General features: G+C 40.0%; 1 protein-coding gene and 1 long non-coding RNA gene across 2 annotated transcripts; one reads left to right on the top strand and one right to left on the bottom strand.

Annotated features, from left to right (window-relative positions):
- The first annotated feature begins 63686 nt into the window (after window positions 1-63686).
- LOC120322755 lies at window positions 63687-102478 on the top strand. The gene is made up of 3 exons (XR_005562648.1): window positions 63687-63748; window positions 75437-75513; window positions 102229-102478. It is a non-coding gene; the product is annotated as an uncharacterized LOC120322755 (long non-coding RNA).
- A 38420-nt stretch (window positions 102479-140898) lies between these two features.
- ADGRD1 (adhesion G protein-coupled receptor D1) lies at window positions 140899-276086 on the bottom strand. The gene is made up of 25 exons (XM_027733162.2): window positions 276003-276086; window positions 275870-275906; window positions 271863-271946; window positions 266655-266777; window positions 261970-262149; window positions 260555-260809; window positions 258662-258726; window positions 257672-257827; window positions 255112-255171; window positions 253799-253916; window positions 252628-252738; window positions 250900-250975; window positions 247453-247594; window positions 199617-199690; window positions 197562-197685; window positions 182756-182859; window positions 179814-179925; window positions 174794-174947; window positions 171548-171614; window positions 170428-170494; window positions 163560-163651; window positions 144286-144412; window positions 143033-143074; window positions 142182-142274; window positions 140899-141498 (listed from the first exon to the last, which is right to left on the bottom strand). Exons 1-25 carry the CDS (start codon window positions 276069-276071, stop codon window positions 141403-141405), a joined length of 2628 nt encoding a protein of 875 aa, XP_027588963.1. The 5' UTR covers window positions 276072-276086; the 3' UTR covers window positions 140899-141402.
- Between the last annotated feature and the right edge of the window lie 12272 nt (window positions 276087-288358).

Below are 288358 nucleotides of genomic sequence, written 5' to 3'. Positions count from 1 at the left end.
GATTCTTTTTTTTTTTTTTTGTAATCCTTTTTCAAGCAGAATCAAGAATTCTAAAACCATGGACAGCATCAGTAAACCACTCCAAAACCACTCCAAACTCCGACTCCAGGGCACATTTTGTAACAGTCAAATGCTAATTAGAGTGGACTTGTTATATTTTATGGTTCCAACCTCTTTTTTTACTCCCTGCTACACTGTTGCCTGACTCTGAGCCCTTGTGCTTGTATTTAATATGGATTAAAGCTTATGCATCTATTCCTTAGGAAATACCTGGAGCATGAAAGCTGCTGTATTAAATTAGTTCATTACAGCATTACATGCATAACTGCATAAACATTCATTTGCTTCGTACTTTGATCACCTCTGATCTTGGCTGTTAATGCTACTGACTTCTACAAGCCTTTCCCCCCCCCTTGAATGTTTTTTAAATTCTAATTTGAAGTTGTCAAGAGCAGGCTCTATTTATTTCCCATGATGATGACTTGCCTGGGTTTTTTTTGTTTTTTTTTTTAATAGTTTTTACTTAAATCAGTTCTATTGGGCATTTTTACATCAGTGTTGACAAAGCATTGATGTGCCAGCAGTGTTTTGCTGCTGCTATCTGTGTTTCACCTCACAAAGCACCTTGGTCTGTCACTGAAGGGCACTGCATAAATACCATACAGTATTATTTATTTATTATCATAGCACCACGCTGACAAGCTGCCTCCCAAATCCATCAGTAAGCACATTTGTCATTCCAATTTTCTTTGCACTCTTGCTGTGTGTTTTCTGTACTTGTGGCTCCTTGGAACATTGCTGTGATCTTTTTCTGTAATGAGGCACTAGGAGTTTGTATCAAATTTACCTGTTTCAACCTTTTGCATCGTTCATCTATTAATTATTTCTTTCTAATGCTTAGTGTTGTGGTTTAACCCTGGTGGGTACCTGAGCACCGCAGAGCTGCTCCCTCACTTATTCCCTTACCCTGCCTGTGGGACAGGAGAAGAGGAAAGGAAAAAAGAGAAGCACAGACAATTTGAGGTTAAAAACCACTGAAAAAATTGTTTAATAAGTGAAGGACAAGTGGAAGAAGAGGGAAGAAGGCAACAAAATAAATGATGAAAAGGCAATCGTTCATCCCCTCCCATGGGTAGACCAACACCCAGCCAGTTCCTGAGGAAAAGATAGGCTAACCCCTCTAAAATTCCTTCTTCTCTAAGATTCCTTCCTGTCCATTCTGTTGCTGACCATGATGTTATCTGGTATGGAATATTTCTTCAGTTAATTTGGGTTATCTGCCTGCTTCTGCCCCTCCCACTTTATTCTGCACCCCTATAAACCTATTCAGGGGGCAGAGTGAGAAGCAGAGAAGCCCTTCATGCTGAGCAAGCCCTGTCCAGCAAAAGCCAGAACTTTTTGGCTAACACTTTTTGGGGTGTTATCAGCACTGCTTTGGGGGTGCAATAAGTTTAAGATTTTCTAAATGGTACAAACTCTAAAGGAGGTGTCTTGTTTGATGTTCTGTTTTCCTGCTCAGTGACAGGGGAAGCTTCCATTGCAAAGGATGCCTGAATTACTGCCCTCTGTGCTGAGCTGTGTTACTGCTTTGCAAAAACTTCTCGTGCAGGACAATGGGATGTGTAGTTTTAGATCATTTTGGATCATTTACATCAGGCTTTTGTAACTGCTGTGCCATGGTGACCAGAGTATGGGTACCCATTTCCACTGGATATCATTTGGCAAAACTGAGGCTACTCAGTGGGAAAAGAAACCTTGAAGAGTCAGAAAATAAGCTTATGAGATGAATGGCTTTAATACTTCTGTGAACCATTCTAAATTTACTCATACCACAAAAAGCATGCAATTATCCATAAAATAAACTGCCTTTATCTCATAGTTGTCTTTGCTAATTATCTTTTTTGCAAATGAAAAGGTGAGAGGGCTGAATGCTCACATCTATGTTTTTCAGTAGGACATGCTGATATTGTGCCTTGGTTTATATTGATATCAATCCCTAGCTTAAAAATGTTAGATGTCCACTTTTGCCTGGTACCTGGAGCAAAGCCTGACTGTGCTACCTGTGAAAAAAAATGCATTATAATTGTGTCATCCCCAGGCCTGTCCCTTTCTGCAGTACTTTTTCCAAGCAGGAGAAAATCTTCTAAATAAAAGCTGTCTGCAATTAAAAATTGTGTCACGATGCTTGCAGCATCCTAGAGGCTCATTTTCTTGTTTTCTACCACAGCTGAAGAATGGATTGAAAAGAAAATATGTATTATAGAACTAGGAAAAAAAGCTGATTTTATCACTAAGTGAAATATATGAAAATGGCTGTAGAATTAACTTTGTTCTCCTGCCTTAATTTTTTTTAATCTTTTAGGCTTTGGAATTTACATAAGTTCTGATCTATGAATAGGCAGAAATTTAACAGCTATGGCTCTGAGCTGCTGAGAGTTAGTTCATCTTGTTAGTTTAGGATTTATCATAATAACATCCCTGCTGTAAGGCAGGACCATTACAGTGTTTCCACTATTCTTGTTTTCCCTTTCTCTGACTAAACCTCTAGACAGGTGCAAAAGGAGCTAGAAAAATGAAAAGAATTTAGAAATGTGACTCTACTTGCCTATGAAATGATACAATGTGCAAGTGGTATTCTAAAACTTATAAAAATATAGATTTCTATGTCTGTATTTTAACAATTTAATTGAGCTACACCAGGGAATCTGGGTGTCAGCAACTATTTTATCATCATTTTGGTAGCAGAAATGTGTATTGGCAGACCTTGCCCAAGCCCTGCTCCACTGATTAACACCTCAGAAGTTAATTTAATAAAAAAAAATGGAGAAGGTGAGTTGGGGAGCTTTTCTTACTCAGTCTGCACAGTTTAAAACTGGAACAGCAGAACTCTGACTACAGAAAAGAGTTTTCAGCCCTGGCCCGGAGCACTGTCCTGCTGCTCTGGCAATCCATGTGGGAAGCAGAAGCAGTGCTCCCTCCTTCTCACTGTTCAAAAAATCTTCCTTGCAAAAGAAATCAGCATCGAGGGTAACTCAGCTCTGCTGTGATTATCCCCCCTTCAAAGCTGTGCTGGAGCCGTTGTGTGATCGTTTGCTCTGTGCTCTTATCACAGATATATCCTCTCTTAACTTCTGGAAGCAAACGCAATGAGGCAGAAAGTATCAGCTTTGATCCTTTCCCGCTGGATTACGGGATAATTCGTTTGGCCTCGGAACATGTGATGAATTCCAGGGAAGGCACATGATAAGTACTTGCACTGAGAAAACCCCTCTAAGCTACGCCCTGGAATGAGAGCAGCACTCAGGGTTTCGTTTCTATCCCCAGGCCACTCAGATTAAGCTCACAAAAAACGCCCTCTGTGTTCACTGAAGAGGTTTTTGTGCCTGGAGGGCAGAGGAGTCAGAGGTGTTACCTGTGTGAGAGCCCAGGGAGACTGTCAGTGCTATATGGATTGCATAAAATGCCATAAATAATGAGCCCTGCTCTTCTGCAGAGGACAGCTGTAAAGTCCTTTCTTTTTTGTGTGTGTGATTTCAAACAGATTTCTGCACAGAGAGTTTTTGTCAGATTGGCACTTTATGCTTTGATCTTTCTTTTTCCCTCTGCCGTGTTTGCTGAGAAGAAACAAAATTCTGTTAATCCAAGGCTGGAGATAAGGCATCTGTATACCCATATGAAACATAATCCACTACAGAATCCTGATAGTAAAACCAAACACAGAACAATATTGAGAATACTCAGTGCCCTGGAACTCCCCTTCAGCTAGGATTGTTCAGGTTGACTGAGCTTGGAGTAAAAAACCTGCCTCCTTTTTGAGTCCCTATTCCTGTTCTTTATTCAAAGAGCTTTGAGCCAGTGAGCCTAGAGGGGACAAATTAATTAAAATTGCTGGAGGATTTAAAACATGAAGGTGAGGAAAATAATAGTGTTAGAGCCCTTATTCTGGGGTGGTCTGAACTAATGTATGTCAGTGACTTCAATTAAGCAATGCTAGTTTCCTTAATAGCAAAGGGTTTGGCTCTAGACTTTATTATCTGGCCAGAGACCTGCTTAGGGAAATATTGATCCAAAGAACTACTGAGGACTGGGTGAGGACTTTGGAATTTGTGTGTCCAGATCAGTGGTTTCACCAGGCTTGTATTACTGTTGCTGGGTTTTGGTGGTTTTCTTGTCCAGGCCAAATAATTTACTTTTTTTTTTTTTTTTCAATTCTCCAACGGCAAGGGGCAGGGGGGGAAATAATTTTGTGTTAAATCAAACTTTTACGTTTCCTTATTTATATAGAAAGACCGAAAGAAAAGGGGGGAAAAGAAGATAATCTTGTCCTGTTCTGCCATGGGTCTATAGCAGATTTTACAAGGATTAGAATAGGCCAGACAGATGGTCCAGTGCCTCTGCTCTGTGATAAAGGCATTTGGCTTATCTTGAAAGTCCAATCATTTCCATACAGCCACCTAAAACAAAATATTGGAAATCCCTGTTATGTGGGTTTGTGTATATGTGGGTTTTTAAAATCCAGATTTGGAATAATTTAGTAGCCATATCTGTGTTTTGAGTTCTCTTTTCAGTCATTCTGTCTTGCTAATTGTTGCCTGATAGGAGTTGTGGGATGCCTGCTGTGGAGAGATCTCTCCTATGCTGGAGTTCCCTGCTCTGAACTTACTTTGGCTGCTGTTTACCACCCCTGGAATATAAATAGTGTTGTCTTTTGGGGCTTCAGGTTTGTGATGTCCATTTCTGACGAGTTCCTTTTTTGCTGCACATTTCAGAAGACAGGGAGGAACTGCTGGATGTAAAAAACTGAAGGACACTTTGGTCTGTTAGACTTCTCCTTTGCTTTCATTTATTAGCATCCTTCTTGCCAGAGTGCTGTAAGAAGGCAGTGATAAACTATAATTGTGGAAGAAAGTGATGCCAGGTGACACTTTTAGTCTGCAAAAACAGGTATTTCTTCCAGCTCAGTGTCATTTTTGTGAGAATATCTACGATCAGGAAATAATAGCCCATCTCCATTGTCAGTTAGCTGTCTGCTTCGAGATGCAAGTCCAGATGTCTACCAGGAAACAGATGTATGAGCTGATAAAATCAGATAAGACAGTGACATTATTCAGTGTATAAGTAAATCCTACTGCACACCATCCACTCTGTGCAGAAAAAAATTGCTGCTTCTTTTCACTCCAGAAAACACTTCTCTTCAGAACAATGACATGCCATTTTCTGTTGGGTTTGAAATCTCCCTAATTTCCTTGCCTAATAAATTTCCCAATACTTGTTTGAGAAGAGTCAATAATATACTCCTGTACAGAAAACATCTCTTTGTTTAGCCACAGAAATATTCTACACTGTCACTCCTTGTTAGCCTTATTTGTCATTTCAGTTTCTTCTATTTGCAGCAACGAGAGGCATATCCCTTTTAACGTGATTAATTCTTGTCTTGCTGACCTAATGTTAATAATACAGGCAGATTTTCAAGCTTTAAGTGTGACAAACACGAGGCACCGTGTATTTTAAATGTCCAAAGAAACTAACATTTCCAGAAGGTGCTATAAAGGGAGTGACAAACACTGCCTGACTCAGAGATGCCAACAAGAAGGAATCTTTTTTTCAAGGCTAATGAAAATTCAATCAGAACATCAAATTAATTTCAATAGTACAGATGAGTAGAGAAGCCAGGAAGAGAAATCTCACAGACAGCAAAGAGCCAAGAGGGACAGAAAGCTGGTGCTCGAGTCCTCACTTTATCCCAGTGGTCCTTGGATGTCCAAGAGACCTCCATGCTCCCACTGCCTGTCTATGTGGTGAGGAGAGAGAAAATATCTGGGTATAAATGAGAATATTATGCTATCTACCTTTCCCTAAAACACCCAAACTTGGGTGGACTGGAAGCCACAAATCCAACTGAGACAAAGGGAAAACTGGTATTAGCAGACCTGTATCATGTGGTTGACTATCACAGATGGTTGTGTTTCCTCTTACAATTTAAGGGTAGGGCTACAGTAAGTTTTAGCATTTCAACTGGGCTAAAAATTGGAACCTGCAGTGAGAAGTTACAGAGCACTGGGTGGTAAGGACATTTATTGGCTTTATTCAGACAACAGGTCCCCTCTTTCATGTTGAGAATAAGGTGGGAATTGCAGTTAGGCTCAACTGTTGGGAACTCAAGCATCAGGTTTTCACATGAAAACTGGAAGATCCAGTTTTCAAAAAGACCTGTGATTTATGAAAAAGTGTGGTATTAACAAGGACTGATGTCAAGTGGGTTTTTGGGGTGTTTTTTTGGTTGTTTGTTGTTCTGCTTGGTTGGGTTTTTTTGTTAATTTTGTTTTAGTTGTGGGGTTTTTTTGTTTGGGTTTTTTGTGTTTGATTTTTTTTTTTTTTATTTATTTTTTGAGGATGGATCTTCTGTTTATAACAGGGCTTTAGCTGGGACTAGTGGTCAAGTTTTGATTAGGCAGTGCAGGGTTTGACAAAGATATTACTTGCTGCTTTGGATGTGACATATATTTATTATCCTGTTCCTCAGCAGTCTGGCTGGATCCCAGAGTATTTTCATCTGCTGTTGTGCCTTTATCACTGTTATCTGAGTGGCCCTGCTTCCTGACTGCATTGCTTTTAGGTCATTAACGTTACCAGAATTCTGCAGTAAAATTATTTCTCTGAGTTCCTTAACTCCCTCCTTATCTCCTTAGTAAACAAGACTGATAACTTTATCACAGGGCATTATCAGAGACTTACATGCTCTGATATTACAGTTCTTTTCCCTCTGTGTCAGTACTTGGTTGATTAACAATGGATCCACTCTGGAGCATGAGTGTAGACTGTAAAAGTACCTCTTAGACTGGTAATGAGACCTTGTCTTTTTGTGGCTTAAAATTATTAAGCTCTGATGTGTCAGGGCTTCTTTTTGTACTCCTGACTGAAGTATTTGAAAAAAAACGTATTTCCTGCCTTTGACCATTAGTATTATTTTTTTTCTGTGTCTAAGAAAGAAGTAATTCATGAAAATGTTGAATGGAAGTGACAGGCAGTAAAAGCAGAAAAAGTATTTCCTGCCCCTTCCTTCCCCCCCCCCCGCCACCTCCAACAAAAAGAGACCGTGATTTTCCAAAATTGAGTGTGACAAAGATTCAGTTCCCAGTCCCTGGCGTATTATCAGCTTATGTAGATGCTCTCAGTGTCACGGTCAAAGCCTGATATGCTCTGTCACCGCCTGATGGCATTGTAGCTGTGTCGTGCTCCTCCAGCATTTGTTTTTGTTGTTGCTGTCAGCGCGCCCTGACTCCGAGGCTCAAAGTCCCGGAATATCCCAGTAGATGACCAGGTGTGTAATGAAAGTACAAAATTTGTTGGAAAATCCCACCGGGAAGAAAAGCTCATCTCTTTAAGACACTTTGCTGGATCATTTATGATGATGTCATATGGCCCATTGCTCATTTTTCCAAGAGTTTTTAAAAATTGCCAGTGGATTGTCCTCGCAGAAATTTCTTGAGTTCTGGGAATGAGACAGAAAACAAAAATGCTCCATTTCAGTAATGAGGAATTGAGGCATAGTTGGACTATGAAATTCTTTTAAGCTAATTTTAAACTTCTAAAGACTACAGGGAATATTTAAGGGGGGAATGCTCATTAATTTGTGCTTTGACTATAACCTCCCAGTTTATTAACCAAGATGGCTGTGAGTGGTATATGGGAAGGGAAGCTCAAAAAATTTTTATTGAGGGGAAGGTGGAAGAGCCAAATTATGGCAAAGAGATAATAGTGTATCTTCCCCTGTCACACCTACAAATATGAATTAGATGTGGTTTATTGAGAGTGAGAGTCAAAGCTGCAAGTTCATCTTGACTTTGGACAAGTAGATTTTATGGGATTAGACACTTGTCAACAGCTTGAATTTAAGGAACAGTTACCTCGTAAAATCCTAAAGTCTGGCAAAAAAAGAAACAAAGAGAATAAATCAATAGTTCTGGTAGGTTTCTCCAATGCAAAGAGCTGTGGTTTTGAATTTTCTGCTGAAGTAAAATATGAATTCCTGCTTTGAAACGCATCCTATTATGAATTTAAGTGATGCTATGTCCTTATGACAAAACTTTGCAATCCAACAGGGAACAATTTCTCTAATCCTTAACACATGGTGTGACTCCTGGGTTCTCCTGTGCAGGCCCAGCAGTTGGACTCGATGATCCCTGTGCTTCACTTCCAACTCAGGATTTTCATGATTCTGTGATTCTAAAGGCGGTATTTTTAAAATATGTGGATGGGAAATCTCTAAAAAGGTGAACTCTTATGGGCAAACAGGGTGGTGAAACTAAAGCTTCAAATGAGCAGCGAGAAATAGATTTTTTTATACAACTCTATTTTGACCTGCCATAAAGGTTTCCATATTGATCTCTCAATGGAAAAGAGAGATATTTTTAAAAGAGGAATTGTTGAAACAGTTGCGATTCATGGTCTGCATCAGATGATTTTTGTTGTTAACTCTGCTTTTTTGCAGGGCAGGAAACCTTCAATAAGGTCAGTCATTGAGTATTGATTGATGCCTTGGATTGTCAGGCTGTGCTGGTGTTTTCTGATGATTGTTTTCATGAAATGCTGTTCTGCCTCAGCTTTCTCTGAAGTGGGATTTGACATTTTTTGCATTTTTCAAAAGGATCTATAGTCAGAAGATGTTATGTCAAAGAGCTCTCTGCTCCTGGAGCCATCAGCATGTGTGGCTCTGGTACAGAAGGAAAACAAGCAGCTGCTGACGGCAAGGAGCAGTAGGGGAGCAACAGGAGGCTTAATTATACCCAAACTACTCAATATTTAGGTGCACCTGGCACCCTTAGGTAGGTTACATAGGTTTTTTTATTACAAAATTGTTTGTAAAAAAGCTCTTCAGGCGCTGGCAACGCTCCAAAAAAGCATTTTATCCCCGTAAATGCTAATTTACTGAGCCTGATGAGAGATGATTTCTGAAGTGTACCCTTGGGGTGTCATGTGATGCTTCTAGAAACAAAGTTCCTGCGTCAGGTCTGTTAAGCAAAAAGCAAAAGTGTGCTGTGGAGAAGCCTAATTACCTGCAGGAGCTACCTGCAGCCACGAAGCACTTTGCTCGTGTGAAACCTGGCAGGCAGAAGGTGTGAGGCTGAGCAGGCAGGGCAGGTGGGGAAGAAAATAAATCATGTTTGGTGAACAGAGCACTCCCAGAGAATCAGGGTGACCTGCCCCTCCTCTGGCTGGGCTGGAGCAGCGTGTTTTCTGCCACAGCACTTGTCTCTGGCATCTGACACGAGGGTTTGCTTGGAGCACTTACAGGACCGAAGAGGGTTTTTTGCTCGGTGACTTCTGTGTCCTCTCATGGGAAGCAGCTTTGACCTCGTCTGCCCTTTGTGCCCTGAGCAGTCTCAGTGTTCAGACTAAGCAGGTCTTTTGTCCTGTGCCCCTGCTGTTGTTTCCTGATCCAAAACCTCTGAGTCAACAGACAGACTGAATTCATTGGCTTTTAGCAATCGTGTCACGAAGCTGAACAGTTGAGGAATGAGTGCTATGGGATTGTTTCCAGTCTTCTGTCAGTTTTGAGTTAAACAAGGAATATCCACTGGGTTTTTTGAAGTACATGTACACAGAGTTGTGTGTACATTCATAGTTTATTTTCTGGCCCATTGAAGAATAAAAAAAAGTTTCCCTTAGAACAACCCAAACCTTAACTATAATGTCCATCATGTATCTGTGTCAATAAAATTTGAGCATTTCAGGAAGATGAAATTTAATTATACCTGTTCAAAATTTATCTAAAAATTTCCCCATTTAATTAGAAAATAGGTTGGCTGGTTGTATGGAATGCAACATAGAAGTTAAACTGGAAACCATGGGTGGGCTGACTGGCAAATGCTGTAGAGCTGATTTGGTTTCCTTTGTTCGAGTGCAGTCTGACCACATCTAAAAGGATTTCTGGAAGTGTCAGTGTTCATTGAGAAGACCATCAGTGTTCACAAATTACTTTTAGCATTTTTGTGATATTCCTCCAAAGGTGAATTTCATTTTGGATTTTCTCATATTAACATCAAGAATTTCCCCTAAGCCTGAGAGGTTTTCTGCTTACTTAGCATATTTAGATGGCTGACAATGAGACTGTGCTGTGTTCAAACTCTGATTTATATTTCCTGTGGCATAAGGTGTAAAATTTTAAAGAAGGTATTAAAGTTTAAGTAAACTTCTCAGCACATCCTTATCTTTGGAACCCTTGAGGTAAAAATAATATGGGAAAAGTTTCCCTTGCTTTCTTACTTTTGAGGAAGTAATAACCTTCGATGAGGTTTTCATATTAGCAGAGAAACCAAAATGAAGTCAAGAGAAAATAAAATAACATCTAACTAACCACTAAGTTCTGAGGAAATATATAGGTAGATATAAAGCATATTTTCATAGAAATAAGAAGAAAGAAATCCCATATTAACTAAAACTTCTTAATTTCTTCTCTATGTTCAAAGTAAAACCATCTGGGTTTGAGCTGCTAACTGTTGATCCAGTATTCTCTGGTACTCAGCATTTCTCTGGAGACTTTCAGCCCTCAGAGAAAAGTTGACTATGTCAGAATTCTCACAAAATAAAATATATGAAGGTCGTAGTTTTGCATCTTTAAAATAATCCGGGAATTTCGAGGTGAGCAATGAAAAACTTCAGGGTGTTATTAATATATTCCCTCATGTATCATTATTTTACATATGAAATTCCCATCACCTGAGCAGCTCAATTTACTGTAGTAGTGGGAAAAGATCTTGTCCTATATCACACTTTTAAATTCTTAATTTATCATTGGAACAATGTCTGAGGCTTCAGGGACTTACACAAGCTGAACTTCAGGTGGTTTTGGTTTTTTCATAGCTTAGAAAGGCTGGTATATTTTCCATAGCATAAAACCAAAGTATCTTATTGGTGTTTTGTTAACGACATTTTCCAGAATAAATTATTTTCCTTTCATTTCAAAGTGAAAGGTATAAATCTTACTCTGGTGGTGCTCGTGGTCATGTTCTATCTTGATTTTGACACAGTACCCAATTGTGCTGCATTTTAAATGGAGCTTGAAACATGTCCAATTTAGGAAATATTTACATATAATCAAGGAAACATGACAGGGAAGTCTATTTAGCAGCAATGCAATCAGAGCTGTAATTGATATTGGAAACCTTTCTAGGAGGACACAGTTAGTTTAGCAAAACAGTTATGGCCCGTATACTGCACACAGAGGAAACCAGCAAATTGCACTGCTTATTTATTTACCACCTTCACCAGTGTAAGGAATATTATTGTGTAGATGGGGTTTTTATCTATTTGGTAAATTTGCTTTGCCATGACTCAGTAGACCAAACTGCATCTTGCCCTTCCCTTTCAGGATTCACATTTGAGGGGTGGAGAAACTCAGGGAAAAAAATTGATCAATCAATCAAAAGAGCTCCTCTCCCCAGCATAAAAAACCAAAAAAACCCCCAAACCCACCTCAATAAAACCTAAAACCCCATAACTGTCTGCATGTTTGGTGTGATAATTCAATTGTATGTACACAAGAAGACTTCACATAAAGGAATCTTTGGATCAAGTGCAATAGAGTGTGAGAATTCCACGTATTTACAGCATAATGTGTCTTTCCAGAGCTTCAAACTGGACTGAATTTTAGAATATGTAGCTCCAGCCTCTTCCTGAACAAATTTAAAGACATCACTTCAGTCACTCACTCTGCCCCACCATGTCCTGCAGTGCTTGCAAATAACCAGGGAGGTTCTGTGGGGAACAAATCGCTCTGGATTTGCACTCTGCGGTTTTTGGGGGCTGACTGTGGCTGGGTGGCACAGGGTTGCTGCCAAGAGAGCAGGTTGATAGGAAGGGTGACAACAAAGGGGTCTAGCACCGGTTGTTTGTGGAATTCTCCTTATTCCTTTTCTTTCCACCTTTCTCAGCCATCCAGCAGCAGGAGCACAGACCACCCTCCCTTGGGCTGGACCTGCTGTCAGGGACTGGAGCAAAATGGTCTCCATTGAAAAGCTAAGACTCAGTTTGGATAGAACTGTCTATCAACAGGGTTGTAGGACCACAGCTTTGCCCACCCTTAGTTCCTGTGTTGAATTTGCACTCGCTGTTTATGGCGAGTGTAATTTTCTTTTCGCTTCTCGTCGTTTCGTTGATATACAAATATTGAGGGAGCTCATTTACTTCCAGGCAATGCTTTATTGGCTGCATTTATGTCATCCACGTATCCAGCAGTGCCCTGATTCTTGGATAACAGCCACATTTTTGTGACACAGTAGCCTGGTGCTGGCTGTTACCATGTGTGAGTCAGTGCTGATGAGATGAAGATTGCCATTTATTGAAAGTAGCTGGGAAAATAATAGATACAGCTCAGGGCTTGAGATGTGCATGCAGCTTATTTTCATTTGATTCTTTAGAAATCTTAAGCACACAAGTATCTGTTGTCTACCAATGGAAATAGGTTATAAATCAAAATCTTCTGGCTCCTGTGTTCAGCAAGAGATCATAACTCTTCTTTTTATGTTTGTTTTTTTTTCTTTTTCATTTTAAATATTGACACGTTTCTTAAGCCAACTGCTAAATGTTCCCTTCTTGTAGCATAGTGTCAGCCTAAGTACAAGCACAGAATAATAAAATATTTCCTTTAATTTTCATTGCTATGGTTATGTGAGTTTAATATAAAGTTACTAATTTGTTGGAGGTGAAGGCAATCAGTGTTAGATTAAAAAAGCTATGAATCTTAATACTGGTCTGAATAGAAAATGTAATATTTAATACTTACTGCAGTAGTGAGACACTGAGCAAAACACAAAATGATAATAAAGGCATAAGAAGGTTTTTAGCTGTGCTAGAAAATGGTTTGATTCTGCTTGTCTAGAAATACCTCAGGAACTGATGAACTGAGATAGAAAAGACACTCTTTTCACCACCAGTTAATGAACTCTGACTGTGACAAGGGTTAGGGTGTTTAAATCCCTGATAACCTGAGAGATGTAACTTGGAAGCTTAGATTTCCTCAACCCTTTGATCAGGAGTCTTTTTGTTGCAAAATGTAGTGGGATCATAGAACTTCTAGTTTGCTGGATACACACAAGGGTCCTGTAGCAGTTTCAAAATGATGGTTGCACTTCTCTTGACCTATAACAGAAATTTCCTTTTTTTTGGTCGACAGAAGTTGGAATTGTAATTCTTTGATAGGATCTGCGTTGGGGTTACTATTGAAACCCTAAATATTTTTGTGGGAATGAAAAAAACCCCAAACAACTAAAAACCAAACCACAACAAGGTTTGCAGCATCTTAGAAGCCCATGTGATTTATGTGCCCAACTCTTTTGTGTGTTGGTTTATTTATTTTGCTGATGGACACATTCTAGACAAGCTTCCTTCATAATTAGGGGCTCATCCCTCCTGCTGGGATGTATCCAGGCTGTTACACAGAGAATGAAGCCAGAATTCCAGCTGCAACTTTGTGCTCAGTCAGACTGTAGATGTTGGGCTTATCTCAGTATCTCTCTTGGCACATTGATGCTCTCATCCAGGATGGCAAAGCTAAGAAAGAAGAAATTTTCCTCTTTATTGTGCAGATCTAATTTAGATGCATTACAGAGGGGTCACAGATTTTCATTACAGATAATCACCTTTATTAAATCACAGGCAGCATTGTTTCTTCTTTCATACATATTGAGAACCAGACTGGTAATCCAAGCAGCTTAATTTTTGCCTGAAGTAGCAAAAGAAGGGAGAAGTTGCATCTTTTAAGCTGTATTTCAGGGCACTTGTTTAAGGTTCCTAATGAAAATAATGGAAACTAAAGACAGTTAATAAACTATTCTAAGAATCTAAGAGATACAACTACATCTTTAATGGCATTTCCTAATACCTAATATTAATATTTAAGAAATAATTAGCTGTTTGGAAACATCTTGGATATATTATCTCCTCCTGCACTGGAATAGGAGGTTGATATGTCCATCTGTTCCCTCTAGAAGACAACATTGCATCAGTTCTACCAGCTGCTCCTTTGTTATATTGCTCAGGGAAAAGCACATTGAATTCTCCCAAGAAACCCTTTGGAGGTCTGGAGTAGGATTCCTTGCACCTCTTCACTTCCTTTCCATTGCACTTGCCTCACCTCTACAGTTTGTCCAGTTTTTTCATGCTTTCACTGGAAATATGTTTTTTTTTTTATTGAACTAGTTGGAGACGTGTATTTCCATTGAATTAACTTCCTGTGAAATCATAGATCTTTCTTGAATTTCAATGGAGGGTTTTATTTAATAAGTGTATACAGGGCAAAAATGAGAGATTGAAAACTTTCCCAAAATGCTTTAGCAAAAAAAAAAAAGAAAAAACATGCAGAAGAGAGAGAGTAGCACTGTCCAAGTCCCATGACTTCTATTTTTCCCATAAAAAGCTCTTCCTTTATCTTGTAATGGCTTGTGAGACACGAGCAACCAAACACAAAGATTCCAGTAGCAGAGAGTCAATACAGGTGTTTTATGAATCCAGGGGGATAAGAAACAAGAATTGATCTAATTCTATGAAGTCCTTTTCTGACCACGTTACATGCTGTAGCTCAAACTTCTGTTTATTCTGTTTGAACTGAATGTGGGGGAAAAAAAAAATCCATAAAATGAAATGCAACAGTAAATACAGAATGTTGGTTCTTGGAAGAAGCATCAAAACTGTCAGTACCCGTAGAAGAGTTACTTTGGGAAAATGTTGGTTATCTTTATGTCTCTTTTATCTTTGTGTTTCTTCCTGTCAAGTCCAAGCCTATGAAAGTGAGGGAAACTTCCTAGTTTATGCCTTCATGTAATGCATGTTTTCTATTCCCATCCTCTCTGTGTTTCAGTAATAGCTCACTGCCTGCACAAAAGGAGATATCAGTAGTAAATTACTGCAAAATTATACAGCAGTGGGGGCAACAGGAGTAGCTGCAGCAGAAAGCATCCTTTGAAATATTTTTAGGATTAGATATCATTAAAAATTACGTCAGTAGTGGGCATAAAGGAACGGTGCTTTATATTTTTTGTAAGTGAACAAACAAATTATTGTTTGTTCACTGAGCTCCTGCAGTTCCTGTGCACTTCAGAAATACAGCCTTATGTTTTGAAAGCATCAAGGACATGTAGGAATAAAGGCCTGTGCTGTCCAGGAGGGGAATGTGGCTTTTCTTTCCCACATTTCAACTGAATAGTGCCAGATTTATTGGCTACAAATAAAAGCTAGAGCTGAAATAGATGGCTCAGCAACTGAGAGACATAAATTAAATACCCAAACGACTTCATATGCCCTAAATTACACGTAGGAAATCACAGAGTTTTGAGATTATTTGACCTAAACATGCCTATAAATAGGTACAGTGACTGTGAGTTTGCCAGAGACGTGGAAAAATTTGAAATGTATGGAATATAATTACTCACAGCAATCCTACTGGTGACAAGTGTACTTTTATTACTGCCATGAAGGAATTACTTCTAAAAACAGTAACTCTTTTGTTTGATTGGATGCTCAGATAGGTAACTACAAATTCAGATTTAAAAAGGAAATTTAGGAGAGGTCAGATGTGGGTGAAAACTGAGGAGTCTTCAGGTCCAGAAGAAACCAAATGAAGCTTACAGCTTGCTGTCAGAAGTCACTAATGGCTGAAAGAATATATTTGGGTCAACCCTACGTTGCTTGTGCTCATGCAGAAGGTCAGTACTTTTAGTTTTGGATCAGGTGTTGTTAAATGGCTTGATCAGAAGGTCAAGTGTTTTCTGACCTGAAACATTTTGCTGTTTAATCCATGAACTCTATGCTCTTATAATATGGGCTATTTCTGCATGGTTTCCTGCACAACCAAAGTCCTGTAAGAATGCTTTCAGCAATTCAGTTGTCTTAATGTTCCTGTTCTACAACTGTAAGGGGTCACTGCAACACTGACCCCTGAGCACCTGGAATGTGTCTGAATGTCTCATTGTCCCAGTGCCTTGTCCCATCACACACCCTGGGGTGAAGCAGAGCTGTGCACGACCCTGCAAACCCCTGAAACACACGGAGACCTCGTGCACATTAAGGAGGTTATTACTTCCCTGCAGTAGCAAAATGACTTCCTTCTGTTCACTTGCAACTGAGGGTGTCTGAATTATGGTCTGGAATGAACCAGCTTCCACTTCTTCACCTTCCTGTTAGCCACCACCATCATTCTTTGTCATTTTATTCCCGAACATATACTAGGCGTGACAAATGTAAGTTTATTTTAAAGGTATTGGGAGAACCAGATGTGCAATGGGGCTGCATGAGGAACATGCACAGCAACATGAAGACTTCCCACACACTTCTCCTGCTGTTCTTAACAGATAGCTGTGGGCAAGAGCTGGTTACTGCTGTGCTTTCTGCTAATTGCATGCATTTCTCTTCCTTTGTCTCCTAATGGAGAAAAAGTAATTTACATATTCTTCTGTATGAGATCTTTTCCTCAGTGGAGATGTTTGCTGGTGTAATTGAGGTGTTGTTTATCCAAGGTGGTGTCATTGCTGCTCCGTGGCTATTGTCTGCATGTATTGCTTTTAGCAGGATGTTGTCCAGCCATAGGACACTGGTAATTTTGGGATGCAGAATAGAGGAGAATTTGCCAAGAGGCTGCAATTGCTAAGGAGCACAGGGAGGAGTGGAGTGAACCCTTCCCAGAGACAGGGATTTGACTTGGCAGCATCTTCACTGAGGAACAGGGTCCCTTCCTGTACCACGAATGGTTTCCTTGCTTGTATAAATTCCTCCTGCTGTATCTGCAAGGATGATGGTTAAATAAGCATTGGAAATAATATTTCCTTTCCACAACTCAAATTTTCAGGGAAAGATTCTATTTTTTTTGTTTTGTTTTGTTTTTTAATCTCTCAATTGGCAGGTTTGCTGATGGCTGTGCTTATTTCATCCAGCCAGTCTTCAAAATAAAAATGGGAGTACAAAGCTCAGTAGTAAAATGAACAGGGTTTTTGGTGTTGTTGCAATACTACAATATAGTTTTAAATGAGAGGAAAGATTTCTGAGCTTCACCTTCACCCTAAACCCAAATGCTCCTCTTTTCTTTGCATTTGCCTTGAAATCTCCTTCCTAAGCCAATAGACCCAGAAAATATGCCTAATATATTATATACAGATCTGACAGCCATATCATACACTTCCTCAGTGCCCGTATTACTTGTCTGGTAACTCAATTCCTTGGAATTAACCTCAATTTTAAAAATCCCTGTGCACCTCCAAGTGGCTTGAAAGCCAAAACAAAAGCAAGAGAACTTCCTCCCCCTTCTCTAAAGGTTTACAGTTTTGCCTTGGATCCACGTGTGAGGTAGTGATGCCAAGGTAAAAACCAAATGAGCTCTATTTTGGGCAGCTTTATAGATATTTTATACTGAATAAAAAGGCCCTGAAACTGAAGTCAATACAGTAGAACTCACTAGAGTTTTTTAAAGAAAAATCTGAATTAAACTTTCCTGTATTTATCGGTGCTGTTAAACATGCATTGTGTGCTTTCCTGTTACAAAATCTGTACAGAATCTGTGGAGACTCAACATCCCTGGAGGCCCCTTTTTCCAGGGGCTGGAACCACTAATCTGAGTCACATTTCTCCATCCAGCCTTTGCTTTTCTCCCCTAGGAAGCATCCTATGGTTGAGATGTCTGTTCCTCTGTCAGATCCGATTGAATTCAACGGAGAATTAATAAAAGTGCTTTTAATGAGTAACAGAGAGGGAACGTTGTGATCTAAGTCTCATTTCCTTAGGAAGAATGGCTCAATAATGGCTTCATCTTTTGTTACTTTAATTATTCAGATAAACTACAACAGAACATAAGTACCAGGAGACAAGTTGAAAATAAGACTTTTGTTTCCCTGCATGCTCCGTGTGACAGACAGTGATTGCAAAGTTCTTTTTTTCTGAGGCTGTGTATTTTTACCCAAAAAATTTATTATTTTTTTCTACAAAATTCTCAATTTGAGTAGCTTTTCTTCTGTTTTACTGCACAATGTGAATTAGTTCTGAGTGTATTTAAATGTATGAGAGGCCAGAGACGAGCAAGCTGAAATGATAGCAAGAACAAGATAAAGTACTGCAGATACCAAACACCTGACTTAGAACAGTTGGGTAGGGCATCCTTTCTGCACATGTTGTACCCTTCAAAATCTGATTTGACACAAATCATCTCTCCAGCTGCAGGTGATTCTGTGTATTATGCACACAAACTAATTTGTAGCTGACCAGCAGGCAACATTGTCCCACTCTTGGGCATCCACAGGAGATGTGTAGCCTTCATTCTTGACCAAATATATTTTCCATGTATAAATTCTGGTTTAGGGGGTGGATTTCTCCCATATTGGCAGTTAATCTCCCACTGCTGACATTTCATAAATCCAGTACCACTCAGTTGCACAGTTATTGTCTTGCGGGGTTCCTGTTAAAATGGCTTTTCTAGTCTTGTCTAATACAAATAGTCATTTTTAAAACAGTAACAGTTAACAGGTACAAAAGCTGGCAAAAAAATAAATGCCTGTTTTTCTCAGCCTTAGGCATGTGGGGTTCTTTTTTCTTTTTTCTTCTTTTTTTTTTTTCCCCTGTAGCAGCTTCTACTGCAGCTTTTGTAACAGCATCTCTGAATCTTTAGATCCTACTGTCAGAATAGTCAGGAATATTAGTTACATCAAATGTTCCCAAAAAAACACAGTAAACTTAAACTTAATCTAGATTTTCTTTCATTTTCACTCATTGAGTTCTCCAGTCAGTCAAAGTACAGTAACTGTTCTCTTATATTTATCATTGTGCATCAAAACTCAGCAGCTTGAATTCCTTATTGGAGGCCAAGGTAGGAGACAGAGAATAGCTTTTAATCAAGCCTGTTAAAATATTCTCTTCTTTATTTTGAAGGAGTGTAAGGTTGATATCTAATTTCTATTTTCTTGTTCTTATCCTTTTTATGGGTGTCTCTACAGTGTTTCCTGATTTTTCTCCATTGATTTTGATGGAAAAGAAAAGATGCTTTTGGAATTCTCATAATAAACTGTTGTAGCACTTGCTGGATTGCCTGGAAGCCTCAATAGGTGGTGTTTAGGCTACTGAAAGCTGCCTCAGAGATATTCCAAATGTAAGTGCTGTTGGTGTAGCTGTACAATAGTTGACACAGGCTGGAAAATCCAGCCAAGCCTGGCTTCGATTTTCTTCCACCTTTGTTTGAATTTTAACACTATTAAAGTGTTAAAAGACAGTATTAAAGCCAGAGGGCTTTCTCTGTAATCCTCTGTGGCTGCTTAAACCCTATTTTGTTATGCTTATTTATCATACACATGAAAGAAATGTGTACTTATGTTTACAATTCCCAGCAACATCATGTAGAAATAGTAACACTGTGAGAAAAGTGTGAGGAAAATTTGTCATTTACTAAAATCTGGAAAGAGCTCCAACTCCATGCAAAGTCACAGTGACTAAAAATGCAGCCAGCAGGAAGCCATTAATTATGAAATCCTTCTACAATCCACAGTTGATTGTAGCAGGTTTTTTAATGTGGGTGGTGACTGAGAGCAACACAGATTTTATTACTCTTTCTGGAAAGCTGAAAATTAAACCATTCCGAATTGCTTTACTTAAATGTCAGGTTGACCACAAAGCAACTTGCTTTGTGCCCATAATGCAGAGTGAGTGTAATTTAGTTCCCTGCTGAGTTCCTGCATTTGTGCAGGAGGATGGTTGGTTTGAGGCTGGGCTGTATTTTGATATATCTTCAGGTGTTAATTAGGGAAATGACTAGAAGCTAATCTTAACTGTACCTTACAAATCTTAAATTCTTCCTAATGTTAAATATCTATGGACCATGACAAGTGTCTTTGCAGTTTAATCTGATTGCTTGTTAATGAAAGAGAATACTGCAAATTAGGCGAGACAGGTTAATTAGGCCCAGGCTCCCCATATCTGGGGCTGGCAATAGACCTTCATCAGGAGGGAGGCTGGACCAGAGATCTCCAGAGGTCCTTTCCAATGCTGATGTTCCTGTGGTTATTCCCTCTGTAGGAGTGATGCTTCTCTGAACTTTTTCCTTATGTGAAGTATTTCCCTGCCCTGGTGCAAATCTGCTAAATGAAAATTTTCTGTTGACTGCTGTATTAGTTCACTGGATTAGGAGAATGCTCTTTTAATTAAAGAATCCATCACCACCAAGGAATGCTTGCAGTCCTTTACCCCCCTTGTAGTGTATTCAGAATCCAGCAAAATTCAGATGTAAAAACTGGGCTGGAGTTTTATTTAAATTCTCTTCAGATTGAAAAATTCTTATTTTTCTCCTGAAGAGTTGCAAAGTAGGATGCAAGGGATTTGTTAATTTTTTTATTATTATTTTTGTGTGTGTGTTTATGTGTGTGTGTGTGTAACTCAAGCTAATTAATCCAGAAAAAGAACAACTGTCAGTCTGAAAAATTAAATTGTTCATAGATGATATACCTGACAAGTGTATGAACTCTGTCACAACAGGCTAATAATGGTAAGGTATTAGCATCCAGCCAAAGGCAGAGTGACCTGTGCTCTATTTTGACTACAAACTGCATTTAAATATGAATTACCTTTAGCATGTTTTATTTTTATCAGGTGGTAATTGAACATACCACTTACAACCTAATGATTTCATATCTTTTACGTAGACACTACGTATGCAGAAAATATAATCAATTAAAAATATTCAGTTTAGTTTTAAATTATTATTTCTAATGCTCTTTAAGAATGAGAAAGAAGGTGGATAGAGGAGTATAACATTATCTGCCACCTTTCTACAACCCATCTGTGTGAGCCACAGTGTATATTTTATATATTTTTCAGAAACTTTGGTATCTAGAGCAGACTTTTTTCTTCTACGTTGCTTTCTTTTTTTTTTTTACTAGATCTCATAACTATGTGCTCAAAATCATGCTATTTCTGTATCTAACAATCTATTAATTTCTGAAATTTAGAACCTGCTTTTCTGACCTGTTTGTTCTTTACGAGGTAGAAGGTGATAAGTTGGCAGTGGGGTGGAAGGACAAAGGTGTACCTGCAGGTTTGGGGTGATTCTTGCAAGTGTACACAAATTAAAGAGGAACATGAACCTTGGTAGCAATTTAACAAAGGATGGCTAAATTATTCACACAGACCAATTTCTGGCTCAGGTAGAAACTTCTGTTCATAGCAAGTTGCCTCCAGCTTTTTGAAAGAGCTGTTACTAAGTCCATAGAGCTAAGCCTCTTACAACAGGCTGTTCAAAGACTGCAAGTATGGATAGGAGATTAAGACTTATTTTGTAATCTTTATAGAAGAAATAAAACCATATTTCATCAAAAATGCAAATGTGGGAAGGTGTAGGAAAGGACTTTGCATAAACTCGTGGGGTTTTGTCTTTGTTTCTTCTTCTGTGCTGATTTCCATATTGGATTTCGAGTTGCTGGAGGGTACAAGGAAATTTATTGAAGAAGAGGGAGTGAAATGTAAAACTGTTATTTCCTTGACAAAAAGAAAAAGCAAGACAAAGAGAAATTTTGAGATGGGCCTATTGGTTTTCACACATCCAAAGGAGTGAGTAGGATGTCATCTCACACCTAATACACACCAAACTGCTGATCATATAAATACAAAGAATTGAAAATCAAACTGCATTTTCCAGGCCAGACAACACATATTATTATTTCACAATAATCTGTGAAAAAAAACCAAAAAACCACTTGGTTCTTTTACAAACATTCATTACTGTTCATCACTTGTCAATGATCCTTTCACAAGTGCTCTTGTATTCCCTGAAATTCATGGAAAGATGGAGCTGAAATAATTTTTATTATTGCAGAGGTAGAAGTTCATAATCCTATTTGGAATAGTTTTATATTTACAAAACTTGTTTTAAATTGAGGTGAAATGCAACCTTATAGGTTTGTTCCTCTTTACTTTTGGACTGACCTGTCTCACCCAGCCATCCACACTCCTTGTCTGAATAAGAAGCGCACCAGATCTAAAATATATGTTGTTTTTTTTCAAGGTAGAAACAAGTACAAAAGCACACAAAGCAATTTCCTGTTAAATTGCCTGGAGAAAGAAAAGGACAGCAAACAACTGGATCAAAAAAAAGAGATTACTGCAAAAGATGGGCTAATAGAGGTGAATCACTGAGAAAATTGTATTGATTTTTGTGTCAGAACTAGCTGCCTCCAGTGCCCAGTAAAAAGCAACATAACATTAGGAATAAAGTATTTATAAGTTGTGTGATTGCTAAAGGAACACATCCATACATTTAAGCCAGGTCTGTGTTTGTTTATTACAGTTTTCAGATTTGTCTTTTTAATGCCCAGTTTCTGTTGTGAGAGCCCTGATTTTTTTGGTGGGTAACTTTTAACTCCTGGACACTTTTCATCTTCTCTTTGCTTATAATGAGAGTCCATTTTGCCTTCCCTCGTTGCACCAAAACGAGCCCTTTAAAGGGATTTGCTTGCAAATACAAGGATCGATTATAACCCTCAGTAGCATCTCCCATCCTGGGGAGGAGCTCTGAGAGTTCTGCAGCTTTTCCCTCTTTGCTTTTCCACCGAAGTGCCCGAAACCTCCCAGCCCAACACCGAGGGTTCATTTAACTGACAGGGAGTTGAACCACGTGGCAAACAAAGCTGGGGAAAAACAACAAATGCTTCGAGTGGCAGAACAGCTGCACTGCTGTGCTGTGCTCGTGGCACGGGAAAACGGATCAAAAAGAAAATTTTAAACAATTATTTTAAGCGTTCCCCTGTCAATATTACCCCACAGGTGGAAACACTGAATGCAAAGGTTGAGAGCATTACTCTTTTTCTCTCGAAAAAATCTTTGCTGTATGTCTCCAACAGTTTAGGGGAGAATTGACACAGAACATTCATTCAGCGTATTAATGGTGGAAATAGGGGTTTGCCTTTCAAGCAGGGTTGTATGTAAGTTTTATTAATAAAACAGAAAGCTCAGTAAAGCTGTTTCAAATACTGCAGAGCTTTAGGAGACCACGGTGACATATCTACACTAATTCTGAAGAGATGCCTCTTAATCTCTCCAGCTCTCTCTTAATCTCTCTCTTAATCTCTCAACAATTATTCCTTGAGAACAGAGTGTCCTGACAGAATAATTGGTATTTTTCCTTAAAAATCTAAGAACCAGCACATTCTGATCCCTCACTTCTGTACACTGAAATGGTAAACTTTCTCAGAAAACTCGCCTTCCCGAGCACAGATCACATTTCTCTGTAGGCCAGATTATTTTCAGGCTTGTGCTGAGTGTTATGATGCTGCTTCTGGGCCTTCAGTAGATCTTCCAGAGTTACCATTAATTTTTTATGCACGACATGAGATTGTGTCATACAGGGACACCTCAGGTAATTTCTGATGTGAAGAAATAACTGCCCTGAGTGGTTAATATTCCACTGCTTTGTGTTCGGGCATTTCAAGTATTTTTCTCCATCAAGGGAATAATTGTAGGAGGGAAAATTGACATTTGTTTCATTTCCATTTAGCCTTTTACACTACGATGTGATGACATTACTGTGCTGGAACAAAACACACAACTTAATAGATTTACTGGTGGTGAGGAATAACGTGCATTTGCAGAGCCCAAATTAATGAAAGTGTAATTCGAAAGACAGCAAAACTGAAGCTCCCAAATCTCAAATTATTGGGAAATTCAGTGCCTTTCAAATGATTAATTCTGATTTTTTTTCTAAATGCACGCATCTGAGTGGGAATTAGGGCCTACACAGCAAGGCCTAAAATGTCTTTTGTTTCCAGCACAAATTAGTCTCTGCTTTAGAAAGTTACATTTCTGCACCAGAACTCCATTAGGAAAATAATTATTATATAAGGAGTAATTTAATAGATATTTTCTGTTAAATTAGTAAATATTTCCCATGAATCCTGTGAACCTACTTTTGAGAGTTGCTGGGCATGGCTCTCCATCCCTACCAGCTCTGTTCTGCCTGTAATGCCCAGTAGTTTGTTAAAGGGACAACCTCTGGCCCCAGCAGAGCAACTCCAAACCTTTAATGCTCAAATCTGCATTTAGTTTTAGCAGTCAAGGCTCACACGTAGTTTGCAATTCAAATCCTGACATTTGCTTCTGTTAGTGCTTTTGGTTGCTGTCGCTGTGCAGTTGATGACTTTCTGTCCTGCACTAAAGGAAAGGAGCAGAAGGTTTGAAGCAGCCCCACAGAGGCAGAGGCGGGTGGTGCTCTCTGCACAGCAGCTCTCACGGGTGGTGATGACCACACAAGTGCTCCGTGACTTTTGGGTTTGAGTTTTAGCTTGAATTTCAAAAAAGCAGCAGCCTAGAATTTCTTGTGTTTATGGCTGCTTGTGGGGCCCACAGTTTACAAAGGTTTTGTGTCCCTGAGACTCTTTGAAAAGGGACAAGTGTCAGTGTGGAGCAATAATGTCCATAGTGTCATGCCATGTTCTGGGCTGAGCTGGTGACCAATTTCTGCTGATTTTCAATTCTTCTGATAGTTCAGACATTTCAGGCGAGTGATTTTGAAAGTTTTCACTCGTGTAAAACTAGTTAAAATGAGAAAGAAATTGAAAGATATCCTTTGGATTTAAAAGTCTAAGTTTAGCCAGATCCATCGGTACAATAACCCTGCCAGGACCAACTTTAAAACATTTGACAGTATGAAAACTCCATGGGAATCCACAGGAAAATGAAAGATAAAATCAGAACTAAAAGCACCCTCCAATAATTGAGCTCTGTAAGATATGTTTCTTGTCAGATGTTGAACATGTGTAGTTAATAGTCTGAAACCTCATGAATATTAATCCTCAGACATCAAAGTAAGACTGCAGTGTATAACAGTAAGCTAATCTCCAAACTCAATAAACACAGTATACTTTTAATTTAGATAATGAAAGGCTTAGGGTTTTAACCAGAATAAATTTTGCATAGTGGTAAAAGAATTTATAGTTTGATTTACTCTGATGGCAGTGCTGCAGCAACCTGTTCTTTCCCTTTAACCCTAAAGCTTTTAATCATTTCACAGCATCTGTTTCTTTATGGGTCACTGATGCTTTTAAGCTGATGTTTTAGGGTACCACTATCAGATTTATCTCTTCTGGAAGTTTTGCTTAATTCAGTGCACATTTTACTCAAGGAGGACAGCTTGAAACTGTCGTGTCCTAAACCATGTTAGAAAACAGATAAAAAACCAGCAATCCTTTTCCAACAACTTGGACCAAAAAAGGTTGGGTTTACTGCCTGTTGGAAGAGGCTGACATAATTTCAGCGGTTTCTGAATGGCGATAATGGAATGGTTATTAGTTAACTGTAAGCAAAAGTCTGGCCTGTTATGTGGTTTGTAAAGTGGTAAGAGTCATTTCAGCTTCTAATTCTGCAGTGTGATGGCAGGTATCACTGAAAACCCTTTAGAAATATGTAGGATAGATGATTTATGCAAAATTAAACAAATTAAGCAGTTTGCAATGCTCTGTGCAAAGCTGTCACAAATATACCAAGAAAGCCTTGCTTCATTATTGCCTGATTTCCCACTCCTTTTGAAATGGCATCACGTAAAGTAAATGATCTCCAGCAAACAACAGTCAGGATGAGAGACTCTTCCACCTTTTTTTCTAATGACTGAAATTACAGCTGAAGTGGTGAAGTTATATTTTTTTGATAGTGTAGATGCTCTAACGTCCCCCAGAGCTTGAAAGCAAATGTGTATTTCCCAGAGAGGGAGTTATAATGTGCTACTGGAATCTTGCCTTTGGTGTCTTACAAAATTCACCCTCTAAGTTTAAAGGGTGGAAAGGGCCAACTGGTAAAAGATTATGAGATATGTCATTAAAGGATATGAAAACTGCAGGGTGGTGCTGAACACCTTCTGCTTGTGCTGTCCTCAGTGGGATGCAAGTATGTCTGCTACCTCTCAAGATCAAATTTAATTTCATCTCTTTTTTTTTTTTTCCCATTCTTACACTGTGACAGGATTATAAAATGCTGGGGCAGGGTTTGTTATGGACTTGGCTCTTAAGTACCAGATGTTCCACAATGATAACAAAGACTGCCTATTATAAATTGCCTGACTATTAACATCTTTATAAACCTTTCCAATAATGCAATGTTGCTAATTATTGCCTCTGAAACATCTTTAGCCCAGAGGCTCTGTATTCAAGGAACAGGAGTCAGGGCAGTGTTGGGTAAATTGCAGTCGTGTAGGCTTTCAGCTTTACCACAGAACATGACAGCAGTTGTTCCCCAACATCACCCAGCTGAAATAATTGTATGTCTTTTTATAGAACAAAGAGGTAAGTTTGTAAAGCCAACATTATCTCTTTTCATTTCTGGAGTACTTTTTTTCCTATTGTGAAAACTGCTTTTCTCTGAGCCTAAAACAAATTGAAGGGAGAGCCAACAGAAGACAATTTTGGAGTTCATAACCTGAGCTGTATCATGAAAAGTAATTTGTAGATAACAAACCATTAACCTTGAAGAGGGCTAGGTCGGCCAACTGGCAGCATTTTTATTAAAAAGCTGTGTGAGAAGAGAGAAACAATATCTCCAACTCATCACAAACATGTGAAATGCTATGACCACTTTACACCTCAGCAAGGAGAGCTTCTTAAAAAATTTACCTTATTGAATAAATTAAATTGAATTATGTGGGAACATAGCAAACACTTGCAGTGGCAAACCCCTGCTAAATGTATTGTAAAATCCTGGTGTGCAAGATTGTGTGCAAGCATTTTTAACCAATTAAAAAGAGAGCACACGGGTAATGCTACTTCACTGCTCATACAAAGACTTTTGCCAATTTTCCTTTGACTTTTGCCATCTTGTTGCTGTTTCCTACAGGAATTTAACTATTTATAATGATCTGTTTACAATCATTTAGTGTGAAACTTCCCTGAGTCCCACTCTTCCCTGTGGATCTTAAACACTTAAATTTTATATATTCCACTGAATTATTTAATTGTCTTCTCAGCATTTTGGCATTCATTAGATCGCCACCATGGGATAGGAGCTCCATAATGTTTGTAATCCTCTGTTGGAGAGGCAAAATGTTTCACCTAATAGTTGTCTTTTCTATTTAGGTAGTTGTTAATTTGGAACTAATTTTCCTTTCTGGTTAGAGACGGTGGATAGAGGATTAGAGTGTGAAAGTACAAACACCTTACCAGTATTCAACTGTAAGAAACACAAACCTCCCAGTTTGGCCTTAATACCATTAGAATGGGTTTAGAAGAAAAGAGAGTAATCAAGAGATAAATGCAATTTGGGACTGACACAAAGTTAACCGAGTTTGTTGGTGATGTAGACATCTACATCACTGTACGACAAGAACAAGTGTCCTTGTTGCCTGTAGTTAAAAGAACCAGGTTTAAATTTAATAATGTAAAATGCAAAGTTATGCCCTGGGACCTGGAAACAGTGTCTGGCTGCAAGAGTGGAGGAGAAGGTCCTGAATTGCGTGGAAGGATGATGGGAGAACCTTCACTGGGACTTGAGAGTGAAAAGGGGCCTCTTGTACCCATTGAGTGAAGCAGCACCCCCAGGGACATGAGTCCTTGCTCTGAAGGGTCCAGTGATCTGCCTGGGAAACTTTCAGAGCATTTGGGCTGATAGTAACATTTTGAAGCACCTAAAACATTTTCTGATGCTGAAGGTTTCCAGGATACTGGCAAGACCTCTTGCTTTCTCTTTTTTTCTGAATCATAACCTGTGTTTTGAGGCTTTTGGTTTTTTGTGTCTAAGTGGTTTAGTGTAATGGGTTTTTCTGTGGCTGGTGATGGATGGTCAAGAACTTTGAGGATGTAATGTCATTTACATTAATGACTGTGATTACAGAGGTTTGACACAGTGACCCACACATCTCTTATGCTCTTATGGTTTAAGTCAGTAGCACTACACTGATATTTTCATCAACACATGATTTGAACCAATGAACAATACAGCTGATGAATGTTGCCCTTTTACACGACAACATTTTCAAGCAGAAAGGCACCCAACCACAGAAAGTGTGAACAAATAGACTAATAGTTGCCATCAGTCTCCATTTATCCTGGATGACAGTGCGTTAAAAAGCATAGGCAGTGACACTAATCCAGTGCAGATAATAGACAGGGCTGCTGTTTAGAAAATCACCTTTTGTTCTTAACTACCTCAGTTGATTGTCCATTATTATATATTCAGTGCTCCTTCCTCCTTTTAAATAGGAGAAAATCAAGGTAGTCCATAGTGCATCATCCTGAGGTAGCAATCATTGGTACAGTCATGCTGTAGCTGCTAAATATAGAGACCTGAAAAATAAAATGTTGTTTACTGTCCCATTTATTCTAAAGAGATACATCCACTAAATATCACAACTGAGCCTGTGACAGGGGTCAGATGTAATAAGAACTTCACATACTGTAACAGCTCTTGCCCTTTAACAGAGAACATCAATATATACACCTCATTTTTTTATGACCTGCTTAGGAATAAATTATTTCATTATGCTGTGTGATTAATAACCATGCAAAAATAATTGCACTAGTATCATTGGTTGAAAATGGATAAAGGTGCATCACATACACACTGCAGAAAATGGACAGCAGACAGATCTGAGCTACAACAGCACAAGTTCTCCGTCTGAACCAATGTATTAAATGTGTGCATATTTATAGACCACTTTGATAATAACCACGGCAGTTTTAACTCTAGTATTTTTGAGTGGTTTATGAGTCATGTACATATATCTGACAGTAATCTCAGTGTACTGATTTAAACATAAGACTGTTCTCATTCTCCACGGGGGAAGGCGTGGGCTCAATAGGCAAATGATTGTTGCGTATCAACTCCTACAACACTTCCTTACTTTTTCTTTGGAAAGAAAAGAGGAAAATGATCTGTTCAAAGCTTTTTCAAAGCCCTGACTCTCTGGCAGCCCCACTCCAGGGGAGGGGAGCTCTTCCCCAAGTGCTGTGGCAGAGCTGCTGCCCACGCTCAGCCCAGCTGGTACCTCGGTGGTGTCACAGGCAGTCCAAAGCTTTGGGAACCCTGGAAAAAGGACTCCACTGGTGAAGCCCATGATGTGTGAAGGGCTGCATGGATTAAGGCTTTAATCCTGTCCAGCAGCCCATACAATAGGAGCAATAAGTGTGCTGTGGTGACAGAGGAAGAACCAAGCATGTGATATCCCTCTGATGCTCCTCCAGCCTCCTGTTATTATTTTCCATAAAGAGAATATGATTTCTTGGGCTTTCAGTTGGTTGCCAGTCTGAAATTATCTGTAGGCTTTTCCTATTTGTTGACAGAACTGTTACCTTCTCCAAATAACACTGCAAGCAAGATTTTGTTGTTTTGTTGGGGTTTTTTTTGTTTGTTTGTTTGTTTTTTAAACTGTCTTCCTTAGCTATTCTTAAATTTAAAGCACTGGTGGTTTTCCAGTTTTTATCTGTCTATTTTTTTTTTTCTTTTACTGTTGACACTGTCTCATGTGTGTTTGTCATTTCACAGATGCTCTGATTTGCCTCTTGTGTTGTCTAGTCTGCAGGTTTTGGCTTATGAAAATTGTGCTGTCTTTCAGAATCCCTACCTTCTTGAGACAAGGACTCTTTATCTTTCACCTCCTGTCTCTAGTTGTTTTCCATGTGTTAAGAACATCTGTTGGTTTAGAAAAAGATTTGGAAATAATATGATCACATAATTTGCTGAAATTAATTTAGGTAAAAAAAATTAAATACAGAAGCCTGCATTAAGAGATTAAGGAAATAAATTTTTATCCTTTTAAATTGAAGTGACACACAGTTTTAACCATGTTAGTATTGCATACATTGCTTTGAAAGACTTCTGGAATGTTTCTACACACTAGAAAAACAGTGTGATAGGCAAAGCCATTCTGAAATGTAAAATAAATTCATTTTAGAACCACGTCATAGCCAGAGAATACAACCACACTATTCGAAAAGGCCTTGCAGCTTCTTTATATTTGTTTGTTAAAAAGCAGAGATAAAGAAACATGTGCACATTTGACTGAAGAAATGGAACACGTTTTGCAGTCAGCTCTCCTGACAGTTCAGAAGGAACCACATGCATTGATAAAAAGAAAATAAAGTCACCATGACTCAATTTATTCCAGACTTTCTCATGGCAAACACAGAGGGAATGGAGGCATCTAAAAGTCAATGTATTTTTTTTTCCCCCCAGCATGTAGCACATCAGGTTTCTAAGAGGGAGTTTAAAATGCAGTTCCTGGGTCAGAACCAGCTTTTCCTTCCCTGTACCTTAACCCTCAAGTGGTGTCTGACAACCAGGCAGGTATGGGGGGACAGTCCAGGGAGTTTAATTAAAAATATGGACACTGTAAAGGGGAAAAAATTAAAAAACTACCCAACAAATCAAGGCTTGAAAAAGTCCAAGGAGGATGCACATTGCAAAGTACATTATGTATTTTCTTTAGGATATTACTTTTCATTTTTATGGAAGCAGATTCCACAGGTTGCTCAGGAGGTTCAGAGAAATCAAGCTCTGACATTTTTTTTGGATAGATATTCAGGCCCTGACACAGCAGAGGGTTGCTTGTTATTCTGAGTGAAACATTGGGAAAACAAAACACCCTCTGAAGCCTGACTTGGTCATGGCTGCTCGTCATGAATGCATTTGGCTGCTTCCACTGAACACATTTATGCACATACTCTTGCCAGGGTAAGATGATATGAAGGCTGCACTCCCTTGGACCTTCTGTTCTCCAGCTCTCTCTCTAATCCTTCACCTTCAGAAGTGCATTATGGAGTTGATTAATACATAGCAAATTGGGTAAAAAATTAATATAGAGTAGAAAGCACTTGAATTAATGCATTGCATTACTGTCTAGACACATAAAGAAAGCAATAGAATGTTTTCTGATATTTTTTAGCTTAAACGACATTCTGTTTGTCAATATGTTTTTTCTTAATTGCTTCAAATTAAAAATTCAGCAGCTAGGGTGAAGTGAACTGAAAAGTAAATCCCAGGTTTTTTTGTTTCCAGAGCAACAGTCATAAAAATGAGGTATCTGTCTCTGAAGATTATCCCAGAGACAAAAAAATTTAATAAATATTAAGGCTGACATTACTGCTGGTGTCAAAACTTTCTGATTTATTCCCAAACAGGATCACAACAGTTACATCTCTCAACACATTGAAACTTGTCAAAGCTACTCATTGATTTTTAGGCTCCCCAAACCTAGAAGTAGGGCATGTATTGCTTTCTTTGTTTGCTTATTTACTTTTTCTGTCCTGGTATACCCCAACCTTCAGGAAAGTTTCTAGTACAGTGATAGTCATTTTAAAAAAAAGCTGACATTATAATTAAGATCAAGGGAGTGTGGCCAAGAGCTCTATGCCTCATTAAATATTACCTTGAACATTTTAATGTAGTGACTATAAACTTCTATTAAAATGTCATTTGTCTCTTACTGAGAGGGTGGTGAAAAGCAATGAAAAGAAAAAAAATCAAGATTAAAAGAAGTGAATTTTTGCTGATTGCAAATACGATAGATCAAATATTAATCAGTATATTGTGTATGAGAGTTCTCCTGGTATTGACTTTGTCTACAGGATAACAGAAGAGTGCAGCTTTTGGGATAATGAGCTTTTTATGGTTCAGAGAAGTGAAACCAGCAATAAAGTCTGCCACTCCCATAAGGCTGAAAGTAATGGTGCCTGTCACTTCTGCACCTGATGGGCTCTGATTTATCCCAGAAATCTCCCAGTTTGTTACTGGCAGCCTCGTCCCACCGACAGACACAAGGAGAGCTCACTCTGTGGACACAGCAGAAATATTTTAGTGCTATAACATTCAGTGCCACTTAGGTATTTTTGTCAATAACTGAAACTTCTGATTCTTTACCAAGATTGGTATCAGAGGTTATATTTACCTGATGATATGAAAAACCGTATTACTATTTTCTTCTATGGATGTGATCTGAAATACTTATAATGGGGGGGCCACCCCTAATGTCCTGCTTCCCTAATGTCCTGCTTCCAGTTTCTTTCTCCTGTTTCAGGGATGTACATCTTTCATGCTGAAAGTTTCTTTGTTCGTTTTGGGCTTTTATAGACTCAACAATTCAGAGGAGAACTTCATTGTTCTCATAAATACATAATTTGAACTGAACTTGCACCTGGAATTGGGCAGAAATGTGGAGTTTAAAATTTCTCTGTGTGAAACTATGACAGTATTAGCTATTTTTTAATAACACTGTGTAGATGTAACTGCATAGCAAAATAGAGGATGAGAGGAGAGCAGAGAAGTATGATAGGTTCAAACAAAAGGGGCAAGGAAACAAATGTAGTTCTCCTTTCTCCTTTAAGTAGGTTTTCTCCTTAAATCAGATTGATTTGCCTTCGGTCTCAGAAAATCTAAAACTTTGTGAAGAGGTAACCTGCTTTCCTGTGAGAAGTTTATTTTTGGTCTGTCAAGGATAGCTTTGCCATTGTTGGTTTTGTGTTATTGCGTTTGCAGTCTGATCCTGCAGAAAGCAAAACTCTCAGTGAACTCGTTGGATGGCTTTAACCTCTAAGAAAATTCAGAAGGTCTTTGGCCTCGTACCTCCAGTGCTTAAAAACACTGTCTGGTCAGGTCAATAACTGCATTTTTCCACCCAAAGAGCAGCACAACAGTGTCAGTGTCTCATTTCTGCATCTGTCATGCAGGTTTCCTGACCACACTGAAATGTCAGAGATTACTCCAGTCATGTTACAGAGTTGGGATAAATGTGTTTGAGAGTTTGGTCTTTAAAATTGATGTTCACTTGCTGTTTGACTCCTGGAGCTTCCTGAACCAAGGTGCTCCTTGTCAATATTTGTTAACTGGAGGGCATTTTGGTAAAATGTGGCTCTAAATACTTTTCACCCCCGGAACAGTCCTCAAGGCTGAAATACTTTTGTGCTTAACAACAAGACAAAATCAATTTAAAACCCAGACTTAATGTCTCCATGCAAAAGAGATTTAACATTAAATAGAAATTCTCGGGTGTACAGATTTTTATGTCGTTTTATTTGCTTGCCAGGAGGAATTGTGCTCATCAAATACCGTGCTGGAAGGCAGAAATATTTCAGAGTGATTCGTTTTAATATTGATAAGGTTCTATAATGAAATTTGTAGTTGATGTATCATATGAATTATAATCAATATGATGGAGAGGGTGTGCTGGTGGCTATACCTATTGACAGACTTTTAGCTGTAGTAAATATGTATTTTTCTGCTCTACAAATAATATCTTGATATCCTCAGCACCCTTAGTTCTGTGGCATTTCCACCAGTTACCGAGTAGGATGTGCTTATCTAGCAATGCCATGGCACAGATAATCCAGGGAATACAAAAGCCCATCCAGCACCTCGTGGAGCTGGAACCTTGAGCCCTGGCAAAAAATATCCACCTGGGCTTGAGCCAAGGTAATTAGTTCTGCCTCCCTGCAAGGGTAATTATTCAAAGCACCACACTGAGGCAGCCCTGGTGCTTCTGGCCCCAGAGATAACTTGCCACAACCAGCCCTGGTGGCTCTGCAAGGTGCTGCTCCACAGAGCCCAGGCAGAGGCAGGTTTGTCCCCACAGCACTGACTGGCTTTGCCTCCCTTGAATTGCTGCAGCATTTTAATCATTTCTCTTCGTAATCTGAAAGAAGAAAAGCAGCTGTGGTTGTGCTTTTCGTGTGAAATGTTACCTTCATAGCAGCCAAATGAAAGTCAGATATTTCCTCTCTTCCCTAATAAGTCCTTCATATAAGCTACATTTGTTATGGAGCTGTTATGGCTGATCAGGAGACAGTCATTAAAATACCTGGCATATTATAAGACATTATTTCTACTTAATATGTGTAGTAGAGTGATTGGTTAGGTGGTTTATTTTGCCATGTTTGCCCCATTTAGGTTGTCCTTAAATGTGTTCTTTTGAAATCACATTAGTGAGGCAAAGTCTGCTTCCTTTTCAGCCCTGCACCCCACATCACCGATAAACTGTTTAGCAAATGTTTCACTTGCCTCTCTCACCTTTCTTTAGCCTCCATTTTCAGCATTTTCTTTTTATACTGCCTCGTTAGGCTTTCTTTTTTAAAGCAAAGTTTAACTTTGAAAAATGGTGCAAAGATTTTTCTTTTTTTTAAAGTAAACACAAAACAAAGAAGATCACTTTGATATATCCTGACATTATCTGTCTCCTGTTTCTGCTACCTGTGCCTGCAACCTCTCACCGAGTGGGTTTCCAGGTTTTGACTGGTCTCTGTGAACTAGAAATATCCTTCTCCTGTAGTTGACGATTTTGCCAGTTTAATAGTGGTAAACACCCACTATCTTGGTGTTAAAAAAACACCCAGATGTGCACAAATGACTGAGAATGCCCCAAAAATAATCTCCCCAGACAGGAAGTCCTTGGTACTGTCACCATTCTTCACACATTATGTATGTATGTTCAGTCCTGTTAGCACGTTGTCAGGTGAAGTGTCTGGATGTGTCAGCGTTCAATTGCTTTGCAATGACTGGTGAATAACATCCTCTTTTAAAGGTTGTTTTATTTCAGGAAACTCTTCCAACTCTTGCCAACCTCTGGTTCCTCCCAAAATAGGTGTTTGGGTGCTTTATACTCTATCTTTCTTCTCTGTTCTTTATTTCTCGCCCACTCTGATTCATTCTTCAGTATTCCCGAGATCAGATTAATAACTAGTATGATAAATATGTTAATATCAGGTTGTCAGATATCATGCTATCAGTCAGAGGAAGGAAAACTTCAGGGATTTTTGGTTGGAGTATCTCTAGATGTTGAATGTACCTTCTGCATATTGACTCAGTCTCATAACTTGTAACTTAATAGAATTAATTCCCTCCCGAATATACTCATTTATTGAGTTTGCAGAAACCCATAAAGGCACAATCATATGCTTTAGGATCAGTTTTTCTTTATGTCTTGAGTAGAGAATAATATAATACCCTGAATTGGAAGGGACCCACAAAGACCATCAAAGTTCAGCCCCTGGCCCTGCACAGGACATTCCCAAGAATCCTATTGTGTCCCTGAGAGTGTTGCCCAAATGCTTCTTGAACTCAGGCTTGGTGCTGTGATCCCTTCCTTGGGGAGCCTGTTCAGTGCCCAGCCACCCTCTGGGTGAAGAACTTTTCCATAATACCCAACTCAAATCTCCCCTGACACGGCTTCAAGCCATTCCTTCCCTAAGCCAAGTAATTAATCTAGTTTTGATAATAAAAGCTACTCTGTTAAAGCCAGAAAAACTTGGATATTTCTTGTATAAATGTAGTGACAATTCTCTGTTTATAATTTGATCACTGGCTGAGCAGGTATCACTGGGTACCTGCTGGTACCACCAGATAGCCTGAATAATTAACTCAATTACCATATACATGACTTGAAAAATACAACAGACAAGAACTTGAAAATCACCTACCTTGACTCTGCTGCCCCAAGATAAGAATAAGCTTAAGATTTAGTTACTGATTTCCCATTCCATTATACCTTTCAAAATAATTACTAATCAATACTGAAAAGTATCAGAAAATAGATTTTCTGTAACCTTGTAGATTGGCTAGATTGAAATTAATAGGAACAAAAGAATCAGTGTATTGGAGAAGATTAGACCCATTTATCTTGATGCTGGCAGGTTAATATCAGCTATGTTAGAGAATAACTTTAGAAAGCAAACTTTATTTAAGGATGTTAGAAGATAACTGTCTCCTTAGGAAAGAACTATCTACCTTCCCATCACAGTTCATCTAAAGAAATGTGGTTATAAGACCACACCATTTTTCTGTGCTGCTGAAATTGGTTGGAAATGGTAGATGCAGTACTGACAGCCTGGTTTTTCCCTTGTTCATGCTGCTCCTGTCTTGTTGCTCTTTTTTTGCTTTTATTTTTCGATTTCTGTATCTTCTCTTGTAAAAGTAACATAAAGTGTATCATGTACTTCTAGAACTCTGCACTACAATTTACAAGCAAAGCTCTGTTTCGTCTTCCCTTTGTCAGGGGAGTGCAGGAGCACAGGTTTTGCCATCGCAGGGCAAAGGGGAAAATGAATCTCTGGGTAACTACAGCATCATCCAAAGGCTGATCGTGCCACAAGGAGCCACGTTTCCACCTCCTGTTTTGCTAAATAAAGTAACAACAGGGGCATTTATATCAGCAGTGTCTCCACAGCATCTTTTGGAATTAAAATTGTGTTTAAGACGTATTTTCAGCCCCACACAATACTCTGTTACTCGGCTGAATGTGCAAATTGAGGCGTCAGGAATAGGAGGCGTTTCAATTTTGAGCAAAGTGCTGACAGCCTGGGTGACTCCTGCCTTGCAGAGGAGGTGGAGTGAGTGGTGGCACTGCACAGGCAGCTGTGGGAAGCACTATTAATCTTGACCTTTTAAGCAGTGGAAGGCAGTTTAGTAGAGTATTAGTATTTTCCTGATCTCCTGATTCAGGCAGAGATGTAGCACAGCTTTGGTGGTGTCTAAATTGACTTCTGTAAAAGTCTGCAGTGCAACACAGAGGTAAAAAATATGCAACTTAGCAACCCTGTCAGAGCACATGAATAACACTGACTGGCTATTCGTGTACACAACTCTTGTTTGAGCTGGTTTTTTGGGGTTAGTTTTACTCTTGAAATTTGTGCTAAGAATCGTCACAAACCTTAAGTTGCTGAAATTGCCTCTTCTAAACTATTTTTCTAAAAATAAGGTGATTTACAGAGAGCGCTTCAGACTTTTGTAAGAGATAAAAATAATGTTTTAAGAGCACTGCATAGAAATGGATGTGAGGAACAGATCAGGATTGCTAAAAGACCATTCTGTAACCAAAAAAATGTTTGATGTAACATGAAATTATCCTGCTATAAGATGACAGATTTATTTTTTTATATATGTATAGTCCTCAAAAGCCAAAATTGTAGCTATGCATTATAACAGGGCAGAAAACATCATCAAAAAGTTACCCTCAGTTATTTTCCCAACTAGAATAAACCTGTGGTAGTCCTGAGAAATATTAGTCACTCAATATGGCTTCTTTCTGGATAAGGCATGTAGAAAATACTTAGTTCTGACACAAGAAATACTTCATGTCTTCTAGAATGGAAAAAACTCCCTGCAAACTCTGCCTTATTAAGAAAATTGGAAGTACTGAGGGACTCTTCACATAATAATTAGGAGGAAAAAAAAAAGGCAGTTTAAAAAAGTGATCTGATAGCTTCTGTAAGGTGAGTTGAGAAGTATTGTACCGATCCTTTACCCCTCTTTCAACATAAAAAAATATATGGGTTTTGTCATTCCTGTTTCTGTTTCTTACAAGAGATGAGACAACTCATCAGCAGACAGGCTTCTGACGGATTTCAAAGCCTGCACACAAAACAGGTTCAGTAATTTATGCTCAGCCCTTGTGGGATTGGAGTGACAGGAAGAAAAGACTAGATAATGCCCTGAGGAAAACCCACTATCAATCACATCATGTATTCTTTGGAAAAATGTGCCAATCCCTGAAAGATTGTGACACAGTCGGTGGTATTTTGGTAAAATATTTGTGCACAGTTCCTCAGATGACTGCCACTGCCTCGTGCAGGTTTGTAGCTGTATGACATGTATCTCTGCTAACAATCCTTGTGTAGGATAGAAATCATTTGGCAGTGAACAGAAGATAATAACTCTCTTAAAGCAGATGCATGATGATCTGGTCAGGTATCTGCAGTGACTCCCTGAATATAAATGTGTGTAAGAGTGGATGTCATTATTTAGCTTTTTTTAGAAGGATCTTTTGGGGAAAAAAAAAACACAAACAACAAAACAATTCAAGATTTTTTTAAAAGCAATTGATTTAAAATCAGAGTTGCTAAATATTACCATGGTCTTTTTATGTTTTAAGGTGAAATTTAAGTACAGCCCCCTTCTTCATTCTAATCACTGAGTATTACTGAGTAGCTTTATTTTGATTATTGTCTCTTCTAGCATTAGACATAATTAGTGTATGTCTTAAAAATGGAAAGTAGTGGTTCAGTGGTATTGTAGGTGAACAGTAGAGCTTTCCAAAGCCTTGGAATGTTTTGGGGTGGTGGAGAGGAACATAGTTGTGAGCCCTGCAGTGCTGCCTCCTGAAAACCCCACCAGCACATCCCAGTTCAGGCACACACACAATGTACTCTTGTGTTGAACCGTGTCTGGAACTGAAGCTGAGTGTCAGAGTTTGGCTGGGTCTGAACTGCCAAGGAAAACTCAGGGCATGGCCACAAGATTTATTGTCCTCATCATACACCATTTATGACAAATGCTTCTTATTTCAACTTAATCAGGTGTTGGCAGGTGGACCTGGCAAGGCATGGATTGGGAAAATGAAGGCACAGCGGCGTGTTTACTCTTGAATTCTTATCATCTTTTCAGTAGATAATACAAAGAAAACAAAAGTTCTACAGTTATGAGAGAAGTTGGTTTCCAATTTGAGGGCTTCTGAAAACTTGAGATCCAGAAAATTAAAAATCTGAGAAACTATTAAAGGTATTCTGTATTAACTAGCAACAATTGTCATTTCTTGCATTGAAACAAAATGAGATGATCGCTGCCTTTACCTAGCAATGAGAAATAAAACCTGAAAGAAGTGTGAAATCAATTACTTCTGATGGTTGTGTTAAGCATTATGCAATCAGAGGCTGCTTTGCATTCCCAGCACATCCACAATCTCCTGTCTCAATGAGCTCAATTATCCGAGCTGTTTCTCTCAACCTTTGTTTCTTTGGAAACTAAAATCTCTGATTGCAATAATACTGCAATTTACTGCAAAATTCTTTTTCATCCTATGGCATAAATCGGCAGAATCAATATGTAATAATATTTGGAAGGTCATACATTTCAATTATCCCCAAAGTTATGCATAGGTTACAAATTGCTTTAATCAGGGATGTGTGAGGCAAATGCACAGGCTCTGGAAAACTGATTCAGATATTGTTTTATTCTTGTCACTTCTTTATTTCTTAATAAATGTGTCCAAGAACATTGGAGCTGTTTTGCCTGAGGCAGCCAGATAAACAGTGCAGGCACGTTCTCTACTGAAAATATTGATTCGTTCCCACAATGTGAATCTAGCAATTGGGAGGAAAAAAATCAAATGGTGGCATCATAAAGCCAGGTAGTGAGTCAGAATTTTGTTGAATGAGAACTGCATTGTTTTGATCTAAAAATAATTTTGAATTTTCTGTTTCACGTCATGTAGTTGATTTCTGAAAAGTTTGGAGTATCTGTAATACTAAATTCATTCATATTTCAATTTCTTAGTTAGGACAATAGATAAGCAACCTTGTCAGCTTACTCAAAAAAGAAACAAAACATGACCAAGGCCTTTAAATGTCGATAACCATAATTCAGGTAGGTTAATTCTTTAAATATTATTTATTAAAATATTAAATGTAATGGCTTTATTTCAGCATTGGAAATGTAACAGCTTCATAAGGAGCTCTGATTGCTGGAGGTACATAAATTGGAGCCCTTTTGGATTAAATGGGAAGGGATCTTGCACTCCTTATTCCTTCATATTCACTGTATTTGTTCATTTTTTCATAAACCAAAATATGTCTAGTTTCACCTACACCTATTTGAGTGCAATTGGAACAATCATGATAGTTTGTTACCTCAAACCTCTTAAATATGTTTAATTTGTTTTAGTCTATGTTAATCAAAGCCACTTTCCCCCCTCCTTGTCTTGGAAAGATACAGCAAGTTCTTTTCAGTATTTCTTATGCATTAACCAATTTTATGCAGTATGCATTCTAATTACAGGATGTTGGAATGACAGTGTCTATGATTAATTTGGGCATATTGGGGTTCACATGAATCACGAAAAACGGAGTGCGTGAGGTTTGATATGTATTCCCCAATATAAACAATAATGTTTCTGAAGTTAGCTACTATAAATCAAGTTGTCATTCTTTGCTGGCTGGCAACACTACACTTATATCTCACAAACCACAAGTTTATTTCACAAGTTTATATTAATGCATTTTGTGAGAGGCTTAGAAAAACACAATAGCAACTCTTCTGTACAAGGAAGATGGGGAATTTTGAGGAAAGGACTGGGTTTTAAGCCTTGTTCCTGCTTACCTAACTCTTAAATTTCAAAATCTCTTTCATTCTTATTGTCACACAAATGACACACACAGTGCCAACAGTATGACCATGATTCTTCCAGCATTGATTGTCCTACAATCATAATTTCTTCCTTTTGACCAGCAAATCTTTGCATTCCTTCACAGATAGGAAATTCAGCTACCCTGGCAGAACATTTTTTTTTTGAGCAGCGATTCAAAAAAAATTAGAGGTGGTAACCAGAGAGAAATGGCATTTGCAAGGATAGGAACGTGGGTGCCACAGTGAGAACAAGGGGAAAAAGTACCTGGCTGAGCATGGCACTTTCTAGTGGTTGTCCCAGTAATTCTGGGACAGAATAGAATCACAGAACGGTTTGGGTGGGAAGGGAGCTTAAAGCTCATCTCATTCCAACCCCCCTGCCATGGGCAGGGACACCTTCCTCTAGACTGGGTTGCTCAAAGCCTGGAAGATCATTAAGTCTGGTTTGCTCTGACTTTAAGCAGCTCAAATCCAAGGACTTTCATGGCTACTCTTAATTTTGGCATGAGTGCCTGAGCTCACTCACTCTGCTGTGACTTCTGACCCACAGCAATTCCACAGGGGCTCGTTGGGAACCCTGGCAGGGATTTGATGGCGAGACATGATCTGTTATGGAATTCTGCAGTGGCTTTCTTCCCCCTCTCATCTCCCAGGTACCTCAAAATGAGGCAGGAAGCAGCACAGCTGGGGGAGTTGTTTTGAAAACTCGTCAGCACCAACTTGGTGATGAATTTTACGCGGGTTTGCCTTCGTGTTTTCTTGACTGGTCAGCGGGCAGGGGGTGGAAAAACTCGGATATCTCTGCTCCAGGGCTGTTATAATGGCAGAGTAGGACATGTTCCTTTCTCTCAGGAATGACTGCTGCTCTCAAAGCCTTTATATGTGCTAATGCATATGGAAGAATGATCATATCTTGCTTTTCCGAAGCAACAGCTGCCGCCTGCAACTGCAAATGTGCTTCTCAGGCAGATCTCTGCACGTGGGAATGCACTTGGATACAGAATTTATTTTGTAGATGAGCAGGCAAAGAGGTTTGGGCCTGAAAATCTGAAAAGGAAAATATGTATTACCAATAAGTACTTCTTTGATTAATACTCTTTGTGAAATACACACATAAAGCAACATAGAGAAATAGCTCTAAATGTTCCATTTTTTTATTTCTTCTCGATTTTTCTCTGTCTTGCTCTTACATTTCTGATCCAACGGTCTCAGAGAAAAATCTTCCTTGTAAGAATGTGGCTTTAAATATCTTTTCTGTTCTGAAATGGTGTACGGCAATATGAAAAAATTGATTTACTTTTCATCAAGTGTCCAGACTAAACAACTCCTTGTACATATTTTAGAAACTGATTCTTGTATCCGAGCGAATCCTTTGCTTGATGTCTTTTTGGTTCACTTTCTTCCGTGTTCTTGAATGACTGTCACACATCCTTATGGTGTTTATTTTTTGTGTTTCCATGTGCAAGCAATGAAAAAAGCCCAGAAAAATTAATTCTGCGCCTCAGCTTCCGAAAAGAATTTCCATGCTCACATTTTATTCGTGAGAGCCTCCCTTACCAACTATTCAGAAATTCAGAATGTAAACCAGGATGTATGTTTAGGTGGTGTTAAATACTGATTTCACACCAGAGAAGTTTATCTGCCAGGTTGGGCTTGATCTTATCTGCCCAGAGCTCACTGGAACAATTTCTGCTGATTGCACACCAAGTCCAGCTGAGGCTGAAAAATGCTACATGGTCCAGTTGACTGATGGCTTGAGGGGCACAGAGAAGGCAAACCTCACTGACAGCTCTTGGTGATGCATCTGCACAGTAAGAATATTTTTGGCTGCTTCAAGTGGATTCCTTCACGCAGATCAAACATTGCTCACAGATATTCCAGGATCTAAGAAGGAGGCAAAGCTCAGTAAATCATTTGCTTGTTTACTCAGTGGAAATTCAGGCACAAAGGTATGCCCACTTCATTCTTTTTTCCTTTTCCTGTTTGCCAAGTTAGGAACCTTTGGAAAATTATTATTGCTCTTGCTGAATTTTAATTTTACTCGGGATAGAGTTCTTGGTGTTGACCTTTAATTTAAAAGTAGCTTTATATTCGCTTTAAACTTCCATGAAGTTTTTTGTTCAAGAATTTTGTTTAGCTGCTGAGGAACTTAGTTTCTTTTGTTTTTCATAAAGGTCATATTTTCTTGGATTTTGCCTACAAAGTCCTGAGGTTGGAATATTTGCATTCAGAGGGCTACTTAATATGCTGAAATTTAATACACATAGTAGTAAATTATATGCCAAAATTAAGAGTAACCATGAAAGTCCTTGGATTTGAGCTGCTTAAAGTCAGAGCAAACCAGACTTAATGATCTTCCAGGCTTTGAGCAACCTGGTCTAGAGGAAGGTGCCCCTGCCCATGGCAGGGGGGTTGGAATGAGATGAGCTTTAAACTCCCTTCCCACCCAAACCATTCTGTGATTCTATTCTGTCCCAGAATTACTGGGACAACCACCAGAAATCATCACCAAATGAGAATTTTAGTCAAACAAAGCTGAGGCCAAACATACTTGGAAAAGCCAAGTGGTGATGCCCCCATCATCTGAGCCACGTGACTTGCACACATAAATGGTGGTACTTGATAAAGACAAAGGTGGAACTCACGGCTGAGGGCAACAGCAGATGTTTAGGGAAGAGTAAAAGAATATCAGGCATGTAGAATAATTTCCACATATCAGTCAATACAGTAAATTAACTCTATGTTAACAAAAATGTTCTTTCCCCCCCCCTTGTGTAATTTAAGAGACTTTCAGTGTTGGAGAATGTATTACAGTGTGAAATTTGGTAATAGTTTTGGTTATGAAATGGTTTCCAATTAATACTAGAACTAGTACATTCTTAGTACATTCTTATCAAGGTTAAAACACTGCACCAAATAGAATTTATTTCCTCTCCAGGTGGCATTTGAGCAGATGCAGAGTCACTGCCAGTTCTGACAGACAAGAGGCTTTTATGCATCATCCATATTTCATCAAGCATGAACAATTCCATTGAAATCAAAAGGATTTTACCTGTGATGTCTTTGGATACATTGGAGCTTTTGTGATGCCTGTGATCTAAAAATACACTTTCCCTCTGCACAATGGACGAGGTGCTCTGAGTGGCTCAGAAAAGCCAGATTGTGAATTGCCCCCATTTTGAAGGTGGGAAAATTAAGGCACAGAGAGGTTGAGACATCTGATGCTGATGTGTGAGGGTGATAATCCAGAGATGAAATCACTGTTCCTCTGAACAGGAACATCTCCTGCTTTCAGCTGAGCTGGCAGAGTCACTACAGACGGTGACCTTGAAGCTCATTTTTGACATTTCTGTATAGTGAGGGAAGAAGAATTCATTTAATTTTCTGAATTACAAAAGCAACATAGCTCTCCTCCCTCCACAAGAAAGGACAGAGTTTCTTTCTGCTGTTACGTAGCAAAACCAATACTTTCAAAAAAAACAAGCTACGGATTTGTGGCTTTAAGGGATACAAGAATCATAATAATACTGCACCTTAACTCCCTTAGAGGCTCATTAAGAATAGTGAAATAATTCAACTTTTTCAAAAGTCATAGAATGCATAGTATACCCAGGGAAGACATATGTCCAAACCATTAGAGTGTCATATTGACAGTATTGAAACAAATGATGTATTTTCCTGCAAACTAATGAATATGAGAATGTGGTGTAATGGTCACAGAATAAATGGGGTGGGAACAAGAAGACCCTGGAGCTGAAGACTTTTGAGTTTCTGGTACTGTTTAATGTTTGACTGGTAAAGACCCTTAAGAAATATGAGATGTATTTTGGCACAATTTCCCCCGGTTTTTAGATACAGGTGAGAGTCCCAAATGTGTTTCACAGAGGCAAAAAATATCCTTTTCCAAACCTGAACCCTTTTATGCTTCAGCAGTTTTTTTGACTGTAAGTATCATTTACACTGATGTATATTAGATAGCAAAAATATCCATTACTGGAAGGGGTGGCTGTTTCAGTCCCTCTTACCATTTTCAGCTGAAAGGAGATGTGTGTGTAAAACAGTAATGAAAAATTTCTGGCCTTTCTTTCCTGTGCTTCATGCTAGAAGCCTAAGGCACCCTGAAAGATGATGAAGAACCTCTTTTTCTTGCCCAAAGGTATATCATCAATATTGTCAGTGCTCCTCACTGCTGATGTCTCTTTCTCCAGGCAGCGATTTTCCCTTTCTCAGACCCTTTGGGGGTAAATGTGATGGCAGCATCCATAAGTTGCATTTGTAAAGTGTTCTGCTTTTCTGAGTGATGGGTGTGGGCATCCTGCTGGTACAAATGTGAACACTTAGACCACAAATGTGTTTGGAGGATTGATTGCAGTTAATAATTCAATAAGAATTTGAGGCCCAAGTGACAATGTGGCACGTGGCTTTTCCCCTTTGTTTTGTGTGCAGAACAGGCAGTTGTTGTTCAGACCTACCTCTGCCTAAACTGAGAGACACAGGATATATTTTCCAAGACATTGCTCCAATCTCTGCCAAACTTAGCCAGGAGTATAAAATGCTGTAGAATATTTTTGCCTGTGATAGAGATGTTCCTCCAAAGCTGCCAAAAACCTGTTGCAGACAGGAATGAATTGAGTTTTGCTGTAGTGTTGGGATGGCATTATTAAACCCGATGTATTCTTACTGATGAAAAGCCTCAGGCAGAGAATATATTAATTTTTCCAGTTCCTCTATTTTGAGAAGTAAACCCATAAATATTACATAAATCTGTGGCCGCTGTTCCTCTCCTCAAGCCATTTCTTGGTTTGTTTGTTTTTTTTTTTTTTTCCAAACATATGATTTCTTTAAAGGTTAATAGGACAACATCACAAAAGAAACCCCATAGCCCAAGGAAATATAATTGAAAGGATTTCTAAATCGTTGTGACTGCAGCTTCTGCTGATAGCAGTCACTCTATTTTTCTGGAGATCATGAGTGAAACATCATTCTCATGCTGTAAAAGAAACCTCAATTATTTGTAAGTAGTATGAGGAGGGGTCAGGCACAAGATATTTTTTTGAATGCCTGCTGGCACTCCTCAAAGAAATGTGGTGTTTGGCAGTGGGGTATCTGTGCTGGTCAGCAGTGGCTGTGTAAGGGGGCACTTGGCACTGCCTGGGGGGCTGCAAATACCTCAATTAATACTCCCCTGACAGGAGGAGAGTATGAGACATACGTATTGAGACTCAGCAAATAATTGTCCTTCAAGTCCCTTCAGTTTTCATAGTGGAACTTCACCTCTTCCAAACCACAGTTCGTGGCTGAGTACTCAGGTAAAAAGGTCTGGTGGTCCCTGGAGTGGGTTAATGCCAGGAACTGGGTGTGAGAGATTTCAAAGGTGTTCTTAGAGCTGATCTAAGCATCTCAGAAAGATGCTTTCCTGCTCTACACCATTTTTACCCCAAACCCAATTGTGAATTTAATTCCTCTCAGTCAGAGCCTTACCACAGCAATTTTCTGATTTTTGTGTTGGATGAGGCAAAAATTCCATTCCAACACTCAGTTTTCAGCATTCTGACTGAAAACCATTTTCCATATAAACACGGATCAGAACACGATACAGAATAAGATAACTGGACACTTCTGAAACTTTAGTTTATGGAATTGATTTTCTACTAGAAATGGAAAAGGTTGTTTTGCTGTTCAGATTGATTACTCTTTTGGTAATTAGTGCAGTGGGCAGGTGGATGCTACTGGAGGGGCAGTGGAATGACAAATGTTCATGGCTACAAAGTTAATGCCTGGGCTGATCAAACATGAGAGCACAAAAGCCATTTTTTTAAACAATGGCTAAGAATCAATACTGTTGACTGTCTGAAAATTGCTCCTGCAAAATCTAAGTGATTAATTGCTAGTTAACATGTGCCACAGGTTGGCACAGTGCTTACCTCAGGTAAGCACACAGGAGTTTCTTCTCTGTCTGTTGTTGGTGTAAGAGTGAAGAATATTTTTCCCATATGACTGTACAGAAATGTGGCTCTTTTTTATGTATCACTTTTTAGAAAAAAATTAATTTATTTTGGGAAGCTGTGATAAGTGACTTGCTGTGCCTTTATTTCGTGACGTACATTGGAATAATTTTCCTTTTTGATAAGTTCAGATTTACAGTGCATAGTCAATTTAAGAGAGCAGGGGTTGAGCACAAACTTTCATGGACAAGATGTTGCATATCATGTTTTATTTAGCTCAGTATTAATACCTAGGAAATAAAAACAAACAAAAAAGACAAGCTAGTATATAGTTTGGAAAAAAATCAGTTGTTTTTTTTTTTTTTTTTTGTCTAATGGAATTCTATCTATCTTCACCAGGAACTTTGTCTAAGAACTGCAGGAATTGTTTCTTAATGTGAATTATGGGTATGTTTATAGCTAATAATGATTAGAGTATGTTCAGACAAAGAACGAACAAAACATTTTCTGGCTGCTTGGCATTAATTAACTCATTCTCACCTATATGTTTAGGAAATGAGAGATCACATACAATTTTTCCCAGGGAAATTAGGAATCATACATAATAATAAGGAATTTGCCCTTCTCAAGCATTTGTCAGAGGAGGTACAACATCATCTGCAGAGGAAGCTTCTATAACAACAATCATTCCTTCAGTTCATTTTCAGAACTGATACGTTTTTCATGTTTGATGCAAGAACATTTATTTATTGCTGGGATTATTTATTTGCATCTGGTTATTTATGCAGTTATTTATTTGAATACAGACTTGAGAATTTGAGCAGGTGCTCGCTGTCCATCACAGAATCATTTTGGAAGGATTTATCAGTATGAAAAATAATGATAAATTTAATTCTTTTTTTTTCCAAATTAGTGCTTTTGAATGAGTCACAATCCAGAGAATCAGCTCAACACCTAATCAGAGTGAGTCGACAGAGTAATTGCTGGGAGCTTTCTGGAAATCAGGCCTTTTAAAATTGGGTGTTAAGGTTGTTAGAAGCTTTTAAAACCGTGTCCTTCTTTTTCCTTCAGTGGCTTTGAGAGAAGTTAAATACAGGAGAGCCATTATGGCACCTACCTCTCAGGCAAGCAGTGATGATTTGTGGGGAAATTAGTACAAGCAAGTCAGGTAAATAGGGATTTGAAGGAGAAAGGACACTCTTGATATATGGAAAGTGATAAGCCTCAGTAGGGGTAAAGGATGGCAATAAATTCCTCTAAGGAAATAAGGAGTTGCTGATTAGGATGCAAATACATGTAAGAGAACACCTTAAGTCTGGTTTAAATGCCAAGAACAGTTTCCAGGAGGTGGTCAGGTATTGCAACAAGGCTGTACAAACGAGATTTTAATCCAAAAAGAAATTAAATTGATCTGTCAGAAGTAGCAGTATAGGTCTTTCATATACAACACAAAATCATAAACCAGAACAGAAACAATAAAAAAAAAACGGTACAGGCTTCATCAGAGCATCAGTGATATGGCAGGGAATAAACATGGAGCATTTAATGGCATGTGATGTTCACTGAACTGATGCTACAAGGTGACCAAAGAGCTGTAGTCCATCTGTTATTGTATTTGGTTGAACTGTTGATTAATGAAACTGTTGATGAAGCAGAGAGAAAGATTAAGAGTAAATGCTGCCTTTTCCTTTGGGTACCAAGGCATTGCTGGGCTTTGTTTAACCTGTTACCTATCTGAACTATAGTATATTTTGTTTAGAGTTTCTCCTCAATTGGCTACAAGAGTTGTAAAACAAGCATAAAATAGAATTGTGGTTTGAATGAACATTTAGTTCTTGTATCATTTCTGTGTGAAAACCCCTACTTTGCACTTCTGAAAAGTATTTTTGCATCAGTTTCCAATAACCCTGCTTGATTTATGGGGCTATCAATGATAAAAGCATGAACTGGTCCTGAAGATAACTTAGGCCTCTCTATCCTTCCTTCTCACTACTATCACATTTTGTAGCTGTCTCTCTCCATACTTTCACCTTAAGTACTCCCAAGAACAGTCTATCCTCTGTTCCTTTCAGGGGTACTGCTTGAAAATCAAAAGATGCTCTTCTCCTTTTTATTTTTGCTTGATTTATGCACACCAAGAAAGAGCAGTGATGGTCAGTGGGGTTGCCATGGCTTACACTCTCCCTTAGGCAGCAAGGTAAGGGTTTAATGTCACCCTGCCTTGGCCAAGGGTTTTGTGGACATGAAAGTACAACTTAAAATAAAAGCTGACCTTCTTATCATATTTACTGCCCCCGGATGTGTTCACAGTATCTATTTGTTTTGGATTTCCAGGGAGGGAGTCACTTCTTCCTAGTTTTCTTAGGAGGATGATAAATCCAAGAAAGCTGTGGTCTGAAAACAGGCTTTCAGAAAAGACTCTGTTACTCTCCATTAGTACTTTTAGGATGCTTGAAGGGAAAAACATTTTCCTGTGTCTCATATCGAAGTAATTTTGTCATTAATCTTGAAGACCAAAATTATCACTGAAGTGATAATTTTCTCCTGACTGATTTGTTCTGAAGAGCTGAGTGAAACTGCACATTCTGTGTAGGGCTCTCCAGATCTCCTGGGCTGATTTGCACTTTATTCCATCCACATGGACAGTCCTCTGAAAACTTTTATACAGTGAATTAAATGGTCACAGGAGGTGCCACGCTGTGACACAGCCCTAAAGAAGAAAGGGAAGAATAGAGAAAGGAATTTCAGAACATCTCTGAATTGGAAGATAGGCAGAATTCCTTTATTTTGCAGTTTCCCTATTAATGAGCACCTCGTGTTTTTATATGATCTACAGGAGACAGGTTTGCTCAAATCTTGTGTAGTCATTAATTGCCTGATTTTGCCTCAATCCATTTTGTGTTTCCAGAAAGTTTGGGGTTTTTATTATTCTGCAAATGATCAATTCTATTAAAAAGTTGCAATAATACAGTGAAATGTGGAAAACAAAGTAACTCAACACCAGCACAAGGTTTAATCATTGAATGAATTGGCTTTGCTAACACAGCTTGAGTAAAAGCTGTTTTCTCTTCAGCAAGGGTCAAAAGGCTCTGGTGATGTCAGTGAGAAAAAATAACAGTAGTGCGAAACCAAACCCCCCAAAGCTGCCTCTGAACCAAAAAAAAAAGGCTTGGGTGTAAAAAATGGTGCATTGCTTTTCACCAGGATATTGGTTTTCATATCCCAGCAACCTCTGCTCAGTCCCACCACCTGCCAAACGTCTCACTGAGGGATTGTGTCCTTCAGAGTGACATCAGAACAGCCCTGGTGGACCCTGCAGGTGATGGGAATGTTCTCAGAAAGCTGATGGGGGAATTGTCTTCTTTCTGCAGACTTTGAACACTGTTTGGTACAAAAGGTTAATTGTGAGATAAGCTCCTGTCTTCCTGTTTTCACTTTGCAACCCCTGTAAAAATGGACAATGGGAAATAATTGTGATGATCTTTAGACCTCAATTTTAAAGATTTCATTAAACTTTAGTCAATGCAGTTCTTCCTAAACTTCCTAACAGGCATTTGTCAAACAGGTATTTACTGCTTGTACAGCAGTGCATCTGATGGAAGGTGGCTGGTACTGAGTGTTACTTCTCTGGGACTTAAGAGGCATAATTTATCCAACTAACAGCTCTCTTGAAAATAGTGTTGGTAAAATAACCCACTGAATAATTAATATTCAGATATAAATAATTGACTAAAGGTTAAAAAGTGTGCATTATCAGACACTATGATGGCAGAAATCAATTGATTCTCTTACTGCTCAGCAAAACAGTAATTTTTAAATAGAAATGTCTGATAGAGGTACAGAAGAAGCAGACATAAGAAATGAGTTTGTGACTTTATTTATTTGCTCTGACAAAGAAAATGAAATGTCCTTGAAAATGATATATTTTCTTTCCTGTTTAATTTAACATTAGAATTACATGGCTCAAGAAAAATACACTTAATCCATCAGTTTAATAATTGTATTGATTGCACAGTGCTGCCAGACAATAGATTTGTCCTGTTCTGCTGCCTCTTAGTACTTTTATAATTTTCTACCCACTCCATCAGCAAACAACATTAACTCAAAGTTGAAAATTACTTAAAAAACTCAACTCTCAGGAAATTTGAAACACGGAGTATCATCAGTAGCTTTGGCAGCAATTAGATGTCCAGTGATGCCCAAAAATAGTCACTTTTGGAGGACAGGAGGCAAACTCACCACAGCTTTGCTGCAGTTTCTCTCAGTGTAACACCTGGTTTGGTGCTGCTGATTGTCACTATTTTCAAACAAGGCCCAACCAGCAGAAAAGTATAAGAACCCTTCTTAGATAATCAGTGGGAAAAAAGCCACGGTACACACCCTTCACCTGTGCAGTCAGAGTTTAGTAGAGCGTTTCTTCACGCTGGTGGAATATTTGAGACAAAAAGCACTCAGCAGAGTTCTCCCTGACAGTAAACAGAGGTGCAGCTGGCGCTGTAACCATGGCAAAAAGCTCTTGGTGTGTCTATAATGTATGTGCTGTCTCATTTTCAGCCCGTAAAACATCACAATTTCTTCAGCTTAAACGACTTAGTCACATGTGACATGCTGTGAAGCTCATCTCTCGCTAGATTTAAAATAATATACGTGGAGCATAATATACATAATATATTTAGCTTTATCTTCTCTACGTGTGGCACTTGTTCCTCAGAATATTTGTATTAAATCTGTTTTTCTTTTCTCTTTACATGTGATACTCCATTATTCAAGTCTTTGAATGTTTGTTTACAAACAAAGCCAAACAATAATTGATCTTGAAATTCAAATACAATCTAAGCGAGCTGCCTCCATTGCATTAAGATGCACAGAAAATAACCCATTACAGCATTCTGAGCTCTGAATGTGCACCCAAAATAAATACAGTCCATCACTAAATATCTTTTTCGTCTCATAATGGGCCATCAGTGAGCTGTCTTCATATGCCAAATAACAGCTGAAAGCAAACAACTAGAACAGGCTAAGAGTAAACACGTCACACTTGGATTTAGACAGGAGGCTGAGTTTTGGCTGTTTTCACACTCACTGTATATTCACTGGCTTCTAGGGAGCAATTCTGTAATTCTTACCAACCTAGGGGAGAAGAAAAGCAGACTAAAATATAGTTTCAGAGAGCATTATGGTGGAATATAAGACATAAACAGATAGGACACGCTGCAAATGCTGTTAGATGAAAATCCAGGTAGAAAAGGGGATGTGTGATGCTGAAGTGTTCAGAGCTTGTTGAAGTTCTCTAAAGAGGACAGTTTTTCATTGAAAAATGCTTATTCAGTGGACTTGAGGCACTCTTTTAGCTCTGACAGGTCAAGTCTGCTGGAAGAAACCCTTCCTCTCATTCCCTTGAACCCCGTGCAGGATTGTTGCTCCGCGTTGCTTGGCTGACAAACATCACCTCCAGCCTCGGGCTGACTGCAGCCTTTCCTTGCCATGCCAGAAACATGAACACACTCTGGTTTACATTCTTCCATTTTTCTTTTAATTTCCATCTCTGGAAAATATCTCCCTGCTGAAATTCCATCCTGATACTGAACAAAAAGCAAATTTCACCCGTTCCCCCTCTTCTCGCCGCAGTTTTGAGGGATTTCAGTAGGGTGGAAATTTTGGCTTGGTGTCTGTCCTTTCACAACATTACTATGAATTTTGACAGAGCAGAGCAGTCAGTGGGCAACCACAGGAGATGTAGACTGAACATTAGATTGGCAGAGTAATTCTAAGGGGTAGAAGCACATTGAGGTCTTGCTTAATCTGGGAATTGGAATTACAAATCAGAGTGATGGTGCATTGGCAGAGCAGGGCAGTGGGACCATGATCTGGCTGCTTATCCTTCTTCAAAAATAAAGCCTCAGGAAGCTTTCTCTGAGTGATCCAATCTAGTAGATATACTGTAACCAGAGCCCAAGAAATCAATTATTGACTGCATTGTCTGTTTAATTTGGAAAGCTTGATGGTGAGTTGTATCTTACAACCTTGGAAACTTTATGGATTGCAATGAGGAAACAGACCATAATGCAGAGTTATACAGAAAGAAGTAGTTTTTGATCAGATGATTTAAGCTATTGGCAGTTTGTTTTAAATTACCAGCACTGGACTATTTATTCTTTTTGTGTAAGTAATGCAATATTTGGGCTTTAAACCTGTTTAGTACTCTAGGCATTATAGACTATTCCCTGACTGAGGTGGTGCAGAAATTGCCAAAAAAATATTTTCTCAGATAAACACAGTCTTTCTTTCTGTCAATGAAATATACTTATCAGGATAATTTCTCATCTTTAGCCTTTTCTTGCTGCATTTGCAACAGGCTGGAAATCAATTAAGCCTCGAATTGCTTGGATGTTTATTTAGAGGAAAGAAACACATTTATGTAAATCAAACTATAAAAAGATCAAGAAGCTTGACAACTGAGAAGTGTTGAGAGGAACTCTAAAAATATCAAATAAGCAGCATGTTAGAGTGCAGCTCTGCAGACACTCAACCTTTTCAGGCTATCAAAAAGTCAACTCAGCATCCAGGGAGTTAATGACAAACAAAACTGGCTCTCTGGGGAAGTAGAATAAATGGTGTGGGGTTTGGTTCAGATCTTTTTTTGATTTTTCTCTGTAGCACAAGAGTCTGTCAGGGATTTCTGGAGTTCTGGAGGCTGGTTGAAGAGTGGGTTGTGGGCATCTGGACTGCAAGAGGCTGCAATCATCTCAACACATCCAGGATACTTTTAGCTGATCACAGGTGCTCTGGAATGTTTGCCATTGCCAGGTGAAAAAAATTCCTGCAACAAAAATTCTGTGTTTTAAGTTGAAGGAAATAGTTTTTGGGAGACTTCTGGGTTCCAGGATTGGATTTGTGGATTGCAGCATTTATCCCAATTGCATGCCAGAATGGTGAAAGCGTGAGGGATGGGATCCCTCAAATCCCAATGCTGGCAGATTCAGACAGTCCCTTTTCATTTGCTCCTTTTGAGGTTAAAGTATTCTGTGTAAATACATTACTCCTGACCTGATTTTCCCTTGACCCAAAGAAATACATTGAGCTAAATCAGTATATTGTGGGTCCCTTCCAATGTGGTGTATTCTGTGATTCTGTGAAATTATTTCCCCTTTTCTGTTTCACAAGGAGATCAGAATTTTGAATATTCTGTTCATTCACTGACTTCTTAAAATAACCATAAAGTCTTAGACCTCAAAACACTGATGGAAACAAGTTCTGATGAATCCCTACCAAAATGTTCCCCTTGAGAGAACAATGCTGGTGGTGATTTCTGCCCTTTTCTCACCTTTTGCCCCATTGTACTCATTGGTGTTGACTGTGCCAGGTCTGCTTTGGAAAAATCCCACACAGAAGGAACTCAGAAGTAACAGGGATTTGACAGCCTGACTGGCCAGCAGGAATTTGGGCATATTTCTCTTGTAACTTAATTGCTGTGTGGAAATTGGGGAAATTGCTGCTGCCCAGAGAGGACAAAGGAGGAAAACCACTGAATTTTGGGGCAGTGCCTCCATGTGCCAGCAGCTCCTGCTCTGGCTCCCAGCTCTGTCCCTGTCCTTGGGAGCTCATTGTTCCTCTGAACATTGACTGATGTCTCTGTACTGGACCTGGGGTTTGGAATGGGGAGAAGAATGACCCCTGCAATGCTGGCAATCACTGTAAAACTTAAGGGAATGAACTTTAACAGCAAATATTTTATCTTCTTGACAAGTAAACGCTTCAGAGTTGCTTTCGAAGGGTAATAAAAATGGAGTGGCTTAAAGAAAAGAGGAAAAGAAAAAGGACATATTTTGTATTTCAGAGGTTTGCTGGCAGGTACTAAACTGGTGTAAATCAACTGTGCTCCCTTCAAGTCAGCAGAGTTCTGGTGATTTATATCAGACAGGAACTTTACATTTAACTGTAGTCCACCCATGGAAAGAATGCTTTATGTGGAACTGTTTAATTTCTAATAAAGTAGAGTTAATTTTGACCAAAATGTGAAACAGAATCAGAAATTAAAGAGAGGTGAAAATGGAAGTTACATATGTACCCATTAGGGGAGAAAGATCACACTGTGCACATTTCCTCTGCTGGTTGGGGTGCACCTGCAGGGCTTTCTATTCAGCTATTACAGAGGAAACTCAAGTTAATTAAAAACTTTTTCCTCTGTTAAAGAAAAAACACATTAATTTCAAGTTTCATTAGAACCTGATGACAAAAATCAATGGCTGAAATCAATAGAAAGCTGCTTTTCTACCAGAGCTCTGTCACAGCCTAAGGACTCTGTCAGTGGAGGGAGTGAATTTACATGCTTGGAATTGTGCTCTCCTGGAATTGGGGAGCAGAGAGATGTGTTTAAAGGAGTGCTGGGGATGATGGTTAGTGCTTGAATTCTGCTTGGCAGGGACTGACCTGATGTCTGACACAGTGGAATGTAAAAACCTTGAGGTGCTTTAAGCAGGGAATTGAATTTCCCTCAATAATTCCAGCCTGTGGATCAGATCTGTGGTACAGTGGCAGGTTTTACCTGGGAAGACAAAAGGCAATGATCATGTGATTGCAAATCTCCTCCTAAGGCTTGAGATAACAAATATATTCTGCTTTTCTTTTAAATGCAAAGGTGGACAAGGTCAACCTCTTTACTGAATTTGAGGAATGATGACTTCAGTTGCCTGTAATCTCTCATTTGACTCTCTAGGACGAGAACATTTAACATGATTTTTTAAGAGTAAATCATTAGCAGAACAGACCTAATTCTTAAACCAGGGATGTGGATATAAGTCTTGTAAGAGATGGACATGCAGAACTGCTCTGCTCTCTGTGCAGCTTTGAATATTTGCATGTTTGACATCTGAGTCCTCAAACACCCTTAGTAGATGCCAGACTTTCTTCAGACTCTGATTTTTCATTTTTAAAAATACAAGAGAAGGAAAAAAAAAATCAAATTTTTGTTTCTCGTGAATTATGAGGAGTAATTAAATACAACTTTAACAGTGGCCTCCTCATAGTGAAACAATATGGAACCTTGAGTGACAGTGTGAGAGGTGACAACTTCTGCCACATTAAATGGCCAAAATACCAAATTAATTCTTAGTCCAAAGTACTTGGAGACTTTAATGAAGGGGGAATCAAGCCAAATCAAATTATTCAGTCTTTACAAAGGGGTCAGACTTGCCCAAGGTCAGTGTTTGGCACATGTACCAGTGTTCTCTCTTCATTCCAGGTTCCTCTCTCGTACTCCACTGCTTGTCTACAGGACCAGACTTTTTCTTGTAGACCAATCTTTCTTATTTTACTCTCTCAGGCTGCAGTCTCCCAAGGTAATTAGGATGTATCCTAATTAAGATTTGTTAATTTGAAGAGAAGAGGCCATTATATACCTTGGATGGGAAATTCTATATGAGGGTCAATTATTATTATCATGATTATTATTAAGCATTTCAGACTGTCTATCTGCTCTATTGACAACCTATTTGCAATCATCATTTTTATATGAATATTCATAAGGACTGTAGAAATATAAAATACGATACTTGGCAATATTTATGCAATTAAATAGACATTTAAATTCTTCTGGTAGTAGTGGAAATTAAAATCTTCATACTGATTAGAAGAAGGTTAGACTCTATTAATCTTCACCATCTATACACCTGTCCCTGTAGCTATCTGTCCTCTTTAAATGTTTCAAAGGTGTTCATCTGTGCCCTTGAATTATAGAATAATTTAAACTCTTTTATCATAGTGTAAAATGACACAACTTCTTTGAAAAAGATGTATTACTAGATCTTATTTACATAAATATCCACACTGATGTCTTAATCTCTTAAAAATGTCATTTTTTTTAATGCAATCAGAAGATGCAACAGCTTTTCAGTGTGGAGAACAGTGTCCCATTTGAACAAGCCAAATAGAGTAAGGAGAGATTAGGCCTCTGCTTGTTTTGTGGATAGAAATTTCATTTGCATAAGGCCCATAATTATTCCTCAGTTTCTGAAAGTGCCAAAAGTTAGTTTTCTCTGGAGTTATCTTCTAGGTCATTGGAGCATCCCTCCTTTCCAACCTTTGCCCAGGGCTTCAGTGAGTGGGGGCTGTTCCTGGTCTTTTCTTACACCATGAAAAAAGTCATCAGAATCCACCTTTGGTGTCATGATATTCTGCTGTTATAATGAAAACAAAAAAAAAATCAGACTCCTTCCTCTGCTCCTGAATCTTTCTCACTTTGCATCTCCTTCGGAGAACTGGGAGATTGGCAGCAGAATTTTTGCCCAAGTGAAATATTGCATTTATTGAATTTTTGTTTGTGTTTTCCAGCTATTGTCAGGAAAGAGAAAGAAGGGCAGTGGTAAAAGCTGGCTTCAAATATTACTGTCTATTGTGTTTGACCAGACAATACTGCTGCCTTCATTTGGAGTATCCTTCAGAGTGCCTGTTCACCCTTTGCATAGCCCTGAGAGTCCATTTATTCCACACATCAATTACACACTTGACATTTTAACACTGTGTCTCTGATTTTAATGGGTTTTTAGGAACTGCATTATGATTAGGGAGAAATGCTTCATTCAGGAAAGGAGACACCAATCACTTACATAAAGAAGAGAAACATAAATTACAAAAGGTTAAAATTAATGTAACTGCAACTCAAGAAAAATATAAAATACCTGTAGAATTTCTTTCTCCTGTCTAAGTGCAGAAAGTGCACTGCTGCTGTGAAATGTGAATCTTTTGGGGAGCTGGTTATTTCATGGTTATTACATGACTTTAACCTTATTTGAAGGACAGTTCAGGAGAATTCAAATGGTTCTGAAATCACTGTAAATGTTTTTCTGAGTTAAAGAAATTCCCAAGTGGTAATCTGATGTTTTCAGCTTTCCCCTTTGCAAGATCTGTTGTTTAGTTTGAAAACCAACTTATTTCTGAAATCATCCTTTTGGGGACTTGCCTCTTAGAGAGCTGTGCTGCTTGTTTTTTTCTTTCAAAGAAATATTTCAATAGCAGAGATACTTCTTTTTTTTTTATAACTTGAAATTTTTGAGTGCTATTTAAATTGCCTCAGTCACAGAATCCGATGACAAGTCATTGTTACAACAAATTTGCTGGTATTTGATTGCTGCTGCATTTCAAAAGCTTTTGTATTCATGGAACTTGATAGCTGGACTTTCACCCTCTGCTGAGTTTATTAATTAGTGTTTGAACTTCACCGAGGGTTCCTAAAATTGCAGAAACTGGAGAACGTTTGACAAAAGAAAATTCTTTTAATTGGTTGCTATCTGAGAATAAAGAAAAGGAAAATGTACGCAAAAAAGCTTCAGAGAAGTACAAGAAGTCAGACACTATTTTACTTATTCTTTCTTCTTCAGGTGGTGCTTTAGCTACTTTAGAAAGCTCTTGAGCTGTGAGATTTTTCAGCCCCTGTGAGCATCTATATCAGGATATACTCAACTTGCATTAAACAAGATAGAGTTTACCCAGAAAAAATTAGATGAAAAGCAATCTATCCAGTCTGCAGGCCAAGTCTAGCCAAGTATTTTCTCTTTGCCATTAATAAGAAAAACAGGGTGTATGTAAATTTAATTTTCAGTGAACCGAATTTACACATGCAAGTGAGGAAAAATTCATCCCTTTGGGAAGCCTGTCTCCAAACTCTATGGCATGAGCCTGTAAGTCTGATATATATATATTAGTTTCAGTTACTCTGGGTGGAAGGGAATGAGTTTACATAGAATAATTCCATTTAACCCATGTGCATGTGTCATCCCTTATTCAGGTTATTTTGCATATTCCTCTCGGAGTGTCCATGGGAGATGAGAACCCATTGCCATTTGAATCCAGGGAAATTATGACTAGATTTTTAAGAGTGTCTTGTGGCAGACTGGAATTCACAATGTAGTACAGGATTAAGTCTCCATAATAATACCAGTGTGGCTCTTGGCCTGCATTAGGGTTTCATACCTTGGCCAGGTGTTCCACTGACAGGTGTGTGAGGAGCTCACTGGAGGTGACCTCACGTTGCAGAGGAAGGACACCAGGACAGAGTTCTGAGAGTCCAATTCTTCCCCCCCCAATATGGGTGGTGCTGCCTAAAAGAAAACTCAGGGAGAGAAAAAAAAACTCCGAGGCAATTTAATTTTTTTAGGGGGTCAGGTAAAAAAGGGATTTAATCATGCCTCTAAGGCAACAGGGTTACAAGACACCTCTGTCTCAGGTGTTACAATTTATAATACTGTCCCTCCAATCCCAGGTTTTTCCACCCCCTGGCTTCTGCTCCGATCCACCCCTTGGATATTGAGTCTGGGGTCGATTTCTTCATCATCTTCATCTTCCTCGGAGCACAAAGGGCACACAAGTCACCCAGTTCTTGGCTGTCTCTTGTGGTTTAGGCCAGAGTACAAGTGTTCTTAATCAGAAGAGGCCTATCTTGAAGAGAAGTCTAAATATTCTAGTGGAATTCAGGGGGTAATTGATATGGGGAGCATGGAATGGGGTAAAAGGGTTGGGGTGTGAGTTTAGTTACTGTGCTAAGGGTAAGGGAATAAATACTGCTGCTTCTAAAACCTACATTTTCTACATAACTACTTAAAAAATTAGAAAAATCAAAAAATCAAAAAGACTCTAAGGCATCAGTGGGAAGGTGGCAGAGCAGAGCTCTGGCCTGAACTATGACCATTAAGGTCACTGTCACTCACAATCCCTTTCCTGATGCTCCTGAGCTGCTTGGGGGAGTGATCCCAACACTCTGGAAGGGAAGGTGTGACTGCCTTGCTACCTGTCACTATTTCCAACCAAAAGATCAGAAGAGTATATGAGATGTCACTGTTAAAGTTTCCAAATGAAAAAAAAAAAATCTCTCAGGAGATGAGAATCTGTTTCTGATGTAAAATGTCTTTTTTTTTTTTTTTCCTGCTGGAATTACTTCTGACTTGTGAATGAAAATGAGAAGTTTTATGGTGTTGCTGTTTCATGTACTTAAATTCTGATATGACAGACTATACTATCGCTACAGGAAGTAAATTAAATCCTCATCAAAGTGTTATGCAGAGCCTCTGGGCTGGACTATGCAGGGCATAGTGCATAAATTGTATCGCTTGGCCCAAGGCACTATAAATCATCTACACTTCTAGGTACAATTTCCTCTGTGTTTTCCCCAGCTCCAGTGTGCAAATAAGGAAGATGAGCAGAAAGTTACTGGTTTATTCAGCTTTGGCCTCAAGACTCAAACCAGCAGGTGATTAGAAGTTACAAGGAATTTTACAAGTAAATTTTGAGCTCATTCCGATGGTTATCCGGTTTCTGAGCGCTTAAGGTGTATCCAAATCAGATTTTCAGTGCTTAGGAATGTGTTGAAAATGAAAGTTGCAGTTCTCTAAAACTTGTTTGCAGATGTGAGATCATCAGGGGAAAAGTTTTGTACCGGATTTCAGCACAGATGTGGCCACAGGTGCCATGTTAGGGGTAAAACAGGGCACAAACTGCACCATCCAAACCTCTGCTCATCCCACAGCACAACCACAAAACCCATGAGTGGGGATTAAGTGCACAGCAACTGCTGCTTGTTGCATCTCTGCAATGGGATATTAGCATAGACTTCTAAATGATGTTTATATTCTCTTCCAAGCTGCAGTAGAAGTACGTAGATTAAACTACATCTAAGACCATATATACAAATATTGGGGATGTCTTGGTGGCTGTAAATTCATAGGGTCACATATTGATCTTTTGATTTAGTTATATAGTGTCTTATTGAGTAAGTGCCACAGTGAGAAGTTAAACTTCTAAACTACTGTCTTTATTAATAAGGGTATCTGGGTGTCAACTGGCAAATGGAACTGTGTTGTTAAACCTTTTTTTCCCATTTTTTTTATCCAGAGAAGGAGTGCTGAGTTGCAATAAAATACTAAGTTTCTCAAAATAAAAAAGGAAAAAAAAAAAGGACAACCTCCTCATCTCTTCCCACAAAGTAAACATTAACCATAAAAGGAAGACCTTTTAGTGCAAATCTATTTCTTCAGTAAAAAATAAAATCTGTTCTAATGGTTTAGAGGAAAACCATAGGGCCATTAATATGTTCAGGTATTCATACAGAGCAGTTTTTTTCTACTAAATCTGGGCAATTACCCTCCCTTGTGATACATCTAATTGATGTTACATTTACAGTAATAAACACCAAGTACACATTTGACTTATATTGCACTGATATTTAGAAACTATACCAAGGTGCTGTGCCTGAAGGTTTACTGGCAGCAGTAAACATACAACAGACACGCAGGGGAAAGAAAATAATAATCCATTCCTGGTGAACTTTACTTTCCTGCAGTGTTCAGCTCCCAGGACCTGCTCAGTGCTCTGTGCTGCTTCAGCTGTGATGTGTTAAACTGTTGTGTCCATGGCTGAGGAATTACCACAAAGACACTGTCCAGACTGCTCTGGTTTCTGTAAGTGCTAAACCATAATAATCTGGAGGGTCAGGGACCACAGGTTATGCCCTCAGAGGTGTCCATACAGCCTAAATTAGAATTAAGAGAAAGGCCTTCATAACAGTTGCACAGGTCTCCTCCCAGGCAACCAGCAGAAGGACAAGAGGGCTCGGTCTTAAGCTGTGCTGGGGGAAGTTTAGGTTGGATATCAGGAAGAAATTTTTTCCAGATGGAGTGATCAGACACTGGAATGGGCTGCCCAGGGAGGGGGTTGGTTCACCATCCCTGGAGGTGTTTAAGGTGAGATTGGATGTGGCATCAGTGCCATAGTCTGGGAACCACAGTGGGGTTGGATCAAGGGTTGGACTTCATGATCTCAGAGGTCTTTTCCAGCCTGGTTGGTTCTGATTCTGTGATTCTGTGATTCCATATGGATTTAAAATGCAAGGTGTGGTGCTGTCTTTCTGTACTGAGAGGTTTTTGTAATTGTTTGTGGAGTGCTTGTGGGTCTGTTACATCAAACTGCAGGATTGCCAGGCTTGAGCTGCAGTTATGGTTTATTAGCTGATAACTGTCCAATTATTAGAATACAGATAATGAAGGAGAGAAATGGCTCTGTGTTTTTATCACTTCATGTAATTACACAACTTTCTGGGGCATGTTGCTTTCCCTAAATGGCTGTAAAGCTGAAAAGACATACTTTATTGCTTGTAGCAGGAATTATTCCCCTAAACATTATTTTGAAGGAGTCAATACACCACAGAATTACTGAACCTTCAGAGTACTGAGATTGAACCATGGCCAAGCATTCTCCTGAGTGCCTCCAAAGGATAAACTAAGAAGAGAACAAGAATCTAGTTGTTGTAAATATGAAGTAGCTGTTTAATTTAGTGAGCACTGAGCACTTTAAGCATGTGTGTAGTCCTACTGTTTTAAGAGAGTAATCCCTCACACATAATTACTGCTGGTCCTAATACTGCTTTGACTAGTTCCTTAACAACTCTAGGATGATTTTTTTTTTCAGGTTCTTAGTGTATCTGAACGTGTCAGTTGTTCCTGGTTTTGGTCTTTAGGCCTGTCTTTTTGTTGAAATCACCACAAAAAAACACCTGTGTCTTGGGGGAAGGCTGAGATAGTAAACCCCTTGAATCCTTCAGTCTTCTCTGTTGCCTCATATTTGCTCTCTTTTCCTTTAAATAATCTCTGTCTTTGCCATCTTCTCACAGTACTGAAAGAACTTTTATCTCTGATATTCCTTGCCAGCAATAACTTGCTCATAACCTTCATTTTTCTGATTGTGTACCTGTCTAGATGTTTCATACCTTCCCATTCCTCCTTTATGCTCTGTTCTTTTTAGATTTGTAAAGCTCTTTAAAGAGTCATGCCGAGTGTTTTTCCTTTGTGGTAGATTCTTTTGCCTTCGTGTTTTTAACAGCTGCCAATTCTTCTGCACTTCTTTTTCCCTCAGAACATTTTCCTCAAAAAATCCAACCCACTAACCCTTGGAATCTGTTGAGTTTCACTGTTCTCGTTGCACTGCTCTTTCCAATAGAGAACTCAGACAATTTCTTGATTCCCCTCCCAAATTCCTTTCTACTTTGGAATTCTTACTCACCTTCTCCTTATGAGTTAGAATCAAAGTCATGGTACCAGGAACTTTCTCTGCCATCTGGACAAATGACTCTGTCCCTGAAACATAGCAAATGCCTTCTGCTCAGCCTGCATTTCCCAAACTTTCTTCAAGCCATAGTTTGGTAATAAAATCTGGCTTTACAATTTTGTCCTTCAGATTTACTTGTTAACTCTAATTAGGCTTGATTTTCCTCTTTATGTACCGGTAACTTGCAGATTCCAGACCCTTTCCATGATATTCTTTAACTTTTTGGAGAAAGAGGAAATGCTTAAGGCTGGATTTACAAAGAATGAGTCATCTTTCACTAGGTGTTCTTACAATTAAGCAGACAAGACAACCTCAAAGCAAAGAGAGTCAATATTATTGTCATCCCTATTTCATAAAGGGGACTTGAAACTCAGTGATTGTCCAAAGGTCATTCTTGATATCTGTGAAGGATTTGAGAATTACATTAAATCTTCTTAAATCTAGTCCAGTATCTAAGTGACAAGTAGTTTTTTCTTGTATTAACCTAGTTCTAATTCACTTTTTTACAGTTTATCCACTTTTGATAAAATTTTATGAATAGCCTCACATTTAGGGGGTTTTAAGCCTTCATGAGGAATAAATTGCCTTCTTTAAGAGTTTCTTTGGAAAGACAGATTATGGGTAGAAAGATAAAAATGTGGGTGTGAGATTTAAGTGAATCAGAAATGATATTTCTGCTTCAAATGTTTATATAGCTGACTTACCTACCTACAGGATTTATATATATATATGTATATATGTATGTATGAATGGATGTACTCAATCTTATGTGCTTGAATGGAGCCTGACTTATTTGGAATGTTGGTGGATGTGATAAAACTATTGAACCTATTTTCTAGACCCCACGAAATTAGTCCCTATAGGGACTCAGCTGTTCATAAGTAATAATGTCCATAATAAACACATGAAGAACTGCCCAGAGGATCAAACCCGACATTTGATTCCCAAGCAGCACTGAATTTTGCTCATCCAACTACCAAAATGTGGATAATTAAAAAACTAATTTCCTCTGCCAATATTCAGAACTAAACAGCTGCAGAGATGGGAAAGAAGGCCAGAAAAGAAAGGAGATGTTCATAATAGCTGGAGACTGATAGCAGTGGCCAAAACAAATCAAAGAAACGTGTCAGTGTTTCTGCTGCTTAAAATGCGCTGGGTTTATTCTTCTGTGGTAGAATTTCTGCTGAATATTGTCTGACAAACGTGCCTTTGGCTTGTTTAATTGCATTTTAGTATTTGTCATGCAGTTTGGGAATGGCAGCTATAGGCTAAGACCTTTTTTTTGCCTGGCAACACACCAGCTGAAAGCAAAGGGATGTTTAACAAGGAGGTTAAAATGACACAGGGATAAAATGAGCAGCACGTAGATTCAGACATGCATCTGTGAATTGTCACCCTGCTCTGGATAGCAGGTGTCTCCCAGCCCTTTAAGGCAGCTGTATAGAACATTGTATTTTACAAGTTAAACATGAGATCCTCAATTTGGGACTGTTAATATCTGTGTTGGAACCAGGTAACAAAGGTAAGAAACTATATTCTTCCTTTCTTCTTTTGCAGGAATGGTCATTTTTCCTCTCCAAAGCAAGGTTTCCTCCACGCTGGTTTAGCTGTACCTGGTGAGTAAAAAATCCTTACTCCAGCCTTTTTTTATCCCTCTTCTCCCCTACAGGGAAATGAAGTTCAACTGAAGACTAGAAGGAGAAAAAGAGCTGTAGTTTTTTGACAGTTTCATGCTGTGGAAGTTTATATCAGGAAAACTGAAGCTTTGCAAGCATGGCATTTATTCAGGGTTTTTTTTTGTATAATTCCCAGGGTGAAATACAGTAAAACATGTAAGCTGAGCAATTAAATTAATGAATAGTGTCACTGTTGTTTTAGTAATTTAATATAAGATGTAGAGGGGGTGATGACTGTGGAATGATTCATTTCTGATGCACCCCCACAAATTAGCATTCCTTGGGCTTGCTTTTGTGTGTGTAATTTTGCACTTCAGCAGAGAATTATAAACTGCAATTGATTCTCAACCAAAAATACAAAGGCTCAGTGGCCTCCTCACTGCATGGAAGAACTGTGCTAAGAAATTTGCTTCCACTTGATGCCTTTTAGGGGACAGATGATCAAGGGTTCAATATTCTCAATGACATTTAAATGATGGATGTAGCAAGAGTGCAGTAGGTCCAGCAAGCCTGCTTAGGCTTCTGCAGTTTGGAGTGGCAATGCTTAAAGAAATGAGGTTAGACTGAAACGGCGTGGTTGAAGGTCAGGAAAGCTTCCAATATTGTAGAATAACATACCTGGATCCTTCACATGAAGCAGGCTCTGATTAGAGCTTGCTAAAGAGTGGGGCCCACCAACTGTGGGGTTTTTCTCAACCCCAGCCCCACAGACTTGTGTGCTGAGTGCTGGGTTGCTCTAGAAAATCACACTCTGGACTCCTTTCCTGCAAATAACAGCTCCATCTTTTGTGAAATACTTGCAGCTAAACCCTTCTCTCACCATGTGGGAGGGCAGGATGTTAAACTTCTGCTTCCTTTGGCCATTCACTAGACCAAAGTGCACCAAAAAATGTAATAAGTCATATGAGACACTTTTCCTGGTCTCCCTTTGTGCCTCACACGTAGGGCCACAATCTTCTTGGCTCACTTGCTGTCCCAGGTCCTCCTCCTCCTGGCCACAGGGTCAGGAGGACATCCCAGGGATTTTGTAGCCTGGTGGCTGAGGGAGTCCAGTGAAGCTGGATGGGTCCCTTTCCACTGGTGAGGGCAATGGTTCTCCACTCTCGGTCCTGCAGAGGAGCTACTAAGCTACTGTGCAATTTGGGCACTGGCACCAGGGGTTGGAACCATCTCCCTAATCTTTGGTGCTTCTGAGCAAGTGTTCACTTAACATTTACAGAGTTTGCAGTGCAATGTATTGGAACTGAATTAGTTTTGAGGGACTAGATTTATCTTGTAAATACTTGGATGTTTAATGTGTGCAGTTCACATCCTGCTGCAGATTAACTGTCACCAGTTCCCACATCAGCTCAGATGTATGTCCAACAGTCTCTGCTGTGACTGCAGCATGGATATACTGCACTTTCCAAGGGGAAAAACAGTGCTCCCCTCCTCAGCGGGGTTGCAGTAAAGTAAGAAACACTGTTAGGTCTATTGGAACACTAGCAAAGGGTGATTAGATGGATCCCAGCATAATATCATATAATATTTAGGAATCTCAATTCCTAGGAGTCTTATCTTGTTTCAAACACCAAAGGCTATCCCAGGTCAGGGATGGACTGACCTGGTCAGGTCATATGTGGGTAAGGGGGAGACACTGGAATAAATGCACTGGGATAAAAGCTGTACAGCTGCACTCCAGACCTTTTGGCTATAGGGCATAAAACTTGCCCCCATTTTGCCACAGGTTGCACGTTTATTTTCAGATCAGAAATCGAGGAATATTAAAATGGCATGCAGCAGTATTCATAACTTCCTAAGGATGTGTTGAACATATGAGGTTCTCTTGTCTTTGGCTTTTGTAATTTTGTTTTTTGCTCTCTGCCTTTGGAGTATCTGCAGGGCTTTCTTGCATTTGCAGGGAATTTACATTTTAAGTTGCTTGTTATGTGCTCTCTTTCCGCTGCTCTAATTTCTCAATGTCATTTGGATTATTAGCATTTTTTTTGGTACAAGTCAGGGTACTTTGGTCATTTCTAGCTGCATAGCTTTCATTTTCCCCAAAAATCTATTAACTTTCCAATATGCTTTAGTATCTCTTTCTATAGGCAGATGTTTAATTTTCAGTTGTTCCTTTCACTTGCAGACTAGCTTGTTTTATCTAATTATTTCTCCTTTTAAAACTTTATAATTAGAGGGAAATGGGAAGACACATTCTATCTGAATTTTTCACATTTATGAAGTTTGTTTTAATTGACACAGTTCTTCATTGAAAAACACATGGTTCATTTCCAGCTCTTGCTTTTCTCCAAGGTGGGCTGGAGGGGATGGAGACCATCCCCTGTCACCAACAGAAGCTGGGCCTCCTACAGGGAGCCCTGCACAGCACCAGCCTCCAGCTCTTTCATCTTCTTTGGCTTCTCTAATTTGAGTTTCTGTGTAATGTTTATTCCTGACCCCCATTGCTCACAGGCACTTTGATCCTTGCAAAACCTCTCGAGGAAAAAAAAAAAACCCACAATACATAGAACACCATCACAGTCACTGTCTCTGTTTCTTAATGACATTGAAGAGCTTTTCTAAAATTAAACAAGTGTCTTGCACAATTTAGTTGGTTCTAGGCAAGGCTTCAGAAGATAAGAGTTTCTGTCAGACGCTGTTGGCTTGTAGCCACATGTTTAGTTGATGTTGCCTTCTTGCCTTTCTCTGTCTGCTTGCTTAGAATTTCATTTACATGAAACATGGCACGTGATTTTATGACAAATAACCGCAGGAATTTCAGTGCTGTCTCCCTTTACCCAAGTAAGCACTAATACAAATTCCAAGGTGTGGGCATTACGGAGGTTGGTGTCTCCTCAGCTGGGTGTGGGTCTCTGTGACTGCTGATTGGGCTCTGATGAAATGCTTGTGGTTGCACCTTTGGAAATGAGTCCTATTTTGGGGAAAATTTCGAGCATAGGCTGAACCAAGTGGACTTTTTGTTTAGTGTTTCAAAATGGGGCTGTTAATGGTGGTCTGGAGATGTTCACTGTCACACTCAGTGGATTGCACAAACTTAGGGAAGAAAATGCTCTTTCTGTTGGAGAAAGAGAGGCAAGGAAAATTTGAAGACACATCAAGTCTTTGTTCTGAAAAATTCAGATTTATGCCCCTTATGAACATAGCTTTTACACTGACTATTTCTCTTCTACTGAATTTAATGGATCTCCCCAGTATGGTTAAAAGAGCATCAAATATTTTATAGCCACAAACAGCAGCTGATTCTATGCACAGGCTTCCATTTGTGGTTGGACCATCACTAATATATATTTGCTATTTATTTGTTGGATTTCAGCAAAAGTCAGTCTGTAGGAATGGCTTTTATTACCTCCAGCAGTTTACAGCTCTATAATTTTTCCTTACATGCTCATTCAATAGAATACCTGTTTCCATTACAAATGAGAAAGAGGCTTATATAAGGGTTTTTGTGCCCTAAATTTCATTTTCAGTAAGTCCTAGAGCTATAGAGATTGTTAGATACCATAGTTAGATAACAATTCCTGCTTGATTTTCCACTGCCTTTGGGGATACCTGCGTTGTATCCACGATCACTGGTCACTGCCAAGGGAGAAGACAGCTAATACAATATATCACACAGGTATATAACTGCCTAGGACACACAGGCATTCTAAAGTTTGGGTTTGTTTCATTAATTGGGTCTCTGCCTTCCTAATTTGAGCTTCTAACTCAAATCCCAGACGATACTGAAGAATTATTTCCTCTATTAAAAACAGAGAGCCCGCTAATATCCTTTATAGTGCAGATGTTATCTCTCCTCAGGGCAGCTGCTCAGCAGTGCTGGTGATGCTGCCCCAGATGCAGCTTTCTAGCAACCCCTCCTGTAAAGTCTTGGGCTGAAGCTCTTGGCTAGAACCTCTTTTCATCTGGCTTTTCTTTACTCTGTCACCAGACCATGCATTAAAAGCCGGCTCATTCCCTTTGCCTTCAGGAACGCTGGCAGGGGCGGGTATCACCTGTGAGGTCTGATTTTTCATTATGAATTCATCTTAATGTGCGGTTTTGCCCTTTTCCTTTTCTTTTTTTTTTTTTTTTTTTTTTTTATTTTCAGGGAGTCTGACAGGACAAGAGCATATGGTCAGTTTGTACAAACAGCCAGAGATTTCACCAGGAAACACACAGAGAAAGAGAAAATAATAAACACAAAGGATTCTCTTACTCTATTAATATGCATGACAGGAGCTGTTTCCTGAGGCATGTCTTTACTTTAATAGAGTAATTTAGAGTATTTTTGAAAACACATGCAATTAGCATTGATTTTTTTTTTCACCATGACATTACTTAAGGTACCTAAATGAGAGCCTGAGATGCAGTTTTCTTGTATTTGAGACATTAGTGCAACATATAAACTTCACTTTCTCAGGTGTTTGATGCTTCTTTTCAAGTTCACATGAACATCTCCTTTCTCTCACTGTACCACAGTGGTGATTAATGTATTTTCTGAAAGAGTGAAATTCCTACAAATCCTTTTTATTTCTGCTACTTTAATTGGGTATCAATGCCTTGTTGTGCTGTGCTTTACACAGGTGCACATTTTCGAATTGCTCAGAGTTGGCTTTCATGTGACCAATTAGCCAAATTCTCAGAGGTTTGCAATCCGTTGTGTCTGGAGTTTGGATCTCAGGAAGCTGTTTTTCTCTGGCTACTTTCCAGAACACAACAGCAGACCACAAGGGCACATTCCCCCGACCTGTCTGATTTGTGTCTCTGTTTTTAATTCAGTGATGTTCCCTCCTGGAGCCACTCTCTGGGGTTTCTCCCCAGCAAAGGGTGCTGGGCTGTGCCTTCTCCCTACAGACCTACAACCCCCATTTCAGATGTAATGCAACCATCTCTGCTTTCCAGATGGTTCTGCAGAAGTGACCCCAAATAACTTTCAGATTGAACAGTGTAGGTCCCACACTGGTAAGATGTGCCAAGAGCATCCTGGTGTGCCATTCCTGTTTCCCAAATGAGAAACTTAGGCACAGAGCTGATGAGCCTTTTTCAAGACCAAAGTAAGTTTGCTGCAGAACTAGAAACTCTAGGAATGTTGTCCAAATTTCCCCAGTTCCTAAGATTAATTTAATTCCTGTAATTTTTGTATTTTTCATTCATAAAATGCTATGAATAAATTATACACTGAATTTATCTTTCCTGTTGTTTTGCTTTTGGGCTCGTGTTGTGGCATTAAGCAGCAGACAGCTTCCCTGTTTGAAGGGAATTGGGCTGTAGAACACAGATTTCTTCTGAAGACTGAACTTGCAAATCATTTAATGTCACCTTGAAGTGATACTTCATACAGTGACATTCATTGCTGCTCTGGCTTTCCCAATGACTCTATAAATTGCTTTTGCAAGCAGGAATTTATTGCATATGTGCAATGTAGCTCTCTTATTTTGCCCCTCCATCACCCCCCTCAGCTCCTCCCCAAAACAGATGTTGCTATAAAGTGATATGTCACTTGATCCTGAACTTTTCTTAATGAGGGTGGTGGCATTTTTAATATTTCTTAGAGGCAAGTGCAGCATCTGCCACTATAATTGTTTCACTAAGTCAATGAAATATGTTGTAGCACAAAAAAAAAAGTATACAGCTATGGTTTAATAGTTGTTGCTGCCCTTTTTCCACTGCAGAGCTGGATGGTTGTTCTCCAGATCCTACAAAACTCAGCGCTATGTACTTCTTGTTATTCATGATGAACAAAAAAATCTCACAAATTAGAACAATTCTGCCAGATTAATTTGTCAGGTGACATTTTTACTTTATTTCTTTGTCCTCTTTCAAATTCTCCTCCTTGACCAGCCCTTATGCAGACCCATTGTCCTTAACCCAGATGGGCTTTTTATGAGGCACATTTGAGTTTCCCTTCTGGTGTAGCTCCCTTAGGGTGAGATCTGCCATTTTGCTTTATCTGCTGAGATTTTTTTCTTTTTCTCTTTCAACAGAATCATAGAAAAGGATTCAGATAAATTCCCCAGGTACTCTCTGTTGTCTTTGGGCTTTGGTTTCTTTGGGTTTCTACTGAAGAAGTGAAATGAAATTAAAATGTCTTGTACCTGCTTTCTACTATAGACAAAGGCCAAGTAAGATGTAAGACAGTCCATATTTTCTTTGACCTTGGTCCCATCCTTTCTTCCCCCTTCACATCTTATGTAAATTCTGTACTCTGTGCCAACACTGATTTTCTTTAATTATTCACAACATCAGTATATGGAGTTTATTTTTGCTATCACAGCAGAGCTCCTCAGTAATTTTCCTTACGCTTTTGAAAAATTGAAGTTGCTCATATCAATCACTCTGTGCTCTTACTCAATTAGCTGCTGGGAAAATATTTTTAGTCATCTGTTTTAAAGAACAAAATAATATCTCTGTCTCTGCAGACTCAGATATCCAGTGCTTGTGATTCTGCCATGACCTGCTGAATTGGTCATGGTTCACTAGGTCATGTTTTGAGGAGCTGCAGATGTTTGGACAAGGAGATTTAATTTGATCTGTTGCAGTAATTTAGGCCAGCTCTGAACCCATGATCTGGATCCAGACCCGAATTCTGAAACCGCTGCGTTCCCCTCAGTACCAAAGTTATTAAATGATACGTGTTTTGTATATTTAGAATTGCTGTTTTCTACCCAGTCACAACTGCCCCTACAAAGCACTGATGTCACCACACCTTTTCTGTTATAAAATAACCACAGCCATCAGCATAATTCTCAGGGACGTCCAAAAAACCAATCGCGGCGCAGTATTTCGTAGCAAGTGTTTAATTCTAAATACTAATTAGCACAAAGGCATCTCTGAAATGAATGTCTGTTGCTAAGCCAACTCTCAGCAGTTGTGCAGTTTAAGCTCTCATTCCAGTAAGCTCAGCAGTAGCCTGAGGGAAAGGCAGGAGCTGTAACTAAAATTGTTTCAAGTTTTAGAAGGGACCTTTGAAGGCTGAGGGACAAGACTTTGATATATTTGAGAAAAGGTAATTGCAATGAACAATGATTTCCAGTTTTGTTTTAGCATACTGGTGAGGCATCCAATCTGTACAACCATCTATATTTTCCCAGATTCAATCAGATTATAAAATGTCTGCAGTCAGAAAGGGCTGTTGGTTATTACATCGTCCCTGGGGAAAGGAGTGTCTGGTAGAAGATTCTTACTTCATTTGGCTGCTGTTGACTCACCCAGCTGATGTTATTTGAATTTACACTAGAATTGAACCTGACATTGAAACAATGAAATGTTTGTTCATAAAAAAGGACAAAGATTATGTGGAAAACTTTGCTTTATGACAGTGAGACAAATACCTGTAAACTGAAATTGTGGCAGGAAACGTAGACTTCTTAGAGAAAAAAAAAAAAGACACTGAATTGGATCTTAAATCTTCTAGGCTTAATATTCTAAACAAAACCCCTGAGAATTTATTACTGCATTATTTTGCATATCTCAAACCAGCATTTCAGTGTCCCACAAATAGAGACTTTTCTTGGTATTGAATAGTTTTTTCTGTTTCTCGGTGACTCAGATTCCTTGTTTACCTCTACATCTCTCTAGCTGTCTCGGGACAGGAGGTTTCATTCCTGAGACTGCAAATATGTTTTCCTGCAAATATCACAGTGGAATTTAGAAAGTGATGTTTACCCATGTCAGCTGAACAAAAGCACTCAGAAATGTCTATCCCGACGTTCAATGAAGTCAGTGGTAAAAAAAATCCCACAAAGTACCTTCTATAAGATATATATAATTCATTTTAGTGATGAATTTATGGATGTCAGAAAGTTTGGATAAACTCAGACATATAATCTATCCAATAAGCAGCTGATCCATGATAAGTACAGGCCTCAGGAGAGGAAATTACAGAGTGTTTCCCGTGTTAACAAATGAGTGATGTTATCTTTCCTTTTCAATTTCTTCAATTATTTTTATTTACTTTTGACAATCGAATTAATCAAAGAAAATTGCCTCTTAAATTTGCTTTTTAGCCTGCTATTCACTGATGATATTAAAAAGAAACTAAGCATATTAACTGCAGCATTCAATTTTCAGAATTAGGAGTATTAGTGTGTTGGTTTGGTTTTGATCAAAGCTGTGCTGTAGTGAGGGCCAGGCTGCTGTTTCTCATGTATTCCTTGTCCTCTGAGGACTGAAAGTGCTGTGGCAACTTTATAAAGAGGCTTTAGAGTTCTTGTCTGTATCTACACATAAAAAAATGCATCAGTGTGTGTTCTTTTATTCCCCCTTTTCCATGCTAGGCTTGGACAGAACTGCAGGAATTTGACCATCCCTATCCCAGCTCCATCTTTGCAACTCCTCTGCCTGCCCCTGCCTTTTCCTGTGGGCTTTCATACTGTGAGGTTTAATTGTTCCTGATTATTCAGGTAACTGTTCAGATAATTCAGGCAGCCTGACAAAAAAAACCAAAAAACCACAAAAAAACCAGCAATTTGGATTGCTTTCATCTCTCTCTTGAGAGGTCTTAAAGGACTGTTCAGAATAATGGGTCAAATCTCAGAAGATAATTAATGAGGCAGATATTGACCCAGTTCAGAGAAAAACAAACAAACAAAAAAAGAACTCAAAGAAACCATCCAAAAGAGAACATTTGCCTGTACACCAGTCCTTATACCAACTATTAAATAATCCTTCACCCAGGTTAAATATTAAATTGGTGTCTAGTAAGGTCATCAAGAATGGACAGCAGCATCTCCATTTTAGGGGTATAAAAAAGTCCATACATCTGGAGTGCTTTGGTAGATTGGAGGTATAAAACAGTAAAAAGAGAAAAAAACTTATTGCTTGAAGATTAGTTTCTACATTATATTAAAGAAAAACACCATCAGTATCATGTCTCAAATTTTTAATTGGTTAAGAAGTAGTATTGATTTATTGGGGAGTGTGTGGTCTGTGTGTGATGTGTACAGGCAGGCAGAGAGGGAGAGGTGTTTTTGCAATGATGCCTGGCAGATATGAAAAATAAACCTCTTAAAAGCCACACAGGGCATAATTTTCATTTAAATAATTGGTTCTGAGACTGGCACTCTGGAGAAGTATCTGTTTCATCCAGCTCTCCATGATCTGATTGTGTGATCATAAATCAGCCTTCCCGTCATCACCTGTTTCCCAGATAACAAGTGCTTAGAAAAAGATCTATCTTTTCCTGGAAATACTTTCATTTAAATGATTCATAGGATCATGTTTATTATAAGGAAATGTTTACGTGAATTTGTGCACTTCATTTTGATTCCCAGACTTTCATTTGGATTCAGAATGAAAATAAATATTGGAAGGAGTCGTGGAGGAGATGTTCCATTTTCTGGCTAGCCCTGGGGTGGCCATCAATTATTCACAGAAACTCTTTAGAACTTTTGGTAAATTTTTCTTACAAGACTGCAAATTGGATGAAGATATCTGTAGTAAACAGAAGTGGAAAGCAGATGTTATATGTTGCATGATTTGCCCAGGAATGACACAAGAATGAGCTGCAAACTGAGCAGCCACAGACTGAGGTGACACATGACATGCCCTCAGCTCAGAGATGATATTTTGTTCTTCAAAGTGCCCTGTTATTATCCAGCAAACTCTCTTCTCACTTATTCAAATGGATCCTTGGACTGTGTCTTTTCAAAATGGGGTCAAATATACAGAAAGACACAAATCAAATAGAGAAAAAGAAATATAATTTTTTTTTCTCGTAGTCTGACTTGTTTCGTTGTCCTGATAACATCACAGTTCTTCAAATTAAATTGCCACAATGAGCACCCCAAGGGAGATTTAAAGGCATTTAGGCTCTTTACTCCTACTGAGTTAGCCACCTGAATATCCTAAAAAACTGACCCCTCTCTTCAAAAAAGAGCTTTATTAACCTCTAAATGCAACATGTAAATTGCCTCTACAACCTCTTCCTTTTTTACTGTCTGCTTTTGCATAATGTAACAGCAGGGATTTGAGGCTCCTGCTGTGCTCTGTTTCTGCTGGGCAGCCCATATATGTACAGAGCAGTGATAAAGCTTTTTCTTTCCTCGTGTGAGACAAGACCATTTAGACAAACCATTTAAACATCAGCTGCCTGTCTTGGGAGGGGAAAAGTCCTTACAGTGTTGAACAACTACCTACTCAGGTTTTTCTTTCCATCCTCTAAAAGCAACTAGGATGTATCAAGGAAAAGATTTGAGAGAAAGAGAGTTAATAGCCATTTTGTCACAAAATCATGTTAAAAACGTAATGATGTTTACCAAAAAAAAAAGGTTTATTTTAACTTCAACAGTTTGAAATAAACTGTGTGCAAGTAAGAGACCCTTTGGTTTTGAGGAGCCTTTCTTGTCTCTCAAAATTAACGAATTGCTGCCAATAAAGACTAAAACACAGCAATCAGAAGGCATTTCATATTCTATATCAGGCTATTTCCAAAGTCCACTGGAGTCAGTGGGGAGCTGCTACCCTTCTTCAGTGGGCAATATTTTACATTTGAGGGGAGAGCATCTAAATGGGACCAACTGAAACCCTTCCCTGCCCCTCCCTTCTTGCTTTATTGAGGCCACTTGAGCTGAACCTGAAACAGTTTTGTCTCCACTGAAGCAGGCTGGAGAGTGATGATGCATGAATTACTTCTGAGAGGTAATTAGTCTGGTTTTAAGTGTTCTCTGCCCATTTGCAAGCATCCTTTTGGTGGATTCTGTCCCCCTCTCCCCATCTTGCACCCAGCTCGTTCTCAGGTGGCAGCTCTTATCTCCAGCCCAGTTCTGAGACACAGTTGTGCTAAGGTGAATTAAATCAGTGTATTTTCCACTAATGGTGATTTCAGCTCGAGTGACTGTGTCAGCTGGTACAAAAAATGTAATTACTTGCTTGGGTATCATTTACATCAGCTATCCCATATTTTAGGGAAATGGGAAATAAATGTTCATGGTTAGTCTCCCGTGGTTCCCACTGTATTTTCCTGCAGCACAACCAGGTGAACAGCAGGTGTATTATGCAGAGCAGCGTCTACCAGAATAAAGCCATAATTGAAATGGACATTGATGTCACTGAACAATTTATCTTCCTTAAAAGGGTTTTGCTTTACAAAAGAAGCTAATTTAGTCTGGGAAATTAAATTGATGGCCATGTGGGAACATTTGTCTAATTCACTTAGAGTTGTATCATTAGCCATGATTGTTTGATCAATATTTACAAAACAGTGGAATTTACTCAGTTGACAGATGTCAGAGTTCTGCTCCTCATTACTGAAAGTAGATTCTTTGTGGGCAACCTGCAACAACATCCACCTCCTTAGAGACTCAAAATGCTAATATGGTATTAATAATGGATTTTTAAATACGTGATACAGCCCTCTACAGCCTTTCAGGAGGCAGCTAAAACCAGGGAAAACTCTTCCTAAATCCATAATATTAATATGTACCAGAAGTTTTGTACAGAAGTTTTTTACAGCGTTGTGTAAAACCTGGAGGATGCCAAAGCTGCTAAATCTAACAGCTAAAAAAAAATAATTACTTGTATTCTCAAGTTATATGTGGATACTGGCAAAGAGAGTTCTTCGGGGAAGGAGATTCTCAGCAATTACATGCATACTGTCAGGAATGTCTATTCTCCCTTGTTAATTGTTCCATATTATCAATCTTTTATCAGGTTCATTCTACCTGTGGAACTGAACCCCTGAGAAATGTATTTTAGACCAGTATGAAGAATTTCCTACACGTTCATATGTAAGTAATGCAGAAAATACTTTTCTCTGCATCTTCAGGACTTTCATTCATTTCATTAAAGCTTTCCTTCATTCCTATAATTTATATTGTCATGTGTTCAGCTGTGAATCATGACTATAAATCACTTCAAATGGCTTATCCCATCTCAGTTCAGCACTGTCCTATTTTGGGGAGATTTTTTTTTATCAAGTGGTGAAAACTATGTCTCTTCCTCGCTTCTCAAACTACATTAACTTCACTCCTCTTTTTAGCACAGTTTTTGGAAGTTCTTTGTAAGATTTGTCACCATCAACACTTTGGAGTCTGGCTGCTGCAAAGAGGTGTGTACACTGTACATTGAGAGTGAATCAAAATCACACATTTTGTGAAATTATAGAAAGGAATTTGAAATACTGCCTCCTAAAAATGTCTGTGTTCATGGTGGAATCTGACCTGCAAAAATCGGTACCTAGATCTGGATTTGGATGTGGAAATTCAGAGGAAGGAGCTTTGTTCAGTTCTGTTCCAGACAGGAAAGCTGTCTCTGTCTCTCTTGGTAAAAATGGGTGTTGTTCCACTGAAGCCTTTAGAACACAGTTGATTTTGGGGCAGGATATTTCTGTTTACCAAACAATATAAGAGAAGAGAGAGCCCTGTTTAAACAACATGGGTTTCTATTTCTGTGAATCCTCACTATTTTCATTGCTTCCATATTTTTTTAACTTTCATGCCTGGGGCTCAGATATCATTGAATTATCCTGGGGATAAAACTGGAAAAGTTTATGGAAAAGATTCATGATTTGCCCTGGCTACCCTATATTTTCATCCTTTATTGATTCTTAGAAATTTTGATACCTCCTTTCTCTTCTCCCTCCCTGCCCCTTTCTCTTTTAATAATGGATTTTCTTCTAGTAAGCTTTTCTGCGTCTTGACCTGGTGTGAAAAAAAAAGTGCAGTTACATCTTAATGAGAGGCAACACAGGAGTAACTTCCTCCATTTTCTTTTTTCCCCTCACTTGACTTGCCTTCTGCAGTTAAAATAATATATTTTCCACTCACATAATTTTATGTTCTTCTTAAACCAACATGCATAAATACATAAAACACAAGTAGCTTGGCTGGCCCTCACTGACATTTAAAACCAGAAGCGTGACTACATTAGGTAAAATATGTCTTTCCTTTCGCTGCATTTTTCGTTTTATTGCTTTTCTCACACTGTAAATATATTTTTTGACGTATATACTAATTAATTAACCAAATATTTTGATGCTTTGAGATGCCCAGCTGTCAAAAAGGTAGAGTGCATCCATGCCTCCTGTAAGGAGTCAGAGATTTAGGCAAGGTGCAGGTCTGGTCTGGGGGGACAGATTGTAACCTATTTGAGTCTAAGGTAGGATATATCATGTCACAAGGGTGATTCTCTGATTCTCTTGGGTAAGAAGCCAGTCCCAGCTGAAAATCTAATATTTCATATTCTTTCTCTTAAGTAATGTCTTGGGTTGGTAGGTATGTAAGAATGGAAATGGCTTGTGCAGTCCTATACTGCAACTCCATTTCTTTAGATTCTTCTCATGAAGAATCAGCTCTAGGATTTCCATTGCCACGTGCTTGAACTTGTGCCTTTGATTAAAACCATCAAATTGGTGCTTTTGAGAAGTGTGATTTCTTTGATTTCCTTCTGTTCTCTTTGGTCCTGGCTTGGCAGCAGGAAAACAGAGTCAAACACGGTGACAGATTTGACAGCTGACCCATTGCTCTCCAAGAAAATGATACTGTGATGGACCTCCTCTAATAAGAATTCAGGAGGTATTAATGTCACTTTCAATCTAACAAATGTTTGACCTTTATTATGGTCTTACAGAAATGATAGCTGCTCATACTCACTCTTCAATTTTAAATGCATGCTGAAAAATGTTTAAATGTGGAAAGCCCACTGATTCAAGGCAAGTTCAAGAAATTGCTTCTGACTTCAGGCATTTTAATTAATTTATGAATAACAGGATAAGCTGGCTCATGTTGAAGGTGCCAGTCTTAGGATCTAAAAAAAAAAAAATCCATAAAGCTACATATAAGGCTTTCTCTTCTTTAGGAAGCTCTGTTTTATGATTCTGCAGATTTTCATAGGTGTACTTTCATTCCAGATTCTGGGCAGAAAGCCAGAAGTTTAATCCCATTTTATAAGTGATTGGGGCCAAATTCTATTCCCAGAAAATTAAAATGAGAGTTCTGTGATGGAGTTCAAAAGAATTGGGAATTGACCTCTATCTAATATCTTTCAGATTAATTTATTAAAACTGTTTCACTTTTTCCGCTATTGCCCATGCAAATTGGTGCACTGGGTTTCAGACTCGGGCAAAAGGGAAAAGCAGCTAAATAATGATTGAAATTCCAGTTATGTTTTCTTTATGCTTTATTCATATTGCTCCTAAAAGCAACTCAATGCACAATTTCGTGACATTATAGAAAAATGTTGCAGAAAGGACCACATGTGCTGAATAAAAAAAACCAGCCTGAAAAACATGATGCCCCAATCTCAATAAGTCAACATATAAAATTAGATCCAAACAAACCCCAGAGGACCAGGAGGGAGTTTAAACTTACTTTTCTGTAGAACAGAAAACTACATTCTGCAGTGCAGGATTTTGTAGGAGGAATGTCTAAAGGACGGGGAGAGTTTAATATTAAATAGCAATTTTTATAATACATTGCACGGGTGATTAATCCTCCCCTGTGCAATTCCACCTTGCTTTCCTGGTTAAACTCTCCTCGAGCAAGTTCTTAAGCTTATTAGAACTTGCTGCTTTATTGAGCTTCTGTGATAAAGTGTTTCATGCATTTACCTTTTTGTCTGGAAGCCTCTCTATGGTAATATATAGTTGGTCTATCCCAGCAGCTTTGCCTGTGACACTCTCTTGAAAACCTCATTGATGCTTGTCGTTCATACTTAGCAGGTAGCAGGTCTTTAACAAGTTCCAATTGGATGTAAAAGTATGGATTAAATTAATGCACAATCAATATTGTTAATAATGAATGGTTCCTTTAATGAACAGGCGACGCTCTTTCTTTCCGATTGGGATTTTCAAAGTTGTTTTGAGGGATTAACATATTAAATTTCAGCCAGTGCTTTTAAGATAATGGGGCACCTTCCTTCCCTGTGTACACATCATAAATCCTGCCTGAGTTTTGTCCCTTAGCTTTGCTTGCAAGGAAGAGGGATGGGTTGTTCCAAGCTTTTCTTCGTTGTTTTGGAGAATTGCCAACCTTAAGTCAATTAAATGGTATTAGCTGCTTTAGCTGTCTCGGCTTGTCAGTTAAAGAGAAGGAAGAGACCACATGGTTTAGGAAGAAAGCAGAATTTCAATCACAGCATTTTCTAAATAATTCTTTTAGAAAGCCTGTGTCAAGGAATAAAGATTTCAAGCTTCTTTGGGAAAAAGGATGGACTTTGTGACTTGATGGCACTTCCAGGCTTATTTTCCACCATATGTTATTATTATATTTTATAATATTGTATTTCAATTTCTACATAAAATACATTAATGTAAATGCAGTCGCTTCCACAGTCAAAATCTGGGGAAAAAGCTGACACTGGAGAGTGAACTGATTTCTGAGACAGATGAAAATGCTGTGGGATGGCACTCTCCATCTCTGTTCTTTGACTACAGAGGATTAGTTAGATGAGAAAAATCCACTTCTAGTGGCCTTGCATCCTTCAAGTACACCAATAACCATCCTCAGTCTTGATGGTAATACTTAAGATGGAAATGTGCCCAATTGTGGGGCTTATGGAAGAAATTCTGGTGTCTAATTCAATTATTTATTGAAGTTTTTAGAGAGGGAGTTATGACTTAACAGCCACAGAGAAACTAAACAACATAGATTAGCGGGGTTTTTGAATTGCAATTTATAGGGAAGTCAAGGAGAAAAAAAATTAATTTTTGAGAACTGACCCTTTTCATCCCGAGTTTTTTTCCTGGTCTTGACAATATTAGTGTACTAATAGAATATAGTGATGTTATTGTTTTGGTTTCTGTCACTTGGGGCACCAACCGTGTGTAAAACAGAGATGTTCTACTTCAGGATTATTCCAGGATTCATCTTAATGATTACATTCCTTAAATCAGAATGTGCTGATTTATGACAGTGCCACATATCATTTAATTGAGTTCATACCATCCTTATTTACCCTCCTGTGTTAATTTACAGCTCAGCTCTCCACTCCTGCAGTGTTTCTGCAGCCTTCGTTCTGAAAGGTTGATTGGGAGGTTTTTTTAGTTTCTCGGCTGTGGGAACATACATGTGTTCTGCAAGTTTACATTCAAAGAGGCATCTCTGTTCAAGGATGGGGATTTCTGGTGAAAACCAGAGGGATCTGTGCAAAACTGGTAGAAAGTTGGAGGGTGATGTGGAGAGCCCCTGCTTGAGGAAGCCGGTCTGCATCCGAGACAGCACAACCTTAAACCCTGAGCTCTCATTTCTCAGACTGGCTTTTCCTTCTGTCTCCCCTTTCATCTCCACAGTCACAAAAACCTTTGAAAGACCTTGGCTTTGCTGTAATGTGCAAAGCAGAGCTTTTTAAAAACCTTCTTTTCGTGCAAATGGAACCGCACGCCAATTAACTTCGCTCTTGCCAAATAACGAGGCTCTTGCTGAAGGCTGAGGGAGGGTCCTGGTCAGGGATGAGACATTATAATTGGGCCCATGGTGAGGAACTGGATGCTCAACTTCAAGCATTTGCTCGTGTCCCCACTGAAGTTGGTAGTACCACTAATATGACTCTTTAATCACCCTTAATTGCTTTGCTGAATCACATTTTTAGGTGCGCAGAATAATTGAAGGTAATAAATTTGACCTATTCCAACCTTGGCAAAAGGTTTTGGGCACTACACTGGAAAATACATTGAGGAATAAAGGGGAGGTGGGGGGAATAAATTTTGAGGAAGTTTTCTGTCTGTTTTGACTCATCTGCCTGTAGCCATGGGAAGATTCTATTTACACCCTCAAGTAATTCTGTGTGAGTTACAACTGTCACAAAGCAGGAGATGTTTCATTTTTGTCACCATTCTGAGGGAGTTTGTTAAAGCCAGGCTAAAGAGAATCCTGATAGAGCTGGGTTTTGTGAGGAAAACTCGTCTATCAAGTTGAAATAAGCAGTAAAATGGCAGAGACATAATTTTTTCAAAACCATGTCTCAACAATATCTTATCTTCTTCTTTCGAAATGAAATACTTAGATTGCTGCAAAATAAGGTGTATTTCAAGCTGAACATACATCTGAATTTTTCAAAGCAAAATTCTAGTAACTCAATAATAAGTATTGAGAGGAATTCTAATGGGTTTGAATTAAATATTTTTGTTATATCCATGTTCTCTAGAAATAGAACTTTATTGTAAATCTGCCCTTTTTTTTTATTTTTGGAGGGGAGAGCAGTTTCCAGTCAAGGTGCTACTCAAATCTGTAGTGTTTTGCTGTCTCATGACTGTTGGTGGCCATGTATCCATTGATTCTTTGTATACTCTGTTTATAAATTTTGATTTCTGAATCTACTGTGCTGTAACAAAAAGCTCTAAGCTTCCCAGTACAGCTCAATATATATTAAGTCAGCACAAACAGTCTTCAAAATCATATCAGAAGTGAGAACTTATTTGTCCTTCATTCTTTAAATTAGCCAACTCAGACTGCTGAATGCCCTCTGCCTGGATAAAGTTTTCTCAGATGAAAAATCTTTGTATTTCCTTAGGAACATTGAGAATGAAGCAGTTAATGTGGCTGATTACAAATTGGGGGTGACACTTCACAGAGGAATTCCTCTGTCCTCCCATTTTCAAGAGCACGTCCACAAGAGTGTGTGTGTTCACCTATTTGTCTATATATTGAGATATATGGAGAGAAAACTTTTAAAAAGGTGCTTACATCAACAGAAAGCAAATCAGTTAGAACTGAGTTTTGATGCACAGAGTGTGAAACTCAGATTATGTGAAGTGCAGATGAGTTCTTCCAGAGTACTGGCACCTTTCATCTTCCCACATGAACATGAATGCAGGAGTTCCATCTTCCTGAGCCACGTTGCAGTCTTGTGGAAGCTGATTGACATCTGTCAATCCTGCTCACTACTTGAACAGCAGGGAGGCTGCTTTTCTTCCAGCAGAACACGACAGCTGAGTGCTCTTATCTCACAGGGCCCCATGTCCCACAGAGTCTCAGGAGGGAAGAGATACCAAATGTTCTGGTTGCTTATGCATTCAGTTCTACGAGAGAGGAGGTCACCTAGTCCCAGTCAGAGATGAAAAACTCAGTTTGCCTGTTCTCTGAGAGTTTCTTCCCATTAACCACAAGTCTGCAAGATCACAGTGGGGCAACAGTGTGTTCTATCCAGCCATGATGCACAAAGTCCAAATTAACATCCAGCCACTGAATATGCAGATCCCACGCATGAGTAACATCCCATTTTATCTCCTGAATGTCACTGGGAGTCCTGATTGATTGATGCTGTTTCATTGAGACTCCTCTCAGGGTTTTCACTCAGGGAAGCTGCTGTGCAAACATCAAGTGAAAGCAGTTGCAGCCACAGTCAGATGGAGGCCCAAGAGTCCTTCTGGGAATCTGGGTCTCCAAATTCTGCCGGTGTTCAGATCCCGCAGATGTTCATATAGTGATCCCAACTGAACAATAAATGGATGATGACAGGGAGAGAAAAGGCAGGGGTAATTGTATATTTGTTGTGGAGGGAGATTTGAAACAGATCAGTTGGATTGTGAATGCAAAGCAACAGAAAGAGTCTCTGCTACATTTGCCAGCCACACAAAACACTCTGTGACTTTTGTGTGGATGCCAGTCGTCCTTTTAGTCTCAAAATGAGACTGCTTTGTTTAGTCATTCATTGCTTTGCTCAGTGCCTCAGTGCTCAGCAGGAAAAAAAATCTGGATATTTACATGTCAAGCGAGAGGAAATGACCCTTTTGAGTTACATAACTTCAGCACAACTGTGAAGATCATAAATAACAATGTGAATTGCTTTCTCTTTTGTTCATCTAAAAGACTTGTGTGATTTCAGCACTATTCTGAGATATGAAACTTCTCTGTGAAGTTTAGATTGGTAGCCAGAACTGCCTGTAGAAGAAAACTGGGTATATTAAAACATGCCAGGGTAGGGCACAGTCAGATGGGTAAATGATATATCTGAACCATAGTGAGCTGCAAGAGCTTGTTCATTTAACCAGCAAAATTGCATTCACACTAGAAAGATTTCACAGCTTTAATTATGTTTTTGGATTAATTAAAGCAGTAAAGCTTTCTAATGTAGATGAGCCCTTGTTCATCTCATTTCTTTGCTTCCAGCACACACAGTCTATCAGATCTGCAGCGGATTTTAGACACCCTTATTTTGTCATTTTGCACACAGCTTAGTGGGCTCCTAATGGCTTCACGTGGGCTCGTGTTAACTTTTGCCTTGCCATTTTCACTCCATGGCTGCACACTCGTTATGGCTCAGCTCACACCACAGCAATTCTTGGAAGCACATTTTCTTAGGCTCTCTGGCTTTCAGGCATGGAGGGATTTTATTAGCAAATTTGGTACAGTACAATCAGCATTACACTTGGAATGGTCTTATTCATCTTCTGGTTATGGCCCCTGGCTCTCTGGGATGCAAACAGGTGCTCACATACCTCTTCTCCTGTAACAGCATTTGCATTCTGTCCACACCAGCAATTTTACTGAGGTGATGAATATGATAGATGGTCCTGACACGCAGGGCCAGTGGCCCCAGCATGTTCATAATGGCTTTGTTTTTTTCTGTTTGGTTTTCCCCCCCCTTCTTTTGGCCCAAATATGGGGGTTATGAAAAAGATAACAAGGATCAGATGTTAGATAAGAGATTAGAGTGCAAGATAGAAATGTATACTACATATATGAGGTGGTTCATGATGGCCAACATGTTGTGTATTTGCTCATCCTCAGTGGGTTGATGTTTTTCACACTTGCCATCACGCTTAAAGGCCCTGTCCAGTTAGGAGCATGAAAAATAACACTTTTGCTGCACCCTGTTGTAACAGCTGAGTAGCGTAAAGCCAATTTTCAGGTCATGGTTTAGTACTGAAACAACCACTATGCCTCTCCAGTTTCCATAAAATTTAGATATTGGAGAAGGAATGGCAACCCCAAGAGTTCTAAGTTTATGATTAAGGTCTACAAGTCATAAAACTGGATTGAAATCAGAAAACTTTTAAATGAATAATTTTAAAGATCGTGAAAACTTTTAACTTTCCTTCTTTAAAAATTGAAGTTAATATTGTCACAAAATTCTCTGGAAACTTAATAAATTACAACAGGCTTCATCTTAAGTCACAAAAGCTTGAAAAAATATTGAGGCACTAAAAACAGTCTTAAAAAATTTTAACAGTAGAATTTGTCCTATGAAATAACACCAAAATAAGTATTTCTGCAATTTAACAGTAGCAAATGAGCTAGTTTGAAATGCAAAATTGTTGCAGAGTCAAACAGAACTCTGCCCTCTGGTATCCTGTGGACAACTTGGCAATGAATTATAAAGTTTATGCATGTCCTGGTTTATGGTACAGTTCCTAAGGCTATACTGGGTCACTGAAGTGTTTAATGTGTGCATATGTTTGTCTGATTTAATAACAATCTGCTGAGAAATAAATAAGAAGTTGTGGCCCTGGATGGTTATGGACGTTCCTGTTAATCACAGGATTAACAATTTGTTGTTTTCAGCTGAGCTGCAGTTGTGGATTGTGTGATTGTCACTCAGTGAAAATGCAAAGGAAAATATTTAAACCACGTATTGATTGTTAAAAAACAAACAAACAACACCATGAGAAATAAAAAAAAACACTCCCTGGTAAAAGGTATTTGGATTTAAAAAGACAGGGCATTAGTTATTCATCCATCTATGCCTCACCAGACCCAGGAGAATCATAACAGATTTGCAGGATACAGCAACTTGGCCCTTCTGCCTCCTCAGGGAGCATCCCAGCATTCTCCCTGGGAGAGATGCAATCCCAGAAAGCACTCAGAGGCAAAGCTAATCCTGTGAGCAGGAGGGTGAACCCAAACCACAGTCAGATTTTCCTTATAAATGGTTTCTCTCAGTTAGAAACACATGTGGCTGGTGTCACTGGGAGGAGCTAAAAGTACTAAAATATTGCAATTTCAGGCAACAAAAAGGAAGAGTGGCTCCAGCCAAGTCACTTCTACAAGATCTGCAATAGCTGGGTTTTACTTTTTAACAGCAGAGTCCCAATACTGATGACACACAGGATTAAAAGACGGGAAATATCTCTGATTGCAAGAGGGTGGACAGTCTTGTATAAACATTAAATGGATTTTAGATGTAACGAGCACTGTTTTATGGCTTGAGTTCATAAATGCAATGTGACAAAGGGTCAGTCTGGCACATATGGCTCATTTACTGTTAAGCTGTAAAAAGAACCTAGTAATAGCTGGGTTTTATAATAACTGAAACCCAATGGATGAGTGGGTACAGAGAATTGACTTCATAATCTGAATGTTGCTTTTGAATGTTATTGAAAACAATTATCATTATTTGACTCACTAGACTCTATTTACATGTTTTGAGTTTTCCCTTTGGGATAGTTCCCTGGTTTGCTATCACACACCACTCACTGGTGGATGTTAGGCTGCAGTTAATAGCTCTGCTTTACATGGCAATATTATTTCAAGTACCTGAATGTAGCAGCAGCAAAACACATCATGAGTTGTGGCTGTGGTCAGATCAATACATTCACACAAAATGAGGAGAAAATTAATGTTGTGCTGTGAATAGCTCTAAGCAGAAAAATGTCTCTTGTAATAAGGAGCAGACTTAATAATCTGCAGCAAAAACACACGAGTAAAGAGCATCACAACCCTGTGAGGAACATAAGGGAGCTTTGCTGTGTTATCAAAATCCCCTGTATCTCTCTAAGGAAAAGCAGGATTTACTCTATGATATGCTCTTCTTAAGGTAATAGAATAGCAGTTATAAACAGATAAACATCTAGGTGTAATAGATTTGTGTAGTCAAATAGAACCAGGCAAACTGCAGAGTCTGGGTTGGAGTCAGCCTTTTTCTCACCATCTCTCTGCCTCCTGGGTGGGAATTGGGGCTGGTGGGGAAAAGCAAGCAGGGAAGTGAGTTGCCTGCAGTCGAGGCACTGATGTCTGACTGCAGGGAGCTGCCAAGGGCTGGCAAGGCTCTGAGCTTCTGTGGAAAGGAGAGCTCGTGGCCAATACCTTTAAGCACAAGTGGTATTTGTGATTAACGTGCTTGTGTCTCGGGTGGAGGGAATGCAGAAGCTATGAGACAGAGGGACTGATGGGAACAGGAGAGGCTGTTTGTGCAGCAGACTGAGAGGTGACCTGGGTGAAAAGCCCAGCATGATGGAAGGGACACCACTCAGCTCTCATGCAAAGTGAACTCTTCTTAACTTGCAGGAGGAGGCCCTGGGAATGTGAGACAGCAAAACAAACAGCTGTATGGGAAGACTTCCTGGGCTTTGCTGCTTCCCTTAACGGATTCAATCCAAGAAATGGAAGTACCTGAAGTACTCAAGCCTGACAGTAACACTTAAATATCAAAACCAGCATGAACTGAGAGATGAAAAGCTGTGCAGCAGTGCTTGCTGTGAGGGAACAAACTGCTACCAGTGCATTCATTTGAACCTTGTCTTTCTTTTGGTGACATGTTTGACCATAATGTCTTTTGACATAAACTTACTGTTTGATAGAGTTTTCATACAGTTTCATACAGCTTTTTTGTGACTGGGAGGAGAATTTCTCTCTCTGCAAACAGATAGAAGGCAGTTTTGGGCTCAGGTGTGGTAAGAGGCTGCTGTTTCTGACAGCATCTTTTTGTAAGTGCTTTAGCAAGGACTTAGCAGGGCAGATCTTGGAAGATGTAGTAAGAATCATCATTTGTTTCTTCAATACTGTGATCCCTATAAACCAAGAAAACAGTTCTTTTTCTTACTACAACTATTAGAGCACTCCAAGGTAGGACTCTGCTGCTTTAATTTAGATATCCACAGTACAGACATCTCTAGCTGAGCTGGGCATACAGAGTGCTTTTATAGCCCATGGAGAGAAATAGGGAATGATTTGTCTTATTCTACAGTAAATGTTCAAAGTGCCATATAAGTCATGCTTTAGAAGTGCTTATGTGTCTCTAAGGACTACTAAGGTGTGGTAGATAACCAGCTGAAGCCTTCTGAATTTAGCCGTTTACAGGCAGGTGAGGTGAGCCCCTTCCCCTGGTCCTCAGGGAACAGCAGGAGCGCTGCTGGCAGTGTCTGGCCTTGCAGACCCCATCAGAGCCACGTGTGCCAGCTGCTGCCCTCTCAGCACTGCCCTTTCCCACAAGGTTCTCTCCTGCATTTTCTCTTCGAGCTTCCCTGGAGCTGCTGCCCCTCACACACCACGTGGTGCAGCTTTTGGTCTTTCTGACAGAGCCTGTATTGTTTGCTGTCCCTTCAGGGCCCTTGTTTACCTGCTTTAACCCAATGATTTGTGCCCCATAGCCATGGATTATGGGATTTGGTTGTGCTCGGTGTACTTTCATCTGCCAGGTTTTTAATACATCCAGATGACTGCACAGTATTTACCTCAAGTCCAAACCTAGCAGAAAAGGGCATCTTCCTTCTCATGGCCCAGGCTTAGGCTGCTCTGCTTTCATCTCAGTCCCAAGGGGTTTCTGAAGTTTATTTATAGAGGAGACAAGTGCTGAGCTTGGTTTTCTGTTTCCTTGCACCACACGGTCATTTACCCTAATGAGAACAGGAGTCCAACTGCTCCACAGCCAAAATGAGGACTTGAGACAGATATTATGGGCCAGATTAAGTTCTAATTGCATTTCATTCTGGATGAAGTACCCCTCCTTCTCTTTTCACTCATACTAGCTCCGTTGCAGTGTGGCTTCAGGGTTTCCTTTGTCCTGTTTTTGTGCTGTGGATTTGTTCCTTGATTGCAGTGTGATTTCAATAATATCCGTAATTGCTCAAGTTTCAGTAGCTAACTGTGTTAATTGAGGAGCTGGACAGATGGCTCAAGCATCTGATATTAAGCTTATTGTGCTGAAACGATGTAGCCATCAGGATCTGAAGTGTTACCATGGGAATGCTCTTCCAAAGGCTACTGAGTGCTAGAAGCATTGACGTGGTGACACTCTGCCAGGGCTGGAGTGACATTAGCTTTTAAGAGATAAAAAGAGGCGATAAAGGGTCAGCTTAAAAAATCCTTGGAGAAATGGTATGATATGTTGTTCTCCTCCAATCAGCTGCTGTGTAGTTAACCAAAGATTCTTTGCACATGCACTCGACTGGGAGCATCAAATAATGTGATAAACCTTTGTTTCTGGAATAAAATAGAACTATCATTTTATAACTTTCATTGTAGACTTCAAACTGAAACAAAAAGACCTTCTGGTCTTTTGAATCCTGTGCTCATCTCACTGGAAAGACTTTTCAGTAACCTTCAGAAAGGGAGGATGGTTTGGCAGTTAAGAGCTGGGAGGTCATTTCAGTAAGATCCATAATTATTCAGGTTTCTGTAGGTAACTGTGAACTGAGAACTTGGACAGAGGACTCTTACCTGAAGCTTACAGTGTTGAAATTATGTAGACATTATCCTCAGAGCAGCATTAAACTCCTCCTACTTTGTGTGACTTTGGATGAGTCCTTTCACTTCTTCGTAGCAGAAAAATTGAAATTTAAGCCAATACATTTTCCCTTATGGTTTGGGTAGGCTGAGGACATGTTACCTACCATGCTGATGGGAGGAATTCCTTACATGCTTACCTTCAACAGCATATCCAGACAAGAGAGTAAATGCAGTCCCCAAGACCCTTCAAGCCCACAACCCCCATAGACCTTCCCTCTTCCTCAGGGAGAACAAGGGATTCTTGCACACTGTTGAGTGCCCTGTTCCAGAAAAGGAGATCACTAAAGTTTGTTCCCTGCATGCCCTGCCAGCCTTTTCCTTCTGCTTCTCATTTGAAGGACAGTTTCTGGTTACACAGAGCCAGGTCCCCTTTAATTCCATGCTGTGCAAGCAAAGGGAAGAGGACAGAGGCACTTTAGGAAAGGCACTTCAAGGCACTGGGATGCCCACTATGGAGAGCTGCACTTATCTGGTCATCCTGATATATCAGAGGAGTTCCATCCACTCTCACAGTTCTCTGCCTTTGAGTTTTTCCCTGTGGGGATTTTCTGTGCTTTCATGGGCTTTGTTGAAAGCTCTTCAAGACTAAGTGATGTTTTTCTCTTGGTTACAGTGAGCTTTTGAGCCAGTCTGTAACTAATGTCTAAACCACCTCCTTCTCTTCCCCTGGTGTTCTTGTGTGCACACGTTGCCATTTAATCTCTCATACAACCTCTTCTGCAGAGGAAAAAAGTGATAAACGTGGACCTAACACTGCAGATCAACTGCAAAACCCACCAATGGCTTCAGTAGAAGAAATTCAGTGGTTTTTTCCTCTATTTTTGTGAGACTTACATGAAATGAAGACTAGGGCATGTGTTTGCTTTGTTATGTAGAGTAATTCCCCAGTGTGAATATATTTACCATTTTCATCTGTTCATATACATAATGCGGATGCGTAGCTGAGTTTTCTAGTGCATAAAAAGTTTTTCCTTTTTTTTTCTTTTTAACCTTTCAGCTGAAAAGATGTATAAATATAAATCCCATCTGCAGATGCAACATTCTAAGTGCTGCATATTCCCAAACCCCTCCAGCAACTGGGCTTTATATTCCAGGTCATGTAAAATTATTTTTCTTTTCTTGAATTCCTCTGAATTTCTAGGTATGATGCCCTATGGGAAATTGCAGCCAGCCCATGAGAAATGGACATGACACAACATCATTTCCAAATATTGGTGGGGGTTTTTTTTGCCAGAAACTTCAAAGCTGCTATCTTTCTGAAAAAATTACCCTCTGTTGAAAGGTTGGATTGAATGGAATGAGGTGCACTCTTGATGCCTTCATTTCTGGCAGAGCTTTTAAAAACAAAAAACAGGGCTGTCCATGAAGGTCACTCACAAACAGACCCGTGTCTGTTTAACAGCCACACGTTGTCAGTAAAAACACAAGTTACAGGAAGGGAAAAAGAGAAAAAAAAAACAGTTTGACTATTCCATTTTCTCCTAAAGTGTGATTTTATTGTAATGCTTTATCTCGTATTTGGTACTTTTCCGTCACTGGGCACTATTTTAGAATCTGTACAGTTGTTTTGGAATTTAGAGTGTATCAGATCTCTAGAAAATCTCTCTCTAGAGTATAACCTCCACAGTAATTGCCTGGTCATAGGAAAAGCCATGAAGAGGAAAAGGTCTGTCTGTCTGCCTGGGGCCTTACCACACATCTCTCACCAAGCCAGCACAATCTGTGTTTTTGTGATTCCAAAGAAACGTGGGACTGAGTGTCTGTAGGCAAGATGGCCAGCTGGGCTTGCCATTTTTATTCTTTCTAAAGTAGCAGTGCCTTCGTGGGACTTGTAGCTGGAAGGAAATTTTAAAAGTGTAAAATGAATCACACTTAGGCAGAAAAGGAATATACGGCAGTGCTGCTCGAGGCAGGGGCCGGAACAGATGAGCTTCATTTTCACAGTGAAAAAGTCCTTTGGTGGCTAAATGCATCTGTGAGTCAGGGTTATAGACAAATGCTAGCCCTGCTGAAACAAGATGGGAGTGATTTCTGACTGGGAAACACGAACTGAGGGCAGGACGTGGCGTTGTTTTCAGAGTGATTTTGTTCTGCTTATAAAGCACTGCCCCTCGTTTTGAACCATGAAAATTAGCAGCAAAAACACTCCTGCTGAAATGAACCCAGAGCTGACCACTGGCTCTAGGCCGTTCAGAGCAACATTTTCTTTTATTCCTTTGCTTTGAGAGTGTTGTGTGTTGCTGATGTGAATTCCTGACTTTTCAAAAGCCTCCTTGGCTACCTTACACACGGACGAGAGGGCCAGAAGTGCCCAACGCTTCAGATCTTGTGCCTTGTCTGAAGAGCAGTTTCAGTCAGAAAGTAATTGTACACAAATAGCAAGCATTTATTCCACAGAACAGATCCTTGGTGAACTTTGAAGTGCATCTCCTTATTTTGCCTAACAGGCAGAATGTGTGTTTTTTTCCCCCCTGCTGTTATCAGAAAAGAACTAATATAAGGAATGTGCCTTCTGTGCTGCCCATCTTTATCAGAACTATTGGTGATGTTTCCAATGTATAGAATACTCTTAGGTAAAAAGTAGACAGCTGGGTTTTGGATATTCCAGGACACTCTTGCAAAAAGGGCTGTCTTTCTTCATAATGTTGTGGGTTAAATATTGTTTCCCTCAGTATCTCTTCCAACCTTCTAAATAGAAGAAATTTAAGAAATATTCTAAGTTTCTTAAAATCTCTTTTCTAGCCAATAGATGTTGCATACATGGAGGGGGATGGAGGCATGGAAATGGGTCAGGTGCTGACTTCACCACCTCAGTGAGACCCCTCACTCATCAGACAGAATGTTAAAACCAGCAGCACAGGTCAGTCCTGCCAGCAAAGACAGAAGTGGACAATAGGAAAACTGAGAGCTGCCTCATTGAATCCCAGGGCTTGGAAAACTGTTCCTGGCATAACACAAGTTTTGTGTCATGTTTTGCTCAAGGCTGTAGGTAAAGGTAAACTGCTGTCCCAAATTTCATGATAAAATCACACAGTGGTCTTTACTGAAGCATAGAAAGACTGTTCAACTGTCTCTGCAAGTTGCCCAGTGAAAATGCTGTGCCAGAGTGCAGAAAGCCAAGTTTTTTGGTTTTCTCAATATTACAGTGTTGGAACTGATAATGCAGCTGGATCATTAACTTCAACAATGTCAGCATGTTCTCACCATTGCATTTGCATTAATTAGTCTACCTATTATTTAACAGCACACTTCTCTTAGATGAATTCACTAATGTACTTTTTGGCTCCCACTATACAGAATGCCTCTGCTTCAAAAGTAAGCTATTAAATGCTAGAAAAGGTAGGAAGAGTTGTGGAAAAACACACCAGTGTGTTCACATTTGAAGAGAATCACACAAAGACACTGAATGATAACTTTCCTGAAGGAATCTCTTGCTGCCTGCTGTGCAAAAGTCTTTGTTTCTACCTCACGTGCAGGCAGGAAAGAAAACAAAAACTAGAATATCAAATCCAGAGGAGGAGCGAATGTTCATGGACCTGAAAAGTGAGATTAATTAATGGTTGCAGGCAGATTGTTTTAGCATAAATTAAGACACTGTTCACAGTCCAGGAAAGGAACAAGAAAATATGCTGAGTATAGATCCTTACAGCTGCTCCCTGTGTAGTAAGGACTCAGCTTGAACTACATCCTGTTGGGATAAAAATGCAGTGTCTGTGGGGATTTTATTCTAAATCTTTTTTCATAAATGTCAGAGTTGAGAGGAGCCTCTAAACTTTGTCAGGAGTTACAAATGTGAAATAGGATACTTTAGTTTTTGCCTCATCTCCGCGCTGTCTTCTGCTGCTGAACTCAGCCTGGCATGTTAGTCAATCAATTGACATGTAATCAATCAGAAAACCAAATAATCCGGGGACTTTCAATGGAGAATGTTGGCTTTGAGTTTTGGGGTTCCCTTTTTTCTTCTCTTCCCCCTGGCTTTTTTTGGAAGGGAACATAGAACTCCTGTGTTGTACGTTGTGTGGTATAAATTGAACTGTAAAAAGGCAGAATAGACTATAAATGTAGGCAAGTCCAAGGCAAAGAAATCTCAGAGCCTCCACATCAGACTTGTTAAATTGCTTCTTAATGAAGTAATTGTTTGTTGGTGGGGGAACGTTTCTGTTTGTCAGATCTCTGGGTAGATAGGGGTATTAACATGGGGGGAACTAACCTGTGCTGGTGGCTGATGTACAGTTTGACCAAATACAGGATGGAATAGAAAGGTTACATCTTTACATCATCAGAGCTCTCTTTTAAATATAAATCTAAAAGCTTACTCTTTTAATACCCTTCTGAACTTGTAGCTGCCTATAATGGATGAGACAGTGAAAACCACACTTAAATATTAGAGCCCAGATTTAATGTGTGTTACTGACAATGAGGTCAGGCAGATTTGACTGAATTCCATTTAGAGCTGAACATGAAACCCCCTGAAGTCATTTTTATGATGTCATTCAACAGGTTGGAATTGTGCTTTAGATAAAAGGACTGCCAGGACATCTTCTCTGGGTGTGTTTAGAAATCAGAACTGTAAATAAATTTTACTTTTGAATACAAGAGGCATGTACAAATTGATCTTATTCTTTGCCAGGGGCCAGAAGTTCACTCATGAGTGGATATCCATCAAATATGGTCATGTTAGGCAATAAAAGAGTGAAGGAAGCAAGAACTTAAGGCTTCCCCTACCCATGGAATAGAATGGTTATTCAATAAGAATCAAATTAAAACTGTTGTATTGATTCAGTTGGTCTTGTAGAATGGAATCTTTTGATATTGATATTTTTTAACTGTAGTTATATCAGCAAATGCAGGCTGAGGGCTCGGTGGGTTACACAGTGAAAATGTTCACTGCACACCCATGGTGTCAACCACCAACCATTGGTGAACATCAGTAAGTACTTCAGACATTGCACATGTGCCCTAAGTCTTGATAATGGTTTGGGAAAAAAAAAATATCTCTGTCTTGTAGCACTGATGAGAAACTTCTTTGTCTTTAGTTTCATTTAAGGCTTGAGAGATGCAGGGATGACGATGATTTCCTAACCCAAATTACTCTCTTCTTGGTCTTGGGTCATAATACACTCCCCTAAGACAAAAAGTGCAGAATCTTGTCTACTACTCATGGTACCAGGTGCAAAATTAACTATCTCATTAACCTTGATGAGCTTGTTGTAGCTGTGAAGGTGCTCTGAAGATTACAGCCCCTTTAGCCTGCAGTCATAAATAAGCACCTACCACCCACTGCTGCAGGGCAAACTTTCCTTTACTAGCACAGAAAATGCATTTAGAGGAAGGCTTTGTAGTTTATTTGAAGAACAGAATGCCTACAACTTTCTGGACATGCAGGTGTTTTTGAAGAGGTAATTCTCCTGTTTCCCAATATCTGCACACCATAAACTAGAATTTGCTTTAATTAACCTGGTGCTGTTATTGTCAGAGTGTGATACTTCTTCTTAGTGTTATCTCTCTAGAGTATATGCAGAAAACTGCTTTCTATAATTATTATTATTATGTTACCAACATATTTGAGAAATGTTTTGAATCATTCATGCCACTCTCAGCATGAGAATATTCTCACTTTATAAATATTCTCTGAGTTCAGCTTTCAGCTCCCATTAGTAACATGTTCTGTAATACACCTTTTTCTTCGTTGACATGTCTGCAATTTTGTTCTCCTTGGCAAGGAAAATGCAAATATTGACATCAAAATATTCTGCAGTATGTGAAATGAGAACAGATGAGATTTTCGTGCAACCTTGGCTTATGATATTTTTTGTAAGTGAAAGAGATGATACAGAGATACATTTGAATGTCAGCTAAAGAATAGAATTATACTTATGTAGACATATCTTTGCCACCTTTACCCCACTTAGTCTGGGGACTGATAAAAACTCTGCAAGCCACCCTGTCCAAAATTCACCCCAAATTCTCAGACTTGTAGCCTGCAACGAGATCTTGTGCTTGGTGCTGTGTGGGCTCACAATAATTTATTTTGTTAGCTTTGGCTCACCTACACAGACAACTGCAGGCTGATAGCTGTGTGAGATGTGGATATTTATCCAGTTGGGATTGGTTGCCTGTTTGGTTTCTGTTGTGATGCCCAGAAATGCAGTGGTGAGGGGTTGGATGCATTGCTTGATGGCTGCCATTCATCTCTGAGACCTTTATATTACATTTATGCCAAACAGAGCTGGGATTGCAGGGATGAACAGGCCCTACAGGAGCTCCCCCAAAATGAGGTACACCACTCCAGCACCTTCTCGGTGCTTGGTGGGTGTAGCAGAGGGATGAGAGGAAACTGGGAGAAGGAAAGATTTGAGTTGCAGAGCAACTCCCAGGGAGCTGGGTGAAGCAACTCTAGGACAGAAAGCTTCTCAGGCTGAGTCAATATTTGAGAGGTGTAATAAACACTCACAAAGATTTTTTTTTCTTTTTTTTTTTGTTCCCCTTCTCTTCCTTAGGCTGTGTCTTTCGTGCTTCAGCTCTTGAGCTGCACAGCACAGAATGTGGTGTGTGGGAGGCAGAGACTCCATGATTGAGCTGCAGTTTTAAGTTAAGTTATGTATTGCCCATAAATGGTTATTTTCTGGGTCTTACCATCTTCATTAAGAATCACTTTGAGCTGAACATTCCTATTAATCAGCTTGAAGCTGACTGTTTATACCTCTAAAAAAAACAAATCCATTTTACTCTTTCTGAGTTTTTAAGTTTGTATTGAACCCTTTCAAAAGGAAACCCCTTTCAAATCTTTAAAAGAAGAAACCACAAACAGCATGTTTGACTTTGACAGAATTATTTTTTTTTTAACTATTCCAGATCAAATCATGAGTGGTACTGTGGGAATCAATAACTTCATAAAATTACCCAAATCCAGAGTTAGCTGAGATTGCCATAAAACCACTCATTATGTAACAATGGCCATAAAATGGCAATTATACTATTTCATTCTGAGTTTTAATTATGTAATTGCAATGCATGTGTTGACTGAATTCTTAGAATGTGGAATGGTTTAAAAGAAAATATTATGATATTTTAGCTCATGTTCTTCAGAAGTACTTTTGAATGACACCAGAATTCACATGCTTCCCCTCCCCTTCCCTGTATGTTTTATTTTTCATCAGTGGGGGAGGTTTTTCAAGTGAAAACACAGTGCACATTGGATCCAGCTTTCACACGTGGATCCTCCTGCAAGTGCTTATTTCCACCTTTCTGTTTTAAAAGGAGCTTGGTGCTCTGGAACACAGGCAGATCATGCAGAATAAGTACATTAAAACTTAACATATAAAAGAGACAAATTCCTGATAAAGAGGGGAAATTTAAAGGCACTGAACAGAGTGTTGATGTGGCCTCCTTTGACATATCATTGCAATTCTATTCATGTTCAAAAAAGATGAGCTAAAGTCAGAAAAGGAACAAAAGAAGATTACTAATATAATTAGGAGAATGGAAAATTGATCACACAGGAGGAAAGTAGGGGCTGTCTCATTCTTGTAGAACAAAATCTGAGTAGGAGCATCATTGCTATATGGAAATAAAAATAGAGGGAGAGAGGAGGATACTGGTGATCCAAGAATAGATGGATACAGAGGAGGCATTTGTACTTTCAACCTGGCAGTGCAGAGCCAGGTTCCCATCCCCAGAGTACTGAGGTGTGGGAGCAACTGCTCCTTCACAAGAAGAGAGGCCAGATTTTCATCAGGTGAACCTCAGCACCCTGATGGAGAGGACTCATGGCTGTGGTGCTTGAGACAAGAGAATTTGGCCTTTTGAAGCTGTGACAGGGTAAGGGGGCATTTCTGTCATCACACACACTGCTCATCTACACCCTTTTTAAACCATTTTAATTCTTTAGTTAAGATTCTGTATCATCTAATTCAGTCCAACTTCTTTCAGTCAGATTTCACTGGACTATGCAAGACCACTTTAAGGACCCTGTGGATACTGGGTCTTTTCTGGGTGGTCCTACTAGGGAATAAGGTTTTCAGCTCAAACAAGTTTGCTAAAATAAACTTTACTCTGTTTTCTTTTTGTTGGAAAATAAGATAGGTGATCTGGAATTACTTTGAGTGCTGTACCACAAATAGTTTGCATTCATCAGAGTATGTGTAACTAAAGACTAGCACAGAATTCCATTCCTTTGAGATCAATGCTGAGGTCTTGGCTGCATCAGGGGCAAATTTTGTGCTTAATATAACTAATTCATCTTCTGAATCAGATGATATTAATGAGCTGAATATCTTTGGGACAGGAACTGTCACTTGGTATATTATTGAACAATGCCTGTCATGCTGGGGTTGTAACTTGATTGAAATTGAGATCTGAATGTAAAATTTTAATCAGAAAAGCTTGGTGGTTTTTCTTCCCTCACAATTTATACCGTTGTTCAATACATTTTGCTCTAGCATTTTAGCCTTTTTCATTTGGCAAATATTGATGTCTTTTCCAGAGCTTTAATGGAAGTAAAATTGTCATGAAAAAAACCAATAATTGCATGCATTTCTGTAACAGTTACAAGCCAGAATACTTTGTTCCAACCTTTTTAAAATCTTCTATGCTGAGTCAATCATAGTTTCTCTGAATTGTAGTAACATGCAAAAGCATTTGACTATTGCCTGTTCTATTAAGAAGATTAACTGGAACTGTTGATTGTATAAGCAAACATTGCACATAGGCATCACTAGGAAAACTTACAGGACTGATATTAACAGTTCTGAGCTGTGCTAAAAATTATAATATCTAACTCCAAAGTATCCTTGATGCAGTAATTCTTATTCAGACAGAACTCAGAAGAATGAGAAGACTTTTTTTCTTCTTTTTTTTTTTTTTGTCCTGATGTTCTATGATCAAGTCCAAAATTTGTAATGGTATTATCATACAAGTCCAGTATAAGCAATACCAGCCCTGTATAGAAATGTATCAAATTAATTTTCATCCAGCACCATTTTTTTTTTGGTAGTGAGAAGGCATAAACAAGACGAAGGGGAGGTAAAAATAAAAGGAAAGACCAAGGTAGCCAAGCTCATACTGAATGTCCCAGCCCATCTATCTGTCTCTGAGTTCATTACACACACATAGAATCAGCTGGGTTGGAAGGGACCTCCGAGATCATCAAGTCCAACCCTTGGCCCAACCCCGCTGTGGTTCCCAGCCCATGGCACTGATGCCACATCCAGTCTCTTCTTAAAAACCTCCAGGGATGGAGAATCCACCACTTCCCTGAGCAGCCCATTCCAATGGCTGACCACCCTCTCTGGAAAGAAATTCTTCTTAGTATCCAACCTAAACCTCCCCTGGCACAGCTGAAGATCCAGCCCTTTTGTCTTGCTGATGGTTGCCTGGGAGAAGAGACCAACCCCCCCCGGCTCCCCTCTCCTTTCAAGTAGTTGTAGAGAGTGAGGAGGTCTCCTCCAAGCCTCCTCTTCTCCAGGCTGAACAGCCCCAGCTCCCTCAGCCTCTCCTCACAGCACTTGTGCTCCAGTCCCTTCCCCAGCCTTGTTGCTCTCCTCTGGACCTGCTCCAGCCCCTCCATGTCCTTCCTGAGCTGAGGGGCCCAGAACTGGACACAGCACTTGAGGTGTGGCCTCACCAGTGCTGAGTCCAGGGGCAGAATCACTTCCTTGGACCTGTTGGCCACCCTGTTCCTGATTCATTGGCCTTCTTGGCCCCCTGGGCACACTCTGGCTCCTGTTCAGCTTCCTGTCCATCCAAACTCCCAGGTCCCTCTCTGCCTGGCTGCTCTCCAGCATACAGGTATCTATCACTCCAGGAAGAGTCAACTAAAGCAGTTTTTAAAGCAGCTGCAAACAGAGGAAGGCAGCAGTGCCCAGCACCACCTCTGGCAGCTTCGGGCTCCCCTGACCTCGTGCCGAGCCAAGCCGGGAGTTCCCAAGCACGAGCTGCCGAGTCTCTGCTTCACTTCAGGCACTCACAGTTTCCCTCGGAGCAACAACTTCCCTGAGTAAAGCAGGGAGAGAGAGGAGGGCACTCCCAGGGAATGACTGATCATGCTGTCACACGCCTGGCAGTGCCGGGGGAATGCACAAAACTCGTTAGCCTGTCTGGAGTTGTGCTGCTCCTCTGGAGCTGAGCTGCTCCTGCCTCGCGCTGCCTCTGCTCTCCTGCATCGTGATGGGTTTCGGAGGCTTTTGTCTCACCCTTTTGACAGCACATATGCAGAGGCATTACATTATTCATTCTCTGTGCGTGATATACCTCTTGTAGTTTGAATATTTGTAATTAGAGCAGCTCCCGGGCACAGGAAGAGGCAGTTTGTACATGGGGGTTTTCAGTGGTTCGTTGTATTGTAGCCACGTACCATCTTCATGGAAGAAGAGAGTGCTTTTATGCATGAGAACGTTCCAAGTCCATAAAATATTAACTTTACTATGAAAGATAGTGCTATTATCTTATATCTATATGTGAATATGTAAATCTATACCAGATATACATATTCACAAAACTGAAATTTTCCTAAAAGATGTACAATGGAAGAAGCTGCTCGGACAGACAGTTCAACTGGTTCCTGTAATCCTGGCCATAAAGACCTGTCTGGTTTCACTGGAAGCTTGCTCTCACAGGATCAGTTTCTACAACTGCAGGGTAATCAATGACACCTACCAATGCCAGGGAAAACCCTCAAGGAATTAGTGTAATAAATCAGTGATTCTAACAGAGGTGACAAACCTGTTAAAAAGTAAACCATGACATCTTATTTTTCCAGGTCTGATGACTAATAAGGAATCTATCTCTTCATATCCCAGATTTTCTCTTACCTCTTGTCTGTATATGATTTTCTTTTCTGCTGATTGATTTGTGTACTTGTGGCCATGTTGGAATGACGAGACAGTGACATCTGGTGACCAGTTCTGTGCATGCATTTTATATTTTGCTACCTTGCCGTGAAAGTTACCCCAAATTCTGGTAATAACTGTTAGAAAACCATTATATAAACAGATCGATTGTTTTCAATGAGAAAGACCTCAGCAGGTGCCATGAAGTGCATATGTGAACATCACAATTTTAGCCTAATCTGCTGGAGAACTAAATATTAAGTGGCTGCTTATCCACATTGTCTGCCCATTGCCACCAAGCTGTCCCCAGCCAGGTCCCACACTGCCCCCATGGGCTGGGACCTGTGTCACAGCTGCTGGGAGCTTGGCCTGAGCTGTTGACTGGCCAGACATGTAGAGGGCTGTGTGTTATTTTTAGCTGTGGAGGAAGCAATCTTTGAACCAGATTGCTGACTTCTCTCTGTACCTCTTCACAAAAACAAAGCAAACCCCCCCAACTCCTCAGCCTAATCTGCCGTCACAGCTTTGGTGTTTTTTTCCTAAGTGGGCTGCCAGCAGGGCTCCTGCTAATAGTGTGATGCCTCAGCAGGCTGCACTTTCTGGACCTCTTAATTTCATAAACAGAAACATCAGTGCCTCTCCTCCCTTCAGGCTGGGAAGTGGATGTTTATACTGTCTCTATCAGCACAGTGCTGTGGCTGCTAAAGCTTTTTCTCTGCTCCATCACACCACTGCTTCAGCTCTCCAATGTTCCTGGGGTTGTTCTGATGATATTGGAGAATAGATTGAATTTACCCAGAGATTCATGAATAAGAAAGAAATCAAGAGCAATAAAGTACAGAGCTGCCTCTTTAATCAAATGGGTTTCCTGCATTGTCCTGTAAGGAGCTGAGGATAAATGGCACTGTGTTGGGTCATTATCCTCCTTGGCACTGCTACCAGCGCTGTGAGTCAGGATAAACAAGGCTGTTGTTCTGGGAAGCAATTTGACCAAATGCTTCATTATCCCCCCCACACCATTTTCTTGGCTCCTCTGCATGGCTGGATATCTCAATGAGACCTGTGGCACCCACTGTGGGGAGAAGCTGTGATGCTCCATCCCCTCCCGCTCCCATTTGAGGCCTTTTCTCTCAGGTGACAGAAGTGGCTCCGTGGCCTCAGTCACACCAAGCTTGGCTCAGTGTGTGCACATTTGGGGTAAAACCCTACAAGTCCTGCCCTGAAAGGGATTTTGGGCAGAGCCCTCACACAGACACAGCCCTCAGGCTCCTGCTTGAGCCTCCAGAGGTTTCTGCTCACGGCAGCACCGTGGCCCTGGGGACCCACTGGAATGCTGGCAGGATGGATCCCAGACTCCTCCAGTCCAGAGCCACCTGTTCAGAACACACACAACTAAACCATCTTCTTCTTGGTCTGCTCTCAGAGCCCAGCCAGGCTGGTAGCAAAGGTCACAATCTTTTCCTTCCTTCCTTCCCTCCTCTGTCATTCCATCATCTCGTCTGGAAATAAATTTAAATCATCATAAATTACTTCTCAGTGCCATTAGTACCTCCACTGGGGTGGATAAAGTGCTACAAAATTTACAAGACTAATTTCTTTACATATTGGTTCTTTCTGTGTTCCCAGCTCCTGCAGGGTTTTGTAGATATGAAAATTATGGTTGATCGGTTTTGGAAGTAAGTTTTAATTATTAATATTGTAATAAAACTATTATGGTGATTTTTGGAGTTGTTAAAGATATTTTCAGTTGTTGTCATTTTCCTAACTGTACCACAGGGTAGAAATAAGAACGGTGATTGCAATCCCCTGACCTAGTGGGAGTAACCTGACAAATAGTAACATTCCAAAGCTTTTTTTCAATCTTTCTTTTTTTTTCCCCCCATCATCTGAGCAAAGATGGATTTTTCCATAATATAATTATAAAACGTTCATAAACAATAATGTTTTCCTTATTGTAAGTGGTATGTTTTAAATTACATTTAAAGCGTCTGAAAGTAATTTATCCCAGAGCTGCATGGTGTCACTTGAGAAAAGAAAATCAAAATTGCTTTTGAATTTGCTGTGACTTCAGTAGTACTTGTAATGGCAGCTCAAACTGCTGCTTAGAAAAACAGAGTCCCTGAGCATCTTGAGGTATGATGTGTGTATATGTAATTTCCTCAGCTTTAAAGCTTCACTGCCTCATTCAGGTGTCTCTGGTTCCCCTGACCTTGTGAATATTTTAATGTTGTACTTTCCAGAAATGACTATTGTAGCTGCAATTGAACATTTTAATTTGAGTGCTGTTTTGCAGTGGGTAATGCTGTAAAGCCAAATTAGACAAATTAAAATGTATGTTCATAGAAATTAATTGTTCCTAATGATTTCCTGCCCAAATATATATTCCTTTCTATGAATGGAATGGAAAGACGGTTCTTTACTCTGGCAAAATGTCCATATGTTTGTGCAGATCTTAATTTGCAGTCTCATTATAGTTCTGAATTATACTAAAATGTATAACTATTATACTTTTGTGGACTTTTTTTTCTTCTTGACTCTTCTGCTCTCCCTGCTACCCACGGGTGGTTTGAAATTACAGCTGGTTTACTGTTCTGTTCAAGTTTGCTTTGATACTGTAGAAAATGATCTATTTTTTGATTGTGGCCGTGAGAAATCTGTTGGCTGTCTTCAGTAGAATAAATAGTTTCTATCCTTAAATCTCCACTTTGCATAACATTTGTATCCACAACTCCAGGTAGATGTTACATTTCAGCTCATGAAGTGCTGCAGGTTCTGGGCAGCTAGGGAGCTCAAGTACAAAATATTTCTTCTGCATCAGGACACAATAAAATATTATGGGTATGGATCTGTTAAAATATAGATCCTGTTGTTTATGTGGTGATATTTCTCTGGCAATATAAGGCATTCACTCCACATTCTGATAATCACTGAAATCACCAGCCTGCATCACTTCTTCAGGGTTCATTTGTTAAAATAAATATATTTTTTTGTGCTTTGTTTTTTTTTTTTTTTGTTTGGTTGGTTTGGTTTATGTTGGGTTTTATTTTTTTAATCTAATGAATGTTCTTTATGCTACATGTATGACATTAAAAAGCCCAGTCTTGTTCAGATAGTCCTTTATTAGATCTTGTGCTATATTAATGGGAGACCAAATCACTAAGTATGGAATACCCCAGAAAATAAAGGCCTGAAAAGGCAAAGCAGTAACAGCAATAAACTTTTTGTCTTTCAGGAGTACAGAGACCTTGAGAGCAGAGCATGAGCTTCCCCACCAGGAGGGAACACAACCCCTTGGATGGCTCAGCCTCACACACAGCCCTGGGGAAATGTGAAGGGGAGGACTCAGCAAAAGCAAAGGGTTCACTAATGTGAAATCCCAGCAAGAGGAAACACATGCCCTTGAAAAAGAGGTGGAGGAGGTGCTGCAGTGGTAACTGGTGCAGAGAAACAACAGGATCCACTCTGATTTCACACTGGGAAAGATGCTGATCTCATGCACTTTGAGGAGTGCTGGTAAGTCCTGAAAAATTTGCTGTGATTGCAGAATGATGACTCTGCAAAGTGTTTGATTGTCACAGGTAACATCAGCCCCAATGATAGAGCAACCTGGTTTAACCCAGTTTAACCCTTCCATCATCTGACAACCTCCTTCCACCCTTGTCATCTGGCATGGAGAGCTGGAGGTGTGTTACCAAGGGCTATAACAGTTACAACTGATCTGTTTTTCAGAAGTTAGCAGAAATTTGAAGGCATAAAAAAAATGAAGCTCTTAAGTGTTTCCCAGTCTACTCTATTTCTATCTCTCAGTTCTCACCCGTGCCAGGGGATGTGGTAAGTCCTGCAATCAGTAGGCACTGTAAAGATAAAATGACCAAGTGAAGATGGCAACGAAGGAGAGGCGGTGAAACCCAGCAAGAAACATCTACATAGTTGTAAACGAAGGCAGTACATTTTAATGGTGTTATGGGAATGATCACCAATCATTTTGAGAAGGGTTAAGTGTGATTAGCAAAGGAAAAAAAAAAAAAAGACAGCTTTTGTTTATGCCTTAGATCAGCAAAACATTTGCAGGGTAACTTAAGTGTGGCAGTGTAGGTTTGCATTCAAATCTTAAAGAAAATCTCACCTCTTGAGATTGTCTTGAATGGTACTTCAAACCTGGATTAATGGGGATAGAGGCTACCACAAGTCTCATTTCCACTGGAATTCCACAGCAGCCTGTCCAGTCTCTCAGGAGGAGGCAAAATTAATCACTCAGGTCCAGACAGTGACTTGTGACTTCCCCATTAGGAGGAGAAAACTACTCTTCCTAAAGCAGACTGGGGAAAAAATATTGCCTGAGGCACGTTGCTCTTTTTCATGAGGCATAGCAGTATCTAAGTTGGAAGAATAAAGAATAAATGGAGGAAGCAGAGAGGAAATGTTGACTTAGGTGTCATTGCAAGTCACCAACACATGACTTTCCAGGGCAAGACCTTCGTGCTGGCCATGGCAACACTTCATAATCCCGTGTTTGCACAAGGACTCTGCCTGTCATAAGATCATTTATCTGTTCATAGCACAGCCTCAAACTGCTGTACAAAGAGGTAGACACAAAATATTTGATGTTGTTTGAAATCACCTGCCTCACCTCCTGCCTCACAGAAGTGGGATGGCTCTTGGAGACAGAACATGTTGACAGTGTCAGCCCAAGGCATAAATTATCTCAGAGGAGAAAATCCTGTCTTGAGCCCCAAGCTACCTCTTTTTCTGTAAACCTATAAGGTACATAAGTTTATATGATTTCAGTGTGAAGTTTTCCATTTTTTGAATCACAGAAGACAGACTGAGCTCTGAATGCTTTTAAACATGTTGGTGACTCTTTCCTTTCTCCTCAGCTGTGTCCACCCAGACTTACTGCTAATTAATGTGCCTTTTTTTTGGGGGGGCGAGGGGGCATTTGGTGTTTGCCCCAAAGGGCTGAAAACAAGTATTGCAGATGGAAAGAGCTGGTAATTTTTGTGACTGGTGCTGATTTGAGAGGCTGTCAGAGGAGGCAGAGCCTGACTGTGCAGAACCTGCTGCCTGGGGATTACCAACGCTGCAGCATTTCCTGCTCTGTCCCTCACTGCTCCCTGGGGAGGGGCTGCTTTCCTTTCTGTTGTTCAAAAATTCGTGTTATTGCTAGCCAAATGGATGGTCTGGAAATGTTAAATGGGCACTAATTTAAAACCAGCAGAATGCTGGTTTGGGGCTAAAAGAATTTTAAAAATAAGTGGCATCAGCTAAATTTGGAAAGCAGAGAAAAACTGATTAATAGAAGTGTATTTGAAGGAACATACAAAATGAGGCGTGAAAACTTATATAACAAGTTCTCTTTTGGCAAGAAATATAGCACAAAATATGGAAAGAGTGATGGAAGTGGATAATAATGGTTTGAATGTTTTAAACAGGTTAGGGTTTGGAATATTTTCCACTTGAAGTGAATGCAGACTTCATGTGTTGTTATTCAAAGGCTTGGAAGTCTTTTTTCTTTAACCAGGAAAGGCAGTAATAGATGTAGGTCAACCTGCTGGATAGTTGACAAAAATTAATACAGAGGGACAGGAAAATATCTTTTCTTTTTTTCTCTCTCTTTCTGCAGTGCTACACAGGTGCTGTTTGGAGATGTTGACAGTTTTTTCCCTTCCAATTTTAATTCCACCCAGAAAACACCATTCCTCTAGTGCCATTACCAGTGGACTAGTCCAAGAAGATATACAGATTTATGGAATTATAACAGACCTCATTTATCTTGCTCAAACTAACACTTATCAGCAATTTTGATGATGTGTTGGAATCTGCCTAGATACGAAAGGCTCTTCCCAGTTAAATAAGTGTTGAAACTAAGTTGAGGCATTTGCTATTGCAAAAATCACTTTATTAAACTCTTTCATAGCTATTCCATTCCAGCATAAATTCACTTGACTTTACTACAGAAAACTACCTTCCTTAACAATTGTAAGTCATTGATGGCATATAACTTACCCTCTTAAAATCAATCCAGAAAGACAATGATTAGGCATCTATTATCTTCCTAGAGGGATGTTTATAAGCACAGGAGGACAGTGCAGCCTGATAGTGAGGATTGCAGGTTTCCACCTCCTGGTTCTGTCAAAACTGTCATAATGATGTAAAATGTTGACCAGGAGAGATCTAATGGGTGATTATATTTTGGCATCCAGGTGCTCTATCAAACTCTGTGTGGTCAGCAGGTCGAGGCAGGTGATTCTCCCCTTCTCTGCCCTTGTGAGACCTCACCTACAGCTCTTCATGCAGGTTTGGGATCCCCAGCATGATACAGATGTGGAGATTTTAGGACAAGTCCAGGGGAGGCCACAAACATGATCCAAGGGCTGGAGCACCTCTGCTGTGAAGACAGGCTGAGGGAGTTGGGTTATTCAGGCTGGAGAGGAGAAGGCTCCAGGGAGAACTCATTGAAGCCTTCCACTACTTAAAGAGGGCTTGTAAAAAAGATTTTACACGGGCAGATAGTGATAGGACAAGGGGGAAGAGTTTTAAACTAAAAGAAGGGAGATTTAGATTAGATGTTGGGGAGAAATTCTTTACTGTGACGGAGGTGAGGCACTGGCACAGGTTGCCCAGTGGATGCCCTGTCCCTGGAAGTGTCCAAGGCCAGGTTGGATGGAGCTCTGAGCAGCCTGGACTAGAGGGAGTTGTCCCTCCCTACAGCAGATGGCCTTTGGGGTCCTTCCAACCCAAGCCTTTCTATGATTGAGTTGGTAGGAGAAAAGGAAAATTCACATACTGTGTGTAATATCTAAAGCTAAAGAAAATATGCCGTAAGATACAAGATTTCAGGTGAAATTAAGCAGTTTTTTCCCCAAACTATCTGTGGCATTTCACATAATTGCTGTTCTGCTGTTGCTATGGTAATGACAGCATTTCTCTGTCTCTATATTGTCCTCTTTTCTGTCACTCAGATCTACTTACTACATGGGCCCACTTCTGCTCAACAGATGAATTGCCCATCTAGATGATCTTTCTTTCTTTTTTTTTTTTCATCTTGCTTTACAGCCTCATACCAGAGACTTACTTTAAGTCTGCAGGGAACTTAAAAATAGTTATATGCTTAAAGGCTTAGCTGGACTGGTACCAGTGCATTATTTCTCACCACTGCTGCAAAAGTGATGGGAGCTCTCTTACTTGTCCCAGAGTATTTAAACCAGGGCCAACATTTTCTCTTGAACTTCTTTAGCAAATTGGTATAAGAAAGACTGAAATTATGTCTATGCTATTTTAGCAACTGTAAAATTTCCTCATCTTGTGTGATCTCATATTTAGAGCTTGGCTGAGAGAGAAAGGACTGGGGACTGACTGCTGAGCATTATTCATGGTTTATAGTGCACACCAGGATGCAGTGTGTGATTAGGACACAGGAGTTTTTCTTCATTTGGAAGGCTGTTTATAGAGTTTCACAATCCAAATGACAAGGTTCACTGCTAGTGGGCAGACAATTATCACAGTAACAGAACATCACAGAGCAGAAATATTGTCTTTTCTCAGGCATAATGGACACTTTACTTTCATCTTTTAGAAAATCAGAACTATTGACTTTGTGGAGGGAAAAAAAGAGGAGAAAGAAGTGCAAACTTTTAAGATGGGAAATTTTTATTACAAAAATGGTTTGTGACTGATTAAGCCAGATTAACCCTTCTCAGAATGGGTTTGTCCATGGCAGTGTCGTGCAGTAGCATGAGAAGAGTTATCTGAGGGTGTGATTTGTAGCAAAAAAAATGGTGCATATGCTACTTGAGGGAGAAAATAAATCCAGTATTTCCTGGACAACAGAACCCATTCTGGTTGAATTTATCTCCACCTAAATTGTGGTCTTTGGAACTAGTTTGTTTTGGCTCTCATTCACTCTTCAGTACAGCGTGAATGACATCTTAGTTAAATTATCTTTGTGGTGCCTGCTCTGAATGTGTTCTCCAGGATACTGCTATCACTTAGCAGAGCATCTGCTATTTTTTCCATAGACAAAGATAACTTTGAATTAAACTCTGAACCTCTCAGGATCAAAATATCCACGCTCCAAAACTGACCTCTGCTTCTGCATGATGTGTAGGAAAAAAACCACAATGGACAGATGGTGAGACGCTTTTCTTTCCAATATTATCTTGTTTCAGCCTCTTGCCCTAACTTCTGCAGCAGACTTTTTATTTTCTTGGAGGAAACCAAGTGCATGAGAAAATGCAAATAGGGTAGACTGAGCTAACAAAACAAATAATGTTGTTTTCTTCCCAATTTTCAGAAAAACATTAATCTTGTCTTATCTTTTTCATCTGAAAAATACAGTTTTCCTATTTCCAGTTGTTCAGTGACAAACTCCAACTTGACCAGAGTCCAGCTTGTAGCAGACTGGCAGCTGTAGACAGCATCTGTAAGTTTTCTCCTGCCAGTTTTGCTGTGGTTTGTTGTTTTTTTTTTTTTTTTTTTTCCAACTGCTTTCCCATGGGACTCACTCCCATTTTGAAGCCTGAGCTGTATCCAGCACCAAACCCCTGCAGAAGCCACTGACCATGGCAGTGGCACCTGGAGCCTCAGTGTTTAAAGGCATGTGCTGGCCAAGTTGGCACTGATGGGAGGATCTTGTCTCCTCTCTGTGGCCCAGTTTCCTCAAAAAGAGCAAAAAATTGTACACTTTGCGTTTACACTACGTAAAAAAATGGATTTTAAAGGTAGTACACCACTGTAACTCATCCACAGATTTATGTGAAGGCAGAAACAAGGCACACCACGTATTTCAGAGTTTTATAAATGAAAAAAGAACCACAGTAGGTTCAATTAACTGCTAAAGCTGCATAGGGAGCTGCAGAGAAATGCTAAGGCAATTTTGGCTCTTTTTCACTTCTGTATTATACATTGTAATGGCATTTATGGATATCCTGCCTCCTCAGTCCCACTCAGTATGTGAAGGATTGAACCTCAAATCAAAGCAGATTCAGATTTTTACACTGACAAAGACCAGAAACCGGTTGGAGAATCGAGTTATTAAGAAAGTCATTGAGGGGATTCAGGAGTTGAGAAGGTGATCTTTGGGAAGATGAAAAGATGAAAGTTTTTAATGGTTTATCTGGGATGTCACTCTCTGAATTGACTGTATTTTTATCATTTTTTAAATCCATTTTACGAGGGTGATTATCAAGTCAGATGGTTCTTTTCAGCTCATAGTGACACATAGTGAAATTTTAAGAACCCAGATCTCAAACTATATTTGAAAGGAGGATAGACTTTTATCCACATTTATAGACCACAAATGAGCAATGAAAACTGACATGAAGAAATTCTTGTGGTTCATCCACCTCTGCAGCCCATAGCAGAATGTTTTAACTCAGACTGCTCTGGTCCCTAGTGCAACAGTAACAGGAAAATATTAATTATCTTCAACAACCAACTGAATGTCTTAAGATCCTGCTTTAAGGATGTCTTAAGATCTTTCTTTGAAGAGTCAGAGAACACTGACATCTTAACTGGCATTGTCTTTCACACAATAAAGGTGTGAATTTATTAGAATTTCTTCTTTCCATTCTAAAGAAAAGTAATTAACAGCGCTCAACACTGACTAAAAAGATACAAATTTCAGTAAGTGTAATGTATTACAGATATAAAGTGGATTTTTTTTCCTAAATATGCCATATTTTAAATCCTTTGTAAGATCTACTAAAGCAGCATTATTCTCCCTGAATAATGCTGTCTAATTCAACTTGTTTGTACTCAGTGCTGAGGTATATTTATTTTTACAGCAGAAGATGAGCTAACATTGACTAATCTATGTTCAAATTCCAGATGTGAAACTCAATTTATGAAGAATTTAGTGCTTAAGAACTCATAAAGTCAATGTCAAAGTTCGAGCCAGAGCCACAGGCTCTTATTATGTATAAGAATTAAATGAAATGATTTGGTAAATGCAGAGAGAACAAGAAATAGAAGTGTCATTTAAAACAAGAACAACACTTAGAAGCCTCTTTAATGAAGAGGTGTGTTTTTGTCAGATGTTCTTTTTGGTTTGACTTTATGTGATTGACTGGAGTAAAATGTAGATCCCAGCTCCCCAGAGACTTCTGCTCATGCTGGATCACATGGGATTACTGCTGGGATTAAGTACAGGCCTGTCTGTGTGTTTGAGTGGAGCAGGGACAGTGGGACTGCACTCAAGTTCCTTGGGAGACCAACAGAACTATTTGTCTTCTGGTGAAAGGACAAATCTGCAAAGAAATTAATTTAGAGAATTCACCTGAGACTGCGAGTTACCTTCTGGGAGAGACCCGATCACACTGCAGACTAGATGACATTTTCAATAATATGATTTTTCTCCACAGAAGGAGAAGGATTCTGATTCATAATTATATAGAACCACATGATCAGCTGATCAAAATCCCTGGATTTCAAGTAATGTGTATTCATTATACTGACTCCAGAAGTTACATACTCCAAAATTACCAATATTTTTTTCTTTTGACTCATTCCTTCAGCCTTCACCTTTGAGAGCTGTTTCCTTTGCTCTATTTTCAGAGTAGGGTACTACTGATATAATGTTGATATAATAATGAAACCTTATACAATGTTCATAATACTATATTTAAATGCAAATAACTCTTGAATTTGGGGTGTTACTAGTACAATATTAACAAGCATCCATGTAAATCAGGATTGGAACAGGAAGCTGGGGTAATCTTTTGATGTCAGAGGAGAGTATTTTGCCTGTGGAAGAATCCCCCATTAATGATCTTCATGCTCTCAGCTGATACAAAGTGATGCCAACCAGATGCTTCCCAGGAATTGAGCTGAATTGCACACAGATTGAAAAACCAACTTTTAACAATCAGCATTAATACAGGCACAGTGTTTCTGTGTTCTGAGGATCAGCTCTTACATTTAGTCTTGATGGCTCAGAGAATGTCATAGAGATTTCTGGAGACTCAGCTCCTATATGTTTTCATTTGTCTCGTGGTAAAAGGGCTTATCAGCTGCAGCAGCTATAACACTATTTTCTCCTCATGCTTTCCAGAGGGAATTTCATCATTGCAGAACCTGTATCAAAACTTGTTTCTGGTGAGGTGTTCTTGGTCTCTCCAAGTGTCTGCAGGTTTGTTGCTTGATGATGTTACTTATTAGGTTGTGATGGCCACGATTTTTTTTCAAAGACAGCTCTCCTAGGAATTGTTTATGCCTATCACCACCCCAAAAGCACTTACAGTTCCTGTGTAAAGAGCAAAAAATTAACTGAGAAAAAAAGAGACTTGTTCCCCTTGCTGTGCCACAGTGCAGTGGGCTACAGAAGAGTTTAATTCCTTGCACAGATTGATGTGTGGGAGAGTGGGAAGTGATCTCAGATCCCCTGTGGTGCTGAGATATAGGCCTATCCTTCTTGTTCAATTTAATTTAGAATAAGTATTCATTTCTAACAGTGCTTCTGTATAAATCATTTAGTAATAATCCATCCTCTTGGAAGCAAACCTATAACAATCAGCTGGATGTGAGTAATTGGTACTAAAAGATAGGTGAAAGTGTCTCTTTCCCTATAAAAATGTCCACCTTTCGGAATCAGCTCAGCATTTTCTCTCTCCTCAAGAGGCAGGGGTGTTTGGCCTGCAAAAGGATAGAAAAAGAGTTTTGTTTTCGTTAAAAATTTCTTTTGCAAAGATCAGTAAGAGAAGCCCCAGAGCTTCATTGAAAGAAATGGGTTCCTGCAGCAATTCACCAAACATCTGGAGCAAGTTGTCACTTGGCCTGGGGCCACTGGAGTTCCAGGCAGCTTTGGATTCATTAATATTACCAGCTTGAATATTTCCAATAATTAGCCAGGCCCCTCTGGTGAAGAGTAGATAGTCTTTATAACTCTGAAGTCATGTCTCAATTACAGGAAAGAAAGTGAGTGGCTCCTCACATATGGTACAATAGGTAGTTTGGACATCTGTTTTCTCTGGGTGATTAACCAACCTGATGTCTCAGAGAGCTTTGAACTTTCTTTTCTCGTCTTTTTGCACAAAAAGTTGATTTTGGTTATCACAGGTTTAATTTAGTGACCCATGGAATCAAATGTGTTGCTGGGAGACATGGAAAGATTTAATGATTACTTCTTTTTAATGGTTGTTAGTGGTTTTTCCTTGGTTGGTTTTTTTTTTCCTCACTCCCCCCCAAGATCTCTTGCTCTCCAGGAAGCAATACCTTTATTTCCTCTCCTATATCATTTTATGAAGGAACATTTTTGCAAACCATTAAAAATGCTTTGTGGAGAAATTAAATGCCACGAGAAGTGGAGATCAGGAGGCACATTTTAAAACTATTTACCAATAAAATCCGAGGATCCTTAGAGAAAGTCATAATGCTGCATATGCTGGGAAAACAGGGCTCTGTAGGTGTGTGCTGGACCTTCCTTCCTTAGAAGATAGTGATAGACCACAGAGGCCTCACATTCATGAGGAATTTAATCATCCTGAAATCGAGGAGAGTTTTTCTGGGAGCTTCAACTGGGGCTGAAATTTCACATTTGCTTTCTGGAAAAGGTGTTGGCTGCTTCACAGTTTAATGTCATTTATTTGTCACTTTCTTTTAAGTTCATCCTCTGATTAGCTGAGTCTTGTGTGGGGCCTTGCTTAAAAGAGGGAACAAAGTGTGGATTAGAGAAAGCCAGGCACAAAAGGGTGTTTATTCATGCTCTCTTTTATCAAAGTTTATTCTTTCACTCCTACAAAAGGTTAAAATGTACAAATACCTGACAAGGAGAATAATCACAAGGATAAATAGGTATGAGACGGATTATTGTACTTAAAAAAAAAAAATTAAGAAGAAATATTTTAATATTTTAATGTTTCTTTCTAAAGAGAAATACTAAAATCATGTACCATGGAAGTGGAGCTGAAAAGACACATTAACAATATCTGTGCTGCTCATTACTCCAGCCATGCAAGCTGATACAGAATTTGGCAACTAAAGAGCAGGAGATTTTTTTTCTGGAACTGAGTAGCTGGTAGAAATTGCAGACTCATGGTCCATACATTAATTTTCAAGCAGATGCATAAAGCCATTGAGTTCGAGTATCTTGCACAATTTCCTCTATTAATGCCCTGTGCTCTGAGATCCAGGTTCATTATCTGTGTCCTGACATTGGCTTTTTGTCCTTGTGTACAGGGCCCACAAAACTTGAAACAAAGAAATGCTCAGTTTAAGTGAATTTCTGCAAGAAAATCATCCATGTGCATGACAGCATTGCTAATTTTCTGTCATCTTGGCAGATAGAATAATTCACTGATGATACATTTGATGGTAAGGGGCTTGAATCTTGGCTTCTCCTTATTAGCCACTGACAGTAACCCAGTCACAGAAACCTTCACTGGGCTCATTTTTACATATATTTTACAATATAAGCAGGGAAAAAAGCTATGAAATTGGTAGAAATTTGGAGGTTTTTTTATATTTGTGTTTAAATGTGTAATTAGAATCTGGCTTCACTGACTGATTACATGATCTGTGTGCCTACAGTTGCCTGCTGCCCTAAAAATTACAGAGGAGCAATCAGGCTTTGGTGTCACAGACACTTCAGGCCTGAAACCAAATCAGAAAGACTTGTTTCTTTTCTCTCTCCAGTAAGTACTGGCACTGCCCCATCCAACCACCCCCCAATGAGTTCTCTTGATATTTACTTCTGGCTGGAGAACAATCATATCACTTTTTTTTTTTTCCCCTCTAAATATAGTAGCTGAGAAACACACCTATTGGGCTTTGCTGTAGGTATCACTGGCTTTTAGCAAGTACATCAAAAAGTCTTTTTGAAAAAAGTTTTGCCCTGTTCTTTTTCAGATAATGAGAATTACCTATGTTTTTTTTTTTCTTCTCCCAGTTGCTTAGCAGCCTTTAAGAGCTGGTTGATATATCAGTTCATATATATACATAGATCTTGGGCAATCCCAAGAGCTGGAATTTCAGATTTTTTTCACATAAATCTCTACAGAGCTTCAAATGTAATTTGACACATTTGCTCTCATGGAATTTCTTCTCCTGTTGTCAACAAGCTGTGTACTGTTATTTGGAAATCCACTTCTGATAGCCATTAATTATGCCTAGTTAGTGTCAAAATAGTTAATTCCTTTTCTTCATTTTTTTTTTAGACTTAATAGCATGCTATCATCTGGCAACTTTATCTCTGTTTTAATGAACAGCACCAACACATTAAAATGATGTGAAAATTATTGCATTAACTTCACAGAAAAAAAAAAAACACATTAGTACGAGAAGCACATTGAATTCCTCAAGGGTACCTCAAGTGCATGGATTTTGATCTTGATTAGAAGCCCTTCTGCAGAAATTGTTATTTTAGGATGTTAGCTACATCCAATAAATTACCACTGTATGTCATAGATAGATACATATATATTCTGTACAGCTACAATAGAATCTTAATGCATATAAGGACATCTTAGAGGATATAGTTAATTAGTTACAATACAAATAATCAGTTTTTAATGATTTTGGATGGAGGTCTAGGAGTGAGCTAGGATGACATATCTGTGTTTAAACAGATTTATCTGGAATATTAGCAGTATATGGACAAATGAACATATTCTCTTTTTTGTTGCATTGTCACTGTTACCAGTTTTCCCACTGAGACTTCACCCACCTGTTGCAAAAGCTTATGTGTTCTAGATGTTGAAACCTTTCAGGGCCCTTGACTACCATAAGTTTTATCAAATGAACCAGATTTATCTGCATTGTAGGAACTCTTTCAGGCTGCTCCTGCTGCACAAAGCAGCTGTATATCTCGCAGAGCTCAAAATAACATGAAACATCCAGATTTGGGGGTGAAATTCAAACTTTGCCAAGTGCCAAAGGGTGTTAGCAGATATCTCACTCCTCATTGACATTCTGTCTACCTGACTTGCTCAGGAGCTTCTGCAAACCCAGACAGACAGGCATGTTCACCTCTAGGTACCCAGAGATTTGCCAGTCTGGCCCTAAGCCTGTGAAGTGATCTACCTTATGACAGCAAAAATGGTCGTTCAAAAAATGCCTTGCAAAAATTGAAGACTGATAAAAAAAAACCAGAAATCTTTCACTCTCACTGTCTCTCATTTGTAAATCAGTAGTTCTTGACTCTCCCTCAAAAAAATGACCTTTCTGACCCATCAAATATTAGAAGCCCATGGCATGTTGATCTTTCTCTGTTGTCTCTTCCCATAATTTTCAACCTCTCTCCCCATTTTACCAGTTTCCTGTGTCAGATTGTTAAGTGATTGTTCCCAGCTTCAGTTCTCATGGCCAAAACTCTCAATATGAGTCTTTCTCTGCCATTACTACGTTTTGCTGAATTTATTATTCCCTCACAGATTTCTAGGCCTGAAGGGAGCCTGACATCACGTAGCCTCAGCTACTCTTAAATCAGCTGTAGGGTTTCACTCTTTTATTGAGCCCAGTATTAGGTTTAGATCTTTCCTGAAGTTATCTCTCTGATCCAGAAGACTTCAGGACATGGAGGCCTCCTGCCTTTCTTGGTCACCCATCCCTCATTCCCTCCTGTCTCTCTCCTGGCATGACAGCTGGCTGAAGCCACCATTCCTTCTGCAAAGACCTCCTGCAGTGTCCCAGAGTTGGCTGCACTTCCCCACCTCGGATTGTGGCAGAAAGGGCTTTGCCCAGACTGAGCAAATACTTGGGTGTTCCCACTCCCCAGGAGTCCCAGAGAGGACCAAGATTTCCTCCTGTGTGTGCACTGGGTGTGTGCTGTCACACCTCACATCCACCAGTGCATTGAGATGGATCTGTAGCAGATAATACATCAGCAAATCTCTCACTTCGTGCCCCACCCTGCTTTCTGCTCTAATTAGAATTGTGCTTTTAGGAAAGCCATTGTTTGACATATTGTTCATCCTCTTTTTTTTCCCTGCAGGCAGAGCAATTTTCCTTGATATTTCACCATCTGGGAATCCTTCTCTTCTCTGAATTTAAATGTTCTGCAGTCTCAGAAAGGCAGCTCTGTTCTCTCAGTTATTAATTATTCTCATTGTCTTGATTAATTTTCCTATGATTGGGTATCAATATAAGAATTGTCCTGAACCTAGAGCTGTGCGATAGAAGCCTGGAGGTCTGGGTCTGGACTTGGTTTTGGGATTAACTGATACACCCTAACTCCCTGGTGGAATAAGTCAGGATCTTCTGGCTACACCTCCTGCAATTTGCAGGACTTAGGGCTCACACTTCTCCATTAGCCATTAGCATTGCTTTCCCTCCCCTGGCACAGTCCTGGGGGCTGTAGAATGGACACATTAATATTCTCCAACAGTCTCTTCTCTTTACCTTTACATTTTTTCCCCCCTATTTAAGTTGTGATTTCTTTAGCCTGCATTTCTCAGACGTCCTTTCTAGTTTTTGAAGATGATTTCATCTCTTGTCTCCGGAGGAATCTGACCTACAATGTAATTCAATATATTGCTTCAAAGCACCCAGAATGCCATGACCCTGCATCCCACGCCTTAATCTTAATTTCTGAAACTGTGTGAAATGAAGCCTGCACAGAGATATGTTTTTCAGGGAGACTTGAATTCTATTTTGTGTTTTCACCTTTCTGCCAGTCAATGTTTTCACACACTGAGTTATTCTTGTTTATTTTCAGACCTTCTTTATCTGGGGAAAAAAGGAAAAAAAAAAAACCAAACTCCATTTTGAATCCTCTGTCTGACATTTAGCATGAATTTTTATACCAATGATACCAACAGATTGCCAGATGTACTTTTAACTTCTCTGCTTTAGAGATAAGAATGATATTAATCCTATCTTTTTCAGTAGTCTCCTGAAGTATTTACCTGCCTGGAATCATCATATTTATTTATTTTTGGATTCTAAATTCTTTTTTTTTAATATCCCTCCGATATGCTTTTCATTTCAAGTTGCTTAGATGACTCATTACTAGTCTCAGGTAGAGGATGCATTTTCTGTGCCAGCCACTGAATAACAACTTTAGATGGATTCTTTTCCGTGGATGATTTTTATGATTATTATTTTTAGTCTTAGCTATGCCTCCTTTCATGATGTGCTGCTGGGTAGTAGCAATAGATCTGACTGCAGTTTGCACTGCAACTCTTTTTCTGACCATTTAAAGGAACATTAAGGTGGGAGTAAATTATTTGTTGCTTTTTCCTGATCCTCTTAAACTGCCAACATAGTGAGAAGAGGATTTTGTGTACAAGACAGCTGTATTCTAAACGTTTCTAAAGAAGCAATAAGGAGTTTAGTCCCAAATGGATAAAGGTGAGAAATTTGGCTGTATATTTTTAAAATAAAGTTTTGTGTGCTAGAAGACTTCATTTAGAAAGCAATGCTTTGAGTAGTTCTCCCGTTCTCACCAAGAATAATGTAGGAGAGGCCAGTTCCTACCCATTAGAGAAGGATAATCCTTACCCCAGGCATTTTTCTGGTTTTGTCATATAAATCATAATAGGTATTATAATTTTCTGTACTTTCTTCAGAGGATGGTCTTATGGTACTGCAGTTACAAGGATGTACCTTCAGACTCTCAGAGTGTCGTGGGGATATAAATACAAATAATACAAAACTCAGAGCAGATTTTGCATCAGGGCAATCCCTTCTCTAACTATTCCTACACCTCAGGGCTTGTCTGCCTTTAGCAGTTTTCACTGAGGGACAATTGTTCCTGAACAATTTTATCTCCAGGCTCCCTGGTTGGCTTCACATCACCTGATTGTAAAGGTGTGGCAGTGCAGGGGTTCACACCTGAACAGGTCACCTGAGTTGTCAGTGCCAGCAGGAGTTTTTTCCCTTGTGGGAGTCCCTGGCAAATCTTTGGAGGATAAGATAACAAACATTGGCTTCTTTCCCTCGACTTCATATCCTGATTTCTGCATGGCAGGGGTTTTAATTCAGGTGTGTTCTTCCATGTCCTGGTTCAGAGGGGGGCTCAACTCAGGCAGAATGTGGAGACCATCCCCCCAAACAGGAGTATTGTCGTGGACTTTTGCAGTTGAAGCACCTACTCCACCATAATTCAAATATGCTATTAGAGAATTTATTGTAAAAAATGGCATGAAAACACAATACTCTGTGGTTTAATACTCTGTTTTCTCAGCTAAGTATACTCTGCTTGCCAAATACTGAGCTGCAGTAAGAAAGGTGGCTTGGATGTACAAGGACAGAATATATTCATCAATCTACCTTAATTATGTTTGGACTAGGCTTTTCCCCCTCCTTTTTCCTGTGCTGAAGATGTTGTATAGGATGGCCTTGTGACAGTCATAACTGCAGCTACAAACTGCAACTATTTACTCTGTATAAAATTTTCATGATAATGGAACAAGGTGTGTCAACAGGAGCCTGAAGTGTCAAGGTAGCCAGGTTTACAGTGGATTAAACTGGACTTCAAAAGTTTAATATATGGACAAAAGGCTGCAAAGGGTGGCAGATAGTTATTACACTGATTAAACAACAGTAAAAAATAAATTAAGTGCTCATAAAGCTGAATCAAAATCTGAAAATAGGCGAAATGGAGCTTAAGGGAACTTAAGGAAACTTTCCATCCATTTCTTTTTGCTGGAACATACAAAATGTGGTTTCCTGGCTATTTCTGATGTAACTACACTTTAGCAATAAAACTGAGAGCCCACCAGATTAATGTGGGCTGCAAATAATTTTGAAACCAAAATGAAGCATTCTTCAAAATAAGGGAAAATTACATGTAAGTCTTAGAATGTTCTTTCCCCGAGGCCAGAGCTAGAAGATAGCTGAAATTATATTTTAAATGGGTTGTGTTTTTTTTTCCTTTCAAAAGCATACCAATTACTCCTACAGTGAGCAGCTCTGGTTTCCCCTGCCTGAGAAGACATTTCTTAGATTATAGATAAGAGCACAATTCGATGTCCAGATGTGCATTAGCAAAGAAACAACTCCTTGCACCTTCAGGCCCTGCCTGCCATCTGTGTGGTTCAGTGTGCCAGATTTGGACATCTGCCTTGGAGATGTCCATGGGCAAAAAAAAACATCTTCAGGTTTCCTCTGGGTGTCCCCCCTTAGTTTTCACGAGCAAAACTTCTCACCCAAGCACTCAGAAATTATTTACCACCTGCTACGTTCAGAGACTGGGGTTTCCAGTGTTACCATCCTAGAAACTAAAAGCCCATTTTTTTTTACTGCTAGTGAAGTCAGGAGAGTTGCAATGGGTTTGAATGGGAACAACTGGGGGAAAGGAGAGGAAGACTGGTTACAGAGGTGGTGCAGAGAATGAATCTCCACAATTTAACTTAAAAACCAGCAGACAAGGCTGCTGTAAAACTGCAGATGACACACAGCCTTTATCATTCATTCTGAATCCACCCTCAAACCAGCTGCTAGACTTTGAAGCACTTGTTGATGAAGGGAGTTGGGAGTTATGACTGAAAACATCAACTTCCTTTTGTCCTTAAGTGAGTACATAGCAGGAACAAAAAGCAGTATGGAGATAAGTACAGTTTGCTTTCTGTTTTTAATTAAGTTTGGCAAAATAAGGTCAGAAGAGGAGTATTTGAAGTTGCCTTGGGGATTTTTCAGACTTTTGCAGTCAAACTGCTGCTAAAAATATAAAGAAAAATATGAGATACAGTTGGAGCATCATTGTCATAATTGCTTTGGAATCAGTCTCATACCCTCTAAAAGAAATGTGAAAGATTTCTGTTGACATGTTTGGAAAATGGATTGACCCAGTGTTTACTCAGAAAAATAATTTGATGTAACCGTGATCCACAGCTGGTTTCTGGCATTTGCTGAAGCGAAGAGTTGATGAGGGGAAAAAAAAAAAAGAGCAAATAAATGTTGGAAGCTGGCAAGGAAGTGTTAAGAACATTAAATATTTGCATCAAATAATTGTTTTTGTGTTTTACTCTCCAAATGAGCTTAGACATTGTGTATTGGTTACATGTTTTATTTGTTCTTCTAAATTGTCTGAGCCTAAAAGCTTTCTACACTGTTTGACACAGGCATGTCAGAGGCCATGCATTAAGCTGCTCATCTTGCCAGGTTCCTGCAAAAAACAGGCTCAGAGATGTGGGAATTTCTATAGGAAGTTCATAAGGAAAAAATCTGGTGAAACCTCAGCTGAGAAATACGGAGCATGAGCCAGTTTTGTACATCATCCAGAGCCAGTTTTGTGCATCATCCAGTTTCCATTCTTTCCCCACATCCTCTTTATCCTGTTCACCATCTTAGCAGTAGTCAGATGATCTCAAGCACTGAAGGATTTTGATCTAATCCAGCAGAGCATCAGCCTCAGTGCAAATTAACCATGTGCAATATGACTGTGCCCAATTCAGGTGAGCTGAAATGCCCCCAAAGCTGAGCATTAGTTCAAGTGCTTCATAAAATCAGAATCACCATCAGTGATTATGAAACACTTCGGAGGCCAAGAAGTTGAAAAGCACTTTTAAAAGATAAATGAAAATAATTAATGACCCTTATATTGCTGTTAAAACAATGAGATATGCAACTCGTTAGTACTCAGTCCTTATGTATTTTATTAAGATTAATGTTGTCAAGTTTATTTCCAGCAAGACATGACTTTTCCATCCTTAGAAACTTAGGATATGTAAGAGGGTGAGCAGCTGCATCTTATCTGGTTAGCCTGGCTTGTTGCCAAGTGACATGATGGGAGAGAGTTTAAAATCCCTGCTTTTAAACCTTAGCAAAGAAGTTTTTTCTCCTCTCTTTCAAACCTGCACTGCTATAATTATGAAAAGCCACACATTTTTCCCATCACCTACAGGCAGAAGCTGTAGGCTGCCATTTCTTTTCCTGTACAGCTGTCTGGTTCAGTAAATACATCTTCAGGGACTCATTTGCATTAGTTACCAAGAGATGATTTGCAGCAGTGAATGGTGGTTTGTGCTTTGTAATGGGCTTTCTCAGCCCTCACTTTCTAACATGATTATGAGCTCTTCTGCTGTTAAGGGAAGAGCACAGATCCAATGCTGTGCAGGAGACCTGAAGGTTAAGACTGAGTAGGCAGGAGGGGCATCATCTGGCATTCCCCACAGTACCTTGTAGCACACTGATGCCAGACTTTCAGCCAAGGTCCAGCAAGGTTTCCATTTTTGAGGCCTGACAACTGTTTTTTTGCAGTTTCATTAGAGTTTCGTTTCATACTTTAGGACCTTAGGAGAGAGAGTAAAGTCAACCTTAGTAATATCTGTAGTCATTAGAAAAGTAGAACAAGAGAGCCAAAGGGGTCTGCATTTGGATTATTTCAAAGTGTTTAATGTGTGGATGCGTTATTTGAAAAACCACATCAACGAGAACCCGGCAGATGAGGCATTTTGGTTTTAGTGGAAAAAGAAAGAGGAGATACTGAACCCTTCGTTGGGCAGGAGAACTTTTTCCCTGAGTAAAATGTTCTGACAGACACCTGCAGGTGGGTAGAAGTGGGGAAGGGAGGGGACCCTTCTCAGCCAGTCTTAGCTCTTGTCCCAAAATTAAAGAATTCAGAGGAACCTTTTGGAACACACTAGAAAATCTGGAGGGGACAGCCCCCACTGCTTTCAAAAACACACTGTGCTTGTTTCTTTAGATAAAGCTGCACAGTTGTGATTTCAGGTTTCTTGGGTTTTCAGCAATACACACTCAGGCACTTTATCCCGAAGTGTTTCTCCTGGCTGGGCTGCAGAAAAACCCACGATGGCAGGAATTAAGAGTAACAAGCTCATTATCTTCCAGTAGGGGCTCTCTTACTGGGCACTGTGAGTATTTCTGTGTTCACACAGAAACTGCTGTGCAGTAACTGCTTTGCCTGTCGGGCACTGAGTTTCCAAGTGAAAAAAGGTATTTTCACCAAATAACGTATTATTCAGACTGATGTGCATATTGTTGTGATGTAAGTTTTTCAGGGTTTCTTCTGGTGCAAATCAGATTGAGTCTGAACTAAGGTGTTTTGTCTTGCAAATTTTTAAATTAATGGTAATAATATTAGAGTGATAAAATTTTATTATGTAGCCATGAATATAAATTATTTTTCTCAGTGGATATCTCACGTTTGAGATATCTTCTATTGTAATCTGGAGTGAGAAAAGAGAAGAAAAGGGAAAATATTCTGAATTGCAAATATCATTTAAAAATATGATTTGAAGTGGCCTTAATCATCACAGATACCTGTGTTCCACGTTAAAGAACAGGTTTTAAAAAACATCTGCAGAATATGCACGATTTTTTTTGTTCAACTTTCAGTGCTGTTCTCTCTAAAATTGTTCAAAACCATGTTGAAAACCAAAAGCCATTCAGTTCCTTGGGATCAGCTGCCTACAGATGTGTTAGCCCACCATTACAGCAGTCCTTCAGCTTTATCAGGTACTGATAGATACAGATACTGTTCACCCTGTTCTTACCTCGTTACACACCTTTGTTTCATAGATAATGATTATATCCATCAAAACCCATTTTAATTAGCAGGTTCAGCCCTCTTATCCTTAACATTTCAACCTTCTTTTTTATTTCCTCAGACCATTTATCAGATCTATCTGCCAATAGTACTTCTTACCTACAACAAATATTATTTCGAAGTCATACTCCAAACGTGAGAAGGACAATCCATTTACCCCCAGACAGAACTGTTCTGTGGTTGATCAAAAATGAGGGTGGTGTTGTGAAATAATAGTATTGGGATAGATGATAGAAGTATCTAATTGGAGCCTGTGCTTTCAGGCTGGGTAGACACACCAAAGCCTAACTGGACATGAAAGCTGAATTCACATCTCACCCTTACAAATGAGCTCTCTCAGCTGGGCTTGGAGCATGTTGTTTAATCAGTGAGGAGCAGCCTCTGCTGAGATTCCTGATGTTGTTCCTATTTGTCATTAAATGGAGGGCATCAGTCTCCCAGGCTCTCCCTTCAACCTTTGTATTAAATTTCTTGTAAATAAAACAAAAGCACTGATTAGTGATGTCTGACAGGGCTGCAGGTGCCTTTCTAGACCAGAGACCAAGTATAAAAATGAATCTTCGTAAAATCAAAAGCTTCCCTTTGTCTTGGAAGGTGAGGGGAGGATTATGGATAATGGAAGGTGGGAAAAGAAAATTGCCAGATCTGAAACATAATCACATTGTCATTCCCTCCATCAGAAAATCGATTTTGGTTGCTCTCTTTCCCCGGCTGATTTGTCTTGGAAGTTCATATTTTAGAGATAACAAACGTCCTTTTACCTTGTCAGGCAACTTGTAAAAATGTAATTTTGCTTCTTAAATTACTACACAATGCTGAGCGTTTAGCATCCTGCCTTTCCTCACTGTATGAGCTTGCAGAGAATTGGGTTTGTTGCCAAATATACATCCACAGTTCTAGTGAGGCCTTTCCTTCCTTCATGCAACATCCAGCCCTGCATCTTCTCCCTCCCATGCATTTCTCTGGGTCCTTTGCCTCTCCTCCATCCATGTCCTTTTCTTCTCTGTTTAAAAACTCTTTGCTGTCTTTCTTGACATGCCTGGAAATGTGATGACTTCCTGATCATTTAAGCTAAAATGTGCATTTGGTTGCATAGGTACCTCCCCATGCAAATAGATTAGTTCTGGTTTTAGACTGAGAAATACATAGATTTAACTTACAATAGAATCAGAGATACAAAATGAATGGGTTTGATGCTTTGCATTTGGGAATAACACAGCTGGGAATAGCATTCCTTCCTACTTGCCAGTACATAGAAAAGTGTGTTTGTTGATATTGATCAAATAAAATACATTTTATTACACTACAGTTGCAGATGGAGAGACAGAGGGGAACCCTTGTAGCAGTGAGAACCGTATTTGGAAGAAAAATAGCTTTAGGACTGAAAACTAAACAATATTGCTTAGATAACATGATAATGTTCTCTGTAGAAAGCTCTGAACAGATCAGACTGGAACTTACTGAATGACTCAGGAAGCTGATTATGGACAGCCCTTGGCTATTTGTCTGAAAGTACACCTTGAATTGTGCATGGATTTATTTGCTAATCATAGTAGTTCATGCAATTTACCTAATCCAGCACATCTACCTTCAGATATTATGTCTTGCTTGGATCTTTCTGCCTTATGTGACTTGAATAAAAATTTCCATAAAACCTCTGGATTTCTCTTCCAGAATGCCTGTTCACCTGTGGGCAGGTGCACAAGCAGGAGAGAAGAGTTCACTGAAGCAGCAGCAGCAGCAGCAGCCCAGAATTCTATGCAATCTGCTCTGAACAGAGGCTGTAGCAGACTCTGTTCCTCAGTTAAATCCAATTCAAAACTTCACCAGGTTCAAGTGGGAATTAACTTGACCATAAGTGTTGTTCTGGCCTTCTGCAAAGGTCTGAAATCTTGCCAGAATTTATACCTGGAATGGATTTGTTATAATAATTTAAATTAGGACATGATAACATTTGTACTCGGAGGTGGCACAGAGGAACAAAAGGGGCTGGTCTTGCAGCAAAGAAATAAAAATAAAAGGTCAGTTAAATTAGTTAACTGCATAGCCAGAGCCAATGTGAGATGCTTCAGTGCATCTTAAGACCTTGAGTTAGAAGGTAAAAGCAAACCCAGTGATCACAGCAGCTCTTTGCTCTCAGCAGCAGGTAGGATATGGCATCATTTGCAATTGATCTTCCTGTTTTCTGCTATGCATATTCCCCAGTATTTATAATAATTTTGATGAGATCTACAACCAGAAATGCTCATTACAATAGCAGGTAATTATATACATTTTCCTCTTTCCTCTTGCTCTGCTATCTGATTTTAGCCATGACCCTGAATTTAGCTACAGTCCTGAGGGTGAACACATGTGGAATGTAGACTGGGTGCTAAACGTGTCCACAAAATAACTTCTCTTCCTTCCTGGTGGCTGAAAGGCAAGAGGTTTGTTCAGGTTCAGAGAGCAACATGTCCCTCCAGGCCAGTCAGCCCTCGGGTTTCAGCTCCCACTCGGAATTACAGGTAAAAATCCATGTTATCCACTTTGGAAGCTTTCCTGTTTCTTTGAGCCAGTGAAACCATGAAGTGAATGCACGTGTAAGCATCAGAATTAACATTTAAGCAGGACATTTCCAGAGGGCCATGACCCTTGTGGATGGCCAGGAATCATGCTCGTAGTTAACTGAGGTAACCTCTCTTGGAAGTGTTGTTCTTCACAGCAGGAGTCAGGCAATAATAAATCCAGGGGTTCAATTCCTTCTTTACTCCACTTTAGCACCAAACATTTCTCAATCTTTGGTTGTGTTTGCAAGCCTTCCTGTGTGATTCTGTATTATTTCTCACATAATTCTCAATGTGGAACAATTTGGGAGCTTTATCTTCTATGAAAATGGACCTTGCTGCCTTGAACACAAGCAAGCTACTTTTTTGTCCCGTTTTTAACCCCTTTGGAGTTCCCAGTTTGTAATGAATTGCAAATTCGAGTCAGTTTTGACTGAGGTGTACTCCAGCACCTGAGGCTTGTATGCTGCCTCAGTGACAACAGTTTTACATGTAACATTTATCTTTTCTTCAGTTTCTCTGAAGATCTGATCTCTGAAGAACTGATCTCTCATCAGTTCCTGGGGGAATTGGTTTTATCATGTTTCCAACCCTTCGCTTTCACACATCTAAAGCATCATTTTTCTGTTCCGAAAACCCAGCATCTGGTTATGCTCACATTGAGCAAAATGAAATAGTAGAGGCAAGGGCATCCCAATAAGAGCACTAAAGAAATCACAGTCGGTTGCCATTTCCAGGAACATGCAGCACTTCTGCGAGACAATACTATGATTACCTTGCACTTGGAAGGGCTGCAAACTCTTTCCACAACTTTCATGGGTGTTTGCCTCAGAACTGAATGACTCCAGTTTAATTTAAATGTAAATGAAAAGTACATAGTGTTTAAATGTTTAACAACCACACGGAGGATTTTGCACAGAGCAGAATCGTTCACCTCCTGTGTTCTGTTGTGGTTATTATTCATTCATTGCTGCATCTAAAATCTTTAATCAGATCCAGATGATATTCTCCCTCCCTCCCCTTTCCATGCAGATGGCCCTTAGGAAGACTTCCCCAGGACTGTGCCAGCTTGGCTTCTGCAAGATATTGCTGCTTTCCTAAATCCTGGCTGGAAAACAACTTTTATGATTGCAGAGCATAACTAATGCCTTCTAATACTTTCTTTGCAATGAGTAGCAAAATCCAAGCAGGAGTTAGTTCCTGCAGCAATTCCAGATCCTGGTAGACTCTCCCTGGGAGCTCCTGGCCTCTTTTCACTGCAGTAAACTGCATCTTTGAAAAGAAGGACAAGAGGGAGCCCTTTTAACTTGAAGCTTCTAGAGGGTTTAGAGGGATTGTTCCACAGTCTCAGAACTCAGAATAAGAAGGCTTGTCCATATCTTTAAAGCCTCTATTATGTTATACTTTGTACAGCCATTTATTCTTAGGAGCTCACTATTCTTGTAAAGTCTTTCTTACTGGTAATTTAGATATTATTCTGGACATTCCATTGGTGTCATTATGGATCTTGATCTACTTTATGTCTATGCAGTCTCCAGGCTCTTCTTTTGTAATTAGAAAATGTTACTTTTTTAAACAAAATTGCAAAAATAGGATCAGGTCAATCTTGTGTTACACAGACCTGTGGTAGAGTGATGCTCCTCTCCCTGCCCAGTCCCTGAGGACATCCAGGTGGGTCAGCAGGAACAGTACACCTGTTTAGAACTCCTCCAGCAATGGCAGTTCTGATATGATTTTCCTTTTCATTAAATAGCTACAGTATTGTGATTGCAAAAAAAAAGGTCATCTTGGCTGTCAGAATTATTGCATATTCTAGTCACAGGTTCTTACTACAGTCTATTTAATTCCTCTGCCAAAAAAAATTCTATTTTTTATCACCTCCAGGTTTTGCCAGTCCAGAGTTTTCCATATTTCTTATATGCGTTCAAATTAATAAGTGTAGGATTTGCTTTAAATGCCATAACATTAAAAATAGATATATTGAACCTTGCTGAATTTCACATTATTTTTAATTCTCTGACTTGCACGGAGATCTCTGGCTTGGGAACCTGTGAATAGTATGGACAATTCATTCTTCACAGTGTCCAAGAGCTACGGATTTAATCCTACACATGGCAAATTTGTCAAATTAACAGATTCTTCAGTTTTGTTCTGGCTGCTGCTGGTGGGAAGCAAATGGAGAAGGAAAACCCATCCTTCTGACTAGGAGCTGGCTCCAACCTACAAGATGTAGGTAGCAACCACAAAAGTAGGTGATGGTGACTGCTACAGGGAAAGCTGTAAATCAGGTTTTGTTGTACACGAGTTTCTTGGTGGGGCAGTGCATGAGCTCAGCAGCTCTGCTGCAAATGCAAAATGAACCCACTGTACAAAAGGAATGCAGTGCACTGAATACCCACAGCTGTATATACACATCTGTTCTGCCCAATTCATGCAAAGAGCAACTGAGCTCATATTAACAGGGTGTATATATATATATATATATATATGAGTTCATATTAACAGGTTGGTAGCTGACACCTTCACTCCAAATATTGGGCTGAACACAGAATACAATAAACCCTAGTGCACTCTGTGACAGCAGGAGTTTCCCAAGCAAGTGTACCCTCATACACCACATTATAATAAAAGTAATTATTGAATTTACTCTGCAGAGCAACTGTGATAAATAATTTTAGTCCTTTAGTTACTCGCTTTAAAGAAACCACATAAATAATTACTGATTTACTGACAGCAATTTAGTTGGTCTAACAACCCAAGATTAATAACACCCTCTTGGGCTTGTTTTCTGGAATAATAGCTTAGGTGCCATTTCTAAACATTATATATCTTTATCTTGGACTCTGATAACTGCCAGCCCATCCTGATCCAGGGAGCTATGAACATGCAGCTAAAATGGAGATTTCTTTTACCTCAGTAAATCTCTTCCCTTTAGTGCCTGTTTTTGCAATAGTCAGGATTCTAGTGAGGCAATCTTAATTTATTAGTTTAATCTGGGAAATTAGTTGCTGTAGGGTTTGGTTATACAGATCAATGGACAATAAAAAACATTTTGACTTGAGTGAGATTTCTTTTCCTTTTGAAAGGATGCGAAGAGAATACTGAAAACATTTTGACTATTATTGTTTTAGAGACTGAAATTCAAATACAAGGTCATTCAAAAGAAATATTGCACTGAAATCTCTGATAAAGGGAAGTTTGCTGCTACTCATCTATAGCTGCCTGCAACTGCATAGAGACACAATACATTAAAAGTTTAAACAAGTAACGACTCTTATGTTAGAGCATCCCCTCCAAATATTATCATAAATTGTGTTTCAAAGAAAAAAAGAAAGGAAACATTTTTTAAGACTTCGAGCTGATTTAGGAATTTAAGTTTCATCATCAGGGACATGGGGCCAAAACCACATAACTGTATCTTCAAAAGAATTTTCTGAAAGTAATTGGACTATAGTTGCTCTTTGAACGTTTTGCTAGGTCTCCATTTGCATCTGAGGAGTTAAGGATGTTTTAATGTCTGTACCTATGTGATTTAGGCTTTAAGAACTGCTCAGTGCCTTTTACTACTCGGGCTTCCAGCTGCCCAGTCACTTATGAAAGCAGGATTTAGCTGTTCAAATCCTTTAGACCTTGTGGTGTTTAGTGCAATGGCACGAAAAAAATTGAACCTGGGTGCTTAAAGATACAACTTAAGTGCTCAGCAGCACATTATAAAATGCCTACATAGGCTAGGCTTGAATTCAGTTTAAGACAAAATCACATAAGTGCCCATGGTGTTTATTGAATAGGGTGCAATTAGTGTATAAAAAAATGATCAAACACCTTGTATATTTGTGCTTTTATTCTAAAGGGTTTTGTAGAATTTAGAGGGCTTTTTTAGCTTTAGGTTCCACCTCAGTATATTTGAGTGTAACATAGTCTTTAATTCTTTTCCCCCTTTTGTTTAGTATAGAGATGAAAAGCAGGGACCTGTTGAATGAGTTGAAGAATCTCCACGACTACTCTGACACTGGACTGCTGTGTAATTTGTGTGTTTTGGTTGCTTTAAGTTAAGGTATTTTCCCTGAAACATAATTTTCTTCATGATGAAACACAGTATGAGGAGGAGGTTGCACTTCAGAGCAACCTGGCAACAAAACATTGGTTTTTTCACCTCAGGTCTTCTGCTAGTGTCCCTAATGCATTCATTAGAGAGACAATGGATCAGTGTGGCACAGAACCAGAACAATATTCACACCAGGAGATGTGAAAACACAATATTGAGACAGAGAACGGAATTCTTTTCGTGCACGGAATAGAAATAACCTGAAGATACATTATCTGGGTTTGATTTCCCCAACTATTTTTCCCCCTCTTCTTACATTTCCTTTCAGAAATTGCATTTCTGTAGACAGACCAGGCTGCCCTACTGGGTTGTGGGGGTTAAGATTGTTCTTTTTGGTTGTTGATCTTCCTAAGGCTGATTTCTTTGAAAAAGTCACAAATGTCCAAGTCCTGCTGTTGGCATCCTGACATTTGACAGCAGGACTGGTCTGGATTTTCAGTTTGTAGCTAGTTTGAAGATAAAAAAAGTCTGATATTTGAGCCCAAACAGCTCAGATTTTCGAATCTACAAGTTTAAAGGTACATATTGATACATATCTGTGTGCATACAGAGATCTCTAAAGAGTAGCAGGCTTGCTTCTGGCTTACAATTTGACTTATAGCTGGGAGACAGGAGTTCAGTTGAAATAGACAACTAAGGTTATTTTAACTCAATAAAAAATGTAAGTTCTAACTCAAAAAATCCAGCATCTTTCAACAGAAGTCAAGTGATTTTCTCATTTTTCTGGACAACTTCTCTCAAGAGTTCATTACTCTTCCTCGATTAAATCTTTTCTAATGATTTCTGCCTGAATGAGAAGCAGAGAAATGGTAGTCACAAATCAGTCCTTAGACAGATTCTGACAGCAATGTGTATAACTCATTTATGTTCAGCTGGATATGTCTTTGATTCTTCTTCTAAGGGAAAGGGTTCCAACAGCAACAAATATCCTAAGGGTGTAAATTCTAAGAAGGGAAACTTCTATCGTGTTAGAACTGGCAGTAATTAGAAAATTGGAAAAAAATGTTGCAAGTTTATCAGGAATAAATGTCATAGTAAAAAAAGGGAACCAGTGTAATAATGCTAAACATTTAAGTTATTACAGTCCATTTATCTCGTAGAATTTATTTAGCTGGAGGAGAACAAAAGGCAACTTTTGCCTCTTTGTTGTATTTTTATAATTGGAGTGTATAAATAGTTTGGTCTGTGACTTGGCCCACTTGGAAATGAGTGACAGGCACCTTTTGGCTTGAGTAGAGTGACTTAGGAAGATTATCCTAGTCCAGACCAAGCGCTACAGAAGCTTTTTGGTGCAATCAAAGCTTCCAGTGAAAGTTACAGGCAAATTTTCAGTTTATCCAAAGGATAAACTGTCACATTCCAGCCTCAAGCAGGGTGCTCATGCCTGTACCTAACCTTGCCCTTTGCTTGGCTTTGCAGGTACACGTGTCACCATACAGGGGGGTGAGAATCTCATTGCAGTGGGAACCAGAATGTTTCTTCTTCTGGGATGGACAGATCTTCGTTTTGTGGTGTGTTGGCATCTTAACTTTATTTAGATTGAAACAAAAATTAGAAAACAGAGGTGGCTGTTACTCCAGCTGGGATGGTGGAGTTGAGTGGTATCTTTTCAGCATCATGGTACTCAAAGGATGCTCTTTTTACTGGGAGGGAGAGAAGGGCTCAGCCTCCTCAGCTCCCTGAGCAAACCTGTGCTTACAGAAAATTAAACATGTGCTAGGTGCACACCAGCACCTTCCCTCAGTTTGGCCTTCCAGACAGAAGGGAGAGAAAAATATTCCTTTTCCCCTCAGCCACCTTTCATTTGTTGTTCTTCCCTTTTATCTACTTTTCCTCATAAGGCTGATTGTAAATGTCGCCTTTTCTGACAGAGAACTGGGCTGCTCTGAGCAAGATAACAAACATGTGCTCTTTCTCCCACTTTCCTTATATAAAATAACATTTCTTATTCTATTTGCTTTGCTACCAGCTCTTATCTGTAATTTGGATCGTAAACCAGGACTGTCTTTTTCCAGGAACACTGAATAATACAATGACTGGCAAACTGTGAGGATATTTTTCTTTATTAGTTTTTTTTTCCTGTTGTTCTGAATTTATTGATGTTTCAAAATAGATTTGGTAACTATTCATACCCTATAGAAAAAGCAGAAACAAGAGCCTTTTATCCTCTTCATTTCTGGATGCTATGTCATCTTGTTTTCCAGTGTTGTCTTTCCCTTCTTTATTGAAAATTAGAGATGGATTTTTTTCAGTGATATTAATGTGAGTCAAGGTCTGATTCAAAACTTATTGATGTTAGCACCAAAAATTTTGGTCATCTTCCACTGGTGCTGAGTACAACTGGGAATGTTACTTATGGTGAGGGAATCAGGTCCTTGGGAAGGATTCCTGGCTTAGGCCCTGCTTAAGAACGACTTCCAAAAGAAGAGGCTCAAATGTTCCTTCAAGACTGATATTAGCCGTTCTGAAAGACACCACACAGAGAGCTGGCTCTGTGCAACAGGTGCCAAGAAAAAGGGTGATTAATAAAAATAGGTTATAGAGCCACCTCCAGAAACTACTCTTACTAGTCTTGGTGCCAGCACAAGGACCAGCAAGTAAAGTCAGGGAGAGATGCAGCACAAAAGAAAGGTTTTACTGCTCATTGTTCACCAAGTTTATGTACTGCCTTTTCACATCCATCCTACTGACCAGCCAGGGGACCAGCTATTACTCTGTTTATGCAACCTTGTTTCCTGCTGGCCCCTAAACACTGCTGTCATCAAGAGTATTATTTGTATATATAATAACAACAGTGAATAGCAAATAAGCACAGTAAATACTGCACAAGAAACTGCTCAAGAGAATACTTTTCACAGATTAGGGCACAGTTTACTGTTCTGTCACTAAATCTCCTGATATGACTCCAACTGCTAAAGAGAAGTGAATGAATTTTTGACTGAGGTGTGTTGGGGTTTGCATTTGTCATCCAGTAGATCCATCAAGGCCTTCCTGTCATGCTTATTATTGTGGTGCTTGCCTCTTAGAACAGTGAAACTTAATTCCTTATTGACTGAGGCCTAAGGAGGACTAACAGGAGACCAGGGAAGTCAGGATCTCTGGTATCAGCTGCAGGCAATGAGTCCAACCAGTGGTAGGAGGTACTAGCCTGGGGCAAGTTGCTGATTAAAAGCTGCTTTTCTGAGAGAGCCCTGACATAACCCTCAGTAAGGGCCTCTTTATTTCTCTTGAATGCCAATGGAAATATTAACAAGAAAATCAATTTTAAGTGCTGCTTCCAGTTTGGGTTTCCATGGAGACTGCTGACCTACTGTTGGAACAAGGCAAGCTTGGGGGGCAACACCTGTCTGGGCATAGGCTGTGACTTGGATGAAAATGCAGCAAATTACAGCTGTGCGTATCTGAGGCAGGGTTTATCCAGATGTGGTGAATCTCAGGGTCAATGGTTTTCTTCTTCAGATAAATCCTTTTTCCCTGCACCCTTGCAGGCTATGAGATAGCAGAGAAATTAAGCTGGAGATCAGTGACAAGAAACGTTCAAGCAGAGCCTGCCTCGAGTCAAGGGCGTAAAACAGGGCCTGGGCAAAGCCACATTCCCACAGTACACTGCTGGGTTTTGAGTGGCAAAGGGTGAAATAACCTTCATTATGGGAATCTATTCATTGCCTGCTGCCAATTCACCCTTTGCATGGTGCTGTGATAGCACAGAACTGGGCCCAGTGACTGTGCTCCTGCCTGAGCAGGGCTTCAGAAACTTGTGGGGCAAACGGTAATTTTTACACTATTGCTTACTGTCAGAGAACCAGCTCTAGTAAATTCAAACCAGCTACTTCTACGTTCGTGCCCTTGATCTGTCTGTGTGGGGAAATCACCTTCCATAGAAACTGGTGTCTTCAGAGCCCCAACGTCCCTCACCTGCCAAGTTCAAACTATAAAAGTAAATCAGGCAGCGAGAGGTGGTGCTCGGCAGCAGCTGCCAGTCCAAACACCACACCAGCCCAGAAGGAAGCAGGAGGCCCAGAACACGAGCCAAAAAAGCAGAGGGGAGGTAAGGACCCGAATCAGAGCCCTCAGCAGGGCTGCAGTTGGGTTTTAGCTGCCTCAGAGTCAGCCAGAGATGGGTCCTCAGGTGGCACCAGCTCCGTAACTTAATTGATGCCAATTCACAGCACTTCAGGATCTCCTTCACAGAGCGTCTGGGCTCATGGAGAGGATGTTTTCAGAAAGCTCTTGGCCAGAGATGGATTTCTGTAAGTGAGTGTTTACAAATAAACCACTTACCACCTGGGCTCTACAGATAGCCACAGATTTCTGTTTATCACAGAACCTCATCCTCCCCAGCCAGGCAGAGCAACGCCAGGTGCTGATGTTAGAGGGAAAATGGAAAATGTAGGCACTGCAGAAAGGGACATTTACAGTATCTGATGAAAGTGCTGGCAAGACCAAGGCTGAAGAGTTAAATGAGCTAAAGAGGTATTTATGGGAAGGGAAGTAAGCAGCTTGAAAGAATGAAGAAGGAAACAAGAGCTGTGAACTTATTTGATTACCACAAACAGAGACCAGCTGCCTCACACATCCCAGACAAATACAGTTTGACTTGCAATTAATTTCCTTCTATAAAACCCACCATCTGTAGGGAAGAAAAAGCAGAAGGTAAAAGTAACATAACATCTTCCCTATGCCAGTCCCAAAAATTAATACTGAAAAAGCAGCAGTACCTGTAGACCACACAGGAGGCAATTGCCTGTATTTTGGGACATCTGCTCTAGTTTCACTTGAATAGATAATGCCAGATAAGTAAAACAGAAGAGATTGGGGAATGACTACACAAGTGACAAAACATTGTCCTTAAAGGCTTGTGGGAGGCACCTAGTGGTAGTGATGCACTTTAAGAAGAATGTTAATTGCCAGATAAACGAGATAACTGGAATTCGTGAGTTTTAAATGTGTCTATTTTTAAGTGTCATGAACTAAAAGTACTACTCAAACTGAAAATGCAAAAAGTATTAAAAAATGTTTTGCAACTAAGAGTCAGATTATAACTTTAGGTTTCAAATTGCTAAAAGAAGAGGTGCTATCCATGTATGCAGTTAAAACAAGGGGCCATAGCTCTGGTCCATCCCTGGTGCTCTGCAGAGGAAATAATTACAGCTACCATGGTCCTGGTGCTTGTGTCTGATTTAGTCAGAAGCAGAGACATACTGGTTTTACAGATGATGTGTTGTGAGGTCCTGGTTTTACAGATGATGTGTTGTTATGCTTTAGTATCACTCTTATCATGTATGAGAATTTTATTGTTCTCTGGCAGGAATATCTTGAAGGAGTGTGAGGGATTTTGGCCATGACAGTAAGTGATCAATTCTACTGTGGTTTTTGGGGAATTTCTTGTTTAGCAGAAAAGTAAATATTGCTCCTCTTGGCACTCCCCATCACCCCTGTCCCTCCCAGGCAGGTATCTTTGTTCCTTTGAAAATGGGAGTTATTGTGCACTCTGACCCATCAGCAGATCCTGTGTGTGCTGTCCTTTTTGCACAGATGTTTTTTGACTGAAATCAGATATTTTTGGCCAGGATCCTGCTGTGCTGGCAGCTGGAGGGAGCTTGAAGATGTGTGTATGCAGTGTGTACACCACTTTCATAGACAAGGTGGGTTGCTGCCTGTGACTCTTGGCTCAAACAAATGAGGCTGCAGCCTGTCTTTGGACTGCTCATTTTGCATGGCAGTTTCTGGAGCTGATTTTTGTTTGTTTATTTGTTTGTTTTGTTGGGGTTTTGTTTTTTTTGTCTCGTTTTGGGGAGGTTTTCCCCCTTAAATTGCATTTATAAGTTCTTATTTTGTCATTGGGAAAGTGCAATGTTTCACAAATTGTAGTGCACAGAAAGAAAGTAGAGCTTAGCTGTTTTGAGCTTCCTGATGTGCCTTTCTCTTAGTGCCATTACTGAGGCTGTTATCTGAAAAAAAAATAGCTCTATTAAATGAAAAGCTTTGATATGGAGGAAGAAGATTATCTGATATTTCTTTTCTTGTTAAATTATTGTACTGATGCACAGCCAGAAGGGACTGCATTTTTCTCTCACAAAGAACAGTTAGATGTTCATAGGACCAAACATTTCCTTAATGGGAAGATATTATTAAAAGTTGCTCTACAAAATGTTTGTCATTATGAGTTGTGGTGAATGTAAGAGTTACAGGGCTGGTATTTCAGGGAGTTTGCAGGCACACACGAGCTCTGCAGGAGGATTTAGGTGGTTGAAGGAAGAGAACAGCAGAGTGGGATGTGGGAGAGTGAGGAATGATGCCAGGGCTGGGGAGCCCACTCAAGGTGGGGAGTGTTGCTTCAGCCTGAATGCAAAGCTGCTGTGTCTGCAGGAAACAGGGCTGAAGGGCTTTTCCTTGCCTCAGGCTTTCTCACAGTTGCCTTTGGTGGTCCCTCTTGGTGTGCCAGCACGTGTGGGGACTTCTGTGAGACCTCTAAGTGCTGCTGTCATCCAAGCCCCAGAGCAGAGGTGGGATTGCACAAGGCAGTAAGTGCTGGGCTTCAGACTCCTCAGTGTGGGTTTGTGGTGCCTCCTCCTTTCATGGGTCTATTCTGTTGATAGACTGGAAAATAAGTTTGATTTCAGAAGTTTGATTTCGATGGCCACGGATTCAAAGAGGAATTATTCACAGAAGTGACTGTTTTGAAGTCCTAGCACAACTATTACCCTTCCCTGTCCACTGAAATCCTCTTAAACGGCTCCTCTGATCCAAATAATCTCTGCTCTTAAGATGGCAGAGCACAGCATGAGTTATTTTATTTTGTGTCCTGTGTTGGGTGTCTGAGGCACACTATTCAGCAAGTATAAAATAATAACTGATTTTGACAGAAATTTTGACACACTGGAGGATCTTCAGGCAACCAGAATGTGGCTTTCACACATTTTTTTCCAACTACACTGTAGAACAGAATGTGAAAATCCAGATTTCTGACATTCTGGGTGATTCCTGCTCCCCTGCTGAACGAAAAAGAAAAGCCCACACTGCTGCACTGGGGTGGTTTTTGTCTGTGACAAATGCACTGACATGACTTTTTCTGTGATTATTCTTTTTCCTTAATGGGTTTGAGGGGAGAGGAAGTTCCTTGGCAGTATTATGGAGAGAAGCAGCAACTACACTGTGTAGAGAGGAGACATAAGTCATGTAATACATCTGCAGCCGAGCTGTAGAACAAAATGCTGTGCTCTCCCTCTCCCCTGCAAGGTGTAAGGGATGCAAATTCCACCTCCCAGGAGGCAGTCTCTGGTTTTAGCTGGGAGAAGGGCACTCCTGAAGGCAATATGAGCTGTGAAAGAAAAAAAGGGCAATAAAGGAAACATAATTTGTGCCGTAAGCGAATAAAAGTGAATAAAAACGTAAATGAATAAAAACACAGTCGTGGATGAGGAGTGCAAGCGCAGTAAAGAAATGGTGAAGCATTTACTGCAGACTTTGCTGCAAAGACCCACTGAAGCTGCTGAGTGTATGTGTTCAAACTTGTATTCTGTTCAGTAGAGGTTTGTGTGTGTTTGTAGCACCACCATATTCAAGAGATGAATATTCCAAGGTCTGGCTGTCAGTATTTCCAGGGCACAGATCAACTCCCTCAGGATGTGAGATCTTCTCACACCAGCAGGGTTCAGTCAATTATTAGCTGCTGGTGTTATCAACATTTTAGTCAAACTGTTTTCTCCTCCACACGGTGTGCGTGGGCTGCATGGTGATACTCTCTGTGTGCCATTTGTCCTACACAGAAGTTTTGACATCTTTTAATTAAGTTTTCTTTCTCAGACTCTGATTGAACGCTGTTCCTAGCACCTGATGAGCAGTAAAGGCTCCAGCAGGCTGCTTAGAGAGTTCTCAACGTTGAACTAATTTCTTTTGGCAGGTGATAATCAGCCCCTTGTTTTGGTATCCCCTTAGTTTGAAAGTCTGATAAATTATTTATAACCTCACTAACTAATGGAAAGTCTGGTTTTAAGAACTAATTCTGGGATACCTTTTGCATGCTATGTGTTGGTTTGCTGCTATTAGCAGGCAATATTTAGCAGCCTTTCAGGAATATGAAAGCATAGGACTGAAAAATATCCTTCCATCATGGGGTTGATATGTAAACTTGCACTATTGATTACACATCAGAGGTTTTAATGCATAATATACAATTTAAATGCCCAATATTCAGCTTACCACTTGTAAAACACAGGTCACAGATACTTTTTTTTATAATTATGCTCTTTGCTGCTGCTGCAGAAAGCCATCCATGCAAATATTCACAGTTGCTAAGCTTCAGAACTTGAAGCCTCCCACATAGTCATCAGCAGAGAGCAGGAAAGGCCACAGGTCAGTAAGAGGACTGAGCTTTGCCCTTTTTCCTCTATGAACACATGCCCACATATTCCCCCCTCTTTTTTTTTTTTTTTATTTTGGAGATGGAAAATTACGACAAATTGGTGATACACAACTGGCTAAATGAGAAGGTGCCACATCAAAAAAGAGTCACATTTAGTTGACCTGTGCAGAATCTGAAACAAAAATGCCAGGAGAAAACATTCTACAAGCAACATAATTTTAGGTTGTCCAAATCCTACTGTGTAAGACACAGGTTTTCCAAGAACTATTTGATCTTTGCCTGACTTGAGACGCTTTTGGAAGGTAAAAACTTGGTTTTGTTTTATTGTGCATTTTCCTTCAGAATATTATGGGCATGAACTAAAACTTTAGGCTTTTGCAGCGGCAGAGCTGCTAATTCAGATGCAATTTTTTTTCCTTGAACTTTTTAATGCTTTATTCTCTGTTTCTAAGTAGATGTAAGCAAATGCTTAGCACCAAGAATGCTTAAAGGAACATGTGCAATGCCCAATCAAGCCTGCTTTTGGACAAGAACCACAGAAAATAACAGAAGGAGAGAAAATTCCAGTTGCCTTTGGTGTAGGTAAATTGGACAGCCTAAAACTGCTCTGCTGGGAACTACTTTGAGCAAATCAGCCATTGAGCAAGGAAGGTGTTTGGTAAAGATGCACTGAACAGTGCTTAGAAGTCCCTTATGACTCCATTTTTCTGTCGTGTGTCAGCACCTGGTGAAGATGCTGATGTCAGTGGGACTGTAATCATCCTTGACAAGATGAAATATGGCCTCCAAATTCCAAGAACATATGGGATTATTGAGAAGGAAAATTGTGTGAACAAGGGCAATTATAGCAATAACTATCTGTGACATATTACATGGAGCCATCCAAGCATAACATAGATATAATGAAAGTATTTTTAAAGGCAAACATGATGTAAACCAGTGCCAAAATTATCTAATTTATTATTCTGTCATGGATGATAAATGTTAATAACCTCTGTGTTTCACAGCATAGCAAGAAACTTTCTTTTATGCATGCCTTGCTATATGATTTGAAGGCATACAAAGGGAAAAAGGTTTATTTGAATAGGTATGGAAAGAGGATGAAAAATCTTCCTTATCCAAATTCTAATCTTTAATTTTTTGGGGTATAATTGCTCTGGTTATTTTTCATCACACACCCCACCACATCTACACACCTATGGAACCCAGAGGAGGCAGCTGGCAGCCTATTAATCATCAGAGAACCAGCTTTAACCTTGAAAACCTGAGCTGCAGGATTGCATCCCTCTGATGGAGCTGCTTGTTCATTGAGATGTAACATCTCTGGATCTACACTGTCCTTTTCAGGTAAAAGTGTAGAGCAGTAAAGTTTTAATACAAGATGCATCAGCTAAAGAAATCTCCACTTTTATAATTCATTTCATTGTGACCCTTTGCTCTGCTACAGAGCGAAACCAGTCCTAGAGCCAAAGCTTCAGAATAATCTTAACAAATACAAACTTCTTTTAGGAAATTAAGATTTCTTATTTATTTGAGGGGAAAAAAACAACAAAACTAAATTATTTTACTGCTTACTGGCAAAGTCAGTCTTGCTACATTACCTGTTTTTAAAACTCACATCTCATTCAATTAAGCTTTGATACTGTTGACAAAATGATGCTGTCCTGAAAAAAAAATATTGCAATAGCTGCTATATACAAGCCCATAAATAAAACTGCAAGATTTTCAAGCTTCAAAAGATTGAGGACAGGAAGAGACTGTTTAGAGATTCATTTGAACACTTCTTATTCAGTACATTTGCTGCATTCAGTACCAACAAAAACACATTGAATCAAACAAGAAGAGTGGACTTAGATGGCAACGTGGTTCTTTTTACTGGTTTATCAAAAACAGAAGAAACCCCATCCCCAGTGCAGTATTATAAATACAGTGCTCCTGCTCCTGGGGCACAACCAACAAGATAAACTCTTTCACGAGCCACGTTCAACAGTTAAATCAGGGATGCAGGTTATCCCCGGTGGATCTCAGGAGATACAGGATAACAAATGCTCCCTCAACACACAATACATCTATGTCACATTCAAAGGGATAAAGCCAAATACATTTCTATGCTCGTCTTATTTTTGGAGAACAATTTTAAAATAGGGCAATACCTGGATGGAAAACTGGTTCAGCCCTTTATGCCACTGTCATTTTGTCCTGTCATTGGTGTATCATGGGTTTTTTCAAATGGACCTTGGGCAGTGACAGAGGTGACCAATAAACATCAGCACAGGAGGGAATGCAGGCAATGAAAATTGTCTAGAGGGGAATACTCTTAAAATTAAGATTTTTTTTAAAAAAATCTTTTATATCTTGTCTGGTTCACTCACAGAACTGTTTATGCTATGATACAATGATCAGAAGAGAAATGATCCAGGAAGGTTTCAATCTATATCTCTGGTCACAGTGTAAAGAAATCAAAAACAAACCAAAAAATCAGATGCACAGTAAAAAAGCTCGTGTGCTCCAGTATAAAAACTATGCTTAAATATGTTGTCTGCACACAACACAAACTCTGAACCCTGTTGTCACAGTACTGTTCTGTTACAATCTCCTCCATACATTCCAAGGGCTCCGTCCACTGTGTCTTTTGGGGCAAAAAAAATATTTTCAGGCCACAAAAAGCCCATATATTTGCACAGCAATGCAGAAAAGGCAGGAAAAAGCCATACACAAAAGCCAAAATAAAGACGCAGCCATTTACATATTTAGCTTTTACTGACCCTCCATTTGGAGTTAGTTCTTAACAACTGGAGTTATTTAGCACTAGGAAACATGAGATTAAAGCCTATATATTTCATGCATGTATATGTGTGATATGCACTATGCCACATTCTGCTCTGTTCCAGCTGCAGAAATCCAGCATAGATATGGTGCAAATAAGATAATTTCTTTAGAATGTTTTAATTTGTAGTCCCAAACTAACTTGGGTGGGGTCTGGAGTTTCAGTTTGAGGACCACACCAAAAATTCTTGGCCAGGAAGTGGAAAGGGGAGAAAAGGTTGGTCCAAACTAAAAGAGATCATTTTTCTTAGTGTAGGAAGGAAACATGAACAAAATTTAATTTGGGATCAAACAGAAATGAAATGCATTAAGTTCTTCTAAACTTTCAATTCCACGTCTTTTGGATTAAACACTTCATTACATTCAGTCCCAGCTGATGGATGTTTCCTGTTCCCTAAAGATCAATTTAATTTTATTTTATTTTTGATAAATTTACTATATAGCAGAAAATTTCCACTGCACATTAGGATGTAAATACCTGTTCTCTTGGAAATCAATAACAAATATCTGACTGGATTCACTGGGACCAGAAATGGTCTGAGCTGCTGAAGATACAAACATTTAATAAGGTAAAAAAAAAAAAAAAATCACAAAACCTCTTAGCAAAACATGAGGCTGAATATTTGCATATTTTCTGCTTGTTGTAGTACTTTGACAGCTCAGTGTATTAGGAAAGGTAATTACCTTGGTGATTCCTGCAAACCAGTACACGCAGTCTGTTACGGGGAGAGCAAACAGGGAAGAGCTGGGGATAAGGAGACAAGGGGAGGGGATCTCATCTTTGGAAATTGTTCTGGAGACCCTGGCTGCTATGTCCTAGAGCAAGGCACATACTCAGGGACTCTGACCAGCCCCAGGACTTAAACTCTGCTTTCCTCCAGCTGGGTAGGTGCGTGGTTGGCACAGCGAGGTCGAACTCTCTTGTGCTCCAAACACCACTCTGAGAACCTACAAAACACTGCTCTAAACAAACGGTAGGGTGTATTTTTTCTCCTTAGAGATGCTTCACAGCAGTACTAAAACAGCAGCTATTAAGTGCTGAGCAGAGTTTAAAACCACAGAAGAGACTGCAGAGACTTATTTAAAAGCTGTCTGTAGGTAACAATACATCGACTTATTTGTAGGCTGGCTGTCTTCACGGTGTATCATTGTGTTTCATCTTCGTGGTAGGAATTCAGTGTCTTGAAAGGACCAGTAAAAGCAGAAAGATAAGTCACAGTGCCAGGTTTTGATTTCTAAAAGCTGCAGAGAGTTTAAGAAATGCACTTGATGGACAGCTGTTGATTGCATCCCAAGGCTCCAGGCAAAGCAGTGGAATAATTTGTATTGAGACATGTCAGCAGACACAAATCAGCAACACAGAGGCTCTGGGCTGCTAGAGGACAACCTTAGCCATTTCTGCCTCTGATAGAAAAGGTGTCAACAGAAAAGGAAGATGTAAAATACTAATGGACCACATACAGGAGATTTACATGTTAAGTGTGCTCTTTATGTGCATACAGCTAATATGTGTGTATTAGCTCTGCTAATCCATGCCCACACTGGGAGTGGAGTAGCTGGAACCTGCTTCTCCCTCAAGTCCTGGCTTCCCTGTAGCATTTAAATTAATCACCATACTATTTTGAATAAACTTCACTTCAATAACCGGATTCTGTAAGGTAATAAATGTAAACAGAGAGAGCCCAGCGAGCCTGGAATAGCCCCATTACAACATCCCAGTGGGAAGCATTTCATTTCAGGGCATAAAAATCCATCTTTCCAGAGGTACGTTGCCTTTCCTCAGTCCTGGGAGCTGGAATGATTCAGAGAGCAATAAGCCTTTTTTGCATACCTAGTGTTTTCATCATTGCTGACAAAACCATCCAGTGTATATTTGTGCTGGTTATTTTTGCAGGTATTGCTCAGAGCCAAGTGGTAGAATGTGCTACAGTTCTGAAGGCAAGCAGATGAGGGCTATTTACTCGACAAAACAACATGGCAATTCCCAATTTATTAGGCAGTGATTATAAAAAAAAAAAAAAGGCAGTTTTCTACTGTTACAAACAGTGAGAAAAAGCTGGTGGACACGGTGTCAGAGGTCCTGAATGTATGGCTTGATTTTCTCCGAGGAGCTGCTGTCACTGTCACACTGCTGATAAATCAACACGGTTGGCTGAGTTGGTGCTTTTATCCCAGGTGTTCAGCTTGGTGGGGGTTGTGCCTGGCCTGTTCCCAGTCATCTGGAAAACAAAATAGTATAGAAAATAGATTTATTTATTTCTCCAGACCACTCTTGCCCGGATGAAATAACAGCTTTGAAAGCATCTCTTTGCATTACAGTGTTGTCACAGGGTCTTGGGAGCATATGCCATAAAGGATTTTTAAGCAGTTATTGCCAGGATCTAAGGTGATTGGCAACAATAACTTAATAATATCTATCACTTCAGGTGTCTGGCTCTTCATAAAAACAAATGTCTTTTGCCTCTAGGCAATTTAAGGAAAAGGATAAAAGTATATTTACGTGTTGCCTCAAGAGTTCATCCCTCAGGTTTAAATGTAAGGATGCCCTATCAAAAAGCCATCATCATCATCATCAGAGCAATACACTGCTGGAATGCAAAAGTCCATTACAATTGGTGGGAATGGTCTGACTGAACTCCAGAGTTTATAAATTATACTCCAGGGTTCATAAACCCCTGTTTCCTTTTATTTGATAGTTTACCAGAAAGCAGAATTTTGTCCTTTGCTTTCAAAACAGGTATTGTAGCTGCAACTTAATGCTTGCTGATTCCACCTGTCTACAGGATGCACTAGGTTAGGACTAAAAATACCCATTTGCCTTCTCACGTCCTGTTCTTTCCAAGAGAATTTAATGTGGAACACTTTTAAATTAAAAGGGGGGGGGGAAAGGAGGAATACTCACAATGTCTGAATTGAAGGGTTTCACATTGATGTTGCGAGTGGAACTACTGGTGAGGGACCAGACCTTGGTTTTGTGCTTAAAGGCAGCTCTGACCTGTGGGGGGAAAAGTGAAACCAGGTAGAAGATTTCCTTTGAAAAAGTTATGTTCATTTTCACAGGGGGAACAGACAATCATTTCCCCGTTATCCTTCCTCCACATCAACGTCACTGTGCTAATAAACAAGACACAATCTTTATATTTATATAAAGATTTATATAAATTATATAAATAATATATATAAATTATATATAAATATATATAAATATATGTAAATATATAAATATATATTTATATATAAATAATAATATATATAAATTATATATAAATAATATAAACAATTATATTTATATAATATAATTATTATTTATTATTATACACCTTTCTTTATATTTATGGTCTTATTTTAAAATTTAACTTTACTTTTCTGAGATGTGACTGTTACCATTCATCTCATTAAAAAAAAAAAAGAAAAATAATAAAAGTAAAAAAAAAAACCAAACTGCAGTGCATATAAAGATACATTCCCAGCATTTGCAGTCCTGGTTTGAATGATTTCATGAAATGCCCCTATACTGTTTTCAGCAGCTCTTATCCTTTTTATTTGTTTCAAACCTTTCTTAAATGCTAATTAAAACAAATGTCAAGCACGGGCCAAAATGCCGGGAGTTACAAAGCCACTAACAGTCCTGTGTTAATTAAAAGGCAATCAGTGACAGAGCAGGCAACAATAAGGGGGAGTCTGTTCTAGTTCTGCACTTACATTTTTTCAAGGTGTTAACACCAAATTTGTTGACACCATTTGGTTACATACCTCTGAGTTCAGAAGGCAGTGAAACAGGAACATGAAAAATCCCTGGAAACAGATAAAAGGGAGAAAGGTGAGGTCTGGCTGTGAAGGATCAAATCCAGCAATGTCATACAGAGCAGCTGTTGGGCAGCTGGAGATCTATAAATATCACAGAGTGCACTAAACTATGCCCTGAGTGACACTGCAGAGACCTGCAGCATTAGGTAACTATGAGGCTTGTCTAGAACTCTTCCTGTAAGAAAGCACCTCCTAAAAACTTGCAGTACTAAAGGAAAAATCTGGCTGAAAATAGGCAGGAATTCCGTTTTCATGACAACAAGAGAACTTTTTGTTTGTGCTTGCGAAGACCAAGGCAGAGGGAAATGCTATTTGGGAAACACCAGATCAGTATTTTCCACACTAGAAAAGCACTAGGAAAATTTTCAAAGCAGAAGTTTGCTATCTGTGGGCTTTTTGTCCACTGTAAAGTGAAAAAGTCCCATCCTCTTTTCCTCCCAGAATAATTCTATATTTTTGGGGGGAGTATTCAGTCAAACTTATTTTTTTTTTTTATTTTGGATGAAAATTGGAACTTTTTTTACCAGCTCATGGGCAGAACTCCGTTTCACTCTTTTTGTGTCCATGAGACAAAAAAAAGGGATTTACAGGAGTTTATTTTTGATTCCTCTTTGTAATTATTATTTGGGAAAGAACTGTAACACACCTATAGGTTTAGGCCTCTACTGAAATGTCTGCTTAAAGCTAAGCAGATGTTTATATTCCCTCTTGGACAGAGCTATTTTTCTGGTTTGGTGTACCAGGAAGATGAGGGTCTAGTTGTCTGCATACAAGAGCCACGTGCAGCACATGGAATAGTTCCACTTTTGATCTTCCCCACAAACTTCTGTTCACTTTCATTCAGTCTCAGTAATGAGGCCTTAAATTGACAGTGAAAAATTGGCCTGGATTCTTCTGCTGAAGAATCCTGCCCATGGTACACGGCCCAGGAAGAATGGATTTCATTTCTCAAGCTCCCTGTCTCATTTATTTAATTATTGCTACTGGAAACACTAAGGAGTGGGATGGATACAAGTTCTGTTCAGAGACAAGCTATTGCCAGCACTGTGTGGTCAAGACAGGCTTAAAAGACAGAGGAAGGAAAACACAGGAAAAAAAAAATGCAATAAGCACAAGCATTGGAAAATGTTACTAATGATCCATTTAATTGGATCTCAGCACCAGTTCTGTAGCCAGAAACCTTCCCGCCAGGTACTTACTTGTAGGGAATTGAACACAGCAAATATATACTGAAATACTAATGTGTGGGCATTGACAGCCAAAATCCCAAAGATCCACGAGCTTCCCAAGATTGGTAAGAGAACAGCGACGGCTTTAGCTGTCAGTCTGAAAGAGAGAACGAGAACAGCAAAGGTGAGGAGACAGTTACACAGATTTCAGCCCCCACAATGTGTGTAACTCCCTTTGCCATGGAATTCTTTTCATGGGCAAGCCTTTTAATTATTTTTCATCTATGGAAATGGAGATAACAGAATCTTGGTATCACATGGGATGGATATAGATGGGGAGTCAATGACTGAGGGTTCAGGGGAAGACGTGCAGAGATGGTCCTAAAACTATTGAAATATCTTCAGTTTACAGTGAAATATCATTTTATCAGTGAGGAGTCAATTGTAAGAGTCAAAAACAGAGGCCAGAAACTGGAAAAACGAAACCCACTGTATAGTACATCCAAAATATATATGCTCAGTGTACAGTTGAGTCAAGAAAACATGGTATTTCCCTTACAGAAAGTGGTTTGGGATTTTTAATCACCACAAATGGGAATAAACACGTAACTCTGCCAAATGCAAATCCTCTAACACCTCAGCGTTATTCTGCTACCACCCTGCCTTGTTCAGAGTTGATTCAGAGAAAAGTACATCAAATATTTAAATAGCTTGTGTTTCTTGGAGATCCCTACTGATATATGTTCACTCTGCTTAGGCTGGAGGAACTTGGCAGAATTTCAATGAAAGGTAGTATGACAGCTGAAAAGTTAATAGCACTGAGAATATAAGAGGGATTTTTGGTTTTGCCTTAATGAGTTATGTACAGGATGTTTATTATGTACAGGGTGTTTGTTATGGTGGAAGATGAATTGAGTTGTAGTATATCAGAGAATTAAACAATCACAGAAAGTTTTCTGCAGCAGCCGAATTCGGTGGAGCAGATTTTATATAAAGACTAAACAAAGGGAACCAGAGAGAAAATAAAGGCTTTGGGCTCAGAATTGTGAGGTCACAGTGAGGTCTCCCGAGTGTATTTGTAGCTGTCTCCATTAAACACCAAAGAATCACTTTCTACTTCCTTCATCTGCAAGAGGAATTAGGGGCAACCAAACCTCCCCTAGAGATCAGGACCCTGTGGCAGAGGTGTGGGAAACACCTGCATCCATTTTCTGCTCTAATCCAGCAGGGATTGGTATGCCCAACACAGCTACACTTGTAAAACTGTCTGCATTGCAAACCACCCTGATTTCTTCTTCTTCTGTCTTTTATTCTCACACTTGCCACTTTTATATATGTTTCAGTTTGGAATATAATTTTCCCCAGCTGGTTTGTTGCCAAAAGTGTTTTCAAATATTTGGTTTTGAGTCAGAGCATAAAAAGCTGCTTCTGTAATTTGTAGTTGGGAGCAGAATAGAGTCAGGCCCTCAATTCCAATATTTTCAAAACCATTCTTACAGAGTGGATTTTTAGAGGCCTTTAACATCACAAATGTCTCATATACTTTTAAAAATCATGTATTAATAAAGACTGCTCACTACTAAGCCCAGAGTTCAGCACATGTGCAGCAGAAATTCATAGCTAAAAATGAAAATAGAATACAGACATGGGATTTTCCTCGCAGAAGTATTAATGTTTCATGCACACTCATTTAGAGGAGCAGTCATGTGAGGATGAAATTCATTTAAGACTGTCTAAGGGTCAGCTCTGCATAAGATTCACTTAAATCTCATTAGTTTTTTTCCTAATTATTGCATAACTTTCTATGCTTACATGCTCTGAATTTCATCCTACATATGACTTTATTCATTCAAGGCATTTATGAGCTTTACTCACCAATCAAAGGACTCAGCTCTATTGTTTATGGTGCTCTTTTATTTTCTTCCACTTACCCCTCCCCTTCCCACCCTTCTTTCTTTTTATCTTTGAAGTTTAAAAAAGAAAAATACTGACTGTAAAATGCTGTGCCAGAACACCATTAAGGTAGCAAGGTTAAAAAATCTTAGAAATACTAAAGTTAATGTTCCACTAGGTGCATTAATTCTGACACTCTGCACACACTTTATTTTTTTTTCTTATTCCCATTTTTCTTTTCCACATGAATATTTTAGCAGATTAGTTCTAGTACACTAAGATATAGAGCACAATCAAATAGATGTTGTTTTTGGAGAAGGAATACTTCTCCATGCATGACTTAAGCTGTGCAACTTAAAAAAAAAGTCACTAGCATCACTTGAGTCTATAAAATGAGTGACATGAAGAAGCAATAATTTGGGGCAGGGGCAGGTCTTACTTTGCAGATACTGAGGTTCAGCCCCACCAGGACTTCCAAAACCCTGCTAAAATCTTTTTTTGTCCTTGTGCCCAAATGTGTCAGAAGACAGAATGGCCACTGCTTTAGAAAGGACCCTCCAAATTTCTGCTGTGTGCTTGTTCTCATGCTCTGGACTTTGAAATCAGAAGGAACTCAACAGCCTGTTTCTCACATACACTTTTAAAAGCTCAGATATTGTCACTCTTCTGCAGTCTAACAGCACCAATTTAGGTGAGCTTTTTGTCTCTCTGCACCTAAATACACTGAAGGATCAGTCCTGGAATTAATTAATTTGTAACAAAGCAAAACCAGCACAAAAGATTTCTTTTCTCCTTTCTATTGTTTTATTCTGCCTATATCCATATATATATTTAAGTATATACCTGTTATTACTTGGACAACCTCTGGAAAACACAAAAATACTTTGAGTCTGAATAAATTTTTATATCTAGAATATATGGAAAAGCCTTTGGGATATTATTAGCTGTACATAACCTATCTATCAATTCGGTTTATGGTTCAGGGTTGTTCTCACTCTGCCCCAACACCAACAATCTCTTTGGCTGGGTCACAGAGACTTCTGAAGCACCACTCATCAAAAACCACTTTGACACAACTTATTCAGATTTGTAAGCTTTTCCAAGCTGAAAAGCAGCCATGAATTAGTGCTGCACAGCACCACATCCTCTGCCATCACAGACTGCTCTTCAGATGTGGCAGGTCCTTGTAAATCCATACATAATCCCAGCACTCACAGTGGAATCCCACTTCCAGAGGGCCAGAGTGGAGTCTTTTAAATATCCTTAGATACATTATCCATTAATTTCTAAGCTATCCATTTAACATGCACTCACCCTTTTATTTTCCAGCTGAAAAAAAAAAGAAGTGTTTTTCTTTCCTTTCCCTCTTTCCTTTTCCTCTTCTTACAACTTAATTCTAATTCCTGAGAGGTAAACCCTACTCATCAGAGATCTTCCCCTCCAAATTTCTTCGACTGGCTTTTTTTTCAGTTGCTTTTCTTTTAACATTCACTTCAGTGCAGGATTTTGATGTTTTCTGTATATCTTGCTCAGTCAGAGCCAGGCATTTTCCTCCAGCTGAAATCCTGGAGTGTGCACTAATCAATCAGCAGAGGAAGGGAAGTTTTCCGAGTTGGACAATTATCACGGCTCTGTCGAAGCCCCGGAGTGAGAGAAGTGCAGGTTCCAGCCCCTCTGAGACGTGTTTTCATTACCAACATCATATAAAATCGTTGCACTGTTACTAAAGTTACCAGGGACGTTTTTCCAAGAGCACAGTCGGGCCTTCCAGTTTTATTGTATTTGCAATTGGTGTGGAACAGCTCTGCTCAATTGTGATTGCTCCCTTCCCCTTAGTTAATCTCTGCCCTTTTCTGCTGTTGCCCTGAGCACTCTGTCGATACCTCACACCGAGGCAGAACGACTCCACTGACAGCTTACAAGAAGGAAATTTCACTCCTCGCAGAAAGAAAACTTTATTACTTCTGTAAAGGGGGCCCCCTAATTCACAAATCAATTTTATTGGTTCTATGTGGAGCACTAATCCTTTTAAGACTTCTGACATCCACTTTTCAGCCCTGATGCCTGTTGAAGTAAGAACTAAATTCAGACCCATAAGCCAAGATTATGTAATCATTGGAGGAAATGCTGTCTAAAAAAAAAAAGGCAGAAATCCTTCACCACAATTCACCAAAATTGATAACTTGACATATAAGTCTTTTAACTGAAGTTTCTCTCTTGTTTCTTGAACTCCTCACAAGTCACTTCCAGCAATATCCTTTGTACTTCGTATAAAATAAATAAATCCCCAGACCAGTAAATAACATTTCGGACTAATGCCTGGAAAAATGGAATTTAGCTTGGGTTTCCCATTTGTTACGAGCAGCACTCACCCATTTCTAAGCTGGAAGCTGGAGAGCTGCTGGAAAGCCACAGACAGCAATTCTGCCTGGGAATGGAAATGTTTTTCATGCAAGTTCAGCACACACCTTGTCAGAGGAACAGCAGGTCTCTGACCATGAGAGCACCCTGTGCTGCTGCTCACTTTGCTCCCTTGAGCTCCTTTCATTGCTCCAAGGAGTAAAACCAACACCAAGAAGGTTTAGGTGGTGAGCTGTCACCAATGTTAAACAGACAGATGGAAGGATATTAGTAACACCCCATATTTTTTAGGGATTTAAATAGCAATAAAAACACAGGGTTTATCCATGGACACTGATACCATCAGGAATTTAGAGGAATGAGCTCCCTTGTGCTCCTCAAGAGAAAAACGGAGTCTTGGTAGAGTAATGCACTGAGGGTGGTGTGAGCTGCTCAGCAGAGCAGCCAAAGCTCGGGCTCAGAGTCAAATCCCTCAGGCCCATTTTGAACTTAGCAACTAATTTACTCCCCACACTGCACCAAGTGACATCAGGGGAGGTGTGGGGGCGTTTCATTAAAAGAAATTAATCTCTGAACTCTGCCAGACATCTTGATCTAGCGGGTAGAGCTCTCGTTTTAGGAAGGACAGGCATGGATTTTACTTCTGCTCCTGACACCAAGCTCATGAACTCCTGCAAATATAGCTGTACCTCCTTCTCCTCCTACACTTTGTCTTGGCTGTATGGCCAATAAGGCTGATGGCACAAGGAATGGCTTTTAATTAGCACATACACATTTCCTTGCCTAATCTTGGGTGATTTCTAGGCTCAGCTGTAAATTAAAAAAAACAATAATAAAAAAAGAAGACAAAGCTACTGGTAATTGCAGAGGCCATTTCCCATTTTCCCAAATGTTATTTGCACTTTCAAAATAATGCTGTGAAACTGAATAAGAACTATAAATTCACAGTCACTTCAGATCATTGCTTTCTCATGAGTGCCATTTATAACCCAGGAAGACCTTGATAATCAAAAGTATTGTAGCTACAAAAAAAGCAATTTAGGCTGCAACAGCAGCTAAATCAGATTGATTTTTATCACATGAGTGGAAAGGGGGGTGGCATTACTCCTTTTCTGTACACTCTCAACCACAGACCCTCACAGTGAGGAAGAGGTAGCCAAAGTAGTGTCATCTCTCACAGGCCTTCCCAAAAATTTAAAACTGCCTTTGGTAGGTGCAGCATTTGCCCAGAATATTGGAGTCTGGGCTCAAATCACTCCTGTTCAAAGGAGTGCAGTGTCCTTCCTTCCAGAAAAGCATTTTGACTCCCTGCTTGGTGCTCATTCTTGCCTATTTAACCTGTTCCACTTATATTAAATAGTTAATATATAATATATCTGAACTCCACAGATTAGTCACCAGGCACTCCCTCAGAGAGGAGAGTCCTACCTAATCCTTGCTTTATTAATATTTCTGAATTTATATTAAATATTCAGTAGAGCAGGGACTGAAATTCAAGTCTCATTTCAAATCCCCATCAAGCCTGAAAAAATTAAGCCCATGACCAGAAATGGAGCTACTTTAAGAATTTTAATACTGAGAAGGCAATTCCAGTGACTGGCAGTGCTGACTTTTGACTTAAGCACCTAACCAGGGATTTAGGAATCCAGGCCTTGCTAAGGCCTCCCAGAGGTCAAGTCCCATGTCACCTCCATTGCTTCTGAATTCTAAAATTGCAAAAGAAAAAAAGTATGCTTCCCAAAAAAAAAAAAACAAACAAAACAATAAGTACTGAACCAAAACATGTTCTTCTCCTTGTCTTTAATGTAAGCTATTAAAAAAACATAAAGAATTAAAATATAATGTCCTTGCAAGCCGAATTTTCAGTGTTTATGATTTCCCTAGAGGAACTGAATTTGCAGTGGGGTTTTTCCATTATTTTTCTACAGTTCCTTTCTCCAACCATTTTTGTTGCTAATTCTCTCACTGCACTGCTGCTGAGACAGCATTCTCTGCTTCTCCATCCCCAAGCCCAAGGTAAGAGCTAATTTTCCACTGAACTTTGCCATTGAGCCATCAAAGAAAATAAGAGCCTATTATCACAGTGGAAAGATGTCCCATGTGCAGCCAGGAAGTGTCAATAACTGGGTTTGGATGAGGAGACCTGCACTGAGCAGCTCTGTGCCACAGCATACCCAGCTCAACACAAACTCATTCCCAAGAGACACCCAAAAGCTTCTCTGTTCTTGGTGAAGTCACCATTTTTAAAAGGTGACTGGGACCAGTTGCTAATGAATAGTCTTGTTGCGTATTTGTGCTTCAATCATCAAAACAATGTGTGTCTCTGCGCTTCCTCTCATGCTCTGCTTCTCCTGAAGCATCACTTGAACCTCAGGAAGAGCCCCAGTGTAAGACAACATGTTTTCCCTTTTCCATAGCAACTGCTAAAGGAGCATGCAGCACAAATATCTGCAGTCAGACAGTCACTGCAGGTGTGCTGAGAACAATCCCAACCCTTCTGTGTACGACCATTTATAATAAATTCACAGGCAGTGGTGCTCTGGATACTCTGCATGTGTGAGAACAAGTCTGACCCCTCAGACTTCCCTCTTCTTCTAACAGGGACATTGTGCCCAGATCTGCACTGGACTGAGCCCAGGAGAAGGAACTTATTGTGACAGTTTATTCCCAGAAAACCCTTTACCTTTTTCTTTCAAGGACGAGGCAATGGAAGTGTCTGAAAGGGCCTGTGGGTGCCAGGTGGAGAAGGCAAGATGGCACCTACCTTCTTCCTCCAGCATTTACACCTAATTACTTCTTTCACTACAATCTCCATTGTTTCATTCATTTTCCAAGGTCCCAGTGCAGGACTTCTTCCATCTCATGACAGCTTTCTGTCCCTAGGTATGTTGTCAGTGTGAGCCATGAATCTGCATCAGCCCAACTCTTACTATTTTTAATTGGCTAAATCTCTGCAAGTCTTCTTGAAACAGTATAATGAAAATTAGTCTTATTGCTCTATTTACAGCCATCTCAATCTTTTTTATAGTTATTGTACCATGCGGGGAAAATTTCTGTTTTCCTGGCAGTAAACTAAGATGACAGACCCAGTGCTAAAAAAGAGGGATTGCCAAATTACAGAAGTTATGAAAAGGACCTCAGAGTGTTCACTTTTCCTTACATAACAGGAGATTTGGAGGAAGCATTCACATGACTGGAATACTGATATGAAAGGGCACAGGTTGTTCAGAAAGGACACACAGGGAAAAAGAAAGGGTGTGTTAAAAACATAGACCTGCTCAAAGAGCCAGAAACTAGAGGCAGACAGACCTTTCAAAAATCTCTGTGCAAAACTAAAGTATGGCAAAAATAAAGAACAGTGTGACAATGAACATCTATAGTGGCTCTCCAAACCAGAAGGCTAATGTGGATGGGGCCTTTTTTCCCTAAACATCTCAAGAGTTGTCCAAAGCACAGGATCAGGTGTCAATATGGAGCCATCTTTGTTTAATTATTTATAATTATAATGAAACACAGTTTATAGACCTGTTTTTTAAGACTTATAAAGCTGCAGTCAGTGATGGAAAGTCATTATGATTTTTTTTTTCCTTACTCTGGGATGTCAAACCAGGAACATCATATGCTAAAAATATGAAGTAGCCCCCACTTTGTGCTCTGTGCTGATGATGTTTGTGCTGGAGCATCAAGTCAGGGTTTGGGTTTTCAAAAGTTTGATCCTTTGGAAAGACTGGAGGCAACCAATTAAAATTATTGATAAACTAGAAAACGTGGCCTATCAAAAAATGGGACAGTTTGTCGTTTCTTAAACTGTTCTTGTAGAAATGTCAAGGTTTTTAAGAGAAAAATTTTCTGAGCTCGTTACACCCTGCAGAGACTTAAATATCCATCACCAGAGCCTTTCCCAGTACAAGTGATTGTGTTCTATACACATTTCAAAATGGTCAGAGGCAATTACACAACCACTTGCAAATTTTTAGCAGACAAGTGGCAATGAAATCCACAGCTTGGTAGTTGTGTAGCCTGGGAACACCCAGAAAAAAAGCAGCCTCCTCTAGGAATCTGTAGGTTTGGCAAATATTTATGGCTTTTAGCTTGAAGTCAGTGGGGCCCGTGGTTTAATTTAGGATGACAAAGTAACAATCACATCAAATCATGCACAAAATTTCTGTGGAGTAACGTTCTCCCCCCCCCCCCCCCCGAGGAGCTGAATTCTGAAAATGATCCCTTGACCTGAACAGCCTCAGTGACCCTTAATTATGCAACAATATCAACAGAACGATCGTTCTCCCATTTCCATGGCAACGGCCCCAGCGAACGGCAAAGCTGTCAAGGTCGGGCCCATGAACTGAGAAAGAAAAGCAATTTTCCGTGTGATGGTTCACACGAGCTCTGACTGCAGCAGTGGCAAAGAAACAGCCACGTCCTTGCCTGATCGTCCGTCTCAAATGCACAAATGGGGGGAGAAAAAAAAGGATTGCGAGGATTGCTGGAGCACAGCTTCAATCACTGCCCTGGGTTCTGCCAGCGGCTGCTGCTTGGGAGGACAACTCAGACTGCACAAAAAACAACCAGTTCTATGCCATGGTGCAATGTGAGGAACTTGGTTTCTCATTAAACCGATGTTAAAGAAGGCAGGCAACATGTGGCTTTATAGTGTTTATCAAAATTAATGCCACAGTTGATGCTTAAGGCACATTATGTGTAAGTATCCTCATTATTCCCAAGGAGAGGTCACTTTGCAGATCAGGATTGGTGCAAGAAAGGAAATCAGTTTGGGAAGAACAGAAAAGTGAAAAGTGCATTGGCTGAGGCAAACTTTAGAGTCCTTCATTTTCTGCTCGGGTGTTGGAAGAGAAACCTTTTTCTTTAAGCTCTTGAGAAAAAAAATGTGCAAAGGCAAAACTCTAAGAATTTACTTCCACAGGGTGACTGCAAACACTATCCTGCTGCTTTCATTAATGAGTGGGAGATGTTCACTTTAATCACCCTGCCTCCGAACTGGTCCCTCTGCCTCCATGGCTTTTTGGAACCATCTCAAGCCCTTTGCTTTACTAAGATGTTGCTGCATTGGGGAAGGTTGGGTTCCATATACACCATGAACATGAAAAATAGACTCTGTGGTCAGATATTGATTTATTTTCATTTCTGAGCTGAGAGTTTGCTGATTGTCTTATTCTGGACTGTGGGCTCAGACAAATAACTCCTGAAATGCTTCTTTATGCAGCTCCACACATATTTATCACATCTGTCTCATTGCTGCTCACATTTTGACCAAGTGATCTGAATCATTACTACATCTACTCACATGAGGACACCCAGAGCTGCATTGCTCTGCTACTGTATTCATATATTCCCTAGTTTTTAATATCATTATTAAATGGCATTATTAAAAGGCAGTTAACTTGGGAGGGCAACTGGAGAAGCTACAGGAGACTTATTTGGGATAAGAAACCATGCAGAGTTAAAGAACATGGCCCTTCCTGGGGTGGTTGCAGCAACTCACTTCCAAAATCTCACTATTCCTCATGTTCTTGTGCTTTCAGTTATCATCTAACTTAACTTTTTCATTATTTCTAGTATTGGTCCAAAAGAAAAGTGCTTTTTATTCAGTTTCTTTCACTAAAATATGTTTCTGCCTCACATATTTTTCAGTTGAAAAGAATTGAGCATAATGTCCCATTTCTATTTCCAAAACACCTGTAGCATATCTATCATTAATGGCATTCTATTACTGACCTGGAGAGAGTACCTGAAAGTTTTAAAGTAATTTTGATTCTAAGATAGGACTTTTTCTTTATTGTAATTACCTGTATTTTTCATTTATTTAATTTTATTTTGAAAGACCATTATAGGGAAAATATATAAACCACACTTAGCTAAGAGCTGTGCCAGCCTGGGCAGTGATTTACAAGTTGCCCAGGGCTCTGCACAAGGTGCATGCTTAAATCAGCATTTACCTGCTGCAGTGCCATAACTATAATATTTGTTCTTATTATTCTGCATAAAGCTGACACAGAATTCCAGGGTTATAAATTGGACCAAGGATGTAAATGAAGCAGTTCTAGCAAGGTCTTGAAGTTACTGCTGTTCACAGGGAATTGTACCATTTCGTGATGGAGGATCAGCATTTAATTGTTACTCTGGTACCAGGCATGAAGCTGTGACTCAGAGCACCATCCTCCTCCCACTCCAGGCATTTTCAAGGCTTCAAATCAGATATTAAAAAAACTGGAAACTAAATACAACTGGGACATTTTTTTAGAAAACACAAATTAATGTGAACTTCAAAGCTATAGATTTTCAAAACCTGAAAGTTTCTGCTGTTATAATTCTAAGACAAAGAAGACAAGCTATTCCTTAGACAGCTCTGGCAGCAGGGAAGAGGACACTGGGGTGACACCACACCTGCTCTGTTTTCAGATGTCTCAATATCACACAGTTAACAACACCCTTGACCCAACTCCTCTCTAGCTGGTACCTTGTATGCAGCAAAATACTCATCAGGAGTGATCCAACCTTAGGCATGGGGCCAGCAGAGAGTTTTTTCCTCATTAAATGCTGTATAAATCCTGATTTGCCTTAAGAAGGCCCCATCTGAACACAGTGTTCCCTCAGCTCCTGCAGGGAACAGATTACACCTGCAGAGACTGCTCTTGGAATCCAGCAGGGACTGATAGGTTGGAATCAAGGAATTGGTTCAACCACACATCAATAATTACAACAGAGGCTTCTAGACATTCCCATCTAGACAAGATGACAAATAGCTGAAGGGTGTCTTGGGATGGCCCCTTCTCTCACACCCTTCACTCCCATCACTGACTCCGTTGCTTTCACAGCAAAGTTCCATCAGAGGGATTTAATAACCAAGTTTTAATAAACCTTAGTCCATCCTGACATTCAGATGTGAAAATAAACATGCCTAAGCATCTCTAATAAAAATTATTATATCTTTATACTCAGCAAATCCAGCACCTCTTAACTATCAAGTTTTCCAAATATGCTTTGTACCTATGTGTTTTTTCTTACTACCCTTTCTAACACAGAAATAGGCACATGAGTATCAGAGCTGCTTGTTTTCTTTGGAGCCAAAATCAACAGGCCCTGGAGCAGCAAATCCTGCTTAAGGAGTAATGACAGACAGAAAACTATTCCCACAAAGGATGATTTTGTCTCAGAAGGAGACAACCAAGGTAAAAATAAGCTGTGGAAAGGCTCACAGTGTCATCTCGTCCAGCTCAGCCATCAGAAGGGGTCTGTCGTCGCTCCAGAATTAGCCCTGACAGGCAGCTGCACAACCACTTCTGAGAGCTCTTCAAAGGCAGCAGCTCAGCAGCTCTCCAGGTGATCAGCTCCCTTACTTTGCAAGTCCCCTCCCACTACAGGAAGCTTAAAGATATTTGATTTTTTCCATCAGTTTAAGCCTGTTACTATTTGTCCCTGTTTCTCTGGTTTTGCAGAGTAGCCTCCTCTCTACATCTATGCTTTACATACTTTTAATCTTTTAATACTCCTCCCAAAATGTGCCTGAAATGCGCCTGAACAATCACAACATGGCCTGGAGCCTTTCTCCAGTGCTGAGACTCTGAGCATCTGCAGTAAAGAAACCACTACCATTACTGTCGTTATGATCCCTAAAAGATTAGCACTTCCTCATTAATGCCCTCATTGGCAACATTCAAACCCATGTTATTTCCAGTCTAAAACTCTGAGTCTAATAAGGAGATACCCAAATTGCATTTGTATTTGTCATATTCAATGAGCCAAAAATTTAATTAGGTTGAAAACATTATCATTGGCAGTAGCACTTCAGCTCACTAATTGTCACTGCTTAATACTTTCATTTTAATTATTTCCTTTATTATCAGTCAACTCCCCCCCTTCCAACACTGTCTGTGAGGTACATCCCTCATGCTGTTTGAAGTGGTGTTCAATGAACACGATTCCTCACACACAGGGAAGAATTGTCAAGAAAAGGAATATCTGGAAGCAGATTTGGCTTGTCACACTGCTCTGTCTAATGGATGGCTCTCCTTCAGCAAAGGGAAAAAGTTCTTTTCTTTTTCAGCAGAGCACACAAAAGCAGGTGCTTCGTGCCTCTCGGGGTTGCCCTGCAAGCATCTGCCACCCAGAAAGGCACAGAAAGGATTTTCTAGTGCTACAGATTTTGATTCCCTGCAGACTTTCAGAAGAGTTTGCAGATTGTAACTTGCTTCTCACCCCTCGTAGAAGGAGGAAAAAAAAAAAAAAAAAAAGGAAAAATTCTCTAATGGCATCACAAAGGGGAGGAATTTAGTTGTGGAGGGAGATTACAGTATCTCCTTTGGCAGGAGAGCTCTCCCGAGCTTCAAGCAAGAGCCGTGATTGACAAGCACGTTCTGTGAAAATGAACAGCTGGGAATAATCCTTAGAACGAGGAGTCGTTGGACACCAAATGACACGAAACAGGGATGGTATTGCAGGAGCAAAACACAACAAATACACAATATCCTGCAGAAAAAATGGCTGATGTCGAAGCACCAAAGATATCAGCACCAACTGCCAGCGCCGGTATCCGAGGCAGGAGGTGACTGGTGTGTTTACAAACAAAGTAAATATCGATGCAGAGTCGTGGCACGGAAGGGATCAGTGACTAAACGGATGAGCAATTTGCCACAGCACGGCGGGTGTGCTGAGGGGAGGTAATGGATGGCTTTGCAAAGTGCTTTGGAACGGCCAATTACACGGTTAAACCGTGCAGGTGTCTGCAGCACCACGAGCTGGAGGGGAACAACCCTCTGGGATTCACACCTGGCAAAGGGAAATACTTCCATAGAATCATAGAATCAGAATCATAGAATCATAGAATCATAGAATCAGCTGGGTTGGAAGGGACCTTCGAGATCATCAAGTCCAACCCTTGATCCAACCCCGCTGTGGTTCCCAGCCCATGGCACTGATGCCACATCCAGGCTCTTTTTAAAAACCTCCAGGGACGGAGAATCCACCACTTCCCTGGGCAGCCCATTCCAATGGCTGAGCACCCCCTCTGGAAAGAAATTCTTCTTAATATCCAACCTAAACCTCCCCTGGCACAGCTTAAGACCAAGCCCTCTTGTCTTGCTGATCATTGCCTGGGAAAAGAGACCAACCCCCCCCTGGCTCCCCCCTCCTGTCAGGGAGTTGCAGAGAGTGATGAGGTCTCCCCTGAGCCTCCTCTTCTCCAGGCTGAACAGCCCCAGCTCCCTCAGCCTCTCCTCATGGGACTTGTGCTTTCTTTACAGCTTCTTTGTTTTGTTTTGTTTTCCCAAATAACCAAAGTAAGGAATGGATTTGCATCAAACCTACACATTCCATTTTCAGTTTCGTGCAAGGGGGGTTGTGATATGTGGAAACATGCAGAACACAGCAGCTTCCATGACTTACTCGCCTGCTGAGCTTTCCTTGAAGTCCTGTTTTCCTCCCATGCATTGAAGCTACTGCCATTTGTTCCAATTTTCAGTCCTTAATTTAACTAAACAGAAGAAGTATTTTTCCAATGGAGAACTGTTTTACTGAGTGGAGTTTTGAGGGACAGAGAAAATAAGCAAAATGAAAGAAAGAATGGGGTAAAAGGCTAAGAAATATCTCTAATTTTGCCGTAATTGCTTTCTCCATGGATGATTATGATAGCTATCACTTCTGGTTCACCGGGTGCTGAAGTGTACACTTCACAAAAAAGACAGAGATTTTTTCCAACTCGTTGGACCATTTCAGAGCAAGCAGTGAGAAAGTATTCAATAAGAGTTGGACTTGACAGTTTACTCAAGAAAAGTTAATTAAACTGTCTCTTCTGGACAACACAATGCAGAAGTGAACTGGCTGGGAAATCACAGGGGTATGGTTGAGTAGATTAAAACTACTTCCTGCAAAAGAGATGTGCTTTGTATTTCTTCCTCTATTATCATTAATATTAGTCTTAGTGCAAAACTAAGATATTTGAGAATTTTGTCATATTTTAACCCTTGTAACCCAGGAGCCAGGCAACTCAGGTAGTCAAATAATTACCTGTGATAGGCATAATCAGGGAAGGGTTCTTCCCATGGGGAACAAAATGTGCACATTTCCAGCACACTGTCACATTAGGTGTTTTTTTCTCACTGTAACAGAGGAGTACCTTTGCAAACAAACACAGGAGTGAGAGTTTGAGGGGGTAGAGCAGCAAGGAAAAAAACTATTTAGGTCTTAATAAGAGATAATGAATGCACTGTTAGAGATAAGTCTTTGGATGCAGCAGAAATAAGTAAGAAAAAGAGTTCAAATGGTCCATAACTCAGAAATGTAATCATGTGCCTTTTCAAGCACATGAGCAATTCCATTAAACTAAGCTGCTTTAATTGCATTAAGCTTACAGAGGCTACTCATGTGCTTAAACTCAAACATATGATTAGTTATTTCCCTAAAAAAAGAAGGGATAATTCAAACAAATGCTGTATGTATGCATTTAAATGTTTCAAGGTATTAGATTCAGCATCCTATGAACTAAAACATTCAAATTAGCTTTTTGGCAGAAAATCTGTTCCCTGGATGCAAAACGTTCTCATAAAGACACATTTGAATTACTGCTCGAAATTATTTTGCTGAGAGTCAATAGCTAATCTTCTAATAAAAGGTTCAAGGACAATCAATCACAACTAAGTGAAAAGTTCCTGTTCTATATATTTGTTCGACACGCTTCAAAAACAAAACAAAAAGCATGTTCTTAAGTAAATTCAACTAATAAATAGGAGCTGATAATTCTTTGCTCAGCTCTTACCAGCAAACTGCTCTTGCTGAATTAAAGAACTAAAAAGTGGCTATTTTTACACACATACAAAAAGTACTACAACAACCAAGTACTTACTGTTGAGACTTTCACAGTATTCTATTATGCATTAACGTCTCTGATCATATACTGATTAATTATATTCATTTTGCCCTAAATTACTGGGTATTTTGCAGTTTATGTATCACAAAAACTTGCTCTTTTATGCTGCTCCTTCAGTTTATCCTATACTTTGTTTTGGGGGCACTATTATTATTTACATTAAACAAACAAATGACCACACGAGTAGGTCTGGAACTGAAACAAAATGTTCAACAAGATGCTTTTGATGCCTCCACTGTGACAAGCAACATCTGAACTTGAAGAGGTCAACCAGCCAATAATGTACTGCACTTCGTTCTGTGAGAAATGTGAATGGGGAACATGAATAATAAATTAGTTCTATGGCCAAAAAAAAGAAAATGGAATTTTGTTCACCACTTCCTTTTCTTCCTTTTTGGCTCTTAAACACGAAGTTTGACAGGTGCTGCCTTCAGAGGGGAGCACTGGCTCACCCTGATGCATATTCTGCAGTCACGTTTGAGTCAGCACTTGAGAGGACCTGTTGCCATATGGAAAATCAAGAACAATTACTCTAAATAATTACATCAGTTTATTGCTGTCTGTTGCCAAGAGAAACAAGCCTTGTTGGTAATGTCCACTTGTGTTGCCAAGTAACTTAATCTTTCAGGAAACTAAATATGCTCCAGGCCCAGCACTTCTCTAGCAATAAATACCCATTCTAACTGATATCACGATGACTCAAAGTGCATCTTTGCTCTGACGATTTCCTGAGGTAATCTCTGCTCAGTTATGGGCTGATGATGGTCTTGGAGGTGTGAGTTATCACTCCTGGCTTGAGACCTGCAGAGGTGCTTTGGGAGTACAAACCAGTCAGTCTGGGCTTCCCTCGGCCCTTGGGGAGAAATCAGAACTTTTAAGGCCAGTGAGATGAACACTAAACAGACAAGTTGAACTGTTTGGTGTCAGCAGCCTTTTCTCCACAGACAGGAGTCCCAGTGGAGGTGGTGTCAGCTGTACTGAGCTCTGGAGTTTAGGGGAGATGAAGCCAGGTGAGGTCCTGTCCCACCCAGGCTGCCAGCAGCAGTGGAAGCCAATCTTTGTCAGCATGATTAAACCTTTCCTTTGGCAGTAGAGCCTGGCAAGAGGTGAGCCTGTTCTGTAAAACCTCTAGGCTGGGACTTTCAGACTACAGCAGCTGCTCAGGTTTGAGAGCAGCAACATCTCAAGTGTGAGGCCTCTCTGTCAGGTGCTTCTGGGCAGATGTGTTGGCCTGAGTCACCAAGGAAAGGCAAGGTGGCACTGGTACCTCCCTGATGCTCCTGCCACAGGCACTTTGGGCATTCCTCAGCCAGTTTGCCAGGCCTTCCAGTTCATTATCACTCCTAAACGTCTAACCCTGCTGTTTAACTGCTGTCACTCAAACTGTTGCAGATAACAACTTACTGTTTCTCTCTGCGCTTTCCACTTAAATTTCGTTCCAGCCTGAAAAGACAGCACTGAAATCCCTCCGTTTTCCTCTCATGAGTTTATTGGATTGAGCAGTTTTCCCTTCCACAGCTCCTGGCACTGCATTTCTCATTTTCTGTCTCTGAGCCCACAAACACAGCCCTGAAGGAACCACTTCTGCCTCACGTCCCACTCGAACGCCGCGAACAACTGCGACGTGGTGACAAAGTGCTTTCCTGTCTCACCAGAGTCACGTCGTGCCATTTGGATTCAGCTCTGTGTTTGTGAGAAGGGGTTGATAAACTCCTCCTAACACACTGCAGCTCTGCCCGTGGCTCATCTCAATGAACTGCAGCACTCACAGGGATGCCCCGTAGGCCCTTTATTTAAGGCTCACATTACACAAAGTGCTTTGCAGCCTTCGGTGATTTCTCCCTAAGCCAACTGAACTTGTTGATTCAAAAACTACCTCGCAGTCCTCGCTGGCAGCGACCTGACAGAAACTACAAAGCTTATTATGTTTGTCTGATTTCTCTGTGTTCTGTCACTGTTTCGTTTTGCTGTGCTTATCCACTCTCAGGCGTTAACAACCTGCAATCAGCACCCTGCATCCTTCAGTGCTCCGAGCCACGGGGCTTTTTCACTATGAAAAACCCTTCCCTTGTCATTCTGCTGTCAGAGCAGAACCTTCTTTTGTTTTGTTCCCTTCTTTTTTGGGGGGAAATGATAACATGGGCAGAATGATTTCACATTACACACATAAACCTCTTCACCTGTATAAGGAATACTGATGACAAGAGAATGAAACTCTGTGTTACAAAGGCCTTATAATTATCTTTTTTTCCAACAGAGCAGTTACTTTCTCCGTGACATCCCCTGTACATGAAACTCTAATTCATCATGCCTCACTGCTGTGTCAATCAGAGTATAAATACTCTCCAGGATCTGATTTGAACAGATATTTACGCCCTCCTCATTTAAAACTTCTTTTGAAGACTCATTTCTGTAATGATATCCACAGAAGAAGAGCTATTCTGTATGTTCTGTTTACCTTCTATTATACTTTATTGACTTAATTGAGTTCTGTGAGGAAAGATGTTCTATCAGAGCAGATTTCCCCTTAATAATTTAACAATTTAATGTTTCCAGCTGTATTGTTCCATTGATTATCATTTTTCTCCCCTGCCATCACTTTTGTCAGGTCAAATCCTAAAAGTGTAATGTAAAAACTTCTTGACACAAAGAGAATCTCTGAGCCAGAGTGTCTGGAGAAGTCACATTTTCAGTACAGAGCTACACCATTCCAAATCTACTGCTGATAATATTGGAACTAAGGACATATACTCCTCATTGAAGGGATTACATCTTATTCCTAGACCAATCATTCATCCATGGATTTACTTATGCGCACACACATAGTTTTCTTTGAAAAAATTAATACATATTAGTCTGCAGGGTACAGTGTGTATTGAAGTTATTCCTTGTAATCCATGTAAAATATCTAAGTACATAGAGCAACCTGTGTAGCTTCTCCTCTACTTATAGAGTTGTTTCTTTGTCTTCATACCTCTAATAATGCAGAGAAATTGGCATTGACAATATAGTTATTTGCTTCCTAAGGTTCTATGTTTCCTTTGTACTTCTGAAGGTCACAGGGACTCAGCCAAACCTGAAACAGCCATTTTGATTCCCAATTTTTTTCTTTTCACTCCAATGTAATTATCTTATAGATTTTCATGTAGATTATTTACTGTTTTTCTCTTCCTGTTGGATAAGTGTACAATAACTAAACTAACTTCGATTAGGCAACTGTCACCAATATTTAAAACTTAATGACACTTTCAAAATTACATAAGTAATCCAAGCATAAAAATTATTCTTTATGATACCATTTCAGAACAGTGGCACCAAATCCCTATTGCACAATAGCCTGTGTCTCAGAAACATTAAACACAAACCATCATCACATTTTTCTTCTATGTAAGTTCTCTATTCCTTTAGTTATATACAGTGTCCTTTCTATATTTGGACCAAAGCATCTTTAGGAGATAGAAAATGGAATATTCAGCATCTTAATTCAACCTCAGTATATTAAATTATCTTCTTAGCTAGCCATATGTAATCTTATATATTTTAGAAATCAGAATTTGTCCTTGTGTATTCAGCAGTAGCTTTGTGCCTGCCTTACATTTCCCCTCCAGACTCGCTGGTGCTATTTTAAAGATGATTCACTCTCAGAGGCCACCATCCCCGGAGGCTCAAGGCACTGTGATTAAAGACCTGCTTGGATTTAAGCACACATTTAAATCCAGCATTAGTCTCTGTGCTTTGCAGTATCAAGAGAGTCTTAAAGATAAGCATATGCCTAAATATTATGCTGAACTCGGCTTAGAAACAAGGTCCATCCTCTGAAGGAGCAGAATAGTTCCAATAGCCCAGCACAGATTAATGATGGGATTTAGCTTTGAATACAGCAGGAAGAGGAAAGTCTCCATTAATAAAAGGGAAAATCATGAATCAGCAAATGCTGGAGACTGGAAAACACTTTAGCTCCTGCTGAGCCACAGGTTTCATCCTGTGCAGCATTTAGCTTTAATAAAATGTAGGTTAACTGGCTGCATTCAAGAGAAAGATAAGCTACCTTTCACATTATTTGTTTTTTTACTGAAGAGGAATGATGTCAATGTTCTGGGAGCAAGTCCATGATTTAACATTGCTTGAGTGACGTTGTTACAATATAATTTGAATGAGAAAAACTTACTTGAAGGCATTAGCATCTCCATGGACCTTATAGTTGTCTGCACTGATTCTGGAGATGACTCTTGTGACAGCAATGAGAATGCCAATATTGACCTGGAGAAGATGAAGGAACAAGACTTGGTAAGGAAAGCAAGTTCTGACCGTGTCAGAGGTGCAGGCTGCCCGAGGAGGGGATTGTAAAAATACAGCAGAAAACAGAAATTTGGTATTTATTTGCCAAAAAATGTTTTCAGTGTTGGACTGTTATAGTTTGCCCCTTGTCAGTGATTTCTTTCCCCCCACAGTGAGTAGTTCTTGCTTGTGTTCTCTTTCCTCCAGCAGTCCTTGGGAAAAGTGGGGATTGATACATTGCTTCACAGCCAAAGAAATGCTCGGGATCCCTGCTGTACAAATCAATACCTTAACAGCCTTCTGCCAGCTGACAAACCAGACAAGAATTTCACCAGCCAGGGCACGTGTCTGCATTCCCTTTGGTTTTGTGCCTGCCTGTGCACAGACTCCAGGGTGTACAACTCCCTTTTCTTACCAAAGTCTGCTCGCAATTGAAGCCCAAGACTATTTTAAAACAGCGATGAGAAAAATATGTTAAGCCTGAACTCTGGTCTTCAAAGGCCCTGCTGTCTTTGATGTCGGGTCCAGCAGAAACATCAATAAAATGAAAAGAATTCCCAACAGAAAAGTAGGAAATCTTGAAAAGACTAACACTGAAAATGTCCAACAAAAGAAAGTTTGTGCTGGAGTCGCAGGTGAAGGAAGAAGGAAATCACTTAAAGGAAATGTGGCAAAGACTGTCTTGCTGTGCAAAGACCTTGGGTTTAAAGAATAAAGAAGAGTCAAGAATGTGAAGGTGAAAGACGTATTTCCCCCTTCCTGCCCAAATTTATACATCAGCTACAAAGCATCAAGTTAAGAGCAAAACTATCCTCAACTACAGAACAAAAAGAAAGAGAAGACTTCAAAAAAAGTGCTGTTCCTTCACTAAAACTCAATAATCATTCTCTATTTGACACAAATATTCTAATTCTGAGGATGAGAGCGTGAATTATAAATGTTTAAGTTTGATGCTAATGACTTCCTTGGTATTTTTCAAATCTTCTGACCACTCTTTCAATTTTAGATTTCTAAGGGCAGATCATCACCTGCTGTAAAGTCAGAGCATAGCTGTGATAATTCCTTTCTGCCACAGTTTTTGAGTCTGTCCAAAGAATACCCTGTGGAACCGACAGCTCTTCAATAACAAGAGTACTTGTTGTTCAATCAGCTTTACAGAGAGAAATAAGAGGTGAAATTCAATGATCTTGGGACCATTTCCCCTATTCTCACCAAATCATATTTTGTAAATAACTTTTATAAGTCCTTTGAGGTGGCAATGAGTATTTTTGAGAAACCCATTTATCTGCTCTACTTGGAATCTTGCACACTCTCACTTAAACTGGACCTGAACCTTTAGATCTGGTTATGAAAACAGCACAAGACAAATTAGACAAATTAGATGGTTTTCTAACACACAAGTTCTTCAGTATTTATAACTGATTTTTAATTTTTTCATATAAAAGAAATTAAATATAAAATTCATTTCCTAGGTAATTTGGATGGTGTAAAGTGGATTTAAAAGGCCTTGAGCTTCTCCTCTGGTGTAGTCAGTGTGACTATACCTTTTCCAAGGTGCAATGGTAATATGTTTAAAAGATGAGAAGGGAATATTGTGATCTCACTGTTGATGTAGAAAAAGGTACTCAAGTCCTGAAAATCTATATTTAAATTTCCTGAACCACTTAAAAATTTTTGCTTAGGTATTTTGAGAAATTAAAGTAATCTCATCCAGCCTAAATAAACAGATTAGCTACAAATGCCTGCCTTTGTTAATGCTTCAGTAAGTAAAGCATGGAGTTATTTCCACTCCCCTTACAATGGGAAACCAAAATACAGCCACTGAGTTGTTCTTCCAGTGATTTTTTTTTTGGCATCTGACATAAATACTTTGCCAATGATTTGAACAGGAGAATGTTTAGTTGATGAAACACTCGTTATTCTTTAACCTATATTAGAATGTTCAAACTATGAGAATAAATATTTAGATGAGGCCACTGTATACAGTTCCTACCTCTTCCTTTCCTGAAAGGCCAGATAACCTGACAATGGCAGTTATTTTGCCTTAAAATTAGACTGGAACTTAGAATGGTTTTGCTTCCAGGTACTGGCCACACTCTACTTTAAAAAAAATATAACTACTAACATTAATGCTTGTTCACTAATTCACAGGACTCCTTTCAAGGCATCTTGTCCAACCCCAGGCACTCACAACTCTCTGCAGAGTCAGCAGGAGCTGCCAGTTCCCATTACTGGAGCCTTGATCCAAAGCCCACCGGAGCCCACGGAAAGGTCCCGATGACATCAGGGAGCTCTGGCTCGCTCTAGTGGCAACTTCATCTGACCAAAAACTGTCAGACCAGGGAGAGGCTTAAATGAACAAAAAGAACCTCTTTCAAAAGCTTTTCTCGTCAAAGTTTTGCCAGACCAGATGCAGTGAGACAAATTCTTTTCCCTCTCTTCGGTTGCTTTGCAGGGATTTCACCTAGATTTCCTCCAAGTCACATGAGGTTTTTGTTTCTTCTTAAATACAGGGCAGAAATCCCATGTGTAAAACCCTCTGATGTGGTGTGTTCCACGCTAGCCAAGAAAAGGCTTGGCAGTACAGAGGAACTAAAAAAAAGAAGCAACTCAACATATTGCCCTAATTAAATCCATTGACCAGCTTTCCTCTAAAACCACAAACTATTTTGGGCTCCACTTCAGTTTCGGGCAATAGCACAGGGAGTTGAAGTGACTCTTCCAATTGAGGTTTAACTTCCTCTGTGATGGTGTGAGTGAATTTGATCCTTACCATGACATCACTGGTCACACACCGACACTGCAGCCCATTGCTGGGGCACATCAGAAACCATTCCTGGGCAATCAGCATTTCCAAACACAGCCAGTCGATTGAGTTAGATGGACGTTAAAATTTGGGAGAGTGATTTTGGAAAGCCTGATGCTACTTTTAGCTATCCCAGAGCAACTGCAGATGGAATAGAGTACACTGAAGTATTTTGCAAATTAATTTGGGTTAGTGCATGTAGTATCACACCAGTTAGAGCTGAATATCAGAGCAAAGCTTTGAGGTTGGAAAGGAAATACAGAAGAAAACAGATAAAGGAGCCCAACTTCTGCACTTTCCAAATATTAATCCTTAATATTGAGTCTGTGCCCTTGTTCAAAAAAATCTTGCATGCTTTTCTGTTGGTTAAGTAAGAAGAACTTTAATTTTAACATAATGAAGGAATTTAATCTTAAAAGAATAAAAGTGTTCACAGCTGAGTGCTAATAAGAAAAAATGAGAAGCTTAGCAGGTGTGGTCTAATCCACCACAGCATTTAAGTAGGCACTTGATTTCAATGAGACTGAGGAATCCTACTGTCTCAGGGCCTTTAAACACTGTATGTTCAACTCTGCCACCTTTTCCCATGATAAGTGATGCTTAATAAGAGACACAAGTTGTCACTTTTCAATCACTGTGAGTTGGACTCACAGTCTAACCGCAGAGTGGGACACTATCCATCACAACTGGTAAATAAAGGTGGGAATAAATACCATAAGGAACTTACTAAATCTTTTATGATCAACAGGTATGGAGGAGATAATACTGTTTTATATATTGAGTATTCATGGGCAAGTACCAGCTGAAGACAATGATGGCAATCTCAGCCCAGGACCCAAGTTCCACAGGGTCCCATCTGAAGACAGTGGTCACAAAGCTGATGTCCCCACAGCACAGAACCCTTAGCAATATGCCAATGAAATTCATTTAGCTCCATAAAAATGCTGTTTACCTGAAAGACTTGTAAAAAAAACCTGCAGGAAAATGACTACTTACAGGGAAAACAACAGAAAGGACTTGTCACTACAGCCCAGTATCTCCCCCTGCAGTGGATTGTTCAGTCTGCAGCTCACCCACTGCTCCAGGAACACAGATGCTTTCCACAGAATTTCCTTAATTCTGCCATGTCTATGGAAACACACCAAGGCAGCAGATGGCTGATAACAAGCAAAGCCTTCTGCCAGAAGTTCTAACGTCTTGTATCAAAAATTCAGGTGCTTTGTCAAGTGGGGGGTTTTTTTCCACATGTCCCAGGCCAATTTTGGCTGAGCTTAGTTTGGTTTGCAAACTAATTGCAAGAATTTTTTTGTGAAGCTGCCTGAAGAGGATGATATAGAGGCTCATGTGTTGTGGTTTGGAGGGTGGGGGAGAGTGATCTTTAAAATGTAGGTAGAAGCCAAAAAACCTACACATAGAAGGAACTATTTCCTTCATCACATCCCTTGACTAAAACCCACAGAAAGAGCACGTTGGGTATGGGAATCCATATAGGGTTGGGAGGTTCTGTGAATTACTGCCTAGAAAAGTATGTGTGAGTGCTTTTTCCCAGTCACACTCCCTACACATCACTCTGTTTTAAGGCTCCATGATGTCTGTGTTGCCTGTGAGGCTGTGGCAGGACAAAAGTGAACTGTGTCTGCCCTGTCTCTAGGGAGTGGGAGTTAAAAAGAGCAGTCCCCCTGTTTTCCTCACAGCATAATCCTTTTTCTTGGCAGAGAGAAACTGTGGATGGAACCAGTCAAAACCTGCTTTTTGAGGAGTATTTTCGGAGTTAAACATCAGTTCATGCAACTGGTGGCTCATTTGTTATTTAAAGAGCACAGGCACACACGCACACAAAATACTGTTTAGCCTTGTTATTTCCCTATAGGCACTAACACATTTTTCAGCTGGAATATTCAATGCCCAGAGAGGGTAATTTGTCAGCCAGCTTGCTGCTATTTTGGGCAGACCTGGGTTTAGACTTATTTAACAAATTGCTCTACGTGAATCAACCTTGTGAGCTCACTCTTTCTCTTTCTGAAAATATTTGTACCCCTACAAGAATATAATTAGAGCTGCACAAATGTTATATATCATAAGTTAGAGCCAGACAGCTAAACTCTTACTTTCACTGGCAAGCACCTCTGCATGCAAATTGCTGAAGGCTGTGCTTGCTCAGGTGAGCTGGTGTGTTTTGGTTAACACCATCTTTGGACAGCAGCTTGGAAAGATTTGGTTGCACCTCATTTCCTCCTCTGATACTGAACAATGACCAAAAAGCAAGTGCTAATGTGGGCAGGAGACATATGAATATTAGATTATTTTAATTGCTCTCCAATCATCAATGTCTACATATCTCCGAACATAAACTCACATACAGAAGGTTCAAGGGACAGGTCAACAAGGAATTAAAGTTTGTTGGAACAGAATCCACAGCTGTTTAGCCAGCTCTAACCTAGTGATCAACATTTCTTATTTACAGGTATATACTCTCACTGAGGTAAAAGAAATTCTGCCCTTACTGTTTAGGGACTTTCAAGTGTTGCCATTAATAATTTGATTAAAATGCTAACATGAGACAGTTTCTGTCACATCAATATGGCAACCATTTGCATTGTTTTTTTAATATATGTTTATATAACCTAGTTTTTCAGAGGCTGTATGGTGGGTGGAAGGTGCTGGGCTGGGCTGCCTGGAAGAGATGCTGATTTTACTGTCTCCCAGGCAAATGTTAGGATGGCCACTCACCCACAGCACAAAATCCCCTGTGATGGTAAAGGTCAGCCAAGGAGCCATCTTCTACTTGCCAAATAGTTCCAGAGATATGCAATGGTAAACACTAGTTATATTTATTATTTATTTATTTATTTGTCCTTCCTTCCTTTGGCTTGTGAGCAGGATTTCTGGGGGGGGGGGGTTTATGTGAGATGAAATCTGGGATGTTCCTTTATTTGGTTTTTTTTTAAAGGTCCATGCCTATTAAACCTAAGCAGAGCTTTAAAGCCAACCTGATTTCACTAATCAGTGAGTCTATTCCATCTTCATACTTTCGCTCTGACGTTATAACTTCTATCAAAAATTGCAGATGACCTGATCAATAAAAGTATTAGAAACTGTGGTGAAGAGGTGCTAATCTCCCACTTAGTCCCTGCAAACATCCCTGACTCCTTAAGTAGTCACAGTGGTTAAGCTACAGCTCACTGTAGTTGGCTGTGTGAGCAAAATTAAACTGCTGCAGAGCTTTCCTGGTGCAGCATCGGAGCCCTGAACCTGCCCCCTCCCCTGGAAGGACTCTGCTCATTAGAGCTGGCAGAGGTGTTTGTGGCAGCCACCTGAACCCTGCAACCTCACCTTAACAGCCCTGCCTCGATCAGCCAGACACTCTGCCCTACCTGACACCAAAGGTCAGAGGAACAGAACAAATTCCTTAGTGCTGGAAGGAGACAGATGTGGAGGCAGCTTTTTACCATCCCCAGAGCCCACCCAAGGGGTGACAGCTCTTGTTGTTCTAACCCACTCTTGCAAACTCTGCTGTGACCATCTTCACTGGGGACACTCACAAAAGCTTCAAACACCAGTGGGATGGAATCAGGCTTTCAGCTTTTACTGGTGCATATGGAACACAAATCACAGAGTCTGTTCTTTTGGGGGTTCTTTCTGTTCTTTTGGGTTCTTTCTGAGAATTGTTGAAACTCCCAAGATTACTTGGCCCTACACAATTATTAATGACACCAGCAGGGCTACTCCAGTATTTTAGGTCCTATCTTTGCAATAGTGAAATTACCAGTGTGAGAATTAATATGCATAAACCAATACAATGCAAAAAAACTGGAGGAGGAACCAAGTAGTTCTGGAACATTCACGACTGCTCTTTCACTGGGCTGGCACAAGGATTGACCCCAGGCCTTCAGCCAGTTCTGCTGACACAGAAATGCAACAAGAAAACAGCAGCTGCTGTGGTTTTACCTACCAGAATGACACACATTGCAGGCACCACAAAAGCCCAGATTGCTCCATTCTCCAGTGAAAGCCAGCAGCTGCAGGGAGAAATCAGAACGATTTCAGATGAAGCACACAGTCATTTAATTAGTAATGTTCTTAATTTAAAAGAGCAATTCAAAAAGAGTGCAAAAAGACCGGTGAATTTTAAAAGCAAGAGACGTGATAGAGCACCAGGAAGAAGCTCCTTTCCCCCTCACACTCAGGGAACCCAAGGCAGGATCTCATTTGCATTTATGTCCTGCAAAGAGTCAGTGACAGCTCTGCCCCAGCCCACTTTCAAACAGCATCAGGTGTGGAAAATGGGAAGAAAGGAAATGTTTTATTTGCTCTTTGTTGTTCTTGTATCCTCAGTCACAGGCAGTGATTTCAGTGCTGGAGCACTGTCACTGCAGCCAGGGACAAATTGAAGCCTTCCCCGCCTTGCCTGGCTGGTGTTGGGGAAGGGGCTGCTCAACACACTCTCAGCTTCGTGGGCTCTTCTTCCAGCCCTAATGAGATAAGCCAGGGTACCACACACAGAATAACAATCTTTGCTCCAAAGCTTCTGCTTACATTATGGTAGGATTAAATCCTATCTTGGTCTTTCGGTTAAATTCTCTCTTCTTTTCCTAAATTAGAAAGGAACTTAATTTTCCAAATGTTGGACATGATCCATTCTAGATCTTGAGATGTGAAGGAAAAATCAGATTATTTTAACCACTTTCCCCCAAGTAAGTGTGTTTCTGTTCCAGAACTGCAGTTTTCTTCAGAAGATTGAATATCTTTAAGAGATTACCCTGAGCAGGGGGAGAGCAGGGAGCTCACTGAGGAGGCCTCGTGCCTCTGCAGTGAAAGATAAAACAGGCAAAACATCTCAGGAGCCTTTTGTGCATCAGCTCAGCAGTGAAAAGCAAACCTGAGGCTTCTATGTCTAAAAAACTCCCAGAATATGTCTAAGAATAAGAAAGAGTCATGCTTTTGCAAGTTATCTCCCCTGTTCCTCAGGAGGATCTTGCAGCTCCACAGCCCTGTTAACACGTCTACGAGTTTCCTCCACGTCAGATTTTCCATCCTTTTTGCACCTGGAGTGGGGACCTTTTTGTACTCACTTGCCACTTTCTCCATAGCTGTCTAGGGATGATGTTGCAGAAATGACACAAATCACCAGTGGGCAGCCTGCAGAAAGGCAAAGGCAGTGGCAATATTAGGAACAAAAGCACCATCTTCCAGTAAACCCAGCAAGTTCTGCCAGATTTTGTATGAACAGAACAGCTCAGAGTCATTTTCAAATTAAGTCTAACTTGACATCCTCCTGCAGCTGTGTAATCCAACTTGTTTTAATCAATTGATGTGAGAAAAACAAAATGGCTTTTCAATAAAGCACTAGTTTAACAGCTAAACTGAATTAGTGCAAATTTCCTTGACAATTGTAGTCCTCTTTCAGCCTGGTTTTTGTTGGTGTAATTTCTGCCTCTTGCTACTCAAGTAGTGCTACCATGTGATTGTCTGGTAATTCTTGTATGATTTAATAAAATGTGAAGGGTTGAGCTTTTATCATCTTACAGAACTTAATATCCAGGTCCCAGGCAGAGTATTAGACATGATAGCCTCAAGTTTCAATTTTTCTGTTTAATTCTTCAGGTTCTCTGCATGAGGGTTTTACAAAATTCTCTGACAAGCAGTTTCTGCTTAATTTTACTACTATCATCCTCACAAATTCTATAAAATTTTCCTGTACTGACAGACCTATAATTTTTGGAAGAAGTATTTTCAGTCTTTAATGATTGCAGCTAGAAGCACATTTATAAATATTTATATATTTATATGTCTATGTATTTATACAATGAAATACTCAGTAATTAAGAAGCATCATCTACAGGCATTGTTTAGGTCTTAGACTTTGAAATCCATCCTGTAGGATAGAGTTAAATGTCTCATGAGCTTCATTCTGCTTTCTCGTGCTTGTCCAAATCAGGAATAATATCTTAAATGTAAGACCCAATCAAAGGTAAGATTTTATTTACTGTCTCACTTGTCTATTTAAGAAAGGAAATTCCTACACACAGTTGAACAAAATCAGAAATAATTATATTCACCGGAGCAATTAAGCACAGATAATCAATATGCCATGGATATGTGAGTTGCCTGCACTAAAGGTCCCACAGGTATGTGTTCACATTCCCAAGCACATCTTTGGTTGCAGAGTAGATATTGAATATAGATATTGTCTGCTGATGCAGGTTGTCTTCCCACAGAAGGGATGAAGGGACTTTGTCACTGAAGCAAAAATACCTGTACCTGACTAATTCTTCTTTATATTTCTAGTCCATCTTTTTTTTTTTTCACCCAGTCAAATGCTGGATATTCAAAGGATTTAGCATGACTCTTTATCAATTTTAAATGCCAGTGAAGAAGAAAATTAAATAGAGTTCCTTTGGAAGATAATAAAACTTATGCAGATGAAACATAGAGCAGCCACCAGCATTAGAAGAGCTGTTAAGTCAGTGAGAATAAAATGATCTGCAGCCTGTAGTGCTCTGTTTGCCTTTTCATTGCATTAACAGGACACTAAATGGATAATGGCAATGGAGGAAGAAGCAAGGTTTTGTTACAGTAAAATAAGAGTATTTTTCCTTTAAGGAGCAACTATTCAATTAACTCCATAAAGACTGAAAAAAATATATATTTTTGTCCTAAGGGGATCATAAGATTTTATCTGGATTGAGGAATTCATGTGGATTATACATTATGCACAAAAATAAGTGTGTTTCCTTAATTTTTTTCAGCAATAATTACATAGGAGTTGTGAAGTTTAGTCTACACCCATAACACATCTCTTCCAACCCAAACCATTCTTTCTTTCTGAGGCACTACTGACAAATAAAATGGAAAATTCCTGTAAACTTGGATGCTGTATTTTGAAAGTTTCTCTGTCTTCTATATCAGGAAAAAAAAAAAAAAACTAAAATCAAACTAGCAGGCTATAGAAAATCTGTGGCAGACAATTTAAAGCAATTTTAGGACATTAATTCTAAAAGGCTAAATACATCATCTGCTGAGAAAGATGAAGCATTAGACACAAGTGAAAGTTTATTTCCTTCCAATGATGAAAAGATCTATTTTGCTTGATGGGAAAAAGTATGTTCTCCCATTTATATTGTAGAAGTTCATTTTCTATGATTTTCTTCTGCTGTGTTATGTCATATCTAGGCAGAAGTCTGGGACTGTATCAACTAACAGCAAACAAAGAAATTTATGTCTTTTGACAGCTCAGAACAAAGTCTTCAATCTGTGACAGTCTCTCAAGGAAAGGAAATGGGTTGAAATAGGAAAACATACTAAGGCCAAAGTGCCACAGCAGAACCTCCAGTATCACAAACTCTGTCATCAGCATCCCAAAAATGATGGGAGGGAAAAGCTTTGCTACAATAATCTCTGTGTGTTGTCCTGAATCATCAAGGCAAAAAAAGAAGGTTTTTTTTTTTTTTAACCCAATCGATTTCAAGGTAGTTTTAATGGTAGGATACTATCACCTTCCTCAAATTGCCTTTTTTTTTTTCTTTTTTAAATTCCTGGCAACTGCAGGCTTTGAGTTAATTCCAGCACCCTTGGGACTAAAGGCAACACGTGGGAACTTCCATCAGCTCTGCACATTTGGTGTCCTGTCTCTCTCATTACCACTGAACTCATTTTACAGCAATAGCACCTCTCAGATCCCTCAATAGATGTTGGGAGGTTGGTGGAGAATTCCTTGTCCCTCTCTCCTCACGTGGCCTCAAGTTTTGATTTGTCATCAGCAGGGATTTTGCAAACATTTAAACACATACTCAGCCCAGTGTTTCTGCTTAGATAAGAATGATGGGCCTGGGTTTTTAAATTCAGGAGGAGGGTTGTCTTTATTCCAGGAACTATAAGTTTGCAAAAGCCAAACATATTCACACTTCAGTTGAAAGCACAGAACCAATAAATGAACTGTCTCTTTTGACTAACATGAGATGAGACATCCTTGTCTTCAAATTCCTACAATCATCTTAGGTCAGTATAACAATTAGGTAAGCTAAAGTATAAAAAAATGGTGCAGTGAGACCTCCCTCCCACAGTCCTGCTCTTAATTTGGTAATTCAGGGTCTGATTTGGCCTTGAGATGTCATGGAATTCGCTGCAGTGGAATTAGGTTTAAGGACTACACATTTTAAAGTCTGATTACAGTCAGAAAAATTATGCATTTTCTTATCCAACAGACCTACTCTCAGAAGGCAAACTGTGATCTTAAGATGACAATTTCAAATACGCTTCTGAATATAATCTGGTCCTAGAGTGAGGAGACTTAAAGTAAGCAGCTACTAAATGCTTACCCCATCCAACTCCATAATAGTACAAGTGCTTGCTTTCTTCTGACCCAAATACTTTGATCACCATACTGTAGAGATGAAATCCTTCCACCAGCATCCAGGCAAAAGCACTCAGGAAGAAAAAATGAAGGAGAATGGCCAAGATCTTGCAAGGCACCTAAATTAAGAATAAAAATTAATGCATTACTTCTTTTTGATACAGTCACATTGGTTTTCCAATTTTTATTTAATTTCTATATACATTTATGTGCTAAATCACTGAAGTAAAAGTCTTTAAAAAAAAGCACTAGGCAATTTCATTTTTCTACAGCATTTTCAGACAGTTTCAAATCCTCTTACCTTTAAAAAAACAGAAAAAAACCCAAACAACATTGCCAAACACAATGTGGAAATCCAAATGAGTTATTTATTTCTAACAGCAGGAGCAATACTCCTACTAAAGTCTACAAAATATTTAAGAATTCAAAACCGAAGTGTCTACATCCAGCTCCTGAGCCTGTAGCAAGTACAGGAGTCAAAGAAGTGGAGTAACTTCTATGCCTGTGTTGGCATTTTATTCTTTTTTTGATGATTTAGGACTTTGTACACTAATGAAAATTAAAATGTTGGGACTCGATAGTACAATGAAAATTGATGCTTTCCTGTATGTTCTCACTTGTACTCAGCTGGTTCTGTGCTAGTGCAAAGACATTCTAATGCAAATCCAATGTGACTACATGTATTCAAAAGCAATAAATTTGGGGTTAATTCATGTAAGTGAGGTCTGTATGTGGTTTAGTACTTCGCAAAGTTCAGGGACATATTATTAAACCAGATTAGCTTATTGACAAAAATGGTAAAAGCCTTTCCAGTTAGTTTTATCATAAGGCTATAAAATGCATTTTAATGCCTTTTGATTTCCACCAGAAGATTAAGCCACAAAAATATAAGAGCAACATAAACCTGACTTACAAGCTAGTTCTGTCAAATGGATGCTTTCCAAGGTTTGAGGAGCCAAACAATATGAATCACAAAACAGCAGAAAAATAAAACACAGTGAAGTAGCAGGAGGCTGGTCTGCGTGTAATTCTGTATAACACTTAGTTGCAGATTTGTACATAAAATCCATAGCAAAGTTGCTACTAGTTCTGGTTTTGTGCCTTAATGATGGCTTAGAAGTTACTCTTAAATGACAAAATTGCCTTCTTGAAAAAGCATTGAAAAGCTGAGCTTTTCTGTGCTGAACCCAAGCATGTCTGCCCTGCTGTATCATAGGATGCACTCTGCTTTTAGCACAATACTTGTAAAAAGGCAGATCTCATTACTGTTACTCTTAGAGTTGACTACTTGTGAGTCTGTGGAAATAGAAAAATCAGCCCAGCCAGCAGCAAGGCCCATCATATTATAGTTGTTGAGAAGGTAAAGCAAATTCTCAGAAAGGCCTCTCAGAAATATATTAGTCACGACTCAGAGGACAGTCTTAAAACAGACAGATAATTTTATACATATATCATAAAGGAAAGCAGCTCATTTCATCTCTCCATTTGGAAGTGTTTTCAGCAATGCCTTGCAGGAGTACTGAGGGAGAAACAGCTCCATACACCGACCCAGAACTGCAAGTAGCAGACACATTAAATTTTCTGGTTTTGCTGGGAAACCACAATGCTGCTTAACACCTTATATTTCAATTTGCATTTCCCTATGTTTAAATAACACTTCAGTTTTTCCCACAAACAGTCTCAGGCCTTTGGAAGGCTTTAGGAGCCTAAAGAAATGTTGATGGTTAACTGCTTGCAAACATACGCTGTGGTTTGGGAATCTGTTGAAAGAATGGTGCTCTCCAGTCTGTAGTAGAGAGTAACTAAGACTGCAAAGCTCTCTGAAGAAACAAATTTGTCTGTTGCTGAAAGTCTAAGGGAAGTCATCAGACTGGCATGTGGATAGTAAAGATATCTTAGAAACTTGGCAGTATAGGAAGAAAATGTTTTGTGCAAAAAATATTTACTTTTTCTAGAAGAAAGACAACCTGGTTTGGGGAATAATTGCCTTCCTGGAATATGCCATGATCATTTAAGACTCCTGTTTTAGCACTACTGATGTTAGGTATCAATGGCCAGCTTTTTTATAAATCAATCAATCAATTGAGTGTATTACAAAGACCAAAGTCCTGTGTGTGAAAACAGAGGTTCGTGGTTAGAAATCAGTCTTACTCGAAAAAGGAAAATTGCTGTAGTATAAACTGTAAATTATTAAATTACACATCCGAAATTACCAGGGGAATGCTCTATGCCATATCTGGAATCAAAAACTGAATGTTCCTAGAGATGGAGACAGGAAAAGAATGGAAAGGCTCAAAGCAGTCATGCAAGGAAGTGATGCCAGCTCAGGGTCTGTTTTTCCAAGGCCATTCCCTGTTGCACTGCATTGGCTCAAGCAAGGGGGTACCACAAAGGGGTCCCACTGGTTCTCTCAAACAAAGGCACTTCCAAACTGCCTGGCACTGATACTCCATCTCTGGCAGAAGCAGAAGATTACAAATTCACACCTTCTAGTGTAAATACTGCCTCCCTTTTTCTGTAAACGACCATTTAGCAATTCAATTAAAGCTGCAATTAAAGGTATTAAAACTGCTGTCAGAGCCAGTGAGAACAGAGCATGGAGTAAGGACGTGAGGCTAATAAAAGGATGAATCACAACCCCCCTGATCCTGAGAGGCTAAAACGATAAAAATAAAAGCACAGCAGACAGTGTTTACATCACATTCTTCAACTTTAAGATCTTTAGAGTGTTATGCTGTTCAATTACTGCTGTTATAGAGCAGGTAGGGCTGAAATATCCATGGATTCTGTGAAGCATTTCACTTCACAAAGCCTGTGGTGTAAAGCAGGTCTTGCTTTCTGTGTGCTACTGTTCCAATTTAACTTGCTTAACTGAAGTAAGTTTTGAATAGGTTTAAGAGAAAATATGCACTTATTAAACTGCAACTTCAGCCTTTGTGAGCGCTTCACAAGCTTGACTAAACAAGCAAGACACCTGTGTGTGAACAAGGCACAGTATGAATGTAGGTGGACACTGGGACAGGCCTCTGGAGAACAGGAGCTCTACCCACATCCAAGCAAAACCAGGAAACACAGCCGATGTTTCACAGGATTTTAAAGACTGGAGGTGATGCTGGCCTGGATAAGGTGTAAAGAGGCTTTCACACACTAACTGAAGTGACTCAGCTGGATTGTCTGAAAGCCTGGAATGGATGAAAAATGAAAAACTGTGAGAATAAGACACACTGATACTCTGAGTGAACCCATTATTGCCCTCAAGCCCACGTCCTTTCAGCAGGGTTTTAGCTCTCTACTTAGAGAGGATTATTTTCATGCCTGGTTTCCACTTTCTTCAGTTTCAAGTTATATCTTTTGCTGTCTCCATTTCATTTCCCTTCTAAACCATTCCCTGCCATTTTCTCCCTTGCACGTTGCCTCACTCCTTCAGGACCCACCTGAATGTAAAGCAGCAAAAGAGCATGAACTTTATTTTACAAAGTGCTTTTAGATCCTCAGGTAATAATAGCCTATGCAAAACCAGGCATAATTGTTATTTATAAACTTAACAGAATTTCAAAGGATCCCATTTGAGCTGAATATAAATTTAGGTAGCTGTTGTATTGGCAAAATGAAGAATGTGCAAACCTCATCTTGACTTGCACTGAGAATAAACAGAAGAAAAAAAAGATTAATAGAAGCCACTCACTGCTTCTGAAAAGTAATAGGGAGCAACAGCTGGGCACCAAACTAGCCAAGTTTTGATCATTACAAAAACAGAGCACACTGGAAGTTTATTGTAAAATCAGGTTTTGTTTCTGCTTTTCAGGTGGGACTTTCCATCAACAGACCTTATGTTACTTTAAATTGCATTTTTTAAACACAACAGTGGAAAGAAATTGGTTTTACTGGTATGTAATACTGTTAACTTGGCCTATTTGTCTCAATCTAACCCAGCTGTTTTAGATGCCAGTTTTAATGGTTTAGATCCTGGTACTCTGCATGAGGAATTCCCACCTGCAGCAGCAGATCCATAAAATCAATCTGTAATTTCAAGTTCCAATCTATGTGATCAGGCAAAAAAACCCCCTATACATGCATAGAGCTTAAGTACCATGTGAGCAACATGGAGGTGTTGTTGCTTAAGTGGCTGCCTTAGATGGCCAGAGAAATATATATATGTTTTACAATATCTTGGATTAAAATTGGATTAAACTCTTACACAGTGATACTTAGTGCTTTCTGTCACCTCTGGCTAATTAAACAATAGTTGCTTTACCTTTGGCACTGATTATTACACAAATCCTACTTAAAAATCATCTAAATCTACAGAGTAGAGATCATCATCAATAAATCTGCTATTCAGAAAAACAGTATGTTCTGCCCCACAAACAAAACTTTTTGAGCGAAAAAACAAAGACCTTCTGTTTTGCCCTCCAAGGCAGTAGAAGATATTGCCAAAGCTCAATCTGAAAGCTTTTTAATGTGGGGTAAAGAAAAAAAGAGTCAAAAATATACCAGAGCAGAGAGCAGACAATTAAAAGAAACCAACCCCCACCAGAAAAACAAACAAACAAACAAACAAACAAACAAAAAAAAAACACAAAATCCAACCAAACCAACCCAAAACCTTAACCCAAATACAAATACCTTACCTAAACACACAAGATAAACAATATTCTCCAATAGAGAATTCCTAAAATTTTAAAGGGATGAGAGAAAGCACAAGCCATGTCAGGCAGAATCAGCCATGACATTTGAAAACACACTGAGGTGTGCTCCATTTCTACAGTGATTTTTCCATTGGATGGGTGCACATTGCTTTTGGTTTGGCAAACACCCAGACACGGCCAGATACCACGATAACACCGTTTGGGTGCACAAAATGCTTTATCCAGGAAGGCATTTTTTGGCTAAGGCACGTCAAAAATAGGAGATCTCACGTGGAAGATGCTTTCTTGCACGTGGCATTCATTCCAAACCAAATTATTTTTCTTCTTAGGACTTACAGTGCCAGGGGTGAACTGGAAGCTGGTGAGGAGCAGGATCTGGGCCACCAGGACAGCAAAGGACAGGTTGGCGTGGATGTGGTAGCGCTGGTTGCGGATGGTGCTGACAGACCTGGCAGAAGGCAGAAACACTTGTGAATAAAACAGCATTGCCAGGAGCATTCCGAGAATATATTTGTGATTTATCAGCAAGCATTTAGATTGACTTCTGCTTATTGGTTTTGGTGGGGTTATCACGATGTCTTCTGAGCTCTCCTTCCTCCAGGATGGAGTGGTACCTGAGTGGTTGCTTTGATATTCTGCTGCTGTCCTGAAGGCAGCAGAAAGATTGATTTGCACATGAAAAAGCTCTGTTCGGGACTAGTGGCAGAATATCTTGAATGGTGCTGTGATACAGAGGAGGTCAGACCTGCACCTCACAGAAAGCACACTGCACCTTACACCAGTCAGCCCACACTGTGCCACAGAACTCCTGGATTTATTTTGCTGGTATTTGCCTGTGTGAGAAATAAGGGAATGTGAAAAGACCTTTATTATAATTTTGACTTATACCATTATCAGCTTCTGGGCACAGGAACTATAGTTCCATATGCAGATGGGCAGTGCCTATCTTGACAGAGACCTGACAGTGATTACAACATCATTTGAACACATCTCTTTTGGCTTTGCAAAAAACAGCTGGAACTCGGACAAGAACATGCTTTCCTGGAAGTCTTCTGACCTCGTGTTTCTGTTCTCATCCAGAAATAGGAAACAGAAAACAAAAACACTGATCTGAACATCTCAGGCCTTTCCCACAATTCCATTCTTCACTTTAAAAAGCAGTTCTGGTGAGAACAGGTTCCCCATTCCCATCCATGCTGCCTGCCAGCCCCCACCAGCAGTTTTAATCATCTCAGGACACCCAGGCCGTTGGTGATGGGAACTGTTGTGTGTCTCCTCCACTCAACTCCACCCACTCCCATCCTTTTGCTGTGTCACACTGGATGAGGGTGACTCCTGCAGCCACTGTGTGTGTCCCTGCAGCACAGTGACGTGGACTGGACGATGCAAACCATGGTTGTGTCAGCCCTGCCCTTCCAGCACTGCCGTAGCCAGCGCTCCGCTGGAAGAGAACGAAGAGGGAAACGACGAGAAGTATCTGTGTCCTAAAAGGAATCCAAAGAGTCAGGATGTGTTGCCTGGTGCCAATGGCTATCTAATAAAGAGCTTCTGGTGGTGGCAGGCTGGGGCAGCGTTCCCCAGGAGGCGAGCAGGACTGCCTGCCCTCCCGGGAGCCGCCCGGCGCTGCCGGGACGCGGAGCAGCGAAGAACGTGCCAGATTCTTCTCCGCTTACGTTATGGTCATCTAACACCACATTGCAAAATTTCACTTCAGCTGTTTAACGAGACCCTGCTCTCCAGTGAAAACCTAATCAAATTATTTCTGATTGGCAGTTTGAAGGATCCTGTGTGTAGGTGGGGTGCTTTAACCCCGGGACAGTCAGCAGGCCCCAAGCTCTCTTCCAAAAGTCTTCTCTTTGCCTCCAGTTTCTTGAGGAGTTTTCAGCCCTGCTGCAGCCACACCACCTCCCTTTACTCCTTTTTCCTTTCTAAACACTATAACATCCAATTTTGCACTCAGACAAAAGTGGAGCAGATCATTCCCCTCAGCCTAAACATGCCAACAGCGCAGTGCCAGATAGGCAGACGTTGGAGTTATTTAGAGTGGATTCTGCCACACGTTACACATTTAATCCAAGTATGACCAACACAGATCTTGAGACTTGGAAATAATACGGGGTTTGGAACAAAGGAACACTGCAATCAGTTTACTGTTTTTACAGCAAGTCCTTTTCCCTAGAAACTGGCCTCTTAATGGGATGTCCAAAATATATTCTTAGGCACAGAAATCAAAAGTTGAACTCCTGAGTAGGAAGAATATGGCTTAGTGTGTGAAAGGAGACAAAGAATCCCATTCCTTGCTGCTCAACCACTCTGCTGCACAAAGGGTGAAGACAAGTTGCTTCACCCTTTGCCATGTTTTCTGGTTTTTATTTAGAAACAAACCTCTATGAAATCTTCTTTCTTGGAAATGTTTGTATCAAGGCCAGCTGGGCCTCAAACTCAGTTATCACTGTTGGAAAATAAAACAGGCATAAAGACCCTGAGTGCCCTGTAGCAGAAACATTCCGGTGCAAAGAGCCCTCCAAGGGGCTGCCCTGTTCCAGGCAGGAGGCTGCAGAGATCCAGAGGTTTTAAACACGAGCTGTGGAGTGAATATCACACTGCTTACAGTGTCCTTCATCCTCCTAAAACAACACATTAGATAACCAGCCTAATGGAGAACAGCAACTCGAAAATAAATGTGGCTCGTATGATGTAATTGTGTACATGTTGCATGAAACAAAAGGCAGGCAGCTCTAATGTGGACTGAGACTTCCTTTCTGGGCATTCCTTTATAAACACACCGCCTTGCAGCCCAAGAGCAGACAGAAGGGCTGACTACACTCCAAGCAACCCAAAGATGAGGGTAAGGGGGGCAGAGGGGGTGATCCTGCAGTCCTTGCTCATATTGTACTTGCTTTGAGCTCCCAAGCAACTCTCCATGTTTTTCTACAGTTCAGGAGTCTTGCAAGGAGGCTACTGCCTCCTTGCAAGACTCCTGAACTGTAGAAAAACATGGAAAGTTTAAAAAAAAAAAAAAATCTAAAAATCCCTCACGGGATGGAAATAGCTTGCTGTATAAAGACCACCCCATTTCAGGAAATGAAAGTAATTTAGAAATAACCAACCAACTGTTACAAATACATGTGCAGAATCCAATTAAGGGAGGTTGTAGAATTAATAGCCTTTGTTTTATCCTGAGCACCTGAAGGGATCCTACTCGGTGGCCTGAAATGCGCTGCTTCCCTTCCTGCAGTGATAGCTGCTCAGCAGGTTATTAATTTAAAATTACTCACGACAATATAGCAAATGTGACCAGCGTGATCGTCAGGCAGAAGATGGACAGAGCACAGCCAATGTAAGTGATGGAGGAGAGGGCCACCTGGTGTTCTCTTGCTAGCTGCACACAAAGGAAAGAAAAAAAAAACAAAAACGAAATAACAACTATTAATTGATTTATCACACTGCAGAACCACGGGTCAGCGTTTCCTCCTCCAGCCATTCGTGAGGAAGCTGTTCACAGTCATTCCCTGCTGTTACTAGAGGGGGAAATGAGGAGCCAGCTCCAAACTCAGTCACACAGCCAGGGGATCCACATGCCCGTGGCATTTAGCTCCCTCTTTTATTTCCTCAGCCAGGCTTTCCTCAGCACAAGCTGGAGTTTCTCTGCTGCTGCAGCATCATCCAGCCTGAGAACAGAGCAGTTTATTGGGCTCACAGGCAGTGTCAGTGATGGGATCTGTCACAGGTAATGCTCTCACACTGCAATAATTTACATCACTGTGCAAATACCAGAAGTGCTTCACAGCAGTGAGAACTGACAAACCCAGATAAGCCATAAATCACAGGCCATTTATAGCCCGCTCGTTTTGTTTAATTGTGTCACGTTTTCAGTGGCTGTTGAAGAGCTGGACTGACATCTACAGAATGGAAAACCCCAGCAAAGACCCAGCATGAGCAGTAGGAGTGCAAACCTCTCCTCTCAGCCTCTGTTTTTATCTACAGGCAGCTTTTGTAGAAGTAATTCAATTTTCATGAACATTTGAACTGTAACTCCACAGTGCTCTCCACTAGGATCTGTGTTAAACCTGGATAGAGTCAATGCTGGAGGGACACCATGGTTTGGCCATTCATCTTAAACTAATCAGAGAGTGTGTTTTAATTTTCCATGCAAGTTCTCATAAAAGAATGACAAAAAAAGCCCCACCCAACAAAGGGAGCCAGGAAGTATTAATATATAATAAGTAGAACGGACTGAGGCAGGAAAAGGTTTTCTCATCTCAGAAGAATTTTCAAACATTTTTCCTGACTTGAATTTGGATAGAGTTGACATTTTCATAAACTGAACATAAATGAGGGGGGGGAGGAATATGTAGTCAATCAAAAAGTTTTAATTTTGATGCTTGAAATACTATGTTTTAATTTGAATCTCTCTTCACCATAAATTAAATTCCTAGTTGAAAACTCATTCAAAATATTTACTTATTAGAAAAAATACTGAAAGGAACAATATCTTTTCCAACTTTTTTACAGAAACTTTTAACTAATGAAAACTAATCCTTCCTCACATGTTTGGGATTTTCTATTGTTTTCCACATGCACAATAAAAATTTCCCTCCCAAACAAAGTATTTCATTAGAGATTATCAAACCCAAGCAGCCCCACCAATAAACTTCCCATTAAAATTCCTCTTTAAAGGAGAGAAATAACATGCCATGTGGTTATGAGGAAACAGAAACACAGACAAAAAGATGTGTTACATATGTACATTTTTCCTGCAATTATCTGCCAACAGAACCACCCCATGTACAGTAAGTTTTACAGCAAATAACTTGTGGCTCACTCAGCAATCTGAGAACTATTAAGGGATGCAGCAGCAGCATTGGAAGACAACTGTTGCTATGGTGTTACAGTTCCTAGGAAATATGATGCAGCTCTTGAGTGTTTTTTTCTCTTCCAGCCAAAGGCACATTTCTTTTCCCTGACTCGGGCAGCATCAATTAAAGAAACAAAAGAGTTCTGTGTGCTGGACCAGCTTAAAAGTTCCATATAATTCCTACAGAAGAGATCCTATCATCCCTCATTCCTCAGAGAAGCCATGTATAGCCTTTCTTCAGAGAATATTCCTGAAATAGGAGTAATCTTTGTGGTAAATTGAGCAGTTTAGAAGTGATTTCCTCATCAGGGATATTCATGTCCAGAATGGATGGACCTTATTTCCTGATATCTCTGATACACATCCTTTTCTCTGGCTACAGGTGGTTTGCAATTCTACAGAAGGAGGAGGGGAGCAGAGGAAGCTTTCACAGCTTCAAATCACTCTGAAATCAGTGCTTCTCAGCAGTTCAAAGCTTTCCTTCACTCCTTTCACTCCCAAACTCCTGCAGCCAGAAAATGTTCCCTGGGGAGGTCAGAGCTGCTCAGTTCTCATTCAGGTTTGCAGGGATCTCTCACAGTGTTTGCACTGGCAGAGGATCTGCAAAGGGAAAATCATATACAAATACAGAAGATACAGAGGAGCAAACTAGTGGAAACTGGCAAAAATCATGGAATCCCAGAATGGTCTGGTTGGAAGGGACCTTAAAGCTCATCCAGTCCCATCCCCTGCCATGGGCAGGGACACCTTCCACTAGCCCAGGTTGCTCCAAGCCCCGTCCAACCTGGCCTTGGACACTTCCAGGGATGGGGCAGCCACAGCTTCTCTGGGCAACCTGTGCCAGGGGCTCACCACCCTCACAGGGAAGAATTTCTTCCTAATATCTAATCCAGATCTACTCTCAGTGTGAAGCCATTCCCCCTTGTCCTGTCACTCCAGGCCCTTTTAAATGGTCTTTCTCCATCTTTCTTGTAGCCCCTTCAGGTACTGGAAGGCCTCAGTTAGGTCATCCTGGAGCCTTCTCTAGGCTGAGCAATCCCAGTTCTCTTAGCCTTTCCTCAGAGGAGAGGGGCTTAATCCCTCTAAAAATCCAAGTCTTTGTTTTTTTCCACAGTAATCCAAGAGAAGATGGTGATCACACAAACACCTTTTTCTCACTAATTTCTATCAAAACTAACATGCCTCTAAGACAACTTTTCTCTGGGTTTTAGTTCAGTCTTCCTCCAGAAACCCCTGCAGGGCAAGACATGATGAGAATCAAGTTCTCCCAAATGGAGCCTGTATTACTCAGAAACAAAAAAAAAAAAAAAAAAAGGGGGGGGGGGAATCTCTTAACAATAAAATGTAGAAGATTCTCTGAAACATAAAATAACCTGCACAGGGCCCTGCATCTGCAACTGGAAATTGCAGATGGTATTCTGGTAAACACAACTAGAATCTGATGATGCTTTAAGGATGATGCTCTTAATACCAACATCAGTCTGGTGGGAGGTACTTCAAAAGCAACAATGCTGCAGTTCACCCCCTCATCTTGCCCAGTGTGAGGGACAGAAAGCCTGTAGTTAGCTTGCAACCTTTTTTTTATCATTATTAAGGAACCAGTGATAGGTGTTCTCAAACTGAGCTCTCGGGCTGGAGGGGTCCAAGAGGGGGTCCCTGTTCACAGCAGCCAGTGAAACCAGCTCCTTTCTGTGGATAATGTGAGTTCCAGGGGGAAGGATACAGCAGGAAAAGAAGGCCTGGGATTATTTGCAGGGTGTGCAGCCTTGTTTCAGGGATATGTACAAGAGAGAAGAGAACCTGTGTTTAAGATATCAGATCCCTACTAACTCCCCACAGCCCAGCTGTCACAGCACACGTGTGGAGTGCTCCCACTGCAAGGGATAACAAGCAGCAGTCTGTTACAAGTACCTGGGTAGTCAAAGTGTTGTGAATCATCAGTTAAGAAACAATTTCCTACAAATTCCAATGCTCTGATATGGGCTGATTTCATCTTACCTCAGCTTGTCTTTTTGAAAGTTTTCAGCCTTCCTGCGTGATGTGGAATAGAAAACAGTAATTTGGCATGATCTTGCAGTCAGCACAAAAATGCTAATCAGGCTGTAATGTTATTATTAAAGAAAATAGTGCTAAAAAGTTCCAAATAAAACATTGAGCAATCTGTGAAGTAGTCCCACGAGCCTGACTCTCACACTTGTCCCAATCCACATTAAATTATTCTTTTCTTCTAACAGGTTTTGCTTCTTTTGGGTTTATACGGTCATTCTCTTACTCTGCAGCAAGCTGAAAAGCCAGGAAACGAGCTCATACAGCCCCGAGTGTTAGTAATCACAAACACTAAAAGACAGATGTTTCTTAGTTCCAGCTTCAACAAAGTCAAAGCAAAAACTCCTGCCTCACATAACACTCCCACCCTTTTGGTTGAGGTTGTAACACCCTTTACCTTGCAAGTGTTGCTAACAGCGCGGGCAAAGAGCTGGTGCTTTCAGCAGACCCACCCATCTGTGGTATTAGTCTATTGTCTCAGCCTTGTTCTCCCTTGTAGAAGTCAGTGCATTGCTCAACACTTTTATTTTGGAAACTCTCAGGCAACTGGATGGCCTGAGAAACAATCCTGGAAAGACACCAGCTCAGAGTCCAAATGTATATTTTTCATTTCTGATGCTGTTCGTGGTGACATCTAACGCCTCTGTTTAAACAGAGCTGCACGGGGAGATGAAAATATATTATTATAATGGGATGGTACTTTTCATCTCTGGGAAAGGTCAGTTCAGGCTGAAAGGTTATTCAATAGGCTCTATATCTAGATCAGAAAATCTAATTGTTTATCTCAGGTTACTGAGTGACTGTATAAACAACCCAGCACACCAACCCACCACAAAGGTAGATGGGCTACAGGAACACAACTCAGCTCAGAGCATCTGCCTGGGCCACACAGGGCCCTCTGCTCAGTGTGCCCTTGCTTGGTGTGACATTTGCACCCCTGTCCCTTTTGCTCATTCTTCACCTCTCAGTCACTTGACCACAACTCTTCTGCTTTGCAAAGGGTGTACTTTGGGCTTTCTCCAAAGAAAGAGACGTTTTGGGGAAGTGTTAACCTAAAATTTTCTTTTTCACATACTGCAAAACATCCCTCTATGTCCACCTTTAAAAGCAACACATCAGACAAAGGGCTGAGTTCAAACACTTAAACCAAGGTTTGTCACAGCTGATCCTGAAAGGGTTTTTCCCTATACCAATTACAGCTTGGTCATTTAGGCACTAAAAGCAGTAATTTCACTGTCTAAACTACTTTAGAAATCTCATTTTTGAAAAGCAATTCATCTTCTTCTAGAAAAAGACGAGTTCTTGAACCAAAAAATGTTTTACAGACTTAAAAAAAAAAAAAAAAAGTCCTGCAAGCTAAGGATTATATCATCCCTCCCATTTGTATCTTAGTGTTACTTACTTTGAGAACCCAGAATATATCTTTGCATATGCTTATACAGTGCATACATTTTATAAAACCAAAGTTATTTGTTCCCTGGTAGAAACGTAAGACACGACATTTGCATTTTTGCCCTGAGTGCAAGCGTAGGAGTGAGTTATATTTTAATGCCCCTTTTGGTCAGTTTTCCATCTCACAGGATCATTCCCACCGTGACATTACGAGGAGGGGTGGGTTTCACCCTGTTTATCCAACTGACAAATCTGCCATGATCTGACCACCCTCTGGCCTGGGCTGAAATCCACCCTCAGCCCCTTCTTGTGCAAAGGCTGAACAACCTCTTCTGACACATTTCCTGGGGGGAGAAAAGGGGTGAAAAATCAAGGTTCAGCCAGTGCTATTGAAGCTGCACCTTTAAAATGCAATCTGAATCCAATTAAGAAAAGGATGAATAATTAACTTTGGCAGCCTGAGTGTCTCAGAGACATTAAAATGCTGGCCTTGGCTGATGAAGCTAATGGTTTTAATTGCCTCCAGAAAGGCTGCTGAAATTCAGTTTCAGTCCAGAGAGGCCTTTATTTATATGTTAAATAATAATAAAAATACGAATCTCTGTTTTCCTTCAGCTTGCCAAGCACTTTGCTAGGTACATAACATTATGGCTTCTCCAAATTAACATCTGTGTTGAGTTCAGGAGGCTCAATCTACTCCCTGACACCACAGAAATGATTTTGGTGGGGCCATGCCTGATGGCACTGCACAACCACTACTCACAGAAAGGGAAGTCTACCTTGATGCAGAAACTTCTTTTCTCAAGTCACAATGTATCAGACACTGCGAGCTCGAAGAAAAAAAGGCCTCTGAGAGTCACACTTTGCGGTGCAATCACCTTTATCAGCCATTTCCAGTAGAATTGCTTTTGAATTCCCATTCTCTATTAACTCCACAACTCCTAGGGATCTGCAGTAAAGTGCTACAGAGGGGGGTTTTCAGGATTACAGGCACGTTTTCCTCCAGCCAGCCCAGCCCAGTGCTGCTTATTTAAAACTTTTCACTGTCGCACGAAAAATACAGAATTTTCCAAGCGTCTCTGCCAAGATATTAATTAGTATTTTTAAAAGCCCCCATCATTTTTCGAAGCGGTTCTGAGCAAGATGCCATCAAACAGTAGGTAATCTGCTCATTACAGATCTCACACAGCAAGTTCTTGGTTCAAATGAAGCTTGAAGGAAGCGTGGCAGGGAGGAAGGACTCAAGTGGCGAAGCCCTATCAGATTATAATAAAGTTTGGGGATCAGAAAAGCAGGCATTTTCAAGTTCTTCATATCTGTTAGTGCAAAAAAAAAAAAAGCAGTGTGGGTTACAGGCCTAATGCTGGCAGTGTTTCTCAGGGAATGTTAAACGCTGCAGTTACAGCAGATTATCCCCTGTGACACCCAAGGAGCTGCTTTTGCCTGTACACCTGAGACTTGGACATCTGTTCTCTGCCTTCTGTTCCAGCCAGAGCAGGCTCATCCTGTTCTCCAATTAACAGCCAAAACTAAGGCCATCAGAGAGAGCTACGAGAAGGATCAAACCCAGCAGGGCTCCTGCAGGGTCTTGCAGGCAGAGAAGTGATGGTCTCCTGCCAGACTGAGTGTGAGACTGTTCAGAGCAGTTGAGGTTAATTAAATACCCAGCTCCCAGTAAAATACAACAAATATAGGTATGTCTCCTTGTGACTCAGAAGGGCCTATTTGGATTCAGGGCTGTGGATAACTGAGTTTTGCACAGCAGCCCAGCAGCAACAGGTACCCAGCCCTGAACCACCCCTACACCACACTTTGGGGAGAAAGGGCATGAAAAGGCCAATACAGGAGACAGACTGAACTCAAGAGTACAGAATGACTAAATTTAAAAATATTCAACAGAGAACAGTGATGGATAAAGGTGCAGTATCATAACTTTTTTATATCGCTTGGGGAAATCCTTTAGTCAGCAAGAACTGGCTGCCAAGTGGTTCAATGCTTTCATTTCCACCATGGAAAGGAAGTCTCTGTTATTTTGCTAAGTATTCTGATTAAAATAGAATATTCTATCGTGCTTCTTGAACAAAGGAGCTCTTTTGACCATTATAACACTCTTAAATATTTGTGCTTTTCCAAAATAAAAAGTCATTTTTTATTCTCCTCTGCTGAGTGAAATTCAATAACTGCCAAACAATTCTCTAAGGAATTTGAAGGGTTTAGTATCCTGCAGCACCAGTCCAACTTTTTACATGTAATTCTGTGGGATTAAGGACAAGGAAGGTGTCTCCTATTGTCTCCCATCAAAATCAAGGGAGCTGTACTGGCACAGGAGTGGAACAGCAAAAGAATGAACAATTGCTCTGAGTTAAAAATCAAGACTATTGCTCAATTTTCAGGAAAGATGAGCATGGATATAGTAAGGACAAAAGAAATATGATGCACAATCACACTGTGAACACATCAGAGAGAAATGCTCCTCCATGGGGACAACTTCCACTGCAATAAAATGGAGGGGGAAGTGGAGAGAGTGAGAAAGAGCAAAGAAAGTTTACAAAGCAATACTAGAATAAACACTCAGGCTGATTTGTCTTTGTTCATCTGATGGGTAAGGGCTGTCTGAACTGTCTGCAGAGATCTCTTCAGCTAAACAAACTGTCAATGGTAATAAACAAGGACCAAAGAAATCAAAATGCCTATCCAATTTTTAAATACGCAACACAAAAGAAAAATCACTGGGCTAAGGCATTATTCTTTTTATGTTTCCAGCAATGAAAAGCTTGCTGAGAAAAGTAATTACATTAAAATTACAAAACAGCAGAAATCAGGGAGTGCCACATTATTTCCATTTCATTGTCCTATTAGAGAATGTAGTTGGCTGAAAATTTTAAGAAAAAGGGTTATCACTTCAGACTGCTATTTTATTGCACCCAGAGTGCAATGTTTGATTAATAACTGCAATATTAGATTTAGGAAACAACGCTCCAAAGTTATAAATTACACACCTATCCTCCATATTTTTAAAGCATTCACAATATTAAGACATTTTCAAAGCCTCCTTTATGAACAGCAATTGATGCACTTTGTTCTCTGTCAGTCATACGTTATCAAAACTTACTGTCAAACTCAGCTATAACTGTGAAAAATAAAATAAAAGCACACATATTGCCCCAAAGAAGAAACTTGGGATGCCTTTCTTTTTGTAAATAGAACCTCACAGCTAAATCCCCAAGCCTTTTCAAAATCCTGGGTTCCCTAGAGATGGGTTGTCTCTATAGCTCCAGCTGCAAGATCAGATGTTTTTAAACATTTTTCCCTTTATAAACACCGCTCTGCTTTCAAGCCTGTTGGTGAGGGGCTTGTACTGTATTGATTGATCCTCTCTTCTGAATTATGAGCAGGACAAAACCCAAAGTCATTTCTAGTTTTAGAAATGCAGAAAATGTGTTCAAAACCCCAAACAATTTCTACCACAGATTGTATGACACTATTGCTTCACTGGAAATGTCCACCCACATGTGAACTTTATAGTAGTAATTTTTATACTCTCGCAGGTGGAAAAGACAGAAAGAGGAAAAAAAACAAGGGAAAAGGACAATTTAAGAGAATGGTCTGGGAGTAATAAATATTTCAGTTGTGTCTTGCATTGGTCCCTTGGGGGAAGTGGACCCAAGCTTCGAGCTCTATTTTCTGTGGGAGACAATGATTCCCCTTTAGAAGGATTTTTGAACTCTGGGTCCCCAGGTGTCCACCATCCTTTTGCTGAACTGACATTTATGTGGCAGATGGTACAAATAGCCTGGCATGCCTTGGAGTTGTTGGATCACTAGAAAAATAAAAACAGCCAGATGGCTGGCATGTTCCTTGGCAGGAGCACAGGGCCCCACTGAGTGAGGAGGGGAAGTAAAGCTGCCCAAAATGAAATAGTAGCATCCGAATTTTCTTTGAAGTGCTTTTGAGATGCGCCTTACTCCGAGTTGCGTTTGATTCCTGCTGTCCAGGAAGCACCCTGAGCCATCCCTCTGTCTGTCTGGGCCAAGAGGAGTGTTGCTCGTGCCTCTCCTCCCCGTGTCACCTGTCCCTCCTGCCCTAGGAATGGGACCTCTCCACCAGCCTTTTCCCCTCCAGTCAGAAGTTCCAGGGGGGTGCTGGGTGCAGGAGGAGGTGTTGCAGGTTGAGATCTCCCCAGGCTCTCTACCACTTGAGGGGACCTCATCTCCCGCCCTCTGCTGCTCTTCTCCAGGCTCGGGCCCAGCAGAAGATTCTTGTACCACAGTGCCACAAGAAAACCACCACAGGGAGCACACCACCCTGGGTGCCTTCTGCTTGGGCTTCCTCCAGAAGAACCAAACATAAACCAGCACAAACACACATCCAGCTAAAGGGATTATTTATTTTTCCTACCACAGTTGTATTAGTGCATCAGTGTCTCCCTAAGCACAGCACTGCAGGGTGCTGGCAGCAAAGGTCTGTTCTGGCTGCACCAGCTGAAGGAAAAACTGGAACACTGGTCTGTGGGTCAAGGAAAGAGGAGGACAGATGTGAAGTCCCAAGAGTGCAGCCTAAGCAATGGTTTGCTGTGAGGGACTTCACCCTCTCTCAGGTTCCCTTGTCAGAAAGAGAAGCTTGATCAGAGCAATGAGTTTCCCAGAGGAGGGTGCACAGATCAGCCAATATCACACCTGCTCTGAACATCCCACTGACATTTATTGTTGGGAAGATGCAGTTAAATAATTCTCCATCTAACTGACTTGATCACAGTAGTGAAAATAGTTCTCAACCAAGCTTCCAAGTACTGATTGTGTGCTGACCTTAATTACATCCATGCAACTCCACGAAAGCAATCAAGGGCTGAACATGTCCCTTCAGGAACATTCCACTCATCTTTGGTCACATTTTACCTTCAATTAACTTATTTATTTGGTTAAACCAGCTCATGACCATTAATCTCCAAAATTCAAAATAAATGCTATAATTCCTCAAGTGAAAACCAGCAAGACAAATGAATCTCAGCGAGCAAGAATTCGGGCCAGGCGTGATACAGACATAACAGTAGAGTGATAAAACACAAATAATTCCAGCATTCCATGGGGGCCAATTCATCAGCAGGCTAACAGGTCAGTGCCAGGCTGACATCTGAGCACCACATGGTTGTAAGTTTTTCCAAGATGGTTATTTCATTCCCGAAATAAACTTGTTACAACTGCTAATCCCCTGCATCCCTGAAAGCAGCTAAACCTCCCACATGTACCCCGAGCTCATCAGCAGCATTGTTCATGCCCTTCTTTCACAATCACCATGGCTCCAGTGCTTTCAAGCTCTTGCTGAAATGAATATAAAATCTGGAGTGGTGTTCAACTACATTTGTGATCCGAGCTCAGTTTTAACTAATTCACGGCATTTAAAGTCCTTCTTCTTCACATCCTGGTGTACAGCCCACAGACATGAGAGTGAAGGTTCATTTTGTCACATTTAAGTGAAAATTCCAGAATTTAAATTTTTTTCTTTGTGCCCGCTCTCTTTCAATTTCTTTCTCTGAATATTGGAATAAAAACACCTTTTCATCTCAGCAGATTTCAGCCTCTGGAGATTACTTCCAGCTGGCATACCGTAGAACAGTGACTGAATTAATCTCACCTCTTTTGAGCCAAGATCAAGAAGAAAAATCAAGAACTCACAGCTTGTTGCTAAGAACCTTCTTGCATTTCTATACTCCCTGGAAATTAGACCCACCTGACAGTCTGTGCCATAAACATGTAACAATCCAGCATCCCTCAGCTCACAGCATTTCAAGCACTCAAGAGAAAGCACCATCAGATGCAGGATATGCTACAGTTTTCTTCCTATGAGTGTCTCACTGAAACAAACTGAAATCCATGTGAGACAATTTAATTCCTCCCTGAGCCAGGTGCATATATCACTATCACAGTTCAGTATCTTACAATAAACTTGCAATGATAAAAAATATTGGGAATCTAGCAAGGGATTTATGTGCACAAGAGATGCACAAAATGTGTAAATATGTAGAGTGATCTGCTGGATATTGGTGCAGGTGGGAAAAGGAGCAGGAAGGGAGGCACTGGGGGAGGGTGAGCAGGTCAGGATCATGCTGTGGTTCTGTGAGTGGGAAAAGGTAGCTTTGACTATGTGAAGGAACAAAGAGAAGGAGTTAAGCAAGGAGATTCTTGCTGGAGTTTAACACAGCTCAGAAGAAAGAGTCACCATCCTCGACAAACAGTTCTTGTACCAGCTCAGCTCTGTGGTCATCAGAAATGCTCACCACACCCATTCCTGGGGCAGAGGAGACACTTCTGAGGAAGGTCACTTATTGTTGGTGTTTGTTGCTTAGAGACACCTTGGCTTTGCCTGCACTCCCTGAGGATGCCGTGCTCTCCGGGTGGGAACAGCAAACTCTAAATAACTGCAATGCCTCATTAATGGAATGATTATGCCTTTTTTTTTTATCTTTTTTTTTTTTCTTTTTTTTCCTGAGCAGAAAGAAAATCAATATGAAAAGGAGCTGAGAGAGAACACTTATCACACTGAGCTGGTCTCAAGAGTTCATGGATTTCCACACCAACAGTGCTCTCCCAGCTCTGTGTGCTGGTCTGTATCACAACCCTTTACAACTGTCAATATTCCCCTTTTTAATTTTGTTAATTGTTTTCTGTGCAGCTGCCTGCCTTTCTGCAAGGAGTGGTAGAACTATTTATACCTGGTTTTACTGCTGCATTAAAGGCCATTCTGGTGCCCTTGGAGAGGATGTCTGACTCTTGCTGCTCCCCTGAGAGCTGCATTTATCAGCATGATGGAGAGAAAGGGAAATTATACTTTCCATAGGAGAATGGAAGTGTAAAACACTCAAAGAATTCCCATGAAAAATGAATTCACTTTTTTTCATCATTTGATGAAAAACGCTGCAGTTTTCAGGCAATGCATTTCCAACAACTTATTTACATTTTTTATGAAAAACAGGCCCTTTTCTGCAAGAAGAAAATGAAACATTCTGTCAAAAATAGTGTTCATATGGAAAAATTTCATTCATTTCTATTTATATGGCCACAGATATATAATAGCTGTATAAACAGAACTGTTCAAATGTGGGCATTTGCATACTCCTACCCTCTCTTTTACTTGTCTCATATTATCTGTGCACTTCATTTACGATAAGAAAAATAAAATACACACAAGTTCAAGATCAAATATAACATCATTGCAACAATTTCTTAGAGCATTGACAATCTAATATTCCAATGGGTGATTCAAATGGGCCCTTTGGACCTTGGCTCATGAATTTCAGAACATGGTCAATAACATGAATAGGTGCTTAAAATCCACAGCACTGTAACATTTACTTAAGAGGGTTCCAAGGACACCTGAAAGGAGTTTCCAGTTGTGTAGTTGATTCATTGGGCTCTAATGCTCAGACATTTGAGGCAAATACTTAGGGAATGTTTCAGGAATTTGTAATTGAGCACAGTCTTCTTGTACAGCTCAAAAGCCAGGAAGCCTGTCTTTGTGTGACTCTCAGCTTCATGCCAATTACACAGTGAAGGTAACACTTTTTTTCACTAGTTAAAATATTAATACCACAAGATAAACATAGATGGTCAATTTAAAGGGTATGTCCTGGACAAAGATTTGGGATGAGATTTTCCTTTTATCGTAAAAGGAGGGAAAAACAATGCAAAAATATTCCACGTAAATTCGGGTGGATGGAAATGCATTAGACCAAAAATTTAAGGAGAGAGGAAATATTGAAAATGGAAGCATTAAAGGACTGTGAGATAGATACCTGAAGGTTCATCCACATCCAACCTTTCCTGCTGATGCATTTCAGACCTCTTCAGAAAAATTCGATTCCAAAGGCTTTGATGTGAAATCTCTTTTTTCTCCAATTACCAATATTACACAATACTAAAACTTATTGCAGAGTCCCACTAATCACCACAATTTTAAATCTGTTTATTTGAAAGCTGGACCTTCAGAACTATTCCCCAGTAAAAAGTCAACTACTCTTGCAGTGGCCTTTTATTGGTGGCTGTTCCTGTTCAATCCTGGCTAATTCCCTGTATGCTGCTGTTTAAAAAGGTTAATAACAGTGCATTTGTCTCAGGATACTTTTGTCTCACAAGGTTGGAGGTCTTCAGTCAAAGCTGCATTTTATTATCAGTATGAAGAGTTCCTAGAAAAATTATACTTGGAAAGCAGCTGGAGTCATTAGGTCCTTTGCAAGTAATAAAGATAATAACAGTTAGATAAAACCCAGACGACCCGAAGAAGCCAACTCCCAGCTTCTAATCTGGGATGAGCCAGTCCTTGGAAGGACTTTGGTGCTGCTCAGAGGTGTAACCCTGCTCAGAGTTCCCTTGCACTGCAAGCTGACCCCTGCATCTGCAGGAACCTGTGCTGCCCTCACCAGCCCACGCTGCCCATCCTGCAGCAGGTGTTTTTTTGGCAAAGCTGCTGACTAAAAGGAGAGCAAATCCATCAGTTAAGCAGAGCCTGAGACAAGGCCATATAATCAATGGGCCCGTGGCAACAGAACTGACAAAACCCCTCCAGCTGCACCACAGAGGACACCACCCTTGTTAGCAGCACACAGGGATAGCTGTGGCAGGAGGAGTCCTCCTGAAGCTCTTCAGCCTGTTAATTTATATTATTGGGATGGTGTCTGCAGAAAACTGAGAATGTGCCAGAGAGTATAAATTTGACAGACAATTTGTATATGCTCCTTTAAATGTGCCGTTGGTAAATTATTTATATTACACGTTCATCATTTATTAACTGAGGGTTGCTCGGAGCAGAGCTTCATCACTATCTCCACTGGATCCTCCCTGGCAGAAGCACACCTAAAAACAGTGGTGAGAACATTTCTCATGCTCGTGGCAGTGCTGGCTGTCTGATTGCTAAGATCCAGGATGGGGCTGACCTTGCCTGCTGCTGAGTTTTGGAGAGGGAGTCCTTCAGCAGGAGCAGCACTTCACCTGTCAGGAGCAGGCACTCTGCTCCCTCTCTGTACCATGAAGAGAAGACCATGTCTAGTGTGCAAAACAACGTCTTTGCCATCAAAGTTTCATCTGAAACCAGTGACTAGTGTGAATAGCAAGCAAAGGTCCTGGGTAAAGAGAGGAAGAGTCATGTTCCACATGAAGAGATGCTTCCTTGCCGACTCTTTGGACAACGGAACTGAACATAGAGAAAACTATGCATAAGGGGTTCACCCTCAACTCTAAAGCACTGGTTTGCTTCTCATGCTCCTTCTACACAAGCCCCTGCTTGGCAACAAGGTGAAGAAGCAGCAGTGGGGAGACACTTGGAAAGATGGCAGAGATGAGAGCAGGGGCCAGCTGGCAGCAGAGCTCACTTCACATGGAGTTTGAGCTCAGATGTTCATATTCCACAAATCTAGTTACCAAAACCCTAAACAGCCACATCTCAGCTGTCTCTGTCTTGAAAACAAATCATAAAAGCCAAGGTCACCTGTACAATGTCCTCTAGTGCTTTTCCTGCCTAGAACTTTAAGAAATCATGCCCAAACACTGAGAATAAGGTAAAGAGAATTCTGACCTTCATACCACAGGTATGTTTCATTTCAGTTCCCAAAAGTTTTAAAACATAAATATAGTCAAGAAGTATTAAAACATCCCACCAGATAGCAAGATGTAGAATAAATCTGAGTTGGGCATAAATGAGCCCAGTCCTAGTCACTTAACTGATGAGGCATGAGGAGGAAACTGATGCCTTTATGCTTCATTTTTAACAGATAGATTTATTCCTTTGCTTAATCTCACCTTCAGAGGCACCACTTGCATCAGAATGGCGAAGTTAGTGAGGTGGTTACAGAGACACACCGAGTAGTTGAGGTCCCCACTCTCACGCACACAACCTTCATTAGACCAAACACCAACTCCATTGCTGCAAAGCACACAAAAAATGGAACACAGTCTCTTAGCAAAATGCATCTTATGCAGGTTAATTTGACATGCACTGTACTATATAGGAGATAGAAATTTGGAATGCCATCTCAGGCTGGAGCATCCACAAACACTGCTAGTATCTTCTCAATTCCATCATGGAAATAGTTAAGGAAAATATTGACCTGGACAAGGTGCAGTTGAGTCCTCTACACGAATGTTTCTAGAGATTTCTTCCCAGTTTTATAGTCAATTTATGATAACTACATTTTTTTCTTGATATTGTGCATCTTATTTATGGCATTTCACCCTGACCCAGATTTCTGTATTCTGTAGTATCAGACAAATCAATAATCTTGCAAAACCCAAAAAAGTTAGTGTGTCTTATCTGTGCCTGCCCCTGTCCCACTCATCCTGTCACAAGAAGGAATTCAGGCTGATTGAGCACGATTTCCAGGGACCCATCAATTGGGTTTTGACACATCACCCTCAGGGGCAGCAACAGCAGCTCCTGCTCCACTGAGGGTGTGGCTGGGCAGGCTGTGGGACCTGAGCCCAGGTCTGGGAGATGCTCACGAGTCTGCCTTTTCTTGGAGCCAGGGAAAAACAGAATTCCCTGTGCTATCACAGTCCTGAAGTGGGGTGGGGACAGAAAAGCCACAGACACAGGTATGTGGGTGCTCTGTGGGCTCAGGCACCAGAGGTCACCCACCCAAACTGCCTGATCTTCACTATTTATTACTTTTGATATTATTCTGGGTCCTGCAGCTACACTGAGTGATCTGCATTATCTCAGTACTTATTTTAAAGATTGGTATTACCTCACACTTCTGTCCTTCGAGACCTCCTTGAGTTCTCAAAGAGAGTCTGTTGTAGGTCAGAAACTAATTCCTTATTCTTTAACTACCACGCACTAGGGAATAAGACCATCTTGACACAACTGAAACTCATTTGGAAGGACAGATTTCATATTTAAGTTTCTACCCCGAGGCAAAGCCTCAAGGGCCCAAGCCCCAGTGGGGAGCAGCACAGGAACAATGCCACAACCATATTAATTTGCTGCAGTAAAATCTGTTTCTGATTTATTGTAATTTGTGAGTAACCATAACAACGGGTAACTGCCAACAGCTGGGACAGTTCAACACATTTGAAACAAAACTTCAATAAAACAATTACAGTGACCTTCCCAAGTGCAAGCTGGTAGGAGGGATCACAGCATCATGGGCTGTTGCTACATAAATTAGGCTTATACCATTACGGCTCAAAAACTGTTAATCCCCATCAAATTCGAAATTCAGTACTTGTATTAATTCTCAATTAATTCAGTAAGAGCAGCATGTTTCAAAATCAAAACCAGATGAAATGTATTCAGAGCTAAAAAAAAAAAAAAATAGAAAAAGAAAAAAACTAGTTTTTTTCCATAGCCCTTATTTTCCAACTGAAATTTGAGGCGATATTTGTTTCCCTTTAATTTCAATTTGCATTCAGGGATGTGATATTTATCCATTCCGTGCATTAGCCAAAATTCACAGCTCTGAAATACTGATCTCACATGCTGTTGTGACACAGGCACAGGTCCAGTGAAAACAATGGCTGTGCTGGAGGTTTGCCATTGTAAAACATCCAAGCATCTGCCCAAGTGGACATACCCATAAACCGAGATAAGCATGATTTGTATCACTCTGCAGTTTTGATCACAAAATCTTTTGAGTCTCCCAGTTACCCACCTGATCCAGGGTCTGTGAGTAACAAGTCTCCTATTTATGGTAAGAAGCCACTATCAGACTGCATTTTGTCTAAACCAGTGGTTCCATTTCTTTAACTGTTTCCATGAATGAAGGGAAACAAGAAGGATGTAGGTAATACACAGCATCACAAACCACGTGTAATTTAATTAAAGCGAGTTAAAGGATTTGAAATTATGTAACATACCTATAGTCCAGAAATGCACAGTAAAGATGAACTCTGTTACTCTTATTTAGTGCTTGGCTGTATTGTCTGGGTGTCTGCAAGAAAAAAAACACAAACCCTGAGGGAATGTTTAAAAAGGATTAAATTCCGCTATTCAATTCCTTTAAATTCTCAATGCTATAATAATTTCAAGAGGCTTATTCTAGATTAACACACCACAACTAACAGCAAAATTGTTCAGTCCTCGTAGCTTTAACACAGGCTCCAAACACGCAAAGGCTGGTATTCAGTCTTAATTTTACACACTGGGATTAATCTCATGCCACTTTGAGTGAGAAATCTCTGTCCCATTTAAGTAAATAGCAAATCAGAATTATTTATTGTGTATAAACACAAATACATGTGTTAATTTTTGGAGGATTGGGGCATTATTCTTTGGCATGTATTTGGCTTCTTTGGGTTTTGTTCATAGTTTGTTCTCACCGGGTAATAAAAATGTCACATTTTAGGATTAATAACATTGAAATATATGCATTACAATGACCAACTCACAGACATTTTCTTTCCACAATAGCAATTATTTTAAAACATACAATCAAACTGAAAGAGGAGTGTCATAATTCAAGATTTTATTTTAACACACCTCAGCATTATAATGACATAACTTCTATCTTCTGTAAACAGATTTAGCAACTAACTCAATCTCCTATATTCAAGAAGCTTTGAGAGCCCATTCTCCACTCTGTTACACCAGCTTGATGACAAAATAATTCAAATTATATTGGACCGAAGCAATAGTTTTGTTACAGACAAAATATGCAAACTAGAGGATTTCTGGGATTTGCTCAACCCTTTCTAATACATAAATCCCCAAAGTCCACATTGTGTGGACCCTACCTTATGGCAATTTTTTTAATTACAAGAGTCTTCAACAGAAACAAATCACTGGTGAATCAACAGCTCTGGGATTATTGCAACACAATCCTGCTGTCAAGCTGAAAGATAACCAAGTGTGGCTTTGGAGACAGATAACCAAGTTATGTTTCGGAGAAAGAAGGGAGAAAACCCCACCACCTCGTCGTGCTGACACTCAACCAAGTACAAGGAGTTCCTCGTGCAATTTTCCTTCTCCTCTCCCCCAAGTCCAACAAGGAGTGTCAGGCACAAGGCAGCACAGTTCCCTCCTCACCAGTGATAATAAAGCATTTCTGCACAGCCCAGGGCACCCACACGTTCACACTGGATTTCCACACACCTCAAGTAGCTGTGCTGTAGATAAGGACATTTACTTCTTCTTAACTCATGTCTCTGGGGAACATAAATGGAATTTTCCTATCTGCTTGAGCACATCCCTGGACAAAACCTCCAGTTCCTTGCCTCACCCTGTTTTCCCCAAGCCCTTGCCAGGGAAACAGCTGAGGTTGCAGGTCAGGTGCTTTGTGGAGGGGAAGGGCTGTCACTCACCTGCTGAGGGTCTCTACCTTTCCCTTAGGTTCTGGTGGCACCCTGCAGCCCTTTTCCACCAGGCAAACACTGAAACCCCATACTCTCACACTGGGAAGGGATAATGGGGCAGATTCACAACCCTCATCGTCAGGAAATACCTCACTGATATAACCCCCAATCTGCTCACACCACTTTCTTTCCAGCTGTGGTGAGGGAGGTGTGGCAAAGCCAAGTGTGTGATGTTAATTAATGGTAATAACAGAGGAGTCCTTCCTCATCTGTGAAAGGGTGGTCAGGGATTGGAATAGATTGCCCAGGGAGGTGGTGGAGTCACCAGGCCTCGAGGTGCTTAAGAGGCATCTGGATCTGGCACTGAGTGATGTGGTTTGGTGGTTACAGGGCTGGTGCTGGGTTGATGGTTGGACTGGATGATCTTAAAGGTCTCTTCCAACCCTGATGATTCCATGATTCCAGGAAAGACCTTCCCCAACACTGGCTGCCCAGAGAAGGCCTTGTACAAGGCACCAGGGTTGAACTGGTATGTTCCCTGCTAGACCCACCAATCCTAACCTTCTGGTTCCTTTCAGAAAGTGCCCTACCACAGCCTCACCTTTAACAACGGCAGGTCCTGCCCACCTTCCACGTCACAAACTACCCATAAAATAGAATGTCTTACAGAAATTGCTACCTTCATCAATCCCACCTCTCGCTGCTCAGAGCGATCTTGAAGAGCACTAGTTCGGAAAATGCAGAAGGCTAATGATCCATAACCCATGGCTGGAAAACTGCCTTCTGCAACTTCAGTTAATTTGGAGTTTTGTTGGCAGAGTTCACTTTGTTTCACCAGCAGCAAGAGCTCTGTTTGCCTGTTGTGCTGTATAATGTCATGTCCATCATGGCAATAGTCTTCCTGAAGTAAGCAATTGGAAGAATCTACAGTCAGCCTGTATTACAAATTATTTCACTTCTATGACAAACAGTGGCTAAAAAAAAACAAAAAGAGAAAAGAGGGCAAGATCCGCTGTAATAACAGCTAAGATGGAACAATAACTGTCATTTCTGATTTGTAAGATATCTCTAGATAAATCGGGATTCTTAATGCACTAAATGGAAAGGCACCACAGGGCCAGGTTGGAAGAAGATGTAGTATTGCAGTTGCGTATCTTTTTACACAAATAAATCCCAGATGTATGTTATACTCTCAATTATGTATCTCTGACAAGGGACAAATTATTGTTTTTCTCCATCTCAACTCTAAACACAGATGTCACTCATTATCCAATGAACTTCACCAAGTGAGGCCATACAGCCTCTGACTTGTCCAGAATTTTGTGTGTACCTGGATGGAAAAAATAGATAAGTAATAATTACAAATAAATAGATTAATGGATTAAAAAATGGACAAGAAGGGTCCATACTAATCTGCCTTTTCATTTCTCTTAAAGAATATGTGCCATGTTTTATCACCCATGACACAACCTTCACAAGGCTTTCCAGTGCCATTTATGATAACTGCATAAAATGCTCATCCTCTCAAACTTCACTGAAGTTCTGCAACAAAACTGCCATTAGATTAGAAAGACCCCAACATATAAGAAAGTGGCTACAGAGGAATAAACTCCTTCTGATCTTCAGCAGCTCTACTACGAAGTACTCTCTAATCTATGAAAAATGAACTAACTGTGCCTAAATACTGGACTTCTCAAGTTAAACTGTGTGTGACAGCTTATATGTGACTTGAATCCTGCAGAACTGAGGATATCGATTTAATGACATTGATAACAGAAAGCTTAAAATACAAGTAGGCTTTTACACTAAAAGATTAAGTCACTTGAGTGTTTATAAAAGCCTGTGAAAGGACAGTTTATGGAGCATTCAGGAGTGTGGAGAGGGAAAGTACCAGCACTAAATAACCCAGGATCTGTGCACGAGCTCTCCCTCATCTACATTCTTCATATCAGTCCTTCTGCATGGAGAGGGCCACATGCAGCTTCTCAAAGAAAAGATTACATTAAAAGAGAAAAGCAACCTCTTGGCACCAAGAAACAGGGCAAAGTCTGTGTCTGTGTCATGGAGCAGGGACCTCGAGGAAGGACTGGTTGGACTCGATGACCTTGGAGGTCTTTCCCAACCTTAGCAATTCCATGACTGTGCCTATTTACATCACGGCTGTTCAGCATCCCTTACAGTCACCACTTACCCTCAGTGAATCAGTCACACTCACAAGCAAATCCCAGAAATCCAGTGTGTGCCTGGAAAGCTTACAGCCAATGTGCATGGATGTGTGATGGGGATGAGGCACTTGCTGGGAACTAGGAACAAGCCATGGTTAGTGGGTGAGGAGGCCAAAAAAAGGGGGATGTGAGCTGAAAGGACTGCTGGAAACCTTCAGGAAAACCTACTTGCAGGAAATGTCATGAACACAATTGCAGAAGAAAAACAGGCAGCCAGCTGCTGCTGGGAAGGCTTGCCAAGGAAGAGAAGCCAAGCAGAGGGTGGGGTGAACCTTTATGAGATTAGCTCTTGTTTCTCCTCTCCTCCCCTGAACGTAAAAAGCAAATCTTGAGCTACATGATGGTGGCCACCAAGAGAGGAGGATGTGCACCTTCGTTCTCCAATGTGGAGAAGGACAAACCTTTGGGTCAGATCTGTCACTGATCTAAATTCAGCAGCTCCAAGCCCAACGTGGTGGGCGTTGGACTTCCCGTCGTCCAAAGCACTTCATAATTTGCCCTATTAAGTTCAATTTGGAGTTCACTTGTCTCTGTTTACAAAACACAGAATTTTGTCTAATTCAGAGATTTTGAAGCCTTGTTTTCTCAACCTCCAAAAATACCATGGATTATTTTGAGGGTGGCAAGAAAAGGCACAAGAAAAGACAAATATGCCTCTTGCCCCTACGCTTGTGTCTTTTGTGAAGTTCACAGCCCCACTGAAATATTCTCATGTGTGTATTGTTCTAAAACACTTTTGACTCTGGTTTATGGATTAAATTAGAGCCTAAAATGATGCTTCTAATTTAAGGATTTCCTGTCCTCACAGTGACATCCTGACTGTCGGCGTGACCTATTCAGGGATACACGCTTTATTGACTTCCCTTTTCACCTACTTCTGCTAATTACCTAGAAGATTAAAACTTTAGGCTACATTCATCTACTCAGTTACCTGGAAAAAGACAGAGAGAAAGAATAATCACCTATTTCTATAGTGGCTATATTGTCTGTTTTCTTCCAAGCTGTGAGAAAACTGCATTGCAACAGACTGGGCTTAGATCAGCCAACTATTTTAATTTAGAGACCATTTGACTGATTCACCCTGAGATGTAACCAGCATGTGTAATGAAAAAAATTTACAAATTGTGCAAAAGGAATTAAGCTTTTGAATAGGGAGTTATAGTGTGTTATGGGTGAAAGCCAGACGTTTAGCTGTTCCATTGTTGTGAAAAGAGTTGTGCCAACACACTGAAGCCATGAACAAAACACTGCAGGCTCCCAGGGCCAACAGGAAAGTTTGTTGAATGTATTTCTTAATGGGACAATTATACAGTTAAAAAAAATTGCATGATATCACAAAGGGTGGAAGATTGTGACATACAACAATATAAATTTAAAACCCAGTGAAATATCAGAGGTTATAAAGGCATCTGAAACCAGAGAAGGTTACCATATGGATTGGGTTTGGCTGTTCCTTTGCCTGAGGCTAAAAATAGTTGACATATCAATTTCCTGCAAAAATAGTGTTAATCAAATGCTACACCCATAGCCTTCCCCAGTTCTCAGAGTTCTCCATTTAACAGCTGCTGTATTGGGCAGGCAGTGTGAGAACAAAAAAAGTCATGAAAAGACTCATGAGCAACAGACTGAAAAATATCTTGGCTGCTCTACTAGATATCATTTTTACAAAGAGAGACAAAAGGAGGAGGGAATGGATGAGGAAATGGTCCTGATACTTTCCTTTTTAATTTTTGCACGTAGCAAAAAAAAAAAAAAAATATTACTTCTGAATGTGTTCAGCATCAGAAGGTCTTGCTATGTTTTGACCAGCAAGTCCACAACCATTTAAATAAAAATGCCATCCTGCTAGACATTTAAAAAGGATCCAACCTTATCTGCCACACACTTGTGACCTACAGAAACTGGAATTATTACTTGGTGCTCATCTTCCTTCAGCTTGTCTCTTTGATCCCATTCCAGTTACTGCTTACAGCACAGGTGAGCTTTGTGGCACCCAGAAAAGCTAAATGTACTCTAGGTGCAATGTCAGGACTGTGTTCTAAGAGTAACAGCTCTTCTCTCTAGTTTTGGGTGCTAAACAGCATAAAAGCCATTTTTTTTCCAACCTGCTTAAGGAAATTTGGGCAAAGGAAACTCTGCAACCCTTGAGCTAAAGTTACAAGCTCAATAATTAAAACAGACATGCACAACTCCCGAGTGGCTTATCTTTAATTTTACAGCTACAAAACTCCCCCTCCAACACAGAAGTTACACTCATGAAGATCCCTCAGGTAACCTAACACAGCATCATTGCTCAGTGCTGAGGCCTGGACTACTCGAGAGTTTCTCAGCCCAAAGTACCTTACCCACTGTGCTGGTTTGACCCCCACAAAAAATCCAATTTCCAAGCTTCCCCCCATCTCCCCAGAATTTACCTCAACACCGAAGAGAAACTTTCAGGCACAGCTCTGTAGTGGGGGGAGAAGGGAAAATATATACATTTACATTTCTCCCCTTTTTCCTTCTCTTTGGCCTGTGCATGTGGGCATGAGGGGTGTTCTGTGTGCATTGGCAAACCCTGGGCAGTGCCAGGGAGCTGTGTGCCAAACCCTTTCAGATTGAAAGCCAGAACTGCTTAAGATGCAGCTCTGCAGTGCAAAGCCCTGCCAAACTCCCATTGACTGCAATCTGGATTAATAAGACTCACAATATTGTTGTAAATCATGGTAATAAAGGGGAGCATGGAAAGGTTGAAAAATAGCCACAGAAAGAAGCAGGTTCATTTTCATTAGAGATGCATGGAGCTGGCTTCGGTGGAAGGCATGCACAAATAAAAACAAAAGGAAAAGGACCTTTGAAATTCAATTTGGGCAGCAACCAAGTTACTTCAGTAAATATTTGATGTTTAAAAAATTTAAATGCCAGTCAGTGAGAAGTGGGGCTCAGCACAGCAGCCTTTCTGATGTGAGCACCAACAGACACAGGACTGAACTGATGGTCTGCATGAAAAGCTGCCTTAATGCTCAAGCGAAAATATTTCTCACGTCCCTTAAAGCACAGTTCTGCTCTAAAGAATGACAAATTGAAAATATTAATATTGTCTCTCTAGAAATTGGACCCTGAATGGGTCAGGCTGAAAGTAACCTTGGAGCATAGATAAAACAAAGCTAAAAATCCCAAACCACCCCAAAGGTGAGCATTTGGCCCATTTTTCCACAAGGTAATTTTGCAATAGCCTTGCCAAGGCTGGCTATTCATGCAACTGGTTGTGGTGTTCATTCCTCTGGTCCAAGACCATGTTGCTTTATGCTGCCCCTGCACTCCAAGGCTCCTTGAAAACACTATTTTTAATGCAGGTCAAGCCAACCACTCATAAAACTCGTGCAAACCATCCTCCAGCCTTGCGAAATTCTGCTCACATACACTGCTGGAAGCTTAAAGGACTTTTTGGAGAGATGAATGAAATATCACTTCAGCTTTTCTCCACCCTCCTTACAAGCAGCCTGATACAATAGATTTTGTGGTCATGCTGATACAAGCTAATGATAACTTTCCAAAACTGCTTAGTGAAATAGATGACTGTGTCTTTTCTTAAGGTTTTTTTGTTCCCTTTTTCTGCTACTTTGCATTATTATATTAAAAATTTGTTGCTTTTCTAAAACAAGAAGCAGATGTGCCTTCTGTACACCCTTTCTTAATCTGCTCTGTTTCTCTAAACTCGTGCAAAAGTATTGCCAAAGGAAAACAACTGCTCTGACTGATGTAGAAAAGGCTATTTAAAAATGGGCACGTTTTCTAATCCAACAGAACCACAATGAAAGAGGCAAATAAATCTTTTTTCCCCCCATTCACCTGTAGTATTTTGACATAGGCAGAAATATTTCCCTTTGCCATACAACTACCCAGGCCCAACACAGAACTCTTTAACAGGAAACATTGTCTGGGTAATGACAAGAGCTGTGACAGGGACCAGAAGGCAGGCATAAAGCATAATCCCTTAAAGGGATGCACAGAGTAGGATCAGTTTTAGGAATACTTTTCCTGTGAGGTAATATTCCCACAATTCCTGGTTTCCAAAACAGTGCTTGGACTTTTCCTCCTGATGGCCTTTTTTTTTTTTTTTTTTTTTTTTTAAGAAGAGAAACATTTGCATCAGACAAGAGCCATTCAAGATGCTCAGATTTAGCACTTGAACTGCACTTGTAATTCACAACCTCCATGTTATGGGGGTAGAGAGAATTTAAATCAGAAACAAGAAATTGGGACAGCACCAGCTGGGCAGGAGTTGGGCCCTGTGCCCTCGTGGCACCTTGGAGGGCAGCAGGGTGGGCAGGCAGGGCCTGGCAGCATTTGCTCCAATTTCCACAGCACAGACACCCATACCCCGAATAAGACATGCCTGGATTTTTGATAACTAGATTTCACAAAGCTCAGGTGGAACTGAAACCCATAAAACAGAGGTTCAGTACCTACAAATAACAAGCTTCAGCAACAGCAAGAAGTTGCACTGAATTCAAAAGCAACACGAAGCTGGAAAACGCAACAGCAGTGGCAAGTCTCAATGGTCCGTTTTGGTTTCAGTTTTACATCCTTCTTTGCCAAATTAGAAACGAAATCTGAGTTAGCAAACATCTCTGAGTCCTGCAAGAGTGAAAGTCATCGTTATAAGAAGAATCAATCAATGTTCACTCATATTTATTATGGGAAAGCCTTTAGAGACTATTTAGGCAATTTTTCACACACAGTAGTTATCCCAAGATAGGTTTCCAAGCAAAGAATCAATATGTATTACCTTTTCTAAGTAGATAAAAAAACGTACAATCACAAAGATGTCCTAATTTTCCCACACAAAGACCAAACAAAACCTGTGCCCTTCATCTTGAAGAGCTCAAGCTTTGACAGCCTGGAGTAGTGAAACATTAAATTTCATTTACTCTGCATGATAATAACAGGAATGATGGACTATTTATGGAATAATTGGGAATAGAACGTTTCTCTTTTTTATAAAGACTGCAATCCCCTGCAGGGATTTTGTAAGATATTCAGTTGGTTCTTCCTCTCCCATTTGTAGAGGCATCTTTGCTCACATTTCTTTCCAAACAAAGGACCACGCTCTAAAGGGAGTTTTGAAGACATGATTTAATGAAAGCTTTAGGAGCAGTTTTAATAGTTCACGTCAGAAACAGAGTACCAGGCTTAATGGTAAAAATATTTACCACTCAGTGCGTTCACTGCTAATATTTTTTTCTAGGACTGGATTTATATGGTAGCCTTTTCCATTCTCATTAAAACCGTGGCTATGCGAATGGTGCCTCTGAAAGGCAGTGCCTCCCGTTCTTCGTGAATTATATGTGGCAGCCTTTGTTTTATATTGACCCGTTCAGCTCTTACAGCCCTTGACTAGCTGCTAATCGTCGTTTATCCTTTCCCTGGCTCTGCTAATCTCCGGGGAGCGGGTGGGACAGGCAGTCAATGGAAGCGATGGAGTACAAATAATGACAGAGTACAATAAACATTCCAGTTGTGATGCCCCAGCTCATGACAAAGACACAGCGCGCAGTCCTTCTACGATAACATGCTGTAACCAGACTGGAAAATATGACCAAAAACTTATGCCTGCTTAAGGCCAAGATATTCAGGCCCACTAGGCGAGATAAGTGAATGTTTATTCTGTGTGATCAGAAAATCACTCGGATTCAGGACGTTTGGTTTTATTCCCTGATTCTCTTTTCCCAACTTTTCACAGGTTCTTTCCCGTCTCTGTGTTTAGTTTCACATTCATTATCCCACCTGTTTGCTCTGTCATGTCTCACACTAAAACATGACACCTGTATCCTATATTTTGCACCGTGGGAACCCAGATAAAGGCTGCAGAGACCAGTGTAGACCAGAAAGCTGTGGCATTTCCCGGTAAGAGCCGTGGATCAGCTGAATACCTCTTTTAATACTGTGAACTGGGGGGGCTTTCTTCCCCTGACCCCATTCCCCAAACTCTGGGTGGGGAGACACGTGGCCACTGCTCCACTTGCTCCAGTTCCAGCAAACAGCCAGCCACGGAGTGACAATGATCTGAAAACAAGGAAACTAACCCCGCAAAAATGCAAGTTTTCTATCACATTAATAACCTAGAGATGCTGTCTGAAGTACAGTCAATAAATGAGACAAAGAACCCATGGCAAGGGAGACAAGGGCAGGGGCAGGACTGCTCTGTTCAGACACAGCCCGACTGGGTCTAAAGTTAATCCTCATCTTGAGATAAAAAAACTCTCCTGCAACGCTCATGAGCAGTAGAGATGTAAAGCACTCTCTTACAAGACTCTATTGCTTAGACCCTAACACCCCATTAAGATATTATGCTCTCCTGTCCAGATCTCTCAAGGATTTAAGCTCGTGGGTTTCCATTGCTGCTTTTCCCCCCTTTTTTCTTTTCACTGTGGGAAAAAAAAAACCAACAACAACATCCTCTCTTGAGAACATTCATATTTTTTTCCCTCCGATTTGAATCTTTTCTCCCATTCCTGCACATTTGCCAAATATGAGTTGTCTTTTAGTCTGTTGTATGAACAGGGATGAAATTCAGACAACTATTTAGTGTCATTTTTTCATTCATAGGAAATGTCAGGGTGCCAGAACTATTTGATTTGTGCATCAGCCACGTCCAGCAAATTGAGAACCAGTCTGGAATTAGGCCTGGTCCATTAACTCCAGCTACAAAATTGAGCAATATGAGACTAAGCCACTGAGTTGGTTTTTCAGATGGGAAAATGGAAGTCAGTGGAGCTTTGTGTGTGTCTCCAGACACAGCACAGATAGAGATGTTGTTGCTGATACAGCAGAGACAGAAAAATAGCCAGCTGGAATTTAAGGCAGGGCCCTGGCTCTGGGAGGATGATGATACTGCACCAGGACTCCTGTTTCTCATGGAGCAGCCTGGGTGAGCATTGGGGCTGGAGAGCTGCATGTGCCCATCTGCCAGCCAGCCAGGAGCCCTTGGAATGGCAGGAACCACACAAGGCTGGGTTTTCAGCAGCACAATAAATGCAGTGCTCCTGAGATGCCGGAGCTTGGAATTTTCGTCATGAGGAGTTTTTTTTCCAGGATAACCAGGATGGAGGTTTTAAAGCAGGGGCACATTCAACCTTTCAGTCTTTTGCCACTTTGCAGATAACACCAGCTTGTCCTCTGCTGAAAGCTGACAGGAATGTTCGACCAGAGGAGTCGTGTGCAGCTGGGCACGGCAAACCCAACCTGCCGCAGAAAACACGGGAATGGGAGCAAACCGCCGGATAAGGGATTGCTGCCGGCCAGTTCAGCCAGGCCTGTCATGGAGTGCCACATAAAGGCATCTCCTGCCATAAATCCAAATACCTCCACCGTTACTCAGCTCCCAGCTCGCGCTATTTGTCTGGAGCTCAGTTTTTCCATGAGATTCCTGAAATCAGCAGCGGGTCCCTCTGGAAACTGAGCTAATGGTGTGAGGAATGCAGCTGTGGTCGTTAGAGCTTTGCAAAACCTCCAGCCTCGCTTGTCAATGAGTCAGTACAACGATTCAAAACGGGCAAAGAACGAGAAAGGATGTTCTCCCTTCCATGGCAAAGCTGCCGCTCTCTTCTCCTCTCTCCTCCTTGCACATCAGCAAAATGTCACTGCATGGTAACCTGGATTTTTAAGCATCTTGGCACAGAAGATTTTAAGTTCCTGTGACACAGGCACCCTGTAAATCAATTGGTGTCTTTTCTTGTCTTGTTGTTTTTTTTTCCTCAAGAAAAATATATTACAGAAATAGGGGAAATGCTTTTAGATCTAATAAAACTATAACCATATGTAAACAGAAATGTCTGAGTGCACAACTTAATTTACCAGGATAGTTCTGTAGAACATCAGAAAAGTTACAAACCAACAGTCAAAAGCCTTCAGCAAACTGCTACATGCCAGTAGCTTTATAGGGCTCAGATGCACCCATTCCATTCCCACTGAACCCAGGAGGGAAACTCCTAGTGACTTCAGTGGGTACAAGGCATAATATTCCTGTTCTGCTGTGGTCAAGGGTTATTAAAAAGAAAGACAGTCCATTTTTAGGAATACAGTGTCTCAGAACATTACAACAACTATTTCAGTGTCATCTGACTGCTACTTCAGGGTGTTTTGTGCCATGGAGTATGGAGATTTCTTTCTTTTCTAAGCATGCTATTTTTGGAAACATTCTTGCTAGTGTTCACGGGAATGTTTCCAATGGGGCAATACTTCCAGTTAAGACCTCCTTTTTATAGTTTATAAAGACTCTAATCAAGTGTCTGGCAGCTTAAAAAATAAGGGTATTTTTTCTAATAAAGAGATGATGGTTAACCTGCCACAGAGTGATACGCAGGCCAAATAAGTCAAGAGATTCCTTCCAACCATTACTTACAGCTTAAGAACATTTAGTATCCTCATAACCAAAAATGGCATATGCTGTGCATCTCTACCCCATGCTCATATCAGCCACTGCTTATTTAGAAAGATGGAAAAGGTGGTTCATTAAAAAAAAAAGCCAAGTCTTTTCTCATAGAGATGGGAGGCTCTCTCACAAACTTTTGTGGTGACTCAAAATCGAGTATTTCTGAACGGGGAGAATAGAAGAGAAAGGCAAAACAACTTTCTCCAGAGATGTATTTTGATTCTCTGAAGCACAATAAGTTATCAGGGGCATCAGAGCAATCACTGGGATTCTTGGGCTGCCCTGCACACCAAAGGCTTTGCTGCAGTTAATGGGAGCATCCCAAGCACTCTCATAAACCAGGACCACAGGGCTGCAATTTTCCTCGTGGGGATTATGATCACTGTGGGGGACAGCCCAGGCTGTGCCCACTAATAAATCAGAAGTTTAAAGCACTACAGTGAAACAGCCTTGAGCATCAATACAAAGAAAAGGAATATAATTTAAAGGCAATCTTCTAGTTTGTGGCCGTTATGGTCTCCTCGTGCTGCACACAATCAAAAAGCAGAAGAGCCCGAGGGAGGAGACAGAAAAATGAGAAGAGAGAAGAGGGAAGAGAAAGCACATCCCTTTCTTCCTCTTGGACTCAGCCACACATACAGTGAGTCTGTAACCCATCCTAGAGTACCAGAGAGAGAATTTCAAGTTTCAGCAGAAGAAAGAACAACTTTCGAAAGTAGCAAAATCCCATCTGAAATATGATTTACTATCAGAATTATTCCTGATGCCTCTTCAAACTGTGTTGCACTACAGTCAGCTACCTCTGGTGCTACCTAGTCCATGCTGGGTGCATTTTAAGATGCACTCAGTGCACCCAGTGGAGGGCAAAAACCAGCTCAGGGAATCTTCTCAGCACCTGCAGTAGCACAGTCAGGCCTCTTATTTCTCTTTTACACACTAGTGATTCATTTCTACTTATTTCCCACCAGCAAAATGTTGATCCAACCAGACTTTTTTCTGGAGTTTCGTTCCTACTTCTCATTGTTTGCCTTGGCAAACTCTCTGGGTTCTCTCTACATTCAACCTCAGCAGAGTAGGAAGAGCAACAAAATCAAAGGACCACATCCAGTATGTGAGGTGAGCCAGGATGTTTCAGGGATTTCTAACCTTTAATGTCTGCTACCTGTAAAAGCAGTTTTTAACAATTTGGTCACTAAGGCAGCTAGAGGTGCTGAGACTGAGGTGTAACATAAGTGTCTGTATGTCCAGCTGAATCTGCCTACAAAGTGAGCTTCATGACAAAATCCATGGCTTGATCCCAAACCCATTTAAGCCAGCTCCAGCCTTTCTTTGGATTTGAAGAAGTTTTGGACAACTGTCTCCATTACAGGGCCAGCAAAATTCCTCATTAACACCCTCAGAGACTCCATACTCCCTCAGAATCCATTACTAGAAACTGTTGCCAGCTCAAGAGCTTTTCAGCACCAGAATCCTTTACAGCACAAAGGTGTGGCCCCTTACAAAGGTATATTTTCCTTTTTATGTGCTTTTTTTCTTTTTTTATTTTTTGTTTGTTTGTTTGTTTGTTTGTTTTTTTGTTTTGTGGTTTTTGTTTGTTTGTTTGTTTTTGTTTTTTGTTTTTTGTTTTGATTGACTCAGGTTGCCCTAGTGCTTACAAATGTGAACTTCTATATTCAGAGGAGCAAGCTGTGTAAGGGAATGTTCAGGACAGAAAAGCCATTGCTGTTTGCAACGGCCCTTCCCTCTCCTTAATCTATTCTGCAGGTTCCAGCTGTATCCTCTTCCCAAAAGTACAATCTACTTCTCTGTAAAGAGGAATTTACAGCCCTGCTGGAGGACATTTCAACCATCTGCTCTGAGCTGAGGAATTGCACATCACAGAAGAGAAACTGAGGGACTTCTGAGTTAAGACATGAGTGTCCTTCCCACTCCAGTCTCCCAAAGAAAGGACAGGGCTGCTCAGGCATCAAAATCGTGCAGGTCCTTTGGTCTGCACCACTGCAAGCAGCTTCTCATTTGCTGCTGGCAGAGGCATTTAGGGGATGCAACAGAACTATCATAAGAACTCGCATGAGAAGACAAAAAGATAAAATGCAGGTGAAGACATCTGGTGAAATGCAAACCCTGAGGAGCTGTTTGTCACCCTTCTGAGGGCTGTGGGGTGCAATCTGTGCTGCAGACACGTCTTATGCTTCAAGAATCAAGGCTATTAAAATACTGTTTCTCCCTAAATCCACATGCCACTCGTACTGCTTTTAGCTCCTCTTTCTCCCCTCTCCTCAAGGACTGAAATCATAACAATAATCACCTTATTTTTAAATTTAACAGACAAAACAGTGAAACGAATTCCAGCCTTGGGCAGCCCAAACAGCAGCAATCTACTCTCATCCTTAACTAATTGTATGTAGATGAGACTGGAGCAAGATTGCACCTTTTTATCAACCACAGGCTGGGGAACTGGAACGTGGGGCTCCTCTCTGCTCTTTTCAACGGGTGCCTCAGTGGGAACATGGGAATAGACTGAAAAATCTAAAGATAAATTAAAGAGGTAAATTAAAGCACACACAGCAGCACGGCCCACGGAGCAGAACTGCTGCAGATGGCCATGGATGCAAACTGCACATGTGGTACATGGATATTATGGGTTACAGCCCCTGCCAGCCTTGGAGCCGACAAAAAATGACATCTCAAATGCCTACTTTTGCCTATTTCTTCCTAGCAATTAACAGAAGCAGCCTTTAGTGTGTGTCACACCCAGGGACAGAGAGCTGGTCCCTCATCACACACACACACAGCCCAGCAAACGTAGCAATCATGAGGCTCTGGCAGGGCAGGCTCCAGCTCCCAGCACCAATTACTAACACAACAGCTATATAAAGCAGTTTGCTGGCATGCTGAGGGCTGAGGCAAGGTTTAAAATATCCCCAGAAAACTAACGTGTGCAGCTATCCCACAATCGAAGGAAAATTTCTTTTCCTATTAATTTTGATTTTTACACTTGTGATTTTTATTTTTGCTTTAAAAAAAGGTTTATTTTATCCCGTTGGCGGGTTGTTGCTTTTAAACATACTTTTCTTAGAGGGGCAGTTGATGAAAACAAAGGAAAATTATTGTTTCTCAGCACTCCTTGAGGTCACCAAACTTTCTTTGAGGGAATACCTTCATGTTAAACTGAAACAGCGTGGATGTTATTCAAACTAAACCATTGTTGTCTAATTCTAACTTCATGTGTCTACAACGTTTCTTCTACTCTGTTTTCAAGCTGAAACATATTGTGTTTGGGCACAGCCCACAACTGCAAGCTAAAATATATTCTCTGGTCAGTGCCAGCAGGGTTTTGAGTGTGGTTGGAACTCACACAAACACGTGAATGAGCACAGGAGAGAGTCTCCAAAAATACATTCTGTTCACAGGATGAGCTCTCTCCAATTAGATGAAATTATACTCCAGTTCATCTGATAGTAAAAAGGATCACACCCAAAAAAAAAGAGCCGTGGCTATAAATGTTGAGGGCACAAACGGTCTGTGCTCAGCCCCAGCCAGGAGCCCAACAAAATAGGAAATGACCCAGTGGGAGATTTGGATACTTTTCTCATAAAGGGAAAAGGAGAAAGAAATCACATGTATGCCTGTCCACGAAATTGCTTTGTGGTGTGAACTCACTGAGTTAAAGCGTTGGACAGAAAATTCACAGATTCACAAAGAATTGTTTCTTATTTTTCCTGATATTTTACACGAAACAAACACTCCTCTCTACATTTTGTTTGTATGTAAGGGGGAGGGTTTTTTCCATTTTTTTGTGTAATGTGGGACTGGAAAAATGAAATGTCATGAAATTCTAAAAATTAAAATATTGAAAGGTCTTAATTCTCCATTTCCCTCAAGAAATCACAAAGTGATAGAAAATTGTCCCCTAATTTTGAATGGAAAAATTGCGACATTTTGAAAATATTTTGATATTTCTCTTCTGGATCACATTCTCTTGTTTTTCAGCCTATATGCAATACAGAAAATGATTAAATTATTACATTCAATCATACTAAACTGCCCAGAAGACATATCTTCATCCCTCAGAAGTATCCATTATCCCAGTCCAGAGTCTGACACCAAAACTTGTTTCTCTGTGGAACACAAACTAAAAGCCTGCAGGTTTATTTATCACCCACATTTCTAAGGACACACACGTGGTATTTTTCTTTTTGCACATTTTCCCTGACTATAAATAAAGTATTTTCCCTCCTGCTTTACCCAAGCTTTCCCTCTTTCCCAGTATAGGGAATTCATTCACTGATTTTGGTGGCAAGAGAATCAGATCCACAGAATTCATGTAAACTACAAGATCAGTCCCACCAGGGTGATGATTTCCAGAGATTTGCATTAAAACAAAAGAGAAACAAGAGAAACAAAGTTTTTGGGGTTTTATCACAAGAAAAAGCCTGAAGCCAACAATGTCACTTATTTGTCTGAGTCTTTGTGATGAAAAGGTTTCTAAAAAGCTTGTTTTCATTTTATGAGGAGAGAGGAGGGAAACAACTTTGCTTTGAGATGGTTTCTACTATTTCAACTTTTAACTTTGAGAATAACTTCAAGGCCAAACTGAGATACCTAAAATACAGGGTTTCTAAAGAAAATGCTGACAGCCTATAAACTATAAAAGTTATGGAGAACCCTGTAATAGTAATAATAATATCTTTCATTTCTATACAGTGCTTTTTCTCCCCAAACATGGCTTAAGCTATAAGTCAAACAATCTCATCTGTGGCAGTAAAAAGGACTAAAATAACAAGTATTGTAAAATTCTGGAGCGGAGAAAGGTTCCACCCCAGTTCAGCTGCTTCTCAGGACTTTCTTTCCAATAAAATTGAGTTAAACTAAACAGACTAATTTGGGCAGCTCACCTGCTCACTAACACAAGCAACGAGTCACCACTATAAAAATATACAGGCTCTGTGTCTGGGTAAATAAATAGTGGAGAAAGAGAAAAAGAAGACAAATGTCTCCAGCACAAACTAGTAGGAGTGCAGTGGTTTCTCCAGCTTCAATTAAATCTTTCTGTTAAGTTAGTGACTTCAACAGAGAATAAATTTTCTCCTGAAGTTACTGCAGGAGACGAAAGTAACAATAAATAATAATAAAGCAAAACATATGTGAATCCTATATGAACGACAGAAGCTCAGCACACAGGCACTTGAAAATAGAGGCTGTTTCTTTGATGTCAGCTATTTCCCCTCACGTTACATGGTACACACTGAAAACATGAAATCATTATGAAAACAATTCTAGACAGAACTTTGTGATTTATTTGGGTTTCTTCTCCAAAGATCCCACCAGAAAGCTGAATAAAAATTGTCCGATCCAAATTTATGGTGAGAAATGGACACAAACCAAATAGTAAAATATTTGTGGCATATGGGAACCAGCAGCTCTGTGAGCTGCCCAAGTTGTTTGCAGTCAGCTTTGCTTGCTTTTATTGCAAATATAATATCTATACATAAAGAGCCAACTCCTGGTCTTTGTGAAGTCAGTGGGAACTGGGCCATCGACTTTAGTGGGACCAGAATGTGGCTTGCTCAGATCTTATTTGGAATGGGAGGAGGGTGGGAAAACTGTTTGGGGTTTTAAAAGTATTTTTAAATATTAGAATGGGGTTTAAAAAATATTTTTAAATATTAATTAAATTTTTAAATATTGGAAAAGGAAGACCCATCAGAATCAATATCATAAATTATCTGCCAATTAATTTCAACCAGTGATGCAGCAATATATCCTAAAATCTCTGTGCCAAGTCTGTGTGTCAAGTGCCAACATGCCAAGCACTGAGCACACACACACAGTTTCAGCTCTGAAGAGGCAAATATCTAAACAGGACAGAATGGTTAAGAACAACAAAAAAAAAAGCTGACAGATCATTGTGTCCACTTGACAGACAGGAAAACTGAGGCCCTGAATTGCTCTGGACTATTTCCCTCCTTAAGATGACTCCTCGTATTTCTTCGTATTTCTTTTTATTTCCTCTGAGTGACACAACCACGTTCAAACAGCTTGCTCCAGGTTACAGAAGTCGATTATGCCAGTTCAGAAATGGGTTTTTAGATATCAAATGCTTTGCCAGTGTAAAACTATCTTTTCACTCTCCTTTTGTACTTGCAAACTCTCCCTTTGTACAACTGCAGTTCACAAAGGTAATGACTGAGGGAACCACAGCAGCCCTGACTGAGGGACCATGTGTAAGGCAGTAAAAGCAGAGGGTAAATATGTGAAAATAAGCTTCTTATGCAAATAGATTCATCTTAATTTTCATCCTTACAGAAAGCAATTTGTTCTTTAATTCAGCAGCAGCCTAGAAAACTGTGGGCAAAAGGAATAAGAAAAAGAGAATTCTGAAGGAGCTTGACAGATCATCCATACTTTTGTTTCAGAGAGTTAGGACAAAGCAAAGAGCCTGTGAGAAGTTCCGTGCTTAGCTGGAAAAATACAAAGCATCTGAATTGCCCCCACAGCACCAGAACTCCCAGGTGTTGGGGTTTGTATCAACCCTGAGAGCTGCTGGGGATGAAGACAGATTTTCTGATGGCTCAGCTTGGCCCTGTTTAAAATTGGAGCAGGCATGTCAGAGGAAAGGGGAGAAAAAATTGAAGAGTGGTGCATTGGCAGGAAGATGAACTCTACCAAAACCAGATAATTTTGTGTCTTTTTTCTTATTTTAACTTTAGAAAGCTCAGAAAACTGGGACACTGCTCCAAAACTGCATGGTTTACTTAGAGCATATCTAAAACTTGGCACACAAACTGCATCTTTTTCAAGTTCATGGCAATGACAGTTGCATGAGATTCGCCGTAGAGCCTGGTTAGCCACAAACCAGAAATGCCACATAAAAAGCTATTTTAGTCCAGCTCAAACCCAAATCAAGAAGTGCATAGTCTTACACTGTATTTTTAAGTTAGCTATCTTTTTTTCAGTCTCATAAAAAATGTAGGTGCTGTTTGGTTCAGTTTGAGCAAAGGTTTACCTAATTTTCATTTTTATTAATTTTATTCAAATTTCTTATGCTCTTACAATCAGTTCTTCAGGACTGAAGAAGTTGCCTTATTCCACAAAACCTTCAGGGTTTTCTGGAAGGGGTGGCTTTAAACTTTACCTTTATAATTTAAGTTGCTGGTCAAATCTGTTTGCTTTAGGTCAGCCTCAGCTGCTACCAAAGAGGGACAGAATTGCACCAGTGCTCACTGTACATCCTACACAAAGTGCAGGAAAATAAGGAAACAGAAAATAAGGACCATGTTCTCAACTCAGTGTGAGAAAGCCAAACTCTTCTGAATTCAGCATATTTTATAGCAGTTTACACTCACTGAGAACCTTGACCCCAGGGCAATCCACCTTGCAAAACACTGCAGACCCTTGTAGCTCGTGGATTTTCCCCAGGTGCTTCTATCAATTACCTGTCATCAGAGTAGGAATAAGAGGATTTGGATAAGGGAATTTATCACTACCAGAAAATTAAGAAGGCAGCCTGATGGGGACACTTTGAGCAATTCACTTGTGGCTGGGTGTCTGGATCCAGTAATTCCACACAGTTTGAAACAGTCAAAGACAAGAAATATCTCATTGTAAATAAGGCCACAGAGACTATGATTAACTTGCACATATCCACTTCTAACACCCACCAGTACAAGCTTAAAGCTACATGCCAAATCCTGTTGTTTTTGTCAGAAGCTATTTCAGATTAGCAGAATGACATCCCACGATTAATTATTTTTTAAAACGTGGAATGTGAAGTGAACATCTATTATTTTCTGGGGGGAAAAAAAGGAGCTCTTTTGTTTTAAATCAATCTAGATCACTCAATCTACTTGAAAGGGCAAATTACAGCTTGATTGTAGGTCAATTATTCTGGTGGAGATCACTTGAGTGACTATAATGTATTCTTTCACAGGCAGTATTTGATATTTGAACAGCGATGTTATTAAATTAAGGGATGAATAATGTCTCAGGTACTTAAGGTCAAAATCACATTGCAATGAGTGTTGTTCTACAAATATGCTGTTGTGCTTTCCTGGAATGGGTCTTTCAGCCCTTGAGCTCTGAATCCCAGGCCTCAAAATAGTTTTGCTAATGTTCATGGACCTATATCCAAGGAAAAGCACAGAACCAGATGCACATTCCCAATGTCAGGATGCCAGAGCAGCACCTTGTAAGAGTGAACCCTGAGCCACACAGGAAGGTGACATCCTTTGCAAAAAGCAATCAGGGGCTCTGCAGGTTGAAGCAATCCAGCAGAGCACCCAGTAATTCCTCCATGTGTTCACCCCACGGGTTGTATTTCACTCGTGCTAAATGGCTCTAAGATGCAGTCACAAAGTTTTTGAGTTGGCCCCCACTGCTTGATGCCTCAGTCACTCTGCTGTTAAAGCCTGGGTCACCATAAAAAATGTGAGTGAGGAGTTTATACTCTGAACAATAAATTCTCTCTCTCTCCAGAAATGTTATATCTAAGGAAAAGTAGTGCAGAACTCATTACTGAGAGCTGATTATGAAGACTGTGAATGATGCTCTGGGTTATTATAATCTGATTAGTATATTAATCTATTTTATCCAGCTCTGTGACAGTTCAGTACAGATTATCTCGAATACTTCAGCTGGGTGTACTAAACCCACTGAGAAGTTCTTCCAATTGCACTGACTAGCATTAACTTAAAATGAAAATGTTGACTGTGTTAAAAATAACCCTTTCAGCATTTAAGGGAAAAAAACCCCTTTATTTATATTTATCTTCTCATTCTTCACGTTTTGAGTCATGTCTCAAGATCAGCTAAAGAAGGCCTTATCATGGTGCCAACGATATAAATCCTTGGAATTTATGCCAATAGTTTTGTTTGTCATATTTATTGGAACTGACATTTTTCTGGACTCTGTTCACACTATGACTTATGATCTTAATTGGGTTTCACTTGTTTTGCTGTTTAAAATAAATTAACACCAGGCTGGGGGGGGATTTATTGTCCCTCATGATCCTTATTTGCTAATACTGGACAATGTGAATTCAGCATTCTAATGCCATCTTATTAGGCAAGACCTCACCTAGTGTCCTGATTTTGCTGGGAGTTAATTTTCTTCCTAGTAGCTGGTGCAGTGCTGTGTTTTGGCTTTAGGATAAGAATAATGCTGATAACACACTGATGTTTTAGTTGTTGCTAAGAAGTGTTTGCACTAAGCCAAGGACTTGGCAGCTTCTTACACCACCCCCCCAGCTGGGGGGCACAAGGAGTTGGGAGGGGGCACAGCCAGGACAGCTGTGCCCAACTGACCAAAGGGATATTCCAGACCACATGGCATCATGTCCATCATGGCTGGGCATCAGGGGGGAAAGCTGGACAGGGACCTGGCTGGGCATCAGTCTGTGGGTGCTGAGCAACTGCATTGTGCTTCACTTGGTTTTTATATTTTACTTCTTCCATTATCATTATTTTCCCTTCCCTTTCTTTCCTATTAAACTATCTTCATCTCAACCCACAACATTTAATTTTTTTCCCCAGTTCTCTCCCCCATCCCACACTGGTGTTTAGCTGCCTGATGTGTTAAACCATGACACCCAGCTACTTAAAAGATTCTCTTCATCTCAGAACTACTATTTTATTTAATCCCCACAGCACTAATCAGGGATCTCATCTAGTTATACTCATGCTAGGGATGAGGAGCTGAAGCTGAAGGCTAAATCAGCAGCTGTGCCTGAGAGGAGATGGTTGCACAAGCTCAGTCTCCCAAATGCAATCTAAGTGTCAAATATGTTTCTAAAATAAGCAGCAACAGGGCACCCACTGGGCAAGGTAAGGCTTAGAGGGTCTTGGAAGGTGTTAAAGAAAAAAACAGTAACAATATAGGATAGATCAGAGTCACAGGATCATTAAGGCTGGAAAAGACCTTTAAGATCATTAATCAGACTTGTCACAAACTATCACAATTCAGGGAAAAAAGTTCTTTTCCTCTGATACTGCTGAACAGCAGAAGTCCTTGCCCTTCCTGGTGGTCCTCTACAGGCACAAGCTGCCCAACAGAGGCCAAGGAAGGTGGCTGTGGAAGTGGATCCTGCAGCTGCCTTCCAGAGGGCAGGTACTGAGAAGCTGTCCAGGACCCCTCACCCGAGTGGAACCCACTCCATCACTTTGCAATCAAGGTTCATCTGTCTCTGCTGCACTCCAAATACCTCTAAAGCCAAATCCAGGCTACACCACAGGGTATCATATTATATAAAACAAAAACAGAATAAGGTGATACAAAACCTTTATGCTGTTACAGTTAATTCCTGCTCTAATTCCACGTATTGACAAAATGCACAGTTCTGCCTGGGTGAAGCCCAGAAGACTTGTCCTACATAAGCTTTTATGCAAAACTCAAGGCTGTCCAATTGAGCTCTTGCATCAGGGAGAGCAACTGTCTCCAAGGAGGGAGCCACTGCACCAGAAATGAGGGCACACTCAGAGCTTGGGTGTTTGAGATAGAGAGAAAAGAAAGACTCGTCTAATCTGAAATGCTGTAAGCAGAAAAGCCTTTTATTTATTCCTGATTCCCAAGGCTCTTCACTGATTCTTGGAGCACTGTCTGGGTTCTTCTTTGAGGTCAGAACATTTCAGAATCACGTTGTGAAGAGTTTTCAAAACACCCTAACAAAGGCCACTGCCTGGTTCTCATCGAATTTGCTCAGTGGAGTCAGGAGTCAGAATAACAGCAAAACACAGCATTCAATTCTCTTGTGGTGAAGTGCAGAGGCAAGAAGCTCTTGCAGGGTATGCAACACTTTCCCCCAAATAAAACCCTGCCTAACAACAAAAAAATTGCAAAGGGCCCTCAAAGCTTGAATATTGTAAGCTTATGTTGAATGCTTTTGTTGTGTTTAAGTCTGAAATTGTTCTCCAATAGTCCAGATGTTTGGGATTTTAGGAGACAGGAGCCACTGAAAGAGCTGATGACCCTGGGAGAACTCAGGGGTTATAACAAAGAAAGGTAGAAAATTTGCTTGACAACCACAGGTACATTATAATTACGCAACTGCCCATGAACAATTTGTTCTGAAGCCTTGGAAAAAGGGGAAAGGCATGAAAGAGAATGATAATTTAAAAAGTTAGTTCAGTTATCTCTTTTATGTGGATTAATAAGGCTGATGATCACCGAGACAATACCACCTCAATTAAATGGACAACTATTAACAACAAAAATTGTTTGGGGACAGGAGTGACTGATGTCTGCTAACAATCCCCTAGTCAGACCCTTACTCCTCCTAGACAGGAATTAACTTCTCAAAGAGGAATCTGAACCAAAGCCAAAAACTCTCGATGATTGCCTGGAAAATGACAGTTGACATGACTAATTTCTGATGAAAGAAACATTGATGACAAAAAAGAAATGCTGTTAAAAACTAACACTGCTATTTTTAAACTTTCATGCTGATGCCCTAAAACACCTCAGCCCTGCTTGTCAGCTGGGGGGAGGACATTAAATATCCTGTTTGCCTCTGAAGAAAGCCATACATGTTTCAGCTTTTTTAAGAGGGTACAGAAGGGTGAATACATTTGAAGCTGCTGACACCTGCAAACTCCAGACTGGGCACTGATGAGTGAAAATATATTCACCTGCTAAACTCCACATATATTTCCCTTTATTTTGTAGCTTTTTGCAAAGTTTTAGCCTTGTACAGTTACTTCACCTTAGTGTGTCTTATTTTCCATTCTATTATTGCTTCAGTCCAATCCATCCTGTAATTTATACAGATGGCATTGAAGAGGTTGATTCATCTCACAGTATATCAATCTCATGCTTACTTAACAGCAAGGATTGATTTCAATGCCCCCTGTTTCTCCTAAATTATCTTGGTCCCTTGCTTATTCCCAAAGATTTCTCCCACACAGAATATCCCCCTGTGTAAGTCCTGCTATGTCCAACAAGGACAAGAAATGCCCAGTTCATTTAGTTTGCATTCCGAGTGTGGAACCTCCTTGCTGGTACAAAATCGGGTGTCAAATGTGCCTGTCAGACAGAAGAGGATCAGGATTGTTCTGAGAACGTATTCTGGTGAGATAAACAACTCAAACTGCAGGTTTGGTGTATATCCTATGCAGAGTTATGAACAGACTCCCAGCATCCATCTTCTCACTATTTACAGACAGCGTTTCTATGTTCTGCTTTCTAATTCAAGAGTCAAGTTATGTTATACATTTGCCATTGTTGATACAGACAAGAGCCTGCTATGCAGGACAGAAACTGGACTTTGATTTTGTATAGAGAGCAGAAAGAAAGTGAACAGAAATCCCTTAATTTTGACTTTTCAAACGTGTACACCAAACTTCGTGGACACATTGACAAGAAGGACTGAAGGGGAATAAAAATGTTACGAAAACACTTTGCTAAACAGTTTGAGCACAGTTTTCAGTTAAATTCACTGTAATTCCCAGAAAATGGAAGAAAGAAACAGAGCCAAAATATCAGAGCCCCACAAAGAATACTCAAAAGTAATAAAAACAAAAATGCCTGCAAAACTTCATCTTTATAAAGCGAGATATCACGATGCAAAACACACCCTGAAAACTTTGCCCCTTCGAGGAGTTGGTCAGCATTTGGTCTCTAAAGGCAGCAAGCACTGTTTGGTTGCTGCTGATGGGTCAAGAAAGAGAAAACCAGAAGCTCCTGAAGACCAGAAGAAGGTGGCTCAGGCACTGAGCTGAGTGTAGCAAAGAGCTGAGGAGTGTGGTTACAGTGATCAAAACAGCAAAGAAGGTTGGAAGGTGTAGTGAGACATTCTAGGCCGTCAAAAAAGCAATTTGCTCCTTTGATACAATGACTCTCTACATGTATGTAACAAAACCTTGAGTCTTGTTTCATCTTTGACACAGAAAACACTGAAAACGTTCAGATTCAATGTGTCATGTTAAAAGAAACATATTCCATGTTTAAATACTGAAGTAAAATGTTTCCATTTTAAAAATACTACACAGGTTTATAAATACTTCGCCAGAGCTATTCAATCCTTTCAGCACAACTGACACCTAATTCAGCCCATCCAAAATTACAAGTTTGAGCGAATAAAAGAGCAGTTCAGGAAAACATTTCCCAGTCATAAATCTCAGTTCCTTCTCCATCTCCCTCTGGCTGTCTCAGGAACCTCGGGCTCTTTGTGAGGACATCTTTTCCTGTGTTCTGGAATTTATTGGAAATGGTCTGTGATTCAGCTAAGTTCACACTTTAGTCAGAGCTGGACTTTGACCAGGACCACTAACATTTTTTGGATAATCTTCGAGGAAACATTAAATCACAATCCAATTTCTTAGAAAACAACCAGTCCACGTGAATGAAATGTGTGGCATTAATTCTGCTGAGCTGCCATACAGTTTGTACTACGAATTGTGGACTGGGAAGCAAGAGGGAACCCAGCTCTCCTCTCTAATAATCCTGCATGCTAAATCTACATTAACATTCCTGAGGGTAAGGTGGCACAGAGACAGAACTGGTCACCTGGACCATACCATTCCCCAGTGACCACTCTCAGATATTCCCTAACTTGCTTATTCTGAAGGGAGGGATGAGAGGAGAAACTTCACATTTCCTGGAGCAGAGGCATGACCCGAATTCTCTACCTTGCCTCAAAAAAAGAGAATTTTCTGTATTTGTCAGCACAGACTAAGAAGCACAGCACAGACTCTAAGAAGAGTCAGACCACTATAGAACATTTCTAAACATCTTACTTTACATGCCATTGTTCACATCTGCAAAATACAGATGGAGAAATCAAGGTACTGTGTTTTACATCCTTTCTTTGCAAACGTACATGACTCCTGCAGGCAGCAGCGAATTGGATTTGTGGATTTTTTTGTCCTTGTTTGTCACCACGTCCACATGTGACAGCATGAAAAATAGCTAAGTTGTTAGTACAGCGAGGTAAAAGTCATGAAAGCCAAAATGTATCATCAATATCCTTCAATACTGTGATGTAAAGGTTTTTATGGAAACACTTTCAATAGCAAGATGTATTTCAGACATAGCAAACTATTTTAATAGGAGCAAATAACACATTTGCTTAAAAGAGTGTTCCTAAGAAACACCCTGAAATTATTTATAATTTGTAATGACAGAAACCAACCCCCCTAAAATATTTTAGTGCCTGGAGAAACGCAAAGAAGCAAACACAGTTTGCCCATGGCAGGTTATTGCTTTTTTCAGTGATTTCTTGTCTTTTTGTTTGAACTCTATTTGCTGTATGTGCTCTAAACAGCAGGTGCAGATGTAATTCGGTTGTGTCAAACTAGAAATATTTCCTGAGAAGCCTTAAAGAGCTAAATACTGTGCCCTGCTTGGGAGAGCTGAATGCACCCACCTGCGAGAGGAAAGTCAAACACGGGCTGACTGCAAAACAAGAGCGCCCAGTTGGCCTCCCTCCCCCAGCCCTGAGGAAATCAAGTTATCCAGGGGCCAACAGAGCTCCACAGATGTGCTCTGCCTTATAAACAAACGAGTGGGGTGCCTTGGGAACAGGCACTGTAATGCAGGAAGCAGATTGCATTCTGCTCTGCCACGAGGGAAGGGACGGCCGAGCGAACGACTGACATCTTCATTTCCATATAGTTCCAATTCTTTCTTGCACCAGGTCCCTGACACCTTCAGCACAAAGCTGGTTTCTCCAGCTCCTGGAGTTTGGTCCCACAGCCTCCATGATGGAACGTTTCAGGGGATGCAGACAGGCCTAAATGCATCTTCTTTCCCAAGTGGAAATGGGCTGGTATTTGGGGAATGTTTGCCACAGACAGATTTAAGGGGTTTGGCCAGAAATAAGAGGGAAAATGATAGATGTCCTGCTGTCTGCAGGTGAACCAGAGTGGTGTGGATATATCAGGATATTACACAAAACTGCCAGTTCTTTGGCACCTGGAATTCAAAGGAACCCCAAGCAATAAAAAAAGAGGTTGGAGCAGGGCCAGTGAGAATTTTACGAAGAGGTGCAGAGCGTGCCTTTTTGTGACATCCCAGGGTTATACTTCTTAGGGCTTCCTTCTCATGGAAAGTGGGGAAATGTCTCTCTCATTGGAAGGACTGCAAAAGGTAAAACTGGGCCAGAAAAGTTGCCCTGATTGTTTTCTCTTTCTGACCTGAAGGATGAACAATACAGATGATAAACCAAGAAGCAACAGATGTTTTAGTGCCCATTTTGAAAGTCAAGAGATTCATATACCCTCAGAGACTAAATAAGAACGGCAGTTCCTATGACTAATGTTTCCACATCATAATCCAGGTTTATTTTCCCAGCTTTGTATTTAAGTGCTCACCTCCCCTGTCCTTTTAAAACCAATAAAATAAAACTTACAGATTTTGTTGCCATCTCACACTCAACCAGGAGCCTCCTGAGACCAAACATCCTGGAAACATCGTGCAATGTCTGAAGCACTGGAAGTCTTAAAATCCTTTGTACCTTGAGATGATCTCTCGTTACAGTTCAAATGGGGGGGGGAAACAACGAACAATAATGGAATGGGCAGTGATTTAAAATTCAGCAACTATCAAGGGGGTTTTTTTTCCAGAAGTTTTAGTCCAATCTGACTGCATTTCCAATACCCCATGGAAGGATCTGACTCTCCAACCGCAGCGGGTGGTCTGAGAAACTTGTAAAAAAAGGCAGGATTATGTCACAGGGAAAAGTGCTTTGTTTTACAGATTCACCCCAAGCAACCTCTGTCTCTTTGCAGAACTAATTGGAAAGGTCTAATTCTCATGCAACCCCTGCACTGCCAGTGTTCATATAACCTCATGCCAACAGGAGGCAATGAAAAGGTTTCACCAACCTGCCTCAGGTTCCAATAAATTTAGGAAAATACATATTCACATTAAAAGTATAATATGTCCATGTGAGGCACAATCATTAATGGATGGAAAACAACATCTGAGCTGATCTTTTCTCTCAGCTGGCCAAATACTCCTGTTCTTAGAGCAAATACTGTGTTTTTATTAAGATTCTTAGGCCTATTCAAATTTAAATATTCTATATTCTGTGAAATGTTAATAAGTACTCGAAAGCTTTCTTTTTTTTCCTGCAAAAATCAAAGGAGGACTTGAAGACACTTCGACTTCCCAGAAGCATCCCAGAGTTGAAAACAATTTAAAGATAAGGATTCCTGTGAAGCTGAATGTGTACAAAAAGTTAAGTCTCACTTAACCTAACATTTTCAATGAAAACACAAGCTAAAACCCAAGCACAAGTACTTTAATTTTAAAGTACTACTTCTAATCTGGAATCTCTTATGCTCTTGATTATGGCCATTGTGGTTGTTACCTGTGTTGTCTTCCTTTTAAGCTCACAATCTACATGAAAACAGAGACAGAACATTATTGGAAGGGAGTTTCTCTCTCCTTCCTTTGCAACTGATATAATTTTAAAGGTATTTTTCTTTTCTAGCATCTGCAGTTCTTTTTTTTCTTTTCTTTTTTCTCCTAAGACAGACTTTACAAGTCTCTTCACAAATAACAGCTGTCAGGTTTGGAGGGAAGAGGCTCTGCATCTTTTGGAGCACAGCTACAGAACAAAGACCTTCAGCCAATGTTTTGGCCACACACGACCAGAGAAAATCTTCCTCTACCTCACACCAGAACTTAGAGGATTAAGGCCCATTGGGTTTCTTAAGCAGTTTTGCTGTTAACATGGAACCTGGTTCACACTGAAATGGTCTTTACGTGGTTGTTCTAAGGTTGGGCCGAAAATACCCCTCAACAACATCGGAATTTTCAGCTCAGTTTCCAACTTTTCTATCCACAAATATTAAACACAGTACTGCAACTGTCAGGAAATTTGACATGTTTAAGTCTATTCCTACCTTATTCCTTTTGGGGCAGTCATTGCTTTTAAAATAGCATCTTGTTTCTGCTCACCCTGTATTTAGGCAAGGCACTTATTTCTGAAGATCTGGTTTTAATTTACATTTGACTGCCACTGTACAATGGCCATTCCTGATGAACACATTCAATGAACTTAACAGCCTTATGATGTGCTGCTTCCCGAGATTAATTCCATTCTATAGCATCTGTAGAAAAATACATTTATTGTTTTTTTAATTTGCTTTTGCTCTCTAAAAGAAATTTAATGCCGGTGGTACTGCAATATAAAGACTTATTAATAAATCAAATTTTTGTCTGCTTTGTCAAGTTTTTAATTCCTAAGAGATTCTGGCACAATGTCTGGTTTGGAATCTCATATCTATGAAGGAAAATAGAGACAGTCTAGAGCCATATTGCTCTATTTATTTCTGCCCTTAACTTGAACTAAGTAAGCATTCTAACTGGTGGTTGATAGTTGCTGTTCTGTAGATACTTTGTCTCAAAAAAATTCAGCAATCTACCAGTTTAGATCTTGTCCCTGTAAAGAATTATGAACATGTATCTTTAAACAGATGGTGCTAAAATGATGCTGTTTCTATTTCAAATTAAATATAGTGTGTATACTTATTCACGATTTTTAGAAGATAAAGGTTACTCAACATTTAATTAAAACCAAAGCACACTATTTTACAAGATTTTTCACAAGGACACACTGCTGTTTCAAGTATCATTAACGGAGAGGAGACATTACATTACTAAGGAGATCTGTGTAATCTGTAATTACATTAACTGTGAGGAACTGACACCTGTAGTAACAAAATAGGAACATCACCTGTATTATTTGACTATTGACCTACTCAGATGTCACTACAATGACATCTTAATTCCATACTCTTTAATATATTATATAGAGAGAGAGCAATTCTCTTTCATGGATCAAGTTTCCACGAGTTTCAAAAACTGTATCCATAACAGCTTAAATCAAATCCTCTGAAGTCAATCACAGCCCACCCAGCATCTTTGATCAAACCTAGCAGAAGGATGGAAGTTATGGTTTGGATCTTGGAATCAAGATCATTACTCTTCAAGCTACTAGTTATGTAGGAGAAATTAAATATAGGTCTCTGTAGGCTTTCAGTTCAAAATTACTTCTTATTTTGCAGTGTTTACTTGTAGGATTAAGCACATATGTTATGGCAATAATAATGCAACTGTTTATTTTTCAGGTCGAAAAGACAGGAGATCACTCAGCAGGTTGTTAGAAAAAAAGCTTAACAACACCTTAGAAATATCATAAAAATGAGAGCACAAATTTCTAAGGAGTGACTGACCGAGGAATCTTGAAAGTGGGAAGACTCCTGTGTCTCTGTTACCTTCCTGCAAGGAACCTAAAGTTTTCACAGACAGCCTTTAATATGTTACACCAGCAAATAGAAAGGATTTCAGAAGAAACTTTCTTCTCACAAAGCAAACAGAAACAAAACTAGGTCCTAAAGGGTTGGTGCTGGGATATTTTCCTGCAGATGATTATTACCCGTTGACCCACCCAGAACTGGCACAGTTAAGCAGATGTGATATTTGAGCTGTGTGTTTAGTTTATTCAACACACATTCCCAGCGATAACATTTTTAGGAGAAAAATCGTCCCCGTTGCCTGGTGCTGCCCATGGAGTGCATTCCTTCAGCAGCCTGGCCTGGCAGCACCAGGCACAGCCCTGCTGGAAGGCACTGCCTCATCCCTCACATTTTTCTGGAAATCTGGAGTTTTTGTAGCTGGCACGAGCAGGACAGAATGAACCCTGGAAAATACTTCCCCAGATTATACCAAAGGAATGTAGGGCAAGGATCAGATTATAAACCAGAGTGACTTTAAATGAAATAACACAGCAGGTTGTGATGGCTGTTTGATGTGGTCTTTTAGGATCTGATTTTCAAGACACGACAGAGGAGTGGGATGTAAATGTAAGAAAGGGAAAGGGACTCCTGGCTTGACTGAAGTCTTGTAACAATATCCCAGGTGGGGTCTACACTCCTCCTCCTTCCATTTCTCCAAAATACTTCTCCTTGACTTGGAGCCTAGAAAACCTGGTCACCTTGATATACAGTTGGCAACCTCTCAGTGCAGAAGTCCACACTGACATCTGAAAGGGATCATTTTCCTGCCCACACTGGAGGAATGTTTCCCCACAGGAATAAGGAATTTTATGAGCGTTATAAAAAGTTGCTGGCACTACAACCTATTATCACTGTGACATAAATTACTGATCTGCATGTCAGCTTGGGGCCAGCCAGGCCAGCAGCCAGAACCATCTCCCTGCTCCCAAAGAGGGCAACTGCCTCCCTTCCCAGCCTTCATCCTCGGCATCACCCCACGGGTTCCTCCTCAGGAGGCACAGATTCAAACCAGGAGGCAGAGAGGGGCAGAGCAGAAAGCTGTTGCACCACATGCTGATCATAGCACAGCTCTTCTGTTCACATTAGTCTTGCTACCAGTAAGATTTGCAATGTAACCCTGGTTTTCATCAGTAGAGAACAAAGCTGTCGTTCTGCCACGCTCTCAAAGCTTGGAGCAGAATAAATGGAGTATACTTGAATATGCTCATATATTTAGTTCTCAAAACATAAGGTACTTAGATTCTCATCAGACCATATGTTTCAGCTGCACTTTTTTTTTTACTACCACTCTGAAACTTACCTTTATTTTTAGCCTATATTTTCTTGAAGTTGTCAGACACTGTGTCAACAGGAGATAATTGTGTACAAAATGCAAAATACTGCTGTCTGTACTGTCCCTCCTACTCCTAAATTAAACTGGTTGAGCCACCCCCCAAGCCAGGCAATACACACAGGAGGTGGCACTTGGCACAGGGCTCATCCTTCCCTCTCTGCAAGGGCCAAATGCCATCTGCACCAAGCCAGGCTTGCCCAGGCTCAGCCTGGTTCCTACCTTGTCCTTCACGTTGGGGAAAAAGCAGCATCCAAGCCCTGATCCTTTCATTTGGAGTTATGTAACTGAAGAAATGCTGGATGCTGTAACTTAGCACAAACCACAGCTGGATGACACATCTTTATCTGCTGCTCACAAACCCAGTGCTGTGGGACAATGTCCTATGAAGAACAGTGTCAGACAAATGAGAGAGGCTGCAGCTCAGACTGAAACAATTTATCTGGATGCAGGGCTTGTCATCATTTCTCATTAGTTTGGAAGCTCCAGCCCTGTCAGTGATCAGTGGTTGCAAGACACATTTTTATTTTCAGGGCTCTATAGCTCTGGGCTGAAATGTCACATTTGCGGTGTCATCAAAACGTAAAATCTAGTTCAGTCATGCAAGAAGGAATATGAGGAAAAATAAAGGACTTGCATAGTCTCAGTATCTTTGCCTTTTAATTTTTTTTTCCCTCTATCTTTCCAAGTGCATTCCTTAGGGTGAAAAAACTGCACGTTCCAGAAAATCCAAAACGGGGTGAGTTTTTCTCAGCGGGTAATCCAAGTGTCAACCATTACAAATATAAATCTCCATATCTCATCCCTGCAGTCTTTACACCAGGCACAAATAGCACCTCTAATTCCTTAATGTATCCTTATTGCTCCCCTCACATTATTGTTCACAGCAGGGAACTTCCCTCTGGGTCCTGATCTGTGTAACTGTAAGACAGTAGGGTGGGGTTTTAGCTGAGCAAATTGAGATGTTTCTCGATCCAGCTTCCCTTATCAGTCGAGATAAATAGGAGCAATTCAGCCAAAACATTTTAAGCAAACACTTTGGCATGAGATGGATCATCTCCTGGAAGATTTAACACCTCTTCTTGACCGCACACACAGCCTGGGCTGTGGAGCAAACAGGGAGATGTCAGTCCTAGGGGATGCTAAAACACAAAAGTGTTGCTCAAACACACCCTGCCCCGGGCCTTTAAATGCAAACCAAACCGGGTGCAAGCTTCACTCAAATAGGGGAACTGGATACTCAAATACTTTTAGATCTGCATTTTCTGATTTGCTACAGGAACCCACTGGAAGAGCAGTGAGTGAAACTCCAGCTCCCAGTCACTGGGCTGTTCCTGCCTCCTGACCCTTGGAAGGTCCAGTAAGGATTTTGTCTGTTCTTCATCGAGTGCAAAGGGCAGCAAGTTCACCTCAACATTTTGGCTTGATATTCTGCAGCTCAGAAGCCAACGAGCTCTCTGTTAGCACTGATAAACGCTGCAAAACTTGGCAAGAAAAGCTGTGGCATGAAATGTAAAATTCCTCGATGATCCAAAAGAAAACAGATGAGAAATAAATAGAAGCTCAGATATCAAGTAATAAAATTCTGTTCTACAAGACCTGCACTCCAGCAAAGAGAGGGATGAAATGTGTGCAGCAGGAAAGTGTGAGTGAGCAGCAGCTCCTTGAGAAGTAACACCAGTGAAGAGTCCTTGCATTGATTAATTGCCTTTATACAGTTGATCACTATTTAATCCAGTAAATCCCTGAGTGTTTTGACATGTCATTAGCAAAGACAGAGTCAGGCAAATATGTGTAACACATCAAAAAAAATAGTAGATACCTAGGAAAAAATGTGACAGCTTGCTTTTTGGAGTCTGCCTTCCAGGAACAGTCTTCTGTAACCACTTAAAATTTGCTGCTCTGCTAAATATTCTTGCCAGTACATTTGTTTTCTGCTGGCTAGTTGATAGTTGCAGGAAGCAAACTTAAAATCTTTTTTTTTTTCTGAAGTGGAAGAATATTTATGGTTTTTTTTTTTTATAATATTTACTGAGTTATAACTCTCCTCAAGAGGAAGCCAAAGAATGAGCTAAAATATGTAAATCTAGTTCTGGGATATACAAAATATTCAAGCTGAGGAAAGTAAAAGCTAATCAACAGTCTGCAGACTATGAAGAACGAAAATATACAATAAAGAAATACACTATATACTGAAGTTGTGCTTTTGTTCCCTTGGGTACAGACTTTACCACAACAAAGCATTAAGTCTCTGCAATTCTTTTAATAAATTTTTTACTGGAATTCTTTCTGTCAGGTTTTATGTTCACAGGATATACTTAAGTCTGAAGTTTGTGTGGTTAACTGCAAAATACATGATTTAAAGTGAAATCACGTACTTAGATAAGTATAAGGATATTTGTTTCTTAAAATAAATAATCAGGCTTAATAACATTTTAAAGGAGCTTGTTGCCTCCACGCTGCCTTCAGGGGATTGTGTGGGACTTCTATACTGAATGATTTGCACACAACATCCCATCTCATCCCTCCCAACAGGCCATTCCCGTGCTGCTCTTTCACTCTTGTACATTTGAACAGCTAAAGAGAAATCCACAAAAGAAAATCAGGCAGGAAATTCCCTGTTAGACAGATAACATCTCACCAGCAGGGTTTAAGGGCAGGAATTCCACTGTCAGACACAGACTGGGCACCGCTGGCTGCAGGGACTCCGAGCTGGAATCCTGCACATTCCACATGGATTGGTGCAGTGAGGAGCATCCAGCCTGTCCAGGGACACACCTTCACCCCTCCTGCCAGCTGGGCCAGCAGTGCAGTCATAAATGGGCCTGACTGAACCTCACTCAGCAAAAGCTTTGTCCCAAAAGGTTAAAAGTTTACCCTAAGCTTCCCCCCAGAGCTGACAGCACTCAGTCACTTTGCCAGAGCCCTCAGTCCCACAGGGGAGGCTGAATTCTGTTTATTCACCTCCCACTGGCACCTGCTCCCAAGAGCAAAGTGCTGAAACAGGAATGGTGTTGGTGCAATATTTTCTTCTGCTGCCTGAAATTACTCCCTGGATGATTTTCTCCCTTTGCCCACGCCTCCCTTACCCCACCAACACTTCGTCTGACTCTTGGCGGGTTTTCAATGTAAATATTTCTGCTCCTCGAAGGAATTTGCATAAAGCCCAACTGCTTTGCCAAGGAGAAACACGTGGAGCTGTCACAGCTCCTTGGTGACAGTTTAGGAGGGCTCAACATTGCAGTCACAGGACCAAGAAAGGGAACATTTTGATCTCCTCTCTAAGCGTGCCCTGCCACTCATCAAACAATTGGACTTTAACAGTTAAAGTTTCAAAGCTTGGATGCACCAATCTGAAATAAATAGTCTGAAATAATAAATGTTAGATCTTGTGGAGCTTTTTGTACCAACCTATAATGCACATCACAGCAATGTCCCCAATGCCTGGGGACAACGTGCCCTGATGCTTTACACGACCCCTGCCCTTCCTCCTGTTTATCCAGAGGGAAAGTCCAGAGGGAACTTCACAGCAAAACCTCCAAACCTTTGGTAATATCACCAATTCTTACACTGAACAAAGACATTTAGCCATAGTATACAGGATTAATTCATTTCACAGCTCTTTGGTTGGCATGAATGCAAAATAATGAAGCTAATGACTTACATTGGACTAAAAGCTCGTGACTAAACATTTTTCACCAGCATCTAGGGATTAATTCCACCCTAAATCATTACATGATCTGTCAAAGCACATTTCATCAGCCTAACCCTGTAAATTCTTCCTGCAGTGCACCATATGTAAAATAAATAAATGCCAGTGGTTTAATTCCAGGATGGATCCTTGTATCTTCCTTCCACCAAAGCATCCAGGCTCAGCTAAAGCCCCACATTATCTAGGACAGCACTCCAGCTCCTGCCTGTTTTACAGCAATACAGTGTTTAACATTAGTCATACATATAAATATATAAATAGCAGGCTATAAGATGACTAAATTAGGATACAGACATGACAAGTAAAAAAAAAAAATTTACCAGTTGACCAGATTAGACTTGCTCTAACTAAACCTGAGAATTTATTTTAACTATTATTTTAATTATGTATCTATTCCTGATTTCTCTGAAATCAACCAGTAGATTTCTAACTAAAAGTACCTGAGACATTAGTTTCTACACTTATCTTTATGAGGATTTCCAAACTGATCTTTACATAAAGCATATTCTATGGCCCCTTGCATTAGAAATACTTATGAAACAATTCCACTTAACCCGAGAAGAACAAATAAAAGCAAAACGTTAAAATCCAGTGACCCGAGAAAAATAATTCTCAAAGAAAAAAAAGCGTTTAGAAAATTAAAAAAAAAAACCATGAAAAGAAAGAAATTAAAAGGGAAAATGTAAGGGGTTTTGTTCTGTTTGTTTTTTTAAGACCGAGTTAATGTTCTGAATTAGAACTTTAAACTTACCCAATGTTTTTATGGCGAATTAATTAAATATCTTTCAATTTTATTAGTTAATGGGATTTTTCTATTTACGATTTCCACATCTTCTATCTCTCCTTGCTTAGCATTATTAACACCCGGCTTGGCACCGTGCCCGACTCAAACCACACGAGTAATCCCCCACAGAACCTGTTTGCTACACTCTGTGCTGCCTCTCCCAGGCTGTGATGCTCCGGTTGTCAAACAATGTGTTATTGCAGGAGCTCTGCCTTCATCCCGAGCGCCCTTTCCCCTTCTCAGAGCACATGTTAGTCATTAAATGATAGCTTGGACAGATCGAGATTACTGAAATTTATAGCGAGCCGCTGCAGAGGAGGAAGGTATGCAGAGCTGGCTGCAGGGTGAGTCACTGAAATGCAGTTCCTCTTGGCTGGCCCTGTCCCGATAGGAATCTCGCTGCTGAGCCAGCTTGTGTTGCCTCTTAAATTGGGAAGGACTGTGCTTTCTTTTTTTTTTTTTTTAAGAGAAGGGAAAATCCCTCCTTAGCAGCTGCACATTTCCTGCTAGAACAAGAACTCCAAGTTTTTATTACGAGCTGTTAATGTCATTATCTACAGAGGGAGTGGAGTTCATCTGCTTGGGGAACGGTGGGGAGGGGAACAGGCAAACCCACAAATTTACCATCCACTGCCTCCTCTAAAGTACAACTCCTCTGCCCTTTCTGAGCTAAAATTAACGCTACTTGTGAGCCAAAGTTTTTATTTATCTTGCGTGAACGAAGTGCAAGCAGTGTTTTAGGTGGGTGATGTTCCCGTAACACAGCCCATACTTAGCCCGAGCGCTGCCCTGTCATTAGTTCAGTCGGAGCTGCCAAACACCCCCGGCTGCCTTCGGGTTTGCCTTGGAGAAATTCCACTGGGGAAAGGCAAAGGAGATCACCCTCACCACTGCTGAGCAGGTGCCTTGTTTTCCCATTGTTGGTTAAATGCAACAGCTCAGGAGTGTAATAAAAAGGGTCCAATTAATTCCAAAAATCTCTGCAGTTATTTCTGTGCTAACGCTGCTAATCACCAGCAGCAGAGCAATAATCTTTGCCTCTATTAGACTGTATAACTGTTATTTTTCCCTCAAACTACCCCACTTTACTATTATGGTTGTGATGATTCTACTCTTAATGCAGAACATATTCTAGTTTTCCCACTCCGTGGTCCAAGGCAATATTCACATTTGCCTGCAGAAATTGGGAATATTTAAAAGGGGAGGAGAGGATATAAATATATGTTAAGTGGACTTGTAGAGTTTTAAATCCTCAAATCGTAACTATAAATTCATTCCATTTGGAAACTGCCCACTATTTCTTTATCACCAGAACAGCAAAGTTGAAGACAACTTTTCAACCCTCATTATCATAAACTAAACTTTCTGAGTTCCACAAAACCATACTGAACTCCCTTACATTCATCATTCATGTCTAATGTGTGTAACCTGCCAATAGGCAACTTTCAAAAGTTCCTGGTCCAATCCCTCTTAACTGCAAGCCAGCATGGAGGAGTTCCATGTTCAAAAAGCTTAAATAATCTATGATATAAAAGTACATACAAAGGAATAAATTCCCTGTTACTATCCATATCCATCCATTTCTTGTACTCTTTTGGACACATACACACCAAAACCAACCAACCAACCAAAGAAGTGTTTCAAGGGATTAAAAGAAATGCCCATGGCCTTTCTACATGTTCTAACCCAGAGTACAAGCAAGGGACCCTATTCTTCTCCAAACATGTTACACCTTCACAGCCTTTCATTACCTGCTCATTTCCAGCATATTTTTGCATATGTTTCCAGAACATAAACCAGAAAGACAAAAATAGATTTAGCACATTTACAATTTTCTGAGTGAAGCATCACTCATTTCTGTGCCTTTAAATATCGGCCATTCATGCCACATAAATCATTCCTGTGAGCTTAAGAGGTTTCACAGAGACATGGGCAAACACTCCAGAAACCATGGGGAACTTCAATAAAGACATGTGATAATATCTTGGATTGATGAACAAGAAATGCAAACCCACAATCTAAAAGTTAAAAAGAGCAGCAGCAAAGAGCTCAAACTGCAGAATTAATAAAAGTAGCCCGGCTCCTCCAACACTTACCACCAACCTTTTGAAGTCACCACTAGTGCAAAAAAAACCTAGCAACTGTTACACCAGAGTGTCTCAAGGAGAAGGTGCAGCAGATTAGTCACACCCCATACTCCTGAAAGCACTAAAACCCAAATTAAATAGGGTTGCAGGTGGCACCTCAGCAGTGAGGTAATAAGCAGTAATAACTAGGTCAATAACTAGCGAGAAATTTTGTAGTGAACTCTCAACTTGTTACCCAAAGTGCTGACAGAACTTTGCATTTTCAGGAATTATTTGTATAATTCCAGAGCCTTTGCTCTGTTCCTCACAAATGCAGGCCCATTTATTTATCTGCCAGGACCTGACCTGTGCAAAAAGTGGTATCTCTGAGAGGCAGAACCACCCACCCTGTTCAACACAGAAACCTGGTTTAAGAGCAGTTCTTGGCACTCAGGTACGTGCTCTACTCCGATTTAATTGCCATATGTGAGAACACAGCAGAAAAAAAACCCCAAGTAGCTTAGGAAAGTCTAGATGTTAGAAGCTTCCAGAGTAAGACTTCCAGGATGAACCCAGGCAGTGTGCAATGTGGCACAGCTGAAATGTAAAGGATCAAACTATCAAATCAAGGACACCAGACATGAACATCTTCCTTAAATTTCCCTCCACCACAGTAAATTATTTGGCTGCTAACCACATTGACCAGGAAAACAAACCGAGCTGAACCCGCCTAGAGTTCAAGCAATGTGTCCAGAGGACCTGAAAAGTCCTTTCTGCTTTTGCTTTTATGTGGATTATTCAAGATGTAACTCATGGAGAGCTAGCAATGCACTGGCATTGGATTTTATTGCTCACTTAAAAAAGCACTGGCTGCCAGTACAATCAGCAGACAAAGTATCTGAAACAAACCTTCTTTTTCAGTCTTTGGATTTGATTCTATTTTCTCTTCAAATTGTTAAAAATAATGAGGAATGGACTGTACCAGTCTGAAAGCAACATTAGATCACCATTAGAGTGAGAATTGAAAGCTTGGTCCCATGGGAGTCAGCAGTTCTAGCACAGATCATAATTAAATCAGAATTTTACTCTTTATATTTAATAGGTCTTATTACAAAACAGCTGGGAAAACATACCGTCTCCAAGCATCTGACTCTAGTGACTTTGAAATTCTCAATCAGCACAACTATTTCTGACCTTTAGAAACCCAAAACAAACCAAAAAGAAGATGATTTGGGCATTTTGAATCTAGAAATTTCAAATGCTATGGTCACCTTGTGCCAGTTCAAACCAGCTTGGCCTCACCAGGAGAGATTTTACAGGATCCATGTTCACCGTGGGGATTAGGGACTGGTGGGGTGTTATTCTCACTTTTCTGTTTGTTGTTTTATACATCAGAGTTATTAACATCTGAATGTTGTCCACTTCACCTCTGCAGCAAGCTTTTTCTTAACATTTAAATATGTATCTGTCTGTATTAACAGTGTCCAAAGAAACACAAGGTTTTATAGCAGAAACCCTGACAGTTCATTAAATGGAGTGAAACTGGACAGAACTCCTGTAACAAGCCATCCCCACATGAAAGGATTCCTCGAGGATTTAGTCACTGATGGGGAACTTAAACAGGAGAACTAAACTGAATTTAAGAGCTGTGCTCATGCCTGGGACAGAACTCTACATTGCAGGTTTGATCATGTCAAATATAAACCCCATAATTTTGTTTTCTATTATGATGAATGTTCAGGCAAAGGCAGAGTGAGGCAGCACAAGATGCCACAGTTCTGTAAAAGAGGATAACTGGGGAATGCAGTTTTGGGTGTTTAAGTCAGCAAGATTTTTGAAGTTTATTGCTTGGTATTGACTGAGCTCCAACTGCTGATGCCCTGTCACTTGCAAGCAGAGATTTGAAAGAGAAAAAGCAGATGCTTTTTGCCATAGATTGATAACAGTTGGTTCCAGTCAGCAGTGGTTATTTTCTTTAGGCAAGAGGTAATTTTATAGCTACTAAGTGGAAGTTTGCATATAAAATTGCCCACATACCCAAAGAATAAAACTCAGCAAGTAAACTCCAAATTGAAAGCAAACTTTACTTGCATGCATCCAAAACCACTCAATCACCTCGTGAAACCCTCACTCTTGTTGCAATATCCACCTCAAAGGCAAAGGACTCATTTACAAAGAAATATGGGGACTTGTTTCACAGTAAATGAGTGGTAACACAGGGAAAGTATTGTGCCTCCAAAGGTTTAAAAGGTTTTCCTGTTCTGACATGGAAATTAAACCTTCTGTGAATTACAGCTTATTACAAAGCAGTCCTGATCCTTACAGCAGCCCATCTTCAATGTGCTTAACGAAAATCTATATTTTTTGCAGCTGCACCTTTCTAGGTCTTTTTGGAATGGATTCCTATGAGAAAAATAAGTCCTGGGATGTTTCTGTTAATAACATTAACAAAACTATTGCTGTATCATTAAGAGATGCTGTATTTCATCATAATGACTACTGGTGTTTTAAGGTTGCCAAGGAGCAAGAAAATTAGCTGCAATTATGTCCATTTCTCATGTGAACTCAATGGATTTCCTTTGCTATTTATAGCAAGGACTTAACTTGTGTAACAAAGTGACAAACTTTGCATTGATTTTTAAATTACAGGCTTTATTATTGTTTTTTTCTTTTTGCTTAACTGTGGTACATCCTGCCAGAGTCACAGTTTTAATTGTATTTTAGTCAAGTTCTTTCTGTCAAAGCCCCTCCAGTGAAAAATTATACCTGCAGGTGTGGGCAAGAGTCACTGTTTCTCCTCAGTCAATATATAAATTAGTCGACACTTAACTTGCCATAAAAATAAATTGGCTCCACATTGATTTGTCTCTCTCCTGGTAGCACTAATATTTGTGTACAAATGGGAATTGCCTCTTCCCTTAGTTTATTTTCTTATCAGCAATGATGTTAAACAAAGCTCAGGATATTGCATGCCCAGGAAAAAGACAGAAGGATGACGTTCAGGGTACATTTTAGGGGCAAAAGTCCCATTGCCTCATTAAAAGCTCAAAGGAAAATGTTCCTTAACTTTGTGCCTAACTTCCTGAACTGCAAGAGGACTTTCTATAGGAGCACTTTCCTATAAATGGAGCAAAGTGAGAAGAGAAGAGGAAGAGAAGAGGAGAAGAGGAAGAGGAGAAGAGGAAGAGGAAGAGGAAGAGGAAGAGGAAGAGGAAGAGGAAGAGGAAGAGGAAGAGAAGAGGAAGAGGAAGAGGAAGAGGAAGAGGAAGAGGAAGAGGAAGAGGAAGAGAAGAAAAAAGAGAAATCTCTTTTCCTGGCACTTTACCACCTCCCAAGGAGAGCCCCAGGAGGGCTCTTCCCCGACATTCAGGCTGAACTACAATGAATGCTGATGCTCTCCTAGGACTCCTGATTCTGGAGGTTTGAGAAAGTCACATAACAGAAGATGAGATGGGATTAAGAGGAGAAGCTGCTAAAGCTCCATTGATGGAGTGCTCGGAAAGGAGCACGGAGGAAGCAGGTCACAGTGGGGTTCTGATGGGAAGCATTTATGGCAGAAAGGAACAAAGTGCAGCAGCAACTCCTCAAAAAAGAGGAGGGAAGCAGCTGTTTGAATGATTCAGTGCAATAATATGGCAGGAGAGATTAACACTTCCTGGTCAGGCACACAATTCCCCAAGAGCTGTGTTTGTTAAAGTGAACCACACAGAGCAAAGGACTGAGAGGGAACAATGCTAAATTAGTCCTAACGTGGTAGTATCTTAGTAAAACATGCATTTTCCCCCGAATCAAACAAATATTTAAAGTGGCATTTCCCCAAATATATCTGGGGGGAAACCAGCTGCATTAAGAATTCCCAATTGGCATCTAATCTTCATGTGAGGCCTCTCACACATGGTGTATCAGCCAGGAGCTTACAACCCTCCAAAACTGCAGCTGCACATGTCCCCCTTCTGCAAAGAGGAAAGAGAAAACAAACCCCTGGAGAAAACTACTTGGTTTGAAAGTAGAGTACAAAAAGTTTTCTTCTAGATGCAAAGCAATTTTCTCTCCAGTGCCAGTCAACAGCCAGGGATCACCAGAGCAGTGAGCTCTGCTGCTCCACGCAGGGTGTGACTGCTCCCCTTCTGTCTCATCACCTGAGGCAGTTATTTGCCCTCTGTGCACCAAGCAGGCCTGGATTTATACCAAGCTGCTGTTTCTATAAGCTGAAAGACAGTCAGCTGCCTTGTCAGGAAACACAAGAATTTGTAGCTACTTTGTCCCCAGAGAATCAAAAAGTGACTTCAGCATGGTCAAAAGCCAAGGTCTGTGCTACATAACCATATGGATTTTACAAAATATTGGTGCAGTTTGACACCATTTCTTCCTCTGTCACCTCCTCTGACTTTTTCCAGAGCATGTTGTGTTACATTTCAGCCTTGACATTCATCTCTTCTGAATTTCTACCCCGTGCTGTAATTTCTTGGATCGCACAAGTGAAATGTTAATTCTTCTCTGGTTGCTCCTGCTATGAAAAACATCTTGCTGGAAACAGAATTTTTTTTTTTTTCAGATAATCATTTTACAAAATGTACTGTTGCCTCATTACAAAACATCTGGACAGGTCAAGACTAAGCTGTCTCCAGCTACAAACTACCATCAGTCTTCACATCCTCCCCCACACACTGAAGGTGTGAGTTGATTCCTGTTATTTTTTTTTGCTGGAGACAGTAGTTCATGCAAGGTGCTGAAGAGCAGGGCATCATCACTTTTTAAATCAGTTAAAAACATGTCTGTGTCACTGAAATGTTCCTGAATAACAACTAACTGTTGTTATTTAGTGTATCAACTTCTGTCTCTTAGAGGACTTAATTCAGACAAAGTTTTGCTGATAAAGAGAAATGTATATATTCAGTGTTCACACTGAATGTCCTGCAATTACAGCCAATACCACCAATGAACTTGATTTTCTTGAATTACAGCCTTTGATAGTTTTTCACATAAGCTCTGGAAAGAAAACAGTGTGTACACAGACAGCAAGCCCTCCCCTCTCTCTGCACAGGTGTGTGCTGACCTGCAAGGCTGCCTTGGGACAAATATGGAATCAACAGCATGAAATATCCAATGAGATTTAGAATCCTACTTTTAATAAAACAGCTCAGCACGGTGACAACAGATCTGAGTCACAAAGCAGTGTCACAAAGCACTGCTGGTTCTCTCTCCTCTTCCTCTTGCCCCCCTGAGCAGTGGAAAGGAAGGGACAGTCATTAAAAAGACCCATTAAAGTAATTCTTCCATCTCTAAAAAGTCTTAAGCAAAAAGGTCCTTGATGATGCCCAAATACGACAGGAAAAGCTGTCTTATATCTACAGAGAAGGAAAGTGAGAATTGCTTTTCACCCCCAGCTATGTCACTGTGCCATAAAAGCAGACACTGTGGATAGGCAGGGTGGATAAATTTTCCTCAGACTGGCAGAAAGAATAAAACACTTAATCACTTTATATTCTCATGCAAAGAAGTTCATTCTAAATCCTTGATGATGAAGACTTCTTGCAAAACAATCTTTCTCAAGCTGTTAATAGTTTCATAAGATAAAAGAAAGAGTAACAGAAAAAGCGGTTTTGGGGACTTTGCAACAAAATAAACTGTTGTCAGAATAGTGGTGATTAAAACACTATAAGTAATAAAACATACATATCTGTCCTATCCACAGGGAGTCTTTTCTTCATAAGAAGAATTTAAACAAGTGATATTTTAATCTTGTCAAAAAAATAATGTGATGACTTATTCATCCTGAATCATGAAAAATTCCATTTTAAGTCAGAAAACCATTTTCCACTAACGGAAGCTCGACCAGAAAATTTTCTGCCTGCTCTGCTGATAGAGAGAAAGTCAACCAGCAATACTGGTCCCATGAGAATGGAGCTGTGAGCCTGAACATCAAGGCCTAATGGCTGTAATTACTGATGTCCTTTTCTGATGGAGGTGAGTCTGCAGTTTGGTCTCCCTGGTCCTTGAACACATAAATTAACGGCCTGTGTATTAACTAGGAGGTGACTTCTCAGCTCCTGTGCTCCAGTTTAGCCTCCAGCCTGTCCCCCTCAGTGCCCTCTGCCCCTTGGTGCTCTCTGGAAAAGGAAGCATTAACATGTCATTTATAAATATTCCCTGTATTCTTACCTAATTGATTAGACAGGAGCCTCACTTTGCATCGCCTCATGTTTCAAAACAAGAAACTTCATCATCTCACGAGCTCCCAAGAGCTATGTAAGAAATGCAGATAATTTCAGAGAAACCCAGAGAATCCTTGTTTAGGAGGAGATTTAACTAACCATGGGTTGAGCTGCGGAATGACAAATGCTCTGTGAAGTTTTGTTTCAAGAGGTGACATTCAGTTCACAGACATTTTCTTTGTAACTACTTCCTAAAATAGACATGGTTTACTTTACTCCCATTTTTTTCCCCTGTTGCTAAATGATTGGCGTTTTTCCTATACGCATTAGAAGAAAAAGAATTAAAAAGTCAGACTCAAACTTAAAAATTAATAAAGAAAAACTGTTTGTTTGGACTTGGCATTTTTTTATTTTTTTCTTATTGCGCTTTCCTCTGTTAAACTGAGAACGTTATGTGGAACAGACAAGCATTCAAATGTTTCTCCCCTTACTGCAGTATTTTAATGGATAAAGCAGGTTTGTAAGCCAGATTTTATGCTCTCAGTTTAATCATACTATTCAATCATAAACTTAGATAAATAGCTTGACTGCTACTCTTTAAAGCACACACCTAACACAGTGATTTTGCAGCCAGAATTTCTTTTACATTTTAAATTCTACTTTTATTTCATGAGGGGATCATGCTCAGCCAAATGAAACCACTCCAGAGTGAAATCATATGTAGTGGGAAAGAAAGGATCTGTGCTGGGATCATATGAAAGCTTCCAGAGACGTGGAGTCATTTCCCAATCTGCTTAAGTCAATTCCCTTGAACTGACTTCTGTAAATTTGCTTAAGTAATCTGCTTAAGTAAATTCATAAGTAAATTGTCTAAATTTATATCGTTCAAAGTTATTCCATGGAATTCATTGGAGACACAGCAGCGTAAAAGAGAACAGATTTAACCCACTGCTGCCACACTCCCACATAACTGGAATAATCTACTCATCCATTCCTTAATATTAAACTTCCCCATTAATTAAAAGCCAGAAGAGAAATTATATTTCCAAAGCCACAGGTGTCAGAGGCAAGCAAGCAGTTTTCCTATCAAATTCAGTGTATATCCCTTTTCAGCAGAGCTGCACACATTCTGCACAACTCCTTACTACACCTCTTCCCCACAGACAAATATTCCATGTATTTCTACCTACACTATAACTTTGTTTCTAAGGATTACTCAGAGAATTTAGAATCCATACATAAGATACCCAGAGGCATATTCCTCACTGGTTAATGCCCTTTTTTTAAGCAAATTCACAAAAACAGCAGAGTAGGTAACTAGATGTATTCCCATTGCCCCGATCTTATAGCTTTATTAATTCTCTTTACAAACTTGTATGCCAGGCTCTCTTTTTAAACAGCTATTCCAATGATAAATTACATTCCTTCACTGGGAAATCAATAGATATTAAATACAGCAAACCACCATTTAAATAAAATATTTTATGACATCAAAAGAGATTTTCTGATTAAACATGTTTGGTGATTTCAGAATGTTTTGGTGCTTGAAGGTTTTTAGCATTTGGAATTTTAAAAGGGAGTTTACAAATCCAGTTAGGAGATCAACAAAGTGCTTCACCATCAGGTAACACTGAAATAAGGCTCTGAAGCAAGCACATAAAATACCTCCCACCCTTACATTTAATTTTGCTTTCAAAAACACTGGGAAAATGATTATGTAGTCCAACGTGGGACCAGCTTCTAATTGAAGTCCACAGATTGCTGAGGGGAAAAAAAGAAACAATGAGACTGTGACTTTTCTAACCCTACTCGTGGAGAAAGTATCTCTTGCATCTCTTGAGCTTCAGCCAAACTTACAGGTTTGTGCAGTTAATAAGATGTAAAACCCAGCAGCAGATTGTTGCTGCAGGCAGTGAATAAGCAGGTGAAGAGTTCCCCATCTTTCAGAGGGGTGAACCTGCTGTGCCTTCCCCATCTCCTTTCAGGGCTTTGTGCCCAAGAGCAACATCTAACACAGTCATTATCCCAGCACAGCTTATTGGGCAGAATTCAAGATCATGCTCTCTGCACATTTAGAAATACTTCCTGCCTTGAAATTCTCAGAACTTTATAAATGTATTTCCATGACTGACTTTGAACAGTGCTGAGCTACTTTTTCGATGCTATTGGAATAGAATGTTTCTCCAACTTCTGCAAGGGTTTTAAAAAATAAATAATAACAAAAAAAATAAATAATAACACCAAAAAAACCCTCACAACAACAACAACAAAAACCCCCACACATACACACACACAAAAAATGCCACAAACCCAACCCAAGTCACACCCGAACAGGCAACATTTCTATCTGTATACCACGGTACAAGCCATCTTAACAGTGAAAATTAAAAACCCACGGGTTTGTTTAACAGCCTCCTAGTAAATCATCATAACTACAGCACGAGGAGGTGCCTGGATAAATAAAGCAAAGTGCAATTTGCAAAAAACTGTCAGCAAAACAACACACTTCACTCCTGTCCCTTGGGGATTTTTCATTTCCTTCCTGTAGCTTACTCCATCTTCATCAGAAGGCCAACAGCAAGAAGACAAACTGGCTCGAAAACAGTCATTGAAAGAAAAACATGATTCAGCACTTAGAAGAACATCTAAGAGATGTTTTCTAGGAAACATTTAAGAATTGAAATCTTTCCTTTGCATTTCCATTCCATGCTGTAAGTGGGTCAGAGACGCTGCATTCCTCTTGCCAGTTTGAACTCCACTCTTCTCCACTCCACTGACAAGACAAAGAGACACCTCTCCCTCCAAGAGCAAACAAACCCAGCTATTATTCCAGTTTCCTGCTGGAATGTGCTGATTTGGGGAAACTGAAACACCTTACTGAAACTCAGCAGTTTTATTCAAATTTTTCTCCAAGTTTGCTCAGATTCTCATATTTCTTGGCTCTTATTCTCAGTTTCAGAAAGCTCTGCTCTCTAGAAAGGGCAGTTCAGACTCGAGCAGGGATTTGAACCTGCTCCACTCCTACCCAGGAGATGCTCTGCCCAACATACTTCTACCTGACCTTCTCTGGGTTTATTCATTCAAAACCCCTCAGTTACCTCAGTGTGGATTAAGAGCAAAAGCAAAAAACCACGAATTAATTGTTTTTGGCCACTCTAATGAGAAAAAAAGCAATTTATCCCACTCTGTTGCAGGCAGCACAAACACACCCTTAGAGCAGCACACACAGAAAGGCCTAAAGCTGCACTTGTCACTTCACCTTCTTCAACAACACGTGCACTAATCAGCCTTTTGCAGTGATGGAAACAGGACTCACAGTGGTTGGAAAAACATCATATTGTAGCCACAAACACCACCTCAATTGCTACAAAAAAAATGTCCACAGAAATTATGAGAGAAATACAAAAAAGTCACCACGGGCACCGAAGTTCTGAACAGTTTTGTGACCTAAACTGGTAGTTTCCATTTCACTTACCAATTTGTGGGTGAGCTGGATGGTGATGAGAGGAGATCCTGACAGATTGTGGGACAACTTGGGTAGAGGTTCCACTTTGATAGAGATGAGATAACTGGTTGCTGAGATCATATAACCTTTGTAGGCAGCAGCTTCAGCAATCCTTGGGAAGAAGCAAATATATTAAAGAAGAGGAACAACTTTTTTTTAGTTCATCCACAACACCCACAACAAACATGGGATCTCCTTTTTCCATTCAAGCCAGTTAATTTCTATAGGAGAGTGAGATCCTACAGGACTAGAAGCCATAGTATAGGGAACAAAGTGTAGGGGCCAGCTTTGAACACCTGGAGAGTTGGCATCATTAAGTACCCCTTCACTCTGCTCCTCTCTTGCTTTCAGCCTTGCTCAAAGTGCTTTAGATAATTAGGGAGAATCCTATGAAAGAATCTAAAAATGCTCTCAGGAAAGCAACCTAAGTGAGGAGGAAACTTGTGAGGGGTTTCAGGCTGACTAAAGACACACATCAGTGTGTAAGACACACACATATAATGCATATAAATATATACATAGGAATATGTTTAGAAGTGATTTACAGCTTTACTTTGGAAAATTGATTATGTCCAGTTAGGTTTGTTAGAGAATAAGTCAGGTCACAATACAAACAGCTGAACTCGACTAAATATCTGATTTGTCCAGGTAATATATTTATTTTTAGTCTGAAGTAATTTTGCATTACATAAGAACCCTCTTATTTCTGCTTTCAGCTAAAACTTATGACTTTGGCATTTTTGCATATTTAGGTGTAACTGAGATCCATTTGGCTGCAGGGTAAAATTTTTTACCCTACCAGTAACAAACTGTGCAAGAGTAAAATGTTCTCTGTCATCTACCTTTGGAGCATGTGAAAGAATGGTATTGACTGTGAGAAATATGAGCCAAAGCAAATTAACCACCACCATAGGCTTGCAAACACAGTCCACCACTGGAAAGAGCTGGCTTGCAAAGCACTTTAAAAGCCACTTTATTTACATTTGCCACCTGTTTGCGATGTTTTCTTATTTTGCTTTCAGGAAACAAGAGAAAAAGTCGTGTCAGACATTCAAATAATCACCCTGAGTTCCTTGGCAGGGTCAAATGGAACAGAACTCATTTAGCACAGCCCCAAGCACCAGCCCTTCCTTCTGACCTTAAAAAACCCATCAGTATCAGAGATTACTTCTGCTCCCAGCAACCAGCATCTGAGGGTAGAATTTGCCTCCTCTGTTATGAAAAGTTTAAGTTTAGAGAAGGACTAATAATGTTCAAACCTTTATCTGACATTTTGAGATTTCTCCTGCAAGGATTAAGTGTTTTTTCCACACCCTTTATCTGGTGTTTTAATTTCAGAGAGCTTGGTGAATTTTGAAGTGTGAAAAAAATCTTCATCAAAAGCAGAAAATAGTGTTTCTGTGCATGCACAAGCCTTTCTTCACCATGGCCTTGGATGTGAGATGGCAGATTTACACAACCTGTACATGAGCAGAACTGGGCTCAAAGTATTGTTGTGTTTCAATTTTTTTTTTTTTATAAAGAATCAAAAGTTACTCCCCTTAGAAACTGCTATTTATGTAGTCTGAAAATAGAAGTCATCTGTGTGTACAGCACAAAAGCTCCAAGAGTTTTGGGTTTGGTTTTCCACCACAAAAGAAAAAAAATGCCCCTTAGAAGAAAATGGACAGGGTTCAAATTACAGGTGTTCAAGTAGCCCAGTGCTAGAGGGAACATTTAAAAAAGTCTTTAAAACAAACTACTCTGTGAAAAAGTTGTTATTCTACTGAAGAGTAAGCAAAAAAAGTTATAATAGCAGAGCACAAAAAAGAAAAGCCAGCAGAAGTGCATACTTATTTTTAAAGCATTTTTTCAATACCTGGGGTTTGATTCCAGAGAGGAAAAATCACTAAGCTAGAATTCCCTGCATTATTATCACCTTTTTAGATGCTGTTTTGGACAGACCTGCACCTACAATTTTATAGACGTGATTTTGCAGTGCATTACACACTGCAAGCAGCTCAAGTACTTTGAATTAATTATAGAAATCTAGAAAACATTTCTTCTCCCATGTCTTTGTGCTTCTATTTAACATTGTGACAGGGCCAGATCCCTCCTTCTCTAAAAGAGTGCTAAAACCACACACAACTCAGGAGACCAGGAATGTTGTCCTATTCCACAAACTTCAGAGAATGTCCACAAATATGACACAACTGTTTTATTTTGCTATGTCAGAGCCCCAGGATATATGACAATATACTACAATACAGTGCTTTGCCATGCAGCATCTTTAATCCTATTGTGTTTGCTAAACTTTGACCTATGTCAGGACCATACTCAGTCTCTTTGTCCCTTTGAAAAATTGAGATTATTATTATCTTATTAGCTGATTATCTTAATAAATTGCATTGATCCTCCTGTCTGAAAAACAAAAGCCCTCATAAATTATTGCCTCTATTTCTTCATGTCAGCATGAAATATTGCACATTAATGACATGGTTCCCTGGCAGCCACCTGCTGAGTGTCCTTTTCTTTGAGAGAGCAGGGCAACCAACAGCACAGCTTGCTATGGATTTAGAAATGCTATTTAGTAGTAGTTGTGTGATTATCTCAGGGTGATCAACATGGATTGTGATCCAATCTGGATCAATCAAGCCAAGATTCACAAAAGAGTTCCTGTGACCATAAACTCCCTTGTCAAGAAAGGAAGGCAATCCCTGACATTGAGGAGAGCTGAAGTGCTGCATCTTGGCTGCTGTCAGAAACAACACAGAAAAAAATCACAGACTGGAAAGACTGAAAGTGTAAACTGCTCTCTGTACCCCGGGGAAAACCAAAGGGAAACACAAAGTCATCCACTTGCCTGAAAGGAAAGTGTAATGATTTACATGAATGGCCTTGCAAAATCCCCTGGGGAACTGTATTGCAGGGAGCTCTACAGCTCTGCATTTACTTTATCTTATCTGCTAATGATTTCCCTGATGGAGTACATAAAACAAAGGGTCTTTAAAGCATTGCCTGGTCTCCTGTTGTAAAATTACCTTGTGGGTTTCTAGGATCAGGATTCAGATTTTGTTTTCTTATTTGTTTCATTTAAGTGCAAGCTTTATCTTGATAGTGTCAGGAGAGAAGACGTAATTTTCTTTTATGAGGCAGATTAAAATTATGATTTTTCTAGTGTCAGATCAGATGAATGGAAGGAGAAGACAAAGAAAGACAAACACGTCGCCACGGGAATCTACTTTATTGCAACGTAAAATAAAACATCTAATGTAAACTTTAATCTTTGTCTAGTTAATGACTACATGTCCTCAACATTGCAGAATCAGGATTATGGCTTGTAATTTATTTACAGCTGATAACAACACGACTGTTATAAAGGTATATCACTAAGGTAATAAACAAGCTGTTAAAACATGAGAGCTCTGAGATACTTACTTGGTATCCATAGGGTTGATATTGTGAAAGAAATAATGCATGTCATGGTAAAGGAGGCCGACAATGGTAATCCAAGCTGTGGAAAGGGAACAGGAGTTATTTCTCAGAGCAACAGTTCTAAGCAAGGGACATTTCTCTCCTAGGCTTGAAGCTCCATGTTAATTAAGAGCCTTGATTTATGTTCACCTTCATATTGTTCTTTTAAGTAAGTGGAAAATCCTGGACACATTGTGCAGCACGAGAGATGGATATCAAAAGTAAAATAGGAGGAAGCCTGCCCTGCACAATCAAACTTCCAAAATAAGCTGCTGAAGTAATCAATTGTCACTTATAAATCCCCCACACAGCACCAGAAAGGGTCTCAGGACACACCAGAGTCGGTGTCTCTGTAACCTCAAGGCCACTTCACCACCACCTACACGAACTGGCAGCTTGTGAAACTCAAACACAGGCAAACAGTTCCCATGCTGGTTTTCTGTTTGCTGCCCACATTCCAGTATTTTTGGGCTCTCCAGCATCTGAGCGAAGAGACAGATGTGTATTTTCTAAGAGTGAACCACGCGAATGTCTTTTACTACCCCTTTTGCTGGGTTCCAAGTATTTATAGTGTGAACTGTTTAAGGTGATTTTTTTAGCTTAGCTCATCTGGGCAGTGTAGAAGTGTGGCCTGAGGGCTGAAATTTCTCAGAAGTGAGCTTTAGGTGGAAAAAGAATAAAATATTTAATGCACTGGATAATTTTGGGATACGAAGCATGACAACGTTCTGAAGAAAAAAAAAACTCTGCTTGGTGAGAAATTTTATAAGTGGGAAAGGAAAAAAGTCCTCTCACATGCTGGTTTTGGCCTTACAAGCTGGTTTACAATTATAGTTGTTCAAACCTCAGAGCACTTGCAGTGTCCAGCCAGAGCACCTGCCAGTGCAAAGCAACAAAGCTGTCATCACAAATCAGGCAGACAGTTCAGTAATTATTAGAGAATTTCTCTCTGCAGGTTATTTTCAGCTAACTTTGCACTTTGTGAAAAGGGACTGACCATCCTTTGACAGAGGTGACTGCAGAAAGGTCTGTGGGTGAGCAAATTTTGTGTGTTGGAATTTAGGGCACATAAGTCAGACTTTTCAAAGATTTGAGGATGGGGGTAGATACTTTACTCAATCCCAGAGTAAAACATAGATAATTAACTTCAAATAGTTATTTTAGAGTCTTGAATAAAGCTGCAGTTTTTTGCCATACCTTGCTTTTGAGATTATTAAAATGTTGGCTTAGGTATGGATTTCTGAGTGCTGCCTTTTTGCCATGACTGCAGCCTATATCTTCATTTCATTTCTGTAGCTGCTATTGCTTAAACCTGTCATTTTATCATTTAATTTTACACAAAAGAGCAATTTTGCATGAAGGGATAAGCAATACCTAATCTGACAACCTGGAATTTCTTAAAAATAACCAGTTCAGATGATTAAAACAAATTTACAAGATTAAGGTTTCTCTAATATAAAAATGTGTCAAAATTAAATGGCTTCAGTCTCTGTGGCCCAGCTCTATTATTCAACATTAATTCAAGTAATATGAAAACTCTACCATTGGTATGACAGGACAACTGCTGCTTCCTCAGAGGGATCAAATCAGTTACTTGGAAAAATAAAGTGAACCAAAACTTGTTTTCAAGCAAAACCAATTTTGGATACCCTGTGTACATGACTCCACTCCTCCCTTTAATCTTTTCCTTACCTTTTTCATGGAAAGCTTCACTGGGAATGGAAATATAACTCTGCCCCCGAGATGGAAATCGATAGTGGGACAAATTCAGAGTCTGAGGATGCATTTTGAGCACAGTGTAATCTGTGTGATAACCCAAACAAAAATATCATAAAATCAATAGCCTCTACAACCTACTTGACTGTTTAACTAGACTTCCCTAATAGCTGTTGCAAGTCTTGAATTTAAAACCCCATATGTTTGCAGAAAATATAGTAAATTCCCCAAGTATAAAATTGCCTTTTATATCTGACTCCTTTATGACAGAAAAGGTGCTACGTGCACTGTTATTATACCATGGATCACTTCACCCAGCCTCAAACACTGAGCTTACCAGGGCAAGCAAAACAGATTAATAGCTCTCTTCCACTGACATTTGAAGGCATTATTTCAGTCCTCCATTTGAGAATCCCAGTGTCCAGGAGAGCACATGCAGTGATTAATGCTGCTGGGGACTGCTCAGGTTATTTACCCCTGAAGGCACAGCAGAATGCCAGAAGAAATAAATTACCTTTGATACCTGTAGCACCCAAAGATGCAGATGAAGTGAGAGTGCTAGGACGTTAAAGAGCAGTAAAATAAAATTCTGCAAAAAGGTCAAAACTATTCCTATTATTTTCAACCTCTTGCAAAAATTAAGGTTTTGTAGCACCCAGACATCTGTGACTTCGAAGTGCTGCATAAGAGCTCTAGGCCCTTTAACTCTGTTAGCATAGTATTACCAGATTCTCCACATATAATTCATATTCTGAGTTCCTCCCCACATAACCTCGAGGGAGTTCAAGCACAGTCAGAGCCGATTACCTCTGGACTAACTGCACACTCATCTTTCTACAACCGAAGCTCTGGTTTGCATTCAAAAGAGAAAATCACCCAATTTGATTCCCTCCCCCGTTTTGGCAGAGGAGGGGCTGCAAGCATGGAAGCATTTGGGACACCCAGACAGCCCAGATGGAACATCCCTGCTAAATCCCAGCAGAGGGAATGTCCCTGCTCAATCCTGCCAGAGGGAATGTCCCTGCTCAATCCCACCAGAGGGAATGTCCCTGTTCTGTCCCACCAGAGGGAATGTCCCTGTTCAGTCCCACCAGAGGGAATGTCCCTGTTCAGTCCCACCAGAGGGAATGTCCCTGCTCAAACCCACCTGCCACAGGGGACGTGCCCTCGATAGTGGAGGGAGAGGAGCCCTCGTCCAGGTTGCGCGTCACGTGAGACATGACGGTGTCCACGGTCTGGATCAAACTGCCAAACACGTGAGCTGTCTGAGGGGGGAAGGAAGAGAAGGTTCTGCAGCAAAGGAACTGTCATTCACAGCACAAAACCACGCCAGGTTAAATCCCTGCCTGACTCATCATTCAACTGCCCCGAGCCAAACGTGGCCTTTTCCACGTCTAGTGGGTAAAATGTTACACAAACTGATGCCACCCAGAGCCCAACTATATAAAATACTATGTTTTATGGAATGTCTCCAAATGACTCTTGCTCCCACCAGCATTTGACAGTCAATTATACTGAGGATTCAGCAGAATGAGGCCAAGAACTGTGAAGAATTTTTTTGACAATACTTAAAGATCAGTTTCAGATCTGTGTTGGAACACAAGATGAGAAACTACAGTTTTATCTTATTAAAATGCTCCTTTAAAGTATAAAGCTACTTTAACCCTGCAGGTTGAAACCTGATCCATAAAATCTCAGAGTTAATGCATGTTTCAGTTTTATCTGAAATCCATTTACATCAGAGATGATCAAGGATTTCAGGCTAAGAACTTAAATCAATTAGACATCTTTTTGTCTTAAAAGCATTTTAGACTTCAATGAGACCTTGATTTGCTTTAGCCTCTCCTTCTCTCAGTTTAAAAGTTCTCTGTTCTGCAATCTGTGCTTTCTTAGGACTCAGGCAAAAATCTCAGGAAACTCCTGGATTCACCCTGCGGGTATTCCTTGGCACAATAATAGGTAGACTAGAAAAGAAAGAACATTGATACAGGTCATTTTTCCCCATATCAGGTCTAATCTCTCTCAAAGCTTCAGATCACAAAACAGGTAAGCACCACCACATATTTCATGTGCATTGAAAAGCATCAATCTACCAAAAAATATAAACCTTCAAATATCAGAGGTCAGTGCTAAAAAAGGAGTGGTTAAAAACTTACTTTAGTGACAATGTTTATTATTTTATAAGTACAGTTTTGTTTCATTCATCCTGAAATATGTGGAAACAGCAGCAGATAAAGTTCCTTTATTTTAACCCTCAAGAACATATTATAAAAGAGAATTAGATAATTTTTTCCCCGTGTATCTTTACTGCAAATATGGAAGTGACAGATAAGAAAATAAGTAAGTCACAGTGCCAAAAAAGCCCTAACAAGCATAATAATAGGGACCACCAGTTCCATTACCATCCATATGAATTTATGCAACCAAAGCAAGCTACAAATCTGAACCCATTTGTCTTACCTGTGGTCCATCAATCAGGTTGGGCAATAACATAAAGTCTTCAATAGCTTTTAAAAATGCCTAAAAGATAAATAAAACTCCATTATTTGATTATTTATTAATCAGTTACATCTCCTGGCAAAGGATCCAAGGCAGGTCTCTGCTAGGATTTGTCTGAGGTTTATGCCAACATGACAAGCCCACTGCCATTCAAGTCACAGATCCATCTCTACCTGCCAGCACTCTCACCATGTTCTGCATGGTGACATTTTAAGGTAATAATTTATTTATTAAAAGCAACACCACTGTGTAACTCCCAGAGTGCAGTGATTATCCCACAGCTGAGCTGACACTCAGTGAACTTGTTGGGAACTGAACACTAAAGTGAACTTATTCTCCCATTTTGTCTGAACTCATATGACATCAATAGAATCATGGAATGGTTTGGGTTGGGAGGGACATTAAAAATCATCTTGTTCCAGCCCTGCTTCCATGGGAAAGTTTCCACTATCCCAGGTTGCTCCAAGCCCTGTCCAACCTGGCCTTGGACACTTCTGGGGATGGAGCATCCACAGTTCCTCTGGGCAATCTGTGCCAGGGCCTCACTACCCTCCCAGGGAAGAATTTCTTCCTAATATCCAATCTAAACCTACCCTCCTTCAGTTTGAGGCCATTCCCCCTTGTCCTGACACTACAGTTCCTGATAAAATGTCCCTCTCCATCTTTCTTGTAGGCCTCTTTTGGTCTTAAATGACTACATTTTTCCACAGCACTAGATAGATTTCCCCTCACTTAGTACAATTTATTAGCTGCTTAACTTTTGCACTTCAAGTTTGGGTTTAGGGTCAAGAGCTGTCACAGTGGGCACCAATCGAGTGCTCAGCACAATATAGTCACAGTCCTAAGGAGCCTTGCCAAGGACAAAAGGAAACACAGAAAATGGCACTGAAAATTAAAAGAGAAAACCCCACAATTCCTGTTTAAACTTATCTATTAAAATGTCTTTATAGAACAACTGAATATAGAAGAAGTTCCACCGTGAAGTGTGGAAGACATGACACAGCAAAACACAAACCAGATCTGTCAGAAGCCATTCATTATAAATGCGTGTCAGGAATCAGAAAGTTTATTGTGTATCACTTAAATCAAATTTCCTTGTGCTGTGAGGCGTACAACAATCAGGACAGAGATAACTCCACAGAAAATCACATGCATGCTCAGTGCCTGCCTTTCAGGGAATTAGCTGCAGACAATACAAAGCCCAGCCATCAATCAGACAAATGACAGAGTCGGGATGTATGATCAGGACTCTCTTGTGTTTATTTCCCAAAATAGCTTTGCTAAAGATAATCACGTCCCACATTTTTGTCTGCAAATCACTTTCATGGCAGACAAAGCAGCATCAGACAGCATGAATGAGCAACCAAAGAGCAACTAGAATGATGTGGGAAACAGGTAGTGGTGTCTGGCGGGGCCATGTTCCATTTGCGGTTTAAAGCCCACACAAATTTTTCAGTAAAACAAAGGAAACGATGTATTAGAGTTTTTTAGAAGGGGTTTTGCTACATATTAAACTGTGATCCGTGAAATCCGAGCTTTGCAGTTTGCAAACGCCAAGCTTTTAACCCGACCTATCAATTGCTGTCCTGTGTCGTTTGCAGAGGCATTTATTTATTTTGTTTGTCTGAGTAAAGCATCCTCCTCACCCTGGTACTACCCGCGGGCTTAAAGGAACAATCACTAGCGGGGCCAGAGCTGATTACTGTAACAATAGCTTTCTAGCCTGCTGAAATCAGGGAATTAGATGCCCATCATTTTACAGCAGGCTAACTTTATGTTAGCAGAACGTGACCCCATAGTCTCAGCTCAGACTGCAGAAAATGCCACCTTCTTTTTTTCTCTCTGTAGATTAGCTTAAGTTACTTAGGTTGGGAAAGATCTTTAAGATCACTCAGTCCAACCAGTAACTCAGCACTGACAAGCCCATCACAAAACCATGTCCCCAAGTGCCACATCTACACACCTTTTAAACACCTCCAGGGATGGTGACACTCCCACTTCCCTGGACAGCCTGTTTCAGGGCTTGACAACCCTTTCAGTGAAGAAATGTTCCCTAATATCCAATCTGAACCTCTCTGGTGCGACTCAAGGCCGTTTCCTCTTGTCCTATTGCTTGTTATTTGGAGAAGAGATAACTCCCACCTGGCTACAACCTCCTGTCAGGGAGCTGTAGAGAGCAATAAGGTCTTCCCCGAGCCTTCTTTTCTCCAGGCTGAGCCCCCTCAGCTGCTCCTCACCAGATCTGTGCTCCAGACCCTTCCCCAGCTCTGGGGACATCCTCCAACACCAAAATGTCTCACAGTGAGAGATCCAAAGGCACTAAATAATATCTTCAAGAACCAATGAGATCTCTAAACCATCCTCTCTGGTTGAAGCTCACTTTCTGCTACCCCCCTCCCCCAAAGCAGCTACTGCTTTTTTCACACCTATTTTCTCCAACAAGCAAAAACTTTAAAAACCGTGTTTGATATTTCCAGGTTCTGGAGAAACTTCAGTGCCACCTGGCGTGAGAGACACTTACCTCTGTGAGGCTCAGAGCAGTGTTTTGTGACAGGGACTCGTTGGGCAAGCTGAAGGACACGTTCTCCAGGTACCCCAGCGTGGAGTCGGGGGAGTGGAAATTCTCTCTCTCCTGGGTGAGGTTGGTGATGATGGGTCGATAGGCGTTGGTGGAGAGCTACAGCAGAGGCACAACTCAGCACAGGTTATCCCATATGGACAGCAGGATTTATGGGTTTAGCCCAAAAAGGGAGCTCAAGGCACAGCAGGCTGCTGTGGTCACACACAGGAGGCTACAGGAGCCAAGGGAAAAGGAAAGCACACAGATAGATAAGATGGATAGATGGATAGATGATAGATAGATGATAGATGGATAGATAGATAGACAGATGACAGAATAACCAGAATATTCAAAGATTTATTTTTTCATTAGCCACTGCTATCTGCCAGGGTTTCCTGAAAGCATCAGTGAACAAGAACTAACAGAACTCTGATACTGCAGAAAGCAAGAACATGACAATATACTGCAACAGCTAATTGCACATGGGCTGATTACAGCTAATTGATTACAGCTAATTGTATCTATTCTCCATATGAAAAATTTTCATCTTTTTCATTGCACCTTCACTAAACAAATGAAAACCAGTTTTGTTATTGCGGCGGGTTTTTTTTCTAATTTTAAAAGAAACAAAAGGAACAATTATCAAAATGATTTTTCATGTCCTACATCTTCAAAGTTAAATGTAATACTTCAGAAGTTGCTACTTTTTTCCCTTTTTTTAATATAAAAAATATTTTATTTAACAGTTAATTTCTTTCATCTGTCTTCCTTTAGGAGTTGTGTAGTACTTCCATCTTTCCATAGTGGCTAAAAATTCTCCCTATGCATATCCAAAAGTATATATAATTGGGGTACTAAGTGCCATTAATGCAAATTATGAAGTGAGACATGTCTGTATGCAATATATGCACGTTCTGACATCACAGAAAAGAGTTAGGAGGACTGTCCTACCACAGGTTTTGTAGTGGTTGTCATCAGAGACCATGGAATTGTGGAAGAAAGCAAAACTTGCACCCCTGGAAAAATACAAACACAAATGAGAGCATTAACAAATCTGACATTTAAATATCATATACATATTTATATATATATATATTTTCCCTCTGCAAGCTGAATCAGTTCTACCTGGAAGCAACAGATTTGCTGTTCTGTAGATTTTACTTATTTTCATTACTGCAGCTACACATGCTTGTTTAAGACACTTAATTTTCCGATTCTCTCATCAATTTTATTTCCTCACCTTTGTGTGGATGAGCACTGCAGCAGTCTAAATCTTAAATACTCAAATCTTTGTTTGCAAACAGGAATTTCAAGTGCTATAATTTAATTTCAAAGAGGGCAAGTGTACAGTTGAAACATTGGAATCCACCTTTGTCCAACAGCTCTTCCCCCCAACAGACTCGGAGGCCCCCACTCTCTCTGCAGGGTTTCAAAAGGGAGCTACAAACATCAGTGTCCACCAACCAGATGTTTTGAGCCCCAATAAGACTCTTTCCAAACCAAAGTAGAGAGGGGAGGAGTAAAAACTTAAGCCCTGAGCAGGATTTGCTTTTGTGGGAAGGGCTTTCCACGGTGCCTTGGTTATTTATTGGAGCGAAGATGGGAAAATGGGGGAGCCGAGGGTGGTTGCTGCGAGTTCACAAGGATTCAAGGGGTTAAAGAAAAAGAGTTCCCTTTGTATTTACAGAAGCCATAGTTCTGTGACAGTGAGACAGGGCACACATATAGATGAACCAGGGCAATTCGAAAATCTGCCGCTCTTGAGTTCAGCACCGGAACATTCTTCTTGAGTTACATTAATCAAAGAGTCTGATTTATGGTAGCTTTGAGTTGGATGGTGTTATAGTAACCCTCAATTGTTGTGAAAGATACAGCAGCCAAATACAAAAGCATTTTTTCCAACATGACTAGAGCATTATAAATTTTTTTTTAAAGTTTTTAAAGCTATTTCCTGTATCAAATGACTACCAAATGAATAGTCTCACAATCAGAAGTTCTGAAGACTTTCAGAGGAATCACTTTTTAAAATAAAAAGGCTTTAATATAAAATACTTGAGTGAAGTTCCTACTATTTGTGTGGCAAATCAAATAGATTGCTTCATTATATACCAGGTGGAAGGTTTTGTTTTTCAGTGATGTCAATTCCGCATAAACTACTTTATACTTTATTTTTTATAAAACACATTTTGTATATATTTGATTGGCATAATCAAACTTTGAAGTCACAAACAAGCACATTCTCATTTCCAGGAACGCATCAGAAGTTCTGTGTTATGAAAATGGTTCCCGTGGGTTTAAAAGCACATGAGTTATGGGTGTAACTGCTTTAGCTCTCAGAAACCTGGTAAGAATAAATGAAGGCAGGGAAACTTCCAGCAAAGCCAAATGTTCCAGGTGCCCCATAGCTTTATTCCTAAAATGGATGCTTTCTAATTGCTGCTCACACTTAATAGCAACAGTCCTTCTTGCAGTGAAAGGTTTATTATAAGGATCCATAGAACCACTGACAGGATTTACTGGCCAGACTTTGTTCTAATCCTGATTCTTTGCCTTTTCTATTACATTTCAGCTGATCTCTTTTTCTATTACATTTCAGTTGATCTCTTTTCTTTTAGTTCCCAAGCAGTTAATGTCTCTTTATCACCAGGTGAAGGAACCCAAGATGAAAAGGTTGCACATCCAAAGGCAGCCAAGTGTCCCGGCGACATTCAGAGCTGAAATTTTGCGCCTCTAAAAGTTGTGCTGAGTAGCTGAGAGATGTAAAACAAATGCAAACCCTGCACACTGAGCATTTATAAGTCAGCAGCTTTAGAGATGATGAACTCTAGCCATGCAGACACTCACCAACAGCAGCTGTGAAGTACTGCTCGACCTCCCGGGGGGTCAGTGCCCTTTCCCAGATGATGAATTCATCGAAGGCCCCGTTCACGTAGCGCTTGCTCTGCTCCCCCTCTGTCCCTGTCAGGAGATTGGCACTGGGGTCTCCATAATCATAGAACACTTTCCCATCTGGGTCAGTTGTGTTCAGAGTTCCATTGACATAGACTTTCAGCCCTTCTCTTGATTTCCAGGTAAAGAGAATGTGAGTCCAATAAGGACCTGCAGGACAATAAAAGTCACAGCAAAAGCCATGAATCAATCCCATTTGGAGCCTTTCCTGTTCAGGGTGGTTTTGCTGACTCTTGCAATGGTGTGGAGCTGCATAGGAAGTGCTAAGAGTGACTTATGGAATGCTGATGCTGTGTATATTAATCTTTATACCCATGGGGAAGCCCATGCTTTGGCAGAATGCCTGCTAGCTTTTGTCTGAACTTGGGCTCACTGCAGCTCCATAAATTACAGTTGTTGAGTATTATTGGCCAAGATTTGAGGTCTCTTCAATACTGTCTCAAAACTCAGCTCAGCAAAAACAGCATAAAGGCTGCAAGAACTGGAGAACAAGCAAACAGACTAATTAAAAGCTGTCACTGTTGCTTTGTTATGCTTGAGAGTTAGAAAACATAATATTAATTTCTACTTGGATTGGATAAACCACAAAAGTGCGAGTTATTCTTACGATTTTGCAGCTTTTCTCTTAAAATAAGATTTCTAAACTGATCCATTAAACTGTGCAAAACTCTGCTACTATGAGGTTAGAAAGTCCTATTTTAACAATGCACAGGTAGTCAAATTAATGTCAGTAGCATGATCAGAAGACCAGAATTTGTTCCAGTCATTAGGTATTACAATACACAGTTTAGATAGAAGCAGTAAGATATGTGATATAGCAGAATGTTTATTAATACTATGGCATGGCATAGAAAACTTGACACTCAACAGATAACAAAATTATGAAAGCACTAAACACCCAGTTAGATAGTTACCAAATAAAGTCTTAATTTAGGAGGCAGCAGAGACAGCCCACCAGTTTTGGAATATACTGAGAACTGTCAGGGATTAACCAGCATTCTTTGCTCATGTTTCCATCTAAACATGCATTAATCTATTGATGTCAATAGTTCAGAAACAACTGGAAGCTGGATCCAAGGCCTGTTACCGAATGGCAAATGTTCTACAATAAAATAGCACTTTTTCAGTTTGTACTTTATCTCTCTCTCCCCTCATCAAGAGAATTCTCAAGCACAGAGATCTGTAGCTATTTTTATATATCTACTTCTCTTTCCTGATGTTGTGCTCTTACCACTACCTCTATCTGCAAGCATAGAGCAAAAAGTAACAAAGAAATTACGTTTTGGTTTTTTTTAAATTATAAATTCTACCTGGTGGGCTAAAGCTTGCTTTCCACTTCATCATTGCATTCCCACGGGTGTAAAATTCCACTGAGCCTTCACCTTCGTTTGAACAGATTTTGAAACCACTGGAAATTACCCGTCCACCAGAGGCAGGGAGAAACTTGGCCTGTTGGTCTTGAGTCTTCCAGAAAAAGGAAAATGTTACTCCTGATAAAAGCAAGTGAGAGGAGACTTTAATAAAATAAAAAAAAAAAAAAAAAAAAAAAGAGTGCAATTAAAATTTTCCAATATGTAGAATACAGCCAGTGGGAATGCTTTTGAGGCCAGATCATCTGCTAGCATAAACAAGGACAGGGTTTTTAAAATCAACAATGCTCTAACAGTTTAAGCCAAATAAACATCTCTCCCTGTTTTGCTTCACATGTGCACACACAGGACACAGCAAGAATCAGTGTCCTGAGCAGCTTCTGTCAGTTAAAGCCAAAGGTTTTTGATCACAAGTCTCTTTCTCCCAGATTTATGCTTCCTTTCCCTTTGCCTTGTCTCTCCATTCCTTTTACCCCTCCTGTGATGATCCCCTTTTCCTCCTGTGATCTTCACTTATTCCAGAACACCCATTGCTCCCATATCCCCATATCCTCCACCATATCCAACACCTACATTTTTTTTGGTGTTCACCCAACACCATCACAGCCAGAATCAGTGCATTGACCATTCCCAAGCTACTGATGCACTGCCTGGCTGCCCTCACTTATTGAGTAGCACTCATTGCTAACCACACTTTAATTCTTTAAGCATGCTGTTACATGTGTTTTCACACTTCAGTGCTCCAATAACTCCTGAAAGCAAAGAACCAGTGTAGAAGAACAGAATAGTTACACATGCAGAGCCACAGAAAAAATTCTGATGCCCCCACCTACACAAAAACAAAATAATTCTGCTCAAATGCAAGTGCAGTCCTGCAAGTCTACTGTGAATAGCTTTGTCCACAAATAATGCTGTTTGATCCACAGTAAATTTTACTACTGAACTGTAAAATGGAGGAGCTCTTCAGATTATACCTTAGGAAATATGATTTCCATAAGATAGTGGTTTCTTTATTAAAGGTCACCTCAAAAGGCTTAACTGAAACACAGGCAGCAAAACAGATCTCCCTCACACTGCAAAAGTTCTCCTGGCTCTACTGGAGAGGTTCTGCAGTCAAATACAAAGAAAATGGTTTGACTAAACAGCTCCTAAAAATGTTCACCTCAGAATTCACAGTGCAAAGTGCTAACAGTAAAATTTGAGTTCAGAGCAGGTTGAGGAAAAGTTTCTAAGTAGGGAAGTGGAAGAGGTTTTGCCTCCAGGGATCACAGTGAATTAACAAGGCAATGACCCTGAAGATCACCTTATCTAAACTGCCTGCTCAAGGTAGATCTTGTTGCTCAGAGCTCAGCTGGGATTTTAACATCACCCTGGATGCCTCTCTCTGTGTAAACCACCCCAATGCTTGGCCACCCACATCGGGGAGAATTTTTTTTCCTTAGATCTAATCAGCATTTCCTGGGCTAAGATGTGCCTGGGTTGCCTGGCACATTTTCACTGTGCATCTCCAAGATTTTTTGGCTCCATCTGCTTCTATAACCACTCATCAGGTAGGAGGCAGCCCTTAGAATCCACATTTCCTCACGGTGTAAGGAAAAGCTTCAGCCTCCCCTCTCATGTCCTACCAGACTCATCTGCCAGACTCACTCTGGCTTGTCAGCACCTCCTTTGTATCAGGGGACAGAAATGGGACATAGCACTTCAGAAGAGTGCTGAACAGAGGGGAATAATGGAATAATCACTTCACTTAACCTGCTGACTATGCTCTTTTTTACGTTTAGTCAAACTACCTATCTGGATGATTTTATAGTTAGCAGTTCTGAGGCCCTCCAAGCAGTATGAACTTTGCCAATTTGCTACCAGATAGCCCAGGACAAGTTAATGAAGCTCTCAAACTACTATGTACATTTCTTGTTAAATCCATAGATTTTTACATGTTTCATAGTTTTATGATCAAAGACAGAAAAGCCTCAGACAGTTCACGATAGTCATCAGAAATGCTATATATGGTGCATAATTTTTTTTTGTTTCACATAACCTTTTTAATAAAATTAACTTAGCAGAAAAGCTAAAAATTGTTACAGAATAAATAATTTAACTAAGTCCTATCTTCCTGTCTAACTGATCTTTGTGTCCATCCTCATGGACAGCAACTGTCAGTTTGCACGGTCTGCATCCCATTCCCTTTATGCTTTATACATGATAAAATAATCACCATGGAAATGACCAACAGACATCACTGGCCTCCTAGAAATCAATCAGTGAATGAACATCATCAGCCTCACTTTGCCTGATCTTGATGGGTGTGGGTTTAAAGCTGTAAAAATGCCGTGGACTCCCCGCTGAAGGATTTGAGGTGTCTTGCAATCAAGCTGCAATATCTTCATCAGCAGGTAAATCTGAGTTCATGTTTCAGCTTCTTTACCACACCAGGAGCAGGCTGAAACACTGCCCCAACTCTTGTTCCAGAAAGCCATGGGTGTCCCTTGCACAGCACCCTCCACCCCCCTGGTGACACCAAGCCTGACCACGTTCAGCTACTCCTGCGGTTCATGTGATCCCTCTATCAAAGCCTCTCACAACCTTTTTCCACTTCTGAAATGTAGGGAATTGCTGTTATTCCTTCTTTACAGGCTGGGAGATGCAGTTTAAGTTATGTAGACAGTGAGACTTAATTTTGCAGCCTGTCTGCAGTGGAGCTGGTTTGTCCCATCTTTGACTGTCTGTCCTACTGGAACGTCCTGTAGGAACTGACCAACCTGTGGCCACGGGAAAAATGCATCTAAATCCTCATTATACCTTGGATCAGGATATGCCAAAACTAAAAGTAAAAATTAAAGTCAGGCACACAACAAACACCCAACTTTATGAAATGTTATGTTGCACAGAGCTTTTTTAAATCTTTTTTGAATTTCAACTTCACATAAATTGGCTAAATCCGGCTTCTCCTAATGTGCTCAAACCAATGATCATGAGAACATTCTCTTGCATCTTCCACAAATGTTTCTTTTGACTGAAAATACCACTCCAACGAGCCCAAAACTGCTCACAGAAAAACCATTGTTTGAGAACTACTTGAGAAAGAGCGAGGCGGGGGAAGAGCGTTTCGACGTTTCAAAAGCGAGAAGAATTTGTTTTCTCAAGTAAAAAATAACAGTCCTGAGATGTTATGAAATTATTAGCCTAGGAAAAAATAGTGGGATTTTTGTTTCATAGGCCAGAGTATTTCATCTGGAAAGATCCCAAGACCATTTTGTTCCCCTGGTTGAATGTACTCAACACCAGTTTCACCCAAACACAACCAACGAGTCAAGGGATGTTTTAGCAACAACAGGCTGGAATAAAATTACCTTTCATCATAAAATTACACCTTACCCTTGCCACAGGTGTATTTGATTAGAAAAGACACTCCCTTTAGACAAAAGAGTGTTGGTTTTTCCCCTTTTTTTTTATTAATACCTGCTACAATGATTTATTATTTATGGTTTGTATGAGTTCTTCACATTTTACCTACTGGACATTTCAGTGTTTTATGCTTTTAATGTCCTTATTTGTGAGATACTAGGAGTGCTCTGGTATTATAAAAATAATTAGGTTATACTGTAGACATTGAAACAATATGACTTCCTGATGATTTTTATTTCCCAGTGGTATGAAAATAAAGTATGAAAAGATACAGCATATATCAGAAAATACACCTACAGTTGGATACTGAATTACTTTTTCTAATACTCTCATGTAACAGCCATGTAGCATCTGCTCTCTGTCTCCTACTTTCATAAAAAGTTCATACACAGCTCTTGTTTTATCAGCTCAAAAGTAATCCTATTTCAAGCAACGTCACCTGTTTGAAGAACAGCCTAAATCAATAAAAGCAAAAAAATTCAATATTAACAATGTTTCTTAAGTTTAGGGACTGCTGGAGTTTATAGAAAGCCTCATTTTCTATTGAGCCTTCCATTTGCACAGACTTTTAAACCCCTGGTGAATGATTGATGTCAGTGAGAAGGTGAGTGTTTGGTTTGACAGTCAGACACAGTTTGAGCCATTTTCTGTAACCAACACGTTGTCAAACCTGTGCCCTTCCCATTCCACCTGTCATCTGGTGCCCTAACCCAAGAAAAAGGGAACAGAAACAGAACGAAGAGATTTAAGTGTCTGTGAGGACAAATGGATTCCATAACACCAGAGACCTGCAAATGTTGTTATCTCTGGAGATAAATGTGAAAAACCCAAACCCATTCCTGCTGAGAGGCCACACTGAATCTGTCTCCTAAATTTGAAGTCCGTGTTACAACTTCTTTGCTTGTCAAACTGCTGATCTTGTAGGAATTAATTAATTGTTGCCACTGGTAAGATTTTGGACACTGTAAGTTTATTTCTGGCTTTGTTTGAATTAATTACACTGTAAAACATTGCTCTGAGTAGTTGGTGACCAGTTCTAATTTAAACTGCAGTTAGAAAAGACTAAATTTTCAGCAATCAACACTCAATTGTTTTAGAAGTCAAAAAAGAGTCAAATCAGATTTTTAGATTTCATTCCAACGAGGAAAGAAACAATGAGTATTGAATTACATAATTTGACAGCAAAAGAAATGTAAAAAATAATTAATAAATTTTCTCACCTTCAGGTCCACAAACTTCTGGGTTACTAATGCAAGAATTTTGGTAGCTTCCAAAGAAGAGAAAGGTAACTCCTTTCTTTTCAGTGACGTAAATTCCTTTGTTCACCATTCCTTCTACAATATCTAAAGGAAAAGCAAAATATAGTTTAGCATTTACATCAAAACTTCAAGAGGCTCTTACACCTCAGATGTTTATCTTGTTCCGACCATGTGTTTGCTTTTGTTGCTTTTGCGTGTTTTTCTTTTAGGTGTTTTTGTTTGTTTGAGCTTGTTGGTGGTTTGTTATTGTATTTTTAAAGAAACATACAGATACCTCTTTCAAGTTTGTAAATATTATATCTGTCACTCAGCTCTGTGGTTAACTAAGACTGTTTAACAGAACCCATACACCCCAAAATTATTATTTTAAAGTAATCTGAACAAACCTTACGCTTTCCAGAGTTCTGAATACCGGACACATCCTAGAGGTGTCTTACTGTTAGGCTGAGTTAGTGAAGAAATTCTTTAATTAATGAAAACTGGCACAGGGTCAGTCAGAGACAGACCATCTGTCTCGAGTGACAACCATCAATCCTGCTGTCACTGCTCCCAGCCTGTGCCTTCCTTTATGCAACAGGGACATGGGCAACACAACATCTCCTTTCCAAACTCCAGACAACCTCCAGGCAGGAGGGCAGCAGTCCCAGGGCAGGATAACACCCCTCAAGGACACAGCAACAGCCTGGCATAGCCCTCACTGAATGCAGGTTGAAATATTCTCTTATTTCAGTACTTAATTATCAGTTTTCGGGTATCTTCCCCTTCATCTGAGGAAGAAATCACCAAGTCCTGCCTCTAACTGACAGAAAAAATTTGGTTTCTTTTAAAACTGTGAGTGTGCACTATGGAGCAAAGCAAGCATTTCTAAGTTCTTCCTGAGGCACTTGAATTAGAAGTTAATCCAGCCAGAATAAATCCCATAAGGTAATGCATTTCTGTTTCCATAGCATCTCCTTTGCCACTGATGTCACTCTTTATAATGTTCATATTGAACATATTTTATTATGTGAGAACTATGCAAATGGTCTATAAAGCAGATAAGAAAGGACTGAAAGGAATTAGTGTCATGTGAAGTTCATTATTAATAGAGTTCACATTTGCCAGCATACTTTTACTGTTAGAGAGTAAAAAAATCGTAGGTTTAGTATTCCAATATAAAAATCTCAGTATCTGAGCAGCCCAAATGACACTTTCACCATTTCCATCCTTCTGCTTAGGTCAGATTTTCCAACAACTTGATGTGAGTTAATACCTAAGCATAAAGTGGACAAGAGGTCCTATTTCAATTGCACCTACACAGTATAAATGTTAGTGACTTAAATTAAGTGACTTTAATATTATGCTGCTGTAAATGTAACTGGTTTCCAGCCTGTCAGGTTTCTGCCTGGTGAGTTGTGATTTTCTGTTCTTCCTTTTATCTCCCAGTGTGTTGATGTTAAAGAAAAATACAATCAATAAATGGACATATATATGCAGATTTTTGCTTCCCTGTTTTTTTTTTAAAACTTCATGTGAATCAAAGTTGTCGTGGTTGACAAGGTCTTCCTTCCAGGCTTTGCAAATTTGTTTGCATCTGTCTTTCTAAACGTGACCTTTAAAAAATACTATGAAACAGTTAAAAATGGAGTTTTAGCCTTGAAAACAAGAAAAAAAAAATCAACCTATTTATTCTTATATGTTCCTCTGAAACATCATCTCTGTTTTAATAAGATTAACAGAAATTTTTTAGGTTCTGGAGGACCACTAAGGCACATCCTCCTCTCCTAATAATTGGGAGCAACCCAGGTAACATTGCAGGAATGCTTTTCCAAGCACGTGTGACAGTGTGAGCATAAACCACACAACCACTTGAACCAAAACTCAGTTAATTTTGAATCCAATGTTACAAGAACCATCCAAGCTTGACAAATGCAGAACAAAAAAAAAAATATGTAAATCCTCACCTACAGTTGCAGAGAAGTTAGAGTAGGCAGAGTCATTGGTATATACAAAGGTAGAGTTATGGGAAGGAAGCACAGTGAAGTTGTGGATTCTTAGAGCTGGGTGGAACAACAAAAGAAAACAAGCAAATAAGCAAAACAATGAATCAACACAATCAGTAATGAATTGACCAGTTCATATCTCTCAGCACAAAGCACAGATGTTGAGCAGTGGCCTTTAAAATGATCCCACAATTCTACCTGGGATCTGCACAAAAGAAGCAAATCCAGTGTCACTAAAACAATATTTTCTTCACAGTTACTGAGAAGAAAAAAAATATAAAAAATGCAATGGCAGGTGAAGGGCTCTATAATGTATTCCTGCTGGTGAGGAACTCTGCATGTATAATAAAAATCATTATACTGGTGCAAAAGTTATGGGCAATTCTATCCCATGTCCTGTTGTGGGCTCCCCAGTATAAGACAGGGACATACTGGAGCAAGTCCAGTGGAAGGCTGAGAATGTTGGGAACTGCTCAGCCTGGAGATCTGAGGGCTCAGAGATCTTCTCAATGTGTTCAAACACTCCATGGGAGATGTAAAAATAGTGCCAGACTCTCCTTATTTGTACCCAATGAACAGACAAGAGGTGAGGGGCACAAAATAAAATACAAAAAATTCCATCTAAACATAAGAAAAGCCCCAACTTTTTTATATCTGACAATAAAATTTTATTCTCTATTTTTTTTTCTGATGTTGATAATTTAACAGTATCTGGCACACTGTAATTTTTTACCCTGGGCAGGCAAATAAAGCTTGATGGAAAACCCATGAAGGTAAAGGGAGAGACATTGATTTCAGATTTAGTCCATCTGAGCTCAGAGAACAAAAAGACAAATGCTCTTAAAAGAAAAAGAAAAATATACACAAACCCCTCAAGATAAAAATGCATGGAAACAAGGGGTCAGATGGAAAACCTGAATACAGCCACTTTTTTTTTTTATTTGCTGCATTTTGAGTTGATTGTTTCCCTTCAATTGCTTCCACTGCTGAGATAACCAAAAATTAATTTGCTGACACGCTCTCACAACATCAAATGCATTGAGAGATATAAATCTGGCTTTGTGCACAATGACTTCAACAAATAAAATGGATTAACGTGACGGACAGATTATGATGCTTCAAGGATTCAAGAGGAGAAACATGGAATGAAAATAATTGCATGATATGACGAGTGGAAAAAACAAGAAAGACTCCAGCAATAAACAGAAGAGTTGTGTCATCAGAATGGTATCAAAAACAAGCAAATTGTCACCTGCAGTCGATTACAACAATAAAGAAAACTTTTCTTGCATATCAAAGTCAAATATCAGGCAGATACATAAAAGCTCTGCTGGAGGCAGTTGAGATGATATCTGTGTCTTATCAGACAGAATATGAGCAGCTGAGAATAATTTGAGTTATCCACTACAAAATTAAGGAAAGAACTCAGCATGGCCAGAGTTGCTCTGCAGAGATAAAGACTCGGCTCCTGGCACCCTCTGCAAATAATTGTACGACAAAGTCCTCCAGATCTCTTCAGCAGAGTCATGCAGCTGGCTCATTTATGAAGTTTTTTAACACCATGTCATAATAGGAGTCAAAAGAGATCACTCTTGTGAGCCAGTCCCATTCCTGTAAGTGAAGGTTTGTAGGATCAGGAACTTCATCTGTTCTGCTTTATCTCTGCCAAAATACTACTAAAAAGATTTCTGAATTTTGCTGAAATAATGTCATTTAACAAAACTTGAAAAACAATCTGACATTAATTGTCATTTTTCCAAGAGTTCTGTTTTATATTTATCATTTTCAAGCACTTTCCAAACAACTTTGTTGTAACATGATTGCCAAAACAGTGCTAGATATGCAACACTTTGACTTTTTTGAAACTACGTGAAGTCCAGTGTCAGAAAATGACTTTAACACACTGTTAGAGAACTCATGTGGTAATTTTTTGTAATCCAAATTATTATTCTATTGAAGTCAATAGGAATGGTGCCATCAGCTCCTAATGGAAGCAGAATATTGCCCAGATATATTTCTGGTCAGCCAATTCCATTCCTTTCAGAAATTTTGTGGAAAGATAGGTCAAAGTTTAAGCTTAAAATACTTGAACACCTCTGCAATAAAAGGGTTTAAATATTTATGGATCTTTTTCAGACTTAGGACCAGAGATTGATATTGCCATTTTTGTGTAATAAATAGCAATAACTTTGCACTTCTGGTAACATTTTTCACATAAGGCTGTCTCTAACTCCTGATTTAATCTTCTGCAGTGGTTCTTTCTGGATAAAGATATTAAAGTCACAACAGCCCCTTCCTTGCACTGGCACAAAACAGCTCAGCTCAGCTACCAGGGTGGGCAGCCCTGGAGTGAGGAATCCTGGGGAATGCACAACCAGCACAACTTGGAACCATCAGAGGAGAGAAAACAGTTCATGTGAAAATTCCTGAGGGACCTTGGTGGTTCTGCTGGAGCCCCATTAATGACATCACCTCCACATCCCTGGAAAGCCCCACACCCCCTTTTCGGTCCTGATGTGAAACCTCAGATCCAGAGAATGGCTGAATCCAACCAGACTGCCCTTTAATATCATTCCCTCTGAGATCCTGCAGTCCTCACAACAGACTCTTCAAATCAGTGAGTTTTGCCTTATTGGAAAAAAAACCAAATTAATATGAACTAACGCTGCAATACTGTTTTTAAGGAAATACCCAAAAGCAGATAAAAATGAGTAAGAAGTATCCAGATAAGAGCTTACACTTCTCTTTCTATGGATTCTACATGCAATTTTTAAAAGTGCATGAGGAACTTGGGCATTTAACTCCTTCCAAAATCAAAATCTGCACTGCTGGCATAGCCCAAGATCTCACTCACTGAGTGTACTAGTGCATGCAATACATGTACCAAACCAACTAATAACAATGTGATTTCAATGACTCTTTGGATCATAAACCTTTTCTCTTTATAACCTTAAAAATGCACAGACAGCCCATAAAACCTCTGAGAATACTCTATAAAAATCAGTTCACAAATAAGATATCATTTGGACATCAGAGCACTGCAAAAACACTAGCTGAGAAAAAAAAAAAAAAGCTGAAACTGCTGTGGCACAAAAGCTGAACCCTTTCTTTTCTCCTGCTCCTCTTTTACTTACAGACTGCCACAAATACTTATGTTATTGCCATTGTCAGTGAATCCTTTGTCTACCTCCATTCGCATCCCGAAACTCACGAATTCCATCCACATCTTCCAATGGCCAGTAATGGGAAGCTGATGCAAGAACTTTGAACCCTTGCAAGAAACACAGTTGAGAAGATTGTTAAAGACAAGACCAACGAGGAGTGCAACCAAAAATAACAATAAAGGAGGTCAATTGGTTAAGTAAATGAAAATATTTTCTGTACACCCAGTGTGGTAAATAAGTGAGGTCATAAATCAACACAGTGGAGTAGAAAAAAGCCATCTGATTAACCACTGAAGAAAACTGCTTTAAAACTCAACTGATTTTTGTTTTAGTTTATTTAAAATGTGCAACAATCTCTGACTAAATCTCTGCTTGTATCCAGCAGCATTCATTGAAGGAACAGCTGAGGAGTCAGCCAAGAGTAATTTCTAGATTTTACTGAGATTTCAAGCACATGGTGGGTAGTACAAAGCACTGTCTCTATAGCAAACTACTCCTGCTCCTGCCTCCTCCAGAGGTAACTCAGCTCTCTGCAGCTCCAGGGAGTAGGAGAAGATGCTATGGAGTTCCCAGGCATCTTACTCTCTCATCAAAATCCACTGGAAAATCAGTGCAACACTTTGAGTTTATATTAATCCAAGCACTTTTTCTCCTTTGGTTGTCCGTGGGGAGACACCAGGAAGGAGCAGGACCACAGATAAGAGCAGAGGTGTCTGCACAACCATTACAGCAGAGTGCAGCCTTCCTGATGCCTCCAGACAGCTCTCACCTCAGCAGCAGTACAGCAGAACTTCCTTTAACAGAAGGAATTTGATTTTCCTCGAGAGAAGAGCTTCCAGAATATTAAGCACCATATGGAAGAGCACTCACTCCTCCCCACATGGCCTCATCAGCTATTCCTTCAGAACCTTCCCCACTGCACCAAAACCAGAACAGCTCTTTGTGGCTGATGAGAACATTTTGTTTTCCTAAATGTCCTCTTTAGCAACAGGTGGACAAGATGACAAAGGTGAAATATCTGCTGGTTCCCACTGGCACTTTTATCTGCACAGTCTGGCTGACCAGAGGTTGAACAGATTTTAGATGTGATGATTTAAAATTAGTCAGAAGCAGGCTGCCCAAAACAACCAAATTTTTTGTTAAGATAACAGTTCTATTTTGAGAGCAGAGCCCTAACAATGTAGGAAAACATGAGCTGTAATTTCTTGTTACCTTGTTAGCTGCAAGAAACCCTTTATTCTCAAAACAATCAATTCAACCAGCTGTGCTGAAATAAATTCATAATCTCCCATATCTGAGAAAGTTTTAGAAGGTTGATACAGATACACAGAAATGTTACTGTGAATGCAAATGAGAATGATGTGTTTTGTTCACCATGATGCCACATCACCCAACTGCTTTGAGTTAATCTTTTCTTTGGGGGTGCAGGGGAGGAACACAATGAATGAGAGGGGCAAAGAGAGCAAATATTTATATTACACTATATCTGTAATTCTCTGACCTACAATCATTTTTCAGTCCCAAGTAATCTTTCAAGAACCTGAGGTGTGAAGCTGATAGAGGTAAGTTTGTTAAAACCCACTTCAGCTGTCATACACCACAGAAAAAGCTTCCCACACCTGATGTGCAAATTAAAACAAGTCACAGGCAATGTCCTTTGACATTTGCAGACTATCCTACACCTTTCTTTACTCTTGAGATCAAAACAGCTTGCCTATTTTATAATTATTCTATCATTTTAATGTCCTGGACACAAACAGGATTTCTTTATCACAGATATAAGGGTGCAAAAATTTTATTTGCATCCTTAAACTGCCAAATGCACCCAAAGAAGAGCAGTTTGATGGCCTCCACCCTCATGGTTTAGTGTCTGAAGTGTGACACTAAAGTGTGAAGGTGGGATCCTAGGATTTATATTTTTATTATGCATCCAAAGTGGATAGAATTGCTAAAACATCACAGCAAGGAATTGCAGATCTGAGGAAACAGAACTAAAAGAAATTCTGCGTCTTGTGAGGATACACAAACTACTCAGACTTGCTTCCAAACTCAACTCTACCAAAGATATCTAACAAAAGACTCATAATTGACCAGGATCTATTATTAGCCCACCTAACTAAATGTTTGCAGTTGTACAGAGGTTTTCCCACAGAGAGGGAGCAGGAGCATCAGTAGATAAGATGGGGATACCTTTAGGGGAATATGGTTACATATTTCCTTTGACTATTAGGAAGAAAAAAGCAAAACTGCTAGTGAAAGGACAAAGGTGCTGCCAGCATAAGAGAACAGTGACACAGAATAAGCACATACAAAATCCAATCTGAAATTCCAAGCAACCCAAACTCAACTAAGCTGATCATGGCAAAGCAGGCTGAGAACACGGGATATAGGAACAAGACCTTTTGCATTTCTATCTTCAAAGAACATATTCTGGCTGCTGCAAAAGAAATGAAAAGTATAAATTTCTGTGGCAGTAAGAGCATCCACATAGGCTAACCTGAGCTAACATACCTCCACCTGACTTTCATCAAACTCCCAGCTCCATTTGCAGAGCACAGACCACACCTGCTGGTTCACAGTGTGCTTATATGCAAACATCTCTTGCTCCCATTAACATCTCCCTTTTGTATTAGGGCACAAAAAAGGATTTAAGAGAGGTGGTAGAAAAAAATAATTAGAAAAAGAGAGAAAAAGAGAAAAGGAAGCTCCTGGGAGAAAATTATCTGATGCCAAAAAATGTGTCACAACATGGCACAAGCATTTTAGTAGCAGTAGCATCACAACAAAAGCATTGCCATGGCTGGCATCAAACTCAAAAGAAGCAGCAACATTTAAAAGCTGTGAAAAGAGACCAAAAAAAAAAAAGGGGGAAGGGAAACAGATATACAGCAAAGAAAATTGCCCAGAGCCACGCTGCATGTTGGTGGCTTTCCCAGCTCCCAGTTCTGAACTCCACAAAGCTGTGCTGTTATCCCACTTTCAACCAAAAGACCTCTGGAAACAAATACCTGTTGCTTTGAATGCAATGTCCTTTCCACAGATAACTACACCGATTAGAACAAAACCACAGGACTTTTTTGCAGCCTGGTTCAAATCCAGAAAGCATCTCTTGCAGCTGTGCTTCACACACACACACTCTACTCCAAAATCAGGGCTGGGTAACTTGCCCCCCTCATTGCAGGAGGCTTTTTCCCCCCTGTTGTTCCACCAGCCAGAAGCCAGTGATCCTCATCCACAGGGAATGGGATTGTATTTCTTGTTTTTGAGCAAAGGTGGGACAAAAGAAACTAATCAGGCTGAAGCTGCTGCACTGGCAGCCAACACGGCACTTCCACGGATCTCCGTGTTTGACTTGAAAATAATTACATGTGGTTAAAACTAAAAAGCACAAAGCAACACATGAACTGGTAAAGCAGTAAAATTGTGCTTGTACACCACCATGAGGCTTGAGGTTAAACTATTTATATAAACAGAAGAATTCTGCAGTTACACACACAGACCCCAAATAAGCTTTGAATAAGTTTTTTCTACATTGAAAACAGATGAGAGATCCTTAATATGCCCTGTGACTGATTTAAACTGAAGAGTGGAGGCTGGGAGGAGGGTAGATGACTTGAAGCCATGCCAAAGTACTGCAAAGTATACAAGCTGACATATCTAACACTAAATCATTGAATTGAAAATGCTGAACATTGAGGGGAAAAAAGGAAAATAGTCTGTGTGGAGGTCTGATTCAGAGAAACACACTCAAAAAATTAATAAGTGTATACAAGATTTTTCCACATAGCAAATACAAGCTATTTTTCTGCAAATATATTTCCATGCAGAATATTCAATAGGTAGGTTGCTGAATTTAAGATGACTGGGACAGTCTGATACTTTAGACTATTACATTTTTAATACTGAGCTGACATTCAAACACACGATCACAGTTTTTTTTGGAGGTACTAAGAGAATAAGAAATACAAAGCAAAAAAGCAAATGAATATTTAAGCACATTGTCATAAAATGTAAATAGAGCATTCCTTACCTGGGTGTTTGGGGAGCTGGGAATAGTTTCCATACACCTGCACATAAAATATTACATAATGAGACATAATGAGGCAAAACTTGCTAAGAGGAATCCAAGTATATCTCAATACTGACCACATTCAGAACATTACCTGGTATTTTTGCTGCAATAAAATCAGCAGAGAATAATGACAACAGAGCAGGGATAATAAACTTTCCATGGTCTATTTCAGGTTAAAAGTACAACTGAAATCAAACTCCTGTAAGATTTCAATCATAAGTTTTCCTTTGCTGCTTTTGGTATTAAAAAGGTCATTTTCCATGCAGGTTCAAAAAGTCTGTTCCTTCAGCGACGGCGAAATATCCTTCCAGACCCTTTAAGTAGTATTTTCCTGCTTCACACTTCGATATCTTCATTTAACTGCAAATAAATTCCCACGATTGGAGGAAAATTAAAAAGAAACGTGCATCAAATCCGAAAGTTGTGCCGTTCCGTGGAAAGGAGTCAAATATTTCTGTCACAATCTCAGCCAAAAAAGAAAAGATCTTGTTTTCAACTTTCTTCCTACGGTTGCCTTTTCCTTGCAATTGCTTTCACGTTGTCAGAGACCCGAAGCCGGTCGTAGTTTTGCTCGCAAGAAAATGCACTTCCTTATAGCACATCGGGCGGAAAACTCTCCCTCTTCCCTCAGAAACTGAGCTGAAAAGAGCTGCAAACTCCTCTCTTGTCCAGCTCACGTTTGCACCTCCATCCCAGATCTTTTTGGGTGGAGAGCAAGGCTGAGTGATGTCATGCTTTCTCCTCAAACTTTGTCCCATTCTGGTTCTCTATTTATATATCACGTTGCTGCTGTCTCTTCTCTGGGTCCTAACACCAGCCAGCCAGGAACAAGTGGAAACGAGTCCATGTGCTTCAGCAAACAGATAAAAAGAGAGATTACTGCTCGTAGCAATCTGCACACTCGCAGAGGAATCGAAGCCAGAACAAGCGTTCACAATTCGAATGCTCAGGAAAAGCAGAGCAGGAATTTCTGAAGGAAAGCTGAGATCTGTTTACTGAAATAACAGATTGTAGTTCAGCCTGAAGAAGCATAACCTCTAAAAAAACCACTGGTTTAAATCACATGGCACTCTGAGGCATTGATTGTACCATGCCTGTGTCTAGCAGGGGAAACTGAGGCATTCACCATTTCACTGATTTGCTCAAACTTGCACAACAAAACCAGTAAAAACAAACCCCTGGGAAAAGACTTCTTAAAGTAGTTGCTATTTTACTTTTTTACATAAAAATAATTACATATAAGTATTTCTATGAATCTCTCAATTACACTCTGAACTATATCACAAATAGTAATCAGCATTTGACCTGTAAAAGAAAAATAGCAGCTAGATCTAGTTGATATTTTTCATTTATTTTGTTCTGCTATGATAAAATCTTGCTTTCAGCTCTCTGCAAGATCTTTATTTTCAGTGAAATAAACCAGAGTAATATTTTATTCACCTTATTCACCTGGTTCCTTTTGTCAACTCTATTTCTTCCAGTGTATTATCCCTCTTACTCCTCTGCTGCTTGATGGCAACTTCTGCACCAGCCTCCTGACTGGAGTTCATTATAACTTTTAGGATGAAACAGTTTTCCATTGACACTTTATATAGGTATTATATAGCTGGAATCCAGCAAACTTGGCAGTAGCTGTGGCCCTGATTTACCCAGCTGGCTTCCCAGATGTGTTCTGAACTTCCAAAGCCTCTGGTGGTAACAAGCTCCTGGCAAATGACTGGCAAGTGGAGAGGAACTCAAGAGTCCAAGGACTGAAGAGATCAAAAATTAACTTTGGAAACCTCAAGACATTCACACTGCCTGGATGCTCCAATGTTACCAAAGTTTAATAATACAAAATCTCAGTATTGAAATAAAAAACGAATTTTGTTTGTAATCCTGACTGAGGACCTACAACAGAATAATTTTGAAAATTTTGAATTTCAGTTTCTTCAAAAATTTAGCTTCCCACTTAATGATGACCAGTCTGACTTTTGCTTATTTCCCTCCAGGTTTTTTCCAGACTTCTTCCCTCGTTACTGTTAGCCACAATCTCCTCGATATCCCGAAGGAGGAAGAGGAATTCTGCATAAACCCCAGGAATTCTGCATCATGTAGTGACAATGCAGTGACATGCAGAGCCACCCTTAGAAATAATAGAGAGCTGCAGCTAAAAATCCTGAGAAAAGCTAAAATGTAAAAAGAGAAAGGCAGGAATTCGAAATATTTGCCAAGAGGGGCCTGTCAAGGGAAAGAATATGCTTACCAAAACAATTGTGAGAATCCAAGCAAACACGTTCCCTGCCAAACATTTTCTGTGGAACCAGCAAATTGCAAGCAGACATTGGGAGATCATTTGCAGGAACAAATTCTGAATTTATTCCTCTGACCCTCTGGAAACCTGATCTGAGCAGTCCCAGAGCTCCCAGCGCAGCCCAGGGGCAGCACCGGGCACCTCGTGTGTGGGACAGAGTCGCTGACCCAGCTCTGGGAGGACAATCAGTGCCAGGGCATTGCTCCTGAGGAGCCTGAGGATGGACCAGCGCTCATTTAAAGCACTTCCACGTCAATAAAAGCACAGAGGTCCGTGGCTGGGCAGCCCATGCCAAGCCCTCTGGGTGGTTTCCCCCAGCACAGCTCTCCCACCCTGCTGCCCTGGGAGTAAGGAGGGAGAAAGCTCTGCCCCCCTCCCATGTTGCAGCCCCTGAAAGGACCCTGGATTTTCTGTCTTGCTTAGGCAGAGAGCAGCAAAAAAGGGCCAGGGAAGGGCTGCTTTGCGGTGGGGCAAAAGTTTAACAAAACCCAAAGATCAATGGCTTTATGTCAAAGGCTGTAGCTGACATTTACCAGGAGACGAAAAATAAGCTGAAGTTAAAAATCTTTATTGCTAACTACCTAAATAGAAGCAGAGAAATCATCATCTAAAGAATGCTTTACACTGCAGAAGGCAAACAATCTGTAATACAGTTCTCTTCCTTTGTTTTCCTTGGAATCACTAACTCACTGCAAGAGAGCTGGTGCATAATTGGGATTGAAATGTTTTAGCAAACATCATAGAAAGGAGTATTGTAAGAATCAATCTAACAGATTTTGTAAAACTTCTCTAATATCACAGTCCCTACCAACACACCAACAAATATTCTGGATTAAAACGACCCTCTGGTCAAACTGTTTCTCTGTCACTAATAGACATTATTAATAAGGTGATTACAGCTGATATATCAACATCCATCCACTTAAATTTTAGTGCTAGCTTTTCTGGCTTCTAATGGACATCCCAGGTAAGTAGTTGTAGAACTGATTTTATTTAAATCACTTGCAAAAAACACCCCACAGCTGTGTAAGCTAATCCATCTGGCCCTTGCATCAGGGAACTACTCAGATGTGTATAGGTGCAATTGGGTTTGATTTGCACTTTAAAAAAATCATTTGCCAACTGCATCACCTTCAAAGAGACTGAAGAATATGTTTCCTCCCCTGCCTTGTTCCTTAATGTACTACAATCAAAGCATGATAATGGGCTATACTAATTGGCCAAGTGACTATGGAATACAGCACAGGAGCCCCCTGGTTCTAGACAAAAGCAGGAAAACACAAATCTCACTCAAAAGACAGAAGGTTTTTGCTTAAATCACCAGCTGTGGCTTAAAAAAAAAAAAAGTGCAAAAATTGCTTATTTAAAAGACTATCATCCTCATATTAACCTCTATTGATGTACTGGGTGGGGATGAGGCAGAAAAGGCTCAGTCCTGCTGTTTCTCAAGGTCTGCAGCACACAAATCCTCTCTTTTCCTCGAGGGATGGTGTGCACGTCCAGCTGTGGTAACACACCACAGCACTTTCTCCTGGGCTGGAAGAATTACAGAAGGCATTTAACAACTACACCCCTTTCCATTGTCACCCCTCACTCAAACACATCAGGGCTCCACTCAACTTCCAGGGAAAACCCAGCCTACGATACGTTTTCCTTAAACTGAAAACTTGTGCTTTTGTAACTCGAGAGGTTGTGATTCTGAGCAAACCCAAAATATACAACAGAGAGGGTTTGTTGTTTTTTTTGTTCTGATTTTAAAAACTGTTTGTTAGTGTTTATTCTCATGGATGTCATCATCTAGTGTTGTTGCACTAAACTCTCCACACACAGCTCTTGCTACAGGCCCTGTAACATTCTTTTAACTGGTAAACACTCACTGAACTGTGGATGCCTATGAGTGAATGACAGCTTGAAGTACATTGTACCCATTTCCTTAGAACATTAAAAGGAAAAGCATTTAGATATTTTTTTCTTTTAGCACTTTCCTGACCAAACAGACAGAAAGTTTAACAAAGTTATTTTAGGTTTGTAAGTTTTCTCTAGGTATCAAAAGGTTGGCCAGCAGCGTCAGTGCTTCTCTTTCCATTGAAACTTTGAAATTAAGGAAGCATGGGTGAAAGTGCATTCTTATTAGAAAAAGGGAAGAGGGTTGAATAGTTGGCATTAAGGATATGTTTTCATGACAAGAGAAGTGCTGTAAGGCTGTAGCCATTATAGCAGCAGAAACAAAAATACTGTGGGTGGCACAGGCCAGCAAACATGACTTATATCCAACGATCTAACCAGGTTTAGGTGCTACAGCTTCTCTTCTATTGCTGTTTGTGGAATATTTGATACATCACCCAGCTACAAAACTCAGTGCTTATTTCTGCACTTAGAACTAATACAAAATTAAATTTTCTTTCATGTCTATCCGTAAGTCCTTTACTAGAAAGGCTTTTTTTTGTTGTTCTGTGGGTTTATTTGAAGCAGAGATGAAACCCATAGGGCTGAAGTTCCCCGGGATGAGCCATAATTTCTAAGGCTCGTACAAACACAGGTTAAGAAACAAGTGAAGCAGGACATTCTTAAGAAAAATAAATGAAACTTTGGTGTGCCTGGGGAGTTCACCAGCAGAACGAGAGTCAGGAGTGATAAGCCAGGAAATACAGAGGGATTTGGACACGTGAAAACAAACAAATCTGTTCTACACACTCCTTGCAGAGGAGTAGGAGGGAGGGGCTGTGAAATCTCCAGTGTTGGATGCCCTGAAGAACAGGCTGGACAAACACTTGTCAGAGATACTATGGAAACAGTTGGTCTTACCTTGCAGCATGAAGGTGAGCTAAATCAATTCTTTTGATCTGTTCCAGCTGTATTTTGCCATCATTCTGTGACTTCTGAGATCACTGATGTATTTCTCCTTTTTCATTTTTTCCTCATGGTTGAACAGTATTAACTTTGGCCAGTATCAACATTAAGATTTTCAGTGCAAATCCTGAAATATCATAAATCTTAATTTCCAACACATAGCAAAAAAACCCCCATAAAATAAAAATACTCAAAGAAAAACCTTCAAGGCACTCTAAAGAACAATTTAAAGCAGATTAAAGTAAAATGTAGACTTTCTATACCTTATGGGAAAGCATTATGCATAAAGATTTTGTACAGGCTATACAAGCTGCATAGAAGCTTTATCAAAGTGAGAAACAGTTACAAATACATACAGATTTTATTGATTCCTGATAAAGTGCAGCTTCTCAGAGCTGTGATTTTAATGATGCTGAATGAGCAGCTTCAGGTGTGAGAGAGAATAAGACACCTCATGAGTTCTTCCCTGGGCCCTGACTCTGGCAGGAACACCCTGCACAAAGACAGCTGTTGGTGAGTGACTCCAACGCTTCAGACCAGCAAAGAACCACAAAAGTGACGAAAAAAACCTTCACAGGTAAAAGAAATTCAGGCATTACAGCTCTTACTTGCACAATGCCACCTAACAGGAGGCGACCAAAGGGTGGCAGTGGCCACTGCAGGACTCTGGTCCCCAGGATATACCAAGGAGTTGGAGATACTTTGGCCAAATGAGTCAGAAAGCAGAGCAGGCTCAGGAGAACATTGCGTGAAGCTTTCTTTGAGTTGACAACACTGAAAAGGACAAACTGAACAGTTCAGATCGGAGGAAAAGAAAACAAACACGAGTGCTGGAGTTAATTCAACAAGGCTAACGCTATGATGGAGAAATATTTTTCTAATTAAGAAAACGAGAAGTTGCTGGTCGATGCCAGAAAACGAAATACGGCTTTTTGGCAATAAAATTTAGGCCTAATCAGATGGAAATACTTTTACTCTGCAACATATGTAATATTAAGCTGATTTAATAGATATATTCTTTATGAAGACACTGATGGTTCAAAGACCAATTAAGCAGGTAGATAAAAATAAATTATACATTTAAAGTTTCTTTGGATGAGGTCCCACTTACTGATTGGATTACACTTCTTATTATCTTTTTTTGTATCCTGGTAGTGCCTTAAACATCTTACTCCATACACTGAAGAAAACATTTGATTTTTGCAAAAGTACTTTAGGCTTTTGTGCAAATCCCAAAGATTTAATTTAATCAAATCTTTGATTATCTGAGCCTTAATGTCAAGCTTACATAAAATTGGATAATTGTATAAATAAAACATTATACAAATTCTTTTTTATGTGACTAAGCCAAATCCTTTTTGCCAAAAGCCACTGCCTGTAACCGTGTATGTTTTGGGATCATTTAGGTTGTCAGATTTTCTTAATTACACAAATATTTCACCATTATAAACTTTTGCCTTTAGGATTTGTGCCAGTTTTTCTCTTACATCCTTACTTACTTCTCTCTTGCTCTTCTGGGTAAAAGCAACTCCCCGAAAAGTTTCACTCAGCTGCTCTGTGAAACAAGTTCACCAGCCCAAAGGGAGAATACACCCAGAAAACAATGGAAATTCCTTCTCAGTAAGGACATCTGGGGGTGTTATAGATATATATATATATTTAAGGCTTTTCAATCTGTAGGAATGACACAGTTCCTGTGTTTCTTCCTTTAGATCTAAGTGGTAAAAGCAACGAGAGGGTGGGGACAGAAGAGAGGGAGCTGGCTGAAGTGTTAGCAGTGGCTTCCAAATCTACACTCTTATTAAAACCTGAAGAGTCATCAAACCTGAAATGCAACTCATTAATTAATTTAAAAGCACAAAAACTGAATTCCAGAATTAAGATCCAGACTGAGTTACACAATTTCAGGTGCTGATCTTACCTCTCAGGCCAACACAACCCAAACCCAGCATAAATTCTCTTCCATGACCTCTCAACCACTGTGACTTCAATTGGTTTGCTCCTCACTCCTCTGTAATGCTCAATAATCTGAATAATCACTTACATCTGTTGGCTGTAACAGTCATCCCAAAGATCCTAAATTCACAAGACACACCCTGGAATCATAGAACTGGCTAAAAACGTATTTTCAATACAATAAACAAAAGGAAAAAAAAAATCCCATTTGTATCTGCCACTGTTCTTAATGCATACTGCAGGAAAGCAAACTGGAATAAAATCAGCCATTCAAAATGAGATTCTGACTATGAAAATGGATATGATACGGAGATCAAAGAAATCCCCCCTTTTCTTTTTCTAAAGGATTTGACAATGTGTCAGTGATTTTCATGGGCTCCCTACAGAAATGTAATTTCCAGATGTCACTTGCAGCTAAAGAAGAGGGATGCGACCTTCTTCAGATCCTTTTTAATTAGTTAGAAATACAGATTTTTCAAGAGATTACGAGTTTCCCTACTCCCTCTTGGGCTCTAAGCCTTTTTTTAGCACGTGCAAAGTCAGCTGGGATGAGGAGCTGGAAATAGAATCATCAAGGAATACCCACCACATCAGCATTCACGTCTGCAGAATTAAATACAGAAGAAAGTGTTCTGTAGTCAGGCCAGTACCTGTGAAAATGGCATTACAAAACTTAACATGTCAGATTTTAAGCAGCCAGGGATATATGACATACATTTAGAAGTAGGATTTATCCACTGCTCAGAGGGAATAAAACCAGCAGTTTTATTAAACCACTAGTAACCAGCATCCACTCAGCAGAGGGCAATGGCAACAGAAACACAAATAATTTTCAAAAGCATGATTAACCCAAGCAGATGGAATTGTTCTCTCTATAAGTTTAAGAAAAGTAGAAAAAAAAAAGGTTTTACGCCCACATTTTGATTTGCATTCATTCTGCAAGGTTGATATATGATATGAGAAATAAAAACTCTTGTTTCATGCGTGTTTTACTGAAGCTTCTGGGTCAGAACATGGCATTAGCTGTACAAGGCACTGTGTGCACATGTACCAAAGAGGCAGTGCCTACCCAGTACAAGTCTATAACCACAGCACTTCAAGAGCACTAGCAAAAGTAGGCAACTGAAAGGAGTAATAAAGCTGGGAACAGAAAAATGCTTGCCCCAGGGTGTAAGTCTTTTAAACTGCAGCACAGAGTATGCTACGTGCCTAAATTGTATTTCTCTTTCACGTGTTACTCAAGGTCCCTGCTGTTCATCTGATCTGAAAACATCCAAGTTATTCACCTGCAAGGAAGTGGCCAAACAACTCCACCTGACAAGTAATCTCCAAGTTGCAAGGTGTTAAGGGAGATTTTCTCAGGCAGCTCCCACTTAAATCACAGAAGTTCTAGCAAAGCCAACTGACCTGTGCACAGCGAAGATTAGTGGTGGAGGAAACTCATTTCTTTCCTGTTAGATCCATTTCTTCTCACTCAAGCTTTTTGCCATGGTATCCTGTCAGCACTGCCCAGAGTGCTTCCCAGCAAAGCAGGGCTGCAGGATCAGCCCCTGTCACGTCTGGGCACGGGGAGTTCTTACAATTTGTTTGATACAAAGCTGTTCTTACTTTAAATTCCCTGTGCTGGAGAACCATCTAGTGAAGTTCTCAATCGCCAGGAGAGTTTTGTTATTTCCCCTCCCTCTCCAATCTGCATCTTTCTTTCCCCCCACTGCTTTCTTCTATTTGGATTGGTATCTAACAGCAGACTTCCATTGAGCATAATTCTTACTAGTTAGTGATGCTTTGGAATGTTGCATTAATCATTATCACATCAGCATATGAGCATTTTGTTCTCTAGTCTTAATTTATGCTGTGTCCGTGCTTTCCTCCTCCTGCTTTTGAGTTCCCTTGTACTCCTTTCCCTTGTACTGAGACAGCCCTTTAGGACAGCAGGGCCTTCTCCTAGTGCCACATTCCCCTTGTGCTTTTCCTTACTAACAGCCTAGGTTATGTTTCCCAAAATGCCCCTTGGGCTCCGTGCCACACTGCCCAGTCTCCTGTGCAACATCCACACAGGAGATTCCATGAGTTCCATCAGCTGGGAACGTGCCTGTGTGCACTAAGTCAGCCAATTGCTTATTCCACACTGAACCAGGGGCCTCAGCTGGACACCACGGGGGGTTTAGCACCTCCCAAATATGCCAAGTGCACTTGAGGAACTTTTTAAACACAGCCTTCTCCAGCATAACCAGAGGAAACCATTCCAGAGCCACTCTTCCAGCTACCCCAACTCCAAATCTGAAAGTCTAAGAGGAGGAGCATCTTTCTCCCTTATTTACATTCTCTTCACAGCAAAATAGGCACTGTAATACTCAGGATACAGATCTTTCAAGCTTTCTGTTAATTTTGCTATTCCTAGGATAAGTTTACTACAAAAACCAAACCACAAATGACATGACAGGAGTGTGCTAGATCTGACTATTGCATGTTCCTCACATTTTTGTTTCATAACATTAGGTGATCAGCACTTAATGCATGAATTATTTTTTCAGGTGAAATGATTCTTTCATTCAGTGTCAATTATCAAGTCTCTATATATTAAGCTCTGATCATAACATTTTTTTAGCTTAAATCTGGGAAAAAATAAGAAAGAACACGATGGCAGTGCCTGTGCTTTGCCACGCTAACAGCATTAGGATGGAAAAAAAATCCTCTTGCAATTCACGGTGTTGGTGTAAATCCACCGAGAGTGTGAGATAACTTAAAGAAAAAAGTCTATTTATTAAATCGGACTAAAAGCCGCTGGGCGGGCGGTTTGTGCCACCGCGTGGCCGAACCTGGTACTGCAAAATCCATCTCCGGCTCGGCTCTCCCGGGAATCCCATTCCAGCCCGGAATCCCCCCGCGTTCTCAGGGGGTACAGCCCACTTGCCAGCAGGAAAAAAAAAAAGAATTATACGGTACCCACTCGATCTCCACGACAAAGATGTTGTAAAGCAATATCAGAACTGTTCAGCTGGTGAGCTAAGAACGGCTCTTCACTTGGTTTAAGCCTCGCATCAGCTGGGAGAAACTGCACTTCTGACTGGCAGGTGGTGTGTCTCAAACAGTTCTTCTACACGTAAACTTTGCAGAATTACTGAACTCATCTGCTACAGTTTGAAGGAAGTTTTATAACTAGGCCTCAGTTTAGGTATTCAAACAAAACAAAGCACGCAGGTACAAGTAAGAAGCAAAAATCCTACATCCAGAATCAAAAGACAACGAGTAACGCCAAAAATTGCAGATTTCGTGTTAGTTACAATCCACCTTTTAATTTCCAAATGCAACAAACTTCTGTGGCTTGACCTCTTTCCCTAAATACTTGCCCTGCAAACCCACAAGACCCAAAAATTTTCACAATTTTTTTTTTTTAAATGATGTCATCAATTGAAAAAGTCTGACACGCTGCTCCCCACCAGTACTATTTTTGAAAGCCACCAAGTTGGGAAAAGGTCATCACTGGTTTTGTGCAGTGAAAAGCTTATACAGCAGGAGCAATGGGAATTGTAATAATCACTACTGGGCAATCAGACTGCAGTACTCTTACCTGCAAACTCTTACCTGAAGAAGAAGTTCAACACAGACAAGGACCATTTATTAACCACTTGATTTGCTGTCTTTGGCTTAACACTTCGTACAGAAAACTTAAATAGCTGCATCATGAAAGATCCTGATGCTTCCAGAGTATCATCAGTGGCTTTGTCTCCAACAATCACAGGAGGAAGGACACTGGGTAACGTTTCCTTAGATGTTATTGATCACCACAACTTTAGGAGCTCCTTGCTTATGACCATTTACTTTGCAGTTAGTTTTTGGTTTAGTTGCCCTTTTCAGTCTTTGTTCATAAAATCTCTACATGGAAATAGGCAACTGCAAGTAACCTGCCATTGCCTCCTAGTAACCTGGAACTATATTGGTAACATTCAATTTTGAATGCTTGCACTAAAGATTAAAACCATGATTTCAGAGATAGTGGATCAAACATTAAAATTTCTGTTAATGTTACTACAAAAATATGACATTTTGTTTATAATATTATTGAGGAAATTTGTCCTCCTTGTCTCAATTTTTTTACCTTCAAGGAAGCAGAAATGTGGGAACCTGATTCTTTTAATCACAGAATTCCAGGATCACAGCAAAACAGACAAACACTTTACCATTCAAAATAAAAATAAAAATCAAGCAGCCTATTCCTATACTGAACTAGTGCCCTAATATGAACAATGGCCTGTTTCAGTGGTGCAGCTTGTGGAACACTGGAATTTGGGGGAAGTGTCATTTACTCACTGAACATTCTGTTCACCCTGTGAACTAGAAGATAATTACCCACACAACCCAATTAAAAGTGTTTGCCTTGTACACTCAAATCTGTAACCCAAGGTTTAGGCTGTGCTAGAGCATAAATAATATGTTTTATGTGTCAACATTCCTATGATTATTGAATAACTAGATAAATAAGGACACTGTGGTTTGGGCTCATCAGTAAGTCCCACTAAGTCTTATCCAAAAAAGCTCCTGGCTGGGACAAGCACAGTCATTCATGTTCTCCCAACACAAGTTCTCAGCTCAAAGTGTCTCCAACCTTGGCCACTGGCAGAGATGACCAAGAACTCCTTCACAGGATGCTCATACAGCAGCTTGTACTCAAAAATAGATCCTTAAAGGCAAACTTTTCAGCTCAGCCCAAAAGTCAACACATACACACAAAGCCAGCCTGTAAATTAACACAGCCTGGTGAGAACAGACTGATCAAAGGTGCAGGTTTAGTGTCTCAGTTACCTGTAGGATATTGCCATCACTCCTGGCTTAAGAGGGCCAACCAGCTTGCCAAAACTCAGGTGAGGAAGCGACCAGTACCTCCAGTCCAGAGCAGAAAAACAACTGGCTTCAAACTGTGCAAACTGTTTCAGGAAGGTGAGGGCAGAAGTTTATCTCAGCACAGGTTTCTCCACTGGTTTAGACTCAGACTGTATGAGTCTACAACAAACCAATTTCTACAGGGAAAAGACAAAGTTTGTTGCCTTGTAACTCGACTGCAGCCCTCCCGGCACACTGACTTCCAGTGCTGCAGAGAAGTGTCCCCCAGCGTTTTTTAAAAAAAAAAAAAAAAAAAAAAAGATTCTGTGCTGGAATCCTGAGATCCAAGGGCACCCCTGGTGTTCCTAAGGAGGACTTTAACTCTCCTTCATTTCAAGGTTCAGTAACCAGCACAGTTCCTCTGCCAGTTTCCTGAATTGATGCCTTTGCCTTAACTGTTTTGCACGTTCTCTAGTTCTCTGACTACTGTTCTGATACAACCCCCCCTGGGCTTGAGAACTCCCAGC

The sequence above is a fragment of the Pipra filicauda genome, unplaced genomic scaffold, assembly GCF_003945595.2.
Source record: "Pipra filicauda isolate LSUMZ 115617 unplaced genomic scaffold, ASM394559v2 scaffold14_size4853619_pilon, whole genome shotgun sequence".
In the NCBI taxonomy this organism is placed as follows: domain Eukaryota; kingdom Metazoa; phylum Chordata; class Aves; order Passeriformes; family Pipridae; genus Pipra; species Pipra filicauda.
Note: the sequence above shows the minus strand (reverse complement) of the source record. Positions and strands in the feature narration are given on the sequence as shown.

Bases quoted from the DNA above. Each gene is read 5' to 3' on its own strand.
- ADGRD1 (XM_027733162.2), bottom strand. From the start codon at position 276,071: ATGGAAAGTTTATTATCCCTGCTCTGTTGTCATTATTCTCTGCTGATT. The intron at 271,947-275,869 runs GTAAGGAATGCT...GTTTCTTGCAAG, and splicing joins CCAGCTCCCCAAACACCCAG to GGTTCAAAGTTCTTGCATCA. The intron at 266,778-271,862 runs GTAGACAAAGGA...CTTTTCCTTTAG, and splicing joins GTTTCGGGATGCGAATGGAG to ATATTGTAGAAGGAATGGTG.